The sequence below is a fragment of the Podarcis cretensis genome (assembly GCF_951804945.1).
Source record: "Podarcis cretensis genome assembly, chromosome: 16".
Classification (NCBI taxonomy): Eukaryota; Metazoa; Chordata; class Lepidosauria; order Squamata; family Lacertidae; genus Podarcis; species Podarcis cretensis.
Window position 1 is genome coordinate 9,348,264 of NC_137186.1, and position 272,160 is coordinate 9,620,423.

Consider the following 272,160-nt stretch of genomic DNA (forward strand, 5'->3'; position numbering starts at 1 on the left):
AGGCCACCATGAAGCTTGTGTCCTTGAGCCAGTTGCCCGTCTCTCCTACCTTACAGGGTTGTTGTAAGGGGGATGGGAGAGAGCCAGGCATCCCACCTTTTTTCCAACACTAAAAAGTGGGATAGAAACGCGATACAGAACTAAGGAAGAGCCATTCGCAAGGCGCTTGACCTCTGAGAGTGTTCTTGAGCATGCGCAAAGTACCAAAGGGCCTTCTTGGTAGTGGCACCCGCCCTGTGGATCGCCCTTCCACCAGATGTCAAAGAGAACAACAACTACCAGACTTTGGAAGACATCTGAAGGCAGCCCTGTTTAGGGAAGCTTTTAATGTTTAATAGGTTATTGTATTTTAGTGTTCTGCTGGAAGCTGCCCAGAGTGGCTGGGGAAACCCAGCCAGATGGACGGGGTATAAATAATAAATTATTATTATTATACAGTGGTACCTCGTGTTAAGTATTTCATTTGTTCTTAACCTGAAACTGTTCTTAACCTGAAGCACCACTTTAGCTAAGGGGGGCCTCCTGCTGCCGCCACGCCGCTGGAGCACGATTTCTGTTCTCATCCTGAAGCAAAGTTCTTAACCCAAGGAACTATTTCTGGGTTAGCAGAGTCTGTAACCTGAAGCATATGTAACCCGAGGTACCACTGTATATTATTACTTTCCTTGAATTGCTGCATAGCGACCTTCACACCTCATGCACATGCGCCCGTGTTAAGCTGGCATACGTCCCATACTTTAAAGTACCGTACATGCTTACACTCCAAGGAATCCTAGGAACTGCAGTTTGCATCTCACAGAACTAAAGTTCCCAGCACCTTTAACAAACTACAGTTCCCAAAGAGGTTCACAACATTAACCTACTATATAAAAAAACAACCAAAGGTTTCCATCTTTTATTATCTGTAATGGACAGAGAGTTGCTGGAGAAACAGGCAGAGGTTCAACACGTGAAATGCTCCCCTCCATTTCTTCTTTACGCCAGGAAAAGCCTCCATTTCGTTTCTTGTTTTCTAGCGGAGGAAAGGCGCAGGATTTTGGTCTGCTAAGCACACCAGGAAAAGAGGGTGTGATCCTGCATCTCGATTTGAGGAAACAATGGCCTGTCTGTATCCGTTACTCCCATCCACTGACTTCAATCGCACCATGTAGAGTTAACAGCAGGGGATTCCGGCAAACGGTCAATTGGCTTAGATATTTTTAGACTGTATAAAACTCCTGGGGTTGATCAGGGAGTTGCAGAAGAAATCAGAAGAATAAAGAATAAATAAACTTTTAGTTGCCATATTTTTAAAAAAGTGAAAATCCAGACACAAAAGCCGTCGAACAATTTTTGAAGGGAAATCACCAAAAACGACAATGCCGGCACTGACTGCAGTATTCTGGCTACATCCAGTAAATATCGGACGGACTTCAACTGGTAGGTTGGGAGCCCTCAGTGGGTGAGAGCCTGATCCAAGGAGAGTGGAAATAGAAGCACTACCACCGTGAAAATACATGGTAAAAAGTTAATAAATGGCTCACCAAATGTATATTTGGATCCTGGCTTGTAAGACATGCTTGGATCACAGAATGAGAGAACGTGGAATGTCAGAAGCAGGAATTGATTATACATATGGTGAAGGTCTGTAGGATCGATTTAGTGTTTTATTTTGTTGCACTGCAAGACATAGCACTGAGGAGGAGGAGAAGAAGAAGAGGAGGAGGAGGAAGAGGAGGAGGAAGAAGATGGGCAGCTCCCATCATCATCATCATGTGATAAAACATCAAACCATTAGGATGGCTGTTTAGAAAACAACAACAACAACAGATAGACACTTTGTTGTTGTTTAGTTGTTTCGCGTGTCCGACTCTTCCTGACCCCATAGACCAGAGCACGCCAGGCACTCCTGTCTTCCACAGCCTCCCCCAGTTTGGTCAAACTCATGTTGGTAAGCTTCGAGAACACTGTCCCACCATCTCGTCCTCTGTCGTCCCCTTCTCCTTGTGCCCTCCATCTTTCCCAACATCAGGGTCTTTTCCAGGGAGTCTTCTCTTATAATGAGGTGGCCAAAGTATTGGACCCTCAGCTTCAGGATCTGCCCTTCCAGTGAGCACTCAGGGCTGATTTCCCTCAGAATGGATAGGTTTGATCTTCTTGCAGCCCATGGGACTCTCCTCCAGCACCACTATTATAGCACAATGAGGACTGAATAGGCCAACGATGCAGGAAATTCTGATTGTTCAGGTGAGGGAATGGCAATCTGGGATGGGATGCAGTCAGACTGGAATGGAATATCCTGGAAAACAGCATGGATGGATGGCAGCCAGAGCAGCAGCTTTCCATGCTGCACTATTTTGTTGCAGATTCTGCTTTCTTGATGGTGATGATGATGATTACTAGTCAGATGAGATACATGCAGGGAGGAAGGGGATAGATCTAGGCTAGAGGAAGAGTCCTAGCTCAATGGGTAGAGCTTAATCTGCCTTGCAAGGAGGTCTCAGCTTCAATCCTCAATGCCATCTTCTGGCAGGGCTGGGAGAGAGACCTCTGCACAGACCCCTGGACTGCTGCTGCTAGTCAGTGTGAGCAGTGCTGAGCCAAGATGGACCAAGGATTCCAGCCCAATATATGGCAGCTTCTTATGTTCCTGGGGTGGAAGTACCTATTATAACTAAACAGAACCCTCAGTATTGTCTACACCGACTGGCAGCAGTTTTCCAAGGCTTTCCAGGAAGGTCTCTTTCCCAGCCCAACTGGAAATGCTGGCAGGAACTGAACCTGCGGCTTTCATGCATGCAAATCAAATGCTCTCCCACAAGGTGGGAGCCTCTACTGCTGGGTGGTCTGCACTGTTAATAAGCAATGTTTGCCTCTTGCAATGGATTGGAATTCTCAGCTGATTTAAAAGCAAGACCTATAGGCAGTGGCAATTATTAGCTTCCTCTGGATTAAAAAATAAAATAAAAATAATGTTGGAATACTATGCAGGTTACATATGCTTCAGGTTACAGACTCCGCTAACCCAGAAATAGTGCCTCAGGTTAAGAACTTTGCTTCAGGATGAGAACAGAAATCGTGCTCCAGCGGCGAGGCAGCAGCAGGAGGCCCCATTAGCTAAAGTGGTGCTTCAGGTTAAGAACAGTTTCAGGTTAAGAACAGACCTTCAGAACGAGTTAAGTACTTAACCCGAGGTACCACTGTACTCACTTCATGTGGGAGCAAATCCAGTTGTGCTCACGGGATTTAATTTTGAGTAAGTATCTATGGGATTGCTTGATCCATCATTCCTCATTCTCATCTTGGCTAATGAGCCACGGCAGAAATATAGCCAATGAATAAAACGGAAATAAAAAAGTAAATCTTGCACCCAAAAACCACTTGGCAGCAGGCGAAGGCTACAGCTTTCACTGGTGGTTCCAAGGCTTGCAATTTGCGGTGGGACACAGATTTAAGGCAGGAGCCCATTTTGTAATGGGCTATGTAACATCAGAGAGAGTTATGGTGCTGGCATCATCATCATCACCCTTGCCATGACATCATCTGCCTCCATAGCCCAGAATGCCTATGGAAGAGCTGGTTCACACCAGGATGATGTCATACCAGGATGATGTCACTCCATTCCCCACGTGGGGTTTTTCATTCATTCATTTATCAAGTTATTTTGATCCCTGCCTTTTAGGGATCACAAGGCAGTTTACAAAACAGGAACCAGGCTTAAAACATGACATTTTTTGTTTTTTTTAAAAAAACCCTAACGGAGTCCTATCAAAATTAGACAAGTTGACAATAAGTTCAATGAAATGCTTGGTGGTAGTGGTTTGAAAACCACAAGAAAGAGGAGGGCAGTTCCAGAGAGGATGGGCCATCACTAAAAAAAAATATTCTGTCCCTGGTACTTACCAGCATTTGAGGTGGATATGGGAACCCAGGCATGTTCCTAGATGTGCAAGTGGTCCTTCAAATAGCTGGGACCCAAACCATTTTGGTTTTACTTGTGAATACCCACATTTGAATGGGAGCCCAGAAATCAGGAGATAACCTGAGTCAGTGAAGCAAGAGGCGAAATATGTAGGTTGGGTTTTAGCAGCAGTCTCCAAGGGGAGCCCCCTGTAGAAAGCATTACAGTAGTGCAACCCTGACATGACCAACATGTGTGGAATTTGAGGAGAGGCCTCTTTTTTCTAGACAAGGCTGGAGCTGGTGAAGCAGCCTAAGGTGACTGATCCCCTTTGTGGCCACCTCAACATCTCCATGTATAGAGGTGGGTTCAGGAAGACCAACAGCAATGTCTGAATGCTTCATCGGAGTGAAACTTCAGCCCAAAGCAGCATAATTTACTGTTTTATTACAAATACTACAGCTGCTACTGCTGCTACTACTAGTCAAATCTTACTTCAAGGAACTCAGAGCAGTCTCTGTGGCTCTCTTCCCATTTTATACTTCTAACAACCCTGTAAGGTAGATCAGGCTGACAAGGGCCTAATAGTAATATTTTTATTATTTATACCCAGCCCATCTGGCTACTCTGGGCAGCTCCCAACCGAGGACTAAAAACAGAATAAAGCTTTAAACATTAAAAACTTCCCTAAGCAGGGCTGCCTTCAGATGTCTTCTAAACGTCAGATAGTTGTTTATCTCCTTGACATCTGATGTGAGGGCGTTCCACAGGGCGGGCGCCACCACCAAGAAGGCCCTCTGCTTGGTTCCCTGTAACTTCACTTCTCGCAGGGAGGGAACCGCCAGAAGGCCCTTGGAGCTGGATCTCAGTGTCAAGGCTGAAAGATGGGGGTGGAGACGCTCCTTCAGGTATCCTGGGGATTTGAACCCTGGGTTCCCTTGTCCTAGTCCAAGAGCCAGTGGTGGGCCTGCCATGTCAGACTAGGATCTGGGAGACCCGGGTTCAAATGCTGACTCAGCTGGGTGACCTTGGGCCAGTCACTGCCCCTTAGCCAAACCGACCTCACAGAGTTGTTGTGGGGAGGAGATGAGGAGAGAACCATGCATGTCACCTTGAGCTCCTTAGAGAAAAACAAATAACAAATAAACTCCTTAACCACCCCACAGATGGGGCTGGCAGGATGCGATGTCTAATGTGGAGAGCCACTCTGGTGTATTTGAAGGTGCGGGGTGAGTTTAGACCTGGGTTCAAATCCCCACCCAGCCATGAAGCTCACTGGGTGAATTTGAGCCAGCCTAGCTTGCCTCATAGGGACGCAGGTGGTGCTGTGGGTTAAACCACAGAGCCTAGGACTTGCCGATCAGATGGTCGCCGGTTCGAATCCCCGCAACGGGGTGAGCTCCCGTTGCTCGGTCCCTGCTCCTGCCAACCTAGCAGTTTGAAAGCACGTCAAAGTGCAAGTAGATAAATAGGTACCCCTCCGTCGGGAAGGTAAACGGCGTTTCCGTGCGCTGCTCTGGTTCGCCAGAAGCGGCTTAGTCCTGCTGGCCACATGACCCGGAAGCTGTACGCCGGCTCCCTCGGCCAGTAAAGCGAGATGAGCGCCGCAACCTCAGAGTCGGTCATGACTGGACCTAATGGTCAGGGGTCCCTTTACCTTTTTTAGCTTACCTCACAGGGTTGTTGTGAAGCTAAAACGAGGCATGTCTACACTACCCTGAGCAACTTGGGAGGAAAAGCGAGGCATGATTAAATGCAATTGTGAATGGTTTTAAGCTGTAAATTGTAAGTTGCTTAAAACTGATTCAAAGTTGTTTTTCAAATATTTTCAATGTGTGTTTTCATGTTGTGACCCGCCCTGAGGCCTGAAGGTGAACGGCAGGTCATTATTATTATTATTATTATTATTATTATTAATTAATAATAATAATAATTAATAATAATAATAATATGCCGGGAATAGAGAAAAATAACTTTATATCCCTCTATTACTTGGCTCATTTATCTTGTTTTCATGAAACCCTCTCAAAATGGCAGCCTGGCGACACGGCTGCCCTTCTCAAGAAGGCCGCCTCGCCAGTCCCTCTCTTCGTCTCACTGCGACCTTCCCATCATGGCGGCCCTCCCGCAATCCGCTTCCAACCAGGGGCACTTCCTTTCCCGCCCCATCCCCATCCCCTTTCCAAAATGGCGGCTGAGAGGAGCACCCCCCCCTCCTCCAGAGCGTGGCGTCGTCGAAGGAAGAGAGCGCAGGCTGGGTGAAAGGTCGAGGTGGCCACGCCTCCTTTGGGTCGGCTTCCGCCCGTGCGGGGAAACCCCGGAGCGGATATAGCGCCCTCTCTTTCCGGTCTGGCTCCTTTTCGGCCGTAGCTGCCTCCACGCGAACATGCCTGTGAGTCCTTTGCTGGGTCTGGGCGCCAGCGGAGCGGCGAGGCCTTGGTGCCCCGTCCCTCCCCGGCTCGGCCTTTCGGGCCCCGATAGGTTGGGGAAAGGGGGTCGCTCGTGGTCGTCGCCTTGGGCTTCCACCCCGCTCCAGGCGCCCCATCGCCCTCCCTTCCCTTCCCTCACACCTCCCTGGTCGGGGATGGGAGGCTCAAAATGGCGGCCTGGGGAGGGAGGGGAGATATTTACTTCTCTGACTCCTCCCCTCTCTCCGCTTTTTAAAAATGTTCTCCGTTAATAAGAGATTTATATGAATAGGAACTTGATTTTGAAGGGAAAGGAGGAGCAGAGCAGCCTGGGAGGCGGGTGCCAGCAAAACCACTTTTCCCAGCTGAGGGTCATCTGGTCTCGCTGCGTTATTTTGTTTAAAAGTGAGCCTATTTTAGTCGGTGTGTATGTATGCGTGCGTGTATGTATGTATGTATGTATATGTATGTATTTACGTATGTAGCATTTGTATCCTGCCTTATTCTGCAAGGAGCTCAAGGTGGCGTACATGATTCTCTCCCCCCCCCCATTTTTTTTTTAATGCCCCACAACAACCCTACGAGGTAGGTTAGGCTGAGAGGCATTGTGTGAGCTTCACGATTCAGGGATTTGAACTCAGGTCTCTCCCAGGTCCATACACCACAATAGCTTTCTACGTTGCAAAGTTTTCTCTTAATCCATGTCTATTTAGATAACATATTTATGGTTTTGGAGATTTCAAAAACAAAGCAAGTTTGTGGAGACTATACTTCCGTGAAATCTTGCAACAGTCCTGGTTGGTTAATAGGCAGGGGGCAGCGTCGTGCCCTCAGTTGCAGGGGTTCTCGGAGGCCACTTGATCATATTTGAACTGGGGGCTTGAGCAACAACAACTGCTAAACTAGCCCTCTAGAGGTGGTTGTCATCCATGCCAGCAAAGCACTGCTCATGGTTTGGGGTTATGGGAGTTCCAAAGATGGAGGGTCACTGGTTCCTCACCCACATAATAAACATAGTTGTTGTTTGTATGCTATAAGCGTTCACGGCACTTGAAAACTACCAGAGGATCTTAAAATACAGTATTTGGGCCTTTGGAGTTCTTTCCCCTTTAATTGACTTATGAGTGCATCCTGAAAAGTTTTCTCTTTCAGCAGACCTTTTAAACGGAGATCTTCCCCAGTCTGCATCTGTGCTGGAATTGTTCTTAAAGATGTTTTTCTCACTTGTGTTCAGCCCTGAACTACTTTGGAAGGGTGGGGTATAAAATGAATAAATTCACCAATAATAAAAGACTGTGCTTCATGGAAAAGGGGGGTTTTGAGGAAGGGGGTTGTGTTACTTTTTTTTAAGATCTGGTAGGCATGGACCCCCTCAACCAGGTTTTCCTAACCAAGTCGCTAGCTACTTAACATGTATATGTACACGAATACTTTGTTAGCGGTTTGGGAGTTAAATGTGTTGGGGGATTGAGAGGTTTGTTCTTCATTCTAAAGTCCTTGGTTTATGGGCATTCCCTGCAGCTCGCAAAGGATCTCTTGCATCCCTCCCCTGAGGAGGAGAAGAGGAAACATAAGAAGAAGCGCCTGGTCCAGAGTCCCAACTCTTACTTCATGGATGTGAAATGTCCAGGTAGGGAGGAGTAGTGTGCTAAAACGAGGCTGGTCGTGTTTTTTTGTCTGCAACTTGTATATACAGTGGTACCTCTGTTTTCGAACGTAATCCATTCCGGAAGTCCGTTTGAGTTCCGAAGTGTTCGAAAACTCAAAACGGAAGCTGAGTTTCCTGTTTGACTTCCGAGATGCGTTTCCAGGTTTTTGGCGTTTGACTTCTGAAACATTCAACTAAGGAGGCGTTCGAAAACCGAGGTACCACTGTACTTGTTTTGGGCAAGGGGCTGGATCATGTATGCTGTCAGTCACATAGTTCTACATTTTTTCTCACTCCATTGTAGTTCGCTGCTTTGCATTGCTGGGAGCTCATATGGGGAGGGGGGAAAACCTTCGCCATTTGCTCAGGCATGTGAACTGGCGGAAGGTGTCTGTGTAGGAAATGAGGCCTCTTGTCTTGGGGTTACAGAAGAAGAAATACCGTTACCTCGGAGATCGTTGCTCCTATGGTAAAATACCTGGCCTTGGAAAGGCTATACCCACGCGTGTGATTCGGCAGGCAAGTAAAGAAAGTCATGGCCTTCATGCTGGTGGCACTGAGATTGGGCTTTCCCCTTTCCCTCTTCAGGAACATCTGCCTTACATCGAGTCAGCTTATTGGTCCATCTAGCTTGGTGTTGTCAACACTGACTGGCAGCGGCTATCCAGGGTTGCAGGCAGGGGACATTCCCAGCCTTTCCTGGAGATGCCAGGATTTGAACCTGGCACATGCTGCACATGAAGCAGATGCTCTGTCCATTGAGCTACGGCCTTCCCAAATAGTTGGTAAAGACCTTACTTAAGCTAAGGCGTTTTGGTTATGTACAAATAGAAAAATTGGGATATGGAGCAAACAAATCACAGGTTTAACTGCATCTTGCAGTTTTAGCCCATATAAAGAATTTGAAGCAATACAGGTGATTGAAAAGAGATGGGGTGGTGTAGGTTTGTCTCCAAGGTGGAAACAGTATTCTAGCATTTATCCCATTTAGCACTTTTTTTTTTTTGGTTAAATTTCCCAATTTTCTAGGCATTATACATTTTTGAGAGGCTCCCTCTTCCATTTCTTTGAAGTGGATCCAAAGTGATGTTTTTTCTTTTCCCTCTCTCAGGTTGCTACAAAATCACCACTGTGTTCAGTCACGCTCAAACAGTGGTTCTGTGTGTCGGCTGTTCAACTGTGCTGTGCCAGCCCACTGGGGGAAAGGCAAGGTTGACAGAAGGTAAGCAGGGAGCTTAATTGGCTGTTTTTAAAGACCTGCTCTTAGAGCAGATCACTTCTGTCTTATCTCCTCTGTTCCTTTGCCATTTTCTATTGCGGCATTTAATCAGTGTGTGTTTAATTGCACCCCTTCCCTGTTATTATGTAACCTTTCCCCCCTCTCTTCTGTAGAGATGGATGGTTAAAGCTGCTTAGAGCAGGTGGAATCTGGAAATGGGTGGTTGGTTTTTTAACCTGCCCTAAGGCACTCTGCCGGTTTTCTTTTGCTTTTAAAATTCACAAGTTGGGTAACTATTATGTCAGGCTTTGTAACAAAACACACTGGGGTTCAGGTAACAAAAGGGAAGATCTGGAGCTATCACTTTCTGCAGCAACCACTTTGGGTGTGGGGACATGCCTCCAGTAATTAAGATTTTGGGTATTACGGATAGAATCTTAGGGGAGTGAAGGGTGGCTCTGTTTTTTGCTTTTAATCGTGTGACATAATTGGAGTAGCCTTCTTTAAGACTTTGTTTAAACGAGCCATGATGAATTTCAACTCTCCCGGATGCTGTGCTCAGGAGGTCGAGAAGTCACGTGTAATAAGAGCTGCTGTGTTTTCTTTTCTTTTCTTTTTGTTCACTGTGTGGCCTTCCACCCCACCCTGTTTGCAGGATGCTCCTTCAGGCGAAAGCAGCACTAAATTAAGCAGATGTTTGTCCAGGATGGGTGGGGCTATGTGCACAGTCGTCGGCTCCGGTGCGGAGGATCTCAAGAGCATGGACGGTGGGAGTCCCGACACAAGTGAGATGTGAGCTGCAACTGTGTGGCTCTTGAGGATTTCAGCTGTTGCTGCTGCCTCTGGAATAAGGAGAGCAAAAGATGGCTTTCGCACTGTCCTTGTAGCCTCACCCATCTGACTCAATAAATTTTGGATATAAAGACAGAATCTTGTTTTCTGTAGTGTGTGCGTGTGTTGGGGGCTGAGAGTTGGTTGCTGAGTCCAAATGAGCTCAGCCAGTGTAGCTGCCTGAGATTCTACAGGGTTAAAATAGAACAGATTCTACAGATTAATAGCTTTACCTTGTTGTAAAATGTGGAAATGGGCAGCACATAGCAGACATGCAACAAAGCAACTTCTGTGCATTTCACTGCCTGAAAGGGGCTTCTGTCCCAAGTGAAAAGGCCAAAGGGTCTTTAGAACAGATTGCCATGTTCTTTTCCAAGTTCTTCTAACCATGCCTGCCCTTCCTATTTAATGAAGACAGCAGCCACAAGTTTCCTCCAGTTTACTTTTTAACACATGGCTTATAGGTGCCTCCACTTCCAGCGATGGTCATCTTCGAACGCTCCAAAGCCAGGCCTGAGTCCTGTTCCTGACACTGGAATAGTGATTTTGCATGCTGGGTGGAGAGGAGAGGTACCCTGGAAATAAAGTGGGTGGGAAGAGAAAGAGCTGTTTGAAGCTACCTATAGATAATGCTCAGAAATGGTTTGCCAGTTGGAAGACTATCCAGCTGCTGTGTGTGGCTGATTGAATACCATGTTGTGAAATGCCATGTTGATCGCTGCAAGAGAACCCTATGGGTGGTTGCTCAGCGGGACCAAGAAACCCAAAGATGACAAATCAGAGGTCTGATAAGCCAGGCAATGCGAGGGCGGGCTCTGGAAATGTTTTGTCCAGAGTCCACATTCTGGTGACCTAACCACCCAGAGATAATTCCAAAGGTTGCCCCACCACACCCTAAACATACTTTCGAATAAACAACATTTGATATGAATGCAGGAAGTATTGGGGAAGCTTCTTTTCAACTCACCTGTCTGTACCATGCCTGATGTGGGAACGTACACAACGGGGACTGCCTGTACTCTGCTCAGGAAGGCATTGTAGGCTGTGGGGGTCAAAGCATCACCTCAAGGTTAGTTCCACCCTTGCCCTTTTCTGAACCACTGGCAGCAACACCCTTCACATAATTTAGCTGACTCCGCTTATGGTTTGTGGGCTATTCCACTTGAAGCATGGGAGTTCAAGTGAAGAAATGCATATAAAGACGGTCACTAGCACAGAGTCCTAGAATCAGTGTTGCAAGGCACTCCGAGGCTCGTCCAGTCCAATCCCCGGCCATGCAGGAAACTTAACTACAAGTATTCGTGACCGATGGCCATCCAGCCTCTGCTTAAAAACCTCCAAGGAAAAGAGAGCCCACAACCACCTTAGCATGTCTTTGCTTTCCCTTGTGCGTGTATCTATGCAATCCTTCCCATCCAGCTGTGAGGCAGGCCAGTATTCCTGCAAGGGCAGGGGGCGGGGGAGAGAAGGGTTGGGGCTGAAGGGCACAGCATGTGGGCTTGCTGGTTCCCCACTTGCTCTTTCAGAAAGGCCTGGTTCCTCCAGGGTATATTGTGCCTGCCTTTGCAAATCCACTTACTGAGAAAGATGACCATGGTGGATGCTAAAACAGCGAAGATGGTGAAGAGGAGGACCTGGTAGGAGCCCACAAGCTGCTTGACAAGGCCTGCTTCAGCACACTGATCTAGGAGGAGAGACAAGACCTGTCTGCTCTGGGCTGGTGCAGGATATTATCCCCTGTGACCGTCCAGATGGAGGCACAGGCCTCTGTTCTTGGCTTGACTGCTATGGTCCTTACCAAACAGATGCCTGTCTGGCAGTGCCCGCATTAACACGGCAGCCCTCTGGCCTGTAAGGGTGCAGGAGAGGTTGACGAAGACGGGTGCTGCCATCTGCTGGAGGGATGTGAGGTTGACCACGCTGACTGGGAAGACGACAAGCCCGGGCATGTCCACCAGATGGAAGGGGCGTCCCACCTGGATCACCGGGGAGCTGGGCTGGGCCTTGGCAGGAAGGACGGAGGGAAAGTTGAGTCGTTAGGAAAATAACAGCTGCAATCCAAAGGGGTCTGCTGCTGTGTCGCAGCAACAACAGTGGCTTGTGGCACCTTAAGAGACAGACCAGGATCTATGCAGGATTAGCTTTTGTGGACTAGATCTGCCTTAAGCAGCCACAAGGACCTTTGTTCTCACTTGGCAAGGTGTGTCTGCATATCTTGCATTCTCCCTCAGTGGAGCAGGTTATTACAATTCTGCTTGTCTACTGAAAAATCAAAGCTGGGATGGATCTGCTTGTCTCTAAGGTGCCCTGAGAAGACTTTAATTGCAAGCTCTACACAATTGCCGCCACTGAGCAACAGGTTTGTTTCCTTAATAGTCCAGGAATGACCAGCCTCCTGTTGTTTCAAATAAGGTGTACATGCTCCCAAACCAATGGCTTGTATCCAGTGTCAGCCCTACTCAGAGTAGAGCCATAGAAACTGATCAGTGTGACTAACTTAAGCCCATTCATTTAAATAATGTTTGCTCCGGGTAGAACTTAGCTGGATACCAGCCCATATATCACTGCTACAGGTTGAATCCACCTTCCCAATTTCTATCCTGCCGCTTCCTCCCCAAGGAGCGCATGGCGGCAAACAAAATTAAATATAAAACACCCTTTAAACAGAATTAAGAACATCTAGAAATGTTTTGAAAGGGTCACATAAACTCCCAGCTATTGATTTCAAGATTGCCGGGAAAAGTGTATTTCAGCCACCAGATGCCTAGGTAAACAGGAGTGTTTTGAACGTTAAAAAGTGAGGTAGATTGACATGTCTCACCAGGGAGGGCATTGTGTAAAGGGGGAGCCACCAGTAAGAAGGCCCTGTAATGGGTCAGGGCTAACTGGGCAATTTCCTGTTGGCTCGTAGGGCCTGAGATGATTGAAATGATGCATGCAACTCCTTGCTCTTCACAACGTCACACGTAGACCAGGCGTGGGGAACCTTATTATCCCGAAATGGACCCCATATTCAAAGGCTGGTTGTAACATGGACCAATGCTATAAGCATCCCTTATACACCCAGGAGATGGCTGCAGTCTATGGGAGAGCCTCTCCTGCACGTCTCAGAGATCTCAGAAGCCAATGCTGCAGTCATCTGGAGCAGGGCTTTTATGTGGCTGCCGCATCCTGAGCCTTTGACTTGCCTCTGTTTCTTCAGTCACTCGCCTTGCCCCCAGCACCACGATTTCCCTGCTCAGCTCTGTGCTGCTGAAGACCACTTCGGACTGGTTCATGTAAAAGGCAGGCAGAAAGGGCACCGAGAGCCTCTGTGTCCCCTCTGAGCTCTGATCGCTGAGAAGGGAGGCCGTCACGTGCACCGAGCCCCCAGCAGTGCTCAGGGCCAGCAGGTCGGCTTCCGGCTGGTCTTTCACGGTGATGATGCAGGCGTAGAGACCTTGAGTTTGGGAAGAGGGAAACCAGATAGGGAGCTGCCCTGTACTGACTCAGGATGCTGGTCCACCTCGCTCAGCATTGTCTACACCAGGCATGGGGAACCTTGGTCTGAACTACGATTCCCATCAGCCCCTGCAAGATTGACTCAGTGGCCAGGGGTGATGGGAGTTGTAGTTCAGCAACATTTGGAGCACTACAGGTCCCTCTCCCCCCACTAGTCTACACTGAATAGCCGCAGTTCTCCAGGGTTTCAGATGGGGAACACTCACAGCCCTTCTTGGAGAAGCTGGGGACTGAATTTGGGACTTTCTGCAAATGTTCTGGGCTGTGGCCCTTCCTTCTAAGGTTCCAGTCCTCAATGTTCTAAATACAGGGCTAATTTAAGTAGGAAATCAGTAAGCTGTCATACTGAGTCAGGCTACTTCAGACAGGGGTTCTTTCCCAGTCCTACCTAGAGGTGCCATTAAGGATTGAATCTATGACCTTCTACATGCCAAGCACATGCAGAGCACTGAGCTATAGCATGCCTGAGAATGTTTTTAACTTATGATAAATTCCTATGGGCAAAACAGAGTTAGAGGCGATGGTAGTGAGCTAGGATTGGGAAGTCCCTGGTGCAAATCTGGGGCATAAATTCTCACTACAGGTCCCTGGGCACGGTATCTTTCGCTCTATAAGACACACCTGACCATAAGACGCACCTAGTTTTTAGAGGAGGAAAACAAGAAAAGCCAGCAAGAGCCGCAGACACGCTCGCCCGGCGCGGCTCTTTAAAGATAGAGTGGCTCTTGCTGGTTTTTCTGGGAGGTGAGAGAAGGGACTGACAGGCTGCCCTCCGTCCCTTCTCCCACCCCCCTGAAAAGCCAGAGCAAGCTGCGCAGCCAGCAGAGCAAGAGCTATAGCTGCGCAGCGGCTCTTGCTCTGCTGGCTTCCCAGTGAAGCAGAATGAGGGACAGAAGGGGCTCCGTAAGGGCTCCCTTCCGTCCTTCATCCTGCTTCACTGGGAAGACAGCGCAACAAGAGGCGCTGCACAGCTCTCCCTGTTGCTGTGCTGGCCGCGCAGCCTGCATTCGCTCCATAAGATGCACACACATTTCCCCTTACTTTTTAGGAGGAAAAAAGTGCGTCTTATGGAGCGAAAAATACGGTAAGTAACTCTCAGTCTCCCATGACATCTGAAATATGGGGGGGAATAATACTGATTGACTTTAGAGTGGGGTAGGGAATCTTTGGTCAACCAGATGCTGCAGGACTCCAGCTGCCATCATCATAACCCCTGATCACTGGCCACGCCTGCTGGGGATGATGGGAGCATCTCGAAGGCTGCAGCTTCCTCACCTCGCTGTTAGAGCTTATGGGACAGGGGTGGATGTGTGCAAGGCTGTTAAAGCTGAAAAGGTTTTAAATGGCGAGATAAAAACATTGACCGGGTTACTGTCGGAGGAGATGCCGTGCCTGTGACGCTTCCTCCGCTACCTTTATCAGTATAGAACGCAGACTGGGCATGAAAGATCCTCTGCGCTGGGATGTCTGGGAAAATCATGCTGAACTCCACATGACAGGTCAGGTGAGATTCTGGGGAAAGCAGGTCTGTGATGGCACGAAGCTGGATGGAACTGCAAGGACCTGAAGGGATAAAAGGAGACAAGGGTGTGATGGTGGAATAAAGCAGCGGTTCTCAACCTGTGGGTCCCCAGATGTTGTTAGACTACAACTCCCATCATCCCTGAGCTCTGGCCCTGCTAGCTAGGGATGATGTGAGTTGAAGTTCAGCAACATCTGGGGACCCACAGGTTGAGAAAGGCTGGAATAAAGGGACATGATGCTTTGCGGATTGTCTTCAGGCTGCTGCTGTTGGCCAGGAAACAGAAGCTAGAACCATGCACAGTTTGGCATGAAACCAGACATGGGGAGGATGAGCCCAACTGAAGGAAGCAAAAACGTAAAAATTGGAAAGGGGAGATCTGCTCTTTCTTTTATTGCCTAAGCGGTACAGGCAAAGGAGGACAAGCCATACCTTTGCTACGTTCTGAAGTGGGAGGGGGATCCCCAAGAGAGGAAGAGGCGTACAAAATTGTAATTAGCTAGAAATGCTTTTCTCCCTCATCATACTAGAATTCGGGGGCCGTCCAATGAAGCTGAATGCTGGAAGATCAGGAAAGGCAAAAGCAAGATCCTTTCCACACAGCACACAGTTAAGACTACGGGAGTTGCTTCCACAAGGAGAAACGGCTGGACAGCTTCAACACAGGATGAGACAACGCCATGGGGGTTCATGGTACCAACCGCTGCTGGCCACAATGGTTGTGTGTCCCCCTCTGCTGTTGGAGGAATTTGCTTATCCTGTAACAGGACATTCCTCTGAGCACCCAGCAAGGTAAAGGTAAAGGTAAAGGTAAAGGTACCCCTGCCCGTACGGGCCAGTCTTGACAGACTCTGGGGTTGTGCGCCCATCTCACTTAAGAGGCCAGGGGCCAGCGCTGCCCGGAGACACTTCCGGGTCACGTGGCCAGCGTGACATCACTGCTCTGGCGAGCCAGAGCCGCACACGGAAACGCCGTTTACCTTCCCGCTGGTAAGCGGTCCCTATTTATCTACTTGCACCCGGAGGTGCTTTCGAACTGCTAGGTTGGCAGGCGCTGGGACCGAGCAGCGGGAGCGCACCCCGCCGCAGGGATTCGAACCGCCGACCTTTCGATCGGCAAGTCCTAGACGCTGAGGCTTTAACCCACAGCGCCACCTGCGTCCCAGCAAACCTCCCCTTAAAAAGGGAAGAAACCGGCACTTTCAAAAGCGAGAATGAGTGGTGGCTGAGGGGACACGCGGCTTCTCCTCGCAACGTCACCTCTAATCCAGCCAGGGTGGACAGATTTATTTTTCTACTTAGACTGGGCATTTGCCCTTCCCAGCGTGCGCCCCATTAACAGTGGGTGGGGGCGAAGTGGCTACGCCTTCCGCCCTACCTCGGAGGGTTGTTTTAGTGCCGCTTGTGCTGACGAAAACCCGGAACTCGGAGGAGTTTGGAGTGTTGGTCAGGTACTGTTTGGGACCCAGGTGAAGGCTGAGTCTGGAGGAGCCCCCGATGACAACCTGGAAAGAGCAAAATGGTGACTGCAGGAGGGTTTCCGAAGCGGCTGTTTGCTAGCGGGAATTCACTGCCCAAGCAAGGTGGGGTGGCTTGGGCCTAACTTTGATTTTTAAAAAGCAGCAGTTGGGCAGTGCATGTTGTCAAATCAACTTGAGTGGCAAATCAATGGCTTCTCAGTTTTTAAGTCCACGCTCCGAAAAGGTCTTTTATTCCCTGAAATGACTCTGTTCCCTCTTCCCACGCTTACTCTCCTGGCTAGAAATAACTCCCATGATGCCTGCGTGATGGCGCTGCCTTGTTTTTCTGGTTCTTACCTCTCGGTAAGTTTTCACTATCCCTGGGATATCGTGGAAGACGGTGGCCTTCCCAGCGTGCTTTGCGAAGGCCGCTCCGCTCAGCGTGTCCATCTCAAGGAGGTCCCTTGGAGTGATTTGCCATGTCCCGGGTTCCCCTAAAGAAAGGAAAGAAAATGCTGTTGCATCTGCGTTCAAGGATTCTGTGAGAAGAATAAGGTATGTTGGCCCAGTTGGTCAGGGCTCCAAGCTAATGCTTTATTTTTATTTGTTAAAATAATTTTATATTAATTTTTGAACGTATTAATTATCATAGATACCACAAAACTTCACGCTTTATACAATCCTTTTGGACTTCCATCAGCACCTCTGATGATCCACCATTTTTATCACTTCTTCTGCATTTAATAAATTCATATTGCCTTTAATTATCTTAACTAACAATCCTCCTCTTTATCCAATTTTGCAATAATTCAAATTATTCACCTCACAAAACTTCTTGCAAACCTACAAACCTGCTTCATTTTTTTATTCATTCATCCCAGAAAGAAATAAAAACACGAGGCAGAATATGAAGCAGCGAGCGGAGGCAGTGGAAGATGGACACGAGAAAGGTCAAATTAAATAACTTTTACTCTCTCAAGGAAAACACTTCTTTGTATGACTGGGGCATACAAACTAAAAGCCATAACACCAAAGGAAAAAAGAACTGGGAGGGAAGAGGAAAAGAAACTCGGACACTGTTTCTCAGGGAACAGTTCTGCGCTGAGCACTCTATTTAATTTACTCTGGGATGGCCGAGTCTTCATTTTGTTTCAAAAGCAAATGGTGTTAATGGCCTGGAGGAATTGTGGATTTGGAAGGGACCACAAGCGTCTAGTCTAAACCCTGCAATGCAGGGATCTTTCTCTCAGCGTGGGGCTTGAACCCGTGTCCCTGAGATTAAGAGTCTCATGCTCTACTGACTAAAATGCAAGTAGGCAGTCCTCTAATATTTTACACAGCGGATAAAAGCGAAGACAGCTGCCATCAAATGAGCTACAATCGCTTTAATTTCCCAATCCATGGGATGTAAAAAATGTGTTCTATTATAGGAAAGATGGATGAAACCACCATGCGTTAATTGATAGGGCAATGTTTCTCACCACCACCAAATACAGTGCTAAAAGGAAGATGCAAACTGACAAGTTACTCTGTGCCGGAAGCTAGGATCCCTGGATCACTTGCTACTGACAAGGAGCCCTGATAGGGCTTCCTCATGTCGGATCCCGTCACACATGGCTTTCCATGGTTGAAGCCACCACTGGAAGGACTGTCTTGACACTGTACAGTGGTACCTTGGGTTACAGACGCTTCAGGTTACAGGCTCCACTAATCTAGAAATAGTACCTCGGGTTAAGAACTTTGCTTCAGGATGAGAACAGAAATCGCATGGCGGTGGCGTGGCGGCAGCGGGAGGCCCCATTAGCTAAAGTGGTGTTTCAGGTTAAGAACAGTTTCAGGTTAAGAACGGACCTCCGGAACGAATTAAGTTCTTAACCCGAGGTACCACTATATCTCGATAAGTACTGGGTTGACAGAGATGGGTGCAGGCAGATTTCTCCTTCTCCTTCAGATTGTGGACAAACTCACGGGACTGAAGGGTGCTTTATATTTAAGCCATTTTACGCATAACGTCGCAAAGAATGCAGCTTGTGTTTCTTCATTGAAAGCCCCTTCCAAAGTTTGCACAGGGCCATTTTGAGGGTCACCGAGGAGGGAGAGAGAGAGAGAGAGGCAGAGGGAGAGTCCAGGGTGGGTAGGTGTTTTTATAGGAGGGGACAAGGGATGCTTGGCATTCCAGCAGATGCTCCCTGGGTTACTCTTTTGTCCTGAAGACGTGACCGAGGCTTAATTTGCGGTGCTTTGCTGAAGGCACAGCAGCCATAAAACAGCAGCCGATGAACCAGAGGCTGCCTCCATTATGTATCAAGGCCTTTTAAGAGTAGCAGTGAGAAAAGGACCCCCCCCCCCCCCCAAGCCTGGCTGCCCTGGCCCCATTGCAAAGCATAGATGGGAAAGCAGTAAAGGACTGTGGTGGGAATCAGCAATGGGAGAGCAGGACTGGGGGTGATGAGATGAGGCTTCTTTTGAGACGCAGTCAAGGGGACCCCTGATAGGTTCCAGGCAGCGGTGGGCTTATCCATCTATTTCAGTTTCAGTCTTGAAGTTCAGTTCCCCACAACTGGGGGGAAAAGTCCTCATGCAAATCCACTATCATTTTAGTGCTACTTTCTCCTACTGATACACATTTTGTATGCAATTTTGCTTAAGGTACTCTTTTCTTTTGCAAAGCAACTTTCCCTGAAACAATACAATTTAATAATAATAATAATAATAATAATAATAATAATAATAATAATAATTTATTTATATCCTACCCATCTTTATATTTGGGTGGCTTCCAACCAAATATTAAAAACAATACAGCATCAGACATTAAAAACTTCCCTAAACAGGGCCGCCTTCAGTTGTCTTTTAAAAGTAAAATAGTTGCTTATTGCCTTGATATCTGGTGGGAGGGCGTTCCACAGGGCGGGTGCCACTGCCGAGAAGGCCCTCTGCCTGGTTCCCTGCAACTTTGCTTCTCGCAGGGAGGGAACCGCCAGAAGGCCCTCGGTGCTGGACCTCAGTGTCCGGGCTGGATGATGGGGGTGGAGATGCTCCTTTTGTTATTTTCACTAATATGCACATGCTTCACGCTACTATTTCCATTTTTTGGACACCTCGCCACAATGCAAGGTTTGGAAAAGCCAGATCCTGAAGGTCGGCTTTCTTTTCAGATCCCTGCGTTGTTTTAGAAAGGCTAGTGGACAAGCTGTGGTTTGTTAAGGTGGAGCTACAATCCCTGCACCCTAAAGAAAATACAGTGTCCCAGATTCTCCAGGACTGTTAAAGCGAGAGAAGAGTTCTGTGGGTGCAATTACAATGGAGGTCCACGCACGAGGATGGGGTCAGAAGCAGTTCCAGGTCAAAGGGCAGACCTTTCAGCTAAGCGGAGCTCTGGCAGTTGGGAGAAGGCTGGTCCATTTGACTGAGTGATGGGTTGTTATTTCTAAGCCGCTTTTCATTCAGATGAATCGCAATGTGGCTTACAAACAATAAATAACAATAACCACATAACACCACAAAGACTGCATGAATCATGTAAAATAATTAACAAACCATCAATGAAACGATCTATAAAAACCTATGAACTAAACAGCAACTAAAAATTCACCATTTCGGCAAAAGGCATATTATATGGTTAACAAATTCATCAAATTCCTGCTGAATTTCAGTTCCTTTTTCTTAAGAATGCAAGAAGAACCCTTCTGGATCAGGCCAGTGGCCCATCTAGTCTAAGGTTACCAGATTTTTTTTCAATGAATCCGGGGACACTTTTCAACTTCAATGGATTTTGTATGGGGACTGATGTGTAAATCTGGGGACTGTCCCCGGGAAACGGGGACGTCTGGTAACCTTAATCTAGTCCAGCACCCGGCTCTCTCAGTGGCCAGTTGGATGATCCAAAAGGAACCCCGCAAGCAGGACCTGAACACAAGAGCAACGATCCCTTCCTGGGGTTTCCAGTAACTGCTAGTTAAAAGCATTACTGACCGTCGAGGCAGAAGGTATCCTCATCCTCCCTACATCATCTTCTGAGGCCCTCCTTCGTGTGCCTCCTCTGCAAGAGGTCAGGCAGGTGAAGAACAGGGCCTTCTCTGCAGTGGCTCCCCATCTGTGGAATGCTCTCCCCAGGGAAGTTCGCCCGGCGCCTTCATTGTACACCTTCAGGCGCCAGGCAAAAATGTTTCTTTTCAACCAGGTCTGACTTGATCTACATCCTATACCCTTTCTAAAAAATGCTGGCTGTTTGGGAGTTTTTTTTATTGGGTTTTTATTGGTTTTGTTTTGATTTTATGTATTTGATATTTTATGTGAACCGCCCTGAGACCTTTGGGTATAGGGCGGTATAGAAATTAAATATAGTGGACGCTCAGGTTGAAAACGTGATCCATGTGGGAGGCACGTTCGCAATCCGCAGCGCTGCGCCTGTGAACGTGTGGGTTGCGATTCGGCGCTTCTGCGCAATTTGGCGCTTCTGCGCATGAGCAAGGGCTGAAACCCAGAAGTAACCCCTTCCGGTACTTCCTGCTTCGGCGCGGTGCGCAACTCGAAAATGCACAACCTGAAGCGTCCGTAACCCAAGGTACGGCTGTATATAATAATACAGTGGTACCTCGGGTTACATATGCTTCAGGTTACATACGCTTCAGGTTACACACTCCGCTAACTCAGAAATAGTGCTTCAGGTTAAGAACTTTGCTTCAGCCCACACAGAGATGCCAGCTTTCAGTCTGCTTGTGAGAATCATCAGAGATCGCAAAGAAAGGAATCTACGACTACAACAAGATGGGAAAAAAAGTAATAAAGGACTATCCGGATGGAACTGGATGGAACTGATTAACTAATGCAGTAAAATAAGTGATGTCTGGACTTATCCGGAATTTTGGACTCGTGCGGAGCTTGATATATGGGTACCTCTAAAAATTTAAAATTTGGCTGTATAATTTGGAACCAATGTGATTTGAATAATGTGATGTGATTGGCCTGTTAATAAAAATTATTATAAAAAAAAAAGAACTTTGCTTCAGGATGAGAACAGAAATCGTGTTCCAGCGGCGCGGCGGCAGCAGGAGGCCCCATTAGCTAAAGTGGTGCTTCAGGTTAAGAACAGTTTCAGGTTAAGAACAGACCTCCGGGATGAATTAAATACGTAACCCGAAGTACCACTGTAAATATATTTGTGTAATACTCTTTTGAAGCAACCCATGTTGGCGGCCATCGCTGCACCCTGCGGGGAGCACCTTCCCTTGTTCAGTCATGCGCCTGCGCGAAGAAAGGCTTTCTTTTTATCTGCCCTCAACTTCTCTTTAACTTCCAGGAGGCAGCCACGGTGGCTGGAGACCAGCCCACTGACCTTCTTGGTTGACGAGAGGCGTGCTGAAACACACCACGTCTCCCACGGCAAGCGGCTCGGAAAGGTTCGGCTCGATGGCGTGCTCCACCGGGACAGGGATATAATCCGCCATGCCCGGGTGCTTCTCGTCCCAAATGCCCACCAGGGTCACCCCCCTGTTCACAGCCTGGGCGACGTAGGTGTAATTCTTGTTGCTAGGTCGGATGAGCAGCAGGTCATCTCTGGGGGAACAAAGCAAAAAAAGTGACCCCGTGAGGAGTGTGCCAAGCAGGGATACTGCAGGGTAGGGTTCCCCAAACTTGGCCAACACGGTCAGTGGTGCCTTCTGCTCTGTGGACCACCAAGAGATCAGCTAGGAATTTGATGGAGCCTGTGTGGGTGGGACTTTGAATGAATACGCTAGAGTGGTACATTATTTTTTTAAAAAATGAGTATGTTCTAAAGCAGGGTGGGGACAGATCAGGGCCTATTCGTGTATATCCAAGAGATATGAAGTATTCTGACAAGGATTTATCATTCCCAGTAGGAACAGGTGGGCTCAGTGGCGCAAAGGACTTTATCACACCTCCGGTTAGTTCACAAGCTGCAGATGTTCCTGGGTTGTCTAGCCACAAGTTGTTCAGTTGGAGCACTAAAATTTACTTCCTATAGGGCTGCCTACAGAGTACAGTTCCCTGGGAAGAGGGACTGACTTTTAAACCACCGTGGGAACTGGAGCTCTGCGGGGCAAATAGGGGGCTCTCCTATGTAGCCTTTAAAATTTTCATAAAAATCTATTAACAAAAATAAAAATAGGGGGCTCTCCTAACACTTCTCAGCACCCTTAGCTACAGTCCCCAGGATTCTTTGGGGGAAAGCTGTGGGTGTTTAAAGTTGCATCATTGCGCTTTAAATGTATGGTGTGAGCGTGGTCATTATTGCGGCAAGAATTTACTTCTACACCGCTTGTTCATTTACCCAGGTGAGGGAACGTGTTTGAAATAAAACACGGAACCAAGAGAAATAACAAGCCCAAGAGAACGCAGTTTATTAAATGACCGCACAGCAGGACGGCTCAACTTAAAAGTGGTTGTATCCTGTACTTAAAAGTCGCCTCAGTTGGGCCACATTCGTGCCACACATTTAAAGCACTATGGTGCCACTTTAAACAGTCATGGCTTCTCCCAAAGGATTTTGAGACATCTGAAGGCAGCCCTGTTTAGGGAAGCTTTTAATGTTAGATGCATTACGGTATTTTAATATTTTGTTGGAAGCTGCCCAGAGTGGCTGGGGAAGCCCAGCCAGATGGGCGGGGTATAAATAATAAACTGTTTAAAATTATTATTATTATTATTATTATTATTATTAGGGAACTGTAGGGCACTGATGCTGCTAGGAGACCCCTATTCCCCTCACAGAGCTACAGTTCGCAAAGTTCCCTGATCAGAGGGACCGACTGTTAAACCATTCTGGGAGGGAAATGTGTGTGTGTATGCAGGGTCTCCTAACATCTCTCAGCATCCTAAACAAACTACATCTCTTAGGATTCTTTGGGGGAAGTCATGACAGTTTCCTTTAAATGTACTGAGCAGATGAAGCCCTGCTCATATAGGCTGGATATGACTTAAGATGTCATCCCGACATTTATCCAGACCATTGTGATGATTGCGCCTGCGTACTTTGTTGCATGAACACACCCTGGACCACAGAAGTGGCCAATGTTCAAGTTCCCAAAAGGACTTTCCACAAGATGGAGAGTGGCAATTTCCCAAGCAAGCCATGTTCACGATGTGGCACGCGGCCCTTTCCCAAGCGTGCCTTCCTGAGCCGCACCTGTTCAAGGCCAGGTGAAGCTGGGTGCTCTGGGCGTGGAACTTCTCCCCGGTACTGTCGTAGAACTCAACGGCGAGGGTGAGGGACATGCCCAGGGGAAAGGCACGCAGGGGCACCCGGCTGGCCGTGTAGAGCTTGGGGGCGCTGCTCAAGCGCAGGTAGGACACCGGGGCCACCTGGGAGGGGAGGAAGGAAAGGATGTGTCTGTTTTTTCCTTTTCAGTCACCACACCTGGAGACTTCAAACTGATTCATCTCAAATACACTTGTAAGGAAAGCAAATGACAGGTATAGGCGAACCAATAGATGTGGACATAAAAATATACATAAGAACTGCCCATAAAAACAGAAGTTTGACCAATACAATGAAAAAGCAGAATCTTAGATCTCAAGGGAGGCCACACTGTCTTGTCTAAGCTGAGCAGCCTTCACTGCGAATTTAGCTACATTAAGCACTGCAGACCGATCCGAACCAGAGAAAAGATCTTCTCCATATCACTGAGGATTGAACTGGAGACAAACAGCACTCTTTACTATTCCATCTGTTGTCCTACCTACCAACATCTGGAGGTTGCAAGCTCCCTGTCCCAGATGTAAGCAGTCCTCTTTAAGCAAGCTGACAGATGCTCCAGCACTTTAGTGCGACATTCTGATCTTTTCGCAAGACGTGTATCTTGTCTTGCCATCTGCTTCACTCCCCAGCAACTTTATAATATAAGAAGAGCCTGCCGGATTGGGCCAATGGCCCATCTATAGTCCAGCCCTTAAAGCAGAAGCCAAACACACGAGCAACTCTCTCTTCCTGCAGTTTCCAACAACTGGCCTTCAGAAATTTCACCTCCAAATGTGGAAGTAGAGCATAGCATAGCCATTGTGGTTGGCAGTCCACAACTTAGCAACCGTCCTTATCCAGCACTGCATTCTCTCCCCTTCAGTCTTCCAGCCCCTGCCCATAACATTCAGGGACCTCCTACCTTGGAGCATTCGCGGAACCCACAGCAGGCACTACCAACTCTTCCCAGAGCCTCCCTTACCCGCACTCCAGTGATGACAGTCTGGTTGACGCCGAAGAGTTCCAAGGCTGTCACCTCCAGCACCGCAGTGCCTGTGACAGCTCCTGCCTTGAGGAGGCCATGCCTGTTCTCCTCAATGACAGAGGAGTTGGGGAAGCACTGCAGGATCTGAGCGTTCACAAAGGCTGCCCCGTCCCTAAGAGAGAAAAGAAGAGTCACCATCCCTTCTGTTTGGGCTGGCAGGTGGAGGGGGTTGGACCAGTTATGTTTTATAGCCCAAGGTGGGCGCACAGGCTAGAAGGCAACTGCCACAAAGGATGGAGGGGCTGTCAAATTTAGGGTGGACTACGCAATGGTCAAAGGCCTGGAAACGATGCCTTATGAAGAACGGTTAAGGGAGCTGGGGATGTTTAGCCTGGAGAAGAGGAGGTTAAGGGGTGATATGATAGCCATGTTCAAATATCTAAAAGGATGTCACATAGAGGAGGGAGAAAGGTTGTTTTCTGCTGCTCCAGAGAAGCGGACACGGAGCAATGGCTCCAAACTACAAGAAAGAAGATTCCACCTAAACATTAGGAAGAACTTCCTGACAGTAAGAGCTGTTCGACAGTGGGATTTGCTGCCAAGGAGTGTGGTGGAGTCTCCTTCTTTGGAGGTCTTTAAGCAGAGGCTTGACAACCATATGTCAGGAGTGCTCTGATGGTGTTTCCTGCTTGGCAGGGGGTTGGACTCGATGGCCCTTGTGGTCTCTTCCAACTCTATGATTCTATGATTCTATTCTATGATTCAATTTCGGCAGGCATCCCATTATCTGCACTTTCCAGAAGCGGCTGGGAAACATTTTGTTCTGCCAAGCTTTGCCAACTGGATTGGCATGGAGTGTCTGCTTTGTACTGCTTTTAAATCTATCTGCTGCTGTCCAGTTTTTCGGCTGTGCTTATTGTGTTTTGCACACCACCTTCAGATATACATGTGGAAGGCAATCAATCAATCAACCAACCAATCAACCAACCAACCAATCAATCAATCAATCAATCAATCGAAATCACCTTACTCAATCCTAGCTGGAAGGTGGGATTATTTACCCAGCAGAGAGAGAGACAGTGTGTGCCAGGATCGCTGAAAGGGGTGGATAACATCATGCTGGGGCTATATCTGGCCTGCAGGTGGAGGAGGGAGGTCTCCCGCACCCCCTGCCTTAAGGCAAGCAAAAAAATGATGGAGTATCGACTGACCGACCCCCCCATACTGGAGACATTTTGAAAGCAGAAGATTTAGGGAAGCTTTTAATGTTTGATGCTTTACTGTATTTTAATATTTTGTTGGAAGCTGCCCAGAGTGGCTGGGGAAGCCCAGCCAGATGGGTGGGGTATAAATTATTATTATTATTATTAGCTGCAAATTAGCATCTCTGTAGTGCTTCTACGCAGAAGGGACGCAGGTGGCGCTGTGGGTTAAAGCCTCAGCGCCTAGGACTTGCCGATCGAAAGGTCGGCGGTTCGAATCCCTGAGGCGGGGTGCGCTCCCGCTGCTCAGTCCCAGCGCCTGCCAACCTAGCAGTTCGAAAGCACCTCCGGGTGCAAGTAGATAAATAGGGACCGCTTACCAGCGGGAAGGTAAACGGCGTTTCCGTGTGCGGCTCTGGCTCGCCAGAGCAGCGATGTCACGCTGGCCACGTGACCCGGAAGTGTCTCCGGACAGCGCTGGCCCCTGGCCTCTTAAGTGAGATGGGCGCACAACCCCAGAGTCTGTCAAGACTGGCCCGTACGGGCAGGGGTACCTTTACCTTTACTTTTACCTTTAGTGCTTCTACTTCTTCAAGTTAATAGTGGAGTCTTTGTCTTTGCTCCCCATCATCATCGCTACCACCCACCCGCCACTTCCCCCCTTTCCCTGCCCTACCTGTTTGTGAGTAACTTGAGCTGCGAGTTCATGGACATCAGAATCTGCTCTGCGGAGCACTCTGGGGAGAAGAGCTGCAGTTTATCAAAGACCTGTAAGGGACAGAGCAAGGATCCTGCAGGCGGAAGGAAGGGCTGGGACGCGCCCCTGCTTTTAACGTTAACGGCTGGCATGGCCAGACGCAGCAGAGGACTGGCAGCAGTGAAAGAGGACGAGGCTGCCTGAAGGGGGTGCTTACTAGGATCTGCACTTCATCCGAGAGCTCGGAGAGGTGTCCTTCAAACTGCCCAGCATCCGGGTCCGAAGCCTGAACCGTGACTTGGATGCTCGTCCGCCCAGCTGCCTTCGTGTGCAGGACCTTGGCAAAGTTACTTTCTGGAATAAGCTGCAGGGAAACCTGGGAGAGAAGGGATGGAGCTGCAGGCTTCCTGGAGAGAAGGGATGGGAGGATCCAGCGGTGCCCAGTGCCCATTGAGAATGGTGGGGTGGAAGGCAAGGAGCTGGCCAGTAGGTGGCGCTGGAGGCAATGAGAGGCAACACCAACTCATTCTAGTTTTGTCCTCCGCCCTGCTCTCTGTTGAATTCCACAAGGGCAACAGGGAGACTAAGGAGGAAGCTGCCAGGGAGAGCACCTGCCCCCTGTGTTTGCTGTAGGTATGATATCAAGTGGGCACTGGCTGAGGTTCAGTAGGACCAATGTTGGATGCAGCCCACAGTGGCTGAGAGTTGAAGTGCATCCTGAGGGACGGATCCATACCTCTGAGTGTCTGGGAAGGAGGTCCAGGACATGCCGCTTGCTCATCGCCCAGTGGAACGTCAGCGCTGGGTCGGCATTCCCAAAGGAGAATGGAGTCAAAGTGCTGGTCAAGCCAACAACATAAACAGGCATCTACAAAGGAAAGCATCACTCGTTACTTCCCAGCTTTTGGTCCTCTCAGGGCAAGAGACGTGTCCTACTATGGAGACCAACACATGTATGCTGCCTCAAGGGATGCCTGGTCCCTTATATCCCTGCCCAATCACAGAGCTCTTTGGGTGGAGTCACTGTTATGGTCCCTGCATGGGTCAGATGCACAAGCTTATATCCATCAGCAGCCTTGCATCCAGTATTGTGGTACCCGATTCTCTGTAATTCCCTCTCAGCTGAGAGGCAGCTCAGGCAGGCCTCCTCCTCTGTTGAGCTTCCAGCACCTACCAAAATCTTTTTTTTCCTTTTTAACAACCAGCAGGCATTTTAATGAAACTTCTTTTTTAGTTATTGTATTGTTGTTTTACCTGTACAGCACCTAAAGATGGTTGCAATTAAGTGGCAGGTAGTTGAAATAAATGAAATAAACATTAGGAGGACTGTCCTAACATACAAGAGACGTAAGACGTTGTCAGGGAACTGCCATCAGAGCCAGAGGGAGAGGGAGGACTCCAGAGGGATTCCGGAGAGCGTCCCGGGATGGGGAGAAGCAGCCCATCTTCTGGGGAAGGAAATCAGCGTAGCACCAGTGGAGAAGGGGGGCAGATGGGGGAGTCGGCGAGGCGGTCCCATGACTCCTCGCCGGGGACCAGCGGGGAGAGCACGGGTCCTCCACTGCCCATGCATTCCTTGCGCAGAAGGCTTCCACGCAGGGAGAGTAGGCGGAGACTAGGCGTCAAAGAGCTTCTTTGCTGGAAGAAGTTGAAGGAACGCCCACTGATGGATTCTGCCAGCGATTGAGACAGCCACGGGCGAGTGGCTGTCCGGACAGAAAAGGTTCACTCAGGCAACCCAGCCAGGTGTGGCGCCGATTTACGCACGAGCAACCCCTAGAACCATCACAGACGTGGAACAGGATAACTTTGGAAGTGGTGAGCTCTCCTTCCAGGAGATCAGCCTTTCCATTCCCCTTGTTTAACTTAATTCCAGCAAGCTTTTTAACTGGATTCTGATTTTACAGTTTAAACTCTTTAAAAAAAACGTATTGGGTCCCCTGTACACCGCTTAGAGACAACTACAATTTGCAATATGCAATTTGTTGAAGTGAAATAAAACAAATTGGGGTGGGATCCTTAACATGGGCTCAGTTCAGGAGGGAGAAGTCAGCCACGCCTCCCTCTCGGTTGCATGCAATGCGAGTCCTACGCCGGGGAGGGGCACTGACATTAAGAGACGTGACTCTGAGTAGAACTTAGTTGGCTTATATATCCACAGAGAAGATGTCCATTGGTGATTATAGGGCAGACCTACCTTGGTCCCTGTAATGAGCCTGGTGGCAGGAGCGTGGATTCTTATTGCTCGTAGCTGAACAACTTCCAGGTCGACTTGGTCCTGTGGGGGAAAGGCAGAAGGGAGACCAGAAGAAAAGGCAGGGTTTGCCTAAGATTACCCAGCTGGGGGCTCCTCTGCGGCAGGCTGACAAGTGGACTGGCAGCCGTTGGGGGAGCCATGTGCACCCCACACTTGGGACCTGTGAAGTTCCAGGAGCAACAAACAAAAAACGCTATGGAGCGTCTGGCCAAATCAGATGCTTCTTCAGCCTGACGGCAACCTTCTGGGGACCTTGTGGCAGCGGTGGGCAGAGCCAGAAGCAACACTGGATGGAGCAACCAATAGGAAGGGGGGTGTATGTGTGTGTAGAAACTAGCCTGCTGTACAAAAAGATGTACAATGGTGCCCCGCAAGACGAATGCTTCGCAAGACGAAAAACTCGCTAGACGAAAGAGTTTTCCGTTTTTGAGGTGCTTCGCAAGACGAATTTCCCTATGGGCTTGCTTCGCAAAACGAAAACGTCTTGCCGCTAAGCCGCTAATAGCCGTGCTTCGCAAGACGGAAAAATTCGCTAGACGAAAAAACTCGCAGAACAAATTAATTTCGTCTTGCGAGGCACCACTGTACAGTGGTACCTCGGGTTACAAACGCTTCAGGTTACAAACTCCGCTAACCTGGAAGTAGTACCTCGGGTTGAGAACTTTGCCCCAGGATGAGAACGGAAATCACGCACCGGCGGCATGGCAGCAGCGGGAGGCCCCATTAGCGAAAGTGCGCCTCAGGTTAAGAACGATTTTGGGTTTAGAACAGACCTCCGGAACAAATTAAGTTTGTAACCTGAGGTACCACCATAATTTGTGTTCGTTGTTATGCCGGCTTTTGCTTCTGGGCCCACCTCCTACTGAAATACAGTCCCCAGGAAGTTGCCAATAAAGAAAAGGTTTCACATCCCTTCCTTTTTGTGTGGGAGAGATGTTTTAATGTAGTTTGTTAAAAAAATAGAACTGCCTTTTGGATTTTTTAATGCTGGTATTATTTTATGTACGCATTTGTTTTTTTGCTTAAAATATTGTAAGTCGCTGGAGTTGCTAAGGCAAAAGAAGCCGCCAGTACATTTAATAAACAATAATAATCCAAGCTCCAAGCTGCTGTTTCTCACTCACCTTAGCACAGCAATAACCTCAGACCCCACACCATTCAGCCAATGAACAGCTCACCCAGGAGACCACCCACAGTCATGAAATGTTCACACTTCCTTAAGGCACTGACTGCTCATTCCCAACAATCAAGGCAGCCAGACTCAGGCCAGCCCGATTCTCAGCATCACGCTCTAGTGTGGTCAAGGAACAGGACACAGGGTGGGACCCAGTGCTGGATTTACGTATAAACTAAACAAGCTACAGTGGTGCCTCGCAAGACAAAATTAATCCGTTCCGCAAGTCTCTTCGTCTTGCGGTTTTTTCGTCTTGCTGTGCTGGTCCCGGGGGGAAGGTTACCGTTGGCGTAGTCAAAGTCCGGTCCTGGGTCAATAGCCTGGAAGCAGTTCCGAAGGAGCGGGGCGAGGTCCGAAGCAGGAAGCCGGGCGGGGACAGGAACACTGGAGGGACAGGACTGGATGCTGGCCGAGACAGCTCTTGATCGACGTTGCTCCCGCAACCCGGGACCGGGCTGACTGGCCTTTATCTTCTCTGAGGCCAGGGGCGGTCCCGGCTCCCAGGAGACCCGCCTCTCCTGGCCTTAAGGCGAGCACTCCTCCTGGGAGAAACCAGTTCCCTTCGCCTCTCTGCCCTGAGTCTCTGCAGTTCAGGAGAGGCTGAAGGGTTAGTGGGCCCAGGGGGAGACTCACCTGTAGGCACTGAGTCCTCAACCACCTCTGGAGCCAGAGTGGAATCACCTGGTGCCTGCTCCTGAGGATCCGGCACAGGTGCAGGCGCTTCAGAATCAAGGCCCTGCCCCAGTTCAGCTGGCCCTGGAGGCGGGGACTCCTGTGCAGGCTGGGATTCCTCTCGTTCAGCCTCTGAATCGGAATCCCAGGCCATCACACCTGCGAAGCACGGCTATTAGCGGCTTAGCGGCTATTAACGGCTTAGCGGCTTAGCGGCTTCTAACGGCTTAGCGGCTTTAAGAAAAAGGAAACAAACTCGCAAGAACTCGCAAAACGTTTCGTCTTGCGAAGCAAGCCCATAGGGAAATTCGTCTTGTGGAATGACTCAAAAAACGGAAAACTCTTTCGTCTTGCGCGTTTTTCGTCTTGCGAGGCATTCGTCTTGCGAGGTACCACTGTATAGCTTAGGGCCCCACTATATCCAACACAAAAAAACAGTGACAATTTGTTGTTGACAAAGGACAGCTGGACATATAAAGGGCCCCATTACCTTCAGTAACTTAGGGCCTCATCAAACCTAAATCTGGCTCTGGTGGGACCTATGGAGACTGGAGGAGGTGCTAGGTGCCTCGTGGTTTCAAGGGGAGGGGAAACAACTTAAATGGTGAAAGCAGTCAAAGGTTTCAGATTACAGAGCAGCAAGTGAACAGTTGACATCGACAAGGAGGAGGAAGTACCTGTGAAAAGACAATGACTTTTCCTGTGTCTTCGTTGACAGCCCGAATGGTCCCGAGGATTGTGGCTGTGCCCACAGCCTTGGCCAGGACCTGCCCCACTCCGTTAACTGTGGCCACAGACTGGTTGCTGATGGAGAAGTGAATGAGGGACTGGGGCTGTGGGCCACCCTCTGACATCACCTGCAGCAGATCGGAAGAAGAAGGCAGAAGCTTCCTGGATCCTGACATCACCCTGCCACCAGCTGGGAACAACGCCCCCCTCCCTCAGTCTATCACAGAGGGGATCCTGGCCTACATCAGGAGTGCGGAAACCTGTGGTGGGATTGTAAGGTCATTTTAAAAAAAATGGGAAATGATATACAACAAATTGAAGAAAATGTTCCATTTAACATTTGTTAAAAAACCTGAAGCATTTTTTATTAGGGATTGTAGGGAAAGATCTGCCAAAAAAGCTGAAAAACATCTTTATGTATGCGAGAACGGCCGCGAGAGTTTTGGTAGCACAAGCATAGAAGACTGAAGAAACCCCAACTAAAGAATCATAGCAAGAAAAATTGATGGACTATGCAGAACTGGCAAAACCGACATACAAGCTACGGGACAAGGATAACTGACTTTAAAGATGAATGGGAACCTTTTACAAAGTATCTGAAGATGCAACAAAGCGAACTGGACTCCTTGGCTGGTTTTGAATAAGCATTCACAAACTTTTTATTGATAATAATCAGCTAAACAGTTTGAGGATCTATACAACTGTGTAACATGCAGAAAACAGCATTTTTAGAGAAATCAAAGACTGGAACTGAGGGAAATCGGGGGGGGGGGTGCATTTTGTGTGGGAGGGTGGGGGGAGGAAGGAAAAATGGGGGCGAATAAGGATGATATGTTTCTGGATAATATGTTTTAATTTTGAATAAAAAAGTTTTTTTTTAAAAAAGGGGTGGGGAAACCTCAGATTTGAGGGGTCTACTTTACTTAGGATCCCACAACCTACCAATCAAAGCCAGGCGTAAAAGACAATTAGACCACACCTCCACACCATATGTTTAAGAAACATGGCTTCCCCCAAAGTGTCCTGGAAATGGTAGTTTAGCCCTCCCAGTCATACAATTTCCGGCACCCTCAAACAAACTACTATCCCAAACTTTTTTTGTGGGAGGTAATGTGCTTTTAATGTATGTTGTGTCCCAGAATCCCTACTATTTGCTGCAGATATGACAGGAGGCTAGGAAGGGGTGATAAAAGTGGTCAATTTTTGAACAGAGAAACTGATTAATCATGCAAAATCAATTCTAGGCAGTTTGCTAATGAATTTATAACTGAATTAACTGAGAGAACAAGCTGGCCTGCCCTCCCTGTTCAGTTATCTAAAACTGTGATGAAAGGGCAGAAAAAACTCTGCTTTACAAGCAGAAAGGAGGAGTGGAAGTTCTAGGTAAGGCAGGGACAGGGAGTATGTGGCCCTCCATAAATGATGTTGGACTCCAGGCCCCAATGGCTGGGGCTGTTAGGAGTTGGAGTCCAACAGCATCTGGAGGGTCACTGTTCTCCCCATCCCTGTTCGTGGTAGCAGCGCCTTATAGGAGGCATTTCAGGACCTGGGAGAGCTCCCAAGGAAGAGAAGTGGCACTGGATCAAGCTCATTACCCAGTAGCAAGGATTAGGGGCAAGGAGGAGGCTCTCCAGGACCTTGGATAGCTCCCCGAGGTAAAACCTTTGGTACTGGGAAGAAGACAGGTCTGAAAATGTACTCCAGTCTACACTATACATTTATAGTAGTACCACAGTACTTTAAACAGCCATGGCTTACTCAAAAAAAATCCTGGGAACTGTCATTTGTTAAGGGTGCTGAAAGTTGTTAGGAGATTCCCCTCTTCCCCTCCCAGAGCTACAATTTCCAGAGTGATTTACCAAACAAACCCTTAAATCAGGGAACTTTGGGGGTTGCAGCTCTGTGAGGGAGAACAGGGGGTTGCCTAACAACTCTCAGCACTCTTAACAAACCACAGCATCCAAAATGCTGTTTGGAGCTGTTTTAAGGAGTATAATACTCCTTTAAATGTATAGTACAGATAGGGCCTGGATCTGCTCTTCTCCAGTGGAAACATGGATTGCATTGACTGACATGGTCCTGTAGGCACAGTGACTCATCTCAGGGTAACCTATGTCAAGGAAAGAAGGAAGGAAGGGTGGGAGGGAAGGGTGGGAGATGGGCATAGCCAATAGGATGGTTTCATCCAACTGATACTCTGAACTTACCTGCATCATGTTGTGTGGAATGAGGGTTATTTTCTCTGGGATGAGCTTGAATGGTGGGAAGACCTGGCAAAACACAACAGCAGTCAAATTTGGCCACGTGGGAATTGAGGCTGTCTTTAAAAACACACACATACACACACACACACACACACACACACAGAGAGAGAGAGAGAGAGAGAGAGGACCAGCCTTCCCCAATCTGTCGTTGCTGAACTTTAATTGCCATCAGCCTCAGCCAGGACGGCCAGTGGTCAGGGATACTGGGAGTTGTAGTCCAGAACAACTATTAAGGCACCAGGCTGGGAGAAGGTTGTGCTATAGAGTCCATTATCTTTTCATTCAAATCTGCAGCCAGGGCCAAAAGAACATTTCACAGAACTTGCGCATGAAGTTCTTAACACCTCTGGTTCTAAAATCACAGGAGACTTTTTTGCAAACCGTTTTTCCTGTGTGCCTAGGTTTTATGACAGCACAGTGGCTGCAATTCCTTACCTCCACTTTCCGAGGCGCCGAGGTGAATTTGACTCCCATTTTGTCCCAGGCCACGGCCACTAAACTTGTCTGCCCCACAGCCATGGCTCGGAGGACGTAGACTTCAGAATAGTCACCCACTTCCTCCATTAGCCTGCAAGGAGAGGTTTGGTATGGTTGCATTTTGTCCAACCTGGGCACCAGGACAGGCCATGCTGATTTTCAGGCTGGTCTCAGGCACCCATCTTCACATTGCTGAACAGCTACTGTCCTGGGCATGACACTAGACAAATGACGGAGCTCACAAAAAAGAAAGATCGGCTGCATGACAACAAGAGTTTCCCTGCCTGGGATCAGCGCTGCCATTTTCAGTGTGGCTGCCATGGGAAGGGCTTGTCAAACGTGCAACAGCCATGCCAGAGACACCAGTGGTCGAACCTGGGACCTTCTGCATTGCATCTGAGTTATGCTCCTTCTCTTAAAGAATAAAGCAAGATTCCAGACCTCATGGCTTTGAATAATGACCTGATTTTAAAAGGAGCATTGGATGCTATCTTAGACCCCTGTTCCATCTAGTGCAGTATTTTCTACACTGGCCAGCAGCAGTTCTCAGGAGTTTTGGACGGAAGACATGCCTAGCCTGATTTCCTAAAAATCAAGTAAGATCACGCACAGTTCTGAATAAAGAGCTGGATTAAAAAGGAACATTGGAATATGCCACATATGGAATCAGTTTGTGACTACAGTGGTACCTCTGGTTAAGAACTTAATTCGTTCCAGAGGTCCGTTCTTAACCTGAAACTGTTCTTAACCTGAAGCACCACTTTAGCTAATGGGGCCTCCCACTGCTGCTGTGCCGCCGGAGGACAATTTCTGTTCTCATCCTGAAGCAAAGTTCTCAACCCGAGGTACTATTTCTGGGTTAGCGGAGTCTGTAACCTGAAGTGTCTGTAACCTGAAGCGTATGTAACCCGAGGTACCACTGTATTGCCTACAATGATTGGCAGGGACTCTCTAAGGTTTCAGGCAGGGGACGTTCCCAGCCCGGCCGGGAGATGCCATTGGGGATTTAACTTTTAAAAAAGGCAGACTGAGCTACGGCCCTTGCAGTTTTGACCACAAGTTTTGATGCTGTGGACTTGGTCAGTTTTGTGGGTTTCAACTGTGAGAGCAGGGAAGAAGAATGCCTTGCAATCCCAAAGATGACCTCTTAAGAAGCAGAAGTCAAAGCACAGGAGAGACGCAGGGCACTTACGTCAGTGTGACAATGGGGGAGGCTGCCTTCAGCTGGAGCCGCATGTAGACAAAGTATTTACTCCGGAAAGGGTACCGGTGATGTCCCAGGACGCGCACGGAGACCAGCACCGATTTTCCGACCTCAATCTGGGGAAGAAGGCAGAGGGTTCCAGGGGGTCCTCAACTTGGATGGCTTCGAGAGAAGATTAGATAAATTCATGGGGGAGAAGGCTGTCGAGGGTTACTAGCCATGATGGCGAGGCTCTGCCTCCAGTGGTTGGAGGCAGCGATGCTTCTGAATACCAGTTGCTGGAAAACGGAGGAGAGGGACCTTGCGCTTGGATTCTTGAGCTTGGCAGAGGGCCTTCTCGGTAGTGGCACCCGCCCTGTGGAACACACTCCCACCAGATGTCAAAGAGAAGAACAACTACCAGACGTCTAGAAGACACCTGAAGGCAGCCCTGTTCAGGGAAGCTTTTAATGTTTAACAGACTACTGTACTACTTTGTTGGAATGGGCAGGGTATAAATAATAAATTATTATTAGTAAAAGTTAAAGGGACCCCTGACCATTAGGTCCAGTCGTGGCCGACTCTGGGGTTGAGGCGCTCATCTCGCTTTATTGGCCGAGGGAGCCAGCGTACAGCTTCCGGGTCATGTGGCCAGCATGACTAAGCCTCTTCTGGCGAACCAGAGCAGCACACAGAAACGCCGTTTACCTTCCCGCTGGAGTGGTACCTATTTATCTACTTGCACTTTGATGTGCTTTCGAACTGCTAGGTTGGCAGGAGCAGGGACCGAGCAACGGGAGCTCACCCTGTTGCGGGGATTCAAACCGCCGACCTTATGATCGGCAAGTCCTAGGCTCGGTGGTTTAACCCACAGCGCCACCTGCTCATTATTATTATTATTATTATGCCTGGGGGCTTTCCAGAGGAATCTTGTTGGTTGTTGTGAGACCAAGACGGTCTGATCCAGCAGGGGCCTTCTTATCTTCTTCATACAGCAGGCACATCGGAAGCTGCCTTAGTCCACATCAGACCCTTGGTCCATCTAGCTCAGTAGACTGACTGGCAGTAGCTGTCTAGGGGTTTCAGGCAGAGCCCTACCTGGAGATACCACTGGGATGGGACCAGAGGCCTTCTGCGTGCAAAGCCGATGCTCAACCACTGAGCCACGGTTCTTCTCACACATAACCCAGTACCCCTCCAGATTTTGTTGGGACTCCAGCCCCCCCAAGCGGAAAAGCAAGAGGACGGAGATGCGGAGTCAGACAAAGTAACATTCAGTGCGTGTGGCACAGGGACCTCGCTCCCCAAGGCTACAGGGTTTCTACCCGTCCCACTGCCAGGTGATGAGCAGATAACAGCAAAGGTTGCTAGGTTCGTAGCTGGGGCAATCAGAATAAGGGCCACTAACTGACTGCCGATTCAGGACTTTAAATTGTGCTCTTACATCAAATTTCCTTTTCTGCGTATACTGTAATGTTTGACTGTTGCTATGGCCATTGGCTCATGCGAATACAGTGGTACCTCGGGTTAAGAACTTAATTCGTTCCAGAGGTCCGTTCTTAACCTGAAACTGTTCTTAACCTGAGGCACCACTTTAGCTACTGGGGCCTCCTGCTGCCGCCGTGCCGCCAAAGCACGATTTCTGTTCTCATCCTGCAGCAAAGTTCTTAACCCAAGATACTATTTCTGGGTTAGCGGAGTCTGTAACCTGAAGCGTATGTAACCTGAAACGTATGTAACCCGAGGTACCACTGTAAAGTTTTATCTTATCTTATCTATCTGCCAGGTGATGTATGTGTTCCCTTTGTAGCGGCTCTGTGCAAAGGGAAACCCACTCTCACAAATCTCTGCAAATCCAGGCTACGCAGCCAGTGGCCACTCATGCCCTCTGACACCCCTCCGGCCAGCTTACGCATACTCATCATACCTTATCAACAAGATCCACTTCCAACTCGTACATATTGGAGATGCGAAGGTAGGCTGTAGCAGGTCCCAGGAAGGCCAGGCACAGGTCGTAGATCTCCAAGGTCAAAGAGCCAGGATGGACAGGAACCACCTGCAGGGAAAGTAACGGGAGCAATTGCTCGCAGGGTAAAGGCGACATCACTTGTCAGGCTGTATGAGATGGCAGGGCCCCGATCCTTTGGCTTTTGAAATAAATTTGGTTACTACTGGAACTCTGTAAAGTAAGAAATTGTGCCAGAGCTGGATTTTTTCTTTTTGCCTCCTCCCTCCGAGTCCCTTTTCCTTTTGTGTCTTGTCTCTTAAACCAGTCTTACCACTGATGCTTGCAAGTCCCCCGAGAGGGAGGGAGGGAGGGAGGGAGGGAGGGAAGAAAGAAAGAAAGAAAGAAAGAAAGAAAGAAAGAAAGAAAGAAAGAAAGAAAGAAAGAAAGAAAGCTGTCTAAGTAGATTACACAAAACAGTGTAAAATATTTATTGCTCAAAAGCAACAACTGATATGATGGGTAAGATGTAAATACAAGTATACACAATGAAAGCATATGCCTGGGTAGGCTTGCCTAATAATATTTACTATTTTTGGTTTGTTTATTAAATCTGTATACCACCCTTCATCCATAGATGTCAGGGCAGTTCACAACATAATAGTAATAAGAAGAAAAATAATTAACAATAGCAATAATATGGAAGATGAAACTATATATTATCAAATTAAGAGAAGGGGAAGAATAGCTGGCAGGAGATCCTGAAGCCCTAGCTTTCTCTCCTCATAAAGGCTCACAGAGCAACACACTTTGACACTCACCTGTATGGCGCTCTCTGTTTCCAGGTAAGTGATGTTCACCATCTCCTGTGCACTGCTGTTGACAAGGAAGTAACCGGACCCTTCCACCAGCGCAAACACTTCCTAGGCAAAGTAGAGGGGGGGGGCGGGATATCCACACCAGGACCACAAAACCACTCTTTCAATGTTACCACACAGAGCACTGGCTTACCTGGGACTGCTCTGTTTTACTCAAAGGTCAGAGTTGCCACCGTTGCCCCATTTTGCCTCTGCCAAAGTTCTCCACGAAGAGCCCCTGGTCTGAGCAGGGTTCCTCACCACCTGACCCACACCCAGCTCCTTGGCCCCTACCTTGATATCGGGATGGTTGTACACGGTGATGTTATCCGGAACCACAGTCACGTCCTCGACCAGCATGAGTTCCACGGCGGCAGAGGCAGGGGAGTTAGATACCTCCTGTGTGCAGAAAGGGCAAGAAATGCTGCTTCGGGGTGTTTCCGCAGAAGGCAGGCCAACGCCAAGGAAACCTGTGCCCTTTTTCTTTTCCTGCAGGAAACAGATCTGTGCACACCCAAGAAGAACCAAGGAAAAGCCCTGCTGGGACAGACCCAATGGCCTATTGAGTCCAGCACACTGCTCTCCGCGTGGCCCAACCAGATGTGGATGGGAAGCCCGTGAGCAAGACGCAGGCCTCTGATACTAGAGGTAATACAGCCATACTGATTAGGAGCCACTGATACGTCTTATCCTCCGTGGATCTGTCTAAGCCCCTTCTAAAGCCGCTTTAAGCTGACCGCCTCGCGGTGTCCCTTTTTGTCTCTCCTAAATATCCCCTTCGTTGGATGATCCCAGGTTTTCGGGTACAATGAAGGAGAAAAAACACCTCTCTGCCCACTTTCTCGACACCATTTTGCATTTATTTATTTAATGAAATTCCTATGCCGCTCGACGGTAGGGGAAAAGCTCAAGAGGGATTTACAAAAAAGAATAGAATGACGACATTATTGGTGGGTGGGTGTGTTAAAAACCATTTAAATCCTTCAAAAACAATAAAAATGAACTATAAGCTTAAAACCTCATTAAAACACATGTCAACGTTCTGGGTAAAGGTAAAGGGACCCCTGACCATTAGGTCTAATCGCGGACGACTCTGGGGTTGCGGCACTCATCTCGCTTTACGGGCCGAGGGAGCCGGCATACAGCTTCCGGGTCATGTGGCCAGCAGGACTAAGCCGCTTCTGGCGAACCAGAGCAGCGCACGGAAACGCCGTTTACCTTCCTGCCAGAGCAGTACCTATTTATCTAGTTGCATTTGATGTGCTTTTGAACTGCTAGGTTGGCAGGAGCTGGGACCAAACAGCAGGAGCTCACCCCGTTGCGGGGATCGAACCACCGAGCTTCTGATCGGCAAGTCCTAGGCTCTGTGGTTTAACCCACAGCGCCACGTTCTGGGTAGGCTTGCCTAAACAAAAGTGTTTTGAGCAGCCTCTGGGGAAGAGCACAGTGAAGGTGCCTGATTGATGTCAAGAGGCAGGGAGTTCCAAAGTCTGAGTGCTGCTGCACTAAAAGATAAATTTCTTACAAATGTGGGACAGGTATTACAAGTATTTATGAAATCTAGCAGGTATTACAAGTATTTATGAAATCTAACTAACTGCATGTGATACTGGATGAGTTCTGGTGCCTACCTCCCCTACACATACTTGCAACCCAGGGGGACTTAGATGAGGCAGCTAATCTGGCACGTTAGGCATCCCTTCTCATGGCGCCAAAGCTGATAGAATAGAGAGCCCAAGTGCAGTTTTCTCCCTTTTCCATTGCAAAATGTCTTGAGAAGCTTAGGCAGTAAGGTGTTCTCTCCTTTCTCAGGGAAACTGGGGTGTTTTTTTTGGGGGGGTGGTTCTGACGAGACAATCAGGGCAATTGTTTCTTTTCTGGTCTTGACTGGGGCGTTGGCACTCTACGGCCCCTGATCCCCCACTTCCATGGCTTTTTGCTGTTTTCAAGACCAGACCAGGCAATTTTTTTCTATAAGCTGCCTTGAGTTCCTGTCAGGAAATAATAATAATAATAATAATAATAATAATAATAATAATACATGGCATCTGTAACAGTGCCTGTTTGCAAATTAGAGCAGTTAAGTGGGCATATATGGGGAAGGGTGATCTGATAGGTAAATTGTTAAGGGCTTTATATACTACAGTGAAGCTTTGGTTGTCGAACACCTCCATTGTCATACATTTCTGCTCCCGAACACCGAAAACCCAGAAGTAGCTCCGGTTTTAGAACGATTTTTGGAAGCCGAACGTGATAGGCGGCTTCCGTTCTGAGTTTCCCTATTGTATTGAAGCTTCCGCTTTCAGTTTTCGAACGTTTCGGAAGTCGAACGGTCTTCCGGAACAGATTACGTTCAAAAGCTGAGGTTCCACTGTATCAGTAACACCCTGAACTTGGCCTTGTAGGAAACAGGCAGCCAGTGCAGTTCTTACATATGTATACCATACTTATAGAATTGTATAGTTGGAAGGGACCCTGAGTGTCACCTAGTTCAACCTCCCTGCAGTGCAGGAATCTCTGCTAAAGCATCCAGGGCAGATGGTCCCCCAAACTCTGCTTAAAAACCTCCAAGCAAGGACCCGAGCACAACAACGCCCTCTCCATGGAACAATCTTTCCCTCCACTCACTCTTGGGCTCCCTCTCTCGGAATATTTCACAAAGTTGACGGAGATCAACACCGTCCCTTTGATCTGCCGCACCTCAAGGAGCTGGTGTCCTGGGACCAAAACAGATGCAGACATGGCATCAAGAGGGAGGGAGGGAGGGAGAAAAAAGGAAGCAGAAATTGAAACAAATGTATTTTAAAATTGCCATTCTTACATAGGAAGGGAGGCGTGAGGGAGACTGCATTCTTGCACGTGAGATACAGTAAGTTTTATTTTTTAAAAAATTACAGGGATGAGCAAAAGGGGACTTGCCAGGTGGGGCGGAGCCACAAGAAGAAGAAGAAGAGTTTGGATTTGATATCCCGCTTTATCACTACCCGAAGGAGTCTCAAAGCGGCTAACAATCTCCTTTCCCTTCCTCCCCCACAACAAACACTCTGTGAGGTGAGTGAGGCTGAGAGACTTCAGAGAGAAGTGTGAATAGCCTAAGGTCACCAAGCAGCTGCATGTGGAGGAGCAGGGAAGCGAACCTGGTTCACCAGATTACGAGTCCATCGCTCTTAACCACTACACCACACTGGCTCATAACAACACTAACATCCTGGCAGTTGGGACGCTGTTGCTTACTGTGAGGGAGAGGAGAGAAGTGCCCGGGAGGCCAGTGTGGTGCAAACACACCCATGGAGCCAATCCAGCACACCTGCCGATGTGTTTGCACCATGCCAACCCCCCCAATTCATCCCTGCAGCAGGACAGATGCTTCTGCAGCTGAGATAGTGCTACTGTGTATTGTAGAGGTTAGAGTGCTGGATTAAGACATGAAAGTCCAGGGTTCAAATCCCGACTTGGCCATGAAGCTCACTGCCCCTCAGCCAAACCTACCCTACAGGGTTGTTGTTTTGGGGAGTAACTACTACTAAATGGTGAGTACCGGCACATTTTTTTCTAGAAGAAGAAGAAGGGTTTGAATTTGATATCCCGCTTTATCACTACCCTAAGGAGTCTCAAAGCGGCTAACATTCTCCTTTCCCTTCCTCCCCCACAACAAACACTCTGTGAGGTGAGTGAGGCTGAGAGACTTCAAAGAAGTGTGACTGGCCCACGGTCACCCAGCAGCTGCATGTGGAGGAGCGGAGACACAAACCCAGTTCACCAGATTACGAGTCCGCCGCTCTTAACTACTGCACCACACTGGCTCAAGAAAAGCAATGGGAGGAAACCATGCAAGGCCACCTTGAGCTCCTTGAAGAAAAAGGTGTGACGTAAGTGCAATAAACAAAACATATTTTTTGCTCTATAGGACGCACCCGACCATAGGACGCACCTTGTTTTAGAGGGGGAGAATAAGAAAAAAAATTCTTCCTCTCTCTGCTCAGCGCCCCTTCAGCGAAGCGGCAGGAGAAACGGAGCCCCTTCCATTTCTCATCCTGCTTGGCTGAAGGGGCGCTGCACAGCTCTCCCTCTCTGCTGAAGCCAGGAGAGTCTTGCTCTCCCGGCTTCAGCAAAAGGAACCTGAAGCCTGCGGAGCGCAGCAGGAACTCACGCTGCGCTCCGAAGGCTTCAGGCGACTATCCCTGAAGCCTGGAGAGCGAGAGGGGTCAGTGCGCACTGATCCTTCTCGCTCTCCAGGCTTCTGCGAAAGCAACGCGAAGCCTCCGGAGCGCGGAGGGAGTGCTCCCACTGCGCTTTGGAGGCTTCGCGTTGCTATCGCTGAAGCCAAGGAGCCTGCATTCGCTCCATAGGACGCACACACATTTCCCTTTAATTTTTGGAGGGGAAAAAGTGCGTCCTACAGAGTGAAAAATACGGTAATTAATAACCCATTTAAAGATGCAAAAAAAGCCCTGCTGGCTCAGGCCAATGGCTCATCTAGTCTGGCATCCTGTTCTCACAGCAGCCAACCAGATGTCCAGCTGGGAAACCCGCAAGCAAGGAGTGAGAATAACAGAAACTCTCCTTTCCTGTGGTTTCCAAATTGCGCAGCAGAAGCAGGACTGAGATAATAAAAAAGCACTGGCTGTGGCAGATCTAGCTACAGGGGCTTGGACAGTCTCTTCATTAAAGGGCCTGGGAACATAAGAAGGGCCTGCTGGGTCTAATCAGTTCTCACAGTCGCTAACCAGATGTCCCAATGAGAAACCCACAAGCAGGACTTCAAGGACACCACCACCCTCCCCACGCGCAATTCCTAGCAACAGGTATTATTTCAGAGGCGTATTACTGCTTCCGGGAGTGGAGGAAGAACATAGGCATTCTGATTAGTAGCCACTGGTTTCTCTGCTGAAGCGCAACGCCGAGTCGTACCGTGGAGCCTGGTCTGTCCAGTCCCATCATCCTTCGGTACCATCTGCATGGACCTCGGTAGAGCGAAGTGAGCGAGGCTCTGGTTGGCCGATATCCATTCCAGGATTAGGGAGGTGAAGTTATCAAACTTCCGCCGGTGCTGGTCAAAGAGAGCTAGCTCCAAAACGGTGTTCCTCAAACTGGACACGGGGACCTGCAAAAGACACCGGAGGCAGCATGCATTTAACAGTGTGCGAGATGCACCTGGGAAAGGACCACATATTTGTGATCTACAGTGCCAAAGCACAGAAGCCCCGCAAAGCAAGGGCAGCAGAACTTGAAAGGCACCCATGATGACACCTTGGAAGATTACATACCATGTTTAACTGATAGGTCCGTTAGACTGATTCTGTTTTAAAAGCTTAGGTCTACTAAAGAAAGATAAAACCCTGATAACAAAGGCTGGAAGCAAATATAATAATAATAATAATAATAATAATAATAATAATAATAATATTTCTATGTCACCCATCTGACTGGGTTGCCCCAGCCGCTCTGAGTGGCTCCCAACAAAATATTAATATACAGTCGTACCTTGGTTCTCAAACGGAAACCGTTCCGGAAGTCCGTTTGACTTCCGAAAACATTCAAAAACCAAGGCGCGGCTTCCGATTGGCTGCAGAAGCTTCCTGCACTCAATCAAAAGCTGCAGAAGCAGTGTTAGACGTCTGGCTTCCAAAAAACATTTGCAAACTGACTTCTGGATTTGTGGCGTTCAGGAGCCAAAACATTTGGATCGCAAGGTGTTCAAGATCCAAGGTACAACTGTATTTAAAAGATATATATTAAAATCCAGTGCTTTTCTTCTGGAAAAGCGGTGCTGGTACTGCATACCCTTGAGTGCTCCCAGAAAAAGCACTGTTTAAACTCTATCTATCTATCTATCTATCTATCTATTTTCCCTACAAGGACTTTCCTTGCAGTTATCCAAACTTTCTGAGCCCAATTTCTGGCTAAAAACCAAAAAAACACTATCCAACATCTCCCCAAGATTCCCAAACAAATGGAGTGCATTGAGGTGCTTCAGTGGCGCTTCCAGCTTTTCCCGGAACACTTACCAGCTGCTTGTGGTGCTGAGGCAATGGGCAAGGCGGAGTGCCAGCTGCCAGCTTATACACAGGTGTCACAGACATGCTGGCAGGGTGGGCACAAATGAACCTCACCTGCACCATCTCCACAGCGGGACTGGGGTTTAGCACGCCCGGATGATTGCCCACCTGGAACGTAAACACCTTTGGGGAAGCAGCAGAGGAAGAGTGGTTGTCAGCCAGCAGGCTTTGCAAATGTAGCCAAGCATAAAGTTTAGATGTAACCAGAGCCTTTGGACAGGGTCAGTTTAAAGCGTTAGCCTAAGAAAACCAAACGCTGAAATCTCCTAACTACTGAATCTGGAAAGGGGGCATCATTGTGGACGGTGCACACAGCTAGAAGGGAGAATAAGCCAAGCACAGATTAAGAAGAAGAAGAAGAAGAAGAGTTTGGATTTGATATCCCGCCTTTCACTCCCCTTCATGAGTCTCAAAGCGGCTAACATTCTCCTTTCCCTTCCTCCCCCACAACAAACACTCTGTGAGGTGAGTGGGGCTGAGAGACTTCAGAGAAGTGTGACTGGCCCAAGGTCACCCAGCAGCTACATGTGGAGGAGCGGAGACACGAACCCGGTTCCCCAGATTATGAGCCTACCGCTCTTAACCACTACACCACACTGGCTCTCTATCTATGATATTAATATCTATGATATTAAGCTATCATAGCGCTGTTTTCTGTAAGACGCACCAGCGCTATGGAGGCTGTGCCTTTCCTTATCGGCCATTACGTTTCATAATAACAACAACAACAACAATTTATTATTTATACCCCGCCCATCTGGCTGGGCTTCCCCAGCCACTCTGGGCGGCTTCCAAAAAAATATTAAAATACTGTAATACATGAAACATTAAAAGCTTCTCTAAACAGGGCTGCCTTCAGATGTCTTCTAAAAGTCTGGTAGTTGTTGTTCTCTTTGACATCTGGTGGGAGGGTGTTCCACAGGGCAGGTGCCACTACCGAGAAGGCCCTCTGCCTGGTTCCCTGTAACTTGGCTTCTCGCAATGAGGGAACCGCCAGAAGGCCCTCGGTGCTGGACCTCAGTGTCCGGGTAGAACGATGGGGTTGGAGACGCTCCTTCACGTATACTGGGCCGAGGCCGTTTAGGGCTTTAAAGGAAAGCACCAACACTTTGAATTGTGCTCGGAAACGTACTGGGAGCCAATGTAGGTCTTTCAAGACCAGTGTTATGTGGTCTTGGCAGCTACACCCAATCACCAATCTAGCTGCCTGTTAACGTCTGGGGGGGGGGGGAGAATACGCACACACCTTCCTCCTACCTGTTCCCCCAGCTCCAGGCATGTGATCCGATAAATGTACTGGTTTTGCTTCCTCTTGGCCGGCAAACGAACCTCCACCACGTGGACTTTGTCCTTATGTTCCACTCCGAGCTCCAAGAAGAAGCGGGATGGCTCCAACACCCATGGGCTGGGCCCTCCCTCGAACACCATTTCCTTCACGGAATGCCAGGTCACCAAAGCCACCTCCATGGGGTTCACAGCCTAGTCATTATATAAAGTAGTTAACACTGCCTTAGCCTGCAATGAATTGACCCAAGGACCCCCCCCCACCCTCGGTTCCACACCTGTAATTCTTCCAATAGGGAGGTCTGTGCTTTCTAACCACCATTCTCACCCCTAGTTCCCGGGAAACTGGTAAGATGATAGATCAAGGTTGCAGACAAAGAACATCAAAATGAAGGACTCTGTTTTATACTGAACTAGACCATTTAGCTCAGTATTGTCTACACACTGACTGGCAGTGGCTTTGCAGGGTTTCAGGCAGGGGAGAGACTTTGCCCGACCTGGAGATGCTACTGCTGGGGATCGTAATCTGGGACCTTCTGCAAGAAAAGCAAATGCTCTATCCCTGAGCTGTGGCCCTTCCCTCAACAACGCAAAAGGAATTCAAAAGAGAGAACAGAAATAAACTAGTAGTAATAGTAATAATAGTAATAATAATAATAATAATAATAATAATAATAATTTATTTATTTATACCCCACCCATCTGGCTGCGTTTCCCCAGCCACTCTGGGCGGCTTCCAACAAAACACTAAAATACAATAACCTATTAAACATTAAAAGCTTCCCTAAACAGGACTGCCTTCAGATGTCTTCTAAAAGTTTGGTAGTTATTTTTCTCTTTGACATCTGATGGGAGGGCGTTCCACAGGGCCGGTGCCACTACCGAGAAGGCCCTCTGCCTGGTTCCCTGTAACTTGGCTTCTTGCAACGAGGGAACCGCCAGAAGGCCTTCGGCGCTGGACCTCAGTGTCCGGGCAGAACGATGGAGGGTGTAGCACCACCCTCCACCCACTACTACCATAGATTTGGTGCTTCCTCACCTTGAGCGGTTCATAAGCAGCAAAGGTGGCACTCGTGTCAAAATACTCCTCGTAGATGGTGGCGCTGGCTGTCACCAGCGTATGGCCGAGAGACTTGGCTGCTAGATGGATGGTGGAGCAGAACTGTGGCCCAGCTTTCTGCTTACCTAACAAACAAGAGCACAACTGCACAGGAAGAGCGATTGATCTGTCAACCAACTCCAGAACTGCAACGAAGGAGCTCGGCAACCCACCCAAGGGGCAATTGCAGTGCCCCGTGATTGTGGAGTACGGTGGAGAGCACAATGGGGCATTGGTCAAGAGTGGGTGTCCTTCTAAAGCCTGTGGGGAGGTCACCCTAGCAAACAGCAGTCCCCCGAATCTGCTCCTCAGTCTGCCCATGCAAACATTGGGATATGTGTGAGGGGGAGGGTGTGCTATTTTTCATTTATTATTAGGTGTTATGTACTGAGTTGAATAGGATCCAAAATGCAGCAGTCTGATTGGTCCTAGAACAATAGGATTCAGAATGCAGCAGTCTGATTGGTCCTAGAACAATAGGACCCATAATGCAGCAGTCTGATTGGTCCACAGGAGCCATCCAATCCAGCTCCAGGTGGAAGTGAATCCGCAACCTGATTGGCCTACAGGAGAATCTTGGAATTAGCCAATCACGTGGGGACCATTGTGTAAATAATGTATATAAAGCAGACATGCTGGGGGAACTTCCATTTCCTCACCACTATGAGCTGAAGAAAGAGTATGAAATCCACTCTCAACTCCGAGTATATTTCAGTGAAATATACTAGGAGTCGAGAGTGGATTTCATTACTACTTTCTTTTTCTTTTGAAATTTTGCACCCTTAAGAATTTTGCACCCACGGCAACTGCCCCTGTGGCCCCACCCACACAATGGCACAGGCTCCCAGGATTCTTTGGGGGAAGCCATGACTGTTTAACGTGGCGCAGTACTGCTTTAAACGCCTAGTGAAGATGAGGCCTAAAACAGGAGGCCAGGAGAGGACCGGCTGCCCATTTATGTAAGGGAACAAGTGAAGAGAGCTGCCCTCTTACCCGCTTCATCCAGGGCGAACACTCCTTGCTTATCCATGCCGACGTCCAGGGGTAAGAGTGAGCAGTCCGTGAAAGCGATGGTCTCCCCCGTCTCTTTCTCAACGTGGTACATCCTGAGTGGAACTTCCAAGGTCTGTCCAATCTCAGTGTCTGCATGGAATGGCAAGAACTCCATCTTTGAGAGCTTGAGCACATACACCTGAGTGGGAGCAGGGGGGAAAGAGTCAAAGAGCACATGAAAACATCTTCATGTATGCAACAACGGCTGCCAGAGTTTTAATAGCACAAGGATGGAAGACTGAAGAAACCCCAACTAAAGAATCATGGCAAGAAAAATTGACGGACTATGCAGAACTGGCAAAACTGACATACAAGCTACAGGACAAGGATAACTGTGACTTTAAAGATGAATGGGAACCTTTTACAAAGTATCTGAAGATGCAACAAAGCGAACTGGACTCCTTGGCTGGTTTTGAATAAGCATTCACAAACTTTTTATTGATAATAATCAGCTAAACAGTTTGAGGATCTATACAACTGTGTAACATGCAGAAAACCGCATTTTTAGAGAAATCAAAGACTGGAACTGAGGGAAGTTGGGGGTGGGGGGGTTCTGTGGGGGGAGGGAGGAAAAATGGGGGGGAATAAGGATGATATGTTTCTGGATAATGTTTTGTTTTAAAAAGTTATTAAAAAACAACAAAACAACAACAAAGAGCACCTAGGAGGGAAGAATCAGCTCTCTAGGGATTCAGAACGCCCCAAGGCCTCTCTTCAGACTGAGTTTGAAGCCTGTAGGGTGGGGTTTTGACCCAGCAAGCAATTCGACTTGCGCCAATGCTGCAGGAAGACTTGCCTGTATTTCCCCAAAGTGGAAAGGGTTCTGCACATCTCTGGCTTGCACGGCGGTTTGGCCCTCAACCAGCCCGGCTGTGACCACCCCTTTCACCGTGACGGTGGCCACTGTCTGATTGGAAGAGGTCCACGTGAAGTTGCCGCTACCTCCCTCCACCTGTGAAGAGTTGGGAGAGCAGAAGCAAGGGGGGGGGGAAATACAAAATGCACAGTTAAGCCTGCACCCCCAGAACAGAGTAAGATGATGATGTTCTCCACCGGGGTGTTGGAGAGAGCATGTGTCACTGGATCAGAAACAGTGGCCTCCGTTGGTGGAAATGCAAGCATGGACTCACATGGCCAGTGGAAGGGGACTGCAGGAATAGAAATCTCAATGTAGCAGTGGCCTCAACTAGTGAGGAGGCCCAACCTCAGGTCCCTTCTGCTAGGGAGGTCAGGTGGTCACCTATGTTTTCTGCAATAGGTCTTCCTCAGCGGGATGTCAGGGTGTTTTTTCCACCAGCCTCCTCTTGTAGACAGAGAGGCTAACACTTTTATTCCATTTGGTATTAGCAGAGATTCTCATGGGTTGCTTCCAGGTGGCCTGTTTAATTTTTAATTTTTTGGTAGAATGTTTTATAATAAAAGGACATTGATGAAAAGGACCTCTCCAAACGAAGTGAATGGGTGGTAAACCGGCAAATGCAATTCAATGTAAGTAAACAAGTGTGAAGTGATGCGCATTGGGGCAAAAATACGTGAATTTCACACATACAACAATCTTTATTATGGTCCAGAGACCCAACAAATCATTACAAAGCAATACACGGGTGCCACGGGTGGTGGCAGCGGCCACTGGAATCTAGCAACAGGTTAGATGCCCCTCTTACAGGAGATAGGGAAGGGGACATGTGCTATATGGGACTCTTGCTTACGTTTAGTTAATGCATCTGAGGACAGTGAGCAACTTTCCTTAGACGGAAGTAATGAGTTCAAAGCAAGGGGACCTGCCAAAGCTAGATGGCTTTCAGGCAAAATTTCTACGATCTCTGCTGCAGGTACCCAACTGTGAATTTCACATATACGCTCATGGGGTCTGAACTGGAAGTGAGCGAACAGGAACGAGACCTTGGGGTTGTAATGGATAGCTCAATGAAGACGTCGACCTGGTGTGCAGCTGCCTTGAAACAGGCAAATTCCATGCTATGGATCATTAGGAAAAGAATTGAAAGGAAAACTCCCTGGGTGGGATCTCCCAGGGGGAGGAAACTGGGGGAAGAAGGGGAAGTTCCCAGGTGAGAGCTGGGAAGGTTCACTCTCCTTTGTGTGAAATAAAGGTTAAGATATAATTTTGATAGAGGGCTGTTCTTTTTTTTTTTTAATAAATGTTTATTAGAATTTCCAATTTAATACAAAAAAACAAAAGTACAAAAATACACAATTAAAAAAAAAAACAAATATAATTTCCAATACTTATTTCTATTACCTTGTTTCTCGGACCTGCTCTCACCTCCCCCTTTTGTATTCCAGTTCAAATCTTAATTCAGCAAATCCTTATTAGGGCTGTTCTTACGTTCTTTAAAAAAAACCTGTAGTGTACTCAGCCACATATAAGAAGGAAAACTGAGCAGCGACACTGTCAGATAACCAAATCATTAAGTGCATCAACAAGGCTTCAAACTATCCATGACACAGCCTCTCCATAAGTAAGCATGAGTGGCTGCAAATCTGACAGTGACTTCACTTCTGTTTACGCATCTGATATGAGGGAACCAGACGTTGTCAAAATGATCATGTTTCATTTGGCTCTTAACAACCCTTCTGTGTTGTGTTAGATGCTCGGAAGGAGAGCGAAGGGAAGCTCTGTTGTCATACACAACCCATTGCTTTAGGGTTTTGTCACTGGAAGCTCTGAAGGCATAAGTAGGTCAAAATGGTGGAGGGAATGGGTGCCATCTTTCCTGTGGCAGATGGTTGCAAACATTTGTACCGCACTGAGAAATGAATAAAGGGCATTCTAGGGGATTTATCTCCCCAGGTCTTGGACAACTTCACCTGAACTCTGTACCGGTACAAGACGGCCAGCGGGTGGTGTGGGAATGCCAGGAAGGAGGGCGTCAGCGTGATGGGAAGGTAAATCTTCACTTCCTGCTTGTGGCTGATGGGCGGCTTTAAGAAATCTTCTGAACCACTCTGAAGGAAAGGGAGGAATGATTGACCTGAATTTTCAGTCTTGAAAGAAAAACAAAAAACACGTACATAACAAGGAATAAATATTGAAGCCTGCAGGGCTAGCAAAGTATCTCAAATTCCTAGCCTTCCAATGTTGAGACCTACTATTATTATATTATTGCAAACCCATAAATCCAGGCCAGAGAATATCCATATGCTACTACGATGAAGGAGCTTTTCTTTTACCTGGAGGAGAACAGACACCAGCGCGGCTTCAATGACGGTGACGCCATCCTTCAAAACCCGAACTACATGGTAGGAGCCATTAACTGAAGATATAAACTCTTGAAAGTATTCTTGGGGAAACTGGTGAGTTATTCGAAGATTCTGGAAATCAAGGGGTGGGGGGAAATGTTGTCAGAAGAAGGGACAGTGTGACATCAAACACTTTATCAGAAGCACAGCAAAAAGGTCACAGATCGACAGAATCATTGACTCCAAGGAAGCCTACAAGGCTGGAAACGTGTTTTCAAATTCTTCAGTGCCTGCATCCAATTTTTAAAGACACTTGTTGTTTTTTGCAGACCCAACACAGATAGGCCAGTGGCCCGTCTAATCCAACATCCTGTTCTCACAGTGGCCAACCAGATGCCTCAGTGTGAACTCCACAAGCAGGATTGGCCACAAAAGCATTCTCTCCCCTCCTGCAGTTTCTAGCAACTGGGATTCAGAAACACAGCACAGCCATCATGCCAAGCACCCGCTGACAGCCTTGTCCTCCATGAATTTCTCTAATCCTCTTTTAAAGCCATCTAGCCCGGTGGAAATAATAACAACAACAACAACAAAACAACAACAGCAATAATAATAATAATAATAATAATAATAATAATAATAATAATATATTTATACCCTGCCCATCTGGCTTGGTTTCTCCAGCCACTCTGGGCGGATTCCAACCAAATATTAAAAACAATACAGCATCAAACATTAAAAACTTCCCTAAAAAGGGCTGCCTTCAGTTGTCTTTTAAAAGTAAAATAGTTGCTTATTGCCTTGACATCTGCTGGGAGGGCATTCCACAGGGCAGGTGCCACTACCGAGAAGGCCCTCTGCCTGGTTCCCTATAACCTCACTTCTCACAGCGAGGGAACTGCCAGAAGGCCCTCGGAACTGGGCCTCAGTGTCCGGTCTGTACAATGGGGATGGAGACGCTCCTTCAGGTATACAGGACCGAGGCCGTTTAGGGCTTTAAAGGTCAACACCAAGACTGTGCTCGGAAATGGACTGGGAGCCAATGAACTCCAATGGGAGTGAGTTCCATAGTTTCACTATGTGCCACAAAACCCCTCAGTCCTATGCGTGTTCCTCAGAATTAAGTCCCACTGAATTTAGTGGGGCTTACCCCAAATATGTCTATACTGGATGACACTTTAAGGTTGGAATCCTATGAACATTTACTCTGGAATTTGGGGTGTGGGTGTGATTTCAGACATAACATGCACAGGATCTCATTGCAAGTTAATGCTGGCATTTGAGAGAGATCTTTGAGCTTCTTTCCCAAGCTGACACCTACTCACATCGGACGGGTAGATCTTGGTGCTCGATTTGTCGTACACTTCAACTGTGATGGTATACTCTCGCTTCACTTCTAGGATCCACCTGTTGCCGGGCTGGACAGTGAAACCTGCAATCAGTTGCACAACGGAAGCCAAACGAAAAGCATTTCTGTAAGATGAGGCAAAGGAAGCATACTGCATGGTCACATTTAGCGGCTGGGGCACCCAGCAGCATGTTCACTGGACGTTGCCCATACTTGGCTCCCTTGTTGGCCTTCTCGTCCTGAGAACCTCAACCTTAGACGACTCAGTCGTCTTTCTTACAACTAGCCCAGGGGGTTGGCTTCCTCTTCCCCCTTAGCCTCAGCTTTGCCCTTCCCTTTTCAGCAGGGAAGAGGATGATGGGGGCAAAACGAGAGGCTAGTTGGCTTCACCTATCATTTGCTCTGTCTCCACCTATTATAGGTCTCTGCCTCGAGTCCTACCAGTGGCAACGGGCACCAGCCTTCACCTCCACTGAGGCAGGACCTCTTCTAAGTTCCCTCCCTCCCCAGAGTGATAGAATCCAGCTCTGTGCTGACCAGAAAAGGTACAAGAGATACCGTATTTTTCGCTCTATAACACGCACTTTCCCCCTCCTAAAAAGTAAGGGGAAATGTGTGTGTGTCTTATGGAGCGAATGCAGGCTCCATGGCTTCAGCGAAAGCAACACGAAGCCTCCGGAGGCCAGCAGAAGCTCTGTGTTGCTTTCGCTGAAGCCAGGAGAGCAAGAGGAGTCGGTGCGCCCCAATCCCTCTTGCTCTCCTGGCTTCGCTTCGCTGGAGAGGTGCTGCACAGTTTTCCCTCTCTGTGCAGCGCCCCTTCAGCGAAGCGGGAGGAAAAATGGAAGGGGCTCCGTTTCTCCTGCCGCTTCGCTGAAGGGGCGCTGCGCAGAGAGGGAGAGAATATTTTTTTTAGGCGTATCTTATGGTCAGGTGCGACTTATAGAGCGAAAAATATGGTAAATTCCCCAACAGGATGGCTGCAAACTGAGTTACAGGCTGCACAGCAACCATACCTTTAAAGCACACCCGAGGAATTGTGGTTCATTCAGGGTGCTGGGAATTGTAGCTCCGTGTATGTTAAACCACAGCTCCCAGGATTCTCTGGGGGAATGAATGTGTTTTAAAGGAACGGTGTGTGCACAGCCCAAGCTGTGTGCCCCACCTCTTCCATCCCCAGCTTTGGAGGTGAGTCCAGACGCACATCGCCACTGTCACCCACATCACCCTCTTCCTTAGGAAAAAGCCCAAGTGCCTATATAGTCAAAACTCTGCACGGAGATGCGGGAGGGACCAGTTACCTAAATATCCAGGCTCCACAATGTATATGCTGCAGTTGGGGAGTCCAGAGGAGGCTCGCATGTGGATGTCTTAATCTCTTCGCTAAGGAATTCGGCCTCATCGTAAATTGAGAAGAGGATGAAAGGGGCAGAGTGTTAAGTTGTGGGTGAACATATCAGACGATACAGCGATTTTTCAAACAGCTCTTGTTTATTCACAGGCCAGAAAAGAACTGAGCTGAAGGGTTCAGCCAGCCTGGTTATATAGAGCTCCAGTACAATGCAACTGTAACAACTTTCTGTAACTATCCAATCACTGAACGTCACTTTCAGTCCCTTATTTGCATATGTGGACCTGAGTGAAAACTATCTACAGTATGCCTCTGCTGGCCCAGAGTGAGAACTTAAGTACATAACACAGAGGATGTTTCACATTAAACACGGGGTTGGATCCGATATGGCGCTACACTGAAACCACTTAGCGGTATGCTTGTTCTGCTGGTGAAATGTTTTGCCCCAGTAGAATATTGTTGCACAGGAGCAGGCTTCTTCACACTCGGCCCTCCAGATGTTTTGAGACTACAATTCCCATCATCCCTGACCACTGGTCCTGCTAGCTAGGGATCATGTGAGTTGTAGGCCAAAAACACCTGGAGGGTTGAATTTGAGGAAGCCTGCACAAGAGAATGTATTAGCAGGTTGCCAACAACTCTGGTCACATTGACACCGTGCATTTAAAGCCCCATGATACTACTTTTGACAGTCATGGCGGCTTCTCCCAAAGATTCTGGGAGTTGTCATTTATTAGGGCAGCTGAGAATTGTTAGGAGGCCCCTATTCCCCTGACAGAGCTACAATTCCCCAAGTGGTTTAACACTCAATCCCTCTTTCACAGGGAACTTGGAGAATTATAGCTCTGTGGGAGGAATAAGGGGATCTCCTAACAACTCTTAGCACACTCAACGAACTATAGCTCCTATAATTCTTGCACAATGAGTTTCTGCTGGTGCAGCTGTTGTGTTGGGATTCCTCTGTTGCACAACATTTAACACACACACACACCCTGCTAGTGCATGAGCCCTTGTGCAACAATGAAAAGTGGGTGTGCTTAGCCTCCTGGAAGCTATTCAGGCATGCCTCAGGATTTCAGGGGTCATGCGTCAGGGAAGACTGGGGCGCGGGGGGGGGGCGGATATTTGTGTTTGCAACAATGGCTGCCTAGATGATTTATGCACAGAAATGGAAAGAAGCAGCAGCTCCAACCAAGGAGGACCGGCAGATAAAACTGATGGGAGTACTCTGAGATCAGTAAACTTATAGAAGAATAAGGAAACAAGAAGAAAGAACCTTTAACAAAGACTGGGGAAAGTTTGTTGAACATGTGAAAAATTGTTGTAAGCAACTTAAAATGTTAGCGGGGTTTATATAGAACGAGAAATAAAGGAAAATAAAGGATTTTTAAAAAGAGGAATAAACAATTAAGGAATTAATTTAGATATGCAGTAGTAAAGAAAGGAACCACAGATGGGGTGAGGGGAAGTGAATTTGATGTGCATTTTTTGTTACATTAAATACAGTGGTGCCTCGCAAGACGAAATTAATCCGTTCCGTGAGGCTCTTCGTATAGTGGTTTTTTCGTCTTGTGAAGCAAGCCCATTGACAGCTTAGCGAATTAGCGCTATTAGCGGTTTAGCGGCTTTTAGCGATCAGCTGTTAAGCTTAGGAAAAGGGGGGGGGAAAGGGGGGGAAACCCGCAGGAACTCGCAAGACATTTTTGTCTTGCGAAGCAAGCCCATAGGGAAATTCGTTTTGCGAAGCACCTCCAAAACGGAAAACCCTTTCGTCTAGCGGGTTTTCCATCTTGCGAGGCATTCGTCTTGTGGGGCACCACTGTAATTTGTTTGATTGTTGCAAAATTGGAAAATGATAAATAAATTAAAAGAAAAGAAACAGCTAGCTGCAGCCCGGTCTAAGTTCTTTAAGGATACTTTTATGGACTAAGACCAGGTTAACCTGTCCCAGCTGAATGGCGGTGATGGTAGCTGTCTTTGCATCCAGTTTGGCCATGGGGAGGCCAGAAGCGTTAGCCTTCACTGCATCTTGTAGCTCCAGCTCATAATGCTCAAGAGGCAACTGCACCTCTGTGGAGATAAAGGGCCGGCCAAGCTCAGTCAGTTATTCCCAGCCATAGCTGCTGCGCTCAGGTGTGTTCCTTACACAGCCTCCCTCTCCCACCCCAACCCAGCAGGGATGTCAGGGCAGTGATCAAGTGTTGCCTTCGGCTTCAGTGCTATTCATAGTTAAGTATGATTCAATTTTCCAACTCAATAAAAGCACTGAAGCTGGGAAAGGCATTATAGGCCAAAACTAATAGTTAGGAGCTGTAGTCCAATAAGGCCTCTCCTGGTATGCCCCACGGAGGACCTTAAGGTCCATCAATAGCAACACCCTAGAGGTCCCGGGCCCTAAGGAAGTTAGATTAGCCTCAACCAGAACCAGGGCCTTCTCAACACTGGCTCCGGCCTGGTGGAACGCTCTGCCTCATGAGACCAGGGCCCTGCAGGATCTGATTTCTTTCCACAGGGCCTGTAAGACAGAGTTGTTCCAACTGGCCTTTGGCTTAGAATCAGTTTGATTCCCTCCCCCTCTTTCTTTTTCCTTTCTCCTCCTGTGAAGAGGCTGCATCCTAATGTTTTAATGTTGTATTCTAATCTTTTTTAAAATTGTATTTTAATCAACTTGTTTTTATTATTGGTTGTTAGCCGCCCTGAACCCGGTCTTGGCTGTGGAGGGTGGGGTTATTATTATTATTATTATTATTAATAATAATAATACCTGGAGGATGGCAGATCTGCCACCACTGGTACATATCCTTCAACCAACCCACCCTTACTAGTGAATGAGTTTCACCAAACACTGCAAGGCTCACTTCTGAGTAAGCATCAGTGTTAGAAACTGAGGTGTGAAAGCTAGGAGCTAAAACCTAGGTTATGGGCGCAACAATGGAATGTCTAGGGTGCTATTTTTATAACAAGAATGCAAAGCTGAAAATGAATGAACAGCAGCTAAAATATTATGTTCATTTTTCACATGGTCTAGTCCTTCCCCTGCTCACCCCCCTAATATTCTTAAGAGGGTCTCTTCTCCAGTCTTCAGAGAGTAGCTGGAATTGGGGAGGCAGAAAAAGGTCCTCCTTTCCTTCCACTCTGCAGTTTTACTCTGAAATCTTAGGCTCAGTACTGCACTCAGAGCTCAGAAACTGCTTGCTCGAATGACATTCCCTGTCACTAAATGTGCCTAGAAGAGTGAGAGTTTCTAACACTGGTAAGCACGTGGAGGATTTCGCAGCCAGGAGACTAAATTATGCATCGAGTCACCCAGAAGATTAGGAATGTACCTGTGATCTTTCCCTGAACTATTTTGCCAACTTTGTACTTAATGTAGGCTCCAACCAGCAAGTAGACATCATAGGAAGGGATTAAGAATATGTTCTCCAAAACCAACAGGCGCACCAGGGCAGCAGCAACTTTCTGGAAGATTGAGAAACCACCACCAGGGGCACGCAGAGAGAAATGCATACATAAAGAAATACATTATTATGCTTTGCAGTCGTTTTACAAGTAAGACTCTTTCAAAACTGAAAAAAGGACTGAGCGATTCCATCGCAATATATGCCCCCTCCTGGTCGGCATTCAAGATAGTTGCTTTGGTTTAATCTCCGCAGGGTGCAGAAGTGACGATGGCTCCACCAGACCACTTTCTGCTCGTTTAAAACTGCCGCCTATCACCTCCACTCCATACATTTAAAGCACTCTTAGAATCACAGAATGAGTTGGAAAGGACGCCAAGGGTCATCTAGTCTAACCCCCCTGCAATTCCCCTAGGAATTGGTTTGCAAAGGATGCTGACAGTTATAAGCAGGACCTCTGCTCCTCTTAGTAAAGGTAAAGGTAAAGGGACCCCTGACCATTAGGTCCAGTCGTGACTGACTCTGGGGTTGCGCGCTCATCTCGCTATATAGGCCGAGGGAGCCGGCGTTTGTCCGCAGACAGCTTCTGGGTCATGTGGCCAGCAGGACTAAGCCGCTTCTGGCAAACCAGAGCAGCACACGGAAACGCCGTTTACCTTCCCACCAGAGCGGTACCTATTTATCTACTTGCACTTTGACGTGCTTTCGAACTGCTAGGTGGGCAGGAGCAGGGACTGAGCAATGGGCGCTCACCCCGTCACGGGGATTCGACCCGTCAACCTTCTGATCAGCAAGCCCTAGGCTCTGTGGTTTAACCCACAGCGCCACCCGCGTCTTACAGAGCTCCTATTTCCAGAGTTCCCAGATTGTTAAACCACTCTGGGAAACGTAGCTCAGTGTATGATCTCCTAATTGTCACAGCTAAAAATTGGCCGCTGTTTCTTTAATGCTAAAAGAACTAAGTCAGCATGAGTCAGTGGCCTACCATGACGCATGCAACCTTTCACCAAAGTGTACCTGCATATATAGAGTAGTCAATGTTAGGGTTGGGTGTGGGTTGGTTGGATGGTAGAAAGCTGGTTGTGTTTGGTGTGTGTAAAAGCTGTTGGTCATGGTTGGAGAAGAAGACTTTTTAAGAATAAAAGCAGCAGTACTCTGCAAGAATACAGTGGTACCCCACAAGACGAACGCCTCGCAAGATGGAAAACCCGCTAGACGAAAGGGTTTTCCGTTTTGGAGGCGCTTCGCAAAACGAATTTCCCTATGGGCTTGCTTCGCAAGACGAAAATGTCTTGCGAGTTCCTGTGGGGTTCCCCCCCCCCTTTTCCTAAGCCCTAAGCCGCTTATCAGCTGATCCGCTGATAAGCCGCTTAACAGCTGATCGCTAAAAGCCGCTAAACCGCTAATAGCGCTAATCCGCTAAGCTGTCAATGGGCTTGCTTCGCAAGACGAAAAAACCGCTAGACGAAGAGACTCGCTGAACGGATTAATTTCATCTTGCGAGGCACCACTGTACTATTACTAAAAGACTCTTTTGTGCCAACTAAGGTCTGAGGACTAGGCAAAGGAGTAAAAAGGAGGTCAGAACCTTTTCTTTTTCAAACACTGACACTAATAACTCTGTTTAACAAATGACAGTTTCCCAGATTCTTTGGGGGAAGCCGTGACTGTTAAAGTGGCAAAGAGCACTCTGAATGTATGGTGTGGATGCCACCTCTATAGCTTTGGTAGGCCCTGACCCTGTCTTGCACTGCTGGGATCCCCCTTGGAGGGCACGGTGAGTACTCACCTTGTAAACAGGCTCCTGTATTCGGACCTTTACGACAGCTGCGCCTGTTTTGATCCCTGACACCAGAATCCTATCTCCTTGTTTCTCCTCTCTTTCCATCTCAAATACGTAGTCGGGCGGAGAATATTCTGCCTCAGAGTATTTTAAAATCCTAAATAAACCAAACTGGGCTTTTACTGGGAGAACAAAGGTCTGTCACCACATTAAGAGTAAAAAACAAGCAGGGTGAAATTTATAGGGTGGGTGAAAAACCTGCAGCCGCTGTTAAGATCCCCAAACCCATCAACCCCAGCCAGCATGGCCAGTGGACGAGTGGTGGTGGCGGCGGCCACTGGAATCTAGCAATAGGTTAGATGCCCCTCTTACAGGAGATAGGGAAGGGGACATGAGCTATATGGGACTCCCGCTTACATTTATGCATCTGAACAACAGTGAGCAACTTTCCTTAGACGGAAGTAATGAGTTCAAAGCAAGGATGCAATGGAATGAAATATCTCAACTTCAGCAGTCTACCCAGTGGAGCACACACACAGCCTCCCGTGTCGTTTAGGATTTTATTAATCACACTTGGCCATTTGGGGTTTCATCTTACCTAATCTTGCTCGAGAGCTCCACGTTTTCCAACTCATCGTCCTTGGCGATGCTCCACTCAAATTCCAACCCCTCCAAGCTGCTGAATGTGTTCCCTGCAGGCAGGATCCAAAAACGAGCCCAGGCTCAGGGCCAAAGGAGATGCGATGTGATGATGTCTGTCATGTGGCTTAGCTTTGTGTGACTGTTTATTTTTTAATAAAAAAAGTTACATGGGGGTGGGGAGGGAGGATCAGGATCATAGTATGAGGGATGAGGGCTTGAACCCTCTGTCCATGCTGTGGGCCTGATCTGGCTTTTGCTCCAAAGCTATCTCACCTTGAGATCCTTGCTGGCAACAGAGAGGGAGATGCTTACAGGTCTTGTTCCAAAACTATGTGAGTGTGAAGATGAGTAGAAGCATCAGGTGAAATACAGAGAAGAATGTAAATTAAGTTATTGTGGATAAAATAGGCCACCTGCTTGCTAACTTTAGGTGTACACCATAAATAAAAAGTTAGCAGAGCACTGTGACCTATCTGGTCATGTCAAAAAGGCGAAAGAAGAGTCCCACTAGCAGGCCAAAAGGGTGTATCAACCCCAGAGAGAAAAGTAAATAAGAATAATAACAATAATGTAGACATGCTATGCAGAACTGGGCTTATAAGTGACTGGCTGCCTCATACCCAGCATTGCTTGTGAATTCTAAAAAAAATAAAATAAAAAATCAGTGCAGTTTTGAAAGGTACAGTTTGCTGTCTTGATTCAAAATGGTGTCCAAAATTTGGTTACAGTATTTTAAGAGGTTTCCAAATGCAGAGCATACTGATATCTTTCCAAAATATATAGTAGTGGGTGTTGCGAGTAGTAAGCTGCCCCCAGTAAGATTACCTTCAGCATCCAGAGCTCTCACACTCAGCTCGAGTGGGGAGTCTTCCACATAGATCTCTCGAGTTCGGGAGATGATCTCAACATGGTCTATCAGATCCACAATGACATCGCAACGCAGCAGATGACCTGTCACTGGGAGGAGGAACAAACGTGTGTGTCGCCCACCCACCACATGTAATCCTGTATCTGTGTTTCATAACAGGGGAAGAATAAGGGTGGATGTGGACAATCCCTGTTGTCTGGGAAACTTTTCTGAGCACCCAAATTGCTCATTCAGTGATAAAGGGAAGGCACACTCTGCACATGCTCAGCGTTTGGGGTTCTTCATTCCCCAGGTTTGCATGGCACCCTAGACCCCTATTCCTATAGAAACAAATCCATTTCAAAATTCCCCTTCTTTAGCTCACCTACCTGTCTCCTCTGCTAAAATAACGCTGGCCAGCTTTGTGGCCTGTGTAGAGCAGGTGGTCAACAAAGCTTTCTGAGAGCAAGCCGTCCCATTCTCATACATTGGATCAATGGTGACTGTGTCATGGCGTGTGGAGTACCTGAAGAGCAGATGAGACAAGGCTTGCACGCTCCTGTGCCCCCCTCTCAAAGAAGAGGGGAGAGATGCAAATATGGAACTGAGGCAGCAAGGAACCCTCCATCTTCTTGGTGGCAAGGACCACCTGCCACTTGGCTCCTCCCCTTCTTCTCCATCAGCAGCAATTCCACCGGGTCCTTTGAGCAGTTATGTAAGAACTAGTACCCAAATTTGCTCAGCTCCCTCTCCCTCCTCTCATTTTTTTTGGATGGTGTCTTTTGTAAGCATTACCGGTAATTTTTTTTTAATGATACATCGACTTGAGTGCTTTTGCGGGAAGGCAAATATATCAGTCTCACTATTTATCATTTGCTCATCAGTTCTCTGTTTTTATGTCACTGCCACTTGCTACAGCATGAGGTGCATGGCTAGGAGCGCCATTGGTGGTGCAGTAGTTAATGTATTTTTGGTTTCTATGGAAGCCGCCCAGAGTGGCTAGGGAAACCCAGCCAGATGGGCGGGGTACAAATAATAAATTATTATTATTATTAGTGTGTTGGACTAGGAGCTAAGAGACCTGGGTTCAAATCACCCCACTCAGCCATGAAGCTGACTAGGGGTCGATACCTCTTTCGGCCTAACCTACCTTGCAGGGTTGTTGGGAGGATAAAATGGAGTTTTCAATGAACAATAATCGAGGCTTAGATTAACCTCAAGGGACGCGGGTGGTGTTGTGGGTTAAACCACAGAGCCTAGGACTTGCCAATCAGAAGGTTGTCAGTTCGAATCCCCGCAATGGGGTGAGCTCCCGTTGCTCACTCCTAGCTCATGCCCACCTAGCAGTTCGAAAGCACGTCAAAGTGCAAGTAGATAAATAGGTACCGCTCTGGCAGGAAGGTAAACGGCGTTTCCTTGCGCTGCTCTGGTTCGCCAGAAGTGGCTTAGTCATGCTGGCCACATGACCCAGGAGCTGTATGCTGGCTCCCTCGGCCAATAAAGGCAGGATGTAAATAAATAAAATTTCCCAGTAAATTTTATTTACTGGGAAATAAAATTTCCCAGTAGTGATGTATGGAAGTGAGAGCTGGACCATAAAGAAGGCTGATCGCCGAAGAATTGATGCTTTTGAATTATGGTGCTGGAGGAGACCCTTGAGAGTCCCATGGACTGCAAGAAGATCAAACCTCTCCATTCTTCAGGAAATCAGCCCTGAGTGCTCACTGGAAGGAAAGATCGTGAAGCTGAGGCTCCAAGACTTTGGCCACCTCATGAGAAGAGAAGACTCCCTGGAGAAGACCCTGATGTTGGGAAAGATGGAGGGCACAAGGAGAAGGGGGCGACAGAGGACGAGATGGTTGAATAGTGTTTTCGAGGTTACCAGCATGAGTCTGACCAAGCTGCGGGGGGGCAGTGGAAGACAGGAGTGCCTGGCATGCTCTGGTCCAGGGGGTCACGAAGAGTCGGACACGACTAAACGACTAAACAACAACAAATAAATAAAACACTGCGAGTACATTCCTACTTTTCTGGATCTTGAAGCGGGTTAGCATGGTTTCCCTTCTCCCCTGCCTACCCCAACATAGAGCATTTTATCTTCAAAACAACTCTGCAAAGCCGGTCAGGCTATTAGACTGCAAACGGCCAACAAGTGCTTCTGGGATTAATGAAATATTGAACCTGGCCCCACCTTTGGCCCCGCCCACCACGACGTCACTGTTACGCTCACGTTTGCCCCGCCCCTCTGGCTAGGCCCCGCCCCTCACCAGGAGTAGCAACCGCCCTCAGCGCCCAGCACGAAGGGGACGCGCTTGTCCCGGCTGAAGGGCAGCAGCACCTTCGGCGTGTTCAGCTTATAGGCGCCGGCCGGCCTCGCCAAAAGCGCCAAGCAAAGCAGTAAAAGGACCGGCCTTCCTGGAGGGGCCCAGCCCAGCCCCATCTTCGGAAGAAAAGCCCCAAGCCGCCGCGGCGCAAAATGGCCGCGGGATCCCTTCTGCCTCGCACGAGCCCTAGTTCTGCGCATGCGTCGGCGCTTAGGAACCTTGTTAGCACGCTGGACGTTCTGCCCGTGCGCATGCGCGTTCTTACCTTTTCCACCCCTTCGAGTACTCGCGCTTGGTCTCTCCGCCCTTTCCCGCTTCTCCACCGGTCTCGGTCTGCGCATGCTCCTTCTCACCTCGCGGCTCGTTTTGCGGTTTAAGCTAGGGGAAAGGGCTTGCCTGCGCGCATGCGCAGCCCAGGGTCGGACTCGAAGCCTGTACTAGGGATTTTGCATTGTTCCTAATTTAGGCGCTTCCGACGGCTGCAGCCTTAATTGAGGCAAGGCACCATGAGGTCTGCATTGCTTGCAGGCAGGTCCTCTCTTAATCCAGGCATGGCCAAACTTGGCCCTCTAGCTGTTTTGGGACTACAATTCCCATCGTCCCTGACCACTGGTCCTGCTAGCTAGGGATTATGGGAGTTGTAGTCCCAAAACAGCTGGAGGCCAAGTTTGGTCATGCCTGTTTAATCAATGAAGGAAGGCAGGAGGGCTTACACTAACCCAGTGTTTCCCATGCTTGGGTCTCCAGCTGTTTTTGGACTACAACTCCCATCATCCCTAGCTAGCAGGACCAGTGTTCATGGATGATGGGAGCTGTAGTCCAACAACATGGGGACTTGAAGCTGGCCGGCTGGCCTGTTTTTCACAGGACAGGGCTGCTGCAAAGATTTATTTATTTTTAAATGGGTGGAATAGAGTTTAGGCCTGTCACTCAGTTCTTAACTTACCATGCGTGGTCACTGGAGGGGTAAGATGGTTGCAGACTTCTGCCAGTCACTTTGTCCCTTAGCCTGACCTCCACAAGGTGGCTGTGAGGATTAAAGGTGTATATGGGAGTGGTTTTCAACCAGTGTGCCGTGGCACCCTGGGGTGCCTTGAATGATGGACAGGGTTGCTATGGGCAACACTGGCCTCTGTTCCTTTCCTTCTCTTCCTCCTCTGATGCCCTCTTGTGTCTCTGCGTCCGAAAGGCTTGCACAGCTGTTTGTTGCAGCAGCCCTGGCTACATCTCTGTAGGCGAATGGTGCCTCTGGGGCTGATGGTGGGGTGCTTTCCAGGCCCCTCTGGGGCACTGTGAGGAGGCACCTCTCTTTGGGGGGTGTGGGGGCAGCTCAGAGACCAGGGGTGGCGGCAGCGGCTGTCCAGAGAACTCCGAAGGAGAGGGGAGCGGAAAGGAGGCTGGGGAATGACTCCACAAGGGAGGGTGTTCAAAAAAGGGTGAAAGGCTGCTGGCTCTGCAGGCATAACTGGGCTCCTGAGCCCCACTGGGGTGCTGCAGAAAGAATGTCAATCAATCAATCAATCTTTATTACGGTCCAGAGACCCAACAAATCGTTACAAAGCAATGCACAATTCAGACAGCCTACCTCCAGGTTAAACAAGCATTTTGTTCAGACTTAAAAGATAGGGATCATTGGTTCTTGCAACCACTGATAAAAACTTCGCCGCTGCTAATGTTCTAGCGTTTGTCCAGTCTTCCAATAGGAACCTGACATAGTGAGCCTCTGATTTTCCCGGGGAAAGTACCAGCAAGGGTAATATCAGTTCAGCCCTGGCTTGCTCATATTTCGCACAGTGCAGCAAAATATGTTTTATAGAATTGATGTCTTGAGCACACGAGCAAAGTCTGTCCTGGTAGGGAACTCCTCTCAAGCTGCCATCCAACACTGCAGAAGGAAAGACGTTTAGTTTGGCTTTGGTGAATAACCTTCGATAATTTGGTACTGTGAGGTTTTTAATGTAAGGTGTTAACTTAAAGACATGCCCAAATTGTACTCCTACTGCCAGCGGACTACAGACTGCGTGTGATCAAGATCGCAAGTCACTGTGTGTATGATCCCATAGTCTTTGCTCTAACGTCTTTAGGGCGCCTTCATAACCCAGGTAATAAAGTTGGGGTGGGTGGGTGACAGACCAACAGAGGTGGCTTTTCTAGCCATGGTTTGCAGAATGAATGTAGTTGGTCAAGGGAGCTGTAGACCGAAGGTTGAAAACCTCTAGTGTGTGGTATGAGAAGAATGCTACATACTGCCCTATTCTTTGGAGGCGGCATGAGAGAACTTTGTAAATAAAAATAATGTATGCCTACCTTCTTAAGTGTCTAAATGCCTTGCTTGGCAAAGAGGTGGAACAGTATTTGCACCACACCCTTTAGAAGTGCTGTCAAGACTGGAACAGTACACTGCAGGTATGCCCTTTGTTGTTGTTGTTTAGTCGTTTAGTCGTGTCCGACTCTTCGTGACCCCATGGACCAGAGAACGCCAGGCACTCCTGTCCTCCACTGCCCCCCGCAGCTTGGTCAGACTCATGCTGGTAACCTCGAAAACACTATCCAACCATCTCGTCCTCTGTCGCCCCCTTCTCCTTGTGCCCTCCATCTTTCCCAACATCAGGGTCTTCTCCAGGGAGTCTTCTCTTCTCATGAGGTGGCCAAAGTACTGGAGCCTCAGCTTCACAATCTGTCCTTCCAGTGAGCACTCAGGTCTGATTTCCTTCAGAATGGAGAGGTTTATCTTCTTGCAGTCCATGGGACTCTCAAGTCTCCTCCAGCACCATAATTCAAAAGCATCAATTCTTCGGCGATCAGCCTTCTTTATGGTCCAGCTCTCACTTCCATACATCACTACTGGGAAACCATAGCTTTAACTATACGGACCTTTGTTGGCAAGGTGATGTCTCTACTTCTCAAGATGCTGTCTAGGCCTGTCATTGCCCTTCTCCCAAGAAGCAGGCGTCTTTTAATTTCGTGGCTGCTGTCACCATCTGCAGTGATCATGGAGCCCAAGAAAGTAAAATCTCTCACTGCCTCCATTTCTTCCCCTTCTATTTGCCAGGAGGTGAACATCCCCTCAAAATTTCGCAGTGGGCAAAGAAAGGTTTGCTTTTCCTTCTCAGTCCCCGTGTACACAGAGTCTGTTCCACTCCTGCATTGAACATACCAGGTTAAATATGTCTGCATTTCAGTGTGTGCCAGGATCGGACGCCCACCTTCCCGTAAGTTTTGAACAGGGGAGAACAAGCGAGAGCATCTCCCTGGAAACATCTGTGGTGGTACCTGATGTAAGTTCCCCATTGATAGGACAGCTGATATTTGGAGGTGGACAGTTTGCACACACCATCGAGCGACTGAAAGCCCAGTTCCATCAGTCACCTCCTATTCTTGAACTGGGTTAAGGTAAAGGTAAAGGGACCCCTGACCGTTAGGTCCAGTCGTAGCCAACTCTGGGGTTGCGGTGCTCATCTGCTTTACTGGCCAAGGGAGCCGGCGTACAGCTTCCGGGTCATGTGGCCAGCAAGACTAAGCTGCTTCTGGCGAACCAGAGCAGCGCACAGAAACGCCGTTTACCTTCCCGTCGGAGCTGTACCTATTTATCTACTTGCACTTTTGATGTGCTTTTGAACTGCTAGGTTGGCAGGAGCAGGGACCGAGCAACGGGAGCTCACACCGTAGTGGGGATTCGAACCGCCCACCTTCTGATCGGCAAGCCCTAGGCTCTGTGGTTTAACCCACAGCGCCACCCGCGTCCGTGAACTGGGTTAACTGGCCATTATAAGAACAAAATGTTTAAGAATTGTTGCGAGAGTATAATTTCCCCCCCTCTTCCTTTGCGTGTATGTGGGCTGTTATTTTTTAATTGTACGCCTGCCGACAGGCACAGTCTCTCTTAATGGAGGGATCCCCTCTGGGAGCCTTTTTAGCTAAACAGTGGGACACAAATGCTCTTAATAAGACCATGATTCCGTCTTTTTCTGCTCTCGCATGTGGCAGTAGTTTTGTTCTGCCACAGCACCCTCCCCAAATTGCACACAGAGGTGCAGGAAATCTTTGGCCATCCAGATGTTGCTGAACTACAACTCCCACAATCCCTGATCACTGGCCATGCTTGCTGGGGCTGATGGGAGCTGTATTTCATTGACATCTGGTTCCCCAATGGCTCCCCGCATTTGCGTTGAGGAGTTGCATCCATTGATCCACCCACTTTATACCATCAAATGCATGTGGTCCTAAGAAGGTTCACTGCACCCCTGCCTATAGGACTTGGAAGTTAGAATAGCGGTACCTCAGTTTTTGAACAGCTTAGTTCTTGAACTACTTGGAACCCGAACACTGCAAACCTGGAAATAGGTGTTCCGGTTTTCAAACTTTTTTTTGGAAGCCAAACATGCTCCATTTTGAGTCCCTACGCTGTTCCGCTTCCTTTCTGAATGTGTTCCGTTTGTAAATTGAGTCGTCCCCCCCCCCCCCGCTAATTGGAGACTTCCTCTTCCTTTCTGAGGGTTCCATTCTGTCGGCTGTTGAGTCCCGCGCACCCACGAAACACGGAGGTGATATTTGTAGCTTATATTTGGTGCTTTTGTTTTCCCTTTTTTTCTTCTTTTGCATTTGTGCTTATGTGGCTTTTTCATTTTTGTGACTGTGGCTTGTGACTTGTTTTTGTGACTGTGTGGAACCCAGTTCAGCTACTGATTGATTGATTGATTGATTGATTGATTGATTGCTGCTTTTATCCATCAATCAATCACACAATCAAAGTCAAGAAAACCATTAAGAGAACAACTGTAAGGTAAAGGGACCCCTGACCGTTAGGTCCAGTTGTGGACGACTCTGGGGTTGCAGCGCTCATCTTGCTTCACTGGCCGATGGAGCCAGTGTACATGTGGCCAGCATGACTAAGCCGCTCCTGGCGAACCAGAGCAGCACACAGAAATGTCATTTACCTTCCCGCCAGAGCGGTACCTATTTATCTACTTGCACTGCATGCTTTCAAATTGCTAGGTTGGCAAGAGCTGGTACCGAGCAACGGGAGCGCACCCCGTTGTGGGGATTTGAACAGCCGACCTTCTGATCGGCAAGCCCTAGGCTCTGTGGTTTAACCCACAGCGCCACCCACGTCCCCTAACAACTGTAGAGGTAGTAAAATTCATGTTAAATTTCTGTTTTAGGGGTTGTTTTTAAAAGTCTGGAACAGATTAATCCGTTTTCCATTACAGTGGTGCCCCGCAAGACGAATGCCTCACAAGACGAAAAACCCGCTAGACGAAAGGGCTTTCCGTTTTTCGAGGCGCTTTGCAAGATGAATTTCCCTATGGGCTTGCTTTGCAAGACGAAAACGTTTTGCGAGTCTTGCGATTTTTTTCGCTTTCCCCCCCTTTTTCTAAGCCGCTAAGCCGCTAATAGCCACTTTGCTGCTAAGCCGCTAATAGCGCTAATCCGCTAAGCCACTAATAGGGTTGCTTCGCAAGACGAAAAAACCACAAGATGAAGAGACTCGCGGAACGGATTCTTTTCGTCTTGCGAGGCACCACTGTACTTTCTACAGGAAAGTGTGCCATGGTTTTGGAACGGACTTCCGGAACGGATTAAGTTTGAGAAGCAAGGTACCACTGTACCTGTAAAGCCGTCTCTTTCCCCTCCTGGTAATTACTCCTCGCATTAATATCAACAAATTAACAAGGCGCTTGTGAAATACAAGAAGAAAGTTGCAACAGTGGAGGGAATGCTTCTGTTTATTATTTCCCCCCAAAAAATCAGACAATAAAAGACAAGTTTTTTAGTATCAAAATACTTGATATGGTTCCTCATTTTTTCCACACTGGCCGCTTAAAAAAAAAAAAAAAAAAAGACCGCCACACCATGAACACTTTCTCCTCTCTCCTTTTCAAGGCAACCCCCTCCTTTTTTTACACAAAGGCAAAAATAAACCCCACACACCTTGATAAATCAAGTCTCCAAACAGCAAAGGGCCTTGTGGCGGCTGGTATCCAGTTTTTTTTGTTTTTGTTTTAAGACAGTACAGTAAGATCCCGCGGCTCAAGAAGGGGAGGGAACCAACCCCTTGCATCCGGAAGAGCACTAGGATAAAAAGAGAGCTCCTCTCCTCATGCTCACACACCCATACACAGAAGCTACAAAAGCTTTTTTACTCAAAAAAGCACAGAGCAAGCTAAGCCTAGCTGGGGAAGAGAGATTTCTTGGTTACAGGAGACTGGGGAACAGCCTGCTCTTAGTAACCAGGTGTAAGAAGCTTGAAGGAGGGGAGAAGGCCAAGGTGCTCGAGGAAAAGAGTTAGGTGCGTGTTTAGAGAGCGAAATGGATCATGAAACCTGATATATTTTGATATAGTTGTGTTCCCCAAACTAGAAATAGCTATAAAGCACAAGAGAGTGTGTTAAGACTGCACCATTTTGGCAAAACACACACACACACACACACATGGACACCTCTGCCAGAAGCAAAGAAGTTCTAGGTACTCCCCCACCCCCATCAAAAATTTTTTTAAGAGGGATTTCTTTGTACAGAGGCCACGTTCCTGTCCCCCTCAATAAATTTCATGAGGCTTTTTCATTTATCTGGCTCAGGCGGGACATTTGCAACCTTTCCGCAGGCTGCAGAAATGTCCCATTCCAACCAAACCCCGCCCCCCCAAAAAAAAAACCAGTAAGAAGAAAAAAAGGGCAGGTCAAGGAGGTGAAACCGCAAACCTCTAAAAGCCCACAGGCTTGTGAGCCCTAGGAATTACACGATGTTCCTCGCAAGGGGCGTTTTACTTCCCCGTTCCAAAAGAATTATCCTTTCCCCCCACGACTGCAAAGGAATGTACATCTCAGACACACACCGAATATTGTGTTGCGTGCTGAGTTTTCGTTTCGTGATGCTTCTGGCAACTGCCCAGTCTGATGGCCCCATAATCATTGGGGGTTGCAGAGGGACTGGAGAGAAGATAGAGGGGAGGTGGATTGGCAGAGGCTTTTGGTTAAGTTGGCAACGAGAGCTGGAAGGTTAACCTTTGACCCTTCAAGGGTTAGAGGTCAACTTTTCTTTCGTTCTTTTTTTTAAGACAAGAGCCGGCCCCAGCAGGAAGCTGCCCGCTGGATTGGCTAAAAAAAGGCAGTGGGGTGGGTGGGTGGGTGGGTGGGGGAGCCAGGGTGAGGCCGGTGGGCGGGCAGGGTCTTTTACATGTCGTTCAGGTCAAGCAGAGTCTGGTCCAACATCCGTTGCGTGCAAAGGTGCTCTTCTTTGGTGCATTTCAGCTTATCTGGAAAGGAAGTGCAGAGACCGTGAGCAGCCGGGTCAGGAGGGAGCGCCAGGAGGGAGCTCGCGCCCTCCCAGAAAGGTGCGTCCCCCCAGCAACGCAGTGCCCTTCACAGCAAACGCAGCCGCGCAAAAGCTTTTGATTCTGTTTGCCCCCCCCCAAAAAAGCCAGAACGCTAGGTCTCCCCACCCCATCCACGCTCATGCTTCCATTTTACTTTTTCCGCCATCCACATGCAGAGGTGCTTGGTTGTCATCCAGCCAGGTTTTCAGAGCTGTTGTGTGTCCCGTGCCGGACAAAACTGCAGCCAGTTTGACACACCCACCCCACCCAAACTTTGGCTTAGCTGCTCATTTTTGTGACACCCCCCCCCCCCCTTTGATCAGGACTGAGCTAGCAGCAGAGAAGGGAGAACAGGGTATGCTGAAGCCTTGCTGCTTAAATGCTAGGAATGCAAGGAGTCCAACATCTTATTCTCACAGCAGCCCATCAGATTCCTCCAGGAAGCCCGCAGAGGCTGGGCATGAAGGCAAGGGACCCCCCCCCACGGCTGCTACTTGTAAGAACAGCTCTGCTGGATCCGGCCAAAGGCATTTCTAGCCCATCACCCTCTTCTCACAGTGGCCAACCAGATGCATCTTCCGGAGGACTGCAAGCAGGACTCTAGTTCAACAGCATTTCCACCACCCGCAGTTCCAAGTAAACAGCATTCGAGGGCTTCCTGCCTCTGGCTGTGGGGGGACAGCACAGGGATGGGAGGTGTAAACTGAACCTCGCTCACCCAGGGTGTAAGCAGGGTGGTGGGGCTATCTCCCAAATGAACATACAGAGTGTCGTTCTGTGTGCCAGCCCCTCCTGAGATTTACAGCCCCAAACTTTCAAATGCATCTGATGAGCAGCTTGGGGGTTTATTTATTTATGTTATTATTAAAGCCAAGATGCTCCCAAAATCGGATGGTGAACCCAGTGCTCCACCCTGTGGCTTTTTCCGTACCTATGCAACTTTAGAATCCTGATCATAACGTGGGCTTTTTTTTACTTGACGGGAAAATGAGTATTCACTCACACACAGAGACATACATATGAAATTCCAACCAAGCTCAAGCAATTGTCATGCCTTGGGCCGCAAAGCTAAAAAAAGACCTTTTGGAAAAAACCAACAGATGCAGCCATGGATGACATGCAGAGGTGACACTGTGGAGCCTCGTGACTTTTTGAAAGCTCCCCCGCACCCATTTCGAGGAGGAACGTGAATGCTTCCCTAGATACCGCCCCGTCCGCAAGGAAGCCACGACCCCTTTTGCGTAGGGGCAGCGGGATCGAGACGCCGGCAAGCAGAGTGGCAATGGCGGGCGCGGCATCTCGAAAAACCGAACAAGGGGCAGAAGGCAGACCTATCGCCACAGTGCAACCCGTACATGAAAAGTGTGCAATTCTGAGATGAGTCAAGTTTAGTTCTGCTCTTCTGGCAGTTTTGGAAGGAGAGTGGGCAGCTGCCATGCATTCCCAAGCTTCAGAACGGTGGGTTGGGAAGAGCCAAAAGAATAAATGAAGTAGGTGATTGCCTTTTGAGGCTGGCTGGTTGAGTCCCGAGATGGCAGAGGCAGATGTCCCGTTTGACCAAGCATCAAAGGGTTCCCCCTGAACGGTGGAACAGGGTCTCAATCGCTTCCGGCGCGGTTACACCATTCTGGTCACTGTTCCCGTAGCGACAGGGTGCCCCCTTCTGTCCAGGCATCGCTCCAGAGGTTGATACCTACCCAATCTCCTCCGTGGAACAAAACGTGTACACACACACACACACACACACACACACACACACACCTTTTTAAAAAAATACCTGCCAGACAGCAACATTTATCCAACAAAAGAAACAGCACAGGCAGGGAAAGTACACGCCAGGCACGAAACCAAGTGGGCCAGTGGTTTTATTGGTACAAGAAAATGATAACTTTTTGGAAATAACCAAGTCAGCCAATCCATGCAAGAGGGGTCTAAAAGGGAGCAGGGAGAGAAGGAGGAAAGAACGTCGAGCTACAGAAGACCCGCGTCATAGAAAGGGGTGTCAATAGAAGTAGCTACAGGAGCATTGCCTGGTGGGGAGGGAAATCTAGAGCCGCCCCACACCAAGAAAACGCCCCACTGCTATGCTAGTCTTCTACAGCAGGGCTGGGGAAGCTGTGGGCCTCCAGGTGATGTGGAACACCCCCAATTCACACCAGCTTCAATCAACAATCTGGGATGTCTTGGGAGCGAGAAGCTTGGAGTCCAAGAGGGATGCAGATAACCCAGCCTGCATCTACAGGAAGAAGCTACTACTCTCAACCTTGGGTTCCCGCATGTGGCTGGACTACAAGGCCCATCAACCTCCGCCATGGGCTAAGCTGGCTGTGGATGATGGGTTTTGTAGTCCAAAACAAGCTTTGGGGACACCCAAGGCTGATGAACACTCCACCAGGCCTGTGCTAGAAACCTACTGCGCCAAGAAAGCAGGCGGTGAGTAATACCCAGCTTTTGTAGAAAAACAAAAGCTTAGAAAAATAAGTACATTAGGAAGGCTAAGCATCAAGTGCTCCAATTAAACTGCAATAAGTGTCCTAAGTCAGCCAGTCTTTAAAAAGAAAAAAAGGAGGGGGGGGAGAGTGTGCGCTCCGGTTTCAAGTCTGCGTCCGGCAGGCTCCCCACCCCCAGCGCCTCGCCAAATAAAGCTGGCTTTAAACAGGATCAGAGGAGAGACCCCCTTCTCAGTCACACAGATCATGCAGGGTTAACTTCAGCTCATTAGCCAGCAGCCGGTTTTTCTCAAGCTGGCTGTATAGACGCTCTGTGCAGAGGCAAGAGGAAGGAGGAGGAAGAGGAGGAGATTAGGAGAAGGAAAAACAAAATGAGAGAGAAGAGAAAGAGAAGAGAGAGGACAAAAAAAAAGAAAAGAAAAAGGAAGGTTAGTTGAGTACCAAAAGATGGGGCACGTCCCCCGCCTCAGTTAATGCCATGCCAACCCAGCTGGTTTCAAGCAAAATTTAAAAAAGGAGGTCAGGGAGAGGTTTGCCAGAACAACGCTGGCTGAGGGTGGGGGGAGAGAATAAGAGGAATAAATCAAGAAGTGGCTTCATGTTTTAGAACAGCCTAAGAAATAAGAGTGGGATCTGCTCCCAGGATCATAATTTAGTCAGTGCATGCTGCAAAAGGAGCAGGAACGGCTCCTCATCTCACACTACTTTAAGAAAAAAAATGGAAGCTTCCTGCTTTTGTTTTAAAGAGAGATGCCTATGGTGTGTTGTCCCATCTTTGGAGCAATGTTGGCGCACGTGGGGATATTGGGCTGAGCAGAAGGGCGGTGAGAGAGGAAGGCTGCTGGCAAAGCACTCACAGGCCAAGGGGGAATGAGCGCAAGACATACCGCAGCGTGACAGATACGGCGCTGCCTTTCAGAGCCGGACCAGAACTCCACCTAGCTCAGTATTGCATACACAGAGGGGGGGGGGGATTGGTGGCCGCCTAAACGTTGCTGGACTCCCATCAGCCCCCAGCCAGCATAGCCAATGGTCAGGGATGATGGGAGTTGTAGTTCAACCGTGTTCTTGCTCTCCCAGCATGGCCAATGGTCAGGGATGATGGCAAACAACATCTGATGGGCTGCCACTGGCTGCACAGGCGTCCTTGTCTGCAAGCAGTAGTGACAGGTCTCCAGCAAAGGCATCTCTCAGCTCCGCTGCCTCTTTTGCCTTGGGATTAAACCCGTTACTTTCTGCATGCAAGCTGCGTCACTCAGCTACGGCCCTGCTCCCAAAGGATAGGCAAAAATGGGGCTCTCGGCTGCAGCCACGACCTCCTCCCTTGCACTGCCTCACGAGGACCACACGGCAACCTATCCTGTGCCAGCAGCAGAGGGAAGCCACATAGAAGGATCGATTTTTCTACCTGTAGTGGGCAGAATGCCCTCCAAACAGGTAAATAGACCAGCTGAGCACAGCTCCAGATCCCGGCTGTGCACGGAAAGGGGCTTTTGTGTGGGTTGAAGCCACAACACCTGCAGCAATAGCAGAGAGAGAGACTCCTGTCTGAAACCCTAGAAGCTGGAGATCCCACAATGGTACCCGCCCCCAGTGCTCAGCAAGGCCCCCTGCCCCTCGCTACTTATTTGTTAAAAATAAATGTGTGTGGGGGGGTGTCTTTGTTTACCAGTTTTATTTGTTTTGGGTGTGTAGTGCTTTGTCTGCTCAGAAGGGTCGGCATTCTGAGCCCTGCCAGTTTTTCGTTCTGTGAAATGGGTTGTTTTTGTTGTTCCTACATTTCCGCATGTGCCCTCTGGTCCAAAAAGGTCGTGGACCACCTGCCCTAGAGAGTCACTGGTAGTTTTTGGAGGCAGGGATGCTTCTGGATTGCAGCTGTTGCAAACAGCAGGTTGGGAAGAGGGTTTTTGTGCTCGAATCTTACTTGTGGGCATCTGGTCGGCCCCTATCAGAACAGGATGGTGGACTAGATGAGTCTCTGGCCTGATCTAGCGGGGCACTTACCGTATTTTTCGCTCCATAAGACACACTTTCCCCTCCTAAAAAGTAAGGGGAAATGTGTGTGCGTCTTATGGAGCGAATGTGGGGGGGGGGGGCAGGCAGGAAAAGTCCCCAAGAGCCGCACACAAACTCCGTGCGGCTTTTCCCCAGGAGGGAGAAGGGACTTACGCGGCCAGATTTTTAACCCTCTAAAAACTAGGTGCGCCTTATGGAGCGAAAAATACGGTATGTTCCTTGGAGGCTGCCTCACACTGGGCGGGTCCACCACCTGCCCATCTAGCCCAGAACTCTGGCCGGCAGCAGCTCCCCCATGTTCTCAGGCACAGAGATTGTTAACAAGGACGTTAAACCAGGGAATTAAACCTGCAATGCTTTCTGTGCAAGAAGCCAGAGCCGCTGAGACTCAGCCAGAGCCGCTGCCCTGAGCCCCAGCCCTTTGGGGGGCGCCCACTCCCTTTCCAGATGCAAGCTCCGTGGCCAGGAAGAGGGGGAAACAGCTGGGCGGTCTGAGATAACACGTCTGAAGATGCGATCCGGCAAGCTGAGCGGCATCATGACCAAGCAGCTTTTGGGTATGCTAAACAGCCCCACGCAAATGAAACCCTTAAAAAAGAAAAGCACCCACAGAGAAGTGGCGCCTGGGAAGCTGTGGCAAAAGTAGAGCTGGTTCTAATCATAGAGCTAGAGTGTTTCAAAGCAGCCCCCGCACTTCCTGTTCCCATGCGGGTGATGGGCCTGATTGTTCCCATCTCATAGCTGTCAACTTTTAGATTTGAAAATGAGGGATCAGCAGTCGCAAAAATAAGGGATCAGCAGCCTCACCTGTTCCGGGGACAGTCTATGGGATATCTAACAACCCAGGAAAGCAGCAGGAAACTGCGCTGGAATAAGGGAATTTCCCGCAAAAAAAAGGGAAGGTTGACAGCTATGCCCCATCTTCCCCTTGGACCAGATCCCTTGGTGCTGCCTGCCTTGTTCAAAATGCACCAAAATCCCAATCCCTTGGATGCTCCTAGATGCAGTGGGGCAGGTGGGGTTGGGGTTCAGAAAGGACAGGATGGTGGTTGTCCAATCCTGGCATCCAATAAAACATGGGCATGTCTTAAGGTGGGCAGGGGTTGTGGAAGAGGTGGAGCGAGTGAAACAGAGCCAGAAGAGCAGTGTGCTTCTGATGAGCAGCCAGCGCTTTCCAGAGACACCGGGGATCGAACCTGGGACCTTCAGCATGCAAAGCAGGGGCTCTGGCACTGAGCTGCATCCCTTCCCCAGAGGCACACCTGCTGCAGCACAAACATGGGTTTGTTTTAGCATTTAGCAGCTGCGGTCCTGATGAGAATGCCATGACAACAATCCTCGGAGATAGTTGTGCCTTGTTGGATCGGACCAGAGGTGCATCTTATATAGCAGTCCCATTGGGAGTGGGGGAACAGCAGCTTGTCTGCCCTGGGTTTCCAGGAAGCCTGCAACCCTGGCAACTGGGAGTCAGAGGTATGCAGCCTCTGAACACGCAGACCCAATACAGACAAAATGAAAGGACTTCTCTGCACAATAGTTACATCTCTGGAATTCGCCCCCACAAGAAGGGGTGATGGCCAGCATCTCAGATGCTTTTAAAAGGGGATTAGGCAAATTCGTGGGGGATAAGGCTACTTGTGGGCTTCCCAGAGGAATCTGTTTGGACACTGAGAGAACAGGATGCTGGACTACATGGGCCCTTGGCCTGATCCAGCAGAGCTGTACTTACATTCATATATTGGTTGCACTGCCTGGAAGTTTTTATTTTTTTTAATGGTTTAAAAGGTATCTGGCCACAGCAAGAACAGGAACCTGGACTATGTGGGTCTTTAGACTGACCCAGAGAGGTTTCCCCAATGTCCATTTAAGAAAAGGTGAATCGTGTAGTAAGACGCCACCGACATCACATTCTCGCAGTGGCAAATTACCAGCTTTGTTATGTACTGTATAAAGCGTTTCCTATTGTGGGACCCACGCCGACTGCTCAGCTTATGAAGCGGGGGGAGAGAAAAGGGCTTAAGCCGTTTGGCTTGCAGTTTTACGATCCTTCCATCCCCGCCCAAGATTGTTTCGTCCCCAACTCCCCAAATATAAAATGGTGTTGAAGGTGTCGCCAAGCCTCATGCAGGGGTTCTTGTGCGAAGTGTGTGTCACAGCCTTTGCAAAATGTGTTTAGCGAACCCAGAGTAACCATTCACAGTGCAACAGCCACAGGACTTTTTTTGTTTCGTGGAAAGGTGGTGCAGAAATCAGACCCGGCCCAGCGTCTAGTGCATCATGTCTATATTACATTCCGCCGACGGTTACACAAATCTGTTTCGTAAAAGCCAGCAGTGTGACGGTCGCTACAGCAGCACGGTCTCCAGGAGCACACAAACACACCCACACACACCCCAGAAGTGTCACCCCACTTGCTTGCAAGCCAGCCGGCTCCGATTAGCTCTGCGGCCAAGAATCCCGGACCCCGCCCCCGGCTCCCCCACGCCCGGGCAGAGTCCGGCACGTCGGGCGTCACAAAGGCCGCTTTGTTTTCCAGACCAAGGGTGCAGCGGAGTGGCCCAGCCGGGGAGGGGGACAGGCAGCAGTCCGACAGCTCGTGAGGTCACACACATCCCTGCGAAGGGAAGAGGCTTGTTCCCACGGATGCCCCAAGGTGCCAGTGTAGGATGAGGCGACGTCGCAGGGGGGAAAAGATCAGCCGACAGGAGCAAACGGAGGGAGAGGAAACGAGACCAAAAAAGAAATCCGGAAGGGAAAAAAGAGAAGAAGCTGCAGGAAGAAGCCACTAAGTGGAGCTTTGGAATCACAGATTTTATCTGCAGGCGAGAGAGAAAGGAAGGAAGGAAAGAAGGCCGTTGCAACATGGTGCATGGAAAGAGAGTAAGGGAGAGGGCACGGCACACTTGAGGAACGCATTCCATGGTTAGGGGAAAGGAAAGGACAGGGAGCGTCCCGTCAAATCCACAAACCAAGCCCACACACACACACAAGAGGCCAAAAAGCAGCCGGTTATACCAAACCAAGCTTTCGTTTTTTAAAAAGGGAAGTAAGATGCAAGCGGTTCGCCCTGCAAACACACGCCCAGCCGTTGCCAAGCAACTTGTGGTTAATACGCGCCGCGCCTCTGACCTGATACAACCCCCTGAACACCCACATCCACCGAGGATGCAAAGAGGTAACAGGAAGATGGAAGTGGGAAGGGAAAAGGTTCATGCCGTCAGTGAACCAAGGTAAAGGTAAAGGTAAAGGTACCCCTGCCCGTACGGGCCAGTCTTGCCAGACTCTGGGGTTGTGCGCTCATCTCACTCTATAGGCCGGGAGCCAGCGCTGTCCACAGGCACTTCCGGGTCACGTGGCCAGCGTGACAAGCTGCATCTGGCGAGCCAGCGCAGCACACGGAACGCTGTTTACCTTCCTGCTAGTAAGCGGTCCCTATTTATCTACTTTCACCCGGAGGTGCTTTCGAACTGCTAGGTTGGCAGGCGCTGGGACTGAACGACGGGAGCGCACCCCGCTGCAGGGATTCGAACCGCCGACCATGCGATCGGCAAGTCCTAGGCGCTGAGGTTTTACCCACAGCGCCACAGTACCAAGGTAGCCACACACAAATGCTCCTTGCAACGGCTCCCCAACACAATGCAAAAAATGGGGGGCGTGCGGGTTATTTTTTTTTGGGGGGGAGGAGGTGTTAATTCATCCACCAAAGTCTCAATATTTTTTATTTATTAAAGCAAGCTCTGTCCCTCCTTTCCTCCCAAAGGGGACCAGGGTGTGGAACCCTTCTTCCGGGGCAGCCAGCTGTAGTTACCCGGAAGGAGGAATTGAAAGGCCTTGCCCTTCACGGGTGCAGGAAACAGGGTCCACCCTGATTCAACCAAAAGGCAGATTGAGGAAGGGGGAGGGAGAAGGGTGGAGTGGTTCACTTTGGTAGGGCTTAATGTTCTCCGGTCCAATTTATTGGAAGGCAGATACAACAAAACCCCAATGAGAAGGGAGGCTGCCTTTGTGGAGTCTATCCTGCGTGTGCTTTTTCACTGTGGTTTCTATCAAGGGGCTGGAAAGACCTAATATATCCTATTACACAGTCCATCCCTGGCCACTGTTCTGAGTTTCCCTTTGCTCCAGGGCTCCAATGTTAGCCGCAGAGAAAGTGGCGAAGTTTGTAAATATGGGTATCTGTTTCAGATCACTTATAATCAATATATATATATATATATATTGATGGAAACCTCTGGCATTAAAACCTGTGTTTTTCCGTCACATCAACATGCATTTTTAAAGGCTATTGTCCATTGTTATAAAATTGCTATTAATCGTTTAAAGGGTCTGTCGACTACAAATGAAAGTGATGGTTCGAACGAGCAGCTCAGTAGCAGCTGGTGAACCTGTGGCCTTCCAGAATTGGTGGATTCCTAACTCCTCACTGACCCTGACGACAGGCACTGGAGTCCAACATTATCTTAGAGTCACCATGCTGGCTAGACACACGGTGCCAAAAACACACACAGGAGGGATTGCTTTTACCATGGGAGGGGAGTTATCCTTGCTGAAGTTAACCAAATTTGCAAATCACGCATACTGCCTTATACGAAGTCAGCTGGCTGGACTGTCTAGCTTGGCATCGCCTGTTGCAACTCTAGGGCCAGGCGTGGGGAAGCTTGTGGCACTACAGATGCCAGCTGGTCCCCCAACTCCCATCAGCCCCCAAAAGCATGGCCAGTGGCGAGGGATGATGGGAGCTGTCATTCAGCAACTCCTGGAGAGCCACGGTCCCTGGCCTCCTGTCTTTCACACATGTCCCAGCCAATCAGGGACCACATAATAATAAATGCACTTACAGAGGTGTGAAGCGAGGAGTGGAGAAGCTGTAGGGCCACGCCAGATGTTGGCCGGACTCGCAACACCCGCCAGCCCCGGCCAGCATGCATAGTGGTCGGCGGCGGCAGGAGTCGGGAGTCCAGCGACATCTGAACAGCCTAACCCAACCGCTGGAGCAGCATTAGTACCGCGTTTGCCACAGCACACAAGGCACGCTGAAGCGGAGGCGAACACACAAGCCCCCACCCCGCGCACCCAACAGGCCCAAGCGCCGGTATTTACATGGAAGTCATGTCATTGAGGGCGTGGTCCAGTTCCTCGCTAATGGCTTTGTACTTCAGTTTCTGGGCATACAGCTCGTCTATTTAAAGAAAAGGGGGATGAGGAGAAGTGAGGGAAGGCAGGTCGTTTAGGCCGTCAGGAGGAGAAGAAAGAGGAGCCAGTGATGGATTTACAGAGGGAAGGAGGAAAGAGCGAGGTCAGATATACACATAGCAGAGAATGGATCCCCAATGGTGGCCAAGGAAAACGGACAAACCAATCACAGAGAAACCGTTGACAGCTACGGACCCATTCCTGCACTAGGAAAATCTAGCCAGAGTAGCTTATGCACTGTTTACATCAAGACTGGATTACTGTGATGTACTATACAGTGGTACCTCGCAAGACGAAATTAATTCGTTCTGCGAGTTTTTTCGTCTTGCGATTTTTTCGTCTTACGAAGCACGGATTTTGGAAAAGCTTCAAAAATCACCCGTCTTCAAAAACCTCAAAATGCTACCACACCGCGTGCTATGATGCTCCTCGAAGTCAAGTCGCAACTGCACCCCCTGAATGCACGGTTTTAAGAAAAAGGAAACAAACTTGCAAGACGTTTTCGTCTTGCGAAGCAAGCCCATAGGGAAATTCGTCTTGCGAAGCAACTCAAAAAACGAAAAACTCTTTCGTCTTGCGAGTTTTTCGTCTTATGAGGCATTCGTCTTGCGAGGTACCACTGTACAGTCGTATCTTGGAAGCTGAATGGAATCCGTTCAGGAAGTCCGTTTGACTTCCAAAACGTACGGAAATCAAAATGTGGCTTCTGATTGGCTTCAGGAAGCTCCTGCAGCCAATCGGAAGCCGCGGAAGCCCCGTCGGACGTTCAGCTTCCAAAAGAATGTTCGAAAAGCGGAACAGTCACTTCTGGGTTTTCATTTGTTGGGGAGCCAAGGCATTTGAGATCCAAGGTATGAGTGTGTGTGTGTGTGTATGGATGGTGCTTGATCCAGAAGCTGCAGTTAGTGCAGAATCTTTCAGCAATACTGCTGATGGGAGGCCTTGCCAGCCTATAATAGCTGCTGTGCTCAGAGATCCGCACTGGGTGCCAATTTGCTGCTGGTCCAAGTTCAAGGTGTTACTATTTAACAGCTTGGGATCTGTGGAAACACCTCCCCCCCCCCATGTATGTCCACTCAACCACTTTGATCTGCGGAATTAGCACTGTTACAGGTGCCACCTAATACATGTTCCGCATCTGTAACAAATTGGTATTTTAACATGGCAGCCCCTACACTTTGGAACTCCCTGCCTATTGATATCGCGCTGGTGCCTGCAATGTACTCTTTTCGGTAAGACCTAGATGGTAAGAAGCAAGAAATATATATTTTAAATAAAACAAAAGAACACAATAGTAGGAGATGCATCTTTTGAAGTTGGTGAATGGCGTTAGAGGCTTTCTTTGGGGGGGGGGGGAGAAAACACCCACTAAGGGTTGTTAATATGAGCTGCTTCTTTATTTAGAAGTGTCACCGGATTGAAAGTGAGTGAAAGTGAAAACGCTAGTGGCATTAAGATAAATGCAACGGTATAATATATAATAAAGGAAGAATAAGGGGAGAAAGTGATCTAAATGGATGTATAATAATATGCAGGAATGGTGGGAATATTAAAGCAACCAGGGAGGGGGGGGGGAGGGAAGCCGCTGAATGTTTTTATTAAAAGAAATATATTAACGGTGGAATTGTATATTTGAACGTGAATGGGATTTTGGAAATGGTAATAACGAAAATTATAAATAATTTTTTTTGCAAAAGCCTTTATGTCAGGAATGGGGAAGCTGTGGGCAAGGTCCTGTTTTGACACACTTCCTCAGATGGTAGCCCCGCAAAAGCGTTTCAGGGCCCTGACTGCCGTTCCCAGGGCCGTTTGCAGCCTGAAGCTCTGTTGCAAGGCTGTTTCTCTCTACAGAAAAGTTACTCTATTCCAAGAGCATAATAGGGTCCAGAGTTATGGGCAGCCTGTCATCAGCTGCTTAGACTGAGCATCCTTCAGAACAACAGTAACAATTTTGTGCTGTGTGGGTTTGTTGTTGTTGTAAATAATAATAATAATAATAATAATTATTATTATTATTATTTATGCCCCACCCATCCGGGTTTCCCCAGCCACTCAGATTTTGCAAGGGGAGAAGTGATGCCACAGAAGAGGGGCCACCGCAGAATGTGCCCCGGTTGCCCCATTTTGGGGTCACTGCCCTATGGCATTATGTAGGGTGTAGTGCCATGAGTTGAGATTCCCCAGAAGTTAAGCTCTGCCAGAGACGGCTTGCTAATCTTAAGTGAGCAGTCGACAAATACTGGGAAAGTATCACTTATTGAGCTTTTAAGAAAGAACCGACACTGAAACATCCAGTCAACTGCTAAGAGTTTCCTGAGTCGCTATTTGGCCTTTTCTGAAAGTTGACTCTTATGACCTGTGGGTCACGCCACAAACTACTGCAATTGTGTCTTGACTTGGGCTTTTGAGTGCCAGTTGCATATCAGTTTCTTTACATTGGGGCCATGAGCTCACAAACAGCTCGACGAACAAAGAAGTGAAAGAATTTTTTTTTAAAAAAAAAGTAAGAGGAAAAAACACACTATGATACCAGTACTGGATTTAGGGTGGAGCTGTTTCACGGCGCAGGATGCCTAGTTGAGAGGGTGCAAAACAATAATTTTTTAAAAATGGAAAATTTTAAAATAATATATGGGGCAAGGTGCCAAACTCTGCCCTCACTCAGGGTACCCATATTACCAAAGTCCGCCCCTCTGACGACAGACAAGAATGACAAGGCAAAGCAAGCTATCTGAGCCACATCTTGCAATTCAGATTTCAAATCTGGGCAGAGGAGTGATTTTACAGACTTTTTGCGAAATGGAACGGGAGAAGAAATGGATACTCTTGGAATTCCGCTGGAGATACAGGCTTGGCTTGCTAAATTATCCCGAGTTAATGGAAGGAACACTTTCCGTCCTTGAAAACACACACCCTGGGACACACACACACACCCCATATCCTTCAGGAAGTCCCTCACATCTTCCATAGAGGCTTGGGAGAAGTCACAGAGGGCTGCAGAGGGGACAGGGGCTAGTCAAGTTCCCTTCCAATTAACATCCTCAGCTTTTATTTTGTATTTATGTTGTGCTTGGGTTGATTATACAGTGAGGTGGGGGGGAAGTATTTGATCCCCTGCTAAATTTGCCCGTTTGCCCTCTGACGAAGAAATGAACAGTCCATAATTTTAATGGTAGGTTTATTGTAGCTGTGAGAATAACAACAGGAAAACCCCAGAAACCCAGAAGACAAAAGTTTATCTAAAAGTTAACCAGATAAACCCTAACTTCTGTCTTCTGTTGGTTTTCCTGTTGTTATTCTGTCTCTCGCAGCTACAATAAACCTACCATTAAAATTAGGGACTGGTCATTTCTTCGTCAGACGGCAAACAGGCAAATTTAGCAGGCGATCAAATACTCCCCCCCCCTCACTGTATCTACTTACAAGCTGCCCAGAAAACATTTGGGAGTTTAAAACACTTAAGAACCTATTCTCTTTTTTATATAAAAAAAGATGTTTCAAAGGTTAAGAAAGAGTTGGAAAAGTGGACCACCCTCTGCTAGCCAGATCCAGAACTGGCCTACTCTCCGTGGGCCATGTTTGGCAGGGAGGTGGAGTCACCCAACCGGTCAATCGCCTTCAGTCATGTCTTAGAATCAGGAGCACACAAAAGCACGTCTCCGACTCCCTTCCTTTCTAGTAAAGCCAGGGCTGCAAAGGAAGAATTTGGCATGCCTTTCCCTGCCGAAAGCGGGGCTCGCAGCAGGGATCGGAAGCAACCTGGGGAAAAGCTTGCATTTGCCACCGCTTTTGAAAGGCGGATCCTGTTTCCACAGGAACAACTGCAAATGCATTCGACATCTGGTGTGCAGGACTGGGGGGGCGGAGAGAGAGAGAAATGGCCTTGCAGGTCAAAATAGGGCCCCCGCAGGTTTAATTTCACCCATGGAGGTTTTTCACCTGCATGCTTTTTCCTGACGAACACCCACTGGTTTTTTTTTTGAGAGCATAATTGAAATAAAGGAGGGCTCTTTGTTTCTCCCCAAAGTCTAAAGGATGACGCCCTTGGGCAGGAAAGAGCTCTTGGAAACACGGCCGCACCTGTTCACTCCTAGCAGATTGAACAGTGAGAGTGGGCAGGTGAACACCCTCTGGATCTCCAGTGTTGCAAAGGTACTCTTAGATGGGGCCGGGCCTGTGGTGAACAAACATATTTCCACTTCCCTTATCAGCACAGAGCCGAGTTAACTTTCGCCTGATCTTTTAAAAGCGATCCAGCTACAGGTAATTCCAGGAGACATTTCAGACACAGCTGGTTTTCTGTGTGGGCTTCCAAGGAGTGGAATGGGGGGGGGCAAACCCTCACCCTACCCCCAATAAATGCTGTCCAAAGTGCATTGCTTCTGGGTTGGCGGTAGTCGACAAATCATCCACCAGGGAGGGGAAGGCTAGACAAGGCCCCAGGGGCTTCTAGCTGCTAACCTCTACTGCAGGCATAGGCAAACTCTGGCCCTCCAGATGTTTGGGACTACAATTCCCATCATCCCTAGCTAGCAGGACCAGTGGTCAGGGATGATGGGAATTGTAGTCCCAAAACATCTAGAGGGCCAGAGTTTGCCTATGTCTGCTCTACTGCAAGGAGGGCTGCCTAGATGTTACTTAGGCCGCAGCTCAGCCGCGATACCCCCAATTGTAAAATCAAGGCAATTCAGAAAGGACTGCTTTTCAAGATAGGACCAAGGGCCTCAGCAATAAAGAGCCCGGGGGCATGTACAGAGTGCAACTCCCTTTGCCAATGAAGAACCTTTGCACCGAGTAAGATTCTTGCTTTTTTTTTTTTTACATTTTATGATTCCTGGTAATGGTGATGGATGATTAACAAGTGATGATTTTATACTGATGTTCCTTGACTTCCTTTCATTTACATTCCTAAGGATTTGGAGTCACAGTCGATGGCACTTTTAGAAGCTGGCAAAGGGGGTCAACGAGTCCGTAAGTTTGGAAAAGCCTTGTCTCAAGCTAGGTGCAAAATGTACCAGGAAAGAGACCCTTAAGGTCAATTTCATGCATCCACCTTGGAGTGGGGAACAAGGCTTTAAAAACAATGAAGTTGCCAGAATGGACAAATGGGGGAGCAGAGGGGGAAAGGTAAATGATGGCTTAAGGTTGCTTGGACTACATCTCCCATTACCCAACCACTGGGACAATGCCAGCTGGGGCTGATGGGAGTTGTAGTCCGACATCATATTGGGGGCTCAAGGATGGAGAATGCTGGGCTTAGGCTCCCTCCGGCCTTCAAGAAGCAGAGACCACTGGGGGGCAAACAAAACAAAAAGCAGGGTCGAAGGGGGTCTTAACTCCCCCTAGCCTCACCCCAAGCAGTTTTCAAAGTCCACACTGCACTGCAGACAGACAGACAGACAGACAGGCCACGTATTCTACTGACACACAAACGTATTCTGTTTCTAGGGCTCCTAGACACAGGACCAGAATAATCAAGAGCTGCGTGTACAGGTACAAAACACCAGACCTGACGTCAAGGTAAAAGAGAGAGAAATAAAGGCAGAGGGTTGCTAACCCTGCTGCTGATACGATGTCACTGGCCTACAACTCCCAACATCCCCTTGACCAGCACCAGCAGGGGCTGATGGGAGTTAAGAATCTGCAACAACCAGTCACCAGGGTGGCAAAATAAAATCACGGCATACTATGTGCCGTTATCAAGGAAGAAGCTCCCGTTTAGCTGGATTCTCCCTATCCAACTGCACCACCTTCCTGCCCACACCTACCTTCCAAGTCATCAATGGTCTTCTCCAGCTTGGCTACTGACCGCTCAGCAAACTCGGCACGGGTCTCAGCCTGGGAAAGGGAGAAAGAATCACTGTCAATCAAGAAAGGGGAGGTCTGATCTATTCGATCTCCCGCCTCCATTGGTCTGTCCCCTGGCGGGGGGGAGCGGGGTTTATATTACAAGCAGGGCTGCATATTGATTATGTCCAAACTCTTCCCAATGTGCCATGCCTCCGGGGATACTAGTCAAGTCTATTACAAAGGCAGACAGTGTGGTGTTGTTGGGACTACAATTCCCATCAGCCCCGGCCAGCAAGGCTGATGGCCAGGGATGATGGGAGTTGTAGTTCAGCAACATTTTGCCCCATGTTGCCAAGGAGCAGCCCAAGAAAGGACACCCACCCACCTTGACCCTTCGCATAAGGCATAGCTCACCTCCTTGAGTTTGTCGGTCAAGATCTTGATCTCCTCTTCATATTTATCCTCTTTTTGAGAGTACTGGGGGGAGAGAAGACACAACTCAGGGTCCAAACATAGCAAGGCGACTCACTACAAGCACCCCACTGCAAAGGCCAGATCCCAACTCTCAACAGCTTTCTTTAAGTTTAATGGAAAACTTAAAGAAACAGACCTTCCCCTGCCATAGAGAGGGCGAAGGCAGAATGGAAACGACAGCCAACGTGGTACAGTTGTTAAGAGTGTTGCCTTCATTCTGGGAGGGAAACCAGGCCTTCAGTCCCAGCTTGGCCACTAAGCTTACTGGGAGAGCTTGGGTCAGCCGCTGGCTCTCAGCCTGCCCTACCCCACAAGGTTGTTGTGAGGGTAAGTAGGGGTAAGGATAGAAAGATGCCTCCAGCTCTTAAGAGAGGGAGGGGAGGAGAGCAGTCCTGAGACAGGGTTTTTATTCTCCTTGCACCCCCAAGGGCTTCCAGGGACACACATCTTCCGTTTATCGTTAGCCAAGACATGCCTAGATAGAATACTAATGCCAAAAGGGTCGTGTTCTTTAAAGCAGAGGTTTTTTAACCCAGTCTATTTGTCTTTACACATGAAACTGCTTTGTTAAATATTAACAAGTATATTTTACAGGAAGCGATTTGTTCGTTCCATTTACAAGAGGAGAGGCTAGAAAAAACAAGTTGTACCAGAGCTAAGTGAAAAATCTGTGCGCCCTTCCAGACATTACTACACTACAACTCCCGTCAGGCAGAGGGCCTTCTCAGTAGTGGCACCCACACTGTGGAATACCCTCCCATCAGATGTGAAGGAAATAAGCAGCTATCTTAATCTTTAATCTGGAGCTGCCCAGAGTGGTTGGGGAAACTCAGCCAGATGGGTGGGGTATAAATAATAATATATTATTATTATTATTATTATTATTGATTGAATTTATATACACCGCCCTATACCCAGAGGTCTAACGGCAGTTCACATAAAAAGATCACAGTATATAAAATAAAAATAAGAGCAATAGCTTAATAATACACCCCCTTCCCCCCCAAAAAAGAGCCACATGCCTCGATTCCAGAACACAGGGAGCTGCCTTATAGCCAGAACTCTTGTCCCCACCAGCCCAGTATCATCTCTACTCAAGTGGCAGCAGCTCCCTAGGGTCACCGCCCCACCACATCCTTTAACTGGAGGAGCTGGGGATCAAACCCAAGACCGTTCTGCGAGCAACGCCTTCCGCTGCCGATGCTTCTCTGCCTCCTGGCTCCCGAAGGAGCTGCTCTGTACATCCTGCCCTGGGCTCGGGCAGACGGGTTACTAGAACAAGGCTTTCTCAGGAGGAGCCCCCAGAGACATTTTAATGGGGTGCCTGCTTGCCATTCGTTTCAGCAGCAAGCATACGAACAGCAATATTGCCAAGGGCTTCCTGCCACCGCTTGCGAGGGTTTTAGTTTAGTTTTGTTTTTTTCAGGGCTTCAAGCCATTTTAAAGTTGTGTCTTTGTACAAAGTTATTTTAAACGCCACCATGGAAAAGTGACCATTGCAGGGACCTTATCCCTGCTGGAGGGACCTTGAGACACCTGATGCAGCTTTCTTTATCTAATATCCTTCCAGCAGGAGAGCTGATCATTGCTCTTGAGTCAGAAAAGGAGAGATTCTGCCTTGCTGTGTACCCCACAGATGGCTGCCCAGTTTGAACCACCAGCTCTCCCTACGAAGTAAACACAGTGGTACCTCAGGTTACATACGCTTCAGGTTACAGACTCCGCTAACCCAGAAATAGTGCTTCAGGTTAAGAACTTTGCTTCAGGATGAGAACAGAAATCGTGCTCCGGCGGCGCGGCGGCAGTGGAAGGCCCCATTAGATAAAGTGCTGCTTCAGCTTAAGAACAGCTTCAGGTTAAGAATGGACCTCCGGAACGGATTAAGTACTTAACCCGAGGTACCACTGTATATTATTCCTCACAAGAGATAGCTGGTGTTACTAGTGAATCGAGGAGACTTTGAACTGTAAATGGCTTATCTTTAAAAGTAAGGAATTTCCATAGAGTGAGTGTTTTAGTTTTTAACTGGCCCCTGCTGGATCAGGCCAATGGCTCATGTACAAGCCCAGATGGTCATGTGTCATGGATGCTTCAGGTGTGATTGCAGGGGGTTTGACTAGATCAGTGTTTCCCAACCTTGGGCCTCCAGCTGTTTTTGAACTACAATTCCCATCATCCCTGACCACTGGTCTTGCTAGCTAGGGATGATGGGAGTTGTAGTCCAAAAACAGCTGGAGGCCCAAGGCTGGGAAACACTGGACTAGATGACCCTTGGGGTCCCCCCCTTTCAATTCTACGATTCTATACAGGGCCTCCTGACGTCTTCATTGTATACTTTCCAGGTTTCAACTGAGTAAACACGGAAGCATTATCAGGGGGCGGGTGGGAGGGAAAGGCTATTCCTCCGGCCACAGTGGGGAGGAGAATGGCCACCAGCCCTACCTTCTCAGCCTGAGCCTCAAGGGACTTGAGGTTGTTGGTGACATTCTTCAGCTCCTCTTCCAGCTCCGAACATTTGCTGCAGTGTGTTTGCCGAGGAGGGCAGGGAAGGGAGTAAGAGAGGAAGCCAGAGAGAGAGAGAGAGAGAGAGAAATAATGGATGGGAAAGGGAGAAAAAGGAGGACAGGAGAGAAAGAGAAAAGAGTGAATCCATGGATCGAAGGGACTTCAGGAGATGGGCCTAACAAGGCCAACAATGGCTCCCCGTCCACGGGAGACAAAAGGTTTTGAGGACCTAGGCACCGGCCAAAGACAACACCTTGCAGGCTCTGTAAATCGGGTCATGTAGGAATTCTGCGTGTGTGTGTATTATAGGCTTGAAGTCTGGCGACTGCACTTTGTACCGTCTGAACTGCTCTAGAGTTTTGTTTGCTACATCTGTGCCAGTTTCCAGTTCATATTTGGGCACATTTTAATGTGCTGCCTCTGACCAATACAGTCATACCTCAGGTTCAAGACGCTTCAGGTCGCGCGTTTTCGGGTTACGGACGCGCCGAAACCCGGAAGTACCGGAACAGGTTACTTCCGGCGCTTGTGCATGTGCAGAAGTGCTAAATTGTGCTTTGCACATGTACAGAAGCGCTGAATCGCGACCCGCGCGTGCACAGACGCGGCGCTGTGGGTTGCGAATGTGCCTCCCGCACAGATCACATTCGCAACCCGAGCATCCACTGTAAAGCCTTTTTTAAAAAGAAGGAGTGGCCAGTCATTGGGCCTACAATACCTATCGTCCATGATGTCCAGAAATCATTGACTGATGATTCGTTAATTATTCTACAATTGTGACAGTCTAATGTTGTTATTGTTTGTGAGCCACTTTGTGACTCGTGTGAGTGAAAATTGGCATAGAAACATAACAAATTATTGAATGGAATGAATTGGCACTACAACACCCATTGTCCACAACCCCTGGGGCCACCTGAGGCTCTTTTCCATGCTCTCACCCCCACCAGGAGGTCCGGAGGATGGCAACACGAGAACAGGGACTTTTCAGTGGTGGCTCCCTGCTTGCGGAACGCTCTCTCCTGAGAGGCTCGACTGGCACCATCAACTGAATAGCTCTGGGCACCTTCCAAAATGTTTGTTTTCTACCAGGCCTCTGGCTTTTAACTATCTGTGGCTTCCTTGGGCATGTGAGGTATTTTAAATCTTGCCTTTTAAAAAAAACCAGCATGAATATGTTTTAGATTTTTCTACAGATTTTTTAATGCTGGTTTTCATGTATGTGTTCATTCTAAGATACTTTGAGTTACTTTTTCTTTTTTAAGCAACTAATAAGTTCAGTAGAAGATTACAATCCTACCTTGGGTTAACTATGCTTCAGGTTGAGCTTTTTCAGGTTACACTCCGCGGCGACCCGGAAGTAACTTAAGTGTTACTTTCGGGTTTCACCGCTCGCGCAAGCACAGACGCTCAAAATGATGTCACGTGCATGCACAGAAGCGGCAAAACGCAACCCGTGCACGCGCAGTCCCATGTTACGTTCTACTCAGGATGCAAATGGGGCTCCGGAACGGATCCAGTTCGCATCCAGAGGTACCACTGTATTACTGACTAATAAGTTCAGTAAATAAAACGTCAGGAGCATTAGCACAACGGGGATTTTTGCATACACACACACACACACACACACACACACACAAACACACAAGCACACAAGCACGACTACATAGCCTGCAAGCTGCCGCAAAAAGCTGCCTGGTAGGCTCTGGGTCCAGGGTGGAAACCTTGACCTGGAATCCATTAGGCCTCATTGCCATCCTGAAGGAAGCCGCTGTGCCACGGAGCAGGGCCCCAGCAGCCGCAACCTGCTCGGCAGGAAAAGTAAAATGAAGCCAGTTGAAGTCAGAGACAGAGAGAGAAAATACAGAGAGAGCAAGCAAAGCGTATTGAGGAAGCGAGAGGAGAAATGCGCTCGAAGGAGCTTTCTTCTTTTCTTTTCTTTTCAGGGGGAAAGAAATGGGGAGCAGCACGGGCGTTCGATGGAGCCGGAGGTTGGGAGGGGGGGGGCCGGAAGGGTTAGTACCTTTTCTTCAGCCTGAGCAAGGAACTTCAAGTTTTGGTCCATCAACCGGATCTGCTCATCCAAGTCCCGGCAACGGCTGTTTAGAAAGGCAGGACCGCGTCGGCAGGCACAAGTTCGGACGGGGTGTTGGGTTGGGTTGGGGGCAAAAGGAGCAGCAACGGAAAGGACACACACACACACACAAAGCAGAGCCATAAAAAGGGGGGGGGAGAAGAAAAAAAAAGTCTGTCACAACATGCAGGCTTGGCGGGGTAAGGAAAGAGGTTTTACAAAGGGGGAGAGAGAGATGGCACAATTCTACAGGCCTCATGCCAGGCAGGGAATGTTTCCTGAGAAGACCTGTTAGACCAGGCCCAGAAGTGTGACGGTGAAGAGAGCTTATAGGGTTGCACCCTGGCCGCCTCCACAGACAGCCCTCCGAGTGTCAGTTGAGGTTCCTGCGCATAGCTGTCAACTTTCAGATTTGAAAATAAGGGACCAGCGGCCTCACCTGTCCCGGGGACAGTCTATGGGATATCTAACAATCCAGGATAGCAGCAGGAAGCAGCGGGAAATGGTGCTGGAATAAGGGAATTTCCCGCAAAAAAAGGGAAGGTTGACAGCTATGCTCCTGCGCAAGGAGTGATTCTGTGTGAGGGGACTGCGAACAAGATAGCTGCCAGCTGCTGAAAGGGAGGAGGGCAACTGGCTCAAACACAGCCAGATGGGTGGGTATATTTTTTATTTTATTATTATTATTAATAAGGCAGGCCCTAATCGCAGGGCCCCAAATAGCCCTCTTTTCCCTTCCAATGACAGGGACTGTGCATGCCAAGGGAGTCTGCGAGAGCGCAGGCCGGTTCTTACCAGGCCACAACAGGGGCGAAAAAACTTAAATATTAAAACCTATTTCCCTTAAGGCTGCAGAGAAACTCAGGGGTAAGAGGGGGAAGTGATGACGCTTGGGGTGTCACAAGAGCACCCAAAATAATATTCCCTTGTGTTTCAGACAAGGCTGTATGGAGCCTGCACAGCTGGCAAAATGCAGACATTTGGCACAAGAAAAAAAACACACTCTACCTTGGTGTGTGTGTTTTTTTTGGGGGGGTTGCATGTGGTTTCAAATTCAGATAGTTTCGCATTTTGCAGTTTTATGTGGTTGGTTTTTTTTTTTTTTTTTCAGGTGGGATACACACAGTCCCAACTGAGAGGGGATAATTTCCAGCCAGGAATTGAACAGGAGTTAATGAAAAGCTCACAATGTAGAGCAGTTTTTTTTGCAGGGGGCTGGGGATAGAATTGTAGTCCTCCTGATGTTGCTGGAGTACAACTCCCATCAGCAGCCAGCCAGCATGGCCCAATGGCCTGGGATGATGGAAGGCGGAGGAGCCTGACAACATCTGGGCCACAGGGCCGCCCACCTAGATGCAGAAGCCCATTTTAGCTCCGTGGGGAGGCTGTTTCCATCCCCTGAGCATGCTGCCGAGCCATGCGTCTCCACCCCATCTGCTTCTCATGCTCCACAGCTGGAGAAGGGCGATGGTGATGGGCTCAACCATAAAGATGAGACACTCTCCCAGAGGACAGCCTCCCCACTCCTGCTTCCAGGAACCACATGGGGAAGCTGGGAAAGATCTTCTGCATAATTGTAGTCATGAAGGAGAGAAAGGCAGAGCGGCTGGCCCACGGCAACGAAGATGTGAGCACCACAGTGAGAGGGTGGGCCGGGGGTGGCAGTGAGGAAAAGGAGGTGAGGGCTGGTGTGCAGGCCCTGTGCAAGAGATCTACACACAACAAGCACAAGCGTGCAACACTTAGTGAGTGTAGCCCTGAGTGCACGTCTATATGGCAAACTAGCGTCAGTTTTCACAGCAACGCCACTGGTAAAACAGTTCAGCCCAATAAAAGGATGCTGGAAATTCTAGTTCAGCAAAAGGTGCCAGGAATTGGGAGAGGATTCAGGGAGCTGTAGTTTTGTTAAGGGTGTGGAGAGTTGTTAAGAGACACCCCTCCCCAATTCACAGAGTTACAATTCCCAGAGAGGTTTAGCGTTCAATCCCTCTTCCTCCCAGGGAATTCTGGGAATTGCGAGGGGCAACGACGCTCGGCACCCTTAACCAACTAGAGTTCCCAGAATTCTTTGAGGGAAGTCAGGGCTGCTTCAAGAGCTTTAAATGCGCGGTGCAAATGGGGACGTAGAAACACAGCTTTCTGTGAGAAGAAACAACGGAAACTAGTCGCAGATACCGTCTTACGGCATTAGATGTGCAGCCAGTGTGTTTATATTTTAGAGGGGAAAATCTACTGGTGGGAACTTCACCTCACAGATAGGCAGAGCACAAGTTCTGAAATAAATGGTTTCCAGTTACCCCAACAACATTCTCTCCGAAGCTAACTTGTGAAGTGGGATCTCAGGCTCCCAATTAATATTTTTTAAAGGACTGTGGGACAAAGGAAAACAACATATGGCATTAATAGCACTTGCAGGGAACATATTTCAGCCGTCTTGCAAAAACGACAGGCCTGTCCTTATCAGGCAGCTGCGGAAGATTCGCTCATTTTTGGCAAGGGGCAAAACTCTTGTTGGGGGCAGGGAGTATCACAATGTGTGTTTTTTGCCCAAATGTGGCCTTTCCAGGACCTAGAAGCTTGCTTGGCATTTTTTGCAGACTGTCTCGTTTCCTCCTCTTAGCCCCCCCACTCCATCCATCACATCAGCACCCCAGATGTGAAGCAGATGAGATGGAGCCCCAGACACACATCTGGAAGACTGTAACAGGGTGGCCCAGCCGTGTTCGAATACAATGAATGAACCCCAAAAACAAGTGGACCAGGGGGTGGGCTCGTCACAAATCTCACCTGTTTCAGAGATATGTGCAGGAGGGGGGGGGAACAAGGCCCGTTATTGTGACCCGACACTGGAATGTCCTGCTGCGGGAAATCTGTCTGGCGTTCTGTATTTGCTGCTGGATTTTTGGTGCTTCTGTGCTGATCTTGGGTATGGCGCCTGACATGACTGACACCAAGGTGCTTTTAAATTATTGTTATTCCCTTTTTTAATCTCACTGTGAGCCAGAATGTGTATCTCACACCAATATGATGAAATCACCTTTGTTCCACTTTTTCCTAACACAGGCCACAATCACGCTACACACTGAAAGTGCTACGATACCACTTTGAGCACTCTGAACACTCGGGGCTTCCCCCAAAGGATTCTGGGAGCTGTCATTTGATAAGGTATACCTGAAGGAGCGTCTCTACCCCCATTGTTCCACCCGGACACTGAGATCCAGCGCCGACGGCCTTCTGGCGGTTCCCTCACTGTGAGAAGCCAAGTTACAGGGAACCAGGCAAAGGGCCTTCTCGGTAGTGGCGCCCACCCTGTGGAACACCCTCCCATCAGATGTCAAAGAGATAAACAACTACCTGATGTTTAGAAGACACCTGGAGGCAGCCCTGTTTAGGGACGTTTTTAATGACTGGTGTTTTAATGTATTTTTAATCTCTGTTGGAAGCTGCCCAGAGTGGCTGAGGAAACCCAGCCAGATGGGCAGGGTACAAATAATAAATTATTATTATTATAAGGGTGCTGAGAATTCTTAGGAGATCCCTATGGCCCAGCCAGAGCTATTATTTCCCAGAGTTCCCTGGGAAGAGGGATTGACTGCTAAACCACTTTGGGAATTGTAGCTCGGGGGGGCGGGCGGGTGGGGGAACTCTCCTAACAACCCTTTGTACACTTAACATACGATAGTTTCCAGGGTTTTGCAGAGGAAAGCCATGACTGTTAAGGGTCCTGGGAGTTGTTAGGAGAATAACCACCCTCCCCATTCCCCTCACAGAGCTACAATTTCCAGAATGGTTTAACAATCAATCCCTCTTCTCAGGGAACTCTGGGAACTGTAAAGGTAAAGGTAAAGGGACCCCTGACCATTAGGTCTAGTCATGCCCGACTCTGGGGTTGAGGCACTCATCTCGCTTTACTGGCCGAGGGAGCCGGCGTACAGCTTCTGGGTCATGTGGCCAGCATGACTAAGCCGCTTCTGGCGAACCAGAACAGTGCAAGGAAACGCAGTTTACCTTCCCGCTGGAGTGGTACCTATTTATCTACTTGCACTTTGACGTACTTTTGAACTGCTAGGATGGCAGGAGCTGGGACTGAGCAACGGGAGCTCACTCCCTCGCAGGGATTCAAACCGCCAACCTACTGATCGGCAAGTCCTAGGCTCTGTGGTTTAACCCACGGCGCCACCTACGTCCCATCTGGGAACTGTAGCTCTCCACAAAGAACACAGAGGTCTCCTAACAATGCTCAGCTCCTGGAATTCTTTTGGAGGAAGCCATGACCGCTTAAAGTGGTATGGGCCTGTTTTCAATATATGGTGTGAATGTGGCCACAATGAAGGCCTAACTCCATCAACCTAAGTACCACCCTGTAGAGGGACTAACAGATGCTCACCTGTCTACACAGGAAAGAATCCACAGATGTTTAAAAAAAAAAAGCCACTGGTCTGTACACCATACCCCCTGCCAAAAAACCCAGTTAGGATCTCCCACTAAAAAGAGAGAAAAAATGGGAAAGTGGAGACCCACAATTCCTTCTAGCCAGCAGAGGCTGCCTCTAACCTTCACCCCACACTCTGGGCCTTGCCTAACAGGGTGTTTTAAGGTGAGCTCGCTCATGTTAAAAGCTTCCATGCAGCAGGGTGCCTCATGCAAAGAGAGAAAGAGAGAGAGAGAGAGTGAGAGAGAAGAAGAAAACACTCACGACTCTGCCAGCTCAGCTCTCTCCTCTGTACGCTCCAGATCACCTTCAATGATGACCAATTTCCGGGCAACCTGGGAGGAGAAGGAGGAAGAAGAAATTATTGTCAATTGGATTTGCTACCTGCCCTTCGCCATGAATTGTGGATTTCCTCTCCCTAAAGAGGTGTGCCTGGTACCTTCACTGCACAGCTTATCATCGTACACTGAAGATATGCCTCTGTAAATTGGCCTATGAACTCTAGCTATTTTAAACGGTTTTTAATGCTGTATTTCATATTACTGCAACCTGCCCTGGGACCTTCTGATGGAGGGCAGCTAATGAACCTAATAGCATTAACCGTGGTCTCAGGGCAGGTTTCCAAACATTTAAAAGCACAAGATTAAAATCATTTATACGTCTCAGGACACCAAAACCTCAATGGCCGCCTCTTCCCATATAAACCGACCCACACCCTGCGATTGTTCTTTTGTGCCAGGCCTTTGGTTCTGAATCATCGGTGGCCTCCTTGAGTGAGTGAGATGTCTTAAACATGTCTTTTTTAAAGAACAGTTGTCATATATATATATGTATATGTGTGTATATATATATGTCTGTATATATATATATGTGTGTGTGTGTGTGTGTGTGTATATGTATATATATATATCTTTTATGCCAGTTTTACTGGATGTGTCTGTTTATATAGTGCTTTTTACATAGTGTTAGTTACTTCATGTTACCTTGCTTTAAAAAAAAAGTAAGCAATGAATTTAATAAATAATAGCACTAATTTGAAATCAATAAAAAGAAGAGGCGGAACCCGCCAGCCTGGTCAGACCACCCGGCTTCCACATTTGGCCCACAAAGCAGTTTCCCCCCGAAATCACCTGCCCCACATATGACATCATACAGGCAACTCCTCAATTTAGGTGGGGGTTATGTTTCGAGGCACCGTATGTTTAAGTGGAACTGTGTACACAGTGGTACATCTGGTTACAAACTTAATTCGTTCTGGAGGTCCGTTTCTTAACCCGAAACCATTCTTAACCTGAGGTACCACTTTAGCTAATGGGGGTCTCCTGCTGCGGCTGACGCACAATTTGTTCTCATCCTGAGGTAAAGTTCTTAAACCAATGTACTACTTCCGGGTTAGAGGAGCCTGTAACCCAAAGTGTTTGTAACCCGAGGTACCACTGTATTTAAAACACCATTGAAAAAGCCTGCGCACATACTGCACGCACGTAAATAAAATAATAATAATAATTTATTTATACCCTGCCCATCTGGCTGGGCTTCCCCAGCCACTCTGGGCGGCTTCCAACAAAATATTAAAATATTGGGGTTGCCTGCATATGACATCAAATGTGGATCAGGGAATGGCGCAGCCGCAGAAAGCAGGACTGAACTCCCTGTGTGTCATGCGGGAGGAGTTCAACCCTGCTTGGTCAAGGCGCATCCGCTGTGGCTTCTCACCTCCTCGTACTTCCTGTCGGCCTCCTCAGCGATGTGCTTGGCCTCCTTCAGCTGGATCTCCTGCAGCTCCATCTTCTCTTCATCTTTCAGGGCTCTGTTCTCAATTACCTTCATGCCTCTGAGGGAGAAGGGCGGGGAGGGGGGGGAAGAAGGGATCGTCAGCCTCCAAGACGTGACATTCCTCTGCTCTCCCAGTCCGCAGAAAGGACTTGGGGACAGGTGTGGCCTCTCCAAAACAAGAACATCTCTGGCACACAGAAGGCTAGCAATGCCAGAGAAAGGCCTAACCTTCTCCCCGGTTACACACACCAGGGTGTGTGATTCAATTACCGTATTTTTCGCTCCACAAGGCGCACCCGGCCATAAGGTGCACCTAGTTTTTAGAGGGGGAAATCAAGAAAAAAAATCTTATTCACCCCCCCACCCCCGAGCCCCAAAGAGCAAAGAAGCCAAGACTGCGAGCGGGATGGATCCTGCTCCCTGTCTTGGCTTCCTCTTTAGCCGCGCACGGCTATGGCAATACTGTTAGGATATTTCCGTTCCACCTTAAAAGGGAGCAGGATGTTTGTGTCACAGCCTGTGTATTTCCTGTTCACAGGATGTTTCTGTTGTGTCTTTGCTTTCGTTTCTCTCTCTGTGCCTGAGACATTGAAGCAGGCAGTCATGTTTTCTTTGTTCTGACCAACGCTGAATAAACTTGTAAATAATGCTCTCCTGCGTGCATCTTTCGCTGTGCGAATTCTGCTGATAGAGCGTGCATCAGCTCTGGAATGTGGCAAGCTATTTCTGGAGCTCGTGTCGCTAATTGAATGATACTGCGTGTCTACAGAAGGTCGATGGATCGCAACGGAGATGACGTGGGGTCATGATGGACTCTGTCTCCCTGGCAGTATCCCAACAAATACCCCCACCTCCCGGCAAAAGCCCACAGGAGCCGCCCACCCTTTAAGGAGAGCGCGGCTCCTGCCGGCTTTTCTACGAGGGAGACTGGCCTCGTCAGTTCCTTCCCCCTCCTGGGGAAAAACCCGCAAGAGCTGCGCGGAGCTTGTGTGCGGCTCTTGGGGGCTTTTCCTGCCTGCCTCCCCCCGCATTCGCTCCATAAGACGCACACACATTTCCCCTTACTTTTTAGGAGGGGAAAAGTGCATCTTATGGAGAGAAAAATACGGTATATGACACCCACCCACCTGAACACCCACCCACCCACCCACCCAGAGTTTATGCATAGCTTTGCTCAGTGCGAACAAGCTCTAAGGCAGGCACCACCAAACTCAGCCCTCCAAATGCCTTGGGACTACAATTCCCATCATCCCTGACCACTGGGTCCTGTTAGCTAGGGATGATGGGAGTTGTAGTCCCAAAATGTCTGGAGGGCCGAGTCTGGGAATGCCTGCTCTAAGGAGCCCCTTCCTCCTGCAAATGCACCCACCTACCTTTCACTCTCATCGGCAGCTTTCTCAGCTTCCTCCAACTTCTGCAAGGCTGTCGCAAGGCGCTCCTGGGCCCGATCCAGCTCCTCTTCCACGAGCTGAATGCGGCGGTTCAAGGATGCTACTTCTGCCTCGGCCTGGAGAGGAAGGGGGAAAACACCGATGTGGGAACTGGAATATATTGGAACGGACTTGTTTGCTCCCCACCCCATTTAAGCAAACACAAGTTTCTAGCACTTAAGAATGCTGTGCCGGCTGGAACCTCATTCAAACCACCTCTGGCTTTCTTAAGATGTAGTGTTTAGCGACAGAGCTTAAGACAAGGGTTGGGAGAACCAATTTCAGCCTGAAGGCAATCTTCCAATAGCGGCGGGCAGGGCCATGTGCAAAAGTGGGCATGGTAGGGATGGAGACAGCTACCTTTTGCACTGTCGTAGTCAGAACTGTCTCTGCTTCCAACTAGCACCATCTCTCCAGGCAGAGAGACATCTCCCCACCCCCATTTCACTGGCAATCTTTTTTTAAAATATAATTTTTAATGGAACATAACAAAATAACACACACCAAAAATATATATAAAAAAGGATCTCCAGAAGTGAACATAGAAGTGAACACAGCAGGACAAACTTCCATACCAAGACCGAGTATAACAGATTGATATTACACGCTTCCAAGTAGCACAAATGGGCTTACGTGTTCCTGTAAGGTAATGGTAAAGGGACCCCTGACCATTAGGTCCAGTCGTGGCCGACTCTGGGGTTGCGGCGTTCATCTTGCTTTATTGGCCGAGGGAGCCAGCGTACAGCTTCCGGGTCATGTGGCCAGCAGGACTAAGCCGCTTCTGGCGAACCAGAGCAGCCGTTTACCTTCCCGCCGGAGTGGTACCTATTTATCTACTTGCACTTTGACATGCTTTCGAACTGCTAGGTTGGCAGGAGCAGGGACCGAGCAACGGGAGCTCACCCAGTCGTGGGGATTCAAACCACCGACCTTCTGATCGGCAAGTCCTAGGCTCTGCGGTTTAACCCACAGTGCCACCCGTGTGCCTACATGTTCCTGTACCACATTATAAAAAAGACTCCCATTTCTCCATGAATACATTCTCTTGCTGTCTACCCTCTCCAGTTCTAACCAAATGTGTGCGAGCTTAAAACTTGCATTTTATGACCCAGGTCTTAGTTACCCATTCTCTCATGCATAGTGTTCTAATCCCCCCCCCAACCACACACAGACAGAGAGGGATGTGGTGTTATTAATTCCCTGTCGTCTGTTAGTACAATTTCTTTAACATATCCAGAAAGTAAAGAGGCCCTGTAGGCAAAGTTTAGCCTGTTACTACTCTAATTTCCGTTGCTGCATCTTCCCAAAATTTTCTGATTTTTAGGATGTGTCCAGAATATACGTCATATTGCAACCTGTTATTTATTTATTTTATGACAGGTGTGAGGAACTGCTGGCCACCCAGATGCTGCTGGACTGTGACTCCCATTGTCCTTGTCCAAAAATCCAGTAGGCTCTTATTTTCGTCGTGAAACAGCTTGCTATTGCTTAAGGTTATCACTGCTCTTGCGGACAGAGGCTCAGCGCCGCTGACAGTCCCAAGACAGGCAAGCTTTCCAGCAGGAAGTGACTTGCAGCAGAACTTTTCCATAATAGGATATTTTTTGCTGCTCCTTAAAAAGCAAAGACATAATCGTTACCTATTTTTATTAAATCAACAACGAAGACAGCCCAAGTGGCCATTCCACAAAGTTGTTGCTTATAACGGGTTTTTTTTAATGTTTTTATTTTCCATACCAAACTGCATTACAAAAATAATACTGATTAGGGTATGCATTTAAGCATAAACATAGATTTCTCCCCCCGAAAAGAGTATTTCAGGATTCAGATTACATTTCTTTTAAAACACAATACATTCCACAAGTAGGATTACCGGTAATAATCTCCTATTTAACAAGACACTGGATCTACTGTAATATCTAACATTAGTTTTTCCTGTACATTGTTTTCTATAACCTATGGGTAGGCAAACTAAGGCCCGGGGGCCAGATCCGGCCCAATTGCCTTCTAAATCCGGCCCGCGGGAAGTCCGGGAATCAGCGTGTTTTTACATGAGTAGAATGTGTGCTCCTATTTAAAATGCATCTCTGGGTTATTTGTGGGGCCTGCCTGGTGTTTTTACATGAGTAGAATGCATCTTTGGGTTATTTGTGGGGCATAGGAATTCGTTCATATTTTTTCTCCTTCAAAATATAGTCCGGCCCCCCACAAGGTCTGAGGGACAGTGGACGGCCCCCTGCTGAAAAAGTTTGCTGACCCCTGCTATAACCTATAATAATAAAAAATTACTCCATTAATTAGGTCCAAATTTCATTTTTCTCAATTCATCTAATCCTTCTTCAGTTCACCTAACACTTCAAGTTGCAGCTAGCTTTCTTTAGTGACTGACGCAAGGAAGCATTAACATGTACGAGATACACAGTTAGATATAGTTTTCCTCAAGGATCACAGACAGGCGACTTCCACAAGCGGCGAAATTCTGAGTAAGCGTTATAAAATGACCCACATTTCCTGCCCTGGTATAATACCTCGCCAAATTCAATCACTTACTACTCAGCCAAAACAAATAAAAGGAAGGATAGAAATGCGGGTATTTGTATTCACGCCTATATCCCCACCTATGGCTCTTCAAGCTGCGACCTGGGAGACCACAGTTCAACAGCAAAGCTCACTGGGTATGAACCTGGAAGCCAGTCAATGCCTTTGCAGCCTAACCTACCTCATGGGGTTGTTGTGAGATTACATTAGGGAAGAGAACAGTGCATGCCACCTTGAGCTTCCTTGGAGAGAAAAAGGTGGGATAAAAATGCAAGGGAGCCAGTGTGGTGTAGTGGTTAAGAGCGGTAGATTCGTAATCCGGTGAACCGGGTTCGATTCCCTGCTCCTCCACATGCAGCTGCTGGGTGACCTTGGGCCAGTCACACTTCTCTGAAGTCTCTCAGCCCCACTCAATTCACAGAGTGTTTGTTGTGGGGGAGGAAGGGAAAGGAGATTGTTAGCCGCTCTGAGACTCCTGCGGGTAGTGATAAAGCGGGATATCAAATCCAAACTCTTCAATAAGTAAATAGACAGGACATCCCCAGAAAAAAGTTTACTGCTGCCTCTCCATGCCCCCCATAAAAAAAGCCATGTACGGAAGGGTGCTTTTATTTAACGAAATCTGTATACTGTTCGGCTGTGAAATGAACCTCCAAGTACTTTACAAAAAACCCAAAGCAAACGTTTAAATTGCTGTTGAGCTGCCATGCCTTCTTACCAAAGAGCAGACCTGTTGAATTTAATGGACGAAGCCAACTAAAAGCCTTGTTAATTTACATGGGTGTACTCTTGAGTACAACTTAGTACTTTAAACCTAAGCCCATAATTTCCTCCGAATGAATGCGATGTTTCAACCACACTGGAGGCACTTTCAGGTTCCCGCCTCTCCCCCAAAACGCCATGTTTCAATCAAACTGCTTTTAGCGCCTGGAAAAAGCAAGTCAATGTGATGCACAGATGTCAACCCAATTTAAAGAGAGGGTTTCCATGGAGGAAAAAAATTGCTGTTGAGAGTTCATTTTCAAGCAGGGAGATGTGGCTAGGCAAGGTAACGAACGCGGAGTCCATTTCTGACTGCTAAGCAGCAGTTAAGGAAGCCACAGCCTTTCTTCATGAAAGAGGCAGTAAACGCAAAACACTGGAAAGCCCCCAAGACACTGGGAAACACGGTTTAGCCACCACCCAGATCTCCTTCGTATTTTGGATCCTGTCCCTGCAAGGAGTGTCCGGGTTTAGTCCAGGATGCTGAACTCGATGGGCCGTTGCCCTGAACCAACCAGCTCTTACGCTCCTGTTCAGCCTGTTGCCCACACAGTTGTGGTCCCTCCTTCTTTGTGTAGCCTGTCCTGCCACCCACCCACCGCAGCCCACCAGAACAGGCCAGCAGCTCCTCGACTAGCCACTGCAAAACGCAGGGTCGGCAGCAGTGGGACGAAAGGAGGAAGCAGGACCCAAAATTACCGTATTTTTCGCTCTATAAGACGCACCAGACCACAAGACGCACCTAGTTTTTGGAGGAGGAAAACAAGAAAAAAAATATTCTGAATCTCAGAAGCCAGAATAGCAAGAGGGATCTGTGCGCAGTGAAAGCAGCAATCCCTCTTGCTGTTCTGGCTTCTGTGATAGCTGCGCAGCCTGCATTCGCTCCATAAGACACACACATATTTCCCCTTACTTTTTAGGAGGGGAAAAGTGAGTCTTATAGAGCAAAAAATACGGTATAAGGTAGGGAAAGATTGGAAAGCAGGGTGCTTGCCAGGGTTTAAGAGGACCGGAGAGGAAAGCAGCACGCTCCGCCCTGGTCAGAAGTCAACCTCCAGAGAGAGATGGGGGGGAGCCACTGACTCACCCTGCCTTGGACACAGCTGCATCAGAGGGAGTGTCACAGCAAAAACCAAAGGCTTCTGGAATATAGTATATGACGAGCTTAAAAAAATGTTTAAGTATAACTTTATGAAAAATACCGAAGCTTTCCTACTAGGGATAACGGACACAGGAATAGCAAGAGAAGATCAGAAAATATTCCTCTATGCCACAGGAGCGGCAAGGATCCGAACTGCTAATAACTGGAAAAAAGAAACTGTGCCAACAAAAAGGGAATGGCAAGACAAACCGTTAAGAGTATATTGAACTGGCTAGTTTAACAGAGGCAATTAGAGATCACACTAGGCAAGAGTTTCAAAAAGCATGGGGGAAATGCAGAGAATACGTCACAAAACAGTGCCCTAAAATACATACTTGGACTTGTTTCGATTAATGACTGCAGGAGACTTTGTGGATATTTAAGTTATAATTAGAAAAATCTTAATTATTCATAAAAGAAACAGCTTATAAAAAGTAAATAAGGAGGCCAGATACAGGATAAAGGAAGTCTTTTATTTGGTTGTTTGTATTGTTGTATGTTATGCTTCTTGTATGTTATGCTCACGTTTAATGAGGGTGAATTTCTGTATTGGGGGGTGTTATGTTATGTTGTAAATAAAACTTCCAACGAGAAGAAGAAAAAAACCAGAGGGAGTGTCGCAGCAAGGGCAATGAGAGGCAAGAAGCCTGGAGGAGCCAGGGCTGGCCAGCACAGACCAGAGGGAGCCAGTATATGTGTGAGCCTCCAAAGGCTGTAAACTACGACTCCAAGCATCCCTGACCGCTGGCTATCTGTTGGGGCTGACGGGAGTTGGAGTCCGACAGCCGGGTGCCACACTGGCTGTTCCTGGCATTGCACTAGATGGGCTCTGTACCAGCTCCCTCTTCCCCGTCTTTTGCTGTTTGTCCCTGGAGCCTGGAACTCTGGGGCAGACTGCTTCCGGACATGGAGGTTCGAGTCTCAGGAGAGAGAGGTGAAATCAGCCTCTTTCGTGAACTGGCTTAATCCCTCTTTAGAGGAGTCTGCGACAATACAAGATTTACAAGATTAACGTCTCGTCACCGCGTTATGGAGCCCACAGGGAATGCTCACCCGAGGAACACACACTGCTGGCTCTCTGCAAGCCTTGCCCAGAATAGATCCCAAGGAGTCGTGCAGAGGTGAGAAGCAGAGGTGGAAATGGAGAAAGATTGCCTCCCACTCCTCTTCCGTTAGCATAGGTATCTCAAACCAATTTAGGACCACAGGGGAAGTTGGAGGCTTGTGCAAGTGCCACTGACGCCCAACACTCACTTTCCTCCCCATTACCTGGATTAGCATTGCCCCACACCCCAAAGGAGGGACCCGGGTGGCGCTGTGGGTTAAACCACAGAGCCTAGGACTTGCCAATCAGAAGGTCAGCAGTTCGAATCCCCGCGACGGGGTGAGCTCCCGTTGCTCGGTCCCTGCTCCTGCCAACCTAGCAGTTCAAAAACACGTCAAAGTGCAAGTAGATAAATAGGTACCACTCCGGCGGGAAGGTAAACAGTGTTTCAGTGCACTGCTCTGGTTCGCCAGAAGTGGCTTAGTCATGCTGGCCACATGACCTGGAAGCTGTACGCCTGCTCCCTCGGCCAATAAAGCAAGATGAGCGCCACAACCCCAGAGTTGGTCATGACTGGACCTAATGGTCAGGGGTCCCTTTACCTTTACTATACCCCAAAGACAGAAAGAAAGCCCCCCCCCCCACAGACACACATCACTTATCCAAGGGATCTGGGCAAAGGCTGCTTTTTTCAAGGAACTCGAGTCAAAGTCAGACGTGAGCCTCAAAAAACGACACAGACCTGAGATAGGAAGTGGGGAAATTATGCCGCTCTTTCCAACTTCCTGCTTCAGCTCTACGTCCTTTTTAGAGGCAACCGTCCACACCCCTTCATGGACAAAGGGGGTAGTGAATGCGTTGGGGCTTTGTAAACACCCAGCAAGGACCTCAAGGGATGTTGCTGAACAGAAAAAGGCCTTCCACGAATGCGAGGGAACCCGAGGGAACCCTGCCCGTTACTCCTCACAGCTCCATCTCAGCAAAAAGTAGAAAGTGTTACCCCTCTTCCAAGCTGCAGGATGACGCATCATGCCGTGCCATATGGAGCTTTAAAAAGAACCTGCCGCCGCAGCTTACATGACAATCTGTCACCACAGGTGTGACATTAATCCCAGAAAGGCTTGGAATCACCTTTCCAATGGGGCGTAAGTTAGGGTTACCAGACATCCCCGTTTCCCAGGGACAGTCCCCGGATTTGCGAATAAGTCCCCGGACAAATTCTATCCCCAGATTTCATCTAACGTTCCCGGGAAAACACAGCAGCGGCAGTCTCTGCAGCCTGGAGCAGTTGGCTCTGGCTGGCTTCAGGAGCTGCTCGGAAGTCCCCATAAGATGGTGGTGCAGGGGCTCAAAGATGCAGCTTCCGGGCTGCCTCCACATCCCCTGACCCTAGCAACTAAGCTGTGAAGGGAGGCTTCATGCTGCCTGTCAGAGCAGCCTCCCAACTCCTACTTGTGTGCAAGCAGGATCGGGGCGGGGATCTCTCAGCTGTGAAGAGAGGCTTCACGCTGCCTATCAGAGCTTGCGTGCAAGCAGGAATGAGATTGGGGCTGCTCTGATGGGAAGGAAGGCACAGCACTGCCCGAGCCTCACCGCAGCTGCCGCTCTCAGCCCTCCTTTTCCGCCGTCCATGCCTGATCCACCAAGCACTGCTTCCCCACCACCACCAAAGCACCAACAACTCAGGGGCTGCCCAGGTTCATGGAGAAAGGAGATAGAAGCCTCGGAGGAAGGGGAAACGTGGCGGTTGAAGTCAAGGCGGCGGCCGCCCCTTTACCACCGCCATCGCTGCAGCATCAACGTTCCGAACGTGTAGTATTTATTTATTTAAAGTCTCCCTGGATTCATTAAAAAAAATCTGGTAACCTTAGTGTAAGAGTGTGTGTGTGTGTGTGTCTGTGGCAAGGGTTAAAGCAGAGCTTTCCAAACCATGTGTCACGACACGCTACCTATGGTCTGTGTGTTGCGTGAACGCTCCTCTCGGGGCTGCAAAGGGGTAGTTTAACCTCCGGTTTTCTAGTAAAATGATGCATGTCTAAAATGATGCATGTCTAAAAAGTGGGTCACCAACATGAAAAGTTTGGAAATCTCTGGGTTAAGGCCACCAAGATGGCAGGAGCTTATCTGGGCAGCCGCTGCCTTTCCTGGCCTGGCTGCTCTGGGGAAAGGTCACAGAAAGCCCCTGGTTTGATCCCCAACATCTCCAGGACAGGTAGGGCTGGGAATGTCCTGGAGTGTAGAAATACTGAGCTAATATAGTCTGACTCGAAACAAGGCAGCTTCCCAAGTTCTTATACATCTCATCCAAGGGGCGGTGGCGGAACAGGCGAGATGGCCAGAAAGATCCAGTGATGTTGCTGTGCGCTGCAAATTAAGACCGTATCTGCAAGCAAAGGATATCTGGCATTCTTTTTATCTCAGTTAAAATTATCAAAGTTTGCATCGTTGACAACATATTCCAGAACTGAAGAATTCTAGGCATCTGGCAGCAAGAAAGCACACGCCTGACTTTGCAAAAATAAATAAACGAAGAGACTCTTTGCTTTTTCTCACTTGCCAGGTCCGTCGGGATTTGGGATGGGGGGCACAACAGCAAAAGGCGGTCCACACACTGGCTTAGCCAAGCAAGGTACAGTCTGAAATACTGGTCCTCAGAACTAAACAGGCTGCCACTTATTCAAGTATCACATTTATATGGCGGCTTTTCTCCAAGAAGATCAAGGTTGCATGACCATCTGTTATGAATGCTTTATAGTCAAGATTCCTGAATGGCGGCGGCGGGGCAGGGTTGGACCAGACAGCCCTCAGGGTCCCTTCCAGCTCTACAATTCTATGAAGCGGTTTTCTCCCTCCTCATTTTATCCTTGTAACAACCCTGTTGAGGTAGATCAGGTTGGAAGTGAGTGACTGGCCCAATGTCACCCAGAAAGTTTCATGGCCGGACGGGGATTTGAACCCTGGTCTCTCCCAGCTCCTAACCCATGGGTAGGCAAACTAAGGCCCGGGGGCCGGATCCAGCCCATTCGCCTTCTAAATCCGGCCCGCGGACGGTCCGGGAATCAGTGTGTTTTTACATGAGTAGAATGTGTGCTTTTATTTAAAATGCACCTCTGGGTTATTCGTGGGGCATAGTAATTTGTTCATTTTCCCCAAAAAATATAGTCCGGCCCCCCCACAAGGTCTGAGGGACAGTGGACCGACCCCCTGCTGAAAAAGTTTGCTGACCCCTGGGTTAACCCCTGCACCACCGCTGGTCCCCCACTGGACCTGAGCCTATGCGCAAAGTCACAAGTGCTGTTCTACTGCTGCCACAAGCACATAAGAGGAGCCCTGCTGGATCAGACCATTGTCCCACCTAGTCATAGAATCATAGAATTGTAGAGTTGGAAGGGGCCCGGAAGGGTCATCTAGCCCAACCCCCTTGCCAGCATCCCGTTCTCACCGTGGCCAACCTGCCATCTGTAGGAAGCCTCCCCAAAACCAGACCTGAGAAGAGCAGCGGCTTCCCTGCTTGCGATTCCCAGCTACTGGTATTCAGAGGCTTACTGCTTTCAACAATGGAAGGAGAAACACGGCCATTGTGGCAGCCATGAATTTCATCTAAGCCTCTTTCAAAAGCTGTCCAAGTTGGCAGCGATTGCTACCTCTTGCGCGAGGGAATCCCGTAGCACGCTGCAAAGAAATGCTTCCTTTTTGTCTGTCCCCAAATCTTCCAGAGTTCGGCTTCTTTGAATGACCTCAAGTTCTAGCGCAGGCAAAGACCAATTTACGCACGTTCCCATTGAAACGCAACCACACGCCAAACCCTAAGTGACTTTAAAAATAGCAAAAAGAGCACAGGGAGGGCAAAAAGGCAATTCTGCGAGCCTTTGCAAGTGCAATCCCAGAAGCCCTTGCACCAACCATTGAGGCCTGTGGAAAGCTGGAGTCTGAGGAAGGGGGCTAAGAGGGGAAGACTCTGTTGGAGTTTGGGGTCTGGTAAGTGCTGCTGGTTTTTTAATAGGGGTTTTCAAGGATTTCCGGCGGTTTAAGAGGGTACAGTGGTGCCCCGCAAGACGAATGCCTCGCAAGACGAAAAACCCGCTAGACGAAAGAGTTTTTCGTTTTGGAGGCGCTTCGCAAAACGAATTTCCCTATGGGCTTGCTTCGCAAGACGAAAATGTCTTGCGAGTTTTTCCGACTTCCCCCCCCCTTTTCCCCCATTTTTCTAAGCCGCTTATCCGCTTAGCCGCTAAAAGCGGCTAAGCCGCTAATAGCGCTAATCCGCTAATGGGCTTGCTTCGCAAGACAAAAAAACCGCTAGACGAAGAAACTCGCAGAACGGATTCTTTTCGTCTTGCGAGGCACCACTGTATTTGCAGACTTCTTCAACAGTGCTTCAAATACAGTCATACCTCATGTTACATTTGCTTCAGGTTGCGCGTTTTCAGCTTGCGTCCCGCGGCAACCCAGAAGTACCGGAAAGGGTTACTTCCGGGTATTGCTGCTCGCGCATGCGCAGACGCACAAAATGACGTCATGCGCAGAAGCGGCAAATCGCAACCCGCGCACATGGGTTGCATTCTTTTCAGGTTGCGAACGGGCCTCCAGAACGGATCCCGTTCGCAACCAGAGGTACCACTGTATACGCAATTTCGCTTAAATGCACGAGGCCTCAGTACATAACCCCCAAATAAATTGGGAGTTGCCTGCATTACTATTTATCTTTTTTTTAATTAAATTTATTGGGACAGAGGGAGGAAAGCTTCTCTTTTGCATATCCCTACCATGCTCTCCCAGCACTTCTACATAAAACTAGAGGTAAAAGGTAAAGGTACCCCTGCCCGTACGGGCCAGTCTTGACAGACTCTAGGGTTGTGCGCTCATCTCACTCTAGAGGCCGGGAGCCAGCGCTGTCCGCAGACACTTCCGGGTCACGTGGCCAGCGTGACAAGCTGCATCTGGCGAGCCAGCGCAGCACACAGAACGCCGTTTACCTTCCCGCTAGTAAGCGGTCCCTATTTATCTACTTGCACCCGGGGGTGCTTTCGAACTGCTAGGTGGGCAGGAGCTGGGACCGAACGATGGGAGCTCACCCCGCCGCGGGGATTCAAACCGCTGACCATGCGATCGGCAAGTCCTAGGCGCTGAGGTTTTACCCACAGCACCACCCGCGTCCCTTCTTCACAAAACTAAAGAGCCCCAAATCCTGCAACCGTCTCTCTGTCGTCAAGTCCAATGCACTAGGCATCGGCAGCCACAATCAATGCTGTGCTGGCAGCGTTTAGGACCACTCCTTGCGGGCTGGACGGGAAACCTAGGAATTCTCCACGGAACTCCCCCACTGCCAGCAACTGCGATGTCACTTCCTGCAGACCCGTCCAGGCCCCCTTTGTCAAGTGCCCCCCCGGGACCCCGGGGACAAGAGCCAGACAGAAGATTAAGAAGCTGATGGGAAGAGAAGTGTCCAGGGCAGCCAGGCAGGCGTGGGAACAGGGCCAGGGCTGCCCTGGAGCCAAACAAGGGGGAGGAGAGCTTAAGGCACTCAAGGAGGCCCAGCGCCAAGAGATCAGGAAAAGCTAACTCCTTCTGCCAAACAAGCCCTTGTCAGCACAAAGGAAAGCAGGCTCATGCCCTGCGGCCTTCTGTTTGCGGAGCCAGGGAGGGGAATGCTTGACTCCACGCCTTGCTCTTCTCCACCCCACCCCTTCCGCTGCATCGCCATGCAATCCTGATTCCCCAAGGTTTTGAACCAATAAGGTGGTCTTGTCCAGTGCCTGAGGACAAGAGGACCCTTCCCCAATTATTCTCTCCAACCTCCCTTGCACTGTGGAGCATTTTTTTTAAAAGTGGCAAACCCAAAGGTAAAGAGACCTCTGACCATTAGGTCCAGTCGTGACCAACTCTGGGGTTGCGGCGCTCATCTCGCTTTACTGGCCGAGGGAGCCAGCGTACAGCTTCCGGGTCATGTGGCCAGCATGACTAAGCCGCTTCTGGTGAACCAGAAATGCCGTTTTACCTTCCCGCCAGAGTGGTACCTATTTATCTACTTGCACTTTGACGTGCTTTCGAACTGCTAGGTGGGCAGGAGCAGGGACAGAGCAACGGGAGTTCACCCCCGTTACGGGGATTCAAACCGCCGATCTTCTGATCGGCAAGTCCTAGGCTCTGTGGATTAACCCACAGCGCCACCCGCGCCAAACCTAGCAGGGATTAAAATCCAAACTTTGCTACAAACCTCTCGCTGGGGGAACTGATCTCTCTCAGCCTGGCTTACACCACAGGGTTGCTATGAAGATGAAATGGAAGGGGAAGACCATGTACACCGCCCCGGGCAACTCACAAAAGTAGGGTTATCAATGGAAGACATACGGCGAGAGGGAGACAACTCTCCAAACTCTAGAGTTCTCCAAATGATGTTGGAAAAGGCCCATCAGACCCGGCTGAGGGTGAGAGGCGATGGGGAGTTGGGAGTCCAGAAATACCTGGAAGGGATCAAATTGGGGATCCATTTACAGCGCAGTGAAAGCCAAGTTGTAATGCGCCACACGTTAGTGGAGGCATTAGGATGGGCGGGGAACCATTTCTGAGACCGAGGACCACATTCTCTCCTAGGCCACATCCAGGGGCCATGTGAACCAGGCCAGAGGCCAACGTGGGCAGTGGAACCAAGGCTTTACCTTTCTACAGCTGACTGGCTTCTACGCACGCCCCTTTCTCATTCTCCATCCAGGAAAGAAAGAGGCATTATCAGCACTCAGGGACATATTCCAGGCAGGTAAAAATACTCAAGAAAGGTGCATAGCAGAGCTGGCAAGGGGTGTGGCCTGAGGGAGAGTCTCACGGGCCAGAGATCTGGAGTAGGGCTGGGCGATATATCCATATATTGTCCAAAACTGCTTTGAAGTCTATATTGCGGTATTGGTCACATAGTTTTTGACCTGGCAACACTGCGCGAATCAGGATGTGAGCTATGCAAAAATCACAATGTGGGAAAAACTGTAAAGCCAGCCAACGCCTCTACATAGATCCATCCTTATTTCAGACATTGTTATGTATCAGTGTAATGTTTAGCTGGCGATATATTGTCATGCTGAAAAGCAGATATTGCCCAGTCGTAGTCTGGAGGGGAAGATTTGGCCTCCAGGCCCCTAAATTCCCCATCGCCTGCATTCCCTAATAGACTTGAAAGAGAAGCGCCCCCAATCTCAGGAATTGGGGAGGGGGACTCCCTTACGTAGTCACCTAGAGATTTTGCAGGAGCGCCCCAGGCGACCATCCAAACAGCCTTTGCCAAGCTTGGATTAGAATGCCTGCTTTGTTTTGGAGCGTTAATTTGCCATCAATCGGATCGCTCCCTATTTTGGAACAGCAGATGGCATTCTATTTATACACGCTTGGACTCTCGGTACCAAAGTTAAAACTTCTCTTCCCCCACCTCGCCCCCCAAAATGCAACCTGAACAGCAAAGTCAACGAAAGAAATTTCCCTCCCACAATCCACACAGCAAATTTGCTATATGTTCACTCGGCATATCTGGGCATAGGATTGCTCCTCTCCCCAGGCTTCACTCAAAGGCTTTCATCTTCAGAGTGTCCTTAGATGGAGTAGCCTGGAGGAGTTTTGAGAGATTAACATGGCCGGGGCTGTGTCCACAAAACCCACGAGCGTCACAGACCAAAGAGAGAGAGAGGGAGAGCAGTGGGAGAGAGGGTGTGCAAACCACATCTCAATCCTAGACGAGGAGACTCCATTTTGGTGCACATAGCTTTGAGCTGAGGTCATGGAGGAACTTAAAGTGGCACAGATGTTCGAACAGGGCCCCACAGTCTGCCCGAGCACTTCTGTACCAGGGTGCCAGTAACAGACGCAGGGCTGTGTCACTCGGGGGCTCTCTTTCGATGCCACCCCCCTCCCTGGGATCTGCTTTTGACTTTCTCACCCTCCACCACTCAGGCCTCTTCCACCAGATGTCGGCACTGCACTCAGTTTCGCTCACCGCACAAGGCAGAAAGCGAGCTGTGGGTGCTCAATAGCAGTGTGGTTATCAAACCAAGATAAAGACTCCCCCTTCCCCACTATCCCCAGCCCCAAAAGGCAAGCGACCAGGACAAGATCCCGAAGTATAAAGAAAGACTTGCCGATTGCCTCTTTGTTGGCGGTCAATTATAAGTGCCCTCCAATCACCAAGGACATTATTTGGGAAAAGTTTCTTTGAGGTCTTCCATTATGGACTCTGGAGGATTAGGGTACCCCGGGCTTCACACTCCAAGGGAACCTTCAACTCACCTCAGCCAGAAAGGCCAATTGTCAGGGATGCCGAGGTTCCTCAATCCCATCCTAGACATATGTGGCTGCCTTATCATCAGTGTTAGAACTTAAGTTAGCAGCGGCTGTTTTCAGCAATTGAGCTTCTAGCCCTCAGCACCACAGATACATTCTGCGGGGGAAATATTCAAGGAGCAAGTGCTCAGTTCAAGAGGGAGGTTGAATAAAAGCAATTAACGCAGCGGTTCTCAACCTGTGGGTCCCCAGATGTTGTTGGACTACAACTCCCATCATCCCTGAGCTCTGGCCTTGCTAGCTAGGGGTGATGGGAGTTGTAGTTCAACAACATCTGGGGACCCACAGGTTGAGAAAGGCTGAACTAACGGGTTATGGGAGAGGCCTTGCAAAAACGTGATCATTCATGAAAGGCAGCTTAGGTTTAATCAGGGCTGCATACACATCAAATGTTTACGGCACAGGGTGTTTCTGAAGAATCTTGGGAAGTGTAGTTTACTCCTCACAGAGCTGCAATTCCCAGAATCCTCCAAGAACTACAGTTCCCAGGATTCTATGGGAGAAGGCAAGTGTATGGAGTGTATGCAGCCTAAGTTGTGGAATTTAGATTTAAAAAAAAAAAGTTCAGCATTTGGGCAACAGCCCCAGCTATTGAGTTTCCAGCACACAACATCTGTGCAACACCCTGCACTTGCTTCAAGCGGCCAGAATGGAGACGCAGTACAATTCTGCCTTGGGGCTCTTCAGATTATTATCGCAACCAGCCTGCATGCAGCCACAGGTCAGTGCAATGCCCACGAGCCTCAGCGACGCAGGAGGGGGTGAGAAGGCAGAACCCAGGACCTGATTGCTTGAGAACAGGATTGCCTGCGATCAGATTCAGAAGAGCTTTCAAGTGCCGCAAGACCAGATGCCTCTCTGACGCCCAGCTGCGTCTGAAGGCCAGAAACTCCGAGGAACGACAACGTGGGTGATCTGGGTGGGTCAAAGGAAATTCTTGAGAGTTTCCCACCCACATCGATGTGCTGTCCCCCTCTAATCCACGGTTCCCCCCCTCCAAAAAAAATCCATCAGCTTCCATCTGGGATCTACCACAAAACCGGGTCACCTAGCAGCCCCCTCTGCTCACTCGCCCACCTCAAAGGATCCCTCTTCCTTGGCGGTCAATTAAAAGGGTGTGCACAGCGTTATTTGGCAAGCGTTTCTTTGAGATTTTTATCGATACTCTGGAGGATTAGGGAACCCCATACTTCTCACTTAGAGAAGTAAAATACAAAGCAGTATAGAAATGAAAAATATTAAATTCCATTTAAAAATAAAATGGCGCCTGGACATTCTGTTGTGGTGCATGTAACCCAAGTTTAAGGTGTCATTTGGAGATTATCTTATGTATCTGAGTTTCTGTTCTGCATAAAATTCAAAGGAAATAGATCTGGCTATAAGCACATTTGCAGACCTAAGTTACTGGTTCGCTGTCGCAAGATATGGAGAGAGATGCTGCCTCTCCAAAGAGGGAATCGGGCCAGCTCATGAATGGCTTGCCTGCCACAACAGCAAAACAAAACCTCCACAGAAGAAGGAAGTGTACCACTGAACACTAGGAAGCTATTGGGTCTGTTTGTGGCCTTTCTAAAAGCATGAATGGAAGGCCTGCAATGTTAGAAACTCAGATATATAAGCTAGGTGCCAAATGGCTCCTGAAACCAGGGTCACAGTTGCCAAAACGGAGTGTCTAGTTGCCATTTTGGGGGAAAGACGGCTCTAAAGTCTTGTTTTTCAAATGAGGGACTGACTGGGATTGATTCTCAGTTAAACATCTGGCTAGTTCAGATGACAACCATAATCTAGGTTAAGAGCTTAGAGAACTTGAAGAAGAAAAGCCCCTTGATCCAGGGACAGTCCACATATATATGGGCCTATTTCGACCTCTTTTTCTTAATGGTGACATGGACCATTCATAACATAGGGATATTCTTCACAACCATGAGAAGGCAGAGGGGTGACGTAAGTGAAGACAAGAGACAACCATTAGCTATAAGGTTGATCACTGCTCCTGCTTAGGCTGCACAGAAAAAAACATTTTGGTTCCTGAAATTCATTCTGATTGTGCAAATAAAATATAACTGATAGAATTCTGCAGGATGTGTTGCTAGTGTGCGAAAACAGTCAAGATCCAGTGATCCCCAGGGATGGAGATGTCAGGGGGAGGTGTCAGGCGCCATCCTGGTGCCCAGGCATCTTCACTTGGTCGCAAGTTGCCAATAGCTAGGTGCAAAATGCGCCTGACTAATTTCGAACATTGATGGCCTGGGAACAGAGGATGTGAGACTAGAAGGACCTGTGGCTTTGATTCATCAGGGTTATAGAATCATAGAATCATAGAGTTGGAAGAGACCACAAGGGCCATCGAGTCCAACCCCCTGCCAAGCAGGAAACACCATCAGAGCACTCCTGACATATGGTTGTCAAGCCTCTGCTTAAAGACCTCCAAAAAAGGAGACTCCACCACACTCCTTGGCAGCAAATTCCACTGTCGAACAGCTCTTACTGTCAGGAAGTTCTTCCTAATGTTTAGGTGGAATCTTCTTTCTTGTAGTTTGGAACCATTGCTCCGTGTCCGCTTCTCTGGAGCAGCAGAAAACAACCTTTCTCCCTCCTCTATGTGACATCCTTTTATTAACATGGTTCTTGCCATGTTCTGTCAGGGATGCCCCACTCACTCTGCTATTATCATCAAAGTTATTAGCTGCCCTTCACCAGGATGTCCCAGGACATGTTACAACAATTTTTTAAAAATCACATTTTAAAAAGTTAATAAACTGAATTAAAAGCATAGTACAGTCACAGGACGGCCCTGAAAACACATCTCAGACATGAGGATAAAGAGGTACGTCTTCAGCATTTGCCAAAAGTTGGTTCCACAGTGAAGAGGGAATTCCACAACTTGGGGGCCACCACAGTGAAGGCCCTCTGCTGTACCACCACCACCCAAACTACTGAGGGTCACAGAACCACCAAGAGGGTTCCCTTTGCAGAGCTTAACATGCAGGAGAGTCTGTAGGTAAAAAGGCAGTCTTTCAGATATTTGGGGCCCCAAACACTAACACTGGGCACCTTGAACTGGGCCTGCAAACAGAACTGGCAGCCACAAACAAGGGGAGACTCATAAACAAGGCCGTATCGTACCCCGCGGGAGATTTATGTTCTCTTCTGCCAAACCTTGGCTCTCCCCTGCGGTCATTTCACCAAAGTTAGGCATCTCCCAGTGACCAGGCTGCTGTGCAACTGGGCTGCTCTCAGCTAGCTTGAAAGGAAGGCTGGGGGGGGGGGTGCAAATGGCCAGATAGCTGCCTCCTTCCCCAGACTAGCTGTCTCCCTTGTTCAGATGCCATAAATCTTCACTCTTGGCTACAGAGCTGCTGACAAGTTACTTTTCCAGCAAGGCGACTCATCCCAGACCAGGAAGCCAGTGGGAGGTGGGGGGAAAGAGAAAAAGAGATGGATTATATGCATTTACTACCTAGATTTTTTTTGGAGGGTGCCAAGTGGTTTAAAAGCTACCTTTTTTTGGGGGGGGGATTTCACACTTTTATCCGCTAAGAGGGAAGTCAACTTGAGAACAAAGGCCTCTGTGCCAGCTTCAGCAAGTTAAGAACTTGGAGGTAAAAAACCTTATAGGGAGGATTTTTTCTTAAGGGTATTAAAGCCTCGGCTGTTAATCCAGACCAGTTAGCTCAGCAATCCTTGCAATGAATTAGCCAGCAAGCCAGGGATCAAGAGTCGATTAACAAGGCATTGCATGGACACAGGCAGATGGTGACATGGAGATTTTAGGGCTGAAGCTCAGCCTTGCCAGCCAGGTGCCATCCCCACCCAAAAAATGAGATGTTATGGACTGCAAGTCCTATAAGCCCCAGCCGACACAAGCTGCAGTTACAGCAACTGAAGCAGGGGCTTGAAACTTGAGGGTCCTGTTCCAAACTGGAACGGGGACTTGCAATTCCAAAACAACAACAGCCCTACCATAGAAGTTTTTAAGGTAGCCCCGGGTGAAAAGCCAAGCACCAGCATCCATTTGCCAGGTATTTGGTTTCCAGCTGCCACCTACCCCACACCCAGAAACACTAAAAATATACAGAGGGGCAGAATATGCCAAATGAGCTCAGCCGCTATTTAAACAATTTTTTTTAGGTTTCTAGTCCCTATGGGCACTTGGAAGAGTTTTCACGTGAGGCTCAGAAAGGCGACTAGAGAAGCGAAGGGCTTCTGAAAGTCAATGGGAGTCTCCACCTAACAGCCGTGTTTTTATTCAAAAGTGGCTACTCATCCACCTCCCAGGATTTTGTCCAAGGTGCCAACGCAAGACTCAAGATGTTTGCTGAGCTTGCTGACATAGGCTCCATCTGCCCCGGTAAAGTGGCGCGATACTGCTTTAAAACAGTCGTGGCTTCCCCCCAAGAATCCTGGGAACCGTAGTTTTAGTGTGCTGAGAGTTGTTCGGGGATCCCCACTGCTCACGTCACAGAACTACATTTCCCATAATCCCTGGGAAGAGGGTTTGGCTGTTAAACCACTCTGGGAATTGCAACTCCCAGCATTATTTGGGGAAAGCCATGACTGCTCAAAGTGGTATCATCCTGCTTTAAATGTATAGCTTTAAGGGTGTTTTTGATTTTTTTACAATCAAGTGGTATATAGCTCTTACAAAATAAATTAAATGTACAGCGCAGATGGGACCATATTCTATTACCTTAAAAAATGGACCAAGCCTGAGAACCTTATGCTACCTTCTTTCTGTTCCAAGGGGCATAAGAATGTGAAAGTACATAGGAAGGGGCCCTTCGGAATGAGGCAGGAAGGCCATCTATTCCAGCATCCTGGCTCCCCCAGAGCGGCCTGATTTATTCAGGAAGTCCACAAAGCAGGATATAAAGGCAATAACCCCCCTCCTGCCTTCGTTTCCCAGCAACTGGTATTTGGAGTCACGCTGCCTTTAATCCTGGAAGCAGCAAACATTCATCGTGACTAGTAGCTATTGATAGCCTTTAAAAAAAACAACAGATTTTCATTTGCACGTCAATATACACTACACAGATCTATGAAAAGGGGCTGAGATGTTAATATCACAAATCGGAAATGGATTCTTTTATCAATTCTAATCTGAAAAGCATTTGTGTCACCCAATTTAGGGATATTAAAATATTTAAAATACAACCCAAGCATGCTATAAAGGAGCCACTTCCAGGCAACAGAAATACAGTCGATTCCTTTCAGAGATCCTAAACTCTTTCTTGGCGTCTTGAGTTACTAAGCTCCAGCTGTTTATAAACATCTGCATATCCTTCTGTAGCAACAGTCAGTAGAGTTGGTTTTATTATAGACATGGTTGCATGCCCAGCATTTCACTCCAAGCAGATCCATTGAAATTGATGGACGTGACTAACCTGGGTCTGTTCATTTCAATGGCAGCACTTAACAGATCGCCTTATCTCCCATGCCAACAAATGTCCGACCTTGCCAGGCTTTCGACATTTTCAAAACGGAGGGCATCCTCTTGTCACAAGTGTCAGCTAGAGAGAGATTTCTTCACACTAAGCATACACTGCCTGAATTCCATCAGCTACCAAGATTTGCACTTTTTAAACTCAAGGCTCCTTGCCCTCAGTGTTTTGAAGCCAGACCAGCGATGCCCCAGAAGGAGGGTTTTTTTTTTTACAGCAGAGGGATAAAGATTCAGTTCTCTATCTGTTTCCTTATTGCTCCCAGGCAGGCGGAAACTGGGTTCTGCAAAATACATTTGCACTTATCTGAGCTTATAAAAAAAAGGGAAGTGAGCACGCAAGCAAGCAGTAAGAACGAAGAAATTCAACGGGGAAGCGGCCAGCATGAAGAAAAATTATTGCCTGCGATAAAAGGGATGGGCAGGCAATTAAGGAGAGTCTCATGCTGCAAGACAGATGCACTTTAGATCCAATACCTAAGCACCCTTGAAGATAATCTGGTGTTAGAAACCAGCTGTGAGCAGTATCTGGTTTCCTGAACAGCAGCCTTGACAAAGAGACACGGCAGGCCTTGGTACCAGCCAGCACAGCCATTTGCTGCCCTATCAGCCAACAAAAGCAGCCAGCTGTGGCCCAGAGCAAAACCAAGGCTCCCAGGCCTGTGGTGCAAAACTACACAGATCACCCAATGATTTATATCTCGTTCATCCCGACAATCCAATATCTGAGTCTTTGGGTGATCTACATTCTCAAGGAAAAGGGGGAGGGGGAAGGAAAGCTCACCAGAAGCTCCCACAGAGCCTTCTTTCGTTCCTCAAGAGAGGTCAAGTTAGAGTAAGCTAGTTTGCAGCCCCTCTGCTCCAAATGAAATATCTAGGGGGCTTTCAATACTGTTTTGCATGCACAAAAATTCAGGGGCAGGCACACTGCTTCATTTCCAATCGGAACACGTCCCATTGCTTCCTGCTGAAACCCTGCAACTTTTCATGCCACAGCTGAGACTGGGATAGCTCTGCTGGTATGGCTCATGAGTTCGAGCCCCACATTGGGCTAAAGATTCCTGCATTGCAAAGAATTGGATCCATCATGATCCGTTCAACTCTAAATTCTGACTGCTCCAGGGATTGTGGTGCGTTGGACTAGACACCCCTTCCAACTCTACAATTCCATTACTTTGGGGGGGGGAAGAGTCCCACTTTTCTTGCACCCCTCCAGATGACAAGAACACGGCAACATTGGGGAAACATTGCAGGACTACCAATGCAGCAGAATGACTTCTGAGGAGGTTCGGTGTAAATCCACCACTATTGCACTACTGCAGCATCGACGACAAGTTGCACAATACATGCCCCCCCCCAAAGTCTGGAGGGACCCCCTAGAGCAGCCTTTCTCAACCTGTGGGTCCCAAGGTGCTGTTGGACTACAACTCCCATCACCCCTGGCTAGCAAGGCCGAGCTCAGGGATGATGGGAGTTGTAGTCCAACAACATCTGGGGATCCCCAGGTTGAGAACCGCTGCCCTAGAGGATACTCACCCATTGCAGCCTCCACCCATCATCATGGAGGCAAAGCAGAGATTGCCAGGGGAAGATGACCCCTTGCTTTTGGATTTCTAAAACACGATATCAAGGCTGACCAGCTTTGTGTCCCTTGAATCCAAAAGCAAGGGGTCATCTTCCCCTGGCAAAGTGCCCCACTCCAGAAAAGCAACCAGATTCTTCAGCCACCTATTATGGCAGCTTTCACCAACCTGACGCCCCTTGTCATGTTTTGGACTACAAGTCCCATCAGCCCCAGCCAGCACAGCCACGCTGGCCAGGGCAAAGTCCAAAACATCTAGAAGTGCAGCAGGCTGCACCCACTGAACTTAGCAGCGTTTGCTTCCAAGCAAACTGAAGAAAGAATCAGCCATGGCCCTGGCCATCACTGCCCATAATGGCTGCTGCTGGGGCTGCTGGGAGTTGGAGTCCACAATGTCTGGAGGGCTGCCAGGCCGAGTGAAGGGCTGAACTACACACCACGGGGGAGTTCTGCGAATGGATAAATCTATGTCAGAGCACTGCCCAGCTTTTACAAGCGATCACAATTCCCTCCAGCAGGGCGGGCCGTGGGCGAAGCCTGCCTCTCCCCCCACCAGCCTAAACTGCCTCATTTCCTGAGCAGGAAGCAGAAGGGCCACCCCACTGCGTCCAGGAGATCCCTCTTGGAGGCGGCTTTCCGGGAAACGCCTTTCAAAGGAGATCTATGGTGGAGAGACCCCTTGGCCTCACTCTCAGAGGCCCTTTATCCAACACTCACAAAGCTGAAGCACAAAAGGGGAGCAGCCCTGAAGGATTACAGCCCACCCTCCCACATCATGCCACCAGGAAACCTTGCCCCAGGCCAGCCCTAATATTTCCCCCTGCCTCCACGCCCCCAAACTGGCTACTGATGTTCTGCCCTGCAGGCAAACTCAGGAATGGGGAAGGAAAGCAAATATTGATACAGAACTTAACAAAGACTATCCTTCGGCATTGCTGTGTAAGCCTCTAAGCAACGGCTTGTCTCTTTGTATTTTCATATCCATTTATGGGTAGTGTGGGTTGCTTGATTAAAAAACCCCCAACTTAAAGTCAAATGTCTGCACAAACAGGAAGGTGTTTAAAGAAGGAAAAAAGACGGGAGGCCTTTTATCTGCCCCACGTGTCCATGGATTGTATTCCATGCCAACCCTACTAAGAGTAGACCCATTCAAGTGAATGAACATGACTACATAGAGCTCATTCTTTCCAATAGGTCTACAGCCCTCTGATAATAATTGAGGGGTTTTTTTTGGGGGGGGGTACTTTCTTGTATTCTATTATTGATAGCTACCTTAAGTAATGCATTTAGGCACTCAAAAAGAAAGATCACACACACACTATGGAAAAAAACACAGACACACCCCAGCATCTACCCAGAATTCCTCACTGGTTTGCACCACACATTATTCCCCACCAAACCTATGCCCCACTAAGGATAGGACTTGGGGTCTCTTCTGGTTCCTATTTGCAGGGGGGGTGCATTTCTGAGCCCAAGGGCCATATCCCCACATGGGCAATCTTCCAGGGACCACACACCAGTAGTGGCCAGGGCAACGGGTCAAAATGGACAGCTTTGCACACAAAATTGAGAGGTTTCTAAACACACACCTATACATCTCTCTCCAACAAACCAATAAGAACGATCAGCATTTAAGGACACATTTTCAGCAGGGTAAAGCAGCCAGGGAGGGTCACCAGATCAGACTGGACAGGGGCGTGGCACTGGAGCACCAAGAGGAGAGGCCAGAGGTTCCTCATCCATAATCTACTGCCTATTCAAGGCTCCCAGAATAAGAAAGGACGGGGTGACTATGTTCTTGTCTCAAAGTCTCTGCCTTATATAGAACCGGGTGCCTTGCAACAGAGCTCTGGGGTTTCCCCGCACTCAACGTCTTCCCCAGCCTCTGCTACCTAGCGCTTTTCAACTGGAAACGCCAGGATTCCAACCTCATAAGTGCCTGCTGGATCAGGCCCAAAGCCCCATTTAGTCCAGCATCCTTGCAGAGGCCGCCTAGATGCCTGTGGGGAACCCTGCAGCCAGGAATCAACCGAGCACACGGGCCCTCCCCGCTCTTGTGGGTTCCAGAAATTGGTATTCAGGTACCATGGAGGAAGAGAAAAGCAAGAGCTCTGCTGCCAAGTTGTGGGCCCACCCTTACGCTCAGCAAGGTTGATGCTGGGCACCATTGGCCTCAATTCACCCACAATTCTCTCCTGGAGCTGCTCTGTCCATCTGGCCGAGAGCAGCCAACCCCTCCCCTGCAAACCTAGGCATTTTGCAGGCTCTGATCTTCACGCACGATATAATTAAAAGGCACGGGGTTCACAACAAGATGTAATATCGCAAGCTTTTTTAATAAAAGAGCGCTCATTGTTCCTTGCTTGGGAAAATGAGAGGGGGCTGTTGTTGCCACGCCCTGCTTCGGGGCTTCCTAGTATACCTTTGCACTATACATCAGAGTAACAGGGAGGAAAAGAGAGAAGAGCTGCCCTACAGCAAAACAGAACCTCCAGGTGCAGAGGCAGTCTACCCATGAATATCAGGCACCAAGAACAAAACAAAAGGCAGGCAGTGGCCTTCTCTGGATTGCCTGGCGGGATCTATCCAGCGTCCATCGCAGGAAACGAGATGCTGGGCAGGAAGGAGCCTTGGCCTAACCCAGTACGGTTCTTCTGGAAGAAAGAGGCAGGACAGCTCCATACAGAACCTCCAAGCTCAAAGGCAGTTTATTTCCGAACACCAAAAGGCTGAAAATGAGCAATGGGGGGGGGGGCGGTTGCCATCACCTTCACCATTCATTTGTGACCTTTCCAGTTGGGACTGTGCTCTGATCAGACACAACAGTCCTTATGTTCTTGAGAAAGACGATGACCAAGAATGTAACCACCATGGCAGTGCAAAGTTAAAACTATGGAGCCCGCTCCCACAGGAGGCAGTGATGGCCACCAACCTAGACTGCTTTAAAAGAGGATTAAGCACATTTGCAGAGGACAGGGCTGTTGATGGCTACTAAACACAACAGCTATGCTCTGCCTGCACACTTGGAAGGCAACAATGCTTCTGAAAACCACTTGGTGGGAACCACAGGAGGGGTGAGCGGCTCTTGTGCTCAGGGGCTGTTTGCGGACATCCTACAGGCATCTGGTTGACCACTGAGAAGACAAGATACTGGGGCAGATGGGCCCCTGGTCGGATCCAGCAGGCTGTATGTTCTGATAGTCACAGGCTGCCTAGTGTTCAGGGAGCAGTAAACATGCATCACTTTCCTCCTTGGTAAGGGGCTTCTAGAAGCAGCTAATTACGAGACCAAGAGGGAAGAAAACAGGGGACCATACCACTGTTTGGATGCTAGACTTTCTACCCAATCCAGTGGGAGTCTTATGCTGCACAGTTCACAGCCGCAATGGTTAAATAGGAGCCTCCCACGTTTCAAGGCAGAATACCACCAAGAAATTTTTTAAAACACCAGTCGCTAGGGGATTAAAAAAACAAACAGGAAAGGAACTCTTGGCTTCATCAACCCCTCACTTAAGGGCTCCCCAGAGGGATCCTGCAAGGGCCACAGCTGGATGATGAGATCTCTCTGGAGTGGCCCAACAAAAGCTCTTCTCAGGCTTTCGTACCTGTGATGGCTCCATTTTAGTTTCCTGGCAAGACCACTGAGCTACTTCCCTATGTGAGGAAAGACTAAAACATCCGGGGCTTTTAAAGGGGGGGTGTATGGCAGAGGTGCATAAGATTACATACATGGTGTGGAGAAAATGGATAGGGAAGAAAACTAATCCTAGAATCTGGGGAGGGAGTGTCAGTCAATTAAGCTGGAGAGATTCAGGACAGCCCAAATGAAGGAGTTCTTTCTCTCAGTAGGAAATCTGCTGCCACAAGATGCAGCGACGCCCACCAACTTGAAAACAAAAAGAGAAGAGTTCCTGGAGAATAAGGCTAGCAATAGCCACTACAGTGGTGCCTCGCAAGACGAAAAGAATCCGTTCCGCGATTCTCTTCGTCTAGCGGTTTTTTCGTCTTGCGAAGCAAGCCCATTGACGGATTAGCGGATTAGCGCTATTAGCGGCTTAGAAAAAAGGGGGGGGGGAATAGTCGGAAAAACTCGTAAGACATTTTGTCTTGCGAAGCAAGCCCATAGGGAAATTCGTTTTGCGAAGCGCCTCCAAAATGGAAAACCCTTTCATCTAGTGGGTTTTTCGTCTTGCGAGGCATTCGTCTTGCGGGGCACCACTGTACCCATATTGACTATGTGCCAGCTCCAGGATCAGATGCAGTAGGCTTGTTCATAAGGCTTTTTGGGGTTCACATGTTAGGAGAAGGCCTCGGACTTTCCTGCAAAGCATCTGATGAGGAGCTGCAGAGGCAAGATGGGTGGGCGGGAAGGATGCAGAGTTAAATGGATCCTTGGCCCAATCCAGAACAGATCTTCTTATGAGCAGAGCCGTGGCTCAGCGGCAGAGCGTCTGCCTTGCATGAAGAAGGTCCCAGGTTCAATCCCCAACAGGCACCTCCAGGTAAGGTCACAAAAGACTCCCTGCCCGAAATCTGCCACCCTTCGGTGTAGACAACACTGAGCTAGATGGACCAATGGCTCAGCAGGAGGCAGCTTCCGATGTTCCCCAAACAGCGCACCCATGTGTAGGCGCAGCCTACCCTCAGAGGACGAGGCCTGGCAGACAATTGGGACTCAAGCCCAACCCTTACAGGGTCTCCAGCTGCACCACCGTGGGAAACCTGGAGCCCATGCCCGATGCCTTAAAGGTAAAGGTACCCCTGACCATTAGGTCTAGTCGTGGCCAACTCTGGGGTTGTGGCGCTCATCTCGCTTTATTGGCCAAGGGAGCCGGTGTACAGCTTCCGGGTCATGTGGCCAGCATGACTAAGCCGCTTTTGGCGAACCAGAGCAGCGCACGGAAACGCCGTTTACCTTCCCGCCAGAGCGGTACCTATTTATCTACTTGCACTTTGAGGTGCTTTTGAACTGCTAGGTTGGCAGGAGCAGGGACCGAGAAACGGGAGCTCACCCCGTCGCGGGGATTCGAACCACCAACCTTCTGGTTTAACCCACAGCGCCACCCGCGTCCCTTACTCGAAGAAGAGCCATTGATGGAGAAGGACCATGGCTAAATTTCAGTGGGGTCCTCTCTGAGGGGAACTCAGACGGGCCTCCGAATTAACCCTGCTGGTGGCCTAAAGCAGCTAAGGGCAGGGCAAGGCTTGAGAGCCACTTTGGCCAAGCGCAAAGGGTTCTGGGAGAGTGGCCAAGCGCAGAGGGTTCTGGGTAGCAGCTGCTGCTGCCCTCCCTGGCCCTGGCCCCGGCCCGTCCCCGCGGGGCGCCCCCTCGTCCTACCTGCTCCCGGGCGCGGCGCTCGGCCTCCGCCTCCCTCTGCAGCCTCTCGGCTCGCTCGTCGGCCTCGTCGGCGTGCTGCTGCAGCACCTGGATCTTGCGCTTCACCGCCTCGATGGTGGTCGCCCCGGCCATGGCCACAGACTTGCCTGCTTCTCCTGCCCCGGCCCGCCCCTGCTCTCCACTCCGTCCGCGCCGCCGCCGCCGCTCCCGACAGCCCCCGCGCCCCGCCCTGAAATACCCGGGAGGCGGCGCCCCCTCCCGCCTTCTCGGTGACGTCACGCGGCCGCCTAGGGCCCCGGATGAAGGCGGGGCCGCCGCCGCCTCCCTCCCTGCCCGGCTCTAGCTCCAGCTGCAGGGTTGCCATGGCAACGGGAGCAGGCCGCCAAGCCAGTCTCGGTTAAAAAAAAAAAAAAGAGAGAGAGAGAGAGAGAGAGAGAAAAACCTCAGCATCCTTCTCCATTCGCTCCGCCACACCCACCACCAGCCCTACCACAAAGGGGAAAAGCAGTGGGGGCTCCTCCAGTGGGGCTGGCCCCTTTGCAAGAGAGGGTGGGAGGCAAGAGAACCCTCCCAGCTCCCTTTGTAGGCCTGTTGAAAAGCAATGGGGGTCGCCTGCCAGTGAAAGGCCCATCCCAGTGAAGCCTGCATGCTGCAGATGCACCTCAGAAGTGTCTTTAGCTGCCGGATCAGGCCGGCGGTCCATCCTCTCCTCACACTGGCCAACCCAGATGCTGCTTGCTACTGAAATCCATGGGGTTTTGCTTCCAAGGGAAAATAGGGGCCGGAGCAAGTTGGAAGCCCATCTGGGCGGCCCCGTAGGATCCCCCAGCCGCGTCTGTCGTAGACCTCAAAGCATTCCTGTGATTACCATTCACGAGCTGCAGCAACCTGGAAAGCCTAAGAACATAAGAAAGGCCTGCTGGATCCAGCCAAGGCCCCATTGAGTCCTGAATCCTGTTCTCAGATTGGCTGAAGAGTTGCTGTGGCAAACCCAGAAGCACAAAAGCATTCTCCCCTGCGGCAGTTTGCAGCGAACATGGAGGCAGAGCCGAGCCATTGTGGCTGGTAGCCACCGGCATGGATTTGTCCAATTCCCTTTAAAAGCCATCCAAGTTGGTAGCCGTCACTGCTTCCTTCGAAAGCAAATCCCAGTGCCATTTGAAGAAGCCCCTTCCTTTTATCTGTCCCAAATCTCCCAGCATTTAGCTTCATTGGACACCCACAAGTTATAGTGCTTAAATGCGAAATGAATTTCATTTCTTCCCCATTCCTAAGTGGCTTCTGCCCAACCATTCTCCCAAAGCATGATGTGCTAACCATCACACACACACACACAGTTTTTTAAAAAAGCTTTTGGGCCTTACTAATTCCTCTGACCTTTCCCATCCACTCCTGCATGTTGGCAGATCTGCTACCATAAAAGAGAGGGGGGGGGGGAGTTAGGAGCCTAGGCCTGAAGACTGCAAGGACAACTAGGTACATATATGGGCACGAGAGATCCAAACTCAACCTTTGCAAAACAGCATCTGGGGTTTTTACTGGGAGATGAAGCAAGGCTGGGAAACATTCCATTCCAGTGAGGTCTTTCTTCTCACTCACGCACGCATGCACACACATACATCGCCCTCTTACAAGCCTGCTCCCCCTTTCCCTGGTCAATGGGAGATCTGAGACTCTAGTTTCCAGATGACTTTGCTGCCAGTTATGGCTGTGGGTTACACATATTTGACCAAGTGGCATTTGCCTGGTGCGTCAAGGCGCTGCGGGAACATCCAGCTCTAATTTCTATGCCGTTTCCCTTGGAACAAGGCGATGCAGCCGGTTTTAGAGCACACTGTCCACCCTGCTAGTTAGAAATAGTTGTGTAGAAGCACCCTTATCAAACTCTGCAGGCCTTTCCTGGCTGAAAACTAATAAGGAGAGTTTTCATTTCAGCAGACAAGAACGGCGCAGGCTTGATCCCACTGCTGTCTCCAGGCTGAAATGAAACACGAAATAACTTAAACAGCCGGGTGACACTCCTGTTTCAAAATCTGGATTCAATATATTGAGGGTGGGAATGGAATTGTGAATAAGAACCTGAGAAGGTAAAAAGTTCTATTGGATCAGACCAAACGTCTGTCTAGGCCTCCAGCCTTGGAACCATAAGAATCATAGAATCATAGAGTTGGAAGAGACCACAAGGGCCATCGAGTCCAACCCCCTGCCAAGCAGGAAACACCATCAGAGCACTCCTGACATATGGTTGTCAAGCCTCTGCTTAAAGACCTCCAAAGAAGGAGACTCCACCACACTCCTTGGCAGCAAATTCCACTGTCCAACAGCTCTTACTGTCAGGAAGTTCTTCCTAATGTTTAGGTGGAATCTTCTTTCTTGTAGTTTGGATCCATTGCTCCGTGTCCGCTTCTCTGGAGCAGCAGAAAACAACCTTTCTCCCTCCTCTATGTGACATCCTTTTATATATTTGAACATGGCTATCATATCACCCCTTAACCTCCTCTTCTCCAGGCTAAAGAACCTACTGGATTGGGTCAGTGTTCCACGTAGTCCATCATCCATCACAGTGGCCATCCAGATGGTCTCAATGGGTCTCAACCCACAAGCAAGACCCCCACACAGGAGCCAGTCCCCCTCTGACTGGCAGTCAGAAGCCTTACTGTCTCTGAGTGCAGAAGAATGGCACAGCCATCAGAGCTAGCAGCCACTGAAGCATCGTAGGAAGCTATGTTACATTCATTGTAATGCCTAGCAGCAGTTTTCTGGGGTTTCACACAGGAGTCTTCCCCACCCCTACCATGAGATGCTAGAGACTGAACCTGGGGGTCTTGACACGCCACTTAATTATGGTCTTTCCCTCCATAAATAAAGCAAGATTCTAGTCCTTATCGTTCCAAGAGAAAGGCTCATTTAAATAGGAGCACACAAAGTGCTAGATGGACTAGTCAAGCCACTGGTACCATCTAACAGATTGAGGTTGAATCCCGACAAGACAGAAACACTGTTTCCAGGGGACAGGGGAGAGACAAGGGGGGGGGAGGATTCCCTGGTCCTGAATGGGTTAACACTGCCCCTAAATGACCAAATGTGCAGCCCGAGAGTAGTTTTGGAGGCGCAGGTCATTTCTGAGTCCAAGGCAGCTGTCTACCCACTCCATCTGGTACACCGACTGAGACTGTCTCATCAGAGGTACATGCTCTGGTTATGTCCCACTTGGACTACTGCAATGTGCTCTACATGGGGCTACCTTTGAAGGTGACTTGGAAACTATAAATAATACCCTCCTTCTGTTTCCAACACCTGGTAATCCAGAGGTACACTGCCTCTGACAATGAAGGAGCAAGATTCACCTTCCTTGGATTTTTTTTAAAAAGTTACTAGTCCTTATTGTTCCGTGAAGATCTGCTTGGGGAAATGGAGGGTTTGAACCTGAAGAGTCCCAGATGTCAGAGGGCCGGCGCTTCATATATCTCCTTGCAACTTCTCCACTATACCAGAAAAGGGGAGGGGGGTGATTATGCAATAGTAGCCTTGGGGAAAAAAATCAGAATAGGTTATGCAAAATAGATTAAATTATGCAAATCACATTTGCATAACATACCCAGGGCGCAGAATTCAACTATTGTTGCTGAGCATGCAACAGTGATGCAGAATTTTGATTTCATTTTTGATTTCATTTCTAAAAGGTCGGCCCATAGCTAACAAAGCCTTCAGGGGTATAAGTGTGGGGGGCACATAGCATTCCTTCCTTGAGGTATCTGCCTCTCTCCACCTCCCACCCCCACAGCGTCTCAATTTAGCCCTTCAGCCGTAAATCGGCCTGGGGGATGAGCAGCCATCTGGAGTCAGTTGGATGAAGTCTCGGGAATCTCTCCCGCAAAGCCTTTTTGGCACCCGTCACTCCTTCCTCCTTCCAGCGGGGTCAGCATACCGATCCTGACTTTGCAATTAGCACCCAAGGAGTGCTGAGCATTCCTTGGCACCAAGGCCCGGCTTCTGAGGTTACTCTCACCCTCCTGGAGCCCCCCTATGGGGCGTCTAAGTGGTTAGGCCGCTCAAGAAACTCGCAGCTAATGTTTCTTCTTGGGCCTTCCTCCCATGTGTTGACAGCCAGCCAGTACTGCGCAGCAGATCTCAGAGAACAAAACCGTACCATCCCAAGCACTCCATATTTAAATTGCTGGGCCGCTTAATGGGATTGAAGGACTTTTTCCTCAGTAACTGTGGAGAAAGGGATGTGTTCTCTGGCCCCCTCTGCTGGGCACATGTGGGGAGGCAGGAACTAGCCGAATCAAGGTGGAGGCGGGAATCAATGATCTGAGACCCTTCCATGTCCTGTTCATTGTGCATTCATGAGTATTTGTGCTCATGATGCTATTGCAGCAGTCATGCGTGAGCCCGCTTTCAAAACTATTCGTCCCCTGCAAGAGTTTTGGTGTGGACACACTGCTTTGTTTCCAATGGGTCCCATACCATCGTGCTGAAATCCTCTACATTTTTATACTGTACCACAAATATTCTGGCTACAGTAAAAGAACCCCCAACCCCAAGATAATGTGGAAGCATCTCAGAACAACTAATAAAGCAGAACACTGTGGAGATGATCCCATACCCTCCAACATTTCTCCGATGAAAATAGGGACGTCCTATTCCACAATGATAATAATCCTAATACTTTTGTTATTTATACTCAACTGAGTTGCCGCAGCCACTCTGGGCGGCTTCCAGCATATATAAAAATATTTTTGAAATTTTAAAAAAATCCCTATACGGCCTTCAGATGTTTTCTAAAGGCTCAGGGGTTGCATAATTCCATTCCCTCCAACATTTCTCTGATGAAATTAGGGCCATCCTAAGGAAAGGCAGGACATTCTGGGATCAAATAAAAAACTGGGACAGTGTCTGTAAATCTGGGACTGTCCCTGGAAAATGGAGGCACTTGGCGGATCTGTGATCCGGAATAAATCTGCTACAGATGCACTGCTGTTGCATTGTCAGTGATGAGCCAGTGGGCAGTAGCGGTTTGAGTGTTGGACTAGGCCATGGGTAGGCAAACTAAGGCCTGGGGGCCCGGATGTGGCCCAATCGCCTTCTCAATCCAGCCTACAGAAGGTCCGGGAATCAGCGTGTCTTTATATTAGAATGTGTCCTTTTATTTAAAATGCATCTCTGAGTTATTTCTGGGGCATAGGAATTTGTTTATTTCCCCCCAAAAAATATAGTCCGGCCCCCCACAAGGTCTGAGAGACAGTGGACCGGCCCCCTGCTGAAAATGTCTGCTGACCCCTGGACTAGGCCCTGGGAGAGACCAGTGTTGAAATCCCTGCTCAGTCATGAAACTCACTGGGTGACCTTGGGCCAGTAGAAGGTCACCCATGCAGAGATGCAGCCCTGAGGCACAAACTACCCCCTAAAATTTGCCCAGTGCTGCAGCATACACTTTCTCATGCCCCAATCTACTGGCGGCCACCAACTTGGATGGCTTTCAATGAGGATTAGACAAAACCATAAAGAATAGTGAGACTATCAGTGGCCACAAAGCCTGATGGCTATATTGTGCCTCCAAAGTCAGAGGCAAAATACCGGTAGGGAGAGTTGCTCTCGTGCTCAAGTCCTGCTTTTGGGCTTCTCATTGGGGCATCTGATTGGCTGTTGTGAGAACAAGATTCAAGACTAGGTGGGCCATTGGTCTGTTTCACCAGCCAGGCTCTTCTTATGTTAACGGTAAAGGTAAAGGGACCCCTGACCATTAGGTCCAGTCGTGGCCAACTCTGGGGTTGCGGTGCTCATCTCGCTTTATTGGCCGAGGGAGCCGGTGTACAGCTTCCGGGTCATGTGGCCAGCATGATTAAGCCGCTTCTGGCAAACCAGAGCAGCGCACGGAAATGCCGTTTACCTTCCCGTCGGAGCAGTACCTATTTATCTACTTGCACTTTGAGGTGCTTTCGAACTGCTAGGTTGGCAGGAGCTGGGACCGAACAACGGGAGCTCACCCCATCGCGGGGATTCGAACCGCCGACCTTCTGATTGGCAAGTCCTAGGCTCTGTGGTTTAACACACAGCACCACCCGCGTCCCCTTCTTATGTTAAAAAGGTAAAGGTAAAGGTACCCCTGCCCGTACGGGCCAGTCTTGACAGACTCTGGGGTTGTGCGCCCATCTCACTTAAGAGGCCGAGGGCCAGCGCTGTCCGGAGACACTTCCGGGTCACGTGGCCAGCGTGACATCGCTGCTCTGGCCAGAGCCAGAGCCAGAGCCAGAGCCGCACACGGAAACGCCGTTTACCTTCCCGCTGGTAAGCGGTCCCTATTTATCTACTTGCACCCGGAGGTGCTTTCGAACTGCTAGGTTGGCAGGCGCTGGGACCGAGCAGCGGGAGCGCACCCCGCCGCAGGGATTCGAACCACCGACCTTTCGATCGGCAAGCCCTAGGCGCTGAGGCTTTAACCCACAGCGCCACCTGCATCCCTCTCTTCTTATGTTAGATGTATCCAAATTTAATTTGGAGAAAGGGCCATCCCTCCACTCTCTAACTCCCTAACTTCTGATAGAGAACATAAAAAGTCACCCTAGTCAAACCATTGGTTCATCTAGCTCCAACTGTCTCCACTGACTGGTGGTGGCTTTCTGGGGTGTCAGGGCAGGGTCCAATCCTTAACTTTGTATGTTTATAGGAATATAGGTTACCGTGAGGGAGTGCTCTTGCCTTCATGCTACCTTTGAAGGTGACTCGGAAATTAAACTAATCCAGAATGCGGCTGTCAGACTGGTGGCTGGGAGCGGCCACCGGGACTTTATAACAATGGTCCTAAAGGATCTACATTGGCTCCCAGTATGTTTTTGAGCCCAATTGAAGGTGTTGGTGCTGACCTTTAAAGCCCTGAACGGCCTCAGCCCAGTATACCTGAAGGAGTGTTTCCACCCCCATCGTTCTGTCCAGACAATTGAAGGTGTTGGTGCTGACCTTTAAAGCCCTGAACGGCCTCAGCCCAGTATACCTGAAGGAGTGTTTCCACCCCCATCGTTCTGTCCAGACACTGATGTCCAGCTCCGAGAGCCTTCTGGCGGTTCCCTCCCTGCGAGAAGTGAGGGTACTGGGAACCAGGTAGAGGGCCTTCTCGGTAGTGGCGCCCTTCCTGTGGAACATCCTCCCATCAGATGTCAAGGAGATAAGCAACTATCTGACTTTTAGAAGACATCTGAAGGCAGCCCTCTTTAGGGAAGTTTTTAGTGTTAGATTTTGTGTGTGTGTTTTAATATTTTGTTGGAAGCCGCCCAGAGTGGCTGGGGCAACCCAGTCAGATGAGCCACATGTATTAGTAGTCCCGTGGGCTTCCTGAAAGAACCTGGCCACAGGATGCTGACCAGTGTCACACTCTAGCAGAGCTCCTCTTATGTTCTTCCCAGTGCTATTTTTCTAGAAAAAGAGGTGCCGGAGCTTACCATGAACTTGTTCTCTTAGAATGCCAACAGCACCCACCTGAGAACTACTATACCTGAGCTCCGGCTGGGGGGAAAAAAGCCCTTGTTCTTACTCTGTTCCACCGAGCAGGATCCAGAAAAAGAAGCGATAGGTGGCAGGAGGTGGCAAAAGCTCAAATGTCCGTCAATTCCCCCCCGCCAAAGGCGATAAATCTGTACAGATAATCCCCTCCGAATGCCAAGTGGCAGCTGCTCCAGGCGCTGACAGCCCTTAGCCGCTTGACGGATGGGGCCAACCTTCGCAGGGGAGAAACTCGACCCCATTGTTTTCCTAGAGACTGCCACCAACAATGCAAGGAATAGGGAGTGTGGGGCAGGCTGGTGGGGAACTGCCTAACTTTCCCAGCTCTTCCCCGGCCATTAGTGGGAGAGGGCCGGTTGGGTTTCCACTTATCCCAAAGTCCCGCCTGTCAATCTTGGGGCAGATTTGAGGCAAAACCCTTTCCTAAGGCGCAAGTGACTCAGAGTTTCCAGTTGCATCCCGTGCACAAGATAATCCACTTTTAAGGAGAATTTCTCGATGACCTGGGCAGGCAACGTTCTCTGTCCATCTCTCCATTTACAGGAACTGCCTGATGCAAACCGGGGCCATCAGTTCATCTACCTCAATATTGTCAACAGCAGGCATGCTGGTTCCCAAGGGCCACATTCCCCTTACGGGGAACTTTCCAAGGGCCACATGCCGGCAGGGGGCAGGGCCAGAGGCAGAAGTAGACCGGTTTGTACACATAGTCACACACCCCTCTCTGTCCTCTGTGTGGAAAAGCAGGATCAGAGTTCAAGGACATGTCCCAGCCAGGCAAAAATGCTCAGGGCAGGCGGGTGAAACAGGGCCAGTGAAGGGCCAGATAGGGAGGCCTGGAGGGCCACATTTGCCCCCCAGGCTTGTGGTTCCCCACCCCTGGTCTACAAACTGGCACTGGCTGTCCCAGTCTTCAAATCGAGAGTCCCTGGAGATGACAGGGATTGATCCTGCGACCTTTTGCATGCAAGGCAAAAGCTCTACTGCTGAGCATGCCTTCCCATTAGTTTAGGACAAAGATTATGAGAAAATGGAAAAGAAGCATCCCCAACCTGGTGCCCTCCAGACGTTGCTGGACTCCTCAAAGATCAATGGATATGACTTTGTACAACAGACTCCATATGTTTCAACCATGCAGAACTCTGAGATTCATATACACCTGCATGCCTCTGTCCAACCGGGCAATCAGGAGCACTACCAGAGTTCAAGGACACGCTCCACCCGGGCCAAAACATTCAGAGCTGGACTCGTGAGGGCGCTATGGCTTGGGGAGTTTCCCGAGGGCCAGGTGGAGTAGCCTGAAGGGCCACAGATGAGATTCCCCACCCCCTGCTCTAAAAGAAAGCAAAGGAGACTCTCTTTGGCAAACACCTGCCTGCTTGTTCACCTGAATTCTCTCGTTGGTCGCCACAGGCGAGCAGCTGTTGATGATACTAATAGCGTTCAGGGTGTTAGATGGTAAGTTAAGCACTGTGGGCAACTGTGGAGCTGTGTTTGAGTTTTTAAGCATAAAAATTGCTGGGGAGAGACCCAGCCAGGGAAAGTTGGTTCTCCGGGTAGCTCCTGGCGTTGTGCAAAAGTCAGCAGCGGTTTGGTGAGCCTAACCGCAATGTTTGCTGGAAAAGATAAGGTTATTTTCAGAACCCGAGTGTTTCCTTTTCCCTCGCTCTCCACTCCCCACACTTTCTGCCTTTCCTGTCAAGAGGCCGGGAAAGGGGGGGGGGTCAATCTCCTTGCCAGCTCATTTCACACCCTTGCACTGTGTGGCTTCCGGGTTGATTTGTCCTCAGGGTGGAGATGGGCAAACCTATCTATTTTGGTTCTTCTCCATTTCTCATTTTGCATATCTTACGTCTGTTTCTCCACATTTCCACGTCAGTTAGCAATTTTTTAAAAAGAAAAACCAGCATTTTATTGCGCATTTCTCTTAAAATATACATTTTTGTGAGCAATTTCCTATAATACACACATTTTTCCCAAAGCAATTTCCCCCTAGCATAATGGACATAATAAGGGTCTCCCCTGCCCTCCTTTCTTAAGGTCCTTTAGCGTTCATTCCGATTTGGGGCCAGCCAGCTCTTCAAAATCAAGGACAGGGAAAGTTGGTGCCCATTGGAGCTGGTAGGGCAGGAGTCGGGGAGCCTGACAGTAGGTGGCGCCAGAGCCAATGACAGGCAGAGCCCACTAATTCTAACTTTGCCCCCATCCTTCTCCTCCCTGTGGAGCTCTGGAAGGAGCAACCCTGAGACTAAGAAAGAGGAGGAAAATGTCAGACAGGACCACCTCCCTCTCACCCTTGCAAGTAAGAAAGGGGCAGGTGGAGAGGGGCAGGCCAGGGGCAGAGCGAGGTTTATGGGGCAGTACCCCATTTGCTCCAGCAGCTCAGCCTCTGTTGAAACCATAGCTGTCAACTTACAGATTTGAAAATAAGGGACCAGCAGCCTCGAAAATAAGGGATCAGCTGCCAAAATAAGGGACTTTCAGAGCACAGGTATGTTCAACTTCTGAGCGCCTCCAAGCCAAAGGCAGAAAGCCCAGCCAGCAGCGAAACGAAGCCTCAAGCGGTGGTTCCCACAGCGCAGCAACCCGGCAAAGGGGATGCAGCAAGGTAAACCACCGTCACCTCTCCGCTGGGAAGCGCTGAGCAAAGGCAAGTCCCCAGGCAACGCGGCTGATTTGATCAGCACAAGGCATGCAAGCTCCACCCCCCAGTCGTCCTTAGACTCCTTATTGGGTGAGCAACGCAGCCAAGCAACACAGTTGGAGCCTCCCTCCTCCCTGGCTGGCATGGAGGGAGGGAGAGGAGCTACTACCTTTGATACCTGGGAAATTTAAGAGACATCATCAATAAGGGACAGCAGCGGGACACGGTGCTGGGATAAGGGAGTTTCCCGCCAAATAAGGGACAGTTGACAGCTATGGTTGAAACAGGAGACTGCCCTTTGCCCAGCAGGACCCACAGCCATTCCAGCCACGTGGTTTGGCCCTGCAAAAGTGCTGGGTGAAAAAACAGTCCTGCTTAGGGAGCACAAATTCAGAGAGGGGCGTCCCTCCACCCCAGACCCATACATACGTCAGCAGCCTTCTTCTCCGCCAGCTCCAGCTTCTCCTGCGCATCTTTGAGAGCCTCTGAATATTTGTCCAGCTCGTCCTCCGTCCCCTTCAGCTTCTTCTGCATGGCGGCTAATTCATCTTCCAGCTGCAAAATGAAAGGGGAGGTAGCGTTTACCATGCGTCCGCAGTCCTTCTTGAGGCCTAGAACCTTGAACGCTGAGGAAGAAGGGCCAAATCTGTCCCGTTTGGTTTCTCGTTTCTCCCCAGAATTAAGTTTATCCGCATTTCCGTGTCAGCCACAACAGCAGAAGCTTCGCTAATTAATTTAGCTGTGATTCTTGTATTGCGAGGGGTTAGACTAGATGTCCCTTGGGGGTCCCTTCCAGCCCTACAGTTCTATGATTCTATGATTTCTGCAGATCAGGACTCCTGTGGAGGCGCAGCAGCTGGCCAGGCTAATTCTTTTCTGATCAGCTGGCAACCTTCGGAAGACATCTAAGCTAGATTCAAAGAAAGTGTGTGTAGGATGTGTTTTATTGTGTTTTTAATATTCTGTCGGGAGCTGCCCAGAGTGGCTGAGAAAACCTAGCCAGATGGGTGGGATATAAATTATTATTATTATTATTATTATTATTAATCCCATTTACTCTTGCAGCCAGCACACTCCCTCCCGTGGGAAGTGGTGTGTACTGTACATATTATTTTAGCCACAGAATCCACACCGATCCCGTATCTATCCTGTCGTTTCTAAGATAAAGCTGTTTTTGGAAGCTGAGTTTTAAAATGGCAAATGTGTACATATGCCCAATGCAAGGGTCCTGGGTTCAGTCGACACTTATTAATAAGGCTTATTGCCTGAAGCCCTTGAGGCTGCCGGTCAGTGCATGCAGTACTGAGCTAGATAGACCAGTCAGCGACTCAGTGTCATGGCTTCCCCCCAAAGCATCCCGGGGTACTGAGAGTTGTTAGCAGAAGGCTCATCAGAGAACTACAATTCCCAGAGTTCCCTCAGTAAATGACCATTCCCAGGATCCTTTGCGGGGAGGGAGCCATGTCTGTTAAGGGCGCTGAGAGTTGTTAGGAGACTCATTCCCATCCCAGAGCTACAATTCCCAGAGTAATTTAACAACCAAGCCCTCTTCCCAAGGAACTCTGGGAATTGTAGATCTGGGAGGGGAATAGGGCACCCCCTCACAACTCTCAGCGCCCTTAGCAAACTACAGTTCTTGGGCTGTTTAAGGCGCAGTAAGCCCGCAATTCACGCAGGAGTTACATCCTGGGAATCGTGCTAAAGCCAAAATCGCATATAGTCAGAACAAACTGAGATTAATGGCGGGTGAGATTGTCAAAGTCTTCTTTCCCCCGGGTGCCTGCCCGCTTTCTGCCCCTTTTAAAAATTAAAATTAAAAAACGGTTTGTCTTCCATGCACATAAAACTGAATGCGTGCAAGTTGAATGTGTGTTTGTTGTGTGCTTACTGTACAGTGGTACCTCTGGTTAAGAACTTAATTCGTTCCGAAGGTCCGTACCTGAAACTGCTCTTAACCTGAAGCCCCACTTTAGCTAATGGGGCCTCCTGCTGCTGCTGCACCGCCGGAGCACGATTTCTGTTCTCATCCTGAAGCAAAGTTCTTAACCTGAAGCACTTTTTCTGGGTGAGCGGAGTCTGTAACCTGAAGCGTATGTAACCTGAGGTACCACTGTAGTGCAATACTGCTTTGCTTACCAGTTATTTACTTACCGGTTGATTCACCTCATTTCTGCCCCACCTTTCCCTACAAGAAGCTTGAGGTGGCACACGTGGTACTGCTCCTCATTGGCCAACCCCCACAACAACCTTGCAAAGTGGGTCAGGCTGCAAGCGAGCAACTAGGCCCGAGCTCACAACCAGCGTGCTCCACGGCTAATAATAATAATAATAATAATAATAATAATATGTTATTATTTATACCCCACCCATCTGGCTGGATTTCCCCAGCCACTCTGGGCGGCTTGCAACACAATATTAAAATGCAGTAATGCATCAAACATTAAAAGCTTCCCTAGACAGGGCTGCCTTCAGATGTTTTCTAAAAGTCTGGTAGTTGTTGTTCTCTTTGACATCTGGTGAGAGGGCGTTCCACAGGGCAGGTGCCACCACCGAGAAAGCCCTCTGCCTGGTTCCCTGTAACTTGGTTTCTCACAGCGAGGGAACCGCCAGAAGGCCCTCGGCGCTGGACCTCAGTGTCTGGGTAGAACGGTGGGGGTGGAGACGCTCCTTCAGGTTACAGACTCCGCTAGCCCAGAAATAGTGCTTCAGGTTAAGAACTTTGCTTCAGGATGAGAACAGAAATCGTGCTCTGGCAGCGTGGCAGCAGCAGGAGGCCCCATTAGCTAAATATGGTGCTTCAGGTTAAGAACAGTTTCAGGTTAAGAACGGACCTCCGGAACGAATTAAGTACTTAACCCGAGGTACCACTGTACTGGCCAAGCAGGGTATTCGAACCCTGGTCTCTCCCAGGTCCTGGTCCGACCCCCTAACCACTGCACCACACTTTAAATGTCCAGCGCTGTGTTCCTTTCAGAGGGTACTGAGACCAAACAGAGTGGAAGGGACTTTATAGAATAATTTCCAGTTTATGCAACTGGTTTGGATGTTCCTCTCTACCTCTCTACCCCTGCCTCCCCACCATAGTTCCTCATTGCCTTACAAGGATACCATGAGAGGAATAACACAGATAAAGAGATTCTCCCCATCTCTGAATTCCCTTTGCTCTTCCAGCCTGAATAGACATGAAACACAACTTGATCTCTTCTGCCCTGCCTCCAGGCAAGGTCAAAACAACACGCAATCTCCAGCGTCCTAGACATTCCTCCTCCCGACAAAACCCTTTTCTCCCCCCCCCCCCATTTCGTCTTCAGTCTAACCTGGGCATGTAGGAACGAACACAAGTCCTTATTTTAACAGACGTTTGCTCCAGATGGGACTGCCCGATAGCAGAGCCGGCTGCATCGCAAACCGGCTTGAGCAACCTAGTCGCATACGCAGCACACATTGAAAGAGCTCGTATTCTGCTTTAAAGGTCAATAAAGGTAAAGGTAAAGGTACCCCTGCCCGTACGGGCCAGTCTTGACAGACTCTGGGGTTGTGCGCCCATCTCTCTTAAGAGGCCAGGGGCCAGCGCTGTCCGGAGACACTTCCGGGTCACGTGGCCAGCGTGACATCGCTGCTCTGGCGAGCCAGAGCCGCACACGGAAACGCCGTTTACCTTCCCGCTGGTAAGCGGTCCCTATTTATCTACTTGCACCCGGAGGTGCTTTCGAACTGCTAGGTTGGCAGGCGCTGGGACCGAGCAGCGGGAGTGCACCCCGCCGCAGGGATTCGAACCGCCGACCTTTCGATCGGCAAGTCCTAGGCGCTGAGGCTTTAACCCACAGCGCCACCTGCGTCCCTTAAAGGTCAATGGCTTCCTTCAAATAATCCTGGGAACCGTAGATTGTTAAGGGTCTCCTAACCCCTCTCAGCTCCCTTAACAAACTACAGTTCCCAGGATTCTTGGGGTGGGGGGGAAGCCACGGCTCGTCAAGTACATAGCTGTCAACTTTCAGATTTGAAAATACAGTGGTACCTCGGGTTACATACCCTTCAGGTTACATATGCTTCAGGTTACAGACTCCGCTAACCCAGAAATAGTGCCTCAGGTTAAGAACTTTGCTTCAGGATGAGAACAGAAATCGTGCTCCGGCGGCGCGGCAGCAGCAGGAGGCCCCATTAGCTAAAGTGGTGCTTCAGGTTAAGAACAGTTTCAGGTTAAGAACGGACCTCCGGAACGAATTAAGTACTTAACCCGAGGTATCACTGTAAGGGATCAGCAGCCTCATCTGCCCCGGGGACAGTCTATGGGATATCTAACAATACGGGATAGCAGCGGGAAGCAGCAGGAAACGGCACAGGAATAAGGGAATTTCCCGCCAAAAAAGGGAAGGTTGACAGCTATGCTCAAGTATTGTAAGAGTGCTTTTAAACGTATGGTTTGTGTGTGACCTGAATATTTACAGGCCAGTTTTTAAAAAGTAGGCAGATTTGTGGATGTGTAACTGGTGCCGATTCGCCTGTGTGGCTAAGAGAGAACCTCCATGTCCAGCGGCAGTCTATCTTGTAATGCCAGAATTGGAGATGGGGAAGCTTTTGGGCCCTCTGGATGTGGCCACTGGGGTCTCGTTGCAAGAGGATGGCAAGGAGGTGAAAACATGGAAGAAAAGGGGGTGGGACAGGGACAAAGAATAGCAGAATCACAGAATGGCAGATTTGGAATGCAGATTTGGAAGGGTCATCTAGTCCAACACCACCCCCCCCCCCCCGCAGGATATTACATGTTACAGTTTCCTAATTGAGAGGGGGGGAAAGTATTTTGCTAGTGGTAGGGTTGGAATAGGGGATCCAGGCCCTAAGACGGTCATAGAGTGGTGCCTCGGGTTACATACACTTCAGGTTACATACGCTTCAGGTTACATACTCCACTAACCCAGAAATAGTGCTTCAGGTTAAGAACTTTGCTTCAGGATGAGAACAGAAATCGCTTGGTGGCGGCGCGGCAGCAGCAGGAGGCCCGATTAGCTAAAATGGTGCTTCAGGTTAAGAACAGTTTCAGGTTGAGAACGGACCTCCGGAACGAATTAAGTACTTAACCCGAGGTAGCACTGTATTTGTCTTTCTGTATTTTCTAAGCTCAGCACCACGTTACTCCCTTCCCTTCCAAGGGGTTAGCTTGCACACCTTAGAGAATGAAGCCTGGATGAAAATAAAATGACTCAGGGAGATGCCGGAATCTTTTGCCCAAAGCGGGGCTTGAACCCACGCAACCCTGAGATTAAGAGCCTCGTGCTCTGCCGACTGAGCTATGAGCTGTGTGAGAGAGATGGTTTTGCAGAGAGACAGAGAGGGCAGTGGCAGAGTGGAAGGAGAGAACCATTAACTTCAATGGTTTTACTCTGAGATGGAGTAGTCTGCGATGCAACGCAGAACTTCCACCTACAGTGGCAGTCTACCTTTGCGTCCTAGATTCTGAGAACAAGCCACCTGGAGGCGCTCTTGCTCTCATGCCCTGTTTGTGGGCTTCCTGGAGGCATCTGATTGGCGGATGTGTAGTAGAGGAGGGGTGCAGGATGCTTTGGTTTGACACATACACACCCCGGGACGCTCTTCTGTTCTGACCCAGCGCCCTGGTGTGTGTGATGGGGAATCTCAGTCCTGTCTGGAAACGCAGAATATAATACGCCCATCCTCACATGCCCTCTTTCTCTCCCCTATTGTCAGCTCTTTGGTCACCCTGAAGCCATCCTGATCACGGGACAGGCAGGCAGAAGCACCAATTCCACCCACCCAGCCCTTCCTTCCTTTGTTTGCCAAGACTTTGTCAAGCGTAAGGAATGTGAAACTGGAACTCTCTGGAGAAAGGAGCCAAGCCGGTCCGAGATTCTTTCTGCCCTCCATCATCCTCACTTTCTTCCTCTGTTCCTATAAACTCATCAAAAATCCACCAACGCAGGTGGGGAGAGGTGAGTGCAAAGGTTTAGTCTGTGCTGGGGGTTAACCATTGCAACTCACCAGTGGCGTAGCGTGGGTTGTCAGCACCCAGGGCAAGGCAAGTAATTTGCGCCCCCTAACCCGTGGATTTGCGCCCCCTAACCCGTGGATTTGCGCCCCCTAACCCTAACCCCCAGATGTTGCGCCCGGTGCGGCCGGCCCCCCCTGAACCCCACACGCTACGCCACTGCAACTCACTGCCTCTCAGCCTAACCTACCTCGCAGGGTTATTGTTAAATGTGGAAGGCAATAACCATTTACACCACCTTGAGGTCCTTGGAGAAACAGGTGGGATATATAAATGCAAGAAATAAATAATATACGTACGCAGAGGTCTCTACTGCTGAGCAATGAGGACTCCCTGCAACTATTTTCAGGAATTTGACTTTGGGGGTCTTTTCAGTGGACGGTCAGCCAGATCTCTGAGCGTACGCAGAGCGCATTTTCCCCTTGCTGCTGATCAAGTTGTGGGCACACAGTGGCTGGTCCATCTGACACACACAGGGAGGTGAGCTCTGAGTTGTGCTAACTCAAAGGGAAAGGCCCTCTGAACATATGCAGAGTGCATTTCTCTTGCCGGTGGGTAACCACCATCAGAGCCATCCTGGAATTAAGGGAAGGGGACCTCAGGCAAACATTAGATGGACAAGCACTCTGCACATGCTCAGGGGCTCCCTCTGCAGCAGTTAGTTCACATGATCCGGGATGGAACTCTGCAATTTAAAAGGAATGCTGGAGGCTTAGTTGTCAATAGGACCTTGTGGTCCAGTCTCAGGCAGAAACTGTAGCCTGTATGTAGCCAGTGACAGCCCTACTCAGAGTAGACCCATTGATATAAATGGCCATGACCTCACTTAAGACTATTCATTTCTCTGTGTGAGTTGTCTTTTCAACAGAAACCCCAAATTTTTAGGTCCCACTTTCCATTGATCCCATATTTATGAAAACCAAATAAGAAATTGCTGCCTTGAAAATGGTAAAAGTAAAGGTAAAGGTACCCCTGCCCGTACGGGCCAGTCGTGTCCGACTCTGGGGTTGCGTGCTCATCTCGCTCTAGAGGCCGGGAGCCAGCGCTGTCCGCAGACACTTCCGGGTCACGTGGCCAGCGTGACGAAGCTGCTCTGGCGAGCCAGCACCAGCGCAGCGCACGGAAACGCCGTTACCTTCCCGCTATAAAGCGGTACTTATTTATCTACTTGCACTGGGGGGTGCTTTCGAACTGCTAGGTGGGCAGGAGCTGGGACCAAACGACGGGAGCTCACCCCACCACAGGGATTCGAACCGCCGACCATGCGATCAGCAAGTCCTAGGCACTGAGGTTTTACCCACAGCGCCACCCGCGTCCCTAGTTTGAAAATGGAGAACAGCCCAATTTTTAATTTTTCAATTTTATTTTTTTGAAGCTGAAGCAAAAACTGGTGTTGTTGGATGCCAGGGTCTATCAGCTGCGGTGGCCAACAGTCAGGGATGATGGGATTCGTAGTTCCTCAACATCTGGAGGGCTGCAGGATCCCCACTTGCAAGCCAGCCCTGTTCCAACCCATCAGGGACCACATGTGAAATGCACCTCCAGAGATATAAAGCGGGGATGTATCCGTATCACTCCAGGTGTTTCTGGACTCCGGTTCCCATCAGCGCCAGACACCATCGAATCACAGAAATCGAAAGGGACCACAAGGATCAGGCGTGGCCAAACTTGGCGCTCCAGATGTTTCGGAACTACAACTCCCATCATCCCTAGCTAACAGGACCAGTGGTCGGGGATGATGGGAACTGTAGTCCCAAAACATCTGGAGGGCCGAGTTTGGCCATGCCTGATCTAGAGTGACTCGGGGGGGGGGGGCAGAAACCAGACCGGTTGACTCGAGGGTATCCGTGACGAGCTAAGGCAGAATTCAAATCCAGGACCCTACTACAAAGTTCCTCCCCGCCCCCCAGCACACACAGCCGAGCCCAGCGGCTGCCCACCTGCTTGCTCCTTTCTTCCGCCTGCTTCTGCTCTGCCTCGGCCTGCTCCGCCCGGTCCAGGGCATTCTCCTTGTCCAGTTTGAGCATCTGCATCTTCTTCTTGATGGCTTCCATGGCGGCAGTCGGTGGAGGGGAGAGCTGTCTGTGAGAGTAGGAATGGAGAGCGCGCCGAGAGGACCTGGCTGGCACGAAGCAGACCCGGGGGGCACCCTGAGCGGACCTCGGCGTTGCCTTCGAAAGCCTGCTCCCTCTCCTCCCTGCCCCTCGGCCCTTTATAGTCGTCCTCCCTGCCAGCTGGCCGGGAGGTGGGGCAGGGGGACCTGTGGCTTTCTAGGGCTTGCTCCAATTGGGTCCAAAATAACCTCCCCTCCATTGCCCTGGCACTGCCTTGCGGTGGTGGCAGTGCTGGGGAGAAGACCTGGGAGAGGCGTCCTTTAATTTTTTATTTTTTGCTTCGTGATGAGCTGTGGCCATATTTGGCCTCCCTAGGGGAACAGCTGAGTACCACTAATAGAAACCCCCAAAAGTGGCAGAAGAGGGGAGGGGGTTGAATGCTGCTTTGTTCCAGCAAAGAGGACGCCCGCCCTCCTGGTCACTCACCCACCCCCTTCCTTTAGCTTTTCTATATGTGTGTGTGTGTGTGTGTGTGTGTGTGTGTGTATAATATATTAAAATTATTAGTTTTTTAACATATCATTTTCAACAGCAATTACCGTATTTTTCACTCTATAAGACGCACCAGACCATAAGACACACCTAGTTTTTGGAGGAGGAAAACAAGGAAAAAAATATTCTGAATCCCAGAAGCCAGAACTGCAAGAGGGATCGCTGCACAGCGAAAACAGCGATCCCTCTTGCTGTTCTGGCTTCTGGGATAGCTGCACAGCCTGCATTCGCTCCATAAGACGCACACACATTTCCCCTTACTTTTTAGGAGGGAAAAAGGGCGTACGGTAAACATACTTTTACATCTTATTCAATTTTTTTTTACTTCCATCAATCCTGTCTGAAAATGTTTTCCAATCTAATCTCTCAGTATGCATTTCTTATTTTCCCTATTACATTTCAAACTCATAACCAATATCTCTATCTCTTTCTACTTTGTAACACTTCGTATATTTCTCCTTGCAAAACTTCTTGTAGCCCTACCAGCGCAATTTGTCGATTACAGCTGCTCTTCAAGTAATTCATATACTTCTTCCAATCTTCTGTAAATCTCTGGTCCTGCAGGTCTGAGATAAAGCCTTCCTTTAGCTTTTCACACAGGTGCCAGCAAAGGCAGCCCCGCAGGATGAGTGCGATAGACGAGGACTGAGCTGTGCCAGACGACCAGCCTAGGATGCCTGGGTCCTCTTGTCACTTGTCCCCCGCCGCAAGACAGTGAGGTCAGAAACCAAGGATGGAAGGTTTAAAGCACAAGGGAGACCCCCTGGAAGGGATCCAGTCAAGGCACAGGAGGCATCAGAACATTGGATGAATTTTCCTGGATCAAGCCAATGGCCCCACCTGGTCCAGTACCCTGTTCTTGAAGTCACCAAGCAGATGCCCAACAGGAAAGCTGCAGGCAGGATCCGAGCACAAATGCCATGGGTAGGCAAACTAAGGCCTGGGGGCCGAATCCGGCCCAATCGCCTTCTCAATCTGGCCTGCGGACAGTCCTGGAATCAGTGCATTTTTACACTAGTAGAATGTGTCCTTTTATTTAAAATGCATCTCTAGGTTATATGTGGGGCATAGGAATTCATTCATTATTATTTTTTTCGAAATATAATCCAGCTTCCCGCAAGGTCTGAGGGACAGTGGACCGGCCCTCTGCTGAAAAAGTCTGCTGACCCCTGACAAACGCCCTTTCCCCTCCTGCGATTTCCAGCAACTGGTATTCACAAACCTATCTCTAAGTTACCAGGATCAGTCCCTATCACTGGTGAAAAAGAAGAAGCACTGAGCATACTGTTGGTGGGTTTTCGCCAACTAATTTCTAAGAGTGTGTGGTGCGGTACAGCAGTTAGAGAGTTGGACTAGGGCCTGGGGGAGCGCAAGGTTCAAATCCCTCCACCCCCAGAATTGTGGCCACAAAGCTGTCATTGGATGTCACCTTGAGCCAGAATCACAGAATCATAGGGTCCACGTGGGTCATCTACTTGAACCCCCTGCAATGAAAGAATCTTTTGCCCAACGTGGGGCTGAAGCTCAGGACCCTGAGATTTGGGACTCAGCTATACTGCTGCAAATATAACGTTTTAAGTGCATTCTACAAATGTGACACTAGATGGCGCTGGTAAGCTAATGGCAAATTCCATATATATTTCAAAACATTTTTTAAAAGCATTTTCACAGCAGTTTTTTTTTTTAATATGAGCTATCCCCGGTCGCTGCCTCTCAACATCACCTTACTTGTAGGGTTGTTGCATGGATTAACTGAGGAGGGGAAGAACCATGTACGCCGTCTTGGAGAAAAAGGCAGGCTAGGAATGCAATAAATAAATAAATAACAGAACAATGTTTGTCCTGTTCATTAAGTTTACTCTTTGTAGGCTACAGCCCAAGCGCTGCAGCTAGATCAATGACTCACACCTGGCAAAGGTGCTTGAAAGAGCAACGCCAGGAAATCCTGAGAACCAGAAACTTGACTTTTTGGAATTTGGGGGTGCCTAGTTAGGATGTCATAATCCTCAGGGGCAGTTTCCGAGTCACTAGAAATGTGGGATTTGATGTGCCTGGTCTCCCTCACACAAGCCTGCTTGAATCCTAAGTCGATGTGCTGTCCATTTTTTTCAATGGCTGGAGAGGAGACCATCTCTGAGCATGTGCTGAGTACCCTACCCTAACAGCAGGTGACCACAGCCATAGCTGCACACATCTGGAACTAGGTAAAGGTAAAGGGACCCCTGACCATTAGGTCCAGTCGTGACCGACTCTGGGGTTGCGGTGCTCATCTCGCTTTATTGACCGAGGGAGCCGGCGTACAGCTTCCGGGTTATGTGGCCAGCATGGCTAAGCCGCTTCTGGCGAACCAGAGCAGTGCACGGAAACGCCGTTTAGCTTCCCGCTGGAGCGGTACCTATTTATCTACTTGCACTTTGACGTGCTTTTATACTGCTAGGTTGGCAGGAGCAGGGACCGAGCAATGGGAGCTCACCCCGTCGTGGGGATTCGAGCTGCCAACCTTCTGATCGGCAAGCCCTAGGCTCTGTGGTTTAACCCACAGCGCCACCCGCATTCATTTGGAACTAAGTACATAGTAAAAGCCTGTTCTCACAGATGGCCCCAGGATGCTTGCAAGCAGAAACTGAACAACTATTATTCGGTGCAAATTCATGCTAATAAAGACGTTTTTGTACTCCCTTTCCTCCTAGTGCAGGCACCCCCAAACTTGGCCATCCAGATGTTTTTGGGACTACAACTCCCATTGTCCCTGACCACTGGCTCTGTTAGCTAGGGATGATGGGAGTTGTAGTCCCAAAACATCTCGAGGGCCGACTTTGGGGATGCCTGTCCTAGTGCATAGAGAAAGTGGATAGCAAGAAGCTTCTCTCTCTCTCTCTCTCTCTCTCTCTCTCTCTCTCTCTCTCAGGACGCTAGAACTCGATAAGCTGAATGCTGGAAGATTCAGCGCAGATAAAAGAAAGTCCTTCTTTGTTAAACTGTGGAACTCACTCCCACTGGAGGCAGAGATGGCCGCCAACTTGGGAGGCTATAAAAAGAGGACTGGGCAAATTCATGGAGGAAAAGGCTATCGATGATACTAACGATGTTTCTGAATACCAGAAGCCACAGGAAGGGGTTGGATCCTGCTGGCAGATTTTCTATCTGAGACCAGGATGCTGGGGTAGATAAGCCACTGGTCTGATCCAGCCAGGCTCTTCTCGTGTTCTGATGTAACCTCTGTGTAAGCATGATGTGAGAAGACTGAAATACCGTATTTCTCGTTCTATAAGACGTACCAGACCATAAGACGCACCTAGTTTTTGGAGGAGGAAAAGAAGAAAATAAATATTCTGAATCCCAGAAGCCAGAACAGCAAGAGGGATCTGGCTTCTGGGATAGCCTCTTGCTGTCCTGGCTTATGGGATAGCAGCATACAGCCTCTCCCGGGCAGGGGGATGAAGCTCTCCCAAGAGCCACGCTCCCTTTAAAGAGCGAGTGTGCGGCTCTTGGGGGCTGTTCCTTCTCTAAGGAAGAGGGAGGAATAGGCAATGGGTTGGTCGAGTTGTATTGTGAGAGAGTGAGAGGAATTCTTAGGTGGAGTCAGATAGCTAGCTGGAAAAATCAGTTTGCAGTTGTTAGAAACGTATAGGACAGCAAAGGAACTAAGTTTAAGAAACTGACAAGAAAAATTAACTGAAACCATAAGCTTGTTCTGCATTTTTAAATAAACTTGATTATTTGTTAATGTTAACAACTGTCTGGTCTCCGGGTGTCCCCGTGAGAAATGGGGTGGCGGCAGCGAAGAAAGCAATCACAGTGGTGGCACAGGGTCAATAGACCGTCAAACATCTGGGGGCCCTGTGTGATCACCACAAAGGAAAAGCCCCCAAAAGCCGCACACACGCTCCACGCGGCTCTTTAAAGGGAGCGCTGAGCAGAGCCTCCCGCCTGCATTCACTCCATAAGACGCACACACATTTCCCCTTACTTTTTAGGAGGGGAAAAGTGTGTCTTATAGAGTGAAAAATGCTCCATAATCATGATGTCGTCTGGAGGGGCCCCAATTCCTGCACCCCTAGCCTTGAAGTGGTACAGTCCGCTCAGGACCGTTCCCCTTGCTCCCCAGCCTCGTTCTCCTGTCTCTTCACGCTGAGGCTGCAAGCCCAGGCTGGTAAGGTCAGCAGCCCGCAGCGATGTCCCCAGTGCCCAAGCCTCCGCCGCCGCCCACCAGATCTTGTTCCCGGTCTTTTGTCCCGCTGATATGCTATCCTATTTCTTTAAATAGCCCCGGAACAATTCCTCACCGTTCACCGCCCTCTGTGCCCAGCAAGCGAGGCTGCGGGGAGCCGAGCGGCTCTGTCACTTTTTATTCAAGGCTGCCGCTCACATTCCGTTATTCAATCCCGGCACCGACAGGTGCTGAGATGCCAACCTTTCTTGTGTCCCCAAAATGCCCCCGCTTGCTTAGACAATGCCCTGGCTGTCACGGGTAATGGATGCCCTCTTCAGCCTGCAACCTAAACCTCAGCGAGGGGGCAGGCGTCATTAAGATGGTCAAAGGTGTTGCTATTCACCAGGGCCAAATCATATTTAAGTTGCTAGTCCTCAGTGTCTCCGAATTAATTTCTTCTTCCTGTTCCACTCCTCCTGTGGGCTCTGGCCACCCAAACTCCTAGGAAGTACTTTACCCATTGCTCCCTTTGGGAAGCCTCGTCCCTCCCAGTACCTCCCTCCTTGCAGTGTAGGCAATCAATTTATTATACCAGGGGCAATCTCTGTTTTCTGATACCTGCTTAAAGGTAAAGGGTAAAGGGACCCCTGGTCATTAGGTCCAGTCGCGGATGACTCTGGGGTTGCGGCGCTCATCTCGCTTTATTGGCCGAGGTAGCCGGCGTACAGCTTCTGGGTCATGTGGCCAGCATGACTAAGCCACTTCTGGCGAACTAGAGCAGCGCACGGAAACGCCATTTACCTTCCCGCTGGAGTGGTACCTATTTATCTGCTTGCACTTTGACATGCTTTCGAACTGCTAGGTTGGCAGGAGCAGGGATCGAGCAACGGGAGCTCACCCCGTCGCCGGGTTTCAAACCGCCGACCTTCTGATCAGCAAGCCCTAGACTCTGTGGTTTAACCCACAGCGCCACCCGTGTCCCATACCCGCTTCAAAACAAACAAAAACAAGAGATTTTTCGCAAAGTTCACATATGCTGATATATATCTATAGGTGTAACTTTCAGTAAAAAATGCAATAATTTCAATAGGAATATAGTGGGAAGATGATGAGCAGGTGACCTCAAGGCAACTTCAAGGCTCTCTTCTCCACTTTCCTAGGGCTCTGTCTTTTTAAACCACATTTGGATGGACAGCCCTTTAAACAGAGAGCTGTCCTCTGAAACCCCTTGATAGGGGAACTTACAATCAAATACTGCCGAGTGTTCAGGGTGCCAGCCAGCCAGCAGGCTACTCGGTTCCTTCCCTACCCCATTTTCCACAGCGGAACTTGCAATCAAACATTGCAGCACAGAGTGCATCTATTCAGAGTTCCAATCTGCCGGCCATGCCCTCCTCTGGCCGACTCCATTACATGTCCTTCCTTTAAAAATAATATTATTTTTCCTTTTAAAAAACAACGACAAAAAAGATTGTTCCCCCCCCCCCAACTGACTCCCAGAAGAGGATGGGAGCAAAACTTCAATTGCTGGGCTCAGCCTGCTATTTGCTCTGGCGCCACCTGCTGTTGAACTCCCTTTTATTCTGTCCTATCCAACCCAATGGACACCAGGGGGATAATCGGTTAAGCCCAAGGAAAGGGAGAGCAACCAAGAAGCTGAAGGAGAAGACATCTGTGTGTTGGTCCAAGCTGCGGCTCCAATGGGTGTCGAAACAACCCTGGCGCTGTAAGAATATGTTTGATATTTAGTTGGTTTCCCAGTAGAACAACCTAATATCAAACATATCAGACAGAAGCAGGGGAGGCGGGTGGGTCCCCGGCTGGGACGACGGGCCCCTGAACGACGTCACAGGGGTGCGGAGAGGTCTGCAGAAGGAGACAGAAAAGAAAATGTGCATCAGAGTCACACCGTGCAGTAATTTATCTCAGGGTTGTGGGTTCGAGTTGCCCATGTTGGGCAAAAGAGCCCTGCATAGCAGTGGGTTGGACTAGATGACCACATGGTTCTTTCCAGCTCTACAAGAGAAATAACTTCATGCACATCAAGAGATGCGCTTGCACTCCAGCTCCCATAAGATCCCAGCCAGTCAGGGATGATGGAAGCTGGAGTTCAACAAGATGTTTTCAGGCTCAAAATGCAGAGCTGTCGCCAGACGCCATGACCAATTGAATGGGCTTCAAACTGTGGGAGATCACAGAGCAGGTGTGTCCAGATAGGAGTGTCTTTTCCACTTCCTGCCCAGCACTGGGATGAGGACAGGGCTAGAGAGGCAGGTAAAAGGTAAAGGGACCCCTGACTGTTAGGCCCAGTTGCGGACGACTCTGGGGTTGCGGTGCTCATCTCGCTTTATTGGCCGAGGATGCCGGCGTACAGCTTTTGGGTCATGTGGCCAGCATGACTAAGCCGCTTCTGGCGAACCAGAGCAGTGCACGGAAATGCCATTTATCTTCCCGCTGGAGTGGTACCTATTTATCTATCAGATGTCAAAGAGATAAAGAATTACCTGACATTCAGAAGACATCTTAAGGCAGCCCTGTTTAGGGAAGTTTTTAATATGTAATGCTGTACTGTTTTTAACACTGATTGGGAGCCGCCCAGAGTGGCTGGGGAAACTCAGCCAGATGGGCGGGGTATAAATAATAAATTATTATTATTATTATTATTATTATTATTATTATTATTATTATTATTATCTACTTGCACTTTGACGTGCTTTCGAACTGCTAGGTTGGCAGGAGCAGGGACTGAGCAACGAGAGCTCACCCCATCGCGGGGATTTGAACCGCCGACCTTCTGATCGGTAAGTGCTAGGCTCTGTGGTTTAACCCACAGCACCATCCACATCGCTAAGAGAGGCAGGGCCCAAAAGACCAGAAGGATGGTTACTGGGGGCAATGCCTAGGTGGGGATCAGTCCTGATCTGGGGGAGTCTCACATCCGTCCAGGGGATCCAGAGCACTAGGAAAGGGAAAGAGCCAGCTGGTAACAGAGCAGGCATGAAGTCCTCCAAGTTCAACCCCAGGATTTCTTTTCTGTGGCCTACACTACCAATCTGATTTTATTTATTTTTTAAAAATAGGAATAGCCCTGCCTACAGTCTCCAGCTAGCAGAGAGAACATAGCTTAGTGGCAGAGCAGATGCTTAATAATAATAATAATAATAATAATAATAATAATAATAATAATTGTAATTGTACCCTGTCCATCTGAGTGGCTCGCCCCAGCCATTCTGCATGATCTCTTGGTATCCCTGTTTAGGGAAGCTTTTAATGCTTAATAGGTTATTGTATTTTAGTATTTTGTTGGAAGCCGCCCAGAGTGGCTGGGGAAACCCAGCCAGATGGGCGGGGTATAAATAATAAATTATTATTATTATTATTATTATTATTATTATTATTATTATTATTATTATCCCCATTAAAAAGAAATATATATTTTTACAGTATTGGAAGCAGGTAATGTGAAGCACCATTACGAATGTAAGGAGAGCCTGGCTGCTGCATCAGGCCAATGGCCCACCCAGTCCAGAATCCTGCTCTTCCAGTGTCCAACCCGGTGCCCAAAGGAAGCTCAAGAGCAGCATCCGAGCTCAGGAGCAACTCTTTCCAGAAACTGGCATTCAGGGGCACATCACTGCCTGAGACTGACCCTGCAAGTCTCTCCCTAGTACTGTGATTGTAAGAGCGACAGCATGGCATAGTGAACATAGACCTCTAGCAACACCCTAGTGGTCCCGGGCCCTAAGGAAGTTAGATTAGCTTCAACCAGAGCCAGGGCCTTTTCAACACTGGCTCCGGTCTGGTGGAACGCCCTGTCTCATGAGTCCAGGGCCCTGCGGGATCTGATTTCTTTCCGCAGGACCTGTAAGACAGAGCTGTTCCACCTGGCGCCTTTGGCTTAGAATTTATTTGATTCCCTCCCCCTCTTTCTTTTTTTCTTTCTCCTCCTGTGAAGAGGCTGCATTTTAATGTTTTAATGTTGTGTTTTAATCTTGTTTTTTTAAGTTGTATTTTAATCAACTTGTTTTTATTATTGGTTGTTAGCTGCCCTGAGCCCGGTCTTGGCTGGGGAGGGTGGGGTATTAATAATAATAATAATAATAATAATAATAATAATAATAATAATAATAGTGGTTAAAGCATCAGACCAGGGGAGTTTAAATCCCTGCTTGGCCCACGAAGCTCCCTGGGCCCGTTTCTGCCTCTTAGCCTAACCTACCTTTCAGGGTCATTGTGAGGACTGAATGAGGAGGGGGAGAACCACCTACATCACCTTGAGCCCCTCGGAGAGAGAGAGAGAAAGGTGGGCTATATGAAGGCGGTGGACTCTCCTTCCTTGAAGGTTTTTAAACAGAGGTTGGATCCCATCAGTTGCAATCCCTGCACTTCAGCAGGTTGGACTAGATGCCCCCTGGGGGGCCCTGCCCATGCTACAATTCTGCATTTCCTATGAAACGCAATAAGTACAAAATAAAACAACTGTTTTTAGTCCTGCTTTTTAAAAATTGCTGCAACCTCCCTGGGACCTGTTGTCAGAGGGCAGGCAAGCCATTAAACGATTGAATAAATGACCACGACAATAACGGCAGCAATAATAAACCTGGACTAGACCGGGAAAATGTTCCGATCCGCCAAAATCCGATGGCTGGCGCTCCTCTAGGTTGGAGCCAAGTTAGGGCTTAATGGAGGGATCTCTGCGAACCTTTTCCCTTCCCCTTCAACCTTCTATCCTCAGAAGATTCAAAAAACCTCCCATAGCTCTCAGCGCCTTACCTGAGCGGATGGATGGGCTGCCCAGCGGATGCTGCCGATCTGACAATTCCCTTGCCCTGAGCCTACTTTATAACCATGTCCTGCTGCCCCCCCCGGCACAGTGGGGTGGGGTGGGGTCCCCCATCGAGGGGCTCCAGCCCCACTGCCACACACGTGTCCGTGTTCCCATTAACTACTCCCCAGCCCCATCCCTCAATGCCCTTGGAGCCAAATTATCCTGATCAATAAAGGTTCGATCTTCTGTCCTCCTCTCTGGCTGGCCTGTGGGCCTCGTCAATTTCATGTCAATATACGTTTCTCTGGGCAGTTCCTCCCATCAAGAGGCCAGATTTTGTGGAAGGGGGAGGTCTATTTTCCTCTCAGGTGCCCCCCAGATTTTTGTTCTGTTTCCCACTCTGGTCCAGAAGAGCCAGGTATCTCTGTTTGTCAGGGAAAAGCCCCTGATTTGATTTGTTGTTGTTGTTTAGTCGTGTCCGACTCTTTGTGACCCCCTGGACCAGAGTACGCCAGGCACTCCTGTCTTCCACTGCCTCCCGCAGTTTGGTCAAACTCATGCTGGTAGCTTCGAGAACACTGTCCAACCATCTCGTCCTCTGTCGTCCCCTTCTCCTTGTGCCCTCCATCTTTCCCAACATCAGGGTCTTTTCCAGGGAGTCTTCTTTTCGCATGAGGTGGCCAAAGTCTTGGAGCCTCAGCTTCAGGATCTGTCCTTCCAGTGAGCACTCAGGGCTGATTTCCTTAAGAATGGAGAGGTTTGATCTTCTTGCAGTCCATGGGACTCTCAAGAGTCTCCTCCAGCACCAGAATTCAAAAGCATCAATTCTTCGGTGATCAGCCTTCTTTATGGTCCAGCTCTGATTTGGTTAGTTTAGGAAGAGTAAGGGGGATGACCGGGATGGAGAGAGATCACGCACAATATTCAAACAAGGTCATCCACAGAAGCTGAAAGATGGGAGACTCAGGATCGGGGATGCCTGAACTTATCGGTTTCAGTTCCTGACAGTTTTTTGGGTTTTCCCCAGTCTTGAGTTCAGGTTCTGAACATTTCCACAGAAGTTTGTGACGACAACAAAAAGTTTCCTTGAAAATTTACCAGCATTTTAGAGCGACTTTCTCTGAATAGACACATCCCATGCCCTTTTTAAATGGGGGAGGGGGGTGCGGGGGGGGGGAAGGGAGTTATTGGGTTGTTATTTTGATTTTATATTTTGTGGTTTTATATTTTGATTTTGTTCTGTGAACCGCCCTGAGACCTCTGGGTATACAGCGGTATATAAATCCCATAAATAAATAAATAAATAAATTCTTTCGTATGCAATCTGGCCTAAATATACGTACACCATTTTGCCGTGTTTTCTATTTTCCCTTACGTAATGCTTTGTTTTCACAGTCGTATGCATTTTTATGCCTCGATACCTTCCGTAAGTACAGTGGTACCTTGGGTTAAGTACTTAATTCGTTCCAGAGGTCCGTTCTTAACCTGAAACTGTACTTAACCTGAAGCTCCACTTTAGCTAATGGGCCCTCCCACTGCCGTTGCGCCACTGCTGTGCGATTTCTGTTCTTATCCTGAAGCAAAGTTCTTAACCCGAGGTACTATTTCTGGGTTAGCGGATTCTGTAACCTGAAGCATATGTAATTTGAAGCATCTGTAACCCGAGGTACCACTGTACACCATTTTGCCGTGTTTTCTATTTTCCCTAACGTAATGGTTTGTTTTCGCAGTCGTATGCATTTTTATGCCTCGATACCTTCCGTAAGTACTGTGTTTGGAGGTTTTGGGAGTCACATGGCAGGGCAGTGTCTCAAAGAAAGATGTGCTCCACATTTCCAGCATATTCACACCCCTCCTGTCTCAGGAGTTTCTACTCTGGCTTGGTCCACAGAATGGAAGATGAAAAGATCTCCAAAGACATGCTCTATGGCAGGGGTCAGCAACCTTTTTCAGCCGTGGGCTGGACTGTATTTTTTTTTTTTTGGGGGGGGGGGACAAATTCCTATGCCCCAGAAATAACGCAGAGATACATTTTAAATACAGTGGTACCTCGGGTTAAGAACATAATTCATTCCGGAGGTCCGTTCTGAACCTGAAACTGTTCTTAACCTGAAGCACCACTTTAGCTAATGGGGCCTCATGCTGCCGCCACGCGATTTCTGTTCTCATCCTGAAGCAAAGTTCTTAACCCGAGGTACTATTTCTGGGTTAGCGGAGTCTGTAACCTGAAGCGTCTGTAACCTGAAGTGTCTGTAACCCGAGGTACCATTGTAAAACCACACAGTCTTCTCATGTAAAAACACTAGGCAGGCCCCTCAAATAACCTAGAGATGCATTTTAAATAAAAGGATACATTCTACTCATGTAAAAAGACGCTGATTCCCAGACTGTCCGTGGACCAGATTGAAAAGGCGATTGGGCCACATCCAGCCCACGGGCCTTCGGTTGCCTAACTCTGTTCTATGGGGAACTAACTGGCTTCAGGCCTGTTAGCACACTAACTCTGTTTTACAAAGATGTCCGCCAACATGACATCAAGGCTGGCAACATCAGCCCTGCTATGTGGGAATCCCCTGCAGACGACCGTAGACGGCCTGGAGACGGCGGCAGCAGGAGGCCCCATTAGCTAAAGTGGTGCTTCAGGTTAAGAACAGTTTCAGGTTAAGAACGGACCTCCGGAACGAATTAAGTACATAACCCGAGGTACCACTGTATACAAATTAAAATAGAAATGTAATGTAATGTAATTAATCCATCAATTTAGGCAGGTCTGCCATGAGCGGGACTCAGGTGGCATTCAGCCCTGTGTGCAGAATTGCACCTTCTTTTTCCAACCCAGGTGCCAAAAGGCAGGGAACTAACTAATGCAGTGCGTTCTCCAGCCATAATTCACCCCATTAGTGCACAGCCAATTCCCTTCCCCTCCACTGCTATATTCCACTGATGCATCGATCCGCTCGGCCCATCTGCTGATGGAGATTCCCCTGCGGCTACGACGGGGCATGCTTCGGTGCGTAGTACATGGCCGACCTTGGGAAGGGGGCAGCGGGCTGGGAGAAGGGAGGGTTACAGTGGCTAAATGCAGGGAACATTTCGGTCCCCTCTACAAGTTTGTGGCGCACGTCTGCATGTGTGTATGTTCAGGTTGGAGTGTGGGTAGAGTAAAACTCCTGGTTGGTGTAAGGTCCCTGAGTATAGGATGGAGGGTCTGACACCTCCTCCTCCAGATCCCACTTCTGACACCAGTGTGGCACACAACCCAATCTCCGAGCAGCACGACTCCAGTTGTGTCTGAGATTACCCAGAGTTCAGCTTTCTTGGCAAGAAGGTCAATGGAGACGGCGGTGTCCTTGGGATCGATGATTTTATTTACATATATATACAACCTGAGCGGGTGGCGCTGTGGGTTAAACCACAGAGTTTAGGGCTTGCCGATCAGAAGGTTGGCGGTTCGAATCCCCATGACGGGGTGAGCTCCCGTTGCTCGGTCCCTGCTCCTGCCATCCTAGCAGTTCAAAAGCACCTCAAAGTGCAAGTAGATAAATAGGTACCGCTCCGGCAGGAAGGTAAACGGCGTTTCCGTGTGCTGCTCTTGTTCACCAGAAGCAGCTTAGTCCTGCTGGCCACGTGACCTGGAAGCTGTACTCCGGCTCCCTCGGCCAATAAAGATGAGTGCCACAACCCCAGAGTCGGTCACGACTGGACCTAATGGTCAGGGGTCCCTTTACCTTTACCTTACAACCTGAGCATAGGATGGAGGGGCTGACACCTCCTCCTCCAGATCCCACTTCTGGCACCAGTGTGGCACACAACGCAATCTTCAAACAGCACGACTCCAGGTGTGTATGAGATTACCCAGAGTTCAGTTTCCTTGGCATGAAGGTCCGTGGAGATACAGTTTTAGTCACAGATACATACAACCGGAGCAATTGATGTCCCCATGTTAGGGTTACCATCCATCCAGAATTTCCCGGGCATAGCCAGGATTCAACCATCAGAAACAGTGCCCAGACAAAAAATGAAATGTCTGAGAAAATCTGGACATATGGCAACCCGTATTGGAGGTGTAGATTTGGGTGGGTTTCCTTATAAATATGCTCAAAAACTTATTTTTTTGAGTTTTTGCAAAAATAGCTCAGCAACTTTTGTGTCCTATGTCCCCACTACACTTTTTATCCAAATTAAAAAGCCCCAACATTCTTACCGAACAAATATGTGAACCAAACCACACAAGTAGTCGAGAGGGCATTGTTTACCACTTCCTGTTTCAGCTCTATGTGCTTTCCAAGTCCCAGACTAATTCTACTGGATCCCACTTTTACCCTGATACTGTGGAAAAGTGTGTACAGGTGCCCTCTCTTTTTCAGGTGGTGGTGGTGGGTTTATTTGGGGGAGGGGGAGTGAAGGGGCTACAGCCCTATCGCTCACTCAAAAATCCAGATGTGTCCCCAAAAGCAAAGTATTGGAAGACACAAGATTTGCCCACCTTGGAAGAATGGCAGATGCAAGTAATAGACTACATGGAGATGGCAGAAATGACTGGCAGAATCCGAGATCTGGGAGAAGAAGCGGTGGAAGAGGACTGGAAGAAATTTAAAGACTATCTGCAGAAACACTGCAAAATTTATGAATGCTAAAATGTTGCTGGAGATTAAAACAATATGGCATTAGTGATATAGGTTTAAAAACTATGTAAAAATGTAACAGAAAAAGGGCGAAAGACTGAAATAATATTATGTCAAAAGTAAACAATATGTTAAAGGCGTTTAAACATAAGGAGGAAAGATTGGAGACATAATAGAATGACTTTAATAATTAGAAATGAGTTATGAAAGAGGGTAAGGATTTGCTGTATCTGATTGGGTAAAGAGGAACACAAAAAAGGGAGGCGTGAGGAAGTCAAGAAAGAAAACAAAATAAAAAAATTCCTTCCAGTAGCACCTTAAAGACCAACTAAGTTAGTTCTTGGTATGAGCTTTCGTGTGCATGCACACGGCTACCTATCTGTATCAAGAAAGACAGTTTTGCAAGTATGAATTTAAAGGTTGGAGTTTTTATTTTAAATTTTTTCTTTTTGATGGATGGAACTTACTTTTTTCTACATTTTGGTTTTCTTATCTGTTTTATATGTATTTTTGACTGTTTTTTTCTTTATTTCTGCGGTTGTTATGTGTCTCTTTTTTCTGTAAAACCTAATAAATATATTATTAAAAAAACCAAAAAAAAACCAGATGTGTCCCCAAAAGCTAGCAACTCCTGGCATATAGGATTACAGCCTTCTGAACATGCCCAGAGACCCATTCACCTTGCTTAATACGCTCCCAAGCAGGTTCTGAGACTTCTCTAGGGTGTACCTAGATCAACATACGCCTTCCCAAAACCTTATTTGACTGTTTCTTGGGGCCAGCTCTGGCAGGGGCAAGAATTTGGGGACTGATCTCCAAGCCTGACGGCCTGATTTGGTGCCAACACTCTGCCTGCTCCTCGTGCGTGGAAGGGCTGATGTGATCCGGGGTGACAGCCTGCGTAATGAGCTCGCCCTTGTCAATATCCAGAACCAGCCCAGGCGCTGATGGGCCCTAGAGCAGAGAAGCATCAAGGTCGGCGGGGTGGGCGATTGCGGGAACGGCAGATACAGGGGGTGGGCAGAGCATCTCAGAGGGGGGGGTCTGCTCTGAAATACGTGCCATTTCTAATCAGAACAGGGCAAAATGCCATTGCACACACCCTATCGAAGAGACTCCAGAGTTTGGGTTTCTTGGAATCAAGGCCATGCAATGGAGTTTGCGGTGCCTTTATGACATTTTATTTGGACGTATGTACAACCAGAGCGTGTGGCGCTGTGGGTTAAACCACAGAGCTTAGGACTTGCCGATCAGAAGGTCGGCGGTTCAAATCCTCGCAACGGGGTGAGCTCCCGTTGCTCGGTCCCTGCTCCTGCCAACCTAGCAGTTTGAAAGCACGTCCAAGTGCAAGGAGATAAATAGGTACCGCTCTGGCGGGAAGGTATACGGTGTTTCCGTGCGCTGCTCTGGTTTGCCAGAAGCGGCTTAGTCATGCTGGCCATATGACCTGGAAGCTGTACGCCGGCTCCCTCAGCCCATAGAGTGAGATGAGCGCCGCAACCCCAGAGTTGGCCACGACTGGACCTAATGGTCAGGAGTCCCTTTTCCTTTACAACCAGAGCATAGGATGGCGAGGCTCAGAGCATTAACACTTCAGCAGAGTTTGCCTCCCCCAATAGGAAGCCTCAAACTCCACTTTGGGTCCAACTCGGAGCAGACATTCCTCTGTGTCCCCAGTTTCCAGCATCCGGCACAACTCTGGCTGTTGTTCTTTTACCTCACAAGGTGATGTCGCTTCCAGCTAGGCGAGAGAGCTGTCCCCTCTTTCCTTCATTTGTCTCTATGGCAACAGGGTAACCTCTTTGGCCATGCAAATGGTGGTACTTAACTGGCCAGCAAATGCCATTGGCTGGTTTGGTTGGTTTCTTCATACAGATTCTACCCTCTCTTTCTCTTGCGAAGGATCACAGGAGTGGAAGGGACCACAGGTATCATTCAAACTGACTACTCTCCAAATCCCAAACCATGCAAAACCAAACTAGTGGCATCAAAAGTGGCATTATTTAAGAGGGGAACAAAATATCCCCTTAAACTTTTTTTAAAAAAAATAAATAAATTCAAATGCCAAGTTATTCATGAAAATTCCACAAATGAACATGGTGAGCAACTAAATAAAATGAATCAGAAAGTGCAAACATTTATCTCACAAGCACACATAGTCCCCGGTAGTACTGGGCACAATGTATGCCAAATTCTACTAATAAAGCAGTTGTGCTCATCTGAAAACCTGAGGACGTTTGTACCTTGGTTTTTAAACTTACATGTACATCTGTTCTGGGAGTCCGTTCGACTCCGGAACCGTTTGAAAACCAGGGCGCGGCGTCCAATTGGCTGCAGGAGCTTCCTGAACTCAAGCGGAAGCAGTGCCGGAAGTTCAGCTTCCCAAAAACGCCCACAAACCGGAACATTTACTTCCAGGTTTGTGGCATTCGGGAGCCGATTTGTTCAGGAGCCAAGCCATTTGACAACCAAGGTACCACTGTATTGGAACCTGGAATCGAGGGCCGTCCCTACCCTTAGGCAAAGTGATGAGCTGCCTCAGACAGGGGAGGCTGTCACTCTCGTCCGTCCCCCCAGCCCCGTGTCCTTTAATCAAGCCTGATGCCCTTAGGTGTGATGGAAGACACTGTCCCATTGCCAACCTCCACCTCTGGCTGCAAAACACCTTGGGTTCGGACAAGCAGCGGCTGGCACACAGATGAAAAACAGGGGTGCCCCTGTGAAGTGACATAGGAAGCTGCCTTGTATGGAGTGGGTATCATTTGTCTATCCAGCTCAGCATTGTCTGCACTGACTGGCAGGGACTCTCCAGGGTTTCAGGCAGGTGGTACTCCCAGCGCTCTGCCGCTGATCTTTCCACTGATCTTTCTATATAACTTTGCAAAACACATTTCCCCCAAATACAATGCATTTGTGTAGAGGCTAATCACTAATAGAGGCATTTTTTATAAAATCCACCCTCCCAGTATATGCAGTTTTGTCTAAATTCCTGGGCCAGAGGACATTTCAAAATTTGGGAGCCAGTGTGGTGTCGTGGTTAAGACTTGTAATCTGGTGAACTGGGTTCACGTCTCTGCTCCTCCACATGCAGCTGCTGGGTGACCTTGGGCCAGTCACACTTCTCTGAAGTCTCTCAGCCCCACTCACCCCACAGAGTGTTTGTTGTGGGGGAGGAAGGGAAAGGAGAATGTTAGCCACTTTGAGACTCCCTAGGGTAGTGATAAAGCGGGATATCAAATCCAAACTCTTCTTATTCTTCTTCTCTAGGAATAATGTAAGATTCAAGTCTTCACCGTCCAAAATAGAGAGCAAGTTTAAACAGGAAGCTCTTTTATGCTGAGTGAGACCTGGGATCTGCCCAATGCAAAGCACATGTTTTGCCAGAGAGATCCATTCCAAGGCTCCTCACTTCCCGAGACTCACTTTGCCTCTTCCACCAGCCTTCTTCAACCTGGGGTTGCCAGCTGCTGCTGAACCACAGGCTTGGGATGATTGGAGTTGGGAGTCCAACGTCCCTTGGGGGACCGAAGGTTGTAGAGAACTCTGCCCTGTACAGATGGCTGGAACAAGACCCTCATGGGTTGGCTGCGATAGGTCTGGGAGCATCCTCCAGCTGCATTTCTCAGAGAAAAGTTGCCATCTGCTGGCCACAGAAAGGGCAACAAGCCCCAGTTGTCTGTACTGTCGCTGATTGCAACAGGAATGAATTAACACACAGAATCACAGTGTTGGGCCGGATCTACATGGTTTCATGGCGCTCTCATTGGGGCATTCAGTTAGCCTTTGTGAGAACAGGATGTTAGGCGAAATGGGCCTTTGGCCTGATCCTGCAGACTCTTCTGTCGGCTCAGCAATGTCCAATGCACAGGGCAGGACGCGGTGTCTGCCTGACTTCGACAGAATGCCATCAGAAGGCGCGAACTCTGGCACAAGGGTGACCCCCACTTAGACGACCACAGAAAACACGCAGGTAAGGATGGGCAAACATGTCAAATTCGGTTTCTCTTTAGGTTTCTCGTTTTTCCATTTCTACACATTTCCACATTTCCACATTTTTCTTAAAAAGTCATGAAAACTGGCATTTATTCCTCCTAAAATACACGCATTTCTATATAACTTTGCAAAGCACATTTTCCCCAAATACAACACATTTGTGTATGTTACCATCACTAAGAGGCATTTTTTTTAAAAATGCACCCTCCCAGTATATGCAGTTTCGTCTAAATTCCTGGGCCAGAGGACATTTCAAAATTTGGTGTGGATTTTGAAGGAGGGCTTTGTTGAAATACGATGCAAGCTTTCATGGAGTTTTAAATTCAGTTATTGATGTTGAAGAGGAAAGGCCCCTGAGCGAACACATTCAAAACTTGACGAGAGTGGAAATCTGGCCTTTACTCCGATATAGCAGGGGTGGAGGGCGACACCCTCCTTCCAGATGGTGTTGGACTCAAACTCCCATTAGACTCAGACACAGATGATGGGAGTTGGGAGTCTAGCAACATCTGGAGGAAGGCCACAAGTTCCCCACCCCTGAACTAGACACATGTCCCAACCAATCAGGGGTCACATATTAAATGCTTATTAAAGCAGGGAAGGGGAGCCTGTGGCCCACCATATTGTTGGACTACATCTCCCGCCAGCATGGTTGGGGAGGATGGGAGTTGTAGTCTAACAGCATGTAGACGGCCACAGGTGCCTTGCTCTCCATGATATAGCCCAGAGCAACACAAACCATATGGGCTTAGGATGACGCAGCTCCAAGATCGGGAGTTTGAAGTCCCAGAGAACAAGGAAGAAAGCATATGTGCTTGTGTGAGGGCAACAAAGTCTCTCTCTCTCCCGCATTCAAATCTCATGCAGCCATGGGGAAGTCCCTCTCTAGTCCTTAGCTTTCCTGTGCTCTTCCTGCTGGTTTTCTCTCACCTTGAAGTAGGAACCAGTCAACACTTGTGTCTTTTAAAAGCAGAGGCGGGGAATCTTTTTCAACGGCAATGGGGTGCAGGGGACACAATGGATATCCCAGGAGGCCCTTCCAGGTGACTCAAAAGTTCCTGGAGACAGAGAAGAGATGGGCCTGGGAGCCTCATCCAAGTCAGCGCTGCTCTTTTGCAGAAGAGATAACCAGGAGCCCATGGCTGTGCAAGTGTCTGCTTTATTAAAGAGACGTTTTCAGAAATAGACAAGGACAGTCCGGCTCTCTCTCAAGGCTGAAGAGGGGCAAGCAAGGCTTGTTGTGTTGAGACCCAGGTTGGTGGGGGGGAATGGGACACCCCCTTGGTTGTGTTGGGGACACTGACGTTCCAGCGCATCAACGGCAAGTAGACAAAAAGGAAAACAGGGGCCCTGGCCTGACCCACGGCAGCAAGCAGCCGTTTCACCGTGACACTCCAAAATGGCACTGCAGAAAAACAGCTGTCCCAACGTGGCTGTTTTACAACCCAGCCGCCTCTTGTGCTCGTGGCTGCGGACCTTCGCTTCTTCCTCGCTGGCTGGAAGGTAGAGATGGGGAAGATTGCAAGGCAAAGCAATGGGGGAAGAATTGAGGGAGGGAAATGATATTGGAAAAGGGGGGGAGGAGGAGAGAAATAATGTCCCCACGGTGGAAGGGGATGGAGGAAGAGGAGCCAGAGTTAATAAAATGACAAAAACAAGCCCCTCTGCTCGTTCTCGGCAGCTTCGGCGGACAGTAGGGAGAGAGAGGCGTGCCTCGGAGGCTGAGTCTTTTTAAATAAATAAAAGAGGTAACTGAATGATATATTTACAAGACCACACAGGGTAGGAGAGGGAAGGGAAAACTCAGAGGATGCTCCCCACCCCAAAGCAGCAACATGCTTCACACAGGACTGTCCACTGAAATGCCACCTGGCAGCAGCTAATGGCAGCCCAAGTGCGCAGGCAAAATAAGAAAGGCAGGGTGGGTGAGAAGAGTCTTCTTGGTCCTGGCGGGCCAACCGACAGCAGGCCAGCGCCACTGAGAAGGGAGAAAGCCCTGGCCCTGTTGTGCATTGAGGGGAGGATCACAGGGTGCTCTCCAGCGTGTTGTAGTTGTCCTTAAAGCTCTTGAGCTCCAGGAAGTGCTTGGCTCTCTTGCTCTTCTGGCTGGAGGGCAAGTAGGTGACCTGGATGGTGGTTGGGCCGGAAAGGTCAGGCGAGAGGGTCAGGTCCTTAGCTGCGGACTGGTGCTGCCGCTGGCTGCTGCCTCCTCGGGCCTTGATGCTGCACCGGAAGAAAGGGGGAGAGGGAAATGAGCAGTTGCCGGATTAGAGAGCGGCTGCATAAGCACTGTATCCAGTGAAGCCCATAGATGCAACTAACTTGGGTTCGTTCATTTCAGGAAGAGGAGATGCCAGGATTTGAATCCACGACCTTCCCTTTGCAAGGCAGATGCTCTACCGCTGAGCTATGGCTCTTGCAAAGTGTTGCCGGTTTGTGCAAGGGATTTACAGGTCTCCCGGGACACTGCACAGTTCTCCCAGATGGAAGGAGGTGATTATCAAAAGAACAACCCCAGCCTCAGGACTTACATTGCCGCCAGCTCATACAGAGCTTCCTGGTACTTGAGGAATTCCGTCTTCCCGAAAGTCTGGGAAACAAACATACACACAAAAGTGGGTCAAGAATATCAGGTGGTTTAGCATTGTGGGTCATTTCTGCTCCGAAACATCTCACTCTCCCCCCCCCCCACCTACGAAGCATAGAGGCAAAAAGAAGACATAAAGAATTCAGAGTACAGTGGTTCCTCACAAGACGAATGCCTCGTAAGACGAAAAACTTGCAAGACGAAAGAGTTTTTCGTATGAGTTGCTTCGCAAGACGGATTTCCCTATGGGCTTGCTTTACAAGACGAAAACGTCTTGCAAGTTTGTTTCCTTTGTCTTGAAACCGTGCATTCAGGGGGTGCAGCTGCGACTTGACTTCGAGGAGCAACTCATAGCACGCGGTGTGGTAGCCTTTTTTGAGGTTTTTGAAGAAGACTTTGGTGATTTTTGAAGCTTTTCCAAAATCCGTACTTCGCAAGACGAAAAAAATCGCAAGACGAAAAAACTCGCAGAACGAATTAATTTCGTCTTGCGAGGCACCACTGTACAAGAGCATCAGGCACACCCCTCAGCCCCGCTTCATAGAGAAATGTAGCTTTCTGGTTCCAAGAGAACGGGTGATTGCGGAGTGTTCCAACCCCGTTTAGCTGGGCATTGGAGAAGGAAGGGACAAAAGATAGAGGCAAAAGGTGGCCTTATCAGCAGCACACGTCATGGGGATGGGGAGTCAGGGCATCTTTCACTATGCACCATACAAACACATATACACACACACATGTCCCAAACTGAAGGCCAAGATGATCTACAAGGAACATGTGGATTCTGTCAGCTGGGTGTTGTGTCTATCAACACTGTTGTCAGAGCAAAAGGCTATCCTGGCTGCTACCACAGTCGACACAGATTAAATACGCATACAAACAGAAATGCCAGGCGCAGGCCACCTCTGATCACGCCAAGGAAGTGAACGCCTGCAACAAAAGCAGGTAGCTGGGGATTCCCCCCCCCCCCCAATAGCTGCATTCCTTTCTGGGTAACACATGTCAGCGGTGGGCGGGGCCAACGGCAAAAGTGGATGGGGCAACAGATGTAAAATGTTAGGTAAAGGTAAAGGGACCCCTGACCATTAGGTCCAGTCATGGCCAACTCTGGGGTTGCGGCGCTCATCTCGCTTTACTGGCCGAGGGAGCCGGCGTACAGCTTCCGGGTCATGTGGCCAGCATGACTAAGCCGCTTCTGGCGAACCAGAGCAGCGCACGGAGATGCCGTTTACCTTCCTGCTGGAGCGGTACCTATTTATCTACTTGTACTTTGAGGTGCTTTCGAACTGCTAGGTTGGCAGGAGCAGGGACCGAGCAACGGGAGCTCACCCTGTCACGGGGATTCGAACCGCCAACCTTCTGATTGGCAAGTCCTAGGCTCTGTGGTTTAACCCACAGCGCATAGTTCCTACACATAGCACTCTTGATTCACCACCCAGAGAAGGAAGTTCTAGGACACCAGGCAAAAATATCAAACAAGGGCACAAACCAGGCAGCTGGGGGATATGGATGGGAAAGAGAAGAATCCAGAGGGCCAGATAAAGGTTGTATTTGTGTGTCCCCCAATGTTCACTACCCCTGATCTAAAGGGGAAAGGAGGCAGGACCCATTTTAAGGCTGTCCGCCACAGGAGGAAAAGGAGAAGCCAATGCTTTCAGTGCTAGTGCATCAGTTTCCCCCAGCCCTACGCCCTCAGGGATTAAAGGAGTTGTGATTTAACAACGTTCTTGGATTCCCATCAACCTCAGCAGTCAGCATGGCCAATGGTCAGAGATGATGGGAGCGCAGTCAAGAGTTCTCAAGATGCTTTTGAAGTCCCAGAGTCCCGTTCCACAGCACTCTGGGCAGAGACTACTCACCCCTGTGCCGTAACGGGCGCTCTCGTACCCATCCAGGAGTATGTCAATCAACGTCTTGCGGACGCCTTTGAAGGGGGTGCTGGAGTTCCGAAGGTCCACCAGGTAGGCCCGGAAGTTCTTTCCGATCAGGGATCTGGGGTGCCTGCCTTCAGAGGAGAAGGGGATCTCTATGGTGTGTAGGGGGGAACAGAGAGAGTGTGAATACGAGCAGGAACTGTAGCCACCAGGCCAGCCAGCTTAACATTTGTTTGCTTACCTGAATCCCTGATGGCATCCAAGGCCTTCATCCTGTACATGTAGTTATAGCAAACTGCAATAAAAAAAGACAGCCCAGAGGCCTGAGTCAGTTTGGCATCTCTGTGAACATTCATGCCCTCTTCTCCCACCCCCTTGGCGTGAATTAGGAAACAGTACATGGGCTTCGAGGCGACTCCAATTGAAGGAGGCGAGTGTCGTCGTGGGACAGCAGGCGGGGCTCATACTTGATGTCCTGAACCCGCGATAGTCGGATGTCAATCTCCTCCTTCAGGCCCTGGGCAGGTAAAGGGGAAGGGTCAGAGGTGAGGGGCACGGCACACGGCACACACACCAAAACATCCCACAGGTATCCATAAGCCTAACAGTTTGCTCCCCTTTAAGTAGTGCACAAAGACCAGCCACCTGAGGCTGCCTCACTCTGCCTGATGGTAGGGGCGGCCCTGATCTGGAAGGCCATGGTCCTCCGCAAAAGCAGATCCAAGAAAAGCCCTTGGTCGGGATTCCAATGGGAGAGCACCAATTAAAATCTTTTTAAATGAAGCATCATGAATAGCACTGCCAATCTCCTTTCCTGGGAAAACTCTAAGTGCCAACCAGACATCGGTGGTTGCTTTGGGTGAAGTCTGAAGATAGCCACTTCCAGGGAGGAATGCGGAAGATCCAACAGACCAATAGCAAAGCTCATTCTCTGGGCGTTAACCCATAGGCAGGCAAAACAGCACTGTCAGAAAGGGCCATAGCTCAGTGGGTAGAGCACCTGTTTTTCAAGGACAAGGTCCCAGGTTCAATTTCTGGCACCCCCAGGCAGGGCTGGGAGAGAAAGACTCCCTGCCTGAAGTCCTGGAGAGTTGCTGCCAGTCAGGACAGGCAATACTAAGGTAAATGGGCCAATGATCTGACTTGGGATAAGATACTTTCCTATCTTCCTATTGAGGCAAAAGAGGGAGGGGCTAGTCAGCTTATGTTATGCTGTGACAATAAAATGGCGGTGGAGTGGGGAGAACAATGCAAAACGATATAGTACAAAGAGATAATAAACAATAATAAATATTGTCAAGTCTTCAGAGTTTCCCCTTGCCAGTAGTCATTTCACTTTCTAAACTAAACATTCCTAAACACTTATTAGGGCTGGGCGATAGAAAAACTTATTGCCCAAAACTGGTCTGAAGTCTGTATCGTTATATCAGTTTCATGATTTCTGACCTGGCAATATACAGTGGTACCTCAGGTTAAGTACTTAATTCATTCCAGAGGTCCGTTCTTAACCTGAAACTGTTCTTAACCTGAAGCACCACTTTAGCTAATGGAGTCTCCCATTGCTGCTGCGCCGCCGGAGCACGGTTTCTGTTCTCATCCTGAAGCAAATTTCTTAACCCGAGGTACTATTTCTGGGTTAGCGGAGTCTGTAACCTGAAGCGTATGTAACCCAAGGTACCATTGTATTGCAAATCACTGTGTGTGTTTGCTAGGCAAAAAATCACAATGTGGGAAAAACCGTGAAGCCAGGCAATGCTTCTCTTGATTCCAGCAGCCCGTTAACTCTGCCGGCTTAGCTCTCCGCTGTCTCCTGCAGGGGCCAGCGAATTGCAAGAGCAGGCGCCGGCAAAAATCACGATGCGGTAAAAGCTGTACAGCCAGCCAATGCTCCAGTCTTATTTCAGACACTGTAATATATCGATACATCATGCGGTTTAGCTGCTGAAATATCACAGTGCTGAAAACTAGATATCACCCAGCCCTAATACAGTACTTATTTTTATTTATACGGCTCAATTCCAGGACCTTATGCTCCCAACCAGGGATTATACATCAACCAGGGCCAGGAAGCTTTTTCAGTCAGAGGGCCACATTCCCCTTCAAGAAAAATGAACATCATATTTTAGCTGCAGTTCATTCATTTTCAACTTTGCATTCTTGTTATCAAAAAAGCATGCCTAGACATTCCATTGGTGCCCCCTTAACCTAGGTTTAAGGTGTCATTTAGCTCCTAGCTTTCATATTTCACTTTCTAATGCTGCTCCTGTGGTTTCCAGCAACTGATATTCAGAGGCAGAGCCACCAACAGCTTTATCCTCCATGAATTCGTCTCTTTGAAAGCCATCCACTTTGGTGGCCCTCCCTGCCTCCTGTGGAGCGAGTGCAATTGTTGAACTATGTGCTGCACAAAGAAGCACTTCATTTTACCTGGTCTGAGTCTTCTGTAGGAAGAGAATCCCAAGGGACAAGCAGAGAGGCCTGGAGGGCAGCATACAGCTCATAGACCCCGAAGTTCCCCAGCCCTTCTAACCCTAAAACAGGGTTGCCTGCCAACAAACCTTTGGTGCGTGCTGCCCGACTGGCACATGGGGGCCACGGCGGGACTTCATGGCGAAGCGCATAATCTGCCTCTTGACAAATATGAAGAGTAGCACAAAGACCTGGAATAAAGGACAGAAAAAAAATGCTGAAACAATATCACAGAACTGAAGCAATCCTGACCCCTTCCCACAATCTGCCCACAGGGATTTACTTCCTCCACGCTTATAAAGTACAGTGGTGCCTCGCAAGACGAAAAGAATCCGTTCCGCGATTCTCTTCGTCTAGCGTTTTTTTCGTCTTGCGAAGCAAGCCCATTGACGGCTTAGCGGATTAGCGGCTTATCGGATAAGCGGCTTAGAAAAAGGGGGGGGGGGAGGAAAAAAACCCCGCAGGAACTCGCAAGACATTTTCGTCAACCTTATTACAGTGATATCTCTGGTTACATACTTAATTCGTTCCATAGGCCCGTTCTTAACCTGAAACTTCTTAAGCTGAAGCACCACTTTAGCTAATGGGGCCTCCTGCTGCTGCCACGATGCCAGAGCACGATTACTGTTCTCATCCTGAAGCAAAGTTCTTAACCCGAGGTACTACTTCTTGGTTAGCGGAGTCTGTAACCTGAAGCGTATGTAACCCGTGGTACCATTGTATTATTATAACCTGGGCATCATGCCTGAGACGTGAGAAGGCACCACAGTACAGAGCACTGGAATGGCTGGTTTCCCTGTAGGGCCAGTTCTGGGCAGTCAAGACCCATTCAAGGAAAAAGAAAGCAAAAATGGAAAGGATTTAGTGTGAGTTTTGAACTTGCAGAAGGATCCTTTTGTGCAGAATGTGAAACTAGAGGAGTTCTGTCATTGTAGCTCCAAAAAGCTGGAATTCTTTTTCCGCAGGTGGCATCAACCTAAGAGGGATCTGCAACACGTCCAACCTGCCCCACAGATGGAAGACATCAAGGTGTTCGTGTAGTGCTGGAGAGGACTAACAAAGGTCATTCCAGCGCAGAATCCTAGAGTTGGAAAGAAGCCCAAGGGTCATCTAGTCCAACCCGGTGTGATGCAAGAATCTTTTGCCCAACGTGGGGCTCGAACCCGCGACCCTGAGATTAAGAGTCTCATGCTCTCTAGCAACTGAGCACAAGCTTTCGTGTTGGTATGTGTGAGGGGGAAATTGATGCTGCCGTAGAATTTGTGAAGCTTTCTCAAAAAGCTGCGGCTTCTTTGCAGGCTGTTCCGGCTGCTGCTACCTCGCAGGGTTGTCGTGGGGGCAAATCTGGGAGCTCCTACCTCAAAGGGTTGTTCTGAGGACAAATCTGGGACGCGGGTGGCGCTGTGGGTAAAACCACAGAGTCTAGGGCTTGCCGATCAGAAGGTCGGCGGTTCGAATCCCCGCGACGGGGTGAGCTCCCGTTGCTCACCTGCTCCTGCCAACCTAGCAGTTCGAAAGCACATCAAAGTGCAAGTAGATAAATAGGTACTGCTCCGGCGGGAAGGTAAACAGCGTTTCTGTGCGCTGCTCTGGTTCGCCAGAAGCGGCTTAGTCATGCTGGCCACATGACCCGGAAGCTGTACACCGTCAGTCACGACTGGAAATGGTCAGGGACCCTTTACATTTACCTCGCAGGGTTGTCGTGGGTGCAAATCTGGGAGCTCCTACCTCACAGGATTGTTACTCTCTCAAGGAAAACACTTCTTTGCATGCCTGGGGCATACAAACTAAAAGCCATGACACGAAAGGGAAAAAGGACTGGGAGGGAAAAGGAAAAGAAACTCCGACACTGTTTCTTAGGGAACAGTTCTGCGCTGAGCACTGTATTTAATTTACTCTGGGATGGTTGAGTCTTCATTTTGTTTCAAAAGCAAATGGTGTTAATGGCCTGGAGGAACTGTGGAGTTGGAAGGGACCACAAGCGTCTAGTCTAAACCCTGAAATGCAGGAATCTTTCTCTCAACGTGGGGCTTGAACCGGTGACCCTGAAATTAAGAGTCTCATGCTCTACCACCTAAAATGCAAGTAAGCAGTCCTCTAATATTTTACATATGGGACACGGGTGGCGCTGTGGGTTAAACCACAGAGCCTAGGGCTTGCTGATCAGAAGGTCGGTGGTTCGAATCCCCGCGATGGGATGAGCTCCCGTTGCTCGGTCCCTGCTCCTGCCAACTTAGCAGTTCGAAAGCACACCAGTGCAAGTAGATAAATAGGCACCACTCCGGCGGGAAGGTAAACGGCGTTTCCGTGCACTGCTCTGGTTCGCCAGAAGCGGCTTAGTCATGCTGGCCACATGACCCGGAAGCGGTACGCCGGCTCCCTCAGCCAATAAAGCGAGATGAGCGCCGCAATCCCAGAGTCGGCCACGACTGGACCTAATGAACAGGGGTCCCTTTACCTCGCAGGATTGTCGTGGGTGCAAATCTGGGAGCTCCTACCTCACAGGATTGTTGTGAGGGCAAATCTGGGAGCTCCTACCTCGCAGGATTGTTGTGGGGGCAAATCTGGGAGCTCCTACCTCGCAGGATTGTTGTGGGGGCAAATCTTGGAGCTCCTACCTCGCAGGGGCAAATCTGGGAGCTCCTACCTCGCAGGATTGTTGTGGGGGCAAATCTGGGAGCTCCTACCTCGCAGGATTGTTGTGGGGGCAAATCTGGGAGCTCCTACCTCGCAGGATTGTTGTGGGGGCAAATCTGGGAGCTCCTACCTCGCAGGGGCAAATCTGGGAGCTCCTACCTCGCAGGGTTGTTGTGGGGGCAAATCTGGGAGCTCCTACCTCGCAGGATTGTTGTGGGGGCAAATCTGGGAGCTCCTACCTCGCAGGATTGTTGTGGGGGCAAATCTGGGAGCTCCTACCTCGCAGGGGCAAATCTGGGAGCTCCTACCTCGCAGGGTTGTTGTGCGGGCAAATCTGGGAGCTCCTACCTCACAGGATTGTTGTGGGGGCAAATCTGGGAGCTCCTACCTCGCAGGATTGTTGTGGGGGCAAATCTGGGAGCTCCTACCTCGCAGGATTGTTGTGCGGGCAAATTTGGTAGCGCCTACCTCGCAGGGGCAAATCTGGGAGCTCCTACCTCGCAAGGTTGTTGTGAGAGCGAAACGGGAGAAGGGAAGGGCATTAAGAGATAACCGAAATAGCGACGGGGCCAAAGGCGTGAATGTGAAAAAGAGAGACCCGGGGAAAGGAGGGGAGGCGCGTGTTGCCATGGCGACGCTGCGGTTTCCCCCCCCCCCGCGCGCCCTTCACGGGACCCCCCAGCCCCTCGCCTGCCTCCCTCCCTCCCTCCAGCACCCCGAGAGGGGCCGCCCTTCCTTCGCCGCTCTTCTCAGCCGCGTTCGCTCCGGCCGCCGTTCCCGCCGGGCGTTTGTCCTCACCAGGCTCCCGTAGGCCATGATCAGCACCACGTTCACCCCGGAGAGCCAGTTGCTGGACTGGGGAGGGGGGGAGGAGGAGGAGGACGAGGAGGAGGAGGAGGTCGAGGACGCCGCCATCCCCGGCCCTGGCGCCTGGCCTGGCCCGGCCGCCCGAAAGGGCCACACAACATGGCGGGCGCTGAAGCCGGCCTGCGCCCCCGTCACGTGACGCGGTCCCCTAACACCTCCCCGCTCGACTTCAGACTTTATGGTTTCCGGAGGGCGGGAGAAGAGGAGCGTCGGGTCAGGTGACCGGAAGAAGGCGATAACATATAGGGGAGGAGACATAGAGTGTGTGTGTTGCGAGGGGGGGAGGCGGAATAATACCAAATTCTCGACAGAGGGAAGCGGGTATTGGGGAGGGGGCTGGGAATATGAGGGTCACGTGGCCCGGCTAGTGGGGGAGGTTACAGGGGGCGAGTGAAGGGCTGGGGTTACCCCCTGAGTGGAATGTGAGCGGCATTTCCGGTTCCCAATGGGACGTCGCCACGTGCAGGACCAACTTGGAGAGAAAGGGATAGGGTCAGTAGGTACACAGGATTTCTGTAACGAAAAGGGAGATCTGTGCTCGAGATAGGGCCCATTCTCTAATTTACGAGGGGGCAATTGGTGACCCTTCGGTTGTTGTCAGTCTCACATCCAGCAGGGCCAGTGGTCAGGGATGATGGGAATGCTTTTGAATTCTGGTGCTGGAGGAGACTCTTGAGAGTCCCATGGACTGCAAGAAGATCAAACCTCTCCATTCTGAAGGAAATCAGCCCTGAGTGCTCACTGGAAGAACAGATCCGGAAGCTGAGGCTCCAATACTCTGGCCACCTCTTGAGAAGAGAAGACTCCCTGGAAAAGACCCTGATGCTGGGAAAGATGGAGGGCACCAGGAGAAGGGGAGGACAGAGGACAAGATGGTTGGATAGTGTTCTCGAAGCTACTAATATGAGTTTGACCAAACTGCGGGAGGCTGTGGAAGACAGGAGTGCCTGGCGTGCTCTGGTCCATGGGGTCACAAAGAGTTGGACTCGACTAAACAACAACTCCTGCCGACCTAGCAGTTCGAAAGCACGTCAAAGTGCAAGTAGATAAATAGGTACCACTCCAGCGGGAAGGTAAACGGCGTTTCTGTGGACTGCTCTAGTTCGCCAGAAGCGGCTTAGTCATGCTGGCCACATGACCCAGAAGCTGTACGCCGGCTCCCTCGGCCAATAAAGCGAGATGAGCGCCGCAACCCCAGAGTCGGCCACGACTGGACCTAATGGTCAGGGGTCCCTTTACCTTTAAACAACAACAACCCACTGTACTGCTACTTTCCCCCTAACCCATGCCTTAATGTTTAATCGCTTTTATTGTTTTATCAGAAAACTTTCTTAGTTGTGCAGTTAATAAACTAGCAAGAAAACACAAAAGCAGGAAAACTTTAAAAAACAAAGATAGTTAACTAAACTATACTGCTACGCTACACAAATTTCCTAGTTGAAGTCCTCTCTCTGCCGCCTCTTCAAAAAAAGGTCTCCAGCAACAACAGTTTTATTAACAACAACAACAGTTTTATTAACAACGGCAACAACAACAACAGTTTTATTATTTGTACCCCACCCATCTGATTGGGTTGTCTGACGCTGAGTTGCACCCAGTGCTTAGTCCTACTCAAAGCAGACCCTTTGGAGTCAATAGATATGACTAGTATAATAATAAATTCAATAAATAAACAACTTCGGCTCATGAATTTCAACAAGGGTCTACTCTTAAGTAAACCATAGTTCTACGAAACCCGCCGTGTCCAACGGGAACCGGAAGTGGCCGCTGGCGATAACGGCTCCCTATCCTACAAACCCACCTCCCCTTTTTCATCCTTGGCCATGTGAGTTCAGGCAGGGAGGCGTCACGTGGTTCCTTTAAGAAGGCGGGGCCAGGCTACGAGGGGCGGGGTAAGAGTGCGAAAGCGCGCCTGGATAAAGCCGAAGAGCGGGCGGGCGGACTCTTGACGGACAACAGCAAAGGGGGCGTGGCCCGGCCTCCCTCGCAGCCGCCCGTCACGTGACGCGGGCCGAAGCCGCGCCGCGGCCCTCCCTCCAATCCCTGCGCGCGTGTGTCACGTGGTGGGGGCAGAGGGGCGGCCCCGCGGCCGCGTTGGGTTAGTTGTCAGTGTGTGTGGCGGCGGCGGCGGCGGCGGAGGAGGCGGTGGAGACTCAGGTAAAGTTGGCGGCCGCGCCGGGAATTGCGCGCGGGCCCTTTAAGCGGCGGCCCCGCCCCTTCCCCCCCACCCACCATATCATAATAATAAATTCCTTCTTTAATACATACTTATATATGTATATCTATATTTTGTGAGGGGATTTTTTTTCCCCCTTTCCCCTGGGCTTCAAAAAAGGAGCTTTCCGTGGAGGGTGAGTAGAAGGAGGGAAAGTCCGGCCGGCAGGACTTGTTCCCGGAGGCGGTGGAGCTGCTGGGCCTTCCGAGGGAGGGAGGGGGCGAGGGCGGGGGAAGGGGGCGTGAGGAGGGGAGAGTTCCGGTCCCGAGCGCCACCGCGGCCTAGTCGGCCAGAGCGAAGCCGGGGACTTGCGTAGCGCGCCAGGCTGGGCCAGGGAGGGGCTGAGTCGGGCTGAACCAGGCGGGACCGATTCTTCCCCGCTCAAACTTCTTCGAGGTCGATCCTTTCCCCACAACCTCTGGGTAGGTAAACTACTTCCTCCCCCACTTCTTATTATGGTTCTTACTCTCATCACTATTTTTAAAGCATTCCTCCTCCTCGCCCCACCTTGAGGCCCTCTGGGCTGTTTCCGCTTCCAGAGAGCTCCGTGGACCGGGGAAAAGAGAGAGAAGAGTCTTTCTTTCCAACTCTCTCTCCCCCCCCCCAACCACCACTCTAAATCCTTTACCGCAAACACAACCCCACCCTTGACTGCAAGCTGATCCTTCTTCCCTGACAACCAGGCCTGGGGGGAGCTTCCTGCGATCGAGGTGGGGGAGACTTTTCTTTTCCTCTCTAGAAAGCCGGATCCATTGTTCCTTCCCCCCAGGACCGCTTGTTTCTGTTTCTCCCCCCCAAGGTGTAAAAAGCTGGTAAATCTGGCTGGTGGCTGTGAGAGTTAGACGACTTCTCTTTTCTGTCCCCACCGCCCGCAGATCTGTAAACATTCCCCAAGCAGCCCTTAAAAACCTGCACGTGGAAACGATTTAAAAATAAAAAAGTCAGGGGAGGAGAGAAAGTTCCTCAAGTCTCCTCTTTCTTCTTTTTTTTTTGGGGGGGGGAGAGAAACAACAGCTTGTGCCAAGTTTGCAGCAGCAGCAGCGTTCTGTTTCAGAGTAACTCTGAAGGTTGGGCTCCTTCTAGCTGCAGTCCTTTGGGCGCTGAAGTAAAGAGGTAAACTCCATTGTACAAAGCGGGACTACGGCGGCGGATGATTCTTATCAGTGGCTACAAGTCGTCATGGTTATATATTTCATCCCATATCAAAGGCCTCTGAATGTTGGTTTCCTGAGGACCGGTGCTGCTGGAACTTAAGAAGATGAGTCTCATTTGTGGCTACAAATCATCATAGCTCTGTCCTCCCTTATCAAAGGCCTCTGAATACCAGTTTCTTAAGGATCAATGCTCCTGTGCTGATGCCCATCTTGTAGGCTTCTCAGAAGTGTTTAGTTGCCACTTTGAGAACAAGATGCAGATGGGCCTTTTTCCAGATCTTGCAAGACTCTTCGCACCTTATTACTTTGTAAGTTTGAGCTGCTAGTGCATCCCTTCCTATAAAGTTATCTCATGCAAGTGGTACTTAACTTCTGAATAAACTGTTAACTGGCTATAAAACTCCCCCCTTTATTATGCTAAATAATTTTCTGGACTGTTCCTTAAACTCCTAGCTGCGTCCTTGGATTTTAAAAATATTTTTGGATACTGCCCTTCCTTTAAAGAATTCAGGATGTTGCCCTCCCCTTTATGTGGGAGGGTTACCTTCCTCTATCTAACCCTCACTGTTTTTGCTTGAGGATGAAACAGCATAACTGGCCTTGGTGAACATTGTGACCGAACAGTGTTTCGAATCCAGGTGTCTGAAGCCTGTGTTGCCCTGCTGCTGAACTTCCTTGTCAGATTACTCTTGCAACTTTGTCTAGGACACTTTGCGAAGACCTCTGGTGCCAGGCAGACAGATGGGGCACTGAAAGAACCAGGATTCCCTCGGTGCCGGAAGCTTTCAATCCAAAGGGTGTGGTGTTTACGAAAAGAGACTTTCAAATACTGCAGAGCTTCTTCTTCTCCTGCCTTTAAAAGCTAACTACCACCATTCTCCTGAGGATTCTGTCACTCAGTGGGGTTTGCGTAATGGTGTTTCTGCTTGTATTGCAGGACAGCTAGCTCATTTTTCCTCAGACCTTGGGAGTTTGTGTTGATCTCCGTCACTCTTCTCTCTTCAGTGTCCCCTCCGGCCAGGCCATCTGCTCCAAGTCACCAGTACCATTTCTAGGGCCTCCACTTTCCACATGGCAATTTCAGTTGAGATTTGGTGCCTTTGAGAAAGCTGACTGCCTGCAGCTCCATGGATAGTCCTTGCTTCTGTCTCCCATCCTTCGAACGGCCCTCTTTTTGTGCCAGAGAACTTGCATCAGTACAGCACAAACACTCTTGGTTCTGTTGTTCCTGCTATTCAGCATCTTCTCTTCTGCCTGGCTTCTTCAACCTAAGTCCTTGCTTTTCAGAAAGTGATTCTTAATAACGTACATTGCAATCCTAACCATACCTACTTTGAGGTCAATGAGGCTTGCTCCCAGGTAAGTGGGTTTAAGTTTGCAGCTTCTGTGCTTTTAAAAGACAGTAGATGGAACAGTTTAATCCTTGGAGCAATCCCTCTATAACCTATAACCTGCTGTTAATTTTTGTCTCACAGACAAGGAACAGAACCAGTGAGTGGCTGCTTTGTTGCTTATTTATTTGTTTCTCCTTTCTGAGGCTTGGGATTTGTGCGAATATTCCTTTTCCCTCCCTTGCTCTTTAGAACAAGTTGTTGGACTTCAGCTCCCATCAGCCTCAGCATGCCCAATGGTTGAGGGATGATGGGAACTGCAGTCTAGCAACCTCTGCAGGGCCAAAGGTTCCCCATCCATGCTTTAGGAGTTTAAGGGCTCAGGCATCACACAACAAAAGTCAACACTTTTGCCATTATGTCTCTCCTAAGGCGGTTCTTGTAACTAACCAAAATAATACTCTTAAACTTTTTCATCTTGAGAAAATAGAGTCCAGCAGATAAGATCATTTTTAGGTGTTATTACTACTACTAATGAATAAATCATATTTACAACTAAATATGTATGTTCTGCTATGGACACAAAACAAGTTTCAGGGTGAAGGTGTATAGCTTTTTAGTAAAGTGTGTTTGCATTGTGATATGCTGTGCAGTCCAGTCCTATGACTTCAAACCACACTCACTGACTTCAGTGGGGCTAAGTCACAGAAAACTGCACCCTTAGGTACAAGAAAAGTTTTGCTAAAGGGAAAGTTGCTTTCGCTTTTGTGTGTACCTGTGTTTTTCCGTCTATAGCCGTGAAGTTTGCCTGCTCAGGTTGCCAGAAGCATAAACACCCTGTCAAGATCACTTTCCTTTCCCAGTATCTAGTCTTTCCAGCAAAGAATAACCATCTTTCTTGTTGCTTTGTTCTTAGAACCTTGGAGTCCCAGAAGATGATTTGTGGGACCAGATCTCTTCTTTGACATGGGAGTATTCATCACTAAGGGTCTGTCAGACCCATGGCAGCCTTTCCTTCAAACTTATAAAAAAAGACTGCATATTGCTCTGGGAGACCTTGTTTGGAACTACTCAGTCCATTAGTCTAGTTAGCTCTGTATTGTCTCCACACTGGGTAGCAGTGGCTCTCTGTAGTTTCCAACAGGGGTCTCCTGACCCTACCTGGGATTAAACCTGGGGTCTTCTGCACGAAAGGGATGTGAAGCAGGGCTTTGAGGCATCTGAGGAGCTTTTTCTTAGTGTAATGATTAAGCATTCAAGCTATGACCTGAACATCAGCAGTGCTCTTGATTATCTTTTGATATTATGGGGTGTCAGATATTTAGGAATAAATTTCCATTGGGAGAGCAACACTGCCTTATCAATTCGTACTGCATAGTAATAACGGGAATCCTAGCACTGACCAATCTTACTAATTATATTAAAGATGGTTGAAGGCTTTGAGTATTGTATAAATATTGTTTCTAATGCTTAATTTTCCTGAGTGAACTGAAACCAACAGCTTTTCATCCTGGCCAAACTGTGATCTCAGATAATAGTGGCTGTTCTCCTTTAAAGAAACTCATCACATCACATCCTTCATCTCTCTTTATTTTCTTTAGCTATCTATATCAGTATTTTCAGGCTTTCCCCTGCACACAACTTATCTGGACCTTTCTGTGTTCTTTCTGAGTTTCTTTTCTCTCTCTGCAAAATCTTCTCCAGCTTATCAGTGAGTTTCTGCGGTGTCCAGTCTGGTTTGATTACGCTGTTTAACTCTTATTCTTGATGGTGCAGTGATCTGTAGGGACTGAGAAATCTAGTTGGATTCTCTCCAAATTCCCAGCTGTGGGTACTGAGGGCACCTGAATAGACCCCTCTAAGCCCCCAGACTTGTGTGGGAATGAAACTTCTTGTATGAAAGCAATGGGCAACTATAGATTTCTGTCATTGACTCAAAGGCCTACACACATATAAACAGGAAGTTTATTCCACCCACGAGATGGAAGCCGCTGGCGTTGTAATACAGGAAGTGCACTAAGGCTCCTTTTTATGCCAACTCAGGGAGGTATTTATGGTCAGGACCTGAGCATAAATAGCCCCACAGTGCTTCCCTTGGAAGGCCTTGTAATTTGTAGGGACCGAAAAGGAGTGTAGGGGAAGAGAGCTACCTCAATGTCATCTGAGTATTTTGAAGCTGCATTATACATTAACTAATTGAAGCTGCATTAATTTGTAGGATTCAGCACAGTAGAATTTGATGAAGGCTGCTGGTTTGGACAACTTTAGAAGGGGATGAGACAGATTGATGGAAGAGGGAGAGGCCTATTAGCCACGATGGCTAATTTGGAATCTGTCTGTCTCTGGATCCCTGTTGCGCTCACTTTTCTGTCCTGTTTTTGTGGCCGACTTGGGACATATCTGTCTGGTTATGTGGAGTAGGCTGCTGGAATGGATGCTAGACATTTGCTGAGATCCATCAGGGCTGCTCTGACTGGCAGCAGCTCCCCAAGGTCTTGGGCAGTGACGTCGTTCCCAACCTTTTTGGAAAGGTCTAAAAATAAAACTCTTATGGCATATTGCATGCAGAACAGGTTCATGCTAATTGTTCTTAATGTTCTCCCATCTTTGTTTTTTTAAAAAAGAAAATTCAAGTAAAACAGACTCTGAACTACAAAAGCCAGCTTATTTTAACACAAATCATGACTACAGGCTGCTGGGCTTAAGAGTTTTGTCTTCAGCAAGGTTTTTGACTTCGTTGAAGCTGTGAGGATTTGAAGGGGGGGCACTCTGTCCTGAAGCCATCCTGCAGAACAGAGGGTTAAAAGTCTGTGTTCTGTATGCAGAGCTGCTTAGCTCACTGCTGAAAAGCAGTTGTTGAGCTGCAGCCTGACCTCACTTCACTGAGCTATGGCTTTTCCTCCAAGCAAGGGAGGTTGCCTTATCTCGAGTCAGACCATTGGTTCATTTAGCTCAGAATAGTCTGTTCTTGACTGGTAGCAACTTTCCAGGGTCTTGGTCAGAGAGGGGTCTTTCCCAAGATATTTTACTGTTCGAGGCAAAGACAGGGTGGTGCAAAACCCTCCCTTTCCCATGTATAAAACCCACATGGAGTAGAAGCGGAGTATTTCGTCTGTCTGCCACACTTAAGGGCAGCAGGCCTCCAAGGCCTTTCCTTCCTGCTACCTGACTTCCTCTAACAGACAAGTTCAGTGCTAGAAATTAGCCAGGTGCGATTTGCGAGTGGTGCCGGTCCAATTGCAACCACATGGAGGTCTCTGGGTGCTGGGCTAGCAACGGACATCTCCATCTGGCTGGCCCCTCCAGCTTTTCTTAAGCAGGTAAGCAGAAGAGCTTATTTGTTGCACTTATATCACACCCATTTCTCCAAGGAGTCCATGGTTCATCTCAGTTAATCCCTACAACGGCCCTGTGAAGTAGGTTAAGAGGTTGCAACTGACTCAAGGTCACCCAGTGAGCTTCATGGCTGAGTGTGGATTGAACCCTGATCTCCAAAGTACTAGTCCAGCACTCTAACCACTACACCACACTGCCTTCCTAGAGTCCTTCTGCTACGGGGCAGCTCTATAAATTAAGTAGGTAAATAAATACGGGGAAAGCAAAATGTCACTTACAAAAGGAACTGAAATATTTTCTTTGAAGCTTGAATTTGTTTTAATCTGGATTGTTTTATTTGATGTTTTAATGTGTTGTCAAATGTTGCTTTGATGTTTTTTTCTTTAAGATCTAGAACGGTATAGAAATGAAATGAATAATAATAATAACAAATCTAGACATGCTGTTGTGCTGGCCGCAACCTAGGTTTAAGGTGCCATTTGGCGATTAGCTTTTATATCTGAGTTTGGTCAGGCTGGCTCTGCCTGCTACCTGGGTCCTTTAAACCCAGGGGTCAGCAAACTTTTTCAGCAGGGGGCCGGTCCACAGTCTTTCAGACCTTGTGGGGGGCCGGACTATTTTTTTTTTGGGGGGGGGAATGAAAGAATTCCTATGCCCCACAAATAGCCAGAGATGCATTTTGAATAAAAGCACACATTCTACTCATGTAAAAACACGCTCGGACCGTCTGTGGGCCAGATTTAGAAGGCAGTTGGGCCGGATCCGGCCCCCGAGCCTTAGTTTGCCTACCCATGCTTTAAACCTTGCTTGCTGGGGACTGAACCAAAGACCTTCTGTGTGTGCAAAGCATGCATGTGCTCTGCAGTTTGTCTTGTGTCCAGCAGCAAACAAACTATTCAGGTGGGGCAAGCAGGTCATAATGCTTGGTCCTTAGTTGCCTGTGGCTGTAGCCCATACATGAGATAAGAGTGTACAGGCAGCACTGACCCGCCAGTGGGAGTTTTTGTCCCTTGTTCCAGACCACTTTGTAACTTTGTCTACCACTCCTGTGCTCAGTTGCCCCTAGCGTGCACCACTAAGGATCCCAAGAGCCACGTGAGCCACTTGCCCACAACTCCCATCACCTGGGAATAATTGCTGTGTTTTTGTGGTCGTTCTGCATGTAGATGCCAGAATTCCCTAAGGAACAGTAGGCAGTGGTTGGAGAAAGCCTATTTTTCAAGCATGCTTTCCTTTCTGGTGGCCCCATAGAACGTTGTTCTCAAATTGGTGTGAGATAAATGGTTTCCTTCTTTCTCGGTCCTACTCTCCCGCAATCTCTGTTGGAAGCACAGTTCCCCCTATTGCAGGGATGGAAAACCTCAATCCTGGGGCACGGATGTGGCCCTTGGGACTCTTCTAAGACCCTGCCACTCCTCACCCGGTTCAAGGGCTTTTCCCTGATTGGAATGTACCATTTAACTGTGGCAATGCTTCTTGCCTAGCTGAATATAGAACGGTGTGTAGAAATCTTTGGTTCTTGTGTGGCTGGACTGTCGCCTACAGTATAAAACTTTTGGCCCTCCAGAGGTTGTTAGACTTCGGTTCTCATCAGCCCCAGTCAGTACACCTGTGGTTAGGGAATTGTAATTCAGTAGCATCTAGGGGTCAAAATGTCTCCCCTTCCCTGATATAATGTTAACAGTTGCATGTGTTGCTCTGCCCATACCTTCCTCTGGCCCTGCACATGTGGCCCCTGGAAGGTTTTCTGTGAGGGAATGTGGCCCTTGAACTGCAAAAGTTTCCTTGCCTTCATCTGTACTGCAAGAAAAAAATACCAATATTTAGTTCTGTTGTTTCTGTTCCCCTGCAATCACCTAGTACAAAATCTGGCCGTGCTTCAGCCCATGGAGTACCAAGGCCTCTTTACTCTCCCAAGCATTTTTTTTTGGAAACGGGAGGAAGGGGAGACTGATGAAAAACACTGTCCCCCCACTGGCCACAGTGTCTTGTTAACTCATGGGGGGAAAACCCATCGTTTAGTTGGATTTCTTTGTATCTGATTTGGTTAGCATTGGCCACTGTGAATAACAGCCTACAAATGAACTTAGGAAGTCAGGTCATTAGCTCATCCAGATCCATACTGTCTACACTGACAGGCAGCAGCTCTCCAGGGTTTCAGGCAAGGGACCCTTTTCCCAGCATGACCTGGGGATTGAAGCTGGTGCCTCTGAGCTGTGGTCCTCCTCTCAAACTTATTAGGTGTGGGTTTTATGAAATGTATGCTGTCTCTGATCCCTTGCATTTGTAGGCATTCTTGGTTAAATGCGTCTACCAGGGTGCAAATTTCCAGAGTGTTTGTGCCACTGTTTTTAGGCAGGGCTGTGCAGATTTATGCCACTTTATAAAGCTTGGCTTCATTCTTGTTGAAAACTGGTGTGGTCTTGGGGCCAGAATCTGAGGACGAGGACGAGGAAAGACCCTGCTTCAACCTCTGATCTTGCGAAGACGATTCCCTGGTCACCAGCTCTGAGGGTTGCTGGATGCAGCTCAGCTGGAGAATGTCGCTGCCTTGCTCTGAGATGCCAACTTGTCAAAGTTTCCTTTTTCTTTTCTTTTTTTGTTGCAACACCAACCTGTAACTTTCCATTGGTCATGGAAACTTTCCTTGAGGAGATGGGTTTTATCAAAGGCTTTTTCACCCAAAGCTGAGAACAAGCTTGGAACTCTCCCCTTTGAGAACTGGTGTGTGTCTGAGGGATTTGAGGAGTGGACTCTGCACCTGGGACATGCGAGTCTTAAGAAGGCAATTTGTACCGGGACGTGGGGCAGAACTGGGAGAAAGATACTCGACCCCTTTGCTTAAGGCAGGGGTGGCCAACTCCCAAGAGGCTGTGATCTACTCACAGAGTTAAAAACTGGCAATGATCTGGCAGTTCGGGTCAAAGTTGGTGAGCTTCTTTGGGGGGAGCCAGTGATCTGCCACAGACATCCAGTGATCTACCAGTAGATCATGATCTACCTGTTGGACATGCCTGACTTAAGGGTTCCGGAGTTGGTTCTTCTGTGTTAATCACAAAAGGGGTTGCGTTGGCAAAATGTGGCTGGGCCATCTGCTTGCTCGTTTCCTTAAAAAAACCCTTTTTTTCTTCTTCTCTCCGCTCCACAGAGTTCTACCTTGTAAATACTGTTATTTGTATATACTGTAAATGATGACATCGGTGGGCACTAACCGAGCCCGGGGAAGCTGGGAGCAGACGCAGAACCAGGCACAGCACAAACAGAGGCCACAGGTGAGGGCGGAGCAGGCCAGGGTGTCCATGGAAACCAGGAGTCCTCTTGGCTCCCTCACCTTTTCCTTTTTTCCGTTGTGACTAAGAGCACGCTGGCCTAACGTCTTTCCCACGAGACAAAGGAAAACTCCTCCGCACCCTTTCTGGCTGCTCTTAGCTTGCATGCTTAGGAGCTGAGGCAAAGTTCTGGCTTTGTGGGCAAACACAGGAAGAATCAGTGTTCAAACTTTCTTGATACGTGTGGCAGGTGAAAGGACTAATTTCCCGGCCCCGGACGCTGAACCTGTTGGGATATCTGGATAAAACATCTGGCTGCCTGGGCAGTGAAAAGCTTTTGAAACCTCCCCCGTTGACAAGCCCAACCAGTTGCCTATTAATTACAGTTTTCAAACGTTTGGGTTTTTTTCAGTTGTGACACAAAGAGGGGAAGAGAGGCTGGAAAAGGGGACAATATATTATCCTTTCTGTTCCAGAACCTCTGCTTTTCCATTAATCTGCATTCCATGGAAGCATGTTGTGCTATTGATATGTATAAGAAATAGAAAATTAATACCAAATTCATAAGAGAGGCAAACATAGAGGAGTTGAGCTCTTATGTTGATAACCACAACAAGCCTTTCTTCTTGTTTAACAGAGATTAGAACACGACTGAATGACATGATGAGAGAGAATTTAAATACATCTCATCCCTACTTTAGACTAAACTCTGGATCCTCACCCTTAACTGAGGACTAAAACCTCTCAGTCTTGGTCCCAGTGTGTTAGTCTCAGCGTTAGTCCCAGTGTATTTGTACTCCGCTTCTTAGCCAAAAAGCAGAGCAGCTTACACAAACCAGTCCCTGCTCCTTGGGTTTACAATCTTAAGGCAAGGGTGGGTTAGGGAGAGAAGAAGCAAGCTCGGGTGCAAATTCTTAAAGTTACAGTTCTGAATAATGTAGTTATATAGTTGTATCTGTGCAGTTATATAGTTGTGTCTATATGAGAAAATTCCTCCCTATCAGCTCTGGAAGCTGAGCAGGTGATTAATATCTAAGCCAGTAGGGCAGGGCTTTGCGCAGCTCTTCCCTCGTAACTTGATGGTGGGAGCTTTGTGGCTTTGCCCTCCTCTCTCGCTGATGTCTGTGGTTGCCTGGCCTTGGAAGTACCCAATTCAGATCTGAGGGCAGAGCGAATGGCAGTGTCTAGCTCATTCTTTACTCAGGCAGCTTCCCTGCTCCCGGCCAGACGCCCCACTTACAGGGCTAACTTGTTGTCTTTCTGCCCTGTTTCATTCTAACACTTCCACCTCTTGCCCTTTGTCTCCACAGGCCACTGCAGAGCAAATCCGACTTGCACAGATGATATCCGACCACAACGATGCTGACTTTGAGGAGAAAGTGAAACAAGTAAGTTTTTTGGGATGCTGGAGGACGTGAGGAAAGGGGAAGACTCTCCAAGGAGAGTGTGCCTTTTAACTCCTTGCCCTACCAGCTGACTTTGATTTCTCTTGGGAGAGAGGAACACGATGGACACACTCATAGCTGCTTTGGATAGCTTGAGGGAGGCACTCGGGTTCAGGGGCTTGAAGTCCTGTGACTGGTGACAGGTCCCAGCTGAGTCGATGGGTGGCCTTATCCTTTGTTGTTTCTCCCTCGGCAGCTGATCGACATCACGGGCAAGAACCAGGATGAGTGTGTCATCGCCTTGCACGACTGCAATGGGGATGTCAACAGAGCCATCAACGTGCTGTTGGAAGGCAACCCGGACACGGTAAATCTGCAGCTTTGCGGGGTTAGCAGAGTGGTGTTGCAGGTTGCAAAGGCCTTTTTTATTCTCTGCTGGGCGAAGGGAGTAGTGTTGGGGAGGGGAGAAGAGCAGCCCATGTATAGACCCCATGTCTCAGAAGATGAGGCAGTTCAAGGCATGCCCTGTTCTCCTATCTGTGCTAGACTACAATTCCCATCATCCCTCATGACTGGCAGTGTTGACTGCAGCTGATGGGAATTTGAAAGGAGAGAGAGAGACACAGACCCAGGAGAAAAGCTGACAGAGTGAGGCAGATCTGCAGAGGGGAGATGTTGAAAAGTCAGGTCATGGGGCACTCTAAAATCTGTGTAGGATTCTGCGGTTTAAGTTAAAGTTAAGTGTGGGTCTAAGGCAGGGAGGGAGAACAGCAGCCCAAGGGGCTGCATGCCCCACGCCAGGCCTCTCAGCTTAGCCCAGGGGGTCAGCAACTTTCAGCAGGGGGCCGGTCCACTGTCCCTCAGACCTTTTGGGGGGCTGGAATATTTTTTTTGGGGGGGGGGTCAACACATTCTTATGCCCCACAAATAACCCAGAGATGCATTTTAAATAAAAGCACACATTCTACTTATGTAAACACACACTGATTCCCGAACCGTCTGCGGGCCAGATTTAGAAGGCGATTGGGCCGGATCCGGCCCCCGGGCCTTAGTTTCCTTACCCATGGCTTAGCCCTTGGAACACTTCCCAGGCCACACCGCTCCCTAGCCCTGCTTGGCATTCCAAGCATCTGTGGGTGGCTGGAATGTGTCCTTGAGCTCTGATAATGCCTCTCATATGTATGGGTGACAGAGGGGTGTGTTTGTACATTTATTGCACACCCACTTTTGCCTCACCGCTGGCATGTGGCCCTTGGAAGGTTCCCCAGGCAGAAATGCGGCCTTTGGGAAGAAACAGGTTTCCTACCCCCAACCTGAGAAGACTGAGGATGACTCACCTCTTCATCGGCCCAGGCCCAGATCTTGCGGTTCTCCTCTCCTGACATTCACGGCCCCCTCTGCATACAGCTTCTAGTTGTCAAAATATTCTGCTGTCTTCACTCCAGTGTTGATTCCTTCTATGAATCCTCATTTTAGAAATGTGAAAAAATGAAACCTGGTTGATGCAATTATGCTTTCTGCCCCCACCTCCCCCTCAAAAAATGTCCAGAATTTTAACTCTAGTCGATATCTAGCAGGTTTTTCTTTCTTTTTTTCAATGAAATTTTTATATCCCCAAATAAAACTTTATAAACTTTTAAAAGCAACAACCGGTTCTACAATGGTTCTACAATACCATCTTTGCAACTAATCTAAAATGTCCGAACACACCCGGTACACTGTTTTATAGTGGTCAGCACAAGTATATCTGCATCTTTCCTGTTTGAAAAATAATATTTTTTGTAAAGGAATATATTTTTTTAAAATAAAATGACAGTCACCAACTTCAATGAAACCTGTAGAATGTTTCTTGCATGCATCTGTGAAATTGAACGTGTGTTATGTGCGTGGAGAGTGGGAATAAATCTTGCCTCTCCCTTCGCAGCACTCCTGGGAGATGGTTGGGAAGAAGAAGGGGGTTTCAGGACAGAAAGACAGCGGGCAGACGGAACCCAGCGAAGAAAGCAAAGAGAACCGAGAGAGGGAGCGGGACTTCAGCCGGCGACGAGGTGGATTGCCAAGAAGGGGCCGAGGGACGAGCCGCGGAAGAGAGTGTACGAGTCGCGACTTTGTGCAGAATAGCTGCCGGTGTGGGGTGGGGCAACGAGACGAGAGGAAAGGTAGCAGATGGTTAAAACCTCATGGCCAGAGATGTGCAGTGTGACACAGTTATGGCTTCCCTGTCTTCCCCGTTCTCCCTGGCATTGCTGTGCACGGAGCTGGAAAAATAACAGTCACATTTTGAATTCCTGCTCCACACTTCCTTTATTTTTTAATAGTTAGCTCTGCTTGGGCGTCAACAAAATGTTTCAAACATCCAGGTGTTTTGGGTAATCGGGATCCTTAGGGCTTTTTGTTTTTTAAAATTGAGACCTGTTTTATACAAATGCCGTTTCACAAGCCAACTGTGAAGATGTGTTTTGCTTGGGTGTTTGTATCTTCTTTAAAACAACAAAAAAGACCACCCAACACCCTTTACAACATCTGTTTTGCAACCTATGGATTGTATTTTATTTTCATCTAAAGACCACATATCCCCATTCCTTTAAAAGCAGATGGTTCGTTCTAAAGACCCTCAAGGGAAATTGAGGACGCTGATTCTGTAAAATTTAGACATGAGCCTATTGCAGGGCAGGGCTGGGAAAACTGGAACGGAGAGGTGTGGGTTGCTTCTCCTGTAGTAGAGGAAGGGGGTCATGTGTGGATTGTCACCGCCCATCTCTCCCCTGGCAAGAGGTTGAACTTCCGAGAGGGTGCACCTGGTGGGCAGGACAAACCCTTGGCCAATTCAGCTTCTGCCAGCTTCTGCAGGTCGCTCAAGAATCCTTCATTCATTCAGCACTGCACTCGAATCTTGTGCCTCCACCTCCCCAATGCACTCAACACACTGGAAACTTACTAGTGCGGTTTTGTGTCTTCCAGTTCGGGGCCAGGAGAATGGACTGGACAGTGGCAAGACAGCCGGACCCACCGGAAGAGGCACAGAGAGAGGGCGACGAGGCCGCGGGCGAGGCAGAGGTGAGAGAGCCTGGATAGCTTTTACAAAGAGGACTGGAAATTACCATGGAGGATACTGCTGCCAGTGGCTACTTGGCACGGTGGCTGTTTTCTCCCCATACTGTCGGAGGCAGGGTGTCTCTTGATAACTTGTTTCTGGGAATCAAGTGTGGAAAGTGAGACTTTCAGGCTTCCCTTGCTTAGCTTGTCCGCTTTGAGAACAGGATGGATCAGATGCACTTTTTGTAAGACCATAAAATCAGGTGATTGAGTGGTGTATAGAATTAAGTATGGTGTGGAGGAAGTTGGTCTAGAGAGGTTTTCCCCTCTTAGCACTAGAATTCAGGCTCATCAAATGAACGTCGCAAGACTCAGGACAGACAAAGAATAAATAAATCCTGATTTAAAGTGCCTTTGAATCCATCCCTCTTGCTATACGGTGGGCTGCATGCCAGTAGACCCTTTCTGGCTCCTTCATAGCTATAAAGGGGGGACAGCGTATGCTACAGCAAGTCTTGGCATCGTTGGCCAACTGAGTCCTGCAGCTGTGATAGCTGAATGGCTGCCTCCGGTGATCAAACAAACAAGGTGTTTGATTCCTAATCTGACTGCACCTGAAACCAGGCAGCGGAAGCTTTTTCAGCCTAGAAGTTTCATTCCCACATAGGGAACCTTCTGGGGACCACAGTGCCCCTCAACCCTGGCCCTCAGCCATGCCTGCTGCAGATGGTCAGAGTTGGGAGCCCAATAACTGGAGGGTCGCAGGTTCTCCACATCTAGAATATCCCAAGTTGTCCCACCTTTGTTGTGGATTTGAACTCTGGCACTAGTCCAGCTCTCAGTCTCAATTTGGTACCTACAAGGTGGGTGGTTGTATCAGTAGGCTCATTTTTGTTTTGCTTTAAGGCAAGGCTGGGGGCCCTCTGTCTCCGCCCCCTCCCCAAGTTGTTGGGGGGCTGACTTACATCATTCCCGACCAATATCAGCGATGCATGATGGAAGTTGTAGTCCCATCCTTAGTTGAAAGGAGTGAAATTGGTGGGGGAAATAAGAAATGGGTGAAGATAGAAGACTTTTTAAAACCTGGTTTAGTTTACCTAGAGGTGCATCCCGAGTCCAGTAAGGTTTAAAGCTGCCTGTTTTTTTTGTTGCAGGTGGATCTGGAAGGCGGGGAGGAAGGTTTTCAGCTCAAGGCATGGGGTAAGCTTTGCAGCCTTTGTCTTAACTCTATTCTTGGGCGGGGTGGGCAGAGCTAGAGAGTTTGTATCTGTGACCAGATGATACATATCTATGGCCTAGATAGGGGGAGGGAAGAGACTAAAGGGTCAAAGCAGGACAGACGTGCCCTTGAGATGTACGCTCAAATTCCCCTTTCCTCACCCACCCTGTCTTCCAGAACTTTCAACCCCGCGGACTACGCCGAGCCCACGAGCACAGAAGAAGGCTACGGGAACAGTAACAGCAATACATGGAACAACACCGGGAGCTTTGAGCCGGACGACGGCACGAGTAAGTGACCTGGGCGCTTTGTGCTGCCGCAGTTTGGGGCCAGAGTTCAGCTCCTGTCAGTAAAAATGACAGCCAACAAGTGGGTACCCTTCAATACAGCTTGCCTTTCTTCAACATAAAGGGTTGCATTTTATCAAGTCAGCCTGTTGGTCCAGCCATCACAATACAGTGGTGCCCCGCAAGACGAATGCCTTGCAAGACGAACGCCTCGCAAGACGAAAAACCCGCTAGACGAAAGGGTTTTCCGTTTTGGAGGCGCTTCGCAAGACGAATTTCCCTATGGGCTTGTTTCGCAAGACGAAAATGTCTTGCGAGTTTTTCCGACTTTTCCCCCCTCCCCCCCCTTTTTCTAAGCCGCTAAAAGCCGCTAATAGCGCTAAGCCGCTAATGGGCTTGCTTCGCAAGACGAAAAAACCGCTAGACGAAGAGACTCGCGGAACGGATTCTTTTCGTCTTGTGAGGCACCACTGCATTGTCTAGGCTGGTTGGCAACAGCGCTCTGGGTGTTGCAGGTAGACATCTTCCCCAGAGATCCCTTTATGTCAACGCTGCTTAAACCTGTAGTCCCAACATCAGCTGGGAACCCAACTCCCATCATCCCTAGCTAGCAGGACCAGTGGTCAGGGATGATGGGGACTGTAGCCCAACAACAGCTGGGGACCCAAGTTTGAAAAAACACTGTTTTAAATGGCGACTGGAGGTGGGGAGAGAGAACCACCCTTCCCAGCACCTGCCCTGCTGCTGAGCAATGACCTGCCATGCTCCTGTGTGATTGAAGTCACCCAATCCTGCCACCTAGAGCCACTTAATCATAGGAACACGGGTGGCGCTGTGGGTTAAACCACAGAGCCTAGGACTTGCCGATCAGAAGGTCAGCAGTTCGAATCCCCGCGACGGGGTGAGCTCCCGTTGCTCGGTCCCTGCTCCTGCCAACCTAGCAGTTCGAAAGCACGAAGTACAAGTAGATAAATAGGTACCACTCCGGCGGAAAGGTAAACAGCGTTTCTGTGCGCTGCTCTGGTTCGCCAGAAGCAGCTTAGTCATGCTGGCCACATGACCCGGAAAAACTGTGGACAAACGCCGGCTCCCTTGACCAGTAAAGCGAGATGAGCGCCGCAACCCCAGAGTCAGCCACAACTGGACGTAATGGTCAGGGGTCCCTTTACCTTTACCTTTAGAGCCACTTAATGCCTATCCAGTTGCCCCATCATGCCTTTAAAACCAGCCATTTTACTTGTGCTTGATGCTGTAAAAAAAAATTAAAAATGGCTGGTTTTATTTCAGTTTAAAACTGCTTTGGGTCACGGTTATAATCCACTTTAAGCGCTTCTGATCCGTTTTTGTATTGCATTGGAGTTTGAGGGTGTCCCTGGCAAGTCCTAGTGTAGGGTTGAAGAGCCTGTGGCACCCTGCAAGCTGCTGGACTCCCAGCTCCCATCTTCCCTGAGCTTTGGCCACACTGGCTGGTGCTGATGGGAGCTGGGAGTCCCAACATCATCTGAGTGCATCCCATCAGCTACCCCTGGTCTTTAGGGTGTGGTGGTTAACCACCACTGGGCAGGGGTGAGTTGGGTCCGCCAGCCTATGATTTTAATGAAGGTTTCCCAAGAAAGGGAAGAAAAATAATCTCCACCCACCGCTCCATTGCACACCCTTTTAATCTCTTTCAGCAACAGCATAACTTCAGGGAACTGAAGTGTTGAATGCAGGAAGCTGCCTTGCAATGGCTTAGACCAGAGCTTCCCAAACTTGGGTCTCCAGCTGTTTTTGGACTCCCATCATCCCTAGCTAGCAGGATCAGTGGTCAGGGATGATGGGAATTGTAGCTCAAAAACAGTAGGGAGACCCAAGTTTCGGAAATCCTGGTCCATCTAGCTCAGTACTGTCTACACTGACTGGCAGGCACCCCCCCCCCGGGTTTCAGGCAGAGGGGGGGCCATTCTGCCAGTCCTACCTGGAAATGCCCTTGGGGATTGAACCTGGAACCTTGCCTCTGAGCTCTGGCCTTCCTCCGTAGAAGAAGACAACAGTGTCTTTCTGCTTGGGCAAAAAGACCCCTTGAGGTTTTTGAGGGAAGGTTCCCTTACCTGGGTGTGCAGTAGAAATGTAGAAACGGGGAGAGAACTGCAGTGTCTTTAATTTTTCTCTTGGAAGTAGATCCCTCCGTTCTTTGTGTGTTCTGAGCTAAAAAAGGGGGACTGTTAAAAGTTGTCGCTGGAAGGGGACGACCCTTTGGCCCCCAAGGAGGGTTTACTTGTCCACACTGTCTACAGAACGCACTCCTCATTTCATACTCCCATGATTAGTTTGTAGTATTAAGTATATTTTTTTAATTTTAACAATATCCACAGGTATGGTGGGTGGCAGAGTAGTCTTGGGGTGGAGAAGGGGGTGGCGGCAGCAGCAGCAGCAGTGACAGAATCGCCTCACTTTTCTCATTAGAATACAAAACCGTTTTCACTGTTTTTACCCCGTTCTTTTTTTTCTTTTTCTTTTTTTTTCTGTTTCTTTTCAGGAGTTGATTACATTAGGGGTGAGGGGTCAAATTATCCCCGAAAATTTGACACTGCTCCTGGTACGAGAAATCCAGGTGCACTAATTGCCCGGGATCTCTTTACTTATAAGTTGAAATATATCTGTGGATATGTCATTGTCTCGTTCCTCCCACTCCACAACCCCTGCCCTCCTCCATCTCTTTCCATCTTCGTTTGGTTTCATTTAATGAATATGTGTACGTTCTTGCCTGTGCTTTTACTAACACTGACACCCCACCCCACCCCGCCTTCACCACACCTCTGTGTTTTTAAGGGGAGGCGGGGTTTGGGCTTCCATGTGTGTGTTTTTCTGTGTTTGGTGGGGTTGGGGAGATGAGTTTGCTTTCCTGGCTGTTTTGATTGCACCCTCCACCGGCTGTGGCTGCCCCTGTTGTGGTTCCCCTCTCCTGGTACTTTAAAACTCTTGCATCTTGATTCGAAGGCCAGGTATCCTTGGGACATAAGCTCAGAATGGCCTTGTCAGTTCAGACCAAGGAGTGCATCTCTATTTATGGTTTTTTGGGGGGGGGCGGGAACCAGCTAGTTGCCTCTGTTGAGCTCTCACAAGTGGGACTGAAGGTGACAGTCCCCCAGTATCTGGCACCCACCAATACACTGCCTCTAAACACAGAGGTTCCATCTAATTGGCCTTCTGAGGAGCCAGTGATGAGGCAATTTCTGCTGCAACGCCTTCCTCAAGATCTACAGATGGTTCATTTGCAGTTCCAACTGGTGGGTAGTTAACACTGTCGGGTTCTTACAATCTCCTGGTGGATCGCTGGCCAGTTGTTGGCAGGCGGCTGATATTTCTTTCAGAGAAAGTTGGGCAAGGCCTTGGTCTGATCCTGTGAGGCCATTTCTTATGTTCTTAAGCAAGAGCGCAGACTTGGGATCACTGAAGACAGGTTAGTTGCGCCTTGACCATGAAGAGATCCTGAGTTAATCCCCTTCTGCAGCTTCTGATAGCCTGACTTGCAGGTGCAGAGTGGGGGGGGGGGATGGACTACGAAGGGGAGGCAGTCCTGCTACACAAGTCGGGTTTCCTAGCCATCCAGGGACCAAGTATGTGCAGACTTCTGCAGATTTGGCGAATGCTGACAGGGTGTTGAATCTAGCGAAGGTCTAGTGTGAGTAAAACCGCTCAAGCTGGCCCAGCAGAATTTCTCCTGGCACGCCACCTTGTTCTACTTTTTTTTGGGGGGGGGTGTTGGAAGAAACCCCAGAGCAGATTGGGGAGGTGGGGGGACTTGAGTGGCAGGACTCCCAGCTTGCATCATCTCTGGCCCTTGGCCTTGCTGGCTGGAGCTGATGGGAGTTGGGAGGCCCTGGGGGTTACACACCTGGATTAGACTGAGAGAGAGAAAGTGTGGGACTGCTCCAAGGTCTCTCGACTAAATGCCTGAGAAGCGTGGGTGTGGGTGGGTGTGCTTCAAGTCCCCTGCTCCAACTCCCAGCTGTAGTGCCTTGCAGAGTTTTCTTTTCCCCCAAGTTTCAAGTCTTCATATCTTTTCCCTTGCACTTTTGGCTAATGGGCGCTATGTGGGTTTTTGAAAAAACAAAACACACCTTCAGGAGCCAGCAGAGTGTATGCATGTTTTTAAATGCCCGTGGTCAATAAATGAAGATTTCAAGGAACAGGGAAGTGACCTGAACAGCAGCATGGGGGGCAGGGGGCTTTTTTATTTAGTAAACGTAACCTTAAAACAGGGACGCGGGTGGCGCTGTGGGTAAAAGCCTCAGCGCCTAGGGCTTGCCGATCGAAAGGTCGGCGGTTCGAATCCAAGCGGTGGGGTGCGCTCCCGCTGCTCGGTCCCAGCGCCTGCCAACCTAGCAGTTCGAAAGCACCCCCGGGTGCAAGTAGATAAATAGGGACCGCTTACCAGCGGGAAGGTAAATGGCGTTTCCGTGTGCGGCTCTGGCTCGCCAGAGCAGCGATGTCACGCTGGCCACGTGACCCGGAAGTGTCTCTGGACAGCGCTGGCCCCTGGCCTCTTAAGTGAGATGGGCGCACAACCCCAGAGTCTGTCAAGACTGGCCCGTACGGGCAGGGGTACCTTTACCTTTACCTTTAACCTTAAAACATGGGAAAAGAAATGTATCTTGGCTTGATTCAGCTTTTTCTTAACCATTTACCCAACCTGCCTCTTTGAGATGGTAAAAGACCTGCCTTCACTTTCATAGGGCTGAAAGCAAATTTTTGCAGGGGGGGGGGACATCTGAGCCAGTCCCTTGCAGGACACATGAGCATCGTGTAGTATTGAGTTATTTATACACTGCTTAGACACTGTTGTATTTAAGCAGTTTATAAATCTGTAAGAACACACACGTATGCAGAAACGGAACCTTTCGTTGACTTGACCGTTTTGTACGGATCCTAACCCAGTGGCGGCGATCTTCTGGGAAAATGGGGCTTTTGCAGGACTTTGGGGAGGGGCAGTGGCAGGAGGGGGAATGGGCAGGGTGGAGAGATGCCACGTTTGATTGCAAGAAAGCAGTGAAACTGGGCAGGGGGCATGTAGAATATCAGTAGGGCTGAGCAGGGGGCATGTAGAATATCAGTAGGGAAGAGAGTTTCAGGACGGGGTCAAGGAAGACATCTCTTTTCCCCACAGTGATTCCAGGGTCCAGCCTCTTTGCTTTGGGGCTCAGTGGGTGGGGGAGCTTGCGTGGTGTGCCCATATTTTCTCCCCCCTCCCCCCACCCCAAGCTTGTGTCTGTCTGGGCAAGGGGCACCAACCTGCTTAGCTGCTTGCAATGCTTCTTGAAAATCACCCCCTTTCCCCGGGAAGCACCCAGGATCCGCTTGTACCAAACCCCCTCTCTGTTTTGTTCTTTGCCAGGTGCGTGGAGGACGGCGACAGAGGAATGGGGGACTGAGGACTGGAATGAAGATGTAGGTACACCCCAGCTCTTGCGTAGCTTCACTTTCTGTGTGCGCTTTGCCTTCTCTGACTTGGGATCACCCTAACTTCCTACCTCTCCTTTCCTTCCCCAGCTTTCAGAGACCAAGATTTTCACTGCCTCCAACGTCTCCTCTGTGCCTCTGCCTGCGGAAAATGTGACCATCACGGCTGGACAGAGGTGGTCCATTTGCGCCTGCCACAGTAGCTGGGTTTCAGTTTAGAAATGAGTTTCTTTTTGGCAGCGGGGCTGGGGGAGAGAGCAGGGGAAGAAAGCAAACAACCATTGCCCTATCCAGGATGTGGCGGACAGGCCTGTAGTCCTCCAGATGCTGCTGGACTCTCCAACTCACTTCAGCCCTGGCCGTACAGTGGTACCTTGGGTTAAGTACTTAGTTCGTTCCAGAGGTCCGTACTTAACCTGAAAGTGTTCTTAACCTGAAGCACCACTTTAGCTAATGGGGCCTCTTGCTGCTGCCGTGCCGCCAGAGCACAATTTCTGTTCTCATCCTGAAGCAAAGTTCTTAACCCGAGGTACTATTTCTGGGTTAGTGGAGTCTCTAACCTGAAGCGTATGTAACCCGAGGTACCACTGTATGACCAGAGGTCAGGCAGGGCTGTGTCAGGCCACCCTGGGAAGAATTCAGAGGCGTGCTATTACAATCCTTCCATCAACAGAAGCAGTTCTGCTTGCCAGATAGAACAATCTTACTGCTTCTCTCACCGCCCCATGTACTGTTCTGGGTTTTCTTGCTCCCGTCCCCCAAGCTGACTCCTACCAGTTGTTGCTCTGGCTCCTACCAATGCAGTTCTTGAGTCCTCTCCATCTGGCCCTTGGGACTCTTCCACCCCCCCAGATTGCACAACATCCAGAGGCACATTCCTCACCAACAGTCCTCCTTTGCGCTCTTCTTGGGAGTTTTTTGTCCGGCTGGAATGTGTCCTTGAGCTCTGATAAAGCTTTTTTTGCTTCCCAGGATGGAGGATAGAAAGAGAGGGGGGCATGTGTAAAAACTAGGCTGCTGCACAGAGGGAAAATTCACATTCCTTGCTCTGTCCACATTTGCCTCTGTGGCCCCCAGAAGGGGCTTCCCTCTGCCTGAAAAAGCAAACAAAAAAAACCCCAAACCCCACAACTTTCTCCCTGAGGTGTAAGGTCTTTTGTGCCCTGGTTTCTGTGTGCGTTTGCTTCCCAAGACCATACTGTAGCATAAACTGAACACGAGCAATTTCACCGTGGATGCCAGATCAGAGACTAAAGTAGCCTCCGCCAATGGCTGGGTTAACACGGGATGCTGGGAAATGTAGTCCAAAACATCTGGAGAGTGTCATGCTGGCACAGGCAGCATCAGATGCATCCAGCCACCCCAGCAGCCTGCTGGTATGCCCAAGATCCTCTGCCAACTGTGCCTGATTCTACACTCGACAGTAATTCTGTGCACAAGCAGATCTAAAACCCTCCAAGGAAGGAGACTCCGCCACCTCCCGAGAGAGAGAGAGCCCATTCCACTGTCGATCAGTTCTTACCGTCGGAAAGTTCTTCCTGATGTTTAGTTGGAATCTCCTTTCTTGCAACTTGAATCCATTGCTTCAGGTCATACCCTCCAGAGCAGGAGAAAACAAGGTTGCTCCATCCTGCATGTGACAGCCCTTGAGATTTTTAAAGAGATAGCTATCGTATCTCCTCCTTGTCTCCTCCTTTCCAGGCATACCTAGTTCCTTCAACTGTTCCTCATAAGGCTTGGTTTCCAGGCCCTTCGTCATCTCGATTGCCCTCCTCTGCACACGTTCCGGCATGTCAGCATCCTTCTTAAACTGTGGTGCCCATAACTGAACACAGAACCCCAGGTGTGGTCTGACCAGGGCAGAATAGAACAGTACTACTACCCTCCTGGATTTGCACACTATACAGTCATACCTCGTGTTATGTCCGCTTCATGTTACGTTCTTTCAGGTTACGTCCCGTGGCGACCCGGAAGTACCCGAAAGGGTTACTTCCGGGTTTCGCCACTTGCGTAGATGCGCAAAATGACATCACATGCATGCGCAGAAGCGGCGAGTCGCAATCTGCGCATGCATAGACGCACTGCTGCGGGTTGTGTTCTTTTCATGCTGCGAACGGGCCTCCGGAACGGATCCCATTCGCAACCAGAGGTACCACTGTACTTTTGTTGATGCACCCCAGAATAGCATTGGCTTATTTTGCTGCTGTTAACTCATGCTCAGTTTGTGGTGTGCTAAGACCCCTAAACCCTTTTCACATGTGCTACTGGAAACCCAGATGTGTCCCCCATCTTACATTCAAGCAGCTGGTTCCTCCTGCCCTAAGTGCAGAACCTGACATTTGATCCTATTGAAACTCATTTTGTTAGCTTTCGCCCTGGCACGGGGCATCCCTTTTGGCGCAGGAGCAGAGGTGGGCCGGCCATGCCACTCACCCAACCCTTCGCTCACGGTGACGCTTCTGCCTCCTTCCTAGAATCGACCTTGCTGTGCTGCTCGGAAAGACCCCTTCTTCTCTGGAGAACGAGTCGCCCAACCTGGATTCCTCGCAGGCACCTGCCCTCAGCCAGCCGCTGGTGTTCAGCAATTCCAAGCAGGCTCCTATATCCCAGCCCAGCTCGGGGAACACCTTCCCGCACCACGGCATGGTAAGGAAATGGACAAGCCTTTGAACCCCGCGGTCGTGCATGTGTTGTATTTAGAAGAGTTCAGCCTCCTGGTCCCCATCTGGGGCTGCTGTGTTGTTTTGTCCAGCCAAAGCCGCCATGCTCCTGCTTCAGCCAGCCTTCCCTTCCTGCCGTTTCAGGTCGGCATGCTGGGAAAGGGGTTCAGCGACGTCGGCGAGGCCAAAAGCAGCAGCGGCGGAGGCACCGCAGTCTCCGCCTCCGCTGCCACCACCACCACCGGCTCGCAGTTCCTGGAGCAGTTCAAGACCGCCCAGGCGTTGGCTCAGCTGGCAGCTCAGCATCCTCAGCCATCCGGGAGCAGCAGTGCGGCCACATCCTGGGACAGCGGCACCACGAGCCACTCCTCGTCTCTTGTGCAGTACGGTAAGGTGGAAGGGGGCAGCTGGAGGCTGGAGAGGTCTTGTGAATGGGGAGAGTGTTGGAATGCGCAGTTCACTGTTACAGCCCTGGCAGGGCTACACCCAATGCCCCCAAATTCTGAATCTGTTTGAGGATCTTTGGTTGAGTTAATAACTGCTTCTTAGTACAGTGCCAGTGTGGTGTAGTGGTTAAGAGCGGTAGACTCGTAATCTGGGGAACCGGGTTCGATTCCCCGCTCCTCCACATGCAGCTGCTGGGTGACCTTGGGCCGGTCACACTTCTCTGAAGTCTCTCAGCCCCACTCACCTCACAGAGTGTTTGTTGTGGAGGAGGAAGGGAAAGGAGAATGTTAACCGCTTTGAGACTCCTTCGGGTAGTGATAAGGCAGAATATCAAATCCAAACTACTACTACTCTTCTACTACTACTACTACTACTACTACTACTACTACAGTGGTACCTTGGTTCTTAAACGGCTTAGTTGTCGAACAAATCAGGTCCCGAACACCGCAAACCCGGAAGTAAGTGTTCCGGTTTGCGGATGTTTTTCAGAAGCCGAACGTCTGACGCAGCTTCCGTTTGAGTGCAGGAAGCTCCTGCAGCCAATCGGAATCTGCACCTTCGTTTTTGAACGGTTTTGGGAGTCGAACAGACTCCCGGAACGTATTATGTTCAGGCTACCATTGTGTACCTAACTCCGTATCTGGCCATTCCAGCAGCCAGAGTTGAACCTGTGAAGAACACTTATTTATTTCGCATTTATATCCCACCTTTCTTTTACCTCCAAGGAGCTGCACGCTGTCGTCCCGTTCCCCCCCCCCCCCATTTAATCCCCGCAACAACTCTGTGGGGTTGGTGAGGCTGAGAGGCAGTGACTGGCCCAAGGTCCCAGCCAGCAAGTTTAATGGTTGAGCGGGGATTTGAACCCTCGTCTTTCCCAGGACCTAGTCTGGCCCTCTTAAGCACTAAAACACTCTGGCACTGCACCTCTGGTGGTACGGTTTGTCAGAGTCTTTGAACTGACCTTAGAGGCCAGGGTGGAATTTTAAAAAAAAAGATTAAAAATATATTTTTAAAGAATTACGAGTGCTAAGTTTTTTGTCCTAAGCAATAATTGGTTCATTTTAAGTAATCTGAATAGAAGCACATTAGCCTTACTACTTATCATTAAACTGAACTCGTTCCTCTACCATATACACTGAGTTTAATGACGCTTTTTTCTGTGTCAACGAGTATTTCTCAAATATGAATATTTTTGCAGAAACTGATTTCAACAGACTCCCAGACCAGAAAGCCATTCCATTTTTCATTTGGTATTTGCACATCTAGGTCCCATTGCCCACGGCATTTTTGTGTACAATAGATTGCCATATTCTAGTGTAAATTGAGGAAGCTCTATGACAAAACAATTGAAATGTCCCCTACGCTAGCACTACTTGGGCTTAGGATCCCATCTGCTCATGATTATCCTAAAGAATAACCTCTTAGCTTTTCTGTTGACTGCGGCTCATACGGAGATAGCCAGGTATTGGAAAACCAGTGTTGGGTTGAACATTGATTCTTGGTTTGACAGAGTCAGCATTGGCTGAGAAACTAACATGCTGGGTGAGAGCGACAAAGGGCAAACACAATCCACTTTCCTTTTATAACAGATGGCAAATGTTTATTGAATACATAAATTGTTCAGACTGGCAGGAATCTACCTAGCACTCATGGGGAAAATGCAGCGTGATCTCTTAGACTATCAAATGAAACTTTATACCTGGCATGAAAAAAATTGTAATTTCATCAGGACAAATTATTTGTTGTTTACTGTTGTAATAATTGTTTTCTCAAAATTTAGCTTCTGTACCTTGAAAATAAAAACATTGTGGAAAATTGAGTATTTGCTCACTTCCCTACAAACCTAGGATTGCAGCCAACTAAAATCATACGCAGAAGAGGCCAATAGCACACCAATATCTCCATTATTATGCAGTGGGTCTCCTTTGAGTAGGAATTAGTGTTGCATACAGCAAACAGCCCATAGACATTTTTTCGTTTAGCAATGGATTCTGTAACATTATTTCGGGTATCTGTACAATTACGTAATCATTCAGAATTTCTAATGGGTGTATGTAAACATTAAAAAGACAAACCATACCAAGTATAAGATCAGTTAAAATTCACCATAAAAACTACCTCGAAATGCTTGCTAAAGTATACTATGAAATTAGGTTGTTGTTTTTTTAAAAGCCCTTTTTAAAAAATAAAAACAAGTATTCCGGGTAAAAGTAATACCCTAAATCAACATGGGTTTAGTGGTCAGATTTGTACTACTGACGGAGAGCTTTATTTTCTCACTGATTTTTAAATCTGCACATCCCTCCTGCCTTAGTGTGAACTGCATACCAGTAGACCCTTTCTGGCTCCCTCATAGCTATAAAGGGGGGACAGCGTATGCTATAGCAAGTCTTGGCATCGTCAGCAAATTCAGTCCTGCATCTGTGGTAGCTGACTGACCGCCTGTGGTAGTGATCAAACAAACAAGGTTTTTATTGCAGATCTGGCTGCGTCTAAAACCAGGGTTGAGGGAACTTTTCAGCCTGGAGGCTGCATGCCCTCATAGGGAACCATCTGCAGCCAGAGGTTGGTGTGGGTGGGGCAAAGGTCTTAGGTTAATACACAGATGCCTTGTAAAGAGGAAGAACTAGGAGTTGCCTGTTCTGGGCTTGACCACCCTCCTTCCGTCTCCGGCACGCAGATTTGAAGAACTCGTCGGAATCCGCTGTGCACAGCCCGTTTGCCAAGCGCCAGGCCTTCCCGCCCACCTCCGCCATGATGGAAGTGTTCCTGCAGGACAAGCAGCCTGTGGTGACAGCGTCCGTCACGGCCCCGCCGCCTCCGTCGTCCCCCCTGGCCAGCAAAACCAACCCTGTCCCCCAGATGTCTCCGGGCTCCTCGGACAACCAGTCCTCCAGCCCCCAGCCAGCCCAGCAGAAGAATAAGCAGCAGAAGAAGAAAGCGTCCTTGACATCAAAGGTACACAGGAATTTCCCATCCTGCACGGCGCGGGGATTAGGCTTGAGGCAGCCCCCCAAAGGGCCCAATGAACTTGGTAGGTGAGCGGGAAGGGGCCCATAGCTCAGGAGTGGAGCGTAGTGTCTCCCCCCCATGGAACGTCCTCCCATCAGATGTCAAGGAGATAAGCAAGTATCTGACTTTTAGAAGACATCTGAAGGCAGCCCTGTTTCGTTTTTAATGTTTGATGTTTCATCATGTTTTTAATATTCTGTTGGGAGCCGCCCAGAGTGGCTGGGGAAACCCAGCCAGATGGGCGGGGTATAAATAAATGATGATTATGATGATGATGACTCAAAGATACTGTACTGGGGAAGGGTGGAATCTCAGTTGTAGAGCAGCTGCTTTGTGTGCACAAGGTCTCTGATTCAACCCCCAGCAGCTGCATGAGACTCTTAAGTTTCTTAATCTTCCTACATTGCAGGGTGTTGGGGTCCCTTCTAGCTCCTTGATTCTGTTGTTCAAGACCTCACGTCTTACGGGGGGTGGGGGAAATGCACCATCTGCCATCTTAGAAAGGAATGAGAAAAATGGGCAGTGGTGAAAATCATTAGATTATTTGTTATTTTATTGATTAAATTTGTATACCACCCTATCCCCGTATATCTCACAGCGGCTCAATATGATTAGATTAGGAGGATGCAATTGAATCAAAACCCTAATATATCCATGGGAAAACGGGGGGGGGGGGGGGTGTTTCTTGATATACTGTACTACTAAGTAGAACACTGATAATACAGCCGTTCGTTGCTTTTAGTTCTTTGTACACCCTGTTATTTTTAAAACTAGGTTTTTGTTGTTGCAACTTGGAAGCGTGGCACGCTTTTAGCAATTAAGCGACGATGGTGATAATTTTAAAAATGCAACAACCCTGAGCCTCTAAAGGCGACGTTGAAACCCAGGCACACCCTCTGCCACAGAAGGAAGTAGGAAGCCTTGGCAGCCACCGCTCTTCAGGGTTTGCCAGTTTGAGAGCGGGAACGCCACTTTCAGGTTGCATGTTGGCAGCTCATCAGGCCACCTCTCCTTCCTCAGATTCCCGCTCTGGCAGTGGAGATGCCCGGCTCTGCGGATATCTCGGGGCTCAACTTGCAGTTTGGGGCGTTGCAGTTCGGTTCGGAGCCTGTCCTCTCGGAGTACGAGCATGCCCCCGCGACAAGCGCCTCCGTCAGCCAGCCTCCAAGCAGCCTGTACACGAGTACTGCAAGGTGAGACGAGCCTGTTGACGTTGTATTTGGGGGAAGGGTCTTAGCTTAAGTGGGAGACAGCTTGGCAAAGCAGAAGGTCCCAGGTACAATCCTTAGTGGTGTCTCTATGTTGGGCTGCAAAAAGACCCCTTTAGTGGGGTAAGAGAGATGAAAATAGTGCCAGTAAATTTCACATCTGGCAACCAATGAGCCCCTTTGGTTTCAGATAGTACATGGGTGAAAGGTAAAGGTAAAGTCCAGTCGCGGACAACTCTGGGGTTGCACACTCATCTTGCTCTGTAGGCCAGTGGAGCTGGTGTTTGTCTGTGGACAGCTTCCGGGTCATGTGGCCAGCATGACTAAGCCATTTCTGGCGAACCAGAGCAGTGCACGGAAACTCTGTTTACCTTCCTGCCGGAGTGGTACCTATTTATCTACTTGCACTTTGACGTGCTTTTGAACTGCTTAGGTGGGCAGGAGCAGGGACCGAGCAACGGGAGCTCACCCTGTCATGGGGATTCGAACCGCCAACCTTCTGATCGGCAAGCCCTAGGCTCAGTAGTTTAGACCACAGTGCCACCCGCGTCCCTAGTACATGGGTAGATAAATCTAAAAAACCCAGGACACAAATTTTCATGGCCCTCTAGCATCTATGGTGGCTCTTTTTCCAGGAGCGATGTGTTTAGTGTTAACTCTGGAAGTGTGGACTCAATTCTGACCAAACTAAGCCTCCTTGTGTATGTTTTGCTCTGGTACAGGGGTCAGCAACCTTTTTCGACAGGGGGCCAGTCCACTGTCCCTCAGACCTTGTGGGCGGCCAGACTATATTTTGAAGGGGGGGAATCCCCCCACTGACTCCCCCCCTCCCTTCTCCACAGCACCAGACGAGCCCCAGTGGCTACTTACCTGTGCCTTGCAAGCGGCAGGGCCGGAGGGACGATGAGCAGCTCGAAAGGGCTGGCTCTGGAGAGGGGCTGCTTAAAATGGCACTCAGCCAACAGCTCAACAAAGCCCAGCCCTCTTCCTCCTCTAGGCAGGGCGGGGAGAAGCCAGGAGGAGGGAGGGAGGAGTCACCGCGGCGATTGTGTGTGGGAGGGGAATGGCGCAGCCTGAACGATCAGAATCCCCACACCGATCCATGCGGCGACTCCCAGACCGTCCGCAGGCTGGATCAAGAAGGTAATAGGGCTGGATCCAGGCCCTGGGTCTTTGTTTGCCGACCCATGCTCTAGGAGACTTAGTTGGTGGAAGCCGCCTCTTGCAAGCCACTGGCAGGAGCCCATTGGCAGTTTGCGTGCTGAAATCTCCTGACCCTTCTTCACCTGCAGCGAGTCTCTGTCCACGATTTCGTCCAATAAGAGCCAGGAGCCGGGTTACCAGAGCGGCACCATGCCTACAGCAACATATACCTCCCAGAACAGCGCTCAGGGACCACTGTACGAGCAGAGATCCACTCAGACCCGGCGGTACCCAAACTCCATTTCCTCCTCGCCCCAAAAAGATTTGACCCAGGCCAAGGTAAGCTTTGTCCCCGAGTGCCTGGTGTTGAGCGGGTGTGGATCTCATGCCCCATTCCTTCTTGCCGGCCGCCTCTGCGTTTCTCAGAGAACGGGATTGACTGACTTGTGTGTTGCATTAGAAGACCGTGTGCTCTGTTAAGATGGGGCCTTATTAACAACACAACAGCGATGATGATCAGCATGGCAGCCTGTGGAAAACTCTGTCACCAGAGGTGGTCCCTTTTGGATTAGGATAAAACCATCACAGAACGTGAAAATCTCCCATTTTCTGTCTTCTCAGAGGCATCTGGCTGATGGCAAGAGGATGCTGGACTAGAAGGGGTTAGATCCATCAGGGCTCTTCTTCAGGGGAAGAAGACGTTGCTGGGGCTACAACTCCCATCAGGATTGACAGTCAAGGATGATGGGAGTTGTAGTCCAAGCAACATCTGGAGGGCTGCAGCTTCCCCACCCCTGGCCTAGAAAGAATATGGGGAATAGTGGATGGCTTTGGGTCTCACATTCAAAGCATCAAGTAATTCATAACTTGACCGCTGTCTATGATGAGCATCGCTACTAGAAACATTTAACGGATCCGAGTCTTTTAAAATAGGGAGGCGTTTGAGAGCAGGGTACTTGGCTGGGGTGGGAGCGATGCTTGATCTGTGCACTATCTGTGTTTCTGTATCAACGGCAGCTGACTTCTCTTTTCCCCCCTCTCTCTCTTCTCAGAACGGCTTCAGCTCGGTGCCGCCCACACAGCTGCAGACCACGCAGACAGCCGAAGGTCAGTGCCTCTCCAGCATGCCTGCGGTTGGGGAGGGGGGAAGAAACGAGCCGAGCTCGCAAAGAATTTGTGCAGCAAGCAGTGTTGGCGAACCTGCGGCACACTCTGCTCCCGCTTGCAGGCGCCCCCTAGCAGACATCTGGTTGGCGCCTTTGAGAACAGGGCGCTGTGCTGGACTTGACGTGTATTGTATCTTGAAAAAAGCACACCAAGAACTCTGGCCAGTTTAAGTTTCAGTAGTGGGAGTAGTCCCTACTTGCAAATCAACACTCAATTGTAACAAAAACTAATCCATTCCCAAGTATGTATTCTGATAAGGATTACAAACTCAAACTCATAAGGATGTGTATAACACAATAATTCGTTACAGAATTAGAGATCAGAGTTTATGAGTAGAGATATGTTCATGTTAGTTCATAGTCAGATTCGACCTGAAGGTCTTAGTTTCAATCACTGAGCAGAAGTCAGTTATGGATCAGAAACCAGGACAGGGCCCTGTTTCGATGTATTCACCTTCATCAGCTGGAAGTATCAAGCATTATATGAAAATCCATTAAAATTCTAAATTATCATAAATTAGAAAACAGTAATTGTGTATTGTATCTTGGTTTTTTGCCCTTTTAATGTTGCTTTCTATGCTGCTTCAAATTTTGCAAGGGGAAGTGCGGGAAGAAGTCTTGCTTGGGCGATCTGCCCTTAACTCTGCGTTCCTCTCGTTACTTCAAACCTGCCCCCCTCCTCTAGGTTCTGCAGGCCCCGCTGTGAAATCGGACTCCCCCTCTGCCCCCAGCATCACGACCCCTCTCAACGACACTGTGTCCGCAGCATCCTTGCTCACCACGGCCACCCAGCACTCTTCGGTGCTCAGTAGCCTGAACCACACGGAGGACCTCCCCAGCACGGCCACCACGCAACACAGCAGGTAGCAGCAGGGGGGCCTCAGAACTGACCCCAATCCAGCCCCCAATAGTGTGCTTTCCTTTGAAGTTGAGTCACCTGGTGCCATGGCAGATGTCGGGGTAGGGGGTGAGGAGATGAATGTCTTCTGTTCCCCACCCCTGGAATTGGGCCCAACGGCTGGACTCTCCCTAAGGCAGCTTTCTCAAGCTCAGTCATGAGGGCTAGCAACCTCCTTTTACATTGCATTGCCTGTCGTGTGTTCAGTTTTATTCCATTTTTCTGTCGATTTGATTTAAAAACAAGCTGCTTTTAAAACAACTACGGAAATGAAATAAACTGCCCCCAGATGAAGGGCAGCGTATAAATTTAATCAATTAAAAAAACAACCAATGGAATAGCGCCAAAACCTCTGTAAAGGTCAAGTTAAATGGAAAAGGCCAGGCACAGGGCATTGCCAGCCATTTGGCTGTGGGTTGACCAGCATTTCCTTCCCTCTCTCCCCACAGCACGTTACCCACCCCTCAGAACAGCCTCTCCTCGTCAACCTCTGCTGGCCGCACGTCAACTTCCACTCTCTTGGTGAGTAGAGGGAATGAGAGGGGAGAGTAAGGTTTGGGCTTGGAGTGAAAGTTCGTGTCTGTCTTCCCAAGACCCAGCAGCGATCTGTTTCCAGGTGCCCTTGTCTGGGTCACGCATGGTATTGCTTCTGCTTTGACTGCACCCTCTTTAAGGGCAAGAGCACATTTATGCACACAGGAGAGCTCCGTTGGTTGAATTTATGTGAGGTTATCCCTCTCTGTTTTCCAAGAGGGAGTTGTTGTGCCTCCCATCGACCGAGGCATCATGCCTCTGAATATAAGTTCCTGGGAACCGTGTGTGAGTGGAGTGGGCCTCCCATCGGCACAATTGCTTGGCCACTCTGAGAACAGGATGCTGGACTAGATGGGCCATGGGCCTGATCCTGCAGGACTCTTCTTATTTTGTTGTTATGTCCCAGTGTAGATTACAACAAAACAATACCCTTTAAAGCAAAGTAAAACCAGACAACCATACACAGAAGTCATCAGGTAACTTGACAGTTTTTAAGTGGGTCACAAAACGTGATTCTGAGCTAGGGTAAAAAGGTGTGGCTTCAGCATATGACTGAGGCTAAATAATGATGATGAAGAAGAAGAGTTTGGATTTGATATCCCGCCTTTCACTCCCTTTAAGGAGTCTCAAAGCGGCTAACATTCTCCTTTCCCTTCCTCCCCCACAACAAACACTCTGTGAGGTGAGTAGGGCTGAGAGACTTCAGAGAAGTGTGACTGGCCCAAGGTCACCCAGCAGCTGCATGTGGAGGAGCGGAGACGCGAACCCAGTTCCCCAGATTACATGACTACCGCTCTTAACCACTACACCACACTGGCTCTCTAGATAAACCTCAGGAAAGTAGGCCAGGGAGTTGCACTGCTTGTCATGTGGCAGACAGAACTGCTTGGGGAAGATTAGTGGTTTATCCCCCAATTGCTCTTTGGCCCCTGGAAATATATGTAGTGGAACTCACCCCTTGTTTCTCTCTGCCCTCCTATTCAGTATGAGCCCTGTGTGATGTATATGGACTACATGCTGTGGGGGAGAATGAATATTTTGTTTTCCCCCATATTATTCTCCGTGACATACTAGCCTTGTGTGTCTATGGGGCGTTTTGTGTGGAGGAGGAAATACTAAAAATAGATGCTCCCCTAACTGTATTCTGAAACGAAACAGTCTGTCAACAAGCATATCGCCTCTGCCTTTGTTCCTGTTCTGCTGCGAGAGCTAAAGGGGTTGTAAGGCTTTGTTTTTTAAAACCAGGGATGGGGAACCTGTGACCCTCCAGACACTGGTGAGTTTCAGATCCCATCATCCCTGACTTGGCTATGCAGGAGCAGGAACAGCTGAAGATGCAAGGTTGTCTGCTGGTGTTTGTAAATCTGTACAGTTGTAAATCTCTTGTCTCTGTTGCGTTTGGCTTCCCATCTAAGTTTGAGGCTTCAAAGTGCATGCCCCCTAACATCCTGCCTAGCTTGCCCCGTAGCTATCCAGGAGGGCGGTGAGCGTGCGAAAGCAAACCCCTGAGCCGCAACCAGATGCATCCAGCCTAGAACCCGTGGCTGGCTGAACTGCAGTGCTCTGACATGCACCTTGCTGCGTGCGCCATGCGACTTTTCTGCACAGACATGTTGGTCCCCGTCTTGCAGATCCTGACTCCCTCCCTTCCCCTGCTTCCCCTCCTGGTTTTGTTGCAGCACACCAGTGTGGAGAGCGACGCCGGGCTCCATTCTTCCGCAAGCACTTTCTCCACCTCCTCCAGCACCGTCTCGGCTGCGCCCCCCGTGGTCAGCGCCTCCTCGGGCCTGAGCAGCGTCAGCAGCCTGGGCCTGAGCCTCAGCGGCAACTCCACGGTGACCGCCACGACCCGCAGCTCTGTTGCCACGACGTCAGGTGCTTCCTCAAGGCTCTAGGCCTGGCCAGCGGCTAAAATGCACATGTGTGCATGAGAAAGGAGAGAGCAGGGCTGCTCCTTTTTTAAACATTGCTTTACATTCTGTTCCTGCGGCTGTTGATTCATATATACATTTCTGCTCTTCCCTCTTTGGACAGTGTCTCTGTAAGGCAAGGCAAGTGCAATCTCTTTAGCAGCCAGCCAAGTGGTCAGCTCTGAGCTCCCTTAAGCCTCTCTTCTCTGCTTTGAGCAGAGAGAGAGAGAGAGAGAGAGAGAGAGAGAGAGAGAGAGAGAGCTTGCCGGAGCCGAACTGGAGCTGACGTGACGGTCATTCATATAATATTACTATTATTTATAAAATGAGTACTTTGGTTCTTAAACTGAATCTGTTTCCGGAAGTCCATTTGACTTCCAAAAATGTTCGAAAACCAAGGCGCGACTTCTGATTGGCTGAAGGAGCTTCCTGCACTCAATCGGAAGCCATGGCGGACGTTTGGCTTCCAAAAAAAGTTTGCAGACCAGAACAGTCACTTCCAGGTTTGTGGCATTCGGGAGCCAAAACGTTGGAATCACAAGGCATTTGCAAACCTAGGTACAACTGTACATAATAAAACAATAACAAATCACACACACACACATTTTTAAAAAGCTGTAGAATAACAATCAGCCTGTTTGAAGAGAAATGTTTTCACCTGGCGCCTAAAGATATGTAACGAAGGTGTTTAGGTGAGCCTTCCTGGGGAGAACATTCCACAAACGGGGAGCCAAGCAGAAAAGGCCCGTTCTCATGTTTCCACCCTCCAGATCTCTCATGGAGGAGGCAGATGTATAAAGGGAGGGGGATTTTAACAATGGAGAGTGCCAGCAGAGCTGTGCTTATATGGTTGGTTGGTTCTCACATTTCCTGCCCTCTTATAAGCGTCCAATTGTTGTTGCACTACAGTTCCTATGAGCCGTTGACCATTGGCTTCCTATGTGGGGCTAATGGGAGTTGTAGTCCAACAACCTCTTGTGGGGGGTTTGTCACAGGTTTGCCCCAGCCCTATAATAAAGCAAGAAGTGGGGAGAACACTGTGAGCACCCTCTGTGCCACACGTTCTGAAGCATGGGTGCACCTTCATTGCGTTGGCCGTCCAATCCCTCCTTTTCAGCTATGTCTAGTCCCTGTGACTAGCGACTAGTTTAGTTTGGAGCAGGACTGGATAAGGTTGCTGCTGTATTTGCAGGTCCCATAACCCCTGGGCATTAGTCACACTGACTGGCTGCGGGGAGCTGGGTCCAGCAATGCTTGGAGGTGCCCCTGGCACAGACTGTAGGATCACAGAGTTGGTACAGAGCTCCAAAGTCATGTAGTCCTTCCCTCTGCTGATGAAGGAAGTCCAATGCTAACAATACTGAGCTGAATATACCAAAAGCCTCGGTCCAGTATACAGTGGTGCCCCGCAAGACGAATGCCTCGCAAGACGAAAAACCCGCTAGACGAAAGGGTTTTCCGTTTTTCGAGGCACTTCGCAAGACGAATTTCCCTATGGGCTTGCTTCGCAAGACGAAAACGTCTTGCGAGTCTTGCGAGTTTTTTCCCTCCCCCCCCCTTTTTCTAAGCCGCTAATAGCCACTAATAGCGCTAAGCCGCTAATAGGGATGCTTCGCAAGATGAAAAAACCGCAAGACGAAGAGACTCGCGGAACGAGTTATTTTCGTCTTGCGAGGCACCACTGTATCTGAAGGAGTGTCTCCACCCTCATTGTTCTACCCGGACACGGAGGTCCAGCGCCGAGGGCCTTCTGGCGGTTCTCACTGTGAGAAGCCAAATTACAGGGAACCAGGCAGAGGGCCTTCTCGGTAGTGGCACCCGTCCTGTGGAACACCCTCCCACCAGATGTCAAAGAGAACAACAACTACCTGACTTTTAGAAGACATCTGAAGGCAGCCCTATTTAAGGAAGCTTTTAATGGTTGATGTATTACTGTAATTTAATACTTGGTTGATGCCGCCCAGAGTGGCTGGGGAAGCCCAGTCAGATGGGTGGGGTATGTATGTATGTATGTATGTATGTATGTATGTATGTATGTATAAATAAATAAATAAATAAATTATTATTATTACTGGCCGAAGTCAGCTTCCTATGTCCCTAAGCCAGGGATAGGGAACTTTCTGCCCTCCAGGTATTTCCAAACCACAACTCCCATCATCCCATACTGTTGGTTGGGGTTGATGGGAGCTGAAATCCCGCAACATCTGGAGGGCCGCAGGGTGCCCATCCCTGCTTTGCACCTCTGCAAGTGCACTTACATGGTCCTCGATTGGTTGGGACATGTGTCTAGGACGTGGAATACTTGTGGCCAGATGTTGCTGCACTACAACTCCCCTTATCCATGCTGGCTGAGGTTGATGGGAGCTGGAGTCCAATAACATCTAGGGACAGCAGGCTTTGGACTTGCCATCTTCTGCGCACAGACGCTTGTTCCCTCCCACTCAGCTATGGGCTTTATCCTTACTCTTCCGTATCTAATATTGCCAGTCATACACTTTTAAAATTTTGGTTTGCGCTCTCTCTCTCTTTGTAAGTCTCCCCGCTTCTCGGTGCCTGTGGGAGAGGATGGGGCAGTGGTCCTGGGATGTCCATAGTTAACTCTGCTTTCTCCCCATAGGGAAGGCTCCACCCAACCTGCCTCCAGGTGTGCCGCCATTGCTGCCGAACCCGTACATCATGGCTCCAGGGCTGCTGCATGCCTACCCGGTGAGTAGGGGCCGCTTTACAGTTCCATGCCAGTAGATCCTGCTTGGCTCTTGACCATAGCATGGCAGGAGGGACAGAGCATGGGAAATCAACCTGGAGTCGGTACCAGATGCAGTCAAAGCAGCCTCCAGCCTGCTTGTGTTGCAACATCTGACTCCGACAAAAAAACAACAACAACCCAAGACCTTTGAAATAATCCTGGTTTATGGGCAGCGAATCCAAACAAACCAGTACAATACAATACGAAAATGAACGTCCCTTGTGAGAGACACGGGCCTCTCCCTAACCTGCTGCTTCTCTTGCAGCCGCAGGTTTATGGCTACGACGACCTACAGATGCTTCAGACGAGATTCCCCTTGGTGAGTTAAATTCAGCCCTCCCTCTGCCCTCCTAAAATAACATCATCATCATTGCTACTTAGAAAACATGCCGCCTCCCGCTGTTCTGCATTGTGTAGCAGGATACCTTTGTTCTTCTCTTGCAATGTTTGTAGCACTTTCATAATGGAGCAGACTGGAATAATCTTAAATGCAAAACCCCCCGAAATAAACTGAAAACAGATTGTCTTTGTCAATGACATTTGTATGCCACCCCGTAACATCCGCTAAATGCTATGTGACACCTGGGAGTGGTACTTTGCCATTATCTAATAAAGCAGGTGGCGCTGTGGGTTAAAGCCTCAGCGCCTAGGACTTGCCGATCGAAAGGTCGGCGGTTCGAATCCCTGCGGCAGGGTGCGCTCCCGCTGCTCGGTCCCAGCGCCTGCCAACCTAGCAGTTCAAAAGCACCTCCGGGTGCAAGTAGATAAATAGGGACCGCTTACCAGCGGGAAGGTAAACGGCGTTTCCGTGTGCGGCTCTGGCTCGCCAGAGCAGCGATGTCACGCTGGCCACGTGACCCGGAAGTGTCTCCGGACAGCGCTGGCTCCTGGCCTCTTAAGTGAGATGGGCGCACAACCCCAGAGTCTGTCAAGACTGGCCCGTACGGGCAGGGGTACCTTTACCTTTACTGCTTTTGGTCTTCTCCTTCGCCTGCCCTTTTGGATATAGCTCTTGTTTTCCACAAGGACGCCAACCGTTTTACTTGGGGCAGATCCCCGCTGTGCCCATTTAAAGCCCAAGGCTCCCCCCAAGGAATCCTGGGGGACTGTAATTTCCCCCTCCCAGAGCCACAGCCTCCAGCATCCTTAGCAGACGACATTTCTTAGGATTCTTTGGGGGAGGTCACGTGTTTCAAATGTGTGCTGGGGTTGCATTCTGGTCCCTGGAGACCAGTTCCCTCCTCCTCCCCAGTTGAGATGAACATCCTTAGCTTCTCCTCCTGCCTCTCTTCCAGGACTACTACAGCATCCCGTTCCCCACACAGACCACCCCGCTTACTGGAAGAGACGCCAGCTTGAGCAGCAATCCTTACTCTGGTAGGAGACGGTTGGGGAAGGGAGTTGGATTTAAGTCACCTAGGAAGGGCAGTTCAGTTGTCGTCCTAATCAGGCTAGTTCTGTAGGTTTCTGTTCAACAAACTTATTTCCAGTATTCATATCCTGTCCATCAGTCGAAAGAGGCTCTCCAAGGGACAATGCAGTTCCTTCCCTAAAAGACATGACACGTGAAAGAAAAGGGAATGGGGAAGGGAGCGACGTGAACTGCAAAGCATGACGACATCTTACATTCTTCTTTATATAGAAAGATACCTGCTAGAACACTAACTTGGTGGCACCAAGCTAGGTCCTTTGGGTGGGTTTTTCTTGTGGGGGTGGGTTGCCACTTACCGTATTTTTCTGTGTATAAGACAACCCCTTTTTTTTAAAACCCAAAATTAGGAAATCAATATTTTAGGGTTTCCATAACTTTAGAAGTGAAAATCCGAGCAATCGGCGGCGGTAAAAAGTTGTTCAGCCTTCTGGGGGCAATCGCCCTCAATGCCATTGAGCTTTTTTTCAGGCAAACCAAGACCAACCCACCGACCAATCACCCTGCCAAACACCACACTCTGCCCCACCCAAGCCAAAAACCCAGACATTTGATGGACCCCTGTGCATTCACTATCCATGTAGAAGACGACCCGCAATTTTGGGCTAAAAGGGGGTTTTTTGGTAGCAAAAAAAAAAAAAAATCGTCTTATACGCTGAAAAATACAGGGTATTTAAAGTATTTACAAACATCATTTACACAGAAAGTGGAGCAAGGTGGTGGACAACACGCAGAGGCAGCTGTATCCTATCAGTAATGTGACATAATCTCCCTGCGTTGCTGGAGGAGGGTGGTGGCAAACTAGATGCACACTTTTGCCATTGGGACCCTACACTGAGACCATATAACACCGGTCCTGAGAGATCTGCATTGGCTCCCAGTACGTTTCCGAGCACAATTCAAAGTGTAGGTGCTGACCTTTAAAGCCCTAAACGGCCTTGGCCCAGTATCCCTGAAGGGTGAGGTCCAGCTCCGAGGGCCTTCTGGCGGTTCCCTCGCTGCAAGAAGCCAAGTTACAGGGAACAAGGCAGAGGGCCTTCTTGGTAGTGGCACCCGCCCTATGGAACGCCTTCCCACCAGATGTCAAAGAGAAGAACAACTACCAGACTTTTAGAAGACATCTTAAGGCAGCCCTGTTTAGGGAAGCTTTTAATGTTTGATGCATTACTGTATTATTATTATTATTATTATTATTATTATTATTATTATTATTATTCTCACTCTCCCCTTCCCCCCCAGGTGACCTTACGAAGTTTGGCCGCGGTGACGCCTCTTCCCCCGCGCCGGCCACCACCCTGGCCCAGCCTCAGCAGAACCAGACCCAGACGCACCACACCACCCAGCAGACGTTCCTGAACCCGGCCCTGCCTCCCGGCTACAGCTACACCAGCCTGCCCTACTACACCGGAGTCCCGGGGCTGCCCAGCACCTTCCAGTACGGGCCAGCTGTGTTCCCCGTGAGTGCCGGCCTGCTGTGGAGCTGTGGGGCTGGGGTAGAGCCAGACCCGGCCGCTTCCTCCCACCCTGCTCACTCCCCAGCCTCTTGCTTTCCCCAGGTGGCTCCCACTTCTTCCAAGCAGCATAGCGTCAACGTCAGCATGAACGCCTCGGCCACCCCCTTCCAGCAGCCCAGCGGCTACGGCTCCCATGGATACAGCACCGGTGAGTAGGTGGGGCGGCCACAAGAGTTGAAGGGAGGGCGTGAGATCGTCTGCAAGGGGAATCATTTGCCGCCGTTCCCTGCCTTGGCAAGGCTCACTGGGCGGTGGCAAGGGGCCAAACCTTTGGTGCCTTCAGCCCAGTCCTGCAGAACGCCCTGCTACTAGAAATCTTCAGGCAGGCCCTTCCATTGCAGCCTTTTAAATGCCTGCTGGAAACTTGGGTTCCGCCAGGCTTAGTATGCAAGCCAACATCTTTCAGCAAGAGTTACCATGATTTCTGACTTTTAACTTTCATATATGGTTTTTGGGCACAGTTGTTGTAAGCGGTATACAGTGGTACCTCAGGTTAAGAACTTACCGTATTTTTTGCACCATAACACTCACTTTTTTCCTCCTAAAAAGTAAGGGGAAATGTCTGTGCATGTTATGGAGCGAATGCCTGCGGGTGGCGGGGGGGATCTGCTGCAGTAGTGAGCAGAGGATCCATGGTTCCCCTTCCTTCCCTCCTCCATGGTTACAAAGCATGGATCCACATGGATCCTCAGGATTTTTGCATTGGGCTACTCCAAACTCACTGTCAGATCACATGTCTGTGGCCACAGCATGAACCACAAAAATCATACATCCACTATTTCGTTTAGAATATTTTTGTTTTGTTTTGTTTTCCTCCTCTAAAAACTATGTGCGTGTTATGGTCTGGTGCGTGTTATAGAGCAAAAAATACGGTAATTCGTTCTGAAGGTCCGTTCTTAACCTGAAACTGTTCTTAACCTGAAGCACCACTTTAGCTAATCGGGCCTCCCGCTGCCGCCGCCGCCGCGCGATTTCTGTTCTCATCCTGAAGCAAAGTTCTTAATCCAAGGTACTATTTCTGGGTTAGCGGAGTCTGTAACCTGAAGTGTCTGTAACCCGAGGTACCACTGTATAGATATTTTTATAAATATAACAGAGTGGTTCGTTTTTAAAAATCGAGGCAAAAGCCAACATGGTTACTTCCAGATGTTGCAGGACACCAGCTCCAATCATCCGCGGCTAGGATGGCTGATGGGTAGGGATCATAGGATTATAGAGCTGGAAGGGACCCAAGGGTCATCTGCAATGCGGGAATCTCAACTAAAGTGACCATAACAGGTGGCCATCCAACCTCTGCTTAATAACCTCCAAGGAAGGAGAGCCTACAACCTCCTGAGGAAGACCATTCCACTGTCGAACAGCTCTCACTGTCAGAAAGTTCTTCCTGGTGTTTAGCCAGAATCTCCTTTCTGTGTAACTTGAAGTCATGGGTTCGAGTCCTACCCTCCAGAGCAGGAGAAAACAAGCTTGCTCCATCTTTCATGGGACAGCCCTTGAGATATTTGAAGATGGCTATCATAGCTTCTCTTTTCCAGGCTAAACATACCCAGCTCCTTCAACCATTCTTCACAAGGCTTGGTTTCCAGACCCTTGATCATCTTGGTCACCCTCCTCTGCACACCTTCCAGCTTGCCAACATCTTTATTAAATTCTGCTGCTGCCCAGAGCTGGACTCCAGGTGTGGCCTGACCAAGGCAGAATAGAGTGGGACTATTACTTCTCCTGATCCAGGAAACTAGATGTTTGTGGATGCAGCCTAGAATAGCACTAGCCTTTTTTGCTCCTGAGAGTTGCCTTCCGGAGAACCAAAATCATCTGGGACTGAATGGACCCCGTGGTCTGACTTGAGACAAGGCAACTTTGCATGCTCATAATATTAGGGTCTGTTATAAAATGCTACGGCCATCCTTTGACTCAGGCATAGGCAAACTCTGGCCCTCCAGATGTTTGGGACTACAATTCCCATCATCCCTGACCACTGGTCCTGTTAGCTAGGGATGATGGGAATTGTAGTTCTAAACATCAGGAGGGCTGGAGTTTGCCTATGCCTGCTTTGACTCCTCAAAAATAGCTCCATTGGGTTGGTCCTCTTGATGGCCCCACATTTCTCCACAGATTCCATCAGATTCGTTCATTTGTAGTTTCATTTGCATGCCTCTTTCCAGCCAAAAGAACAGCAAAGAAAACAGAAGCATGTCTCACAGTCAACCACTGCAAGAGCCATTTCATAACGGCATCCTAGCGGCAAATACAGTGGTGCCTCGCAAGACAAAATTAATCTGTTCCGTGAGGCTCTTCGTCTAGCGGTTTTTTCGTCTTGCGAAGCAAGCCCATTGACACCTTAGCGGATTAGCGCTATTAGCGGTTTAGCGGCTTTTAACGATCAGCTGTTAAGCGGCTTATCAGCGGATCAGCTGATAAGCGGCTTAGCGGCTTAGGAAAAGGGGGGGGGAACCCGCAGGAACTCGCAAGACATTTCGTCTTGCGAAGCAAGCCCATAGGGAAATTCGTTTTGCAAAGCGCCTCCAAAACGGAAAACACTTTCGTCTAGCGGGTTTTCCATCTTGCGAGGCGTTCGTCTTGCGGGGCACCACTGTATAGCAGCATACAAAAAAACCCCAGCACTTCATTACTATAACTGAAACAAGATTATGTTAGCGTTAGACCTCCTGGCAACAGCAAAAATAACAAGGGAGCTTCGCATCTCACCTTGGTCCCAGAAACACCCTTTCCGTTGTGTTGCTCACAGTCCCTCTCCTGCAGCAACTTGCAAGGCTTCCAAAGGCTGCGGTTGGGGTAGCTGGGAACTCCCACCCTGGTTTTGTTCCCAGATACAGACCCTGCACCGCTTAATCAGGAAAGCAGACACAGACACGGCGATAGGTAGGGCCTAACACTCCAAGGAACTTCGTCTGCATCAGTATGGTAAAATGAGCATCTGGCCACCGAGACTACCTGGGCATTCCAAGGGAAGTAATAGTGCCACTGTATTCTGCTCTGGTCAGACCTCAGGTGGCGCTGTGGGTTAAAGCCTCAGCGCCTAGGACTTGCCGATCGAAAGGTCGGCGGTTCGAATCCCTGCGGCGGGGTGCGCTCCCGCTGCTCGGTCCCAGCGCCTGCCAACCTAGCAGTTCGAAAGCATCTCCGGGTGCAAGTAGATAAATAGGGACCGCTTACCAGCGGGAAGGTAAACGGCGTTTCCGTGTGCGGCTCTGGCTCGCCAGATGCAGCTTTGTCACGCTGGCCATGTGACCCGGAAGTGTCTCCGGACAGCGCTGGCCCCTGGCCTCTTAAGTGAGATGGGCGCACAACCCCAGAGTCTGTCAAGACTGGCCCGTACGGGCAGGGGTACCTTTACCTTTACCTTTAAGACCTCACCTGGAGTACTGTGTCCAGTTCTGGGCACCACAGTTCAAGAAGGACACGGACAAACTGGAACGTGTCCAGAGGAGGGCAACCAAAATGGTCAAAGGCCTGGAAACGATGCCTTATGAAGAACGGCTAAGGGAGCTGGGCATGTTTAGCCTGGAGAAGAGGAGGTTAAGGAGTGATATGCTAGCCATGTTCAAATATATAAAAGGATGTCACATAGAGGAGGGAGAAAGGTTGTTTTCTGCTGCTCCAGAGAAGCGGACACGGAGCAATGGTTCCAAACTACAAGAAAGAAGATTCCACCTAAACATTAGGAAGAACTTCCTGACAGTAAGAGCTGTTCGACAGTGGAATTTGCTGCCAAGGAGTGTGGTGGAGTCTCCTTCTTTGGAGGTCTTTAAGCAGAGGCTTGACAACCACATGTCAGGAGTGCTCTGATGGTGTTTCCTGCTTGGCAGGGGGTTGGACTCGATGGCCCTTGTGGTCTCTTCCAACTCTATGATTCTATGACAGAACAGCACTGCCAGATTGTGAACCTGCTCCTTCCGGGGAAGACAACTGACCAGTTTCTCGGATGTGGGAGCCACTCTCCCACAGTGCCTCCCTCTTGCTTCTTGCTTGTTTTGCTTCTTGCATCTCTCCACTGCATCCAAGCTGATGTGCGCACATGTACACCAAAGCAAGCCTTTGCAACATCAAGATATGGATAGGAGGCTGTTCTCGCCCTCAAATCGCTCTGGGAAGGAGCTAGGGGAGGGGAGCCAGGAGGGGAAGAGTTTAGTCTTTGCATGCAACCGACCAAGCTAACTGCTAACGCCACTTTGTCCCCCCCCCCTTTTCCAGGTGTGTCAGTAACATCCAGTAACACAGGAGTGCCAGACATCTCTGGTTCTGTTTACTCCAAAACACAGGTTGGTGCTTCAATGCGGGAGGTGGCTCCTGAGTGTGCCGTGTGAGGTTTGGGTGCTTGGCTGCCTTGCAGTAATCCAGTTGGAGCGTAGGAGCAAAGGAACTGCCCCGGTTTCCTCACCAAAATCTCCTCTTCCACTGCTGAGAAACAAAAATAACACAGTCACAAAAAACGGGGGAGGGTCCTGAAAAATACAGGCAACTCGTTTTAGGTGCAACATTTAGTCGTGCCTAAAACGGGTTGCCTGTATTTTTCAGGACCCCCTCCCCTGCTTTTTGTGATTATATTATTTTGTGCATGATTGTGAACATGCACATAGCACCGAACCCAGAAGTGACCCAGAAACATCAAGAAAGACATCATTTAAAAAACATCAAGAAAGACATCATTAAAAGAGTGGAGCAGGGGCAGAACGAGGTGTTTCAATTGCACATGATTTCACGCAAACACGCAGTGACCCAGAACACAAACACCACACAAATCAAGGGTTGCCTGTATACATCTTGGGAGTCAAAAGGCCCATGGGTAAAGAGATGTATCTTCAGCATTCGCCAGAAGCTGTATAATGAAGGTTCCAGGAGCTTCTCTGTGCGGAGGGAGTTCCACAGTTTTGGGGCTGCCACAGAGGAGGCCCACACCTTGGCCAGCCCCTCCCTGAGCCTACTGAGGGAGGCAAAACTACCAAGCAGGTCCCATCTAGAGAGTCTGTAGGGCAGGATCTGGTCTTTCAGATATTTGGGGCCTGAGTGGTTTAGGGCTTTAAACGCTTAATGTGAGCACCTAGAATTGGGCCCAGAAATGAACTGGCAACCTGTTTTCAAAGAGGGCTTGTGTGTGATCTGAATGGAACCCCAGTGGGTAATCTGACAGCTGCATTTCAGACCGTTTCTGAGTCACTTTCAAGGGCAGCCCCATGTGGAGCACATTGCAGATGGCCAGATATTGCTGCACTCCTGACTCTCATCATCCCTGACCATTGAGCCACTCTGTGACTGTTGCAGGGACTGATGGGAGCCCAGCAACATCAGGAACTGGGTATGGGGTGGTGACGCAGGTTCCCTGCCAGCGACATAGGCATAGGTGTCAACCATCCCTTATTTGGCGGGAAAGTCCCTTATCCCAGCGCCGTGTGCCGCTGCTGTCCCTTATGGATGATGTCCCTTAAATTTCCCAGGTTTCATGCTCGCCCAGCTCGGGAGGGGAGGAGTGGCTCAGGGTCCTCCACCGCGAGAGAGAGCGCGTGCTGGCGCTGTCGTCCTAGCGCAAGGAGTTCCATCGGCCCTCCCCCGCCCGGGGGGAGGGAGAGAGACTCTTGCCCACGCCGCCCGCGAGCCCGGAGGCGGCAGCAGTGGTGGCAGCTGAGGAGGCGGCCTGGGGGAGGAGGAAGAGTAGGGGATGGGGAGGGACGCAGAAAGGCGGCACTTCAGCGGCCGCCGCAACGCCGCAACCACCTCATACTGGATTGACAGCATCTGTCAATCCTACCAATGTATGTAACTCTTCACAACAGCAAAATCCCTTATTTTGGCTGCTGATCCCTTATTTTGAGGCTGCTGGTCCCTTATGTTTAAATCTGTAAGTTGACAGCTATGGACATAGGAGATGCTTGGGGTAGAATTCCTGTCCCTAAACGCCCCTCTGTGTGTATGTGTACCCAGCAGCAGTCGTTTGAGAAGCAGGGATTCCACACCGGAACCCCCACGGCCTCCTTCAACCTGCCGTCAGCACTGGGCAGTGGCGGCCCCATCAACCCTGCCACCGCCGCAGCATATCCGCCGGCCCCGTTCATGCACATCCTGACGCCTCATCAGCAGCCGCACTCCCAGATCTTGCACCACCACCTGCAGCAGGACGGGCAGGTAAGGGCGGGTCCCAATACACCTTCCCTCCTTTGGGCAACCACCACCTGTCTCCAGGTCCCTCCTCCTTCTTCTCCTCCTCCATCTCCATCCCCCTCATTGCACAGAGACGTAAAACAACACACCTCATGCACACGCAGTAGGGAAGGCCCTGGGATACTTTTCTAAGAGGTGCCTTGACCGCGCCCCATCTACTGGTTCGTTACCCAGTCCACTTCTCCCCTCCTGCCACATCCCAGACTCGTCCTCGCACACTTGGGTCCAGGGGGGCTGTCATAACGTCTCCTTGTATTTTCCATATCCTGGGCCTGCCTCCACCTTCCCAAAACAGTCGATTTTGTACTTCCAACGCCAGCAGGAAGACCAGGTAACGAACCTCTTGGAAGGGGGTGATCGCTTGCGCCCATCCTGCTGCGCTCTGGTGGCCGTGGTCAGTCTTTGCCGTAGGCTAGGGAGCTGGAGGGAAGCTTGCATTCCTCCCATGTGTGTGCCGGACTCCAGCCTCCCATCGTTCCTTCCTGCCTGTTGACCGGAGGCTCCTGGGAGTCCAGCAGAACCTGGAAAAGACTGCCAGTTCCCCCAGCTCTGCCCCAGACAGATGTGGGCATAAAAACACAACCATACACACACAACACGCACAGGGCGACGAACCCACAGAAATCTTCTTTCCCTGCTCCTCCCTCTGTCCTGGGGCTGGTCAATGGTGAACCAGCCTTGCACAGGCTCTCTAGGGAGAACGGAGCAAAGGCAGGACGTGTTGGAAGTGAGGCAGCACGTCATGAGCAGAATCGGAGAGTTTGAAGGGACTCCAAGGGTCATCTAGTCCAGCCCCCTATAGCACAGTTAAAGGAATTCCAGGCAGATGGCCAAGCAACCTCTGCTTAGAAACCTCCCAACAAAAGATCCAAGCTGTTCCACCATCAAACAGCTCTTTCCGCCAGGAACGAGGCTGGACAACTAAGTTCCCTCCGGATGATGCTGATTGGCAGTTCCCATCATCCCTGAACATAGTTCTGGGGTGTTGGTGGGAATTGCAGTCCTTCAGCATTTAAAGGGCACCATGTTGGCTATCCCTGGTGATGAGCTTTAACCGTGCACTGTATTAAGAAGCACTTGCTTCCTCTACCAAATTGTGTCGTGTGCAGTGTGGATTCCCCGCCACGGAATACCGGGATCCAAGTCGGCTCGATGAATAAAATAAAATCAAAAGCTGTCCATCTTAGGTCTCCCACCTCAGATATGAATGGCCAAGCACAGAGATAAGCTGCAGGTGCCGTTACGCCCAGCAGGCAGAGCTGTCCAGACTGTTGGCTATGCTTTGATAACTAATAGCAGCTGCTAGTGTCTTGCCCCGCCAGCTCGTAAAACTCTCCACGTCAGATTTTGCAACTAGAATTGGAGTACAGTGGTGCCCCGCAAGACGAATGCCTCGCAAGACGGAAAACTCGCTAGACGAAAGAGTTTTCCATTTTTTGAGGTGCTTCGCAAGACGAATTTCTCTATGGGCTTGCTTTGCAAGACGAAACGTCTTGCGAGTTCTTGCGAGTTTGTTTCCTTTTTCTTAAAGCCGCTAATAGCCGTGCTTCACAAGATGGAAAAACCACAAGACGAAGAGACTCGCGGAACGGATGAATTTCGTCTTGCGAGGCACCAGTGTACCTTGCTTTCCCTGTCTACCCAACAGCACAGTAGGATTTGGGACATCACAGGGAGCGTTTGTGGCAGTTTGCTATGGTCCTCAGCCATTGGTGGCACAGTCCAGACTCTTCCCTCTAAAGTAGAACGAGGATCTACTGCTAAGTTGCCGCTTGCCATGGAATTGGCAAAGGTTTCTGACTTTCCCTTGTTTGGCAGCAGTGGCAGCAGAAGGTTCTTTCCAAACCCTGAATTGGCAGTCCTCAGGTGCAGATTTGTACTTGTGTACACAGGTCATCCCCATGTATGTCTCCTGGAGTATGCTTGGCTTCGACCCCCACCCAAAACTTGTCATTTTGTGCATCTCTCCACACCCACCCTGTGCTGCACATGGCTCTGGCTGGTGGACTAACAAAAGCCCTATTAAAAAACCCCAAGCCCTGCCTGGCCTTGCTCCGGAGCCGGGCTGCGAGAAACTTGTGGGGTCCTCCAGATGTTGCTGGACTACAACTCCCATCATCCCTGACTTATTTGCCTTTGCTGGCTGGTGGGAGCTGCAGTCCAGCGTTTAGGTCAGTGTTTTCCAAAGGTGGGTCTGCAGCTGGTTTTTTTTGGACTACAACTCCCATCATCCCTAGATAGCAAGACCAGCCGTCAGGGATGGTGGGAATTGTAGTCTGAAAAGAGCTGGAAACCCAAGTTGGGGAAACATTGATCTAGAGCAGCCTTTCTCAACCTGTGGGTCCCCAGATGTTGTTGAACTACAAATCCCATTGTCCCTAGCAAGGCCAGCGGTCAGGGATGATGGGAATTGTGGTCTGAAAAGAGCTGAAAACCCAAGTTGGGGAAACACTGATCTAGAGGCAGCCAGAGCATTCCTGTCGCTGGCAAGAGAAGCAACCTCTTTTCTTGAGCTGATTTACTCATTTCACATGCTCATGGGTTGCTGGAGCCTGTTTCGTGCCTCCAAATAAGGCCTGGGGAGCTGAGCTAGCTGCTAGTCGAGCCTCGCTCACCTTCTTCCCTTTCCCCCCTCTCTCTTTCCCTACTTCTCCCCCTTTTCTTCCTGCACAGAGCGGCACTGGGCAGCGCAGCCAGGGCACCTCCATCCCGCAGAAGTCGCAGGCGAACAAGTCTGCCTACAACAGCTACAACTGGGGCGCCAATTGAGGGGAGGCTCCGAGGCGGCTCCACACACTTCAACCAAGAGACAAACGGAAGGACAACAGCGATCTACCCAAGAAGGAAGGACCCCAGAAGGAAAGAAGAGCTCCCCTGCCCTCAGCACAGCCCTGCAACAGCCCCGGCGGACCCCGGCCAACATGGCTCTGGGCTCAGCATCCTCCCCCCCCCCCCGTCCCTCCAGCCACCTTCTTCCCCCCCTTCCCCATTGTATGTAATATAGAATTTGTATCTTTTTTCTTTTCTTTCTCTCTCTCTCTCTCTTTCTCTGCATTCATTCAGATTACGAGCTGTTCAGCCGTAGGGGCCTTTTGTTTTGTTTCGTTTTTCTACTCCTTTACTCTTCCTCTTCCCGCCCCTCCCCACCCGCCTGCCCGCCCAGAAAAAGGAAGGGAAAAAAAGAAGAAGTACCGCCTGACGGATCCAAAGGAGTCAACATCTGGAATCCTCTCTCTCTCTCTCTCTCTTTCTCTCTCTTTCTCTCTCTCTCCCCGCTCCTCCTACTACAATGCCCCCCTTTATTATTAGGAATAAGATCAGTAATTGATATGAACCGCATTGTAAGATTAATTAGTTGAAGTGTTTTTTTTGTACTGTGTTCTAAATTTAATGGATAAATGTGTCTTGTATATAAAAACGAAAACCCCACTCTGTTCTCTGGGCCTTGCGTTTTCCATCCATAGTTTTTGTGTGTGTGTGTGTGTGTGTGTGTGTGTGTGCGTGCGCGCACACACACACACACACACACACACACTTAGAGGGTACCTGCCAGGCAGCCCCAGCCCCCCCCCCCTCCAAGCCTGTTTCATTCCCCACAATGAAGCCATCTCCCCAGGACTGCTGTGTTTGTCTGTTTTCTCTACCCAACCCACAATAGCAGGGGTCAGCAGACTTTTTCAGCAGGGGGCCGGTCCACTGTCCCTCAGACCTTGTGGGGGGCTGGACTATATTTTGAAAAAAAATATATAAATGAATTCCTATGCCCCGCAAATAACCCAGAGATGCATTTTGAATAAAAGCACACATTCTACTCATGTAAAAGCACCAGGCAGGCCCCACAAATAACCCAGAGATGCATTTTAAGTCAAAGGACACATTCTACTTACGTAAAAACACGCTGATTCCCGGACCGTCTGCGGACCAGATTTAGAAGGCGATTGAGCCAGATCTGGCTCCTGGGCCTTAGTTTGCCTACCCATGCACAATAGGGTCACAATATCTCTCCTCCTCAATCTCTCTCCTTCCACCTTCCCAGTCTCTTGCCTACCAGAGAAAGCCTCTCACACACACCCTGGCCAGGTCATGGTGCCTCCCCCCCCCTCCCCCCACCTATTTGAGCTCTGATAACGGATTTTTGTAAGGGCTGGCCATTCATTTACCACTTGCACCCCCTGTGATGTCAGGCAAGGTACAAACACAATGGTACCTTGGGTTACAGACACTTCAGGTTACAGACTCTGCTAACCCAGAAGTAGTACTTTGCTTCAGGATGAGAACAGAAATCACGTGGCGGCAGTGGGAGGCCCCATTAGCTAAAGTAGTGCTTCAGGTTAAGAACAGTTTCAGATTAAGAACGGACCTCCAGAACAAATTAAGTCCTTAACCCGAGGTACTACTGTATAGTCAAGAGGAGGATGTGTACACAAGTCCTTGTTCTTTTCAGCTACTTCAAGTGACTTGATAAACCATTAGATAATTGGCCTTCAAACATTATGTTGGGACTACACCTCCTATTATCCCTGGCCATTGGCTAAACACACTCTGGATTATAGGAGTTAGAGCCCAGCAACACCTGCAGACTCGAGATTGAAGAACTCTAGAATCAATGCTGCATACTAGTTTGGCATTGCTTGTATGTACCATCATTTTGTGCAATGGAGCGTTGGGATTTATGGGGGCCAAAATCTTGGGGATGGATTTGCATGGACTAGAAGAATTGCAGACTGCAAGACAGTCAAGTCGAGAGCAGCTGCTTTCTTGGACTTGAACTTAACCTGTGTTTCACTCTTGGAACCATACAGAACATCCATAAACATAATATCAATTTAGCGGATAACTTTGAACTTGAGTGGCTCGTGGTAGTTTATTTAATAAATTCCAATGCTGCCTTTCATCTGAGGACCGCAGGTTGTTTTACAATATAAAAACGCAAAGAAACAGTAAGAAAAACAGCACACACCCCCAAGCCATTAATTGCTTAGCCAAAGGCCTGGGAGAAGGAATGTTTTTTCCTTGGTGCCCAAAGTTATGTAATGAAGGTGCCAGGTGAGCTCCCACAAGCGGGGAGCCACTGTAGAAAAGGCCCCGTTGGTTGTTGATGTCCTCCCAACCTCTCATGGAAGAGGCACACAAAGAAGGGCCTCAGATGATGAGCGCAGGGTCCTCCAGCTATGGGGAAAGGCGGTTCTTAAGGTATTGCAGTGTTGCGAAGTATCTGCAGAACCTGCTTTGCTCAACCCCCAGAAAGACCAAGGATAAGTGGCTATCCAAGAGGGGTGGATTATTCCAGCAGTTTCCCCAATAACCCACCCCAAGAGAGCCCTTTCGATGCATCAACACTCCCCAAATATCACATCTCTAGTTACAGGTAGGTAGCCGTGTTGGTCTGCCATAGTTGAAACAAAATTTTAAAAAAATCCTAGTAGCACCATAAAGGTAAAGGGACCCCTGACCATTAGGTCCAGTCGTGGCCGACTCTGGGGTTGCGGCGCTCATCTCGCTCTATAAGCCGAGGGAGCCGGCCAGCATGACTAAGCCGCTTCTGGCGAACCAGAGCAATGCACGGAAATGCCGTTTACCTTCCCGCCGGAGCGGTACCTATTTATCTACTTGCACTTTGACGTGCTTTCGAACTGCTAGGTTGGCAGGAGCAGGGACCGAGCAACGGGACCTCACTCCGTTGCGGGAATTCGAGCTGCCGAACTTCTGGTCAGCAAGTTTTAGGTTCTGTGGTTTAACCCACAGAGACCAACTAAGTTGGTTATCGGTATGAGCTTTCGTGTGCATGCACACTTCTTAGTCGGCATGCACACGAAAGCTCATACCAATAGCAAACTTAGTTGGTCTCTATGGTGCAACTGTTTTTTATCCCTTCGCTAGAACTATTAGCCCGTAGATCTTTGGACTGGAGGAGGAATTCTGGGAGGCATCTGGGTCCAAAGTTGTTCTATGGCAGCCTTGAATATCTGTTGTCCAGGGATGGTAGCAAAACCTTGTGCCCCTTAACTATTGTACAAAACTAAACCTGCATTTAAGTCTTTAAGTAATTGGGTGGTGTACAATAGTTAAAAAGGAGAGGGCCTGCCAGCCAGCCTGCTTACAATAAACCTGAAAAAAACTGAAGATTTGAATGGAAATTGAGATATCTCCAGTTATCAGCATTCTTGCAGGCAAGGGAAGCTTTTACATCAACCTCTGTGAGGCTAAAATTTACGATGTAATAATAATACTTGGTGCCCTCTGGCAGCGCCAGTCAACAATCGCTCTTAAGATACTCTAAATTCTCCATCGATTTACAAGGTCCCTTGGGGGACGTTGGGATTGAACTCGGAAACTTGCGCATTGCATCAGTCTAACTCACGAATAAGTCTATGAGCCGCCGGAGAGGAGAACGTCAGTTCTATCTCTGGGGTGTTGTTTAGAGGTAGCGTCGTGAAGCCTGGCTCGCTTTACGGCCGCCATATAAGGGCAGGCGGGGGAGGAGGAAAGGGGGCGTTTCACAGCAGAGTGGCGGAAGCGCGAAGGGAGGCGTGGCGGTTTTGCTTTACGGCTGGCCGCGGAATGAGCCTCTACGACGTATTTCGGGGTTTCTTCGGCTTCCCCGGGGAGCGGAGGTGAGGCGCTGGGAAATCAGGATCCTCCTCGCTTCTTATTTTGTGCGCAAATATTTTGCCCCCTCTCCTCCTCTGAGCTTTTCAAAGCTTGGCAGGCGGAAATCCCACCGGGGCAGCTTCCCTTCAACACCTTGTGGCTGCACCGGGCGAGTTTCTGCCTGCCTTGCAGCTGGCAAAGCGATCGAATTATTTACTAAGGCCTCGGTCCAAGTAATCCGCCTATTTGGTGGCGTTTTAACGACGTGTGGGTATCCTAAAAGGTAAAGGGACCCCTGTTCATTAGGTCCAGTCGCGGACGACTCTGGGGTTGCGGTGCTCATCTCGCTTTATTGGCCGAGGGAGCCGGCGTACAGCTTCCGGATCATGTGGCCAGCATGACTAAGCCGCTTCTGGCGAACCAGAGCAGCACACGGAAACGCCGTTTACCTTCCCGCCGGAGTGGTACCTATTTATCTACTTGCACTTTGTGCTTTGGAACTGCTAGGTTGGCAGGAGCAGGGACCGAGCAACGGGAGCTCACCCCGTCGCGGGGATTCGAACCGCCAACCTCCTGATCGGCAAGCCCTAGGCTCTGTGGTTTAACCCACAGCGCCACCCGCATCCCCTGTGGGTATCCTGCTCTTCCCCAAAAGCAGCTGGAGGGTCCCCGACTCCCCTTGCAACAACCCTTCGAGGTAGGCTGCACTGAGGGATATAGGCTGGCCCAAGCCCCGCCCCACATTTTATCCCCAAGTGGAGATTTAAACCTGGGTCCATCCATGTAATCGTTTTTAGCCATTTTTATGTACAGTGGTACCTCGGGTTAAGTACTTAATTTGTTCCGGAGGTCTGTTCTTAACCTGAAACTGTTCTTAACCTGAAGCACCACTTCATCTAATGGGGCCTCCTGCTGCTGCCGTGCCGCCGGAGCACGATTTCTGTTCTCATCCTGAAGCAAAGTTCTTAACCTGAAGCACTATTTCTGGGTTAATGGAGTCTGTAACCTGAAGCGTATGTAACCTGAAGCGTTTGTAACCTGAGGTACCACTGTAGTTACAAGCTGTGGGTTGCATTGTGCATTACATGCTGTTTTGATTTTTGTTTATTTAAACAGAGTGCCGCCTAACAGTAAATAAGCCCCGCTAAGGCTGAGCAAGCACGTTAACATTTAAAGCAACACCCCGCCCCCCATAACACCTCTCCCCTTCTCCCCATTGTTGCTACAGGCCCCGCGACCCCTTCTTTGGAGGAATCACACGGGACGACGATGACGATGATGATGAAGATGGCTTTGGGGCGAGGCACCCGGGGGACTTTGGGTTCGGGTTCACATTCAGCCCAGGCGGGATGCGTTTCCACGACACCTTCGGGTTTGACGAGCTGTTCCAGGATTTCAACAACCTCTTCCAAGAGATGGGAGTGAGGAGTTTGCCTTCTGGGCCCTTTGGTAGGCAAGATCTTGGGCGGCTTCAACTGGGTTTGCGTCCTGCTAGGGATGGCCCGGTTTGGAGGGAAGTGGGCAAGTGGGAACTGAACCTGGAACCTTCTTCTCTTCCCTTAAAAAGACTGCAGGATTCTAGTCCTCATGGTCCTGAATAAAAGGGAGCAACTCTCCAGATATTCAGACGGCGGTTTCTCCGCAGATTCTGTGCCCCTGAGCCGCAGCCTTAACCCCAGAATAAATAAAATCAAAATGAACAATTGTTGTTTATCTGCCCACAGATTTCCCAGAGCCACCGGCACCATCACCTGAGAAGAGGCAGACTCTGCGGGATTTCATGCTGAAACATCCGGATAGCCAGAGGTCCAGCAGCAGAGCCCTAGAGGACGACTCAGGCCCCACAGCTCCAGAGAGGAGGCCCTGGCAGCCATTACAAGGGGTGTGTGGTACTCTGAATTGGGGACCATCCCTGATACGATGCCTCATCTTTACCTATTGGTTTAGAGTGTTTGGTACCCCATTCTGCTACAGGAAAGGCTCCCAGATTGGCTTATGTAATAATAATAATAATAATAATAATAATAATAATAATAATAATAATAATAATTTTATTTATACCCCACCCTCCCCAGCCAGTACTGGGCTCAAGGCGGCCAACAACCAATAATAAAAACAAATTGATTAAAATACAATTTAAAAAACAAGATTAAAATACGACATTAAAACATTAGGATGCAGCCTCTTTACAGGAGGAGAAAGGAAAAAGAAAGAGGGGGAGGGAATCAAACTGATTCCAATCCAAAGGCCAGGCGGAACTCTGTCTTACAGGCCCTGTGAAAAGAAATCAGATCCAACAGGGCCCTGGTCTCATGAGACAGAGCGTTCCACCAGGCCGGAGCCAGTGTTGAGAAGGCCCTGGCTCTGGTTGAGGCTAATCTAACTTCCTTAGGGCCCAGGACCTCTAGGGTGTTGCTATTTATGGACCTTAAGGTCCTCCATGGGGCATACCGGGAGAGGCGGTCCCGTAGGTACGAGGGTCCTAGGCTGTGAAGGGCTTTAAAGGTCATTTAATCATTTAAATATAATCATTTAAATCAAAGAATCCCTGCCCGCAGGCTTGCATCCTAAGAAAAAAAACACAGCACACGAGGGGAAAGGGACAGGGAGGGAAGAGGAAAAAAGCAAACTCAGGTTCCAGTAGGAGCTGCCCTGCTTCTCTTCTCTCCCACTGAGGTGGCCAAGTGAAGTGGTTGCAATTCTGGCAGAGGAGGCCTGATGTTTGGGCAGGGGCGGTGGCCAGAGAGATGGGGACAGTCTGCTCCTTAAACAAATCCCCAAAGTCAGGTGTCAGGTGCTGGTGTGGTTGCTCAAGAGCAAACAGACAAGACTCCAGCCTGTCTTTTCCAGGCTTTATTATCTGTACAAAGTATTTACAGCTCAGAGTGTCGCAAGTCCATGTCTGCTCAGTCGCTAGCAGAATCTGGGAGTGGGCGGTCCTTATACCTTCCCCAGCATAACAGTCGTGTGACCCCCATCCTTCTCCTCCCCTCTCTGCGCGCAAACCTACTGCGCAATGTGGGCGCTGGCAAAGGGGGACTTGCCTCCCCTCCGCTTTGCTCAGGCTCGGTGTTGTCCTCTCCCTACCATCTTCTGATCCCTGTGCCCCTTCCCCACTGGAGGTGGGGCTTCCCTCCTCGCCAGAGGAAGAACTGCTTTGCAAGATCTTCGGAGGCTCCCTGTAACACAACTGCCCTTCCACCTCTCGCCTCTGAGCTGATGGCAGTTCCCTGACATCAGGGATCATTGCAAAGGAATTACCTGGTTTGACCTGTTCTGCCCATAATGCAGAATGAGTTGGAAGACTAAGGTGGTAGAATTCGGGGTGGCACTACGTCACATGACCGGTAGGAACACAAGAAGCTGCCTCGTTCTGAATCAGATTACTGGTCCGTCTAGTTCAGTTCTGCCAACACTGGCTGGCAGTGGCTGCTGAGGATTTTTAGACAAGGTGTCTCTCCCAGCCCTGCCTGGAGGTGTCACAAATTGAACCTGGAACCTTCTGCATGCAAGAAGCAGATGCTCAACCACTGAGCTACAGCTCTGCCCCTTAAATTTTGAGGGGCACGGTGATATTTCTGCACAATCTCACGCATGCTTTAAAAAACCAACAAAAAAGACCTTTCCCATAGGAAATGAGCACGTCACAGATAGGGCTGTTGTAGCATTTCCCCCCTGATAGGCTACTTTTCTGCAGGCAGGGAGTTATTTCCATGGATGGATGGAATTTAGATCCTGCCCTTCCTCTCCAAGGAGCCCAAGGCAGCAAACAGATAACTATATATATAGCTATGCCTCCTACTCTGGATGTGGGTGGTGCTGTGGTCTAAACCACTGAGCCTCTTGGGCATGCAAATCAGAAGGTCGGCGGTTCGAATCCCCGCAATGGAGTGAGCCCCCGCTGCTCTGTCCCAGCTCCTGCCAACCTAGCAGTTCGAAAGCATGCCAGTGCAAGTAGATAAATAGGTACCACTCTGGCAGGAAGGTAAACGGCGTTTCCGTGCGCTCTGGCTTCTGTCACGGTGTCCCGTTGCGCCAGAAGCGGTTTAGTCATGCTGGCCACATGACCCGGAAAGCTGTCTGTGGACAAACGCCGGCTCCCTCAGCCTGAAAGTGAGATGAGTGTCGCAACCCCTTAGTCGCCTTTGACTGGACTTAACCATCCAGGGGTCCTTTACCTTTATATACAGCTATAACAAAAAGATTCAAAAACCAACAACAATTTAAAGGTAAAGGGACCCCTGACCATTAGGTCCAGTCGTGACCGACTCTGAGGTCGCGACGCTCATCTCGCTTTACTCACCTCACAGAGTGTTTGTTGTGGGGGAGGAAGGGAAAGGAGAATGTTAGCCGCTTTGAGACTCCTTTGGGTAGTGATAAAGCGGGATATCAAATCCAAACTCTTCTCCTCTTCTTCTTTACTGGCCAAGGGAGCCGGCGTTTGTCTGCAGACAGCTTCCAGGTCATGTGGCCAGCGTGACTAAGCCGCTTTTGGCGAACCAGAGCAGCGCACGGAAACGCTGCTTACCTTCCCGCCGGAGCGGTACCTATTTATCTACTTGCACTTTGACGTGCTTTCGAACTGCTAGGTTGGCAGGAGCAGGGACCGAGCAACTGGAGCTCACCCTGTCGCAGGGATTCGAACCGCCAACCTTCTGATCGGCAAGTCCTAGGCTCTGTGGTTTAACCCACAGCACCATCCATGTCCCTAATAACAATTTAGAACATTCTAAAAGCAATTACAATTGAAAACAATTCTCCTTGCAGTGATCTCAGGGTTGTTTGGAACAGTCTTCTTTGGCAACCAATTACCTGGGTGAAGAGAAGTGTTTTTACAATTCCTCCTGGAAGTTAATAATGATGGAGAGGGGATTCCGCAACTGGGGAGCCATCACTAAAAAGGCCCTGTCATGGGTGAACGCTGTTTGGATAGCCAGTCTTTCAATCACTCTGCCATATCACTCCGCCTTCTCCTTCTGCATTTGTTTTTTCCTTCTCCCATCGCTCGCACAGTTTTCACAGACCTTACTGACTGCGTTCTCTGTTGTTTTTTTACAGCTGCGAGAGACTGATCCACCTCTCCCAGAACTGAAAGATACCCCAAAGGAAGACAGAGGTCAGAGGGCAAATGGCGGGGAGGGAACAGTGGTTGGTTTGGGGCAAAACGTCTGAAGAGCCACATGTCTGGGTCTTTTGAGACCACCCAGATTATTCATGAGTGTTTTGGAAATGGCTGGGTGTCTGTATATATGCGAGTGTATGTACCGTATTTTTCGCTCCATAAGGCACACCCACTTTGGCGGTGGGATTCAAGAAAAATGCGGTTCCTGGGGGCTTTTGCAGGAGGTGGGGGAAGTGAAGAGAGTCTTGCTCTGTCCCTTCCCCCACCTCCTGCAAAAGCCAGTGATAGCCGCGCGAAACCTCCCCAGGGCAGTGGGATGAAGGCTCCCTGCCGCCCTGCGGAGGCTTCGCAAGCTGCTCAGGAGCTTCTCGGGGCTGGCGGGGGAATCCCGGGTTCCCCCACCCACCCACCCAGCGCCAGGGACCACACATTCGCTCCATAAGACGCACAGACAATTCTCCTTAGATTTTAAGAGGGAAAAAGTGCGTCTTATGGAGCGAAAAATAATTTGCTGTGTGATGCAAGAATCTACCCTTTCGTTTTGGGAAGATAAACCCTCCATGTTCAGGAGCAGTATATCTGAGTATGTGTTCAGTGACTGGGGATAGCTAGGGTTGCCATATTTCAAACAGTGAAAATTCGGACAGAAAATTTGTTGAGCATTGAGGGGGGGGGGGCAAAATTATTGGGGTTTTTTATAGTTCTGCCCAAGGTCATAGAGGTTTTTGGGCAAAATCGCAAACAAAACTACTGTTTTGGAGCTATTTTTATGGGAAATCGCCAAAAACAGCACTGCCGACGTGAGTTGCCATATTACTGGATTTTCCCAGACATTTCTCTGATTTTTACCAGGACGCTGCTGCCAAATATTTGGGATATTCCAGGCACATGGCAACCCCTAGGTATGGCAGCAGGAGGCTGTTGCTTGTGATCTCCCCAGAGGTTTCTGTTTGGCCTCTGTGGGGAGCCAGATACTGGACTTAGCCGGATCTGTTTTGCCAGGACAACTCTTGTGCATTCAAGTGCCTAGTCCTTATTGTTGCAGAGGAAAGCATAGAAGCCTCTCTCTCGGTTAAAAATGATTCACACTCTAAGCAAAAGTGTTTTGACATGCTGAATTTGTTTTCTTAAGGGGGGATTGTTGTGGAAACTTGGATGTCTTGCGGGAAGAATGGAGAGGGGTGTGTGAGTGTAAAAACTGGCTTAGCTGATACTCGGTCACATTTTTATTACAGATCTGGACTCGCAGGTCACGTCCAAAGGGCTCGAGACTATTCTTCCCCCAGCCCAACCCCGGTCGTATTTCAAAAGCGTCTCAATCACAAAAGTGGTAGCCCCAGATGGGGTATGTGCCAAAGCTTCTTTAATCCAGTGTGTGTGTGTGTGTGTGTGTGTGAATGGGTGTGTATACCAGGTTAGCCTTATGTAGAATAGTCCCATTCAAAATCCATGGACATGACTCACTTAGGCCCATTCATTTTGAAGATCTACTTTCAGGAGTACTTAGATGGTACTTGTGTCCGTTGGATTTTCACTCCTGAAAACTAGATTCTCTGCCAAGCAGAGGTTGAGAAGCAATGGTGATGGATAGGTTTATTTCATTGCGTTGAATATTTTATCTGCATTAATTGGCCTTGGGTGGTGGTTGAAGGGTAACATATCAATATGTAATATTGTTCTGCTCTGTCACTTTGTGGGGCCACCTGTTGGTGGCCATGCAAACTGCAGCGTGATGACAGCCTGACAATTTTATTATATAGTGATAAGTAGAGTATAATGTACTGATAATTTAGCAATATGTTCTGCATTCAGATGAATTGAAGAGAGCGTCAAGCTGCATTGTGAAGTTTACTTTTTAACCTGGCAGCAGGGGGTTCTGCTGACTGACATTTCTCAGGACCTCCTGGCTTTAAACTGAAAAATGACAAACTACACAATGGGCTCAGTAATTTATTAATCTTCAAAACAGTTTAGGAGGAATTGACTCCTGAGGTCCCTGGAAACGGAAAGGTCTCCTCTGAATGTTGGCATGCCATTCCTCACACTGGATCCTACTGGATCCCCTTCTTAACAAGCAGGGTCTATACTTCTACCCCAGGAATCTTCCCCAAATTTTACTCATCCCTTACATCCTCTTGCTTCAGACGGTGGAAGAGAGACGGACGGTGCGTGACAGTCAGGGTCACGAGGAGACAGTTGTCACTCGCCAGAGTGGAGGGGAGCCACGTCCGGGGTTTGACGGTGGCCGGCAAAGAGGCTCAGGTGAGTGCAAGGAGGGGGAGCCTGGTTCGAGAGAACTTCCATCTCATGCTGGCCTTTGCGGGTAAACAGTCACGAGAAACAGAGATTCGGCATAGTGTTTGTTCTGCTGTTCCTGAGAAGCACACAGAAGTTTCCTAAGAATCTCAACTTTTGCTTCTCCGGTTTTTCTTTTTTAAGTTTCTAGTCCTTATGTGTCAGTAAAGTTCACTCTTCATTCAAATAAAGAAAGCAGTCCAGGCCTAGCGAGCACAGCAACTCTTCCCAGTAGGTCTTGCCCCACTGACGCAGTTGTGAGGACGGAAGGTCCCTGCCTTCCACCGCTCTCTAAGGCTTCTCCCCAGGGCCCTTCCCCAGCAACCTGAGACTCCTTCGTCTTGTCACTCTTTGCTTCACCCTCTTCATGCCTCTTCTGGTTCTGGGAGACTAGGAGGGAAGAGGAGCTGGTCACACAGCAGGAGGGGGAGACTCCCTGGCTTCTTCAGCAGCCTGGCCACCTCCTCCTCTCCAGCATCCACTTCTGCCTCTGAGTCTGAACCGCTCTCTGTCACTGCCTCTTCCTGCTCACTAAACCCTGTTCCCTCTTCATCTTCCGGACACTTCCTCCTCCCAGTCTTCTCCCTCTGACCACCCATCACCTTCCCCTGGCTCTGAAGCCTTCTTCCCTCAGGGGTTCCTCAGCTGGTACCTCCCACTGCTCTTTGGCATCCAGCCTATCCATGACACCACCTCTGGCTAACCGGGCTGGTTCCTTCCGCAGGAGACCTGTCGCCCTTCCGCTCACGCCCTGGAGAGGACCTAGGCGACTCCGCTTCCATCCTGGACACCTTTTTCGGCCGTTGGTTCTAGAGCCGATAGTTCTGCCTGGTGGGTGGCCTTAGAGGGTAAGATCTGAGGGCTTCCTATGCAGTGGAAGGCTGGCACCCATTGGGGCTGGTAGGGTGGAAGGCAGGGAGCCCAACAGCAGGTGGCGCTAGAGCCAACCATAGCTGTCAACTGTCCCTTATTTGGCGGGAAAGTCCCTTATCCCAGCGCCGTGTCCCGCTGCTGTCCCTTATTGATGATTTCCCTTAAATTTCCTGGGTTTCAAAGAAAGCAGCTCCTCTCCCTCCCTCCATGCTGGCCAGGGAGGAGGGAGGCTCCAACTGTGTTGCTTGGCTGCGTTGCTCACCCAATAAGGAGTCTAAGAACGACTGGGGGGTGGAGTTTGCATGCCTTGTGCCGATCAAATCGGCCGCGTTGCCTGGGAACTCACCTTTGCTCAGCGCTTCCCAGCGAAGAGGTGACGGTGGTTTTCCTTGCTGCATCCCCTTTGCCGGGTTGCTGCGCTGTGGGAACCACCGCTTGAGGCTTCGTGTGGCTGCTGGCTGGGCTTTCTGCCTTTGGCTCGGAGGGGCTCAGAAGTTGAACATACCTGTGCTTGGACAATCCCTTATTTTGGCTGCTGATCCCTTATTTTCGAGGCTGCTGGTCCCTTATTTTCAAATCTGTAAGTTGACAGCTATGGTGTGGTGTTGTGGGTTGGAGTGTCATACGAGGTCCGGAGAGAGGCCTGGGTTCAAATCCCCACTTGGCCCTAAAAGGTCACTGAGTCAGTCACAAGCTCGCAACATAAACTTCCTTGCAGGATTATGGTGAGAATGAAAATGGAGATTTGGGGGGAGAAAGAGCAAGGCGGAGAGGGAGGGACGTTGTGTTCTTCTCTGTTTCATTGAGTTTCTGTTGTTTTTCCTTTTCAGATTTGTGCCCTCTGCGGACAAGGCCTCCGTTTCAGATATTGCTTCCTTCCTGCGTGTTTTCAGTTCCCTGCGGCCTCCTCTTTCTTCCATGTGGGCTCCATCTCCCGGAAATATAACATTAAATAGCCTTTATTTATGCATAAGATTTTTCTGTGTGCTTATTTGCCGTTGCCTCTAGCAGGAATGAAAAGGGCAAACCCTCCTGCTCAGTCGTTCCTCTTGAAGACCGAAAAATAACCCTGTCACATCCATTGTGTCGTGTCAAATTGCTTATATATTTAGAGCATTTGCACCCTGCTCTCCAGCCAAAAAGGCTCCCAGAGTAGCTTACATGCAGTCAAAGCAAGACAGTCACTACCCGCAGGCTTACAAGCTAGAAGGTACACGGCACGCAAGGGGAAAGGGACAGGGAGGGAAGAGGGAAAAAACAAACTCAGGGCACACATTCTGAAAGAGTTGTTCTTATAAGGCCTGATGGAGCTCGGCCTCAAATCTGAAAAGGAAGAAAAATAACAACCCAATGAAAAAAGAAGACTGGAATTTGAGGATGGGAGATGATGCTTGTTTATAGAACGTGACTTTTATAGGATGCTAAACTGGAGTGGCTGAAGTGAATGTTGTTTATGTACAGCAGCCAGGCAAAGAGTCAGAAGTTCTTTAATTTCTGAACTTTATTTTTTTCTCTCTTTTAAAAAATCTCTTACCTATTTCGTCTTCTGTATTTCTCTCTCTGTCTTTCCTGCTTTTCTTTCTCTCTTTTTTTTTCTATGTTCTTATTGTATTTAGATCAATATTTTAGTTTTTGACTCCCCCCCAAAAAAGGTATTTGATATTAAGCTTTGTATGTCCATTTATAAATCCTAATAAAAAATATTTTTTTAAAAAAAAGAAGGCAGGAAGGAAGAGAAAGAAAGAAAGAAAGAAAGAAAGAAAGAAAGAAAGAAAGAGAAAAAGAAAGAAAAGTCTGGACAAATTCATGAAAGGTGAGGCTCTCAGTGACTATCACCAATAATAATAATAATAATAATAATAATAATAATAATAATAATTTATTATTTATACCCTGCCCATCTGGCTGGGTTTCCTCAATGATTACACTCTGTCTCCACAGTTGGAGGCAGCAAAGTTTCAGACTACCAGTTTCTGAAAACCGCAGGAGGGGAGAGTTTTGTTCAGGCCCTGCTTAAGGGTTTCCTACAGGCCGCTGGTTGGATTCGATGGGCCAGTGGCCGGATCCAACAAGCTCTTCTCAGGCTCTGTACCTGGGGCAGGAGGAGACACGTACCAGTGGTGGACGAGGCCTGAGGCAAAAGAGGGTGGAGCAAAAATTCAAAGTTCACCTTGGTACGGTAGGTTGCTTTCGGTACACACTTGCTACACCCTTTTCCGATCCTCCACCCAGGGAAGCAAGAGGCATGGTCAGGTTTCAAGGGCAAATTCCAGCCAGGCAAGAACACGCGAGGAAGGGCTGAAGAGGGGCGGGGCCTCAGAAGAAGGAGCGGGGCCTAGCAATGGCGGAGGAAAATGCTCGGGCACCTGGAGTGGCAAACATGACGTGCACCCGGGGGGGCGCCGATCCTCCCGGGGGTGCCATCAGCGGTGTGACAATCCTCCCGGGGGTGCCAGCACTGCCCGCCGATCGTGCAGATACGCCCGGCGTGTGGCGCTGACCACCGGGGGGGGGTACCGTATGTTCCAGCGTATAAGATGACTTTTTAACCCAGGAAAATCTTCTCAAAAGTCGGGGGTTGTCTTATACGCCGGGTATGGTTGTGGTGACGTGGAGGGAAGGAGGAGAGGGAGCCAGTGAGCACGGCCCGCCGCTTTGCTGGACGGCTGATCGGGGCTCGCCTCGCCTCGCCTCAGGCTGCTGCTGCTGCAGCGGCGGCAGAGGCAGCGGAGGGGTGCATGCTCTGCCCCTGGCGGCGCATGGCGGGCTTTAGGTTGGGGGGCTCCAGCCTGTGCCTGCTCCTCGCCTCACTGAGGGTCTGGCAGCTCTGGACCCGTCTCCCTCGCTCCAAGGAGCAGTGGGCAAAGCGGCGTTGGGAGCTGGTGCTCGGGGTCCGTGCTGTCTGTGGTCTGCAGTGGGGCTCGAGGGCATGCGGCTTTTCTTGGTGCACAGACTCGCCACCTCGTCCCAAACCAGAAACATGACAAGAGGGGCACGGAGTGCACAGGGAGCCTGCCGGGGGCGCCAGCAGCGCCGGCGCCATGTGGGGCAGTGGCATCCAGCGGCGTAGCGTGGGTTGTCAGCACCCGGGGCAAGGCAAGTAATTTGCGCCCCTAACCCCAAACCTGCCGCCACTGCCAGCTTCTTCTTGCTGCTGCCTGGGCTGCTGCCATGGGGCTCTGCTACAGCCTGCGCCCGAGGCTCTTCGGCGACTCCGGAGGCGGCGAGCGCCCCCCCCAGATGTTGCGCCCGGTGCAGCCGCCCCCCCTGCACCCCCACACTACGCCACTGGTGGCAGCAGCCGGCCAGTCCCTGCCCCCTCCTCTCCGCCCCCCATCCCACGAGGAGGACCAGAAATGGGAGGTGGGGGATGGGTTTCGAGACTTGACTTTCATTTCCCAGTCGACAGACATCGCTCTGCCTGTTATGTACTGAAGTTCTCACCCTGGGCCAGCAGGGGGATACTGTAGATAGTTATGCAAATAAGGGATTGAAAGTGATGTTCAGTGATTGGATAGTTTTAGAAAGTTGTTACAGTTACGATGTACTGGAGCTCTATATAAGCAGGCTGGCTGAACCCTTCAGTTCAGTTCTGTCCTGGCCTCTGAATAAAGAAGAGCTGTTTGAAGTATCGCTGTGTCATCTGATATGTTCACCCACAACTTAACACTGCCAGCCACCCTCCTTTCTCTCCCCCCCCCCCCCCCGCAACTTCCCTTCCCGTCCCGTCTGAAGAGATGCCCAATGAGTGCCAAAAACTCTCCAGCGTATTTGCGCAATCAGCGGGCGGATTTTCGCTATGACGATCACGCCAATCGCTAAAGTCCACCCACTGGGAGTGCGAGCGCCGCCACACCGATCCGCCCGGGGCGATTTTGTCACCCCCCTCCTAGGCATGACAGCCAGGGTGGACCGCACCCTCCGCACACCCCCTTGCGACGTCTCCTGGGCCTAGGGAGAATGTGTCGGGCCAGATAGAGATGGAGAGTTGCAGCTGAGATGTTCCCCATCCCTGGTCTAAAGATACCTGTTCCCTCCCGCAAAACCAGTCTCTCTTGCAGATTGCCAGATCCTCTTCCTTTGCCCTCGTTAATCACCCTCTTGGGCTCTTTAATGTCTCTGACCTTGGAAACTTGGTTTTAATTAGTGACTCAATTTACCTCCAAGCTCTGCCAGTAGGCGTGGGGAACCTTTCCCAGCCAGCAAAGATGGCTGCCATCTTTGTCCTCAGCCCACACGACTCCTACAGAAGTGCCAAGAGGCAAACTGCAAAAATAAAACCTGTATATTCCACCTAGTGTCCGTTTCTTTAAATATAACCTTTAAAAAATGTTTGCGATACCAAAATCATTCCCATGGGTCTACTCCCCCCCCCCCAATATTTCTTTTTTTTAATATTTCAGAATTCAAAGTTACATTTGATCGCTCAAGGGTTATAATCCTTATTCAACAACACAAATGACTTTCTGCTCATCCTCAAAGTTTATAATCAGAGTTGCAAACAATTGTGTCTTAAAATCCCATCATGTCCAGTTTCATCCTCTTTAACAGGTTTCTCGATATATTCTGCTATTTCCCGCCATAAACTTCAAATCCTGCTGTGGACTTTGTGTGTATGGAAAATTATTTTTAAAAATAGACTAGAAAACGTTTTCTCTCCTTGAAAGATTCTGGATTTGTATCTCTATCAGAGCTATCAGTCTTGCCATCTCTGCATATTCCGTGATCTACTCTTAAGCAGAACTTCGTTGGAGACGATTCACTGCGCTGCTTAATATAAAGCTTGAGATGAAAGCAAGTGTTCAGTTAGGAAGAAAAAGGCAGGAAGAAACCATCTGTCAACCAACATTCCCCTTGAACAGAGTGCGGCCATTTTGTTTGTACCGCCAAACCCCTGGCTGAGATGTTCCCATCTTTCTGGCCAGGCCAGGTTATGTTTTCGTGTTCTTTGTGTGTCTGTGTGTTGTGTACACAAGAAAAGGAAAATGGGTACACAGGACATAGGGCAGTTTGTGCACTACCACACCTGAAGTGGCACCCTTAAAAAGGTAAAGGTAAAGGTACCCCTGCCCGTACGGGCCAGTCTTGACAGACTCTGGGGTTGTGCGCCCATCTCACTTAAGAGGCCAGGGGCCAGCGCTGTCCGGAGACACTTCCGGGTCACGTGGCCAGCGTGACATCGCTGCTCTGGCGAGCCAAAGCCGCACACGGAAACACCGTTTACCTTCCCGCTGGTAAGCGGTCCCTATTTATCTACTTGCACCCGGAGGTGCTTTCGAACTGCTAGGTTGGCAGGCGCTAGGACCAAGCAGCGGGAGCGCACCCCGCCGCAGGGATTCGAACCGCCGACCTTTCGATCGGCAAGCCCTAGGCGCTGAGGCTTTAACCCACAGCGCCACCTGCTTCCCATTAAGTGGCACCCTTAGTGGACCACAAAAAACGGATATTGTAGAGTTGAGGACAGGTTCAGGAAAGGGCAAGCAAAACCATCAAGGGCATGGGTAGGCAAACTAAGGCTCGGGGGCCGGATCCGGCCCAATCACCTTCTAAATCCGACCCTCAGACAGTCTGGGAATCAGCGTGTTTTTACATGAGTAGAATGTGTGCTTTTATTTAAAATGCATCTCTGGGCTATTTGTGGGGCATAGGAATTTGTTCATTATTATTTTTCAAAATCTAGTCCGGCCTCCCACAAGGTCTGAGGGACAGTGGACCGGCCCCCTGCTGAAAAAAATTGCTGACCCCTGATCCAAGGGGATGGAGAGATGTCCCTGTGAGGAAAAGTTGCAATGTTTGGGACTTTATAGTTTAGAGAAACGGCAGGTAAGCGATGGCACGCTAGAAGTTAACAAAATTACACCATGCATGGAGAAAGTAGATAGAGAGACGTTTTTCTCCTTCTCTTCTCATAACACTAGAATGTAAAAAAAAAAAAAAAATGTATACTGCTACCGGTATATCATAAAAAATACACCCAAGCAGTTTATTGCAATAAAAGCATAAAACCGTACAATAAAACCATTAAAGAGTCAAAAACTGTTGGAAGAGTCAATACAGATAAGAGATAAAATTGTTAAACTGTGGGACTCACTGCCACAAGAGGCAGTGATGGCCACTAACCCAGATAGCTTTCAAAGAGGATTGGACAAATTCATGGAAACTGTCTTCATGGCTTCTAGTTACAGCTGCTGTGCTCTTTTTGATGACCTGGGACTCGGGCTCGGAACCAGAGGAGTCTCACCGGATCCTTTGCCTCAGGCATCATCTGAACCAAGTCTGGGGCCTGATCCTGAAGAGCCCCATTCTGCACAGGTCCCCCTGCAACAAACACCAGCTGGGCTGAGTCAGGGGCCTGAGCCTGCCCTGGCTCCAGATGTGGGGATTACCTCGTTGCCTTCAGCTGGGCCATCACTTACAGCTGCTCCACTACTGGTTGGGTCAGGGGAGGCTGGGGCGGCCCCTGGGTCTAGTAACCCACCGACATCTCCCGAGTTGCAGAGACTGAGGTCTGAGAGAAGGAGAGACCTGAGTACTCGCAGGAGGAGTGCTCGCCTTAGGGCAAAACAGGGAGGTGAGTCACTGGGGGATCAGGACCGGCCGTTACCCAGACAAAGATAAAAGGCTGACGGACCCTGCCCCAGGTTGCGGTAGCAACATTGCTGTATGCTAGATCCTGCCTGAGATTCTGTACAGTGGTACCTCGGGTTAAGTACTTAATTCGTTCCAGAGGTCCGTATTTAATCTGAAACTGTTCTTAACCTGAAGCACCACTTTAGCTAATGGGGCCTCCTGCTGCTGCCGTGCCCCCGGAGCACGATTTCTGTTCTCATCCTGAAGCAAAGTTCTTAACCTGAAGCACTATTTATGTGTTAGTGGAGTCTGTAACCTGAAGCGTATGTAACCTGAAGCGTATGTAACCCGAGGTACCACTGTATAGTCATACCTTGGATTAAAGTTGCTTCAGGTTGAGGGTTTTCGGGTTGCGCTCCGTGGCAACCCAGAAGTAACGGAACACGTTACTTCCGGTATTCGCCGCTCACACATGCGCAGATGCTCAAAATGACGCCACATGCATGCGCAGAAGCGATGAATTGCGACCTGTGCACGTGCAGGCGCAGGTTGCATTCTGCTCTGGATGGGGCTTCGGAACGGATCCTGTTCGCATCCAGAGGTACCACTGTACCTGCCTCGTGTCCTGCCTTGGCCCTGTCGGACTGACTTTTAGCAGAACCTTCGGATTCTGGACTGGTCTTCCTCCGCAGTTCAAGGCAGCGATACTTCTGAATACCAGTTGCTGGAAACCACAGAAGGGGAGAGGGCTTTTGGGTTTGGATCCTGCTTGAAGGTTTCCCACTGGGGCTTTTGTCTAGCGAGAACAGGGATGCTGGACAAGGAGGGGGGCGGCTACTGGCCTGATCCAGCTGGCTCTCTCTCTATGTTATTGCAAGGGCACATGCAAAACTCCAGCATGGCCTCACCGTGCCAGTAGCACTGGCATATGGGTCAAGCACGCCTTTTGCTCCTGACAACAGGGGTCATAATTCCAACTCTGGGGAGAGGCTGGAGCTGGAGGGATCCATGCCCTTTTTTCTCGCCTGCACGCTGCCGTTCTCCCTTCTTACATAACTTCCCCGGGCATTTAAGCAACGAGTTCCGAGAATAATTAGTTATTATCACCGGTAGCCCGAGAGCAGCTCCCATGCAGCAACGCACACATCTGTATTTCTGATCTGCCTTCGGAAAGCTTTCTCTCCCGGCTGGCGATGATTTACACCCGCTTCTTAGCCAAAGCGCAAGCCTGCCTCCGTCTACGTAGCCTCCTCCTCCGCCAGTGCCTCGCAGAGCTCCTGGGGGTCTTCATGTTGATCGTAAGTTGCAAATATTTGCTGGTTTTGTGGCAGGGGAAACAGTACCGTAGATGGCAAAGCACCTGTAGCTCAGGCGTAGGACACCTGTCTTGCGTTCAGAAGGCGCCAGGTTCAGTCCAGTCAGGGCTGGGGAGAGGACTCCCACCCTGAATTAAGCCCTGGAGAGCCACTGCCAGTCAGTGTCAACAATGCTAAGCTAGAAGAAGAAGTCTGAGCTATGCTTACCAGATTTTTTTCAAGGAATCTAGGAAGTACTTTTTAAAAAAATCATGCTTTATTATTTTAGGAAATGGGTTGCCCAGAGTTCTTGACCTTTTTAGGGGGGGAACCCCAAAGTTGTCAGGCATGCACCTGGACAAAAGGCAGGCAGATAAGCCCATCTAAGGTAAAGGTAAAGGGACCCCTGACCATTAGGTCCATTCGTGGACGACTCTGGGGTTCATCTCGCTTTATTGGCCGAGGGAGCCGGCGTACAGCTTCCGGGTCATGTGGCCAGCATGACTAAGCCTCTTCTGGCAAACCAGAGCAGCGCATGGAAACGCCGTTTACCTTCCCGCCGGAGCGGTACCTATTTATCTACTTGCACTTTGAGGTGCTTTCAAACTGCTAGATTGTTAGGAGCAGGGACCGAGCAACGGGAGCTCACCCCATTGCGGGGATTTGAACCGCCGACCTTCTGATCGGCAAGTCCTAGGCCCATCTACAAACACACAAAAGAGGTTTGAGGGGGGAGAAATAGATTGAGTAAAGGCACTCGCTGGTCTTGGGAAAACACGTATTAAAACACACACACAAGGCTCCTTCTCTCTCTGTCTCGCAGTGCAGAACAGCTCTTTTCTACGCTTCTCCTCCTCTTCTTCACCGCCTCAGTGCCTCGCTCACTGCCCCCCAACTCGGGTGCGCAGAGCCCGCAGCAGAAGAGCACCATGGGCTCTGCTGTGGGCGGCTCTGTGCGATTTCGGGGCGAGCGTTGCTGAAGGAAGCGAGCCAGAAGGAAGCTCTCTGGCTCCCGCCTTGGTTTAAATAGCCCCCCCAGCCAGCAGATTGGCTGGCTGGGACTTTGACGTGGCCGGGACTTCCGGTGCTGCTCGCTGCCATGGCACCCACCATGTTGCCTCACCAAGAAGTCCCCAGGCATAAATTCGGGGACATTAATTAAAATCCGGGGATAGATTTTGTCCGGGGACAGATTTGTGAATCTGGGGATGTCTGGTAACCCTAGTCTGAGCTGGTACATGATCCCTATGTTGCAGAGAAGGGCTGGTGCTTGCTTAGTGGTAAAACACCTGCTTTTCCAGTTTCAAACCCTGAAAACCCTGGAGGGCTGCTGCCTGCCAGTGTAGACTGTACTGATCTCGATGGGCCCAATCGTCTCACTTGGAAGAAGGTGGCTTGCTGTGTTCCTGTTTAAGTTTGACTTCTGTGTAGAGCTATGAGGGCTGGAACCATAGAATTGAAGAATTCGAAGGGACCCAGAGAGTCGTTCCTGCAATACAGGAATCTCAGTTAGGTCATACTTGACAGATGGCCATCTGTAAAGGTAAAAAGGTAAAGGTACCCCTGCCCGTACGGGCCAGTCTTGACAGACTCTGGGGTTGTGCGCCCATCTCACTTAAGAGGCCAGGGGCCAGCGCTGTCCGGAGACACTTCCGGGTCACGTGGCCAGCGTGACATCGCTGCTCTGGCCAGAGCCAGAGCCAGAGCCGCACACGGAAACGCCGTTTACCTTCCCGCTGGTAAGCGGTCCCTATTTATCTACTTGCACCCGGAGGTGCTTTCGAACTGCTAGGTTGGCAGGCGCTGGGACCGAGCAGCGGGAGCGCACCCCGCCGCAGGGATTTGAACCGCCGACCTTTCGATCGGCAAGCCCTAGGCGCTGAGGCTTTAACCCACAGCGCCACCTGCATCCCACACTGACCTCTGTTTAAAAACCTCCAAGGAAGGAGAGCCCACTGCCACCTTTAAAGGAAGTCCACTCCACGGTTGAACAGCTCTTACTGTCAGAAAGTTCCTCCTGACGTCTGTGGCGATCACACACAGGGCCCCCGGACGTTTGACGGTCTGTAGACCCTGTGCCGCCACTGCGATTGCTTTTTCCGCTGCCACCACCCCGTATCTCGCGGGGTCACACGGAGTCCAGTCAGTTGTTAACATAAACAAATAATCAAGTTTATTTTTAAATGGAGGAACAAGCTTATGGTTACGGTTAATTTTTCTTGGCAGTTTCTTATTCTTAGTTCCTAACAACTCCAAACTGATTATTCCAACTAACTATCTGACTCCACCTAACAATTCCTCTCACTCTCTCACAATGCAGCTCTACCAACCCACACCTAAATCTCCCTCTTCCTTCTTCAACACCCAAACCTCAACTCTCAACTCAACTCAACTCCCAAACCTCACAATCTCATTTCTTGTAACTTGAAGCCATTGGTTTAGGTCCAAAGAGGAGAAAACAGGCTTGCTCCATCTTCCATGTGACAGTCCTATGGATATCGAAAGATGGCTATTATCATATCGCTTCTCAGTCTCTACCAGGCTAAACATATCCAACTCCCTCAACCGTTCCTCATAAGGCCCTTGATCATCTTGGTTGCCCTCCTCTGCAAACCTTCCAGCTTCTCAATCTCCTTCTCAAATTGTGGCTCCCAGAATTGGACTCAGGACTCCAGGTCTGACCAAGGCAGAATAGAGTGGGACTATTACGTCCCTTGATCTGGACACTCGACTTCTGTTGATGCAGCCTAGAATAGCATTAGGTTTTTTTGCTGCTGCATCACGCTGTTGACTCATGTTCAGCTTGTGCACTACTAAAACCCCTAGATCCTTTTCACTTGTACCTGCCTGTGGACTGTCTCGCCAGAGTGGTGCATGCTCTAGTTATCTCCCGCTTGGACTCCTCCAATGCCCTCTACGTGGGGCTACCTTTGAAGGTGACCCAGAAACTACAACTAATCCAGAATGCGGCAGCTAGACTGGTGACTGGGACTGGCCGCCAGGACCACATAACACCGGTCTTGAAAGATCTGCATTGGCTCCCAGTACGTTTCTGAGCACAATTCAAAGTGTTGGAAACACTTTAAAGCCCTAAACGGCCTCGGTCCTGTATACCTGAAGGAGCATCTCCACCTCCATCGTTCTGCCTGGACACTGAGGTCCAGCACTGAGGGCCTTCTGCCGGTTCCCTCCCTGCGAGAAGCCAAGTTAAAGGGAACCAGGCAGAGGGCCTTCTCGGTAGTGGCACCCACCCTGTGGAACACCCTCCCATCAGATGTCAAGGAAATAAGCAGCTATCTTATCTTTAAAAGACATCTGAAGGCAGCCCTGTTTAGGGAAGTTTTTAATATTTAATGCTTTATTGTTTATTGTTTTTAACACTCGAATGGGAGCCGCCCAGAGTGGCTGGGGAAAGTCAGCCAGATGTGTGGGGTATAAATAATAAATTATTATTATTATTATTATTATTATTATTATTATTATTATTACTACTACTACTACTACTGGCAAGCCAGGTGTCCGCCATCTTATATTTGTGCAGCTGGTTCTTCCTTCCTAAGTGCAGAATCTGAACATTTGTCGCTATTGAAATCCATTTTGTTAGCTTGAGACCAGTTCTCCAATCTGTCAAGGCCACATCGAAACCCGATTCTGTGACATTGGCTACCCCTCCCAGTTTGGTACCATCTGCTTAGCTGATGAGCATCCCCTCAGTGCCTTCGTCCAAGATGTTTATAAAGACATCAGACAAAGGGCCCAGGACAGACCCCTGTGGCATGCCGCCATTGTCACTTTTCCCCAGGATGATGGAGAACCATTCGTGAGCAGTCTTTGGGTTCTGTCAGTCAACCAGCTACAAATCCATCTTGCAGTTATCTCGTCCAGTTCACATTTTGCCAGCTTCTCTGCAAAAATATTATGGGGGACTTTGTCAAAATCCTAACTGAAATCAAGGTACGCTTATGTCCACAGTATTCCTATGATCCACGAAACCTGTAATTATCAATAACAGAAACGAGATTCATGTGTCGTGACTTGTTTTTGAGAAACCCATGCTCCCGGCATCCTTTCCTGATTGCTCACCGACCAATTATCTGTTTAATTATCCGTTCTGGGATCTTCCCTAGTATCGGTGTCAAGATGACTAGTCAGTGGCGGCATGTCAGCTCCCTATCGCACCTTCCCATCTTTCCTACCTGAAACCTGACCTCCTAGAACTCAAGCACAGGTTGGCCTTTGGTGGGAGTGTAAATGATTTAAATACAGGAGTCCACCATGACAACACACACACACAACCAGCTCCCGAAACAGAATCCAAAACCACAGCCCAGCGGATTCTCCGACTTCCTCCCTGCTAATCCATCACCAAATAAAAAGAAAACTTGAAGACCTTATTATCACCCAGGAAACAATAGGAGTTCATCAGTTTAATTAAGTATTAATTAGGAAGATTAAGGTGTTTTTTTATGTACGTAAATTTGCTTTTTCTTCTTTTCCCCCTGTATTTTCTTCTTTTCTTGTTTCTTAATTGTTTTTTCTTTAATTTTCTTTTCGTAGTATGAGATTGTAAATTCTATGTATAAGTGTGTAATTTAAATTAATAAAGATTATTAAAAAAGGAGTTCATCGGTTGCCCTGGGTGATATTAATGCTCTTGCTGCCGCACGCCGCTGCAGGTTGGCTGTTTGCAACATCTGGATCTGAGTTCTGTCTCTGAAGACATGCTTTTAGGAATGGGGTTCCTGTCTGGCTACCTGTCACGCTTTGATGTCTTGCCGTTAACGCTGGACCTGCCTTCATGGGCAATGGGCGCTTAATTGCATTGCACCTGACCCTGGAGCGGGCGAGCCAGAGGGGCAAAGTTCAGGGTCCAAAAGGCTTGTTTTCCACCTCTTCTGGAATGCAAAAAATAGTTATGGAGTTCAGGTTCCCTTGCTTGGAATGTGCTTCAGGGAGATAACCTGGGCTCTCCTCTCCTCATTTGAAATAGTAGTAGTAGTAGTAGTAGTAATAATAATAATAATAATAATTAATAGGCTCATCGCTAAGCCTCTCCACCCCATGCTCTTTACTCAGAAGTAATCCCCCCCTGATTTTGCTGGTGTGTAACAATGCGGGTGGTGCTGTGGTCTAAACCACAGAGCCTAGGGCTTGCCGATCAGAAGGTTGGCGGTTCGAATCCCCGCAACGGGGTGAGCTCCTGTTGCTTGGTCCCAGCTCCTGCCAACCTAGCAGTTCAAAAGCATGTCAAAGCGCAAGTAGATAAATAGGTACTGCTCCGGCGGGAAGGTAAACGGCGTTTCCGTGTGCTGCTCTGGTTTGCCAGAAGCAGCTTTGTTATGCTGGCCACATGACCCGGAAGCTGTCTGCGGACAATGTCAGCTCCCTCGGCCAGTAAAGCGAGATGAGTGCCGCAACCCCAGAGTCGTCCGCAGCTGGACTTAACAGTCAGGGGTTCCTTCACCTTCACCTTTACCTTTAACTTCCTTGTCAGCGACTGCACTCCTCAGATTCATTTTTTTGCACGGCTTCTCCTAATAGGTGCATTTTGAAAGCTTTAATTTTGTAGCAGTGGTTTGTCTGGGATTTTGAAAGATACCAGTTCCTATACCGTTTCGGAGCATTCTGATGGGATCAATTTGACTTGAAATACCAAATCCTGCCCCATCCTTCCCCCATGACCGCTGTTCCAATGGGATGACAGTGACAGCTGGAGGATGGGTGGCAGTCAATGGATTGAGGTTGAATCCTGACAAGACAGGAAGTATGATTTCTGGGAGACAGGGGACTCCCTAGTCCTGATGAAACAACAGTTTGATGTTTGGAAGACATCGGAAGGCAGCGCTGTTCAGAGAAGATTTTAATGGTTGATGTTTTAGTGTGTTTTGTTGGGAGAAGCCCAGATTGGCTGGGCTGACCCGGTCAGATGGGTGGCATATAAATAATAACATTATTATCATTTATTACCGGCTTCGTAGAGTGCAACTTCCAACGCTCCTCTCTCTAGGTACATTCTTATCACTTTGCCAGCTGGCAACCAAAATCCAGGACCCCATAGCCCAGAACTCAGAGCCCTCTCTGTGGGCACGTGCGCCATCGCCCCAGCAGAGCCGTAGCTTCCGTGCCGGGGTGGCACTACGGCCTGGTGAGCAAGCGAGTGAGAGGCTGAGCAGACTTTTGATGCACCAGGGCCTCCCGCCAGTCTGTTTTTCCTACTCGGGAGTAAGTCGCCTTGAGTTCAGCAGGGCTTAACTCCCAGGTCAGTAAGCAACCTAAGAAACGGTTTACATGTTCGCTGGGCTTTCTTGCGGAAGCCAACAAGAGAAATTCATTCCGTGCAATCAAACAGCAGCCAAAGAAATGGCAAAATAATAATAATAACAAAGGAAGGGACCCCTGACCGTTAGGTCCAGTTGTGACTGACTCTGGGGTTGCGGTGCTCATCTTGCTTTACTGGCCAAGGGAGCCGGCGTACAGCTTCCGGGTCATGTGGCCAGCATGACTAAGTCGCTTCTGGCAAACCAGAGCAGTGCACAGAAACGCTGGAGCAGTAACTATTTATCTACTTGTATTTGACGTGCTTTCGAACTGCTAGGTGGGCAGGAACAGGGACCGAGCAACGGGAGCTCACCCTGTCGTGGGAATTCGAACCGCCGACCTTCTGACCGGCAAGCCCAGGCTCTGTGGTTTAACCCACAGCGTCACCCGTGTCCTAATAATAATAATAATAATAAATACCCTGCCCATCTGAATAGGTTTATTTATTTATATTTTTATGTGCACACGCAGACAATCATTATTATCTCATATTAAAAATTGGGAGAGGGAGGCTCTTAGTACAGCCCTCCAGTGTACGCTAGTGGCCAAAATTGTGGAACCTTCTGGAAAAAAATGTATTTCCGAGGTTTGATGGCTCATTAACACCACTTTGTTTTGGATAGTACCTGTGCTTTTTCCCCCCTGTGGGGACACAGGGGGACGCATACCCCAAAACATTTTGTGAATTTAATGGGAGAAGAAATTCACTGTATTTATTTTTCCCGGGTGGTGATTTTCTTGAGCCAAAACGAGAGTACCCCTAAACATTTTTTTAAGAAAAAAAGCACTGAGTTATGCCATAAAATTATATACCGATGGAAAGATAATTTAATGAAGAACGTAATGCAATAGCTTTTATGAAGGATTATTTATTACAACAGCAGTCATGAAGAAGAAACGTGAAACACACGGGGGGAAAATGAGATATACAGGTTAAATTGCCATGTTGGCACTTGGTGATAAATAAGTGGGTTTAGGGCTCTAAAAGGTTCGCCATCACTGCCATAGCCCATCGCTTCCTTTTTTAATAATAATTTTTATTAATTTTTGAACATATTAATTGTCATACATGTCACAAAATTTCACATCTTATACAATCTTTTTGGACTTCCTTCAGCCCCTCTGATGATCCCCCATTTTTATCATTTCTTCTGCATTTCTTAAGTTCATATTGCCTTTAATTATCCTAACTATCTTCCTTATTATCCAATTATGCAATAATTCAAATCATTCACCTCACAAAACTTCTTGCAAACCTACAAATGTAATTTGGTCATCACAATTACTTTTCAAATAGTCTGTAAATTTACATCAATCTTCTGTGAATCTCTGGTCCCGCCGGTTTTGAATTCTTCCTGTTAGTTTATCTAGTTCTGCATAGTCCATCAATTTCATCCTCCAGTCTTCTTTCATCGGTAATTCTTCTTGCTTCCATTTTTGTGCCAATATAATTCTTACTGCTGTTATTGCATATAAAAACTGCTTATAATCGTTTCATTTTAAATCGTCTCCTACAATTCCCAATAAAAATGCTTCTGGGTTCTTAATAAATGTATATTTCAACATTTTTTTATCTCATTATATATCATTTCCCAGATGTTTTTCAGCTTTTTACATTCCCACCACATATGATAAAACATAGCCCATCGCTTCCACCCCATGACCATCAGAAAATGAAAGGTGATTGGCACTAGGACAAACAGGGTTCCCATCAACACCTGGGAGGGACAACATGGGCATAATGCAGGAGTGCTGACCCAGGACAAAGATTCTCCCAAAGGTCTTTCCCCTCATTTTCCTCTCTCTCTTTCTTTCCCAGGTGATTACTCTGAGCGCATCTGCGCAGGCCACCACCAGCGAAGGGACGAAGGGTGGCTATTTCAGTTCAGCCCTGGCAAGCGGAATTGCGGTGATGGTTGCCATCCACGTTTCAGGAGGAGTTTCCGGTGAGAAAGGGGAGGTTCTCTAGTGCACGAGCCCCAGGGATGGGGCAGGCACTTCGTCCAGGCCTCACTCAAAATTTGGGGCAATTGTGGGGGAGAGCTGCAGCGTTTATCTCCTTATAAAAAGGTAAAGGGACCCCTGACCATTAGGTCCAGTCGTGACCGACTCTGGGGTTGCAGCCCTCATCTCGCTTTATTAGCCGAGGGAGCCGGAGTACAGCTTCCGGGTCATGTGGCCAGCATGACTAAGCTGCTTCTGGCAAACCAGAGCAGCGCACGGAAACGCCGTTTACCTTCCCGCCGGAGTGGTGCCTATTTATCTACTTGCACTTTGACGTGCTTTGGAACTGCTAGGTTGGCAGGAGCTGGGACCGAGCAACGGGAGCTCACCCCGTCGCAGGGATTCAAACCGCTGACCTTCTGATCGGCAAGTCCTAGGCTCTGTGGTTTAACTCACAGCGCCACCCGCATCCCGTATACACATGGGTAAAATGTCCCCACTATCTCCTTATAAATCCTTTTTAAAAAGGCAGCAGCAGCAGCAAATGTTATAGTTTATTTTGTTTTGCAAAGGCCAGGGCACAATTAAGCCTGGTGAAATCTGAGCAGTGCTGGATTTACGTATAAGCTAAACAAGGTATAGCTTAGGGCCCCACTGTCTTGGGGGCCCCCCAAAAAAATTAAAGGAAAAAAACAACTGGATGTACATTTCCAGAATATAGGATAGAAAAAGAAATAAAATAAAACCTACATACAGCAACAGTGGCCAATGGCTTTAGATACCTAGGAGGTCCATAAATTACCATATAGCATATTTTCAGCACAAAAAACAGCGACAATTTGTTGTTGACAAAGGACAGCTGGACATATAAAGGACCCATTGCCTTCAGTAGATTAGGGTCTCATCAAACCTAGAATCTGAGGTGCAGAATACATTGTTGAACTCAGGCTACAGCTTCCTGATCATAGCGGCTTTCTATCTGTTTTGTTTTTGAATATGCAAGTTGCTATTTCTTAGTGTTGGAACAAAATTTAGGCTTGAAACTGCGTGGGTTAAAAAGATCACAAGTGTAAAACCTACTTTGGTGGCATTTTCTGAAACAATACCGTAGCCAAGACATGACCATACTTCTCTGCCTGTCTCTGAATTTTGTATATGAATTTTGTATATGATTTTGCCTGACAGAGACATCTTTTTCAATATGGATAAATATTTTTATTCAAAGGTTTTCAAAATATGCAAGCATCCTCCAGTACTTCTCTGATGAAAATAGGGATGTCCCATTCCACAATGATAATTTTACTATTTATACACACCCTACTGGTCTGCCTCAGCCACTCTGGGCAGCTTCCAACATGTATAAGAACATAATAAAACATTAAACATAAAAAATATTCCCTATACAGGATTGCCTTCAGACGACTCGGGGGTCGGGTAACTCCATACCCTCCAACATTTCTCCAGTGAAAATAGGGACATCCTAAGGAAAAGTGGGACATTCCAGGATCAAATCAAAATGGCTTCTCTAAATCAGGGACATCCCTGGAAAACAGAGACATTTGGAGGGTGTGTCCATAGTAACAAACAATAAGCAGATTCACAATGCAACTGTTGCAATAATCAACAATGGAAAGTCAAGCGTATCAACTTTAAAGAGTCCCTCCGGAAAGTACCATGGGCTGATGGAGGAGTTATAGTTCGGCTAGATTTATTCACGTAAGAAATTAAAGCAACACTGTATATTGTCAAAGTCATCTTCTTCTTTTTATCTTTTGGAGCCTTTCATATTAACAGAGACATCTTTGCAGAGCCACCTTCCCTAACGTGCTATTATATGCAGTTTTATGCACGTTTTACCCATGTGTATACGGGACGCGGGTGGCGCTGTGGGTTAAACCACAGAGCCTAGGGCTTGCCGATCAGAAGGTCAGCAGTTCGAATCCCCGTGACGGGGTGAGCTCCCGTTTCTTGGTCCCTGCTCCTGCCAACCTAGCAGTTCGAAAGAACGTCAAAGTGCAAGTAGATAAATAGGTACCGCTCCGGCGGGAAGGTAAACGGCGTTTCCATGCGCTGCTCTGGTTCGCCAAAAGAGGCTTAGTCTTGCTGGCCACATGACCCGGAAGCTGTACGCTGCCTCCCTCGGCCAATAAAGCGAGATGAGCGCTGCAACCCCAGAGTTGGCCATGACTGGACCTAATGGTCTGGGTTCCCTTTACCGTTACCTTACCCCTGTGTATGTGTTTTTGTGCACGCGGCTTGGCTGCATTGCAAAATGTGGGAAGCACAAACTTCAGAGGATGGCTGCGTCCCAGTTTTGTGCATTGTTTCAGAAAATGCACATGAAGTTGTTTAAGACCCGCATCAGATTTCTTCTCTGTCACTTATGGGGATGTTTGCTGGGGATTGCGCCGCTCCTGCTTCCCCGGTCCTTCCTCTGAAAAGACCCCACTTTCCAGACCTGGGGAAGCCACGTGGAGGTGCTCGCCAAAGATTTATTCTCCGGAGATTGCCTTCTGTTGACTGCAAGCTCCTTATCGCCTCTGGTCCCTGTTATCTCTGCCAACCTTAGCTCCCGGAGCTATGACTCAGCCACCTTATGACCAGCTACCAGCAGTTACTATTAACCCCAATAGCTCAATGGAGCCTCCATGGCCAGTGGCAGTGTACCTGCTGAGGCTCTGGGGCAGGGAACAAACGCTTGGGTTTCAAAGGGCTGTTTCCATCAAGTCCTGGTAGGGACTTGCAATTGGTTCAGGGAGTGCCCCTGCCTGCCAGCTCCCTCCTCTTGCTCTTCCTTAGTCTCAGTTTTGCCCCTTGTAGAACTCAGAAGGGAGGAGGAGGATGGGGCAAATCTAGAATTAGCTGGCCCTGCCTGTCATTGGCTCTGGCGCCACCTGCTGTTAGGCTCCCCGCCTTCCACCCTATCAGTCTCCAATGGGCACTAGCTTTTGACATGCTTAGCTCTCTCTGCCTGGGGCTGATTTGTGCCACTACTCAGAAGAAGAGGTGAGTGTAGCATTATCTATAGCATGGGTAGGCAAACTAAGGCCCAGGGGCGAGATCCAGGCAATCACCTTCTAAATCCGGCCCACGGACAGTCCGGGAATCAGCGTGTTTTTACATGAGTAGAATGTGTCCTTTTATTTAAAATGCATCTCTGGGTTATTTGTGGGGCATAGGAATTTGTTCATTTCTCCCCCCAAAAATATAGTTCGGCTCCCCACAAGGTCTAAGGGACAGTGGACCGGCCTTTTTCTGAAAAAGTTTGCTGACCTCTGATCTATACTGACCAGCATCGTCTCTCCAGGGTTTTCAGGCTGGGACCTGGAAATAATTTTTTGTTTGGTTGTTTGTTTGAATCAAGTTTCCAGTCCATATTGTTTGCAAATGCAGACTTCTCAATACATAAGCTATGCCTGGTGAAATCTGAGGCACGGAGCGCTGCTTTTCATACAGACTCCACCTTCCTGATCCTAACGGTTTGCTTCCTACCTTATTTGCTTGCTCTTAAACAGGCACAGGCAAACTTGGCCTGCCAGATGTTTTGGGACTACAACTCCCATCATCCCTGACCACTGGTCCTGTTAGCTAGGGGTCATGGGAGTTGTAGTCCCAAAACATCTGGAGGGCTGAGTTTGCCAATGACTGCTCTTAAACGTGCAAGCTTTTAGTCCTTACTGCCGTATTGGAAGCTACTAACATGATTTTGACCAAACTGCGGGAGGCAGTGGAAGACAGGAGTGCCTGGCGTGCTCTGGTCCATGGGGTCACGAAGAGTCGGACATGACTAAACGACTAAACAACAACAAGCTATAACGAAATAACAACAACAAGCTATAATGAAATGAGTGAACTCTCACAAGCGGAGAGGTGTTTACCCCTCACAGAGCTACAATTCACAGCGCCCTGAACAAACTGTGGTTCCCAGGATTCTTTTGGGGGAATAAAAAGGTAAAAGATAAAGGGACCCCTGACCATTAGGTCCAGTCGTGGCCGACTCTGGGGTTGCAGCGCTCATCTCACTTTATTGGCCGAGGGAGCCGGCGTACAGCTTCCGGGTCATGTGGCCAGCATGACTAAGCCGCTTCTGGCGTACCAGAGCAGCACACAGAAACGCCATTTCTCTTCCCGCTGGAGCAGTACCTATTTATCTACTTGCACTTCATGCTTTCGAACTGCTAGGTTGGCAGGAGCACGGACAAAGCAACGGGAGCTCACCCCGTCACGGGGATTCGAACCACCGACCTTCTGATCGGCAAGCCCTAGATTCTGTGATTTAACCCACAGCGCCACGCACGTCCCTTTAGGGGGAATAATTTGCTTTAAATATACAGTATGGTGGGTATGTGCAGCCTAAGTTCGTAGTCCTCACTGCTGCAAAGGGCATGTGCAAAGCCTAGTGCAATTTCAGAAGCGAGAGAACATACGGAACAGGATTTCAAACATGGGGGTCGGTAGGGCATGAGACTCTTGACCTCAGGATTGTGTGTTTGAGCCCCACATTGGGCTAAAAAGATTCTTGCATCGCAGGGGGGGTGGACTAGATGTCCCACATGGACTCTTCCAACTCTATGATTCTACAATTCTACGATTCTCTCTCTCTCTGTCTTACAGGAGGGCACTTAAATCCAGCCTTTACGCTCACCATGTGTCTGCTTGGCCAATGCCCCTGGTGGAAACTGCCCATCTTCTCTGTCATTCAGACTATGGGAGCCTTTTTGGGCGCAGGCGCTGTCTACATGCTTTATTACGGTAACGTTATCCCCCAGAGTTTTCACAATGGGGAAAATAAGAGGTGCGTTTCTTGCCAAACTGCGGCATATTACACATTCCCCTGCCTCGGCGAGTCTGTATTCATTGACTCTGCCCAGCTCATCTTCTGCTGATGTAAAAGCCAATCTTTGGGTTAAAGATATACCAGATATACTAGAAAAGCCATAATCGCGCTGGGAAGTTTGCTATTGACGCCCGAAAGCATTCCTTGGCAGCCGTAGGGTATGAAATGGCAAGCGGTGAGGCTCACTGCATATTTATTCATTTACTTAAAACGCTTCTGCCGTAGGAGCATGGGGGCCAGATCTGGCCCAATCGCCTTCTAAATCCGGCCTGCAGGCAGTCCAGGAATCAGCATGTTTTTACATGAGTAGAATGTGTCCTTTTATTTAAAATGCATCTCTGGGTTATTTGTAGGGCATAGGAATTTGTTCATATCCCCCCCCCCCAATATAGTCCGGCCCCCCACAAGGTCTGAGGGACAGTGGACCGGCCCCCTGCTGAAAAAGTTTGCCGACCCCTGCGTAAGAACGATGACACGTAGGGGGAAAAAATCCCTGCCTGCAGGCTTTCAATCTAACGAGACACAGCACAAAAGGAAAAAGGGATGAGGAGGGGAGAGGATGAACAAAAATGCAGTGGAATCAGATGCCGAAGTTACATGGTAGTCCTTATAATGACCAGCTGGGAATGTAAACTGGGCAGGAATCACATGGAGGTGGTTTCTCAGCTGGACTGACGGAGCAGGGCTGCTGTTCTCCTTTTCGTCTTCGGCTTTCCTTCCTATAAAGCTAAGCCTCACAGCCCCTGGCTTTTCTCTCCACAGATGCCATCCACAGCTACAGCAACGGGACTCTTGCAGTCACCGGACCCCATGAAACTGCCTCCATCTTTGCCACCTACCCAGCTCCCTACCTGTCGCTTGGCAACGGCTTCTTCGACCAGGTAGGGCCAGCCGTCCGTAGAACTCCCAGTGCTGCCCGGAGATGGAGGCATGCTTTGCTCGGGGCGATGTGTCCCATATGTCCAATTGCTCTGCCGCTGCTCCATTCATTTGCCGTGGCTCAGTGGTTAGAGCACCAGAAGGTTGCATGCAGAAGGTAACAGATTCAATCCTGGCACCTCCAGGTGTGAAGTAATAATAATAATAATAATAATAATAATAATAATAATAATAATAATAATACAGTGGTACCTTGGGTTACAGACGCTTCAGGTTACAGACGCTTTCTTACCCCTTTCTAAAAAAGATTGACAGTCGTACCTCAGGTTACAGACGCTTCAGGTTACAGACTCCACTAACCCAGAAATAGTACCTTGGGCTAAGAACTTTGCTTCAGGATGAGAACAGAAATCGCCCTGTGGCAGCGGGAGGCCCCATTAGCTAAAGTGGTACCTCAGGTTAAGAACCATTTCAGGTTAAGAACGGACCTCCGGAATGAATTAAGTTCTTAACCTGAGGTACCACTGTAATAATAATAATAATAATAATAATAATAATAATAATTTATTATTTATACCCCACCCATCTGCCTGGGTTTCCCCAGCCACTCTGAGCAGCTTATAGCAAAATATTAAAATACAGTAATGCATCAAACATTAAAAGCTTCCCTAAACAGGGCTGTCTTTAGATGTCTTCTAAAAGTCAGATAGTTGTTTATTTCTTTGACATCTGGTGGGAGGGCGTTCCACAGGGAGGGGGACACTTCCGAGAAGGCCCTTCTCAGGCTGGTGCTGAGTCTCCGGTGCCTGGATAAACAAATAGGCTGGTCTCTGGTGGTTTCCGATGCCCCTGTGCTTTGGCTGATGTCCTGTCCTCCCCCCCACCCTCTTCCCCTCATCAGGTCCTGGGCACCGGGGTGCTGATATTGAGCATCCTGGCCATTATCGATTCCCGCAACAGGCGCGTCCCACATGGACTGGAGCCCATCGCGGTGGGCTTGCTGGTCACCGCTCTCAGCCTGGCAATGGGAGCCAACTGTATGTGCGCCATCAACCCAGCCCGGGACCTGGGCCCACGACTCTTCACCTACCTGGCCGGATGGGGGCCCCAGGTGTTCAGGTGGGTACGCGAGGGGCGAGGAAGTGGCGCCCAGTTGCATGTGTCCGTGTGTCAGGGACTGGGGAAAGGGGGAATGGTGGAGACCTTCTCCCCAGCCTGACCTTTCCAGAGAAGAAGGCGATAGTTCAGAACTGCTACAGGGGGTTGAGGAAGGTCACAGCTCAGAGGCGGATGAGGGGGAAAGCTGGGAAATAATGGGAGAGGAGGAGGAGGAAGAAGAAGCACCAGAGGGGCGATAGCTGACGGACACAGTGTCTTTAGAAAGCATTCCAGACCCACTGTCATGGTCTGGTTCATGGGCAATCGAAGTCCCGGCAGGGGACGTCAGGACCGGGGGCAAGATGGCGGGGTGGGAGCAGGAATGGGAGTCCAGAAGCCAGGAGTCAGGAAGCCAAGGGTCCGGGGGTCAGGAAGCAAGGAGTTACAAGTCAGGGGTCCGAGGATCAAGAAGCAAGGAGTACAGAAGTCAAGGGTCCAAGGGTCAGGAAGCAAGGAGTCACAAAGTCAGGGGTCCGAGGATCAAGAAGTGAGGAGTCATGGAGCCAAACGCAGCCAAGCAGGGAGCGTGTTGCTGTGGCAAAGGGAAATGCTGACCCTATATCCCTTCCTGGCTGTTGCCACCAGGTGATGTGAGTTACCAATTGACCTCACCTGTGCGGCCGCGCCTTGCCTTTTCAGAACAAACTTAGGAAGGCCCCTGTCCTGCAAAGTCCTATTGGTCACAGGGCCTGGCTCCTGCAGGCACACCTGACACTAACCTTCTCCTAGAACCTGGCGAGCCTTGAAAGTAGGAGAGCAAAGAGCTCAAAGGCAGAGGGCACTTTTCAGCACCTGTAGTGGTGATGCGTGATGGGAGAGAGGGAGGGGGTGGAGACTCACTCAGGTCAACACCATTATTCCAAGAGGCTGCCTTTCCAAGCCCCTCTCTGTGAATATTGAATAAGAAGCAGTTGGTAGGGACTTTTCCATCTTGGGGGTTGGATCATCTGCCACCTGACAACATACAAGGTCTCTTTGTGCTGATGAGCAGGGCAGGTAAAGGTAAAGGGACCCCTGACCATTAGGTCCAGTTGTGACCGACTCTAGGGTTGCGGCGTTCATCTCGCTTTATTGGCCGAGGGAGCCGGCGTACAGCTTCCGGGTCATGTGGCCAGCATGACCAAGCCACTTCTGGCGAACCAGAGCAGCGCACGGAATCGCTGTTTACCTTCCCGCCGGAGCGGTACCTATTTATCTACTTGCACTTTGACGTGCTTTCGAACTGCTAGGTTGGCAGGAGCAGGGACCGAGCAACGGGAGCTCACCCCGTCGCGGGGATTCGAACCGCCGACCTTCTGATCGGCAAGTCCTAGGCTCTGTGGTTTAACCCACAGCGCCACCCGTGTCCCTGAGCAGGGCAGAGCAATGGTCAATTTGGAGGGTCCACAGCCATGCCCCCTGTAGGGAGGTTTCCATAGAAAGCCACTGCTGGGATAGCTCAGTCGGTAGAGCTTTAGGCTCTGAATCTCAGGGTTGTGGGTTCGAAACCCACCTTGGGCAAAAGAATAAAAAAATAAATCCAGCATTTCAGGGGGTTGGACTGACCTGCAGGGTCCCTTCCAACTCTGCAATTCTATGATTCTCTGATACGCTCACCTCCTTTCCAAATTGTCTCCACATGGCTCCAGGCTCTATCTCTGCCACCAGTCCCAATTCTGCTTTATCTTTCCAGTGCTGGAAACTACTGGTGCTGGGTTCCGGTCGTGGCTCCGATGGTGGGGGCCACCATTGGGACGGCTCTGTATGAGCTCGGGGTGGAGTTTCACCACCTGCCGTCCCAGGACGAGGAAGAGACCTTGACCACCAAGAAGCATCACCCAGGGACGGAAAAGGATACGGAGATCTCGATTTATGCCGTGAATAAATACGCAGAGGATTGGACAGGCGGGAGCACAGGCAACACCCCGGATGGGGGCCATAACAAATTGGAAACTTCAAGTTCCTTTTAAAATGGGACAGTCGCCAGAAGAGGCGAGAGACTTAATCCTTTCGTTTTTATATATTGGATGGAGTTGTTGCTGTTGGTTTCATGACTGATGTAGGTCTCTGGGTGTGTGAATTCCACACAAAAGAGCGATGTTTTGGAATGACAAAGGACCGCTTTCCCCCATAGATTAAGGTTACCAGACATCCCTGTTTCCTGGGGAGAGTCACCGGATTTACAAATGAGTCCCCATACAAAATCCACTGAATCCCTGGATTCATTGGAAAAAAAAAAAACCTGGTAACCTTACCATAGATGAACTTTATCGCTTGCTAAAATCATCACCTGAGGTCGTGCGCAGAATGACTCCCACCTTTGGGGATTATACAATGGCAGCAACCAGAGACGGGGCCTTTTTTGTGGTGGCACCACTGCGGAACGACCACTCTTGAAGTATTTGTTCAGTGCCGACTCTTTTTATTGTATTGGGGGAGGAAGGCTCTATCCTACAGGGCAGGGGCTGTCGTGGTTTCACCCTAAAGAATTCTGGGAACTGTAGTTCTATTCCCTTCCCAGAGCAACACTTGACAGAGTGGTTCAGCAATTCATCCATCTTTGCAGTGAACTCTGGGAATTGTAGCTCCATGAGGGGAGTCTCCGAACAATGCTCAGCAACCAGAGCAAACTACAGCTCCCGTAATTATTTGGAGGGAAGCCATGACTGTTTTAAGTGGTATTGTAGCGCTTTAAATGTGTTTTGTGAATATGGCCTTAATACACAGCGTTACCGTTGCGTAACACGACAGGAAGGAGGATGGGGATGAAACTAGAATGAGTTGACTTAGCCACTCATTGCCTCTGGCGCCACCTGCTGTCAGGCTCCCTGCCTTCCACCCCACTAGCCCCAATGAGCACCAGCCACCATTGGCTGGGGAAGGCTGCCAATCACCATAGACCAAGAGGAAGTTGCTGCCTTCCTCCTATTCCCATCAGCCGTAGCCAATAGGGCCAATGGTCAGGGATGATGTGAGTTGTAGTCCAGTAGCGTCCGGAGGTGCGCAGGTTCCCCCCATTCCTGAGGCTAGACAATAGTGAGTTACATGGAGCAATGGTTTGCCTTGGCACAATGCAACTTATTTGACCTAATGCTGCTATGATGACTTGTGTTCTGTGTGTGTGTGTGTGTGTGTGTGTTCTGTTAATTTTATTCGATGTTTTCTTGCTGCTGTTCTGATGGATGAATTGTTTAAATGCTTTTTATCGATCGCTGTAACGAGATGAAAGGATGAAATAAAATGAAAAATGGTTTCTAAAATACGTAGGGTGCTGGGAAAAGCCCTCTAACACAGAGGTGGGAAACTTGGCCCCACCCTGTACATCGTTGAACTCCAGCTCCTACCTTCCCTGACCACTGGATCCCCAGCCCTGCTTTTTACCTCTGTGGGTACATTTAATATGTGATCCCTGGTTGGTTGGGACAGGATTGTTCTAGGACAGCAGAAGAATCTGTTCCTGAGCTCCAACTCCCATCATCCCTGACCATTGGGCCACACTGCCTGGGGCTGGTAGGATTTGGAGTCCAACAGCTCCTGGACGGCCACAAATTTCCCAACTCTGCTGTGACACAAAAGGCGTCTTAATTCTCTCCACCCCCGTCAGGTTTTGGCTCTCTCAGGCGCCGCACTCTGTATATGCTCAGAGGTGCTCTGTGGTTGTTAAACTGCATCTTTTAGAACCACATCCCAAAAGGGATTCCAAGGCTTAATCTGGGTGCAAGGTGGAGACCAGGCTACATCATGGAGTGTGTCAGGTGGCAGAGACCGAGAGCCTTGCCCTGGGAGGGTGCAGAAAAGTACTAACCTTTCTTCCAGATATGAATGGATGCGCTCCACAGCTAGGTTGAAAAACTAAACTACCGCGGCGCTGGGCAGCGCCTAGAGAACCTGTCATTCTACTTAACGACATAAGACATCAGGGGTTCCCCACCAAAGTCACACCCCAGCGAGGCGGCCGGTTGAGGAATGGCAAATAGCAGCTCCACCCCATGAGGTAGGCTTAGACAGACAGACAGACAGTGGCTGACCTGAGGTCACCCAGGGTGCTTCATGTGTGTGTGTGTTTTTGTGTGTGTAATGAAACCCAATTATCTTCCTATACATATAGGAATGCAAGGCTGTCGTCGCACGGAGTCACAACCCCAGATTTGCAAGAAGTCAGGGAGGGCAGGGTGAAGAGAAAGAGGAGGCAGCAGAGGGATGGATAAAGCAGAAGTGGAAGGGCACAGAGGGGCTGGGAGGACACTGGAGTATGGTTACCAGATGTCCCCGTTTCCCGGGGACAGTCCCCGGATTTACATATCTGTCCCTGGACAAAATGTGTCCCTGGAATGTCCCCGGATTTCATTTAATGTAGAAGCCGCCCAGAGTGGCTGGGGAAACCCAGACACATGGGCGGGGTACAAATAATAAATTATTATTATTATTATTATTATTATTATTATTATTATTATTATTATTATTATCTAGATCAAGGGAAGTAATAGTGCCACTGTATTCTGCTCTGGTCAGACCTCACCTGGAGTACTGTGTCCAGTTCTGGGCACCACAGTTCAAGAAGGACACTGACAAACTGGAACGTGTCCAGAGGAGGGCAACCAAAATGGTCAAAGGCCTGGAAACGATGCCTTATGAGGAACGGCTAAGGGAGCTGGGCATGTTTAGCCTGGAGAAGAGGAGGTTAAGAGGTGATATGATAGCCATCTTCAAATATAGAAAAGGATGTCACATAGAGGAGGGAGAAAGGTTGTTTTCTGCTGCTCCAGAGAAGCGGACACGGAGCAATGGATCCAAACTACAAGAAAGAAGATTCCACCTAAACATTAGATAGATAGATAGATAGATAGATTAGATAGATAGATTCTTTATTGTCATTACACAAGTGCAACATTGCACAGTGCAACGAAATTGGATGTCATCCCTTAAAAAAACAACAAAAGCAAAACAGCAACAACAACCAAACAAACCACATTCCAGCCACACCCACACCCACACCCATCAAACTCCCAGGTCACACTATCGAGTTACAGCATTCAAAAAGGCCACAGCTCTTGGATAGAAACTATTTTTCAGTCTATTTGTCCTTGACTTGATGTTTCTATATCTCCTGCCAGAAGGCAGTAGTGCAAACAGACTGTATCCCGGGTGAGATGCATCCTGCAGGATGTTGTTTGCTTTCCTAAGACAACGGGAACCGTACAGTTCTTCCAAAGATGGGAGAGGATGACCAATAATCCTTTGGGCTGTGGTTATGACCTTCTGGAGCACCTTCTTCTCCCTAGCTGTACAACTGGAGAACCAAGCACAAATACAGTATGTGAGAATGCTCTCTATGGAGCCTCGGTAGAAGGACACCAGCAGTTTCTCACTCAGATTGTTCTTCTTTAAAAGTCTGAGGAAATAAATTCTCTGCTGAGCCTTCTTCACCAGAGCAGTGGTATTTGCGCTCCAAGTCATGCCCTGATCGATAGTCACTCCCAAAAACCTGAATTCCGCCACCCTCTCCACCCGTTCCCCGTTGATATACAAGGGCTGAATGACCGCCTTTTTTGTCCTGTAATCCATCACCAATTCCTTGGTCTTAGCTGTATTAAGAGCCAGATTGTTCTCTCCACACCAAACACAGAGCCGCTCCACCTCGTCCCGATAGGCGGACTCATCCCCTCCTGAAATGAGCCCCACCACCGTAGTGTCATCAGCAAACTTGATGATTTTGTTGCTGGAATAGATGGCTGTACAGTCATACGTATAGAGAGTAAAGAGCAGGGGACTCAACACACAACCCTGTGGTGAGCCGGTGTTAAGGCTAAGGGCTTTGGACATATGTGACCCTACTCTAACCCTCTGAGAACGTTCTGACAAAAAATCCAAAACCCAGAGACAGGTGGAGTTGGAGAGTCCAATCGCCTCTAGCTTGGACACCAGTCTATGGGGGAGGATAGTGTTAAAAGCAGAGCTAAAATCCACAAACAGCAGCCTCACATAACTCCCCGGCTGCTCCAGATGGGACAGAGCAGCATGGAGAGTGGTGGTGATAGCGTCTTCTGTGGATCTATTTGCCCTGTATGCAAACTGGTAGTTGTCAAAAATTGGTGGAAGACAGGAAATAATGTGACGGCGCACCAGTTTCTCAAAGCACTTCATGATGATTGGAGTCAGTGCAACTGGTCTGTAGTCATTCAAACTACTGATTGTGGGTTTTTTAGGCAGAGGAACAATAGTTGACGACTTCAGGCAGGGTGGGACAATAGACTGGTGTAAGGACTTGTTGAAGATCTTAGTAAAGACCCTCGCCAGCTGATCCGCACAGCCCTTCAACACCTTTCCAGTGATGCCATCAGGTCCAGCAGCCTTCCTCGGATTCACCATCCTCAATACCTGTCTCACCTCGTGCTCCTCTACAGTGAATGAGGGGCCCCTATGGGCTGGTGGCTGTAATACCGACGTCTCAGGTGGCTCCCTCTCGAAGCGAGCAAAGAAGAGGTTAAGCTCCTCCGCCAGCAAAGGGTCACCGTCGAAGAACTTCCTGACAGTAAGAGCTGTTTGACAGTGGAATTTGCTGCCCAGGAGTGTGGTGGAGTCTCCTCCTTTGGAGGTCTTTAAGCAGAGGCTTGACAACCATATGTCAGGAGTGCTCTGATGGTGTTTCCTGCTTGGCAGGAGGTTGGACTCGATGGCCCTTGTGGTCTCTTCCAACTCTATGATTCTATGATTATTATTATTAATGTCCCCGGATTTATATTTTTAGTGTTGTAGATTTGTTAGTAGGGAATGAATGTTGCATGATTGGTTCAATGGCACAAGACACTTCATATGGGGACTTCCGGCGAGGCAAAATGAAGGGCACCACGGCAGCGAGCAGCTCCTGAAGCCAGCCAGAGCCAACTGCGCTACCAGGCTGGCTCCGGGCTGCTGAGACTGCCGCTGCCACCACCACTGCCGAGAGGGAACCGGGGATGCCCGGCGCGTCAACTGGGGGAACCATTGACAGCCCCCTCCCGGCGACCCAAATCGAGCTGGGAGCGAGAGCGCCTGGCCACCCGGCCAACTGCCCAGTGGCGCTCCAGGGCTAGGAAAACCCCGGAGCCAACGCAGGGAGGAGGAGGAGAGAAGGAAGAGAGAGAGAGAGGAAGGAGAAAAAAGAGGGGAGCCCCGACTTCGCTGCACCGCTGACGCCACTTAGGAAAGGTAGGGGAGCACTGGGAGAGGAAGGACACATGGCTGAGCCCAGGCCTGACCTGAGCCTACTCCACGGCGGCTAGTGCTCCCAGAGAGCAGGCTGGGGCCCAGAGGAAAGCCATGCAACAGAGGTGTGATAGGAATTTTGAGGTCTTAAAAAGGTAAGGTAAAGGTACCCCTGCCCGTACGGGCCAGTCTTGCCAGACTCTGGGGTTGTGCGCCCATCTCACTCAAGAGGCCAGGGGCCAGCGCTGTCCGGAGACACTTCCGGGTCACGTGGCCAGTGTGACATCGCTGCTCTGGCGAGCCAGAGCTGCACACGGAAACGCCGTTTACCTTCCCGCTAGAAAGCGGTTCCTATTTATCTACTTGCACCCGAGGGTGCTTTCGAACTGCTAGGTTGGCAGGCGCTGGGACCGAGCAACGGGAGCGCACCCCGCCGCGGGGATTCGAACCGCCGACCTTTCGATCGGCAAGCCCTAGGCGCTGAGGCTTTTACCCACAGCGCCACCCGCGTCCCTTTTGAGGTCTTAGATATATGGTAATGTTCATAAGCGTACCAACCAAGGACATACATAGATCAGCACAGGAAAACCGACCTGGAACCATTTTGATTCCTAAACTGAGCAAATGTCTGCAAGGTCAAAGTGGGAAACCTCCCCATTGTCTCTTTCCTCACAAATCCTGTCTTAAGGGCACATTTAATAGGGTGTGAGCCTGTGACCTGCCCCAGGAATTAAGTATTTATCATTACAAAAGACTGGCCAGGCTCCCCAGGCAATCCAATCAAGTAAACTGCCAGACAGGAGATAAACAATGACAGGAGAAAAACAACATTCAAATTTCTGTTTTAGACCGCCTTTTCTGTGATGTAGGTATGATGTTTCTGGGGGTGGTCTTAATCTACAGGGTGGCAATTTCAAAAGTCTTTATAAGGCCTTGCGCGCCATTGTTCTGGGTCCCTCCTCTCTCCTGTGGGTGAGGGGAGCACCCTGTTGCAACAGATCAATAAAGATCAGGCTTACTAGCTGCTTTGCTTCTCAATATTCTCTGGTTGGCCTCTGTTATTTTCTCCTACCAATAGGGAACCTATGTAAGGACTCTATATGGGCTCTTGGATACCCCATAAGGGAAAGGGGCAATTTTTGTTTACAACACAGGAGACCACAGAAGAGAAGATATTACTTCTTATTTAAAAAATAATAATATTTTTTTAAATAATATTTTTTTTCTCTTTAAAAAAAAAGTGTCCCCAGATTCTTTGAAAAAAATCTGGGAACCTTACACTGGCAGGGGGTGGCAAGGTGTAAGGAGAGAGAGTGGAGACCTGGAAAGGCAGGTGATGGGTTGCTGGGGGTGCGATGAGCAACAAGAACAGGGGTAGCAGCCCCCAAGGTGTGTTCTGTGTGTGGCTGGCAATGTTAACTTGGCACGGTGGACATTCTTCTACAGAGATGCAGGCTAGTGTGAGGCCAGGCTTGAAGTATCTCTGTTTTTGCCCTCTTTCTTCCTGCTGGAAGAATCAGCTTATGCAGCCCCTCCTGGGAGCCAGGTAAGCGAAAAGAGGTTGCGGGAGGAGAAGACCCATTTAGCAGAGTGTTCAGAAAGGGAACGTTCCAGACTGGAAACCCAAGAAGCTTCGTTGCAAGATTCTGCCGACAGCATGTCATTTCTTCGTTTAAAACGCCTTTCGTCAATTGATATGCTCACCCTGCCGGAAGGCATAATGAGCGACAGCGTGTTAAAATTTGCAAACTTCCCAAAAGAAAATAATAATACAACGAAGGAAACGAAACAAACCTCGCGTTTGCAAACCACAAGCAGCCAGGATTTTTTGGGGGGACGGATGGACACTTTTTTAAAAAAACCCAGAAAGGGTAGCCGAGTTTTACTCCGAGTAGACCCTGCTGCAGTTGACAGGTCTAAGTTAGTCATGCTCCTTAGCTCTCAGTGGCTCAAAGAGGTTTTTGCTCCAAAGGAAACGTTTTTTTTCTGAGAGTCTTGGCTTGTTCCCAAAAGGACAACCCACCAGGCCGGCGGCCTTTTGCGTTTCTGCCACTAGGGGCTGCCCTCGGATGGGCTTGTGAGCACATGCCAGTCAGTGGGCCCAGGAATGTTGGTTGGCAAGCTCTGGGCAAGGCCTGGCATGCCCTGGCAGTTCCTGAGGTCTAGGGCTGAGCCAGTGCCGAAGGGATCCTCCGAGGCACCCCAAACGGATCTCTGCCTCGTGAGCAGCATTGACCCACTGGCTGAACTTGCTGGCGGGTATTTACGAAGATCATGGCCACTGGTCCTATCACCTCCTGGCAAACAGAAGGGGAAGAAATGGAGGCAGTGAGAGATTTTACTTTCTTGGGCTCCGTGATCACTGCAGATGGTGACAGCAGTCATGAAATTAAAAGATGCCTGCTTCTTGGGAGAAAAGCAATGACAAACCTAGACAGCATCTTAAAAAGCAGAGACATCACCTTGCCAACAAAGGTCCGTATAGTTAAAGCCATGGTTTTCCCAGTAGTGATGTATGGAAGTGAGAGCTGGACCATCAAGAAGGCTGATCGCCGAAGAATGGATGCTTTTGAATTATGGTGCTGGAGGAGACTCTTGAGAGTCCCATGGACTGCAAGAAGATCAAACCTCTCCATTCTGAAGGAAATCAGCCCTGAGTGCTCACTGGAAGGACAGATCCTGAAGCTGAGGCTCCCATACTTTGGCCACTTCATGAGAAGAGAAGACTCCCTGGAAAAGACCCTGATGTTGGGAAAGACAGAGGGCACAAGGAGAAGGGGAGGACAGAGGACGAGATGGTTGGACAGCATTCTCGAAGCTACCAGCATGAGTTTGATCAAACTGCGGGAGGCAGTGGAAGACAGGAGTGCCTGGCGTGCTCTGGTCCAGGGGGTCACGAAGAGTCGGACACAACTAAACTACTAAACAACAACATTTCCGATGCGTGTGATGGAAATCCCGCCAGCCAAAGGCATGGGAAGAGCAGCAAGGCGGCGGCAGCTCCTTCAGAGTTCGGCTGACGAACAGGACGTAGCAGAAACCGGCTGCTTCCTTGGAAAAGGGGCACTTTTCATCAGATTCAGAGCCCTCTGGAGTTTCAGAGCTGTGGGGCTGGCACTGACAAGTCCCTGCTCTCTTTGGCAGGTTTAGCAGCCCCAGGTGAGGGGATGTGCAGCAGGGCCTCACTAGGATGTTGTAAACCAAAATCTGCCCTTTCCCCCCTTATGGGGTATCCAAGAGCCCATATAGAGCCCTTACATAGGTTCCCTATTGGTAGGAGAGAATAACAGAGGCCAACCAGAGAATATTGAGAAGCAAAGCAGCTAGTAAGCCTGATCTTTATTGATCTGTTGCAACAGGGTGCTCTCCTCACACGCAGGAAAGGAGGAGGACCTCAAACAATGGTGTGCAAGCTGTTATATAGACTTTTGAAATTGCCACCCTGTAGATCAAGACCAGGGGACGCAGGTGGCGCTGTGGGTTAAAGCCTCAGCGCCTAGGACTTGCCGATCGAAAGGTCGGCGGTTCGAATCCCTGCGGCGGGGTGCGCTCCCGCTGCTCGGTCCCAGCGCCTGCCAACCTAGCAGTTCGAAAGCACTTCCGGGTGCAAGTAGATAAATAGGGACCGCTTACCAGCGGGAAGGTAAACGGCGTTTCCGTGTGCGGCTCTGGCTCGCCAGAGCAGCGATGTCACGCTGGCCACATGACCCGGAAGTGTCTCCGGACAGCGCTGGCCCCTGGCCTCTTAAGTGAGATGGGCGCACAACCCCAGAGTCTGTCAAGACTGGCCCGTACGGGCAGGGGTACCTTTACCTTTACCTTTACCTAGATCAAGACCACCCCCACATACATCATACATACATCACAGAAAGTGTGATCTATAAGAGAAATCTGAGTGCTTTGTTTACCTCCTGTCTGCCAGGTTACCTGTTTAATGGTCACTTGATTGGATTGCCTGGGGAGCCTGGCCAGTCTTTTGTAATGATAAATACTTAGTTCCTGGGCCAGGTCAGGCTCACACCCTATTCATATATTAAATGTGCCCTTAAGACAGGATTTGTGAGGAAAGAGACAATGGGGAGGTTTTTCCATTTTCCTTTGACCTTTCAGAGAAAACATTTGCTCAGTTTAGGAATCAAAATGGCTTCAGGTCGGTCTTCCTGTGCTGATCTATTTACGTGCTTGGTTGGTACACTTATGAACATTTAACATATATCTAAGACCTCAAAATTCCTATCACAAGGACAGGGGCAGGAAAAGGTTTGGAAGCCCGAGGGCCACGGTCCCTTCTGGATGATCTCTGCAGGGGCCGCAAGACAATGGGGGGTGGGCCAGAGGCAAAATGGAGCGAAGCAAAGAATGCAAATTTTCCCTCTGTACCACAGGCTAGTTTCTCCACACACACACACTCACACACACCTCTCCAGGGAAGCAAGAGGCAGGGTCGGAGTTCGAGGACACATTCCAGCCAGGCAAAAGCCCTTGAGGGGAGGGTGCAAAGAACAAGCAGGGGCAAACTCGGCCCTCTAGATGTTTTGGGACTACAATTCCCATCATCCCTGACCACCAGTCCTGTTAGCTAGGGGTTATGGGAGTTGTAGTCCCAAAAACATCTGGAGGGCCAAGTTCGCCTATGCCTGTCAAAGAAAATACAAAATGGAATGCAGTGGTACCTCGGGTTACATCCGCTTTGGGTTACATCCGCTTCAGGTTACAGACTCCGCTAACCCAGAAATAGTACCTCAGGTTAAGAACTTTGCTTCAGGATGAGAACAGAAATCACGCGGTGGCAGCGGGAGGCCCCATTAGTTAAAGTGGTACCTCAGGTTAAGAACAGTTTCAGGTTAAGAACGGACCTCCGGAAAGAATGAAGTACTTAACCCGAGGTACCACTGTACCATATTGGCCTGAATATAAGCCTCACTTTCCCCCCAAATTCCGACCGTGAAAAGTTAAAGTGCGGCTTATATTCGCGACCTTACAGTTTGCAGCCAGGAGTGGGGGCAAACAGCACGGCAAAGAGGCGCCCACCCCACACATAGTCCCCAATCCTACCCCCCAGGAAGGGAGAGAGTGAGGAAGGGGAAAGCCTGCTGGCAACGCAGCATGGCTCCCCGCCCCCCCAGTATGCTGCCAGGAGCAGCAAGGAATGGAGCGGCTTATATTTGGGTATTTTTTAATTTTTCTCTCTCTCCCCCCCCCCCCTTTTAAAGGTGCAGCTTATATTCAGGTGTGGCTTATATTCGGGCCAATACGGTATTTGTGTTCCTAATAAAGCACAATCTTATATATCTGTGTATTGCCATTTCATCTCAGTCTTCCATCCTCGTACTGAGAACTAAATCCCATCCCCATCTCCCCAGTTCTTCAGCCTCACCCCCCCCCCCCCGAGAAAGCCCACTCTGATCTGTCTCCAACCTTTTCTAAGCCTATTGGTTTCAATGGGTCTGATCTCAGTAGGAGTTGCATTGGACAACCAAGGGGAAAAACGATAGGGCTTTGCGGCAACTAATGGAAACGAGCAAATTTATTACGGCATCAGCTTTTGGGGAAAACGGATCCGTCCTGAGTTAGGGATACACACTCATGGCTGGTAGCAGGGTGGGGTTTTGTAAACAGAGAGGTCGGTGGGTGATGAGATGCAGAGAATCAGAGATAGCGATAACTGATAACTGCGTGATCGACAGCAAGGTTTCGCAAAACAGCTCTTGATAAAAAGAGATATCCTGGAATTGGTAAGCCGATTAGCATGTATGCATTTAAAACCCCTTTGTTTCCGTTCCTTCCTCAAGTGATAGCATTTAACCTATGGATGTATTGCAATTTCGCCATTTCACATTGCAGCCTCCCTTCAAAGTTCCTTTGCTCCAAGAAGGCCATTTACAGGGTTGAAAATTTCCTCCATGCGGAACCTCTTCATGGCCCACTGAGCTATACATTTAAGGTAAAAGGTAAAGGACCCTGGACGATTAAGTCCAGTCAAAGGCGTCTATGGGGTTGCGGCGCTCATCTCGCTTTCAGGCCGAGGGAGCCGGCGTTTGTCCACAGACAGCTTTCCGGGTCATGTGGCCAGCATGACTAAACCGCTTCTGGCGCAGCAGAACATCGAGACGGAAACCAGAGCGCACAGAAACACCGTTTGCCTTCCCTCCGCAGTGGTACCTATTTATCTACTCCCACTGGTGTGCTTTCGAACTGCTAGGTTGGCAGGAGCTGGGACAGAGCAATGGGAGCTCACCCCGTTGCGGGGATTCGAACCGCCGACCTTCCGATCAGCAAGCCTAAGAGGCTCAGTGGTTTAGACCACAGCGCTGCCCACGTCCCGCTGTACATTTAAAGCAGGGCGACACCACTTATAAGCAGTCGTGGCTTCCCTCAAAGAATTCTGGGAATTGTAGTGAACTGAGGTTGCTGGGAATTGTTAGGACACGCACCCCCCCACAGTATTACCCTCTCAGCACTACAATTCCCAGAGTTCCCTGGGAGGAAGGATTGATGGTTAAGCCACTCTGGGAATTGCAGCTGTGCGAGAAGAACGGGGGCGGGGTCCTCCTAAGAGCACCCCTAACAAACTACAGTTCCCAAGATTCTTGGGGGGGGGATTCATAAGTATTTAAAGTGGTATGACACTGCTTTAAATTGATAGTGCAGATGGGGCCTCCGGGGACCGTAGTCACAAAAGCAGATCTGTCTGTGTGACTTCCTGCTATAGTTTTCATTACACACACACACACACACACACTACAGTGGTACCTCAGGTTACATACGCTTCAGGTTACAGACTCCGCTAACCCAGAAATATTGCTTCAGGTTAAGAACTTTGCTTCAGGATGAGAACAGAAATCGTGCTCCAGCGGCGCGGCAGCAGCAGGAGGACCCATTAGCTAAAGTGGTGCTTCAGGTTAAGAACAGTTTCAGGTTAAGTACGGACCTCCGGAACGAATTAAGTACTTAACCTGAGGTACCACTGTACTTGCTGTCACTTGTTTGCAGGGTGTGTTTGTTATTTTAAAAAAAGCATATTCACACATTGATGGGTGGTGTGAAGCTGCCTAGTCTCTGAGCCTCATCCCTGGGCCTCTCGGCCAAGCCACGCCCACCTGCCAATCACCTGAACTCATATAGGTCAGCCCCACCCACCAATCAAATTTGGGAGACGCCCACCTGTCCTCTAGGGCTGTGCCCGGTGATGATATGAGGCGGGGCCTTGTTGGTGGCTGCCCCCAGATTGTGGAATTCCCTTCCATGGGAGGCTCCCTCTGCTTTCCTTTCCTTGGCAGGCAGACTTTTTCATTTGTCGTTCAGACAAGCCTTTGGCCACTAAGCAGCTGCTGTGGCAAGGTCTCCTGCAGGTGTGTGTGCTTTTAAATAGCTTTAAGCGTTTTTAGCGCTGCTTTTAATAGGGCTATATTTAATTATTATTATTAATATTAGTAGTAGTAGTAGTATACCACCTTCCATCTGTAGATTTTTATTTACTGGGTTTTTTAGTTTTCAGTTTTGCCGTTCTGGTATAAATGTGGGGTATTAAATAAGAACATAAAAAGAGCCTGGCTTGTCAATTTGCCCAATCCTTCCTTGCTTCTTTATTTATTTATTTTAAACATTTTATTAAATTTCCAAAAATGACAGAAAAAGGGGAAAAAAGAAAACAGATCAGCAAACGTTTTCAGCAAGGGGCCAGTCCACTGTCCCTCAGACCTTGTGGAGGGCCGGACTATATTTTGGAAAAAAAATTTTAAAAATTAAAAAATTCCTATGCCCTACAAATAACCCAGAGAAGCATTTTAAATAAAAGCACACATTCTACTCATGTAAAAACACAGATTCCCAGACCGTCCGCGGGCCGGATTGAGAAGGCGATTGGGCCGGATCCGGCCCCTGGGCCTTAGTTTGCCTACCCATGCACTACCCACATCATCAGATACCGCAGCCTTCTCATCTGGCGGCCTTCCAGATGTTCAACTCACCTCATACCCCAACCCCTGACCATGAAGGTGCTGGAGTCCCAAGGCAACATCTGGAGAGTCCCAGGTTCCCATCCCAGAAGGCTCAGGAGGCCACCGCCCTGCTGAACTTTAGCCGGTCTGGGCAGTGTCCAGATGAGATCCGTCTGCATGCTACTCTGGGCTCCATGATGTTAGAAAAATGGGGCGAGTAGCTAGAAAATATGGGGAGGCGGCCTGCCCATTTTTTAGCCTGGCTGCATATGCAACCATTACAATCAGAGCACATTCTCTGCCCGCCTTCCCAGAATCCTGGGAACTGTAGTTCACCCATGAACGTGTCTAGAGGAGGGCAACCAAAATGGTCAAAGGCCTGGAAATGATGCCTTATGAGGAACGGCTAAGGGAGCTGGGCATGTTTAGCCTGGAGAAGAGGAGGTTAAGGGGTGATATGATAGCCATCTTCAAATATAAAAAAGGATGTCACATAGAGGAGGGAGAAAGGTTGTTTTCTGCTGCTCCAGAGAAGCGGACACGGAGCAATGGCTCCAAACTACAAGAAAGAAGATTCCACCTAAACATTAGGAAGAACTTCCTGACAGTAAGAGCTGTTCAACAGTGGAATTTGCTGCCAAGGAGTGTGGTGGAGTCTCCTTCTTTGGAGGTCTTTAAGCAGAGGCTTGACAGCCATATGTCAGGAGTGCTCTGATGGTGTTTCCTGCTTGGCAGGGGGTTGGACTCGATGGCCCTTGTGGTCTCTTCCAACTCTATTATTCTATAATTCTATGGAGGAGCTACCGTGCCCAGC

General features: G+C 49.2%; 7 protein-coding genes and 3 long non-coding RNA genes across 40 annotated transcripts; 5 read left to right on the plus strand and 5 right to left on the minus strand.

Moving 5' to 3' along the window:
- Window positions 1–6,121: 6,121 nt before the first annotated feature.
- RPS27 (ribosomal protein S27) lies at window positions 6,122–10,085 on the plus strand. The gene is made up of 4 exons (XM_079958588.1): window positions 6,122–6,272; window positions 7,810–7,918; window positions 9,048–9,158; window positions 9,811–10,085. Exons 1-4 carry the CDS (start codon window positions 6,267–6,269, stop codon window positions 9,837–9,839), a joined length of 255 nt encoding a protein of 84 aa, XP_079814714.1. The 5' UTR covers window positions 6,122–6,266; the 3' UTR covers window positions 9,840–10,085.
- Window positions 10,086–10,410: 325 nt separating this feature from the next.
- Window positions 10,411–62,682, minus strand: NUP210L (nucleoporin 210 like). Of its 3 annotated transcripts, none has more exons than XM_079957883.1 (40): window positions 62,442–62,682; window positions 60,564–60,700; window positions 60,153–60,284; window positions 59,284–59,377; window positions 58,692–58,842; window positions 56,831–56,963; window positions 55,422–55,574; window positions 53,455–53,523; window positions 52,134–52,240; window positions 50,800–50,940; window positions 50,437–50,574; window positions 48,404–48,559; window positions 47,548–47,746; window positions 46,495–46,640; window positions 45,429–45,650; window positions 44,121–44,294; window positions 43,024–43,216; window positions 40,741–40,829; window positions 38,407–38,511; window positions 38,077–38,178; window positions 37,238–37,366; window positions 35,320–35,447; window positions 34,086–34,218; window positions 33,594–33,656; window positions 31,335–31,514; window positions 28,752–28,832; window positions 27,291–27,422; window positions 26,772–26,930; window positions 26,534–26,625; window positions 24,653–24,827; window positions 23,620–23,795; window positions 21,808–22,028; window positions 16,827–16,963; window positions 16,388–16,514; window positions 14,901–15,050; window positions 13,175–13,425; window positions 11,785–11,989; window positions 11,566–11,670; window positions 10,954–11,028; window positions 10,411–10,561 (listed from the first exon to the last, which is right to left on the minus strand). In XM_079957883.1, the coding sequence occupies exons 1-40, from the start codon at window positions 62,612–62,614 to the stop codon at window positions 10,473–10,475; spliced, it is 5,622 nt and encodes a 1,873-aa protein (XP_079814009.1). In that variant the 5' UTR covers window positions 62,615–62,682; the 3' UTR covers window positions 10,411–10,472. The 3 variants fall into 3 exon arrangements, 2 of the variants coding, with proteins under 2 accessions (XP_079814009.1, XP_079814010.1); XM_079957884.1 differs by lacking the exon at window positions 62,442–62,682 and adding an exon at window positions 62,252–62,274; XR_013834029.1 differs by lacking the exons at window positions 10,411–10,561; window positions 10,954–11,028; window positions 11,566–11,670; window positions 11,785–11,989 and adding an exon at window positions 13,694–13,799 and having other exon boundaries at window positions 13,317–13,425.
- Window positions 62,683–68,206: 5,524 nt separating this feature from the next.
- Window positions 68,207–142,457, minus strand: TPM3 (tropomyosin 3; the record flags this gene model as incomplete). 17 transcript variants are annotated; one of them, XR_013834052.1, is made up of 11 exons in its annotated part: window positions 142,207–142,455; window positions 134,692–134,817; window positions 97,894–98,027; window positions 96,461–96,578; window positions 95,009–95,079; window positions 88,179–88,254; window positions 85,677–85,739; window positions 85,241–85,310; window positions 79,380–79,458; window positions 74,489–77,095; window positions 74,120–74,262 (listed from the first exon to the last, which is right to left on the minus strand). XR_013834052.1 is itself a non-coding variant. In XM_079958412.1 (10 exons), the coding sequence occupies exons 1-10, from the start codon at window positions 142,318–142,320 to the stop codon at window positions 69,750–69,752; spliced, it is 855 nt and encodes a 284-aa protein (XP_079814538.1). In that variant the 5' UTR covers window positions 142,321–142,455. The 17 variants fall into 17 exon arrangements, 16 of the variants coding, with proteins under 16 accessions (XP_079814538.1, XP_079814539.1, XP_079814537.1 ...); XM_079958412.1 differs by lacking the exons at window positions 74,120–74,262; window positions 74,489–77,095 and adding an exon at window positions 68,207–69,753; XM_079958410.1 differs by lacking the exons at window positions 74,120–74,262; window positions 74,489–77,095; window positions 88,179–88,254 and adding exons at window positions 71,661–72,574; window positions 90,262–90,337 and having other exon boundaries at window positions 142,207–142,457.
- LOC307205880 lies at window positions 74,890–130,137 on the plus strand. The gene is made up of 3 exons (XR_013834149.1): window positions 74,890–75,005; window positions 90,695–94,335; window positions 130,028–130,137. It is a non-coding gene; the product is annotated as an uncharacterized lncRNA (long non-coding RNA).
- On the minus strand, window positions 87,416–88,162 carry LOC307205868. The gene is made up of 2 exons (XR_013834137.1): window positions 87,998–88,162; window positions 87,416–87,852 (listed from the first exon to the last, which is right to left on the minus strand). It is a non-coding gene; the product is annotated as an uncharacterized lncRNA (long non-coding RNA).
- Window positions 142,458–161,552: 19,095 nt separating the features above from the next.
- LOC307205695 (protein C1orf43) lies at window positions 161,553–170,944 on the minus strand. The gene is made up of 7 exons (XM_079958436.1): window positions 170,774–170,944; window positions 167,428–167,529; window positions 165,269–165,386; window positions 165,111–165,164; window positions 164,855–165,021; window positions 162,943–163,001; window positions 161,553–162,634 (listed from the first exon to the last, which is right to left on the minus strand). The coding sequence occupies exons 1-7, from the start codon at window positions 170,888–170,890 to the stop codon at window positions 162,436–162,438; spliced, it is 816 nt and encodes a 271-aa protein (XP_079814562.1). The 5' UTR covers window positions 170,891–170,944; the 3' UTR covers window positions 161,553–162,435.
- On the minus strand, window positions 169,895–170,572 carry LOC307205871. Its single transcript, XR_013834140.1, has 3 exons — window positions 170,444–170,572; window positions 170,106–170,283; window positions 169,895–169,985 (listed from the first exon to the last, which is right to left on the minus strand). It is a non-coding gene; the product is annotated as an uncharacterized lncRNA (long non-coding RNA).
- Window positions 170,945–172,881: 1,937 nt separating the features above from the next.
- Window positions 172,882–221,789, plus strand: UBAP2L (ubiquitin associated protein 2 like). 13 transcript variants are annotated; one of them, XM_079957932.1, is made up of 29 exons: window positions 172,882–172,999; window positions 182,027–182,150; window positions 183,458–183,535; window positions 183,789–183,899; window positions 185,457–185,625; window positions 186,494–186,589; window positions 187,723–187,768; window positions 187,965–188,077; window positions 190,593–190,667; window positions 193,452–193,504; window positions 193,607–193,692; window positions 195,991–196,162; window positions 196,321–196,564; window positions 199,304–199,581; window positions 200,656–200,828; window positions 202,136–202,325; window positions 203,039–203,093; window positions 203,838–204,018; window positions 204,500–204,572; window positions 206,264–206,459; window positions 209,112–209,200; window positions 209,506–209,559; window positions 210,536–210,617; window positions 211,909–212,126; window positions 212,226–212,331; window positions 216,399–216,466; window positions 218,124–218,324; window positions 218,656–218,691; window positions 221,034–221,789. In XM_079957932.1, the coding sequence occupies exons 2-29, from the start codon at window positions 182,067–182,069 to the stop codon at window positions 221,127–221,129; spliced, it is 3,423 nt and encodes a 1,140-aa protein (XP_079814058.1). In that variant the 5' UTR covers window positions 172,882–172,999; window positions 182,027–182,066; the 3' UTR covers window positions 221,130–221,789. The 13 variants fall into 13 exon arrangements, with proteins under 13 accessions (XP_079814058.1, XP_079814065.1, XP_079814063.1 ...); XM_079957939.1 differs by having other exon boundaries at window positions 209,512–209,559; XM_079957937.1 differs by having other exon boundaries at window positions 203,838–204,015.
- Window positions 221,790–224,839: 3,050 nt separating this feature from the next.
- HAX1 (HCLS1 associated protein X-1) lies at window positions 224,840–234,214 on the plus strand. The gene is made up of 8 exons (XM_079958438.1): window positions 224,840–224,974; window positions 226,180–226,400; window positions 226,676–226,833; window positions 230,010–230,067; window positions 231,309–231,418; window positions 232,218–232,335; window positions 233,093–233,216; window positions 234,072–234,214. The coding sequence occupies exons 1-7, from the start codon at window positions 224,922–224,924 to the stop codon at window positions 233,179–233,181; spliced, it is 807 nt and encodes a 268-aa protein (XP_079814564.1). The 5' UTR covers window positions 224,840–224,921; the 3' UTR covers window positions 233,182–233,216; window positions 234,072–234,214.
- A 6,569-nt stretch (window positions 234,215–240,783) lies between these two features.
- On the plus strand, window positions 240,784–259,481 carry AQP10 (aquaporin 10). Its single transcript, XM_079958369.1, has 6 exons — window positions 240,784–241,109; window positions 249,244–249,370; window positions 253,983–254,120; window positions 254,968–255,086; window positions 255,986–256,203; window positions 257,915–259,481. Exons 1-6 carry the CDS (start codon window positions 241,005–241,007, stop codon window positions 258,189–258,191), a joined length of 984 nt encoding a protein of 327 aa, XP_079814495.1. The 5' UTR covers window positions 240,784–241,004; the 3' UTR covers window positions 258,192–259,481.
- The last annotated feature ends 12,679 nt before the right edge of the window (window positions 259,482–272,160 follow it).

What these genes read in the sequence shown, in the direction of transcription:
- RPS27 (XM_079958588.1), top strand. An exon ending in CATGGATGTGAAATGTCCAG is followed by an intron (nt 7,919 to 9,047) that starts GTAGGGAGGAGT and finishes TCCCTCTCTCAG; the next exon opens with GTTGCTACAAAATCACCACT. An exon ending in AAAGGCAAGGTTGACAGAAG is followed by an intron (nt 9,159 to 9,810) that starts GTAAGCAGGGAG and finishes CCCTGTTTGCAG; the next exon opens with GATGCTCCTTCAGGCGAAAG.
- NUP210L (XM_079957883.1), bottom strand. Translation starts at nt 62,614, where the DNA reads ATGGGGCTGGGCTGGGCCCCTCCAGGAAGGCCGGTCCTTTTACTGCTT. An exon ending in TGTGGAGCCTGGATATTTAG is followed by an intron (nt 52,241 to 53,454) that starts GTAACTGGTCCC and finishes AACTGATTGCAG; the next exon opens with GTTTCACTGTCCAGCCCGGC. An exon ending in ACAACCATCCCGATATCAAG is followed by an intron (nt 38,179 to 38,406) that starts GTAGGGGCCAAG and finishes TACTTTGCCTAG; the next exon opens with GAAGTGTTTGCGCTGGTGGA.
- LOC307205695 (XM_079958436.1), bottom strand. Translation starts at nt 170,890, where the DNA reads ATGGCGGCGTCCTCGACCTCCTCCTCCTCCTCGTCCTCCTCCTCCTCC. An exon ending in TCGGGCAGCACGCACCAAAG is followed by an intron (nt 165,387 to 167,427) that starts GTTTGTTGGCAG and finishes TTACCTGCCCAG; the next exon opens with GGCCTGAAGGAGGAGATTGA. An exon ending in GGAGTCGCCTCGAAGCCCAT is followed by an intron (nt 165,165 to 165,268) that starts GTACTGTTTCCT and finishes TTTTTATTGCAG; the next exon opens with TTTGCTATAACTACATGTAC.
- UBAP2L (XM_079957932.1), top strand. Translation starts at nt 182,067, where the DNA reads ATGATGACATCGGTGGGCACTAACCGAGCCCGGGGAAGCTGGGAGCAG. An exon ending in AGGCCGCGGGCGAGGCAGAG is followed by an intron (nt 186,590 to 187,722) that starts GTGAGAGAGCCT and finishes TTTTTGTTGCAG; the next exon opens with GTGGATCTGGAAGGCGGGGA. An exon ending in CTGTACACGAGTACTGCAAG is followed by an intron (nt 200,829 to 202,135) that starts GTGAGACGAGCC and finishes CTTCACCTGCAG; the next exon opens with CGAGTCTCTGTCCACGATTT.
- HAX1 (XM_079958438.1), top strand. Translation starts at nt 224,922, where the DNA reads ATGAGCCTCTACGACGTATTTCGGGGTTTCTTCGGCTTCCCCGGGGAG. An exon ending in CCTGGCAGCCATTACAAGGG is followed by an intron (nt 226,834 to 230,009) that starts GTGTGTGGTACT and finishes GTTTTTTTACAG; the next exon opens with CTGCGAGAGACTGATCCACC. An exon ending in TGGCCGGCAAAGAGGCTCAG is followed by an intron (nt 232,336 to 233,092) that starts GTGAGTGCAAGG and finishes TTCCTTCCGCAG; the next exon opens with GAGACCTGTCGCCCTTCCGC.
- AQP10 (XM_079958369.1), top strand. Translation starts at nt 241,005, where the DNA reads ATGATTTACACCCGCTTCTTAGCCAAAGCGCAAGCCTGCCTCCGTCTA. An exon ending in CGTTTCAGGAGGAGTTTCCG is followed by an intron (nt 249,371 to 253,982) that starts GTGAGAAAGGGG and finishes TCTGTCTTACAG; the next exon opens with GAGGGCACTTAAATCCAGCC. An exon ending in TGGGGGCCCCAGGTGTTCAG is followed by an intron (nt 256,204 to 257,914) that starts GTGGGTACGCGA and finishes TTATCTTTCCAG; the next exon opens with TGCTGGAAACTACTGGTGCT.